Here is a 288,358-nt window from a genome sequence, read left to right on the forward strand (position 1 = left end):
ACCGGAAGGCCTAGTCACCATGGGCCCCGTGGCGTATACGGAACTGAGCGAGGCCCCCGCTCAGGTCCCTGAGATACCCTGCCCGGAGCTACCAGTGCGGCGTTCAGCCGAAGAAGACGCTGCTGCGCTCCCCTTGTCAAGAGCTGCCTTGCTGGAACCGGCCGTTACTTCGGCTCCGTTAGAAGTTTTGGATGCGGCCTATCCTGCGGCCGCGGTATTGCCAGCGTTAGAACCGGCTGCAGCCTGTTTGACAGGCCCTGATACTCCAGCCCTCAAGGACCCGGCTGTCCTCACCCGCCACCCGGCCCCAGCGGCTGCTGGGCCACAGATTTCATCTGCCGCCTCTGCCCCACGCGCTTTTACAGCGAAGTCCCGCCCACCAGACTCTGGGACTGGCAAGGCACCTTCCGTTTGGGTCGCGGAGGTGATCAAACAAAAGAAAGTTCGGGAGCAGGAGGTATGGAGCATGCTCCACTCAAAGGGGGAGGCTGGCATGGCGGTGGAAAGATCCCGGGGACGGCTGGTATACACCAACATTGATAGAGGATACGGTTTTATCCGGGATGAGACTGGACAAAAGGTTTATATTAATGTGGCATCTATTCGTCACGGCCGGGCTCTACATGAAGGGGACTGGGTGTCGTACTACAAGGAGTACTGCCCCCGTGGCTACTACGCGGTAGCTGTGGTTGCTGGGCCAGAGGACCGTGAACCCCCGTAGTAAGAACTCCTAGGACACTCCCTATACCCCGGGCGCTCCACGACTGTGGGGCCCCTCGCTGCCAGCCGTCTGGGAGTGGTTTGAACTCTCAAAATTTCATTGCACCGTTGTGACTAGGGATGAGCGAAACGGGTCGAAAAATTTCAAAAGTCGCCAACTTTTAGCAAAGTCGGGTTTCATAAAACGAAACCCGACCCTAGGATGAGGTCGGCCACGAGGTCGGCGACTTACGCGACAAAGTCGCGTTTCAAAAGTTTGTTTTGCGCTCTTTTTCAGCCAATCAGGATCCACGAACACTGTGGGCAACGTGATGACATAGGCACGGGTCACCACCATCTTTCAGAAGGGCATGCAAGTGATTGGCTTGCTTTGGTGGGCGTCACAGGGGGTATAAAAAAGCGTGCACGCCGACCGCCATCTTACTTCTGCCGATCTCAGTATAGGGAGAGGTTGCTGCTGATTCTGTAGGGAGAGCGTTAGGCAGGGAAGAAGACAAAAAAACTGCTTCTGCTGCTAGCGATTTGGCCTGCACAACACACCAGTCACTGTGTATGCAGTGCAAGGGGAGGCTATATTGTGGTGTATCAGTGGTGTTGGTTGTTGGGCTGCCTTTTAAGGCTTCCTGACAGGCTGGCATTGCTGTTTACCCACTGCTCTGCAAACTGCTTTTTTAAAAGCAATCCAATCTCCCTTATCCTCTAGTCACTTTTGTCACAGCTGTGCCATCGAGCCTGTGACATAGCGCTCAGATATCAGTGGGCCTCACACAATCCAAAAGTGTCCAGTGTCCACAAGTGTCTGCAGAAATTCAAAATCTCCCTTATCCTCTAGTCACTTTTGTCACAGCTGTGCCATCGAGCCTGTGACTTAGCGCTCAGATATCAGTGGGCCTCACACAATCCAAAAGTGTCCAGTGTCCACAAGTGTCTGCAGAAATTCAAAATCTCCCTTATCCTCTCGTCACTTTTGTCACAGCTGTGCCATCGAGCCTGTGACATAGCGCTCAGATATCAGTGGGCCTCACACAATCCAAAAGTGTCCAGTGTCCACAAGTGTCTGCAGAAATTCAAAATCTCCCTTATCCTCTAGTCACTTTTGTCACAGCTGTGCCATCGAGCATGTGACATAGCGCTCAGATATTCAGTGGGCCTCACACAATCCCAAAGTGTCCAGTGTCCACAAGTGTTTGCAGAAATTCAAAATCTCCCTTATCCTCTAGTTACTTTGGTCACAGCTGTGCCATCGAGCCTGTCACATAGCGCTCAGATATTCATTGGGCCTCACACAATCCAAAAGTGTCCAGTGTCCACAAGTGTCTGCTGAAATTCAAAATCTCACTTATCCTCTAGTCACTTTGGTCACAGCTGTGCCATCGAGCCTGTCACATAGCGCTCAGATATTCATTGGGCCTCAAACAATCCAAAAGTGTCCAGTGTCTACAAGTGTCTGCTGAAATTCAAAATCTCACTTATCCTCTAGTCACTTTGGTCACAGCTGTGCCATCGAGCCTGTCACATAGCGCTCAGATATTCATTGGGCCTCACACAATCCAAAAGTGTCCAGTGTCCACAAGTGTCTGCAGAAATTCAAAATCTCACTTATCCTCTAGTCACTTTGGTCACAGCTGTGCCATCGAGCCTGTCACATAGCGCTCAGATATTCATTGGGCCTCACACAATCCAAAAGTGTCCAGTGTCCACAAGTGTCTGCTGAAATTCAAAATCTCACTTATCCTCTAGTCACTTTGGTCACAGCTGTGCCATCGAGCCTGTGACATAGTGCTCAGAAATCAGTGGGCCTCACACAATCCAAAAGTGTCCAGTGTCCACAAGTGTCTGCTGAAATTCAACATCTCACTTATCCTCTAGTCACTTTGGTCACAGCTGTGCCATCGAGCCTGTCACATAGCGCTCAGATATTCATTGGGCCTCGCACAATCCAAAAGTGTCCAATGTCCACAAGTGTCTGCTGAAATTCAAAATCTCACTTATCTTCTAGTTACTTTGGTCACAGCTGTGCCATCGAGCCTGTGACATAGCGCTCAGATATTCATTGGGCCTCACACAATCCAAAAGTGTCCAGTGTCCACAAGTGTCTGCTGAAATTCAAAATCTCACTTATCCTCTAGTCACTTTGGTCACAGCTGTGCCATCGAGCCTGTCACATAGCGCTCAGATATTCATTGGGCCTCACACAATCCAAAAGTGTCCAGTGTCCACAAGTGTCTGCTGAAATTCAAAATCTCACTTATCCTCTTGTCACTTTGGTCACAGCTGTGCCATCGAGCCTGTCACATAGCGCTCAGATATTCATTGGGCCTCACACAATCCAAAAGTGTCCAGTGTCCACAAGTGTCTGCTGAAATTCAAAATCTCACTTATCCTCTAGTCACTTTGGTCACAGCTGTGCCATCGAGCCTGTCACATAGCGCTCAGATATTCATTGGGCCTCACACAATCCAAAAGTGTCCAGTGTCCACAAGTGTCTGCTGAAATTCAAAATCTCACTTATCCTCTAGTCACTTTGGTCACAGCTGTGCCATCGAGCCTGTCACATAGCGCTCAGATATTCATTGGGCCTCACACAATCCAAAAGTGTCCAGTGTCCACAAGTGTCTGCTGAAATTCAAAATCTCACTTATCCTCTCGTCACTTTTGTCACAGCTGTGCCATCGAGCCTGTGACATAGCGCTCAGATATCAGTGGGCCTCACACAATCCAAAAGTGTCCAGTGTCCACAAGTGTCTGCAGAAATTCAAAATCTCCCTTATCCTCTAGTCACTTTTGTCACAGCTGTGCCATCGAGCCTGTGACATAGTGCTCAGATATCAGTGGGCCTCACACAATCCAAAAGTGTCCAGTGTCCACAAGTGTCTGCAGAAATTCAAAATCTCCCTTATCCTCTCGTCACTTTTGTCACAGCTGTGCCATCGAGCCTGTGACATAGCGCTAAGATATCAGTGGGCCTCACACAATCCAAAAGTGTCCAGTGTCCACAAGTGTCTGCAGAAATTCAAAATCTCCCTTATCCTCTAGTCACTTTTGTCACAGCTGTGCCATCGAGCCTGTGACATAGCGCTCAGATATTCAGTGGGCCTCACACAATCCAAAGTGTCCAGTGTCCACAAGTGTCTGCAGAAATTCAAAATCTCCCCTATCCTCTCGTCACTTTTGTCACAGCTGTGCCATCGAGCCTGTGACATAGCGCTCAGATATCAGTGGGCCTCACACAATCCAAAAGTGTTCAGTGTCCACAAGTGTCTGCTGAAATTCAAAATCTCACTTATCCTCTAGTCACTTTGGTCACAGCTGTGCCATCGAGCCTGTCACATAGCGCTCAGATATTCATTGGGCCTCACACAATCCAAAAGTGTCCAGTGTCCACAAGTGTCTGCTGATATTCAAAATCTCACTTATCCTCTAGTCACTTTGGTTACAGCTGTGCCATCGAGCCTGTCACATAGCGCTCAGATATTCATTGGGCCTCACACAATCCAAAAGTGTCCAGTGTCCACAAGTGTCTGCTGAAATTCAAAATCTCACTTATCCTCTAGTCACTTTGGTCACAGCTGTGCCATCGAGCCTGTCACATAGCGCTCAGATATACATTGGGCCTCACACAATCCAAAAGTGTCCAGTGTTCACAAGTGTCTGCTGAAATTCAAAATCTCACTTATCCTCTAGTCACTTTGGTCACAGCTGTGCCATCGAGCCTGTCACATAGCGCTCAGATATTCATTGGGCCTCACACAATCCAAAAGTGTCCAGTGTCCACTAGTGTGAGCAGAAATTCAAAATCTCCCCTGTCCTATAGACACCTTGTACCTTGTTTTACATTACTATATAGTTTGTTGGATTTTGTCTACATTTTTACCAAAAATGAGGAAGGCTGGTGGAAGAGGCCGTGGAATTGGGCGGGGGTTGGCAGCTGGTAATGATGGTGTTGGTGGTGGATCTGATGGTAGTGGCAAGAGCAAAATAGGACCGAATGCAGGAGGTGTTGAGCCTGCGTCATCGTCTGGCTCCATAAGGCTTCGAAGGCTTCGTTTTCTAGGAGTTGGCAAACCGCTTTTAAAGCCAGAGCATCAGGAAAAAGTTTTGTCTTACATTGCTGACTCAGCCTCCAGCTCTATCGCCTCCTCTTCTGAAGTTGTAAAAAGTAAAAGCACTGAGTCGTCATTGGAGGCTCATGTTCATGAACCACACCTTTCCTTGTGTCCTTCACCCCAACCAAGATTGAAGGATGACGCCGGCCATACTACTGATTACTCCATGGAGCTGTTTTCACATACCATGCCTGGATTATCAAGTGAAATGGTGAATTACCCAGGCCAAGATGAATCTGACATGGAGTGCACTGATGCACAGCCGCTGATGGATGAGTCTGCTGGTACATTCACTCAGAGCACTACATTGTCCTCGCAGTGTACAGAGCCAGATTCTGACCCTGATGAGACTCAGGTGCCCCTTCCCGCACACTATACCACCATACACGGTGACACAGAGGAAGGTGCACATGACATTGAAGAGGAGGTGATGGATGACCCAGTTGTTGACCCAGATTGGCATCCATTGGGGGAAGAGGGTGCTGCTTACAATAGCTCAGATGAGGAGCATCCACAGCAGACATCGACATCGCAACAGCTGCTATCTGGCAGGCCTGGAGCACTCCAAAGACAGGTTCCAAAAGTCAAAAGAGTTGCTGGACAGCTTGTCCAGAGGGTCAAAAGATCACAGCGTGCTAGGCCGCAAAATGTCTGCCAAAGTAGGAAGAGTGCAGTGTGGCACTTTTTTGAACAAAATCCTCATGATCAGGCCAAGGTTATCTGTAAGAAGTGCGCAAAGACCTTTAGCCGAGGGAAAAATCTGAAAAATTTGAATACCAGTTGCATGCTTAGACATTTAACCAGCATGCACTTGCAAGCGTGGACACAACACCAAACCTCATGTGCAACTGATCACAACGAAGGTAGTCAGCAACGCTACATTGTTTCCCCCACTGTAAGCCCACCGGTTAGCACAGCAGCAAATGTTGAGGTGTCGTTGCAAGGCCACAGCAGTCAGGGAATCCCACTGTTATATCAACGAAAGACTGATTCTAGGCCATCAGAAAGAACACCAACTCCATCACCATCAGCAACCCTCTCTCAGTCCGCCCTGTCCACCGCTACTTCCACCATATGCAGCTCTCAAGTCCAGCTCACCCTCCCAGACACTATGAGTAGGTCAAGAAAGTACTCAGTCTCTCATCCGCGTACACTGGGTTTGAACGCCCACATTGCCAAACTAATCTCGTTTGAGATGATGCCCTTTCGGTTGGTGGAAAGCGCAGCTTTCCACGAACTCATGGCCTATGCAGTACCACGCTATGACCTACCCAGTCGCCACTTCTTCTCTCGCAAAGCCATCCCAGCCCTCCACCATCATGTGAAAGACTGCATTGTCCATGCACTCAAGCAGTCAGTGAGCGGAAAGGTGCACCTCACAACTGATGCATGGTCCAGTCGGCATGGCCAGGGCCGTTACGTGTCCATCACTGCGCACTGGGTTAATGTGGTGGATGCAGGGTCCACAGGGGACAGCGGTGGTGGGACAGTGCTGCCTAGCCCACGGTACAGGAAACAGTTGGCTGTAGGCGTTCAACCCTCCTCCTCCTCCTCCAGAAGCGAAAGCTCGTCCACAGAGCGCAGTCGTACGAGCACTCCATCTGCAGCTGCCACTGTTGCACACGAGGTGTCCCCCTATCGAGCAGCTAGTGGAAAGCGTCACAGGCTGTGTTGCAGATGATGTGTTTGGGCGACAGACACATCGCTGAGGTGCTGGCCGAGTACTTTCAGCGACAAACTGAGTCATGGCTGGGCAGTGTACATCTTGAGGCAGGCAAGGTAGTTAGTGATAACGGGCGTAATTTTGTGGCAGCCATAGCCCTTTCAAAACTCAGCCACATACCTTGCTTGGCTCACACCTTGAACCTGGTGGTGCAGTGCTTCCTCAAAAATTATCCGGAGTTAACAGCCCTGCTCCAGAAGGTGCGAAGACTGTGCGCGCACATCCGCCGGTCGCCTGTACACTCCGTTCGTATGCAGAAGCTGCAGCGATTGCTCCATCTTCCCAACCACCGCCTCATTATCGACATTGCAACAAGGTGGAACTCCACCCTGCACATGGTGGAGCGGCTGTGCGAGCAGAGGCAGGCCATAATGCATTTGTGGGAGGATACACGGCCAGGCACTTTGAGAGCAGACATGGAGTTGACCGGTGTGCAGTGGTCAAAGCTGAAAGACCTCTGTAAAGTCCTTCAGTGTTTTGAGGAATGCACACGGCTGGTAAGCGCAGACGACGCCATCCTAAGCATGAGCATCCCACTTATGCGTCTACTCATGCAAACTTTGACGCACCTTAAGGAGCAGGCTTCTGCAGCCAATGTTGATGAGGAGGAAGAGGAGGAGGGAATCCTTGATGACATTCAGCCATTGTCTGCTCAGGGACCTCTCCTGGACGAGGTGGAGGAAGAAGAGCAGGAGGAGGATGATGGGGATGATTACTTAGGGGAGGAGGATGCATCTCGTGGGGCAAGTGAAAATGTTGGCGTGGCAAGGTCTGGTACAGGGTTTGTGCGTGACTGGAGGGATGTGGATTTGCCAGAAAGTGCTCCTCCAACCAGCACTCGCAGTGCATCATTGACACCGGGAACATTGGCCCACATGTCAGATTATGCCTTGCAGATCCTAAAAAGGGACCCCCGCATTGCCAAAATGATGAACGATGACGACTACTGGTTGGCCAGCATCCTGGATCCACGCTATAAAGGCAAATTACAAAACATCATGCCACAGGAGAACCTTGACCTAATATTGGCTAATAAACAAGCAACTCTGGTAAATCGGTTGCTTGAGGCATTCCCAGCACACAGCAGCGGTGATGGTTCTCACACGAGCCGTACGGGCCGGGGTCAGCTTGGCAGAGGTGTTCGTGGTGCACACAGCAGAAGTGGCGTTGGAGACAGGGGTTTCATGACAATGTTGTGGACTGATTTTTCAAGTACCGCTCACACAACTGGTAATACTGCATCGATGGAAAGTGACAGGAGACAGCAGTTGTCAACTATGGTTACAAACTACTTTTCCTCCCATATCGATGTTCTCCCACACAGGTCATTCCCCTTTGACTATTGGGCCACTAAACTGGACACCTGGCCTGAATTGGCACAATATGCCTTACAGGAGCTCGCTTGCCCAGCTGCAAATTTGCTATCGGAAAGAGTCTTCAGTGCAGCTGGATCAATCCTGACAGAAAAAAGGACCCGTCTGTCAACCCAAAATGTGGATGATCTAACCTTCATTAAAATGAACCATGCATGGGTTTCCAAGGATTTTGTCCCACCTTCCCCTGATAACATATAGGGTGACAGAAAAATGGCTTGCTTTGGTCCACCTCTTCCTGGGACTTGACCTATTTCACCTTTTGCATCAGCTGAATGTCCAACATCAACATATGCCACTTTCTAAAACTCCCTAACTGTGCTGCCTCCCCCCCCATGGCCGGGGTCACCACCTAGCGCCCGACACCGTGCGAGTGCCGTTGCCCTGGACAGGTGGGTAGGCCGACTCTTGGGCGCGGGCACTGGCGCAGGGTCCCTCATAGTGCAATCAAGTGTCTCTGACGGTGGTGGTGCACACCCACCGTCAGACACACCGCCGTACTATGAGGGGCCCAGTGCCAGTACCGACGCCCACGAGTGGGCCCCCCTTGCTTGGGCAGGGCCCCAGCATTTGCAATCTTTACCTCTCCCTGCTCCTCCGCTGTGTAGTCTGGGCCGTCAAATCCATACTGGGCCTAACACCGTCTGAGCCTGCCTCCTGATGTAGAGAGATATATTTTGAATGTGTACGCTATCCATACATGTTATCGGGGGATACGGAACCCTTTCTCACCTTTGTGCAATCACGTGCAATCCATACTGGGCCTAACACCGTCTGAGCCTGCCTCCTGATGTATAGACATATATTTTGAATGTGTACACTATGCTATCCATACATGTTATCCGGGGATACGGTACCCTTTCTCACCTTTGTGCAATCACGTGTAATCCATACTGGGCCTGAGAACGGCTGGCGAGCTGTTAAGCAAGCTACAGCACCTGTGGTTTGCACACGTAAGTTTTTCATTTTTTCATGAATAACGGTTAGGCCTAATTCCGGAACTGCGGTTGACCTGCACTTACTGGGAAATCATCGTTCGCGGGTAATAATTGTAATCACAGATCCCCATCACTAACGTTGTTCAGCGGGTTATCTGCACCTGTAAGCGACAAACGCTGGCCTTTTCAGTGTAGCGCACATGCAGCCACGGACATGTAAGGGCATGACACACCAGTTATTGGCCAATCTCATGTGCCAGAGCCTCACGTGTCCCTCTAGTAAGCCGGACTCGGACCGCGGGGCATGACGGAGTCTCGTTCGTTAACGGAATTAAGCTTGCAATGTGTGCATCTGTTCTGTAGCTTGCATGGTTGAGGTTTCGCAGGTGGAGTCGAATTAAACCGTAGGCTCCACTCCTGGTGGTGCCCTTCTGGACATTCCTTTAAGGTTCAGCTTTGCAACCATACTGCCCACGTAAAACAAACACTTTGCCTTCATGGACGCTGTTTGGAGGGTCATGACTCATGGGAATAACGCCGCCCAATCAGTTAACCTGCTAGAGAGATCCTTCGTTGCTCCCAAGCATGACATCACACTCCCTAGGAGGAAGGTAATGCCACTGTGGCGACCGTACTCCTGGGGGCGACACAAGTGCACTGATGCCCAGCCACTGCTCGATGAATCTGCTGGTACATTGACCCAGACCACTACATTCCCCTCGCACGCTACACGGCCTGAATCTGACCCTGATGAAACTCAGGTTACCCTTCCCATATACAGTTCCATCTTACACGGTGACAAAGAGGAAGCTGCAGATGAAAGTGCAGGTTCGGCCCACCCGCCATCAGACACACCACTGTACTATCAGGGGCCCTGTGCCAGTGCCGTCGCCATCGAGTGGGCCCCCCCTGCTTGCTCAGGATCATAGCACTTGCAAGGTTGAAATACTGTGCAGTGAGATGGAAGATGGGAACGACGAGGAGTCCAGTCTAGTACAGGGATTCCCTAGCGAGGAGACTTATTTCATTGTTTTCAATGTTGGGACAGCAATTTTTGGGGAGCACTATACTCTGGAGAATGATAGATGGGGCCCACCATACACTGGAACATTCCAAAGGTGAACATCAGACACTGGAGCAGCATTTACAGGGCCCATTATACACTAGAGCATTAGAAATGGGGCCCATTATGTTTGGAGCATTATTTGGGCCCATAAGACAGTGGAGCTTCATCCATGGGGACCAACATATACTGTAGCATTATGTGGAGCTCATCATATACTGTTTCAAACATTATATGGGACCAATGATTCTGTATGGAGAAATAGATGGGCCTCGTCATGAGATGTAAAAAGTGAAGTATTTTTCATTGTACTATACCGCTATTTCTCTGCCGTATCGTAGCATGATGAGTTGTGGTATGTGTTAAAGGGGCGCTCTTTCGCCCAGGGCACATGAAAACCTGGAGCCAGCCCTTCCCCCCCACAACTGTAGCCAAATAACCCCCATTTTTCAGTGCGTTACTTGTATTATGAAGTTAATTAAGGTTGACAAGCTTAAGTAAGAAGAATTGATGCTTTTGGCATTCAAATGGGCACTGTTGGTGTGTTTCCTGTCCTCCTCTCACTGCCGACTTTTATTCCCCATTGACTTACATTGGGTTTCGTGTTTCGGGACGACCCCGACTTTTCCCTATAATCGGACGATCTTGCTCGACCCGACTTTTGGAAAAGTCGGGTTTCACGAAACGGAACGCGACCCTAAAAAACCAAAAGTCGCTCAACTCTAGTTGTGACAGTTGATGTATATGTAAATTATAAGAAGTTAAAGTTGTTGGTTGCATAAAACCTGACAGAGTGGGGTGTCAAGAAGCGAGGGAGTGCATATGTCCAAGGAAGGGGGAGGAGAAAGAAGACTTGCAATGTTTTTTTTCTGTTATATGTTGGTTTTAGAAGCAAAAGAAAATGAAAAAAAAAAAATATAAAAAATGGGTACTTGTGCTATTATAAAGTTGTTTAATGTATAATATGCCAGGGTAAAATGCAACAGGTCCGGGTAAGGGAAGGTCTGCGGGACCAAAGGAAAGTGTGAGATCCGGTAGGGATCTAAGAGTTGAGGAGGTCTGAGAGACCGGGACTCTGACCATGACATGAAATTGAAAGAAGGGAAAATGAGTTGGAAGACGTGAGGAAGACAGCCATCCTAGGTCAGGTCCCCAACACCACGGACACCCCTGAAGGAGGAAGGCGGGCGCTGGTAATGATCTGGAAGGTAAGAGACCTCGATCATGGCGTACCGAATAGTGGAAGGTGACAGTAGGGGAGAGTAGGGGAAGGTACATGCCATAGAGTGAATATGGGTGTACCTAGCCCAATTTGAAAGACGTTGTCATGTGGCGTGCGCGCTGGTGAGTATCAGTAGGCTGCTCAGAGCATAGAGCTCCCAGTATGGTTCGGCCCCCGCAGATAGTGGGTTTGGTTCAACAGCTGGTCCGACAACAGAATGTAGGTGTAGCTTCAGAACGACGAAGGCAGGGATGATGATTGTCGAGGACGACAATGGACAAAGGAAGGGGGAGTGTAGGGAAGGTGACCTGATGGACGGACGGACTAGTCATAGTGAAGAAGGAAAGGTTTGCACAACATGGGTAGGTGTCAGGTTTACAGTGGGAAAACAGCTAGGAAAGTGTAGTGGACGTGCAGTACCTTGGGTTGACCATTAGATGGCAGGGAGGAGTGTGAGCAAACGACTTGACATCAGCTTAGGGCTTTAGAAACCGTTGGTCATGGGGGGCGGAGTGACAGTTTCAAGGAATCGGGTTAGCTATAAATACTGAGGGAGGGTTCCAGAAGGTTCCAGTCCCCAGGGGGAGCTCCAGTGACAGGAGGACTGCTACAGTCTGTGCGCTGTGAGGTGAATCCAGACCAGGGGGACTGAGGAGAGAGAACGTCAGGGGGTGGTCCTGACAGGAAAGTACCGCAAAAAGGACGAGACAGAGGCGAAACATACCGTGTGGAAGAAGACGTCTGACCAGTAAAATTACTGTTGGTGTACGGGCCTAAGGCGGCCACAGTGACGGACCTGTCAGCAGCGTCATCAAGTGAAGTAGGGACGGTACGTGCATGTACGTCCCTGGTGCTAAGGTACGGTGTGTAAAGCGGGCCTAGAAAGGGAGGCTCAGGAAAGTGAAGTGAATTGAAGTGCGGTGTACTTCAGAGGCCGTCAGGCGGACGGCAAGCGAATAAACCTGGACCTGTTGTACCCGAATGTTGCCTCCAATTGTCTCTGCACGTCTCTGCGTGGTATAACGAGGGATCCCCCCCCTAGTCCGGCCCACTGACCCTACAATTACATATCCTCGTATTCTCAGGGTTGAGTGAATATTCCTCCAAGCAGACGGGAGTGCCCGTGACCCAGCATAATTTGACAAGTCTGGCAGAGGGGACAATGTATGGACTTTAATATTATTTTGCTCCCCGCACCCAAGCTGTGCTATCTGAGATCCTTCCATCAGGCTCTTTTTCTGTGGCGCTTTCGATGGCAGGAATCCTGGCAGTCATGCACGTTCTCATCCTGTGTTTAACAACAACCGTCTGACCTTGATGTACAATTTACACCGACTTCCTGAGCGTGAGGTTATGCACCGACTGAGAACAGGAGCCTGTTCCCAGGGACTGATAACAGACCGCAGTGGGCAATACTTAGCTCTGGGAATATCTGTATTTTCATGAAACACAGAAGCGGAGAGTTAATATTTGTGCCAGCACGAAGGATTAAAGGTTTGCTAATCCTTCTACTTAAGTTTATCTTATGGAGGTTTAAAGGGTATGGACACTTTTTCATCCATTTTTAGTGATTTAGCACATCTAAAAATATATAAAAAAATGGTCTTGATTAAAGATCTCCGACCGTTTTGTGTCTGCAGCTCACATGCAGACCTACCGTATGTGTTTCCATTACAGACTATTACTAAACCTGTAAGAAGTTTGATCCAATTGTCTTGCATTACTTTCTTCTATCTCTTCCCGATAAATCAGGGGCTATTGCTTTTTGCTGAGTGCCGATCATTTTCGGCTCCAGTTGGCTTCTCTTAGTTTCCAGCCATAAGGGGAAGAAAATCCGTAGACTTTAATGTGGATTGACGGTTATTTCATTCCAATAGATCTAAGAGAAGTAAGACGGTGCTGGAGGGGCCAAGCGCTCTGCCGTAGACCCCGTCATTCAAGCTACAGGTGATGATCTTGGGTTGGATCTCCACCGATTAGAAGTTTTTAATAACTGCTCTTATACTTTTATTGCATAGTTTACCAAGGTTGGTTTTGGCTATGGTTTTCTGCCCACCTTCCCCCATTGTGTAAACTCCCCCACTTTTCCATCTGTGACACACCCGGATTTGCCAAACCTATTTCTGAGTAATATGGTTGTCACCGGCAAATCACTGACTGTTGGATGGTATGTTGTTAATGTATTTGGCAAGAGGATAGACTGTGGTACAGAACTACGGTCCGTCGTCATCTGTCCCCAACACAACTAAAAGAAGATGACTGCAGGCAAAAGGGTTTTCTGCACAGTCCCGCTGTTGTAACTATCATTAGGGGCCCATCTTCATCTTTTCCAAATGAAACTGGAGGAAGCATAATGAGTAAGTTATGGCATTTTAGCCCCAGATTCTAGGTGCTAAGGATGGAGCATCTAATGCTTGGCAACATAGAACTTTACTGTCTTAATCATCTTTAGCGTAAACTTATTTTTTAGTACTAGGTTTTATAGAGGATTTGAGCTCAGGCCCCCTGACCGGGGGTGAGACCCTCTAGCAGTGAGTCACAGTCTGCACCTATAGGTGTAATAGAAGAAACAAAGAAAAAGATATGTCACTCACCAAGTTGTGTGAAACAATCCTCTTTCATAACAAGTGCAAAATGTGGCACCCAAGGAGTCTGGTTGCCACAGTGGCATTGCTTCCCTCACAGGGGGGTAATGTCATGCCTGGAAGCAATGAGAGGTCCCCTGACCAGGTAGAACCAGCATGCAACACTTGTTCTAACTCCAGACCAAAAGGGGTGGAGCTTAAGGGAGTGACAGTTGGTGGGAGGAGTTAGTGCTGAGGTAAGGAGATGGTTCTGGAAAGAGTAAGTCAGTCAGTCAGAGGGGAGTGAGAGAACGAGTGAGGGCTAACAGAGTCTGAGGAGAGTTGGGAAGGGAAGGAGAAATTTGGAGAATCTGGGGAGTGGAGCTCAGAGAAAGCTCACCCCGGAGCTGAGCGCTGAAAAGATGACGCCGGAGTCTGTGGCTGCGTGGGTAAAGAGAGCCCGACAGCTAAATCTGGAGGGCAGGGGACTACAGGCCTCCTGGCCACATAAAACAATCGGCAGCACAGCAACATAAGAGAGCCCGGAGCTGCCACGAAGGAGCGACACCTGTAGAAAAGGCTTAAGCTGCTTGTCATATGGGCAACTGCCCTAGTGGACCTGAACTGCAGCGTCGGCCATCTTCTCATTGCCAAGTACCACGGGTGGTGTCACGAATTAAACTCCCATAATAACTATTCCCTTCATCATTTGATTGCTTGCCCAGGGCCACGGACCGGGTCACTGCTGCCGTAACATCCTCTGAAGTAACAGAACCAGCCCGGTACCGAGTACCCCACGGCCCTGCGAAGTGCGGCACAGAGCATTACTGTCACAAAGTGACTGGCCCTGTGTGAGACGACCCAACAATTGGTCGGTCACTAAACGGTAAAACAAGAAACACATCAGAGACACAAGGGAAACTTTAACAACAGTGGGCCCTGCGATATGGAATGGGGAAAATGGACACCTCCTGCACTCTCCTAAGGATGTGCCCTGATCTCCCTGACATCCCTATACAGGTTTTTTCAACCTGCCGCTGAGCAGGATACCTTAGCCCTCACTTGCCCTTCACCTATCCCTAAGTAGGGTATTGACAAGTGAGGACACTGGTCCCACCGCTGCACTTATACAACACAAGGTAAGGTAAGACAAACACCACAGGGAAAAGAAAGCAGAAAACAACACTTAGCTTTCTCTGTTGCAATGCACCACACAGCAGAGTAAGGCACCAGATCACAGCATTCAGCTGAAGCACCACTGCACCACCAACCCTCCTGTCTTCAGCACGGTTGGTATCCAAAAGGACCTGTATCACCAACAGTCAGCTGATGCATCAGTTGACCTTTTAATGGATGGTGGGAGTGGTCACCACCTGCATCAGCAAACTCACCAGCAATGTAATTACACCAGCGGCCACCGGGGGGGGGGGGGGGAAACTGACATTAACCCCCGATGGCCTGAAAGGAAAAAAGTTTTAATATGAAAATGCCAAATCTGCTACAGATCCAAAAATGGATTGTGACAGTTACATGGGGTAAGACAGGCCTATTTATCTACAATATTGACGTGTTCTCACATCATAAACTGCCCCGCTGCTGCTGTCTTCTCCTAAGCTCTGACAGACATATTATTTATTTGATGGTGTTTAGTGACGAGCGCCGATGTCTATTTTATGGACAACCATTAAGTGTAAGAGAATTTTTTCTGCCCAATGATGTAAATGTTTTTTTTTCTCCTTTACAAGCATTATGTACTGGAACTTAGCAGTACATCTCTTTGTACTTGTATATTAGCAGTTAAAAAAGCTAGGAAATAAAAGTCAAAGATTTTTCCCTTATAAAGTTATTAAAAATAACTAAAAAAAATTACATTTTTTATATACGTTTTAAAATGTGAATGTCAGAAACCAGAAAATAACACAAACATATTTGTTATTCCTGTAATTGTTACAATCCAAAACCATTCAGTCAGCATAGTACTTATGGCGATGGATGAATGGTGGAAATAAAAATAGCACAATATAAACTTACAGTACATAGGTGCGTAGTGAAATCAAATGACGCCTAAAAAACTACCATTTCACTGGCGAAAATCAAGATCTCAAGTGGAGAACTTTACATAAAGATAAAAACGTTACAGCTGTTATGGCTATAAATGTGGGAAGGGAAATAATCCTCTGCTCGTCTGAACAAAAACAAAACTAACAGCAGTAAAAATATTAAATTACAAACTTTCCGGCATGCAGTGGCTGCTCTCCTTTCGAGGTATGTTCACATGTTAATAAAAGTCTGACTCGCCGGCCAATCACTATGACCATTTAGCAAAGCAATGAAAAGTCAGAACGCCAGGATTACTTTGCCAATTTACCCTGTGGATGCCCTTCTGGATTTAACTAAGGATTTTTAGTTTACTCTTAAGGCTCCAATTTATGCTTTTTTTTCCCCAGACTTGACCCCAAGTATGCTTTGGCAACATCTTTGGCATAAGAGTCTGTCCTTGACCCAGCTTTTCTGGTTCCGGCCCTGACTGGTTCTCTGCCTTCAAGTAGCTCCACCGGCCAGCAGCTACTCCGTGGACACAACCCAGGGACCTCGGCAGACCTGATCTTTACACAGGGGTGAAAGAGTAAATATCAGAGCCCATTCTCACAGAACACTGTGGCCCTCCACTAATACATTTTAAATAGCAAAAGGCACATTTTTAAAGAACAATCTGTAAAATACATAAAAGAAAAATAAAACGAAGTTCAGCTGTAATTTCATCCAGAAAGAACTTGTATGAAAAGCTAATCTTTGATCTTCATTCACCTTTATTTGGAAAATATAAGTTGCCGAGAAAACAGCGATTACAATGTCTCAAAAATGGAAAATTAAAGCATCTTGTTAAAAAGTATTTATTTCAATATTTTCCTCTCCTGCTTATGCTGAGTAGTCGACATTGCCAACTAACTTGCTCATTAAGTCTTTCTTTGATCTCTTACTATGAGTAAATCTGAAAACGTTTCACATCCCTTTTTTTTCTTCATTTTATTTTCTATTTTAGACTGATCATCTTCTGGGATTGCTTTATAGTTTCCGTGATCTTGCGTGTTGCGTATTTTGTCATATTTTATTTAGCAGTGGAATATCTTTCCATTTGCCTTGACATTTATGGAAACAAATTGTAGGTTTGTTTAGTAAAACACTGAGGCTCAAAATAATCCCATCACCAGCAGGAGAAATCCATGAGGCTAACAAAGTGTTACTAACATCAAACCAAACAGTTATAAACCTCATATCACAATAAACACTGATCCTCCCGCTGAAACTGCAGAGGCGGTGAAACGCGCGTCGGGGTGCATCACAGGCTCACATATCCAGATGGCAGCGTGACTACAGGTAAATCTGCAGTACATTTATGGTGACGTAACAAAGTAGAAAAGGCGGACGGCACCGCTATTACCATGTATCAACTGATGATATGTGTCTGGCAGCAAGCTGTCATCCTGGACTCCCGGGACCCAAGGACCCGTGGAAGTGCTAGAACAGCGCGAAACGGCCGTTGTCAGCTTGTAACACTCATGCCACCCCTACTCTGACCTGACATGTATTGTATGTGTCAATAAATGAGTTATACCTTATCCTGCTGAGTGCGACCTTTCCTCTACATGGATTCAAACATTTATGGTGACACTTTCTGTTTACCTGGATTCTAGTGACTAATTGCTCTTTGAGAACTGTTAGCTTACACTATATGGGATATTTATCCCTCTTATGTGGTGCATAATGGGTGTTTAACTAATGGTGCATTGTTGCTGCTTAGTCTGGCTGCTGTGATCCTTTACAATTTTCTAGTGTCCACAGTGGTGTTTTGTGAACTAGGGTTAGGTATTTACCTCCCTTTATGTACTCTGTATGTCATTTTTAAGTGTTATTATGTTGTAATGATATGCTTTTTAACTATATATGAACTATATATGCATTTTTGGATCTTTTTGCTCCTTCTTTGTTTCTCTCGTGTTGTTATTGCAAAATGTTACTGTAGGTGATCAGCTCCTTTCTGTCTATTCCTTACTAGTGTTGAGCATTCCGATAACGCAAGTATCGGGTATCGGCCGATATTCGCTGTATCGGAATTCCGATACTTAGTTCCGATACTTTTTTCATATCGAATACCGGAATCGGAAGTTCCCATAATGCTAGGAGCCCGCTCGATTTGATTCAGCCAATGGGGATCCTCAGAAGTGTGGGCACATCCTGTTAGGCATGTAGGCATGTTAACTACTGGCATGGCTGTGATTGGCTGCTGAAATGATGTCATGATGCACTATAAAAACTGCTGCAGCCGCCATTTCTGGTCACTCTGCTGTGAATTCAGTTAGGGACAGGCTGCTGTTGAAGACTGTGAGGGACAGTTAGAAATAGCGATCATCTAAAATATCTATTGCTCTACCCAGGCTACATAATCCACCACTGTAGCATTTTTGTAGCCCAGCAGCGCTGTTTTAATAGCTGTCTGCAAGGGCTGTGTGAGTGCAGACCCACGCTGTGTAGTGTGTCCTGCAGGCACGTCTGCTTGTAGGCCGCCCAGCGTGTGTCTCTGCCTCATACACATTTTTCTTTTATTGCTGCTTTTTTTTTTCTCCTCTATAGTGTGCTTCCATACGTATCCATATACGTTGGTTGCAAACACTAAAGGAGTGGACAGCGGAGCCTTTCAGCAGCCTCTCAGTGCTATAGCCCTTTTCTCTGCACTGTTTTTGGCTGTCTGATAGGTCTCTCTGTGTGTGAGTGCAGCTCACGTTGCAGTGTGTTCTACAGCCACCGCTAGCTGTAGTCCGCTCAGCGTGCGTCACTGCCTCATACATAGTCCTTTTTTTGCAGCTAATTTATCCAGATTTTTGCTCCTATATTAGTGTGCTTCCATCCGCATCCATTGTCATTGGTTGGTTGCAAACACTATATAGGATTAGATAGAGGAGCCTTTTTGCTGGCTTGTGCCCTTCAGGGCCAGCCAGACTAGTATCACCCTATTTTTTGGAGCCTCATCAATTGCATTGTAGGTTAGCTTCCTGCATTGTAATCGCTCCAAAAAGTTTGCGATACTATAGCTTTCAAACTTTGGTCACATCCTTTTCTTTCCCCCCCCCAAAAAAAAATAAGGAAATAAAGTTCACCAAACACTCCACTTTACAGTTGTCTAGGCCACATTAGATCATATTAAAGTGTAGTCCACACACTGTTAGCCAAACTAGTGTTTCTTATACTGGTTAGCAGGTGTTCAGGAATAAGAACACTAAGCCACCCCTTTTTTACTTTTCTGCCTATCTTTATCAGTCTACCAAGATGAAGAAGGCAGGGAGTAAGGCACGTGGTCGTGGCCGTGGAGTTTCAGCAGGGAGAGGACGGGGGGATTCAGCAGGGAGAGGACGTGGGGATTCGGTGTCTGCTGCGGCCACCAGTGACCCGGCATCCCCCACTTTTACCAGGCAACAGTCCTTCATGCGCAGCTTTGTAGGACCTCGCCGTACCCCACTGCTGCGTGACGATCAAAATTGAAGCCGTTGTCGGATGGATGGCAGCTAACGCGTCCACTTCAATGACTTCCGCATCCTCCCAGGGCCATAGCACTGAAGAGCAACCATCTGTCTCTTCACCACCTGCCAAATTGCCCAGGCAGTCTGAGAGCCCTGGACAGGAGCCATCTCAATCTTTACTTCTGTTCTCAGAATCTGTTGGCTTGGAAAGAGGTGGCCAGCCAAGCAGCATTCTAGAGCGTGAAGAAGAGGGAGTATGCAGTGATGCGCAACTGCTTTGTCCCTCTGAATCTGAAGAGGCGGGTGGGCCAGTGCCTATTGTCAGCACACCTCAGTGCTCATCTGATGATGATGATGAGACTCAGTTGCCAATTTCTGGTGCGTACGGTGCTGGCGAGACAACCCAGGACCAGCCAGTGCTTGAAGAGGGGAGTGGAGATGATGAGGTCCTTGACCCATCGTGGCGTCAGCCACAGGAAGGTGGTGGGAGCAGCTCTGAGGAAGAGATTCCCCGAACGGCCAAAAGAGGAGGGAGAGGGCGGGGGCAGACTTAGTTGCCTGTAGCCTCCACTTTGGCACCCGTGAGGAGCAATCCTCTTCCAAAACAGAAAACGGGCGCTCCCAGGACTTGCAGTGCGTGGTCTTTTTTTGACACAGTTGCAGATGACATTTGCTTTGTCAAATGCAAGCTGTGTCATCAGAAAGTTAAACGAGGGAAAAATGTGAGCAACCTCAATACCACAAATATGTGGAAACATGTGCGTACCAAGCACGAGGTGGAGTTACACAGACACACTGAAGATGTGGGCCAACCTTCAGCAGCACCTACCACCTCTTCAGCTCGTGTTGGGGGCTCTTCCTCCAGCTCACACACAGCTGGTTCGGCTTCCTCACTGGACCGCCATGGAAGAACCTCTGCCACTGTTGTCCAGAGACCCAGTGAAATTCCACCCACTGAACCATGTTCTCAGTCATCAGCACACTCCCAGGCCACTCACCAGCAATCGGTAGCACAGGTATGGGAGAAAAAGCGGCCATACTCGGCAAACCATCCCCGAGCACTGGCTCTGAATGCCGGCATTGCCAAACTACTGGCCCTTGAGATGCTGTCATTCAGGCTGGTGGAGACTGACACCTTCATTGGCAGTTCCACAATACAATGTGCCCAGCCGCTTTTATTTCAGCAGGCAAGCCGTCCCTGCCCTGCAAAAGCATGTGGAGGGAAAAATTAAAAATGCGCTACTAAGCGCCGTCAGTAGCAAGGTCCACCTGACCACCGATGCGTGGACCAGTAGCCATGGACAGGGATGATACCTTTCCCTCACTGCCCATTGGGTCAGTGTTGTGGAACCGGGTACAGATCTGGAGAGTGGCTCTGTACGTATTCTGCCAACTCCAAAGATTGCAGGAATGCAGTCTGTACATATTGAGTCCTCCTCCTACTCTAGTTCCTCGGAATCAGCACTGCATGAGCCTGTTAGGCCAGATATGAGCACAGGTGTGGCCAAACGTCAACAGGCTGTCCTTAAATTAATTTCTTTGGGGAATCAGAGCCACACAGCACAGGAGCTCTGGAATGCCATCAAGCAGGAGAGCGATGTGTGGTTTGTGCCAGCGAATCTCCAGCCAGGTTTGGTAGTGAGTGACAATGGCCGAAATCTAGTGGCAGCTCTGGGCCTAGGCAACCTCACTCACATACCATGTCTGGCACACGTGCTCAATTTGGTCGTGCAGAGCTTTCTGAGGGACTATCCGGATCTTGATGCACTGCTGCACAAGGTTCGCCTAGAGTGTGCTCACTTGTGGCGTTCCAGCATGGCAAGATCGCGCATTGCATCTCTGCAACGCCGATTCCGCCTGCCAGAACATCGCATCATATGTGACCTCCCCACCAGGTGGAATTCAACGTTACATATGTTGGAGCGGTTGTGTGAGCAGCAGGCAGCAGTAATGGAGTACCAGCTGCATCAGGCGCAAACAAGTCGCACTGTGCGCCGGACACACTTCACCACCACTGAGTGGGCCACTATGAGGGACATCTGCCAAGTTTTGCGTGCCTTCGATGACTCCACGCGGATGGCCAGTGCAGATGATGCAGTAGTCAGCGTGACTGTCCCCCTTATCTGTCTGCTTCAAAAAACCTTACAAGCACTAAGTGAGGAAGTTTTTGAAGAGGTCGAGGATGAGGAGTCAGAAATGCCATCTGCTTCTGGCAAGTCTGCGCAACGTGCTTCCACACAAAGGCCCAGGCAGGGGACACTTAGTGAGGAGGATGACGAGGAGTCAATGGAGGAGGAGGAACACATCTCTCCAGAGGAGGGAGGTACACAAGGCTCTAGTAGTCAGTGTGTACAGCGAGGGTGGGGTGATGCTTAGCAGGCTGACATGCTGCCTCAAGCTGGGGACAGCGTTTCCGGTCCAGTTGGCAGTCTGCAGCACATGGTTGATTTCATGCTGCAGTGCTTGTTAAATGACCGCCGCATCACCAACATTCTCCACACGGCTGATTATTGGGTGTACACCCTCCTAGATCCTCGCTACCGGGACAACTTACAAAGCCTCATACCACAGTTGAACCGGGAGCGTAAAATGCGGGAGTACCAAGAAACACTTGTGCAGGCCATCATGTTCTCTATTCCCCCCGCAAGTGTTGCTGGTAGTGCTTTTCAAAGCAGCCATGTGGGTAGAGGCAGTGGAGGAAGCTCTGCACAAAGAGGTAGCAGAGGCAGTGCCGCAGGACAAGGCAAGGCCAGTATGGCCCAAATGTGGAAAAGTTTTGTGGGACCGCCACAAACGGCTAAACCATCACAGACGGCTCCAGTCAGCAGGAGGCAACGTTTCCGTCAGATGGTGACAGACTACTTGTCTTGCCCTGTTAGTGTACTCCCAGACGGCTCTTCCCTGTTCAAGTATTGGGTCTCTAAGCTGGATACATGGCCAGAGCTTAGCCAGTATGCATTGGAGGTGCTGGCTTGCCCTGCTGCCAGTGTATTATCGGAACGTGTCTTTAGTGCTGCAGGTGGTGTGGTAACAGACCGTCGCACGCGACTATCCGCCGATAATATTGACCAGCTTACTTTTCTGAAAATGAACAAGGCCTGGATCTCACCTGAATTTGCCAGTCCTCTTCCAGAATAAATAATTGGCTGGCAACAGGATCCAGGTCTCCAGTTTGTTCATGTTTCTATGACCTGAACTTTATTTCCTGGGCTACAGCAACGCCCGTTGTTGCTCAGAAGTGCTGTCCACACAGACAAAACACTCGCTCATGTGTAAGTGGGGTTCGGTAACGTCAGCTGATCCCCTGCTGTGTGGAGGGCAAACTCTACTGCTGCCTACAACTTCTGACTACCTCTGATTTAATATGTTCTCTGATTTGCCCTCTGTCTCCACTCTGTTTTGAGTATTTCCTCCGGCCTACAACACCGCCTGTTTCTGCTCTCAAGTGCCGTCTGCACAATCAACACTTGTTCCTGTGTTACCTGGGTCCTGTAACATCTGCTCATCTCCAGAGGTGAGTCCGGCAATGTCTCCTGCTTTGTCTACATTCCCACTACTTGTAGTGGAAAAGTGGACAGAGCAGGAGACATTGCCTGACTCACCTCTAGGGAGAAGCTGCTGTTACAGAACCCCAGTAACACAGGAACAAGTGTGGGTAGTGCAGACGGCATTTCAGAGTAGCAACTGGCGTGGTTGGAAGCCAGAGGAAATACTCGAAACAGAGTGAAGACAGAGGCCTAATTGGAGTACGTTGACAGTTAGTAGTAGTCTAGAAACAATCGAAAACTGCCACGAAGTAGGCCTCAGCCTACTACCTGATTTTCCCTGGGCTCCGACACCGCCAGTTGGTGCTCAGACGTGCTGTCCGCACAGACAAAACACTCGCTCATGTGTAAGTGGGGTTCGGTAACGTCAGCTGATCCCCTGCTGTGTGTATAGCAAAGTGTCCTGCTCCCTCCACAGTCAAACAACCTGAGATTTACACCTGGCTCCAAGTAGGCCTCGGCCTACTACCTGATTTTCCCTGGGCTCCGACACCGCCAGTTGGTGCTCAGAAGTGCTGTCCGCACAGACAAAACACTCGCTCATGTGTAAGTGGGGGTCAGTAACGTCAACTGATCCCCTGCCGTGTGGAGGGCAAACTGCTGCTGCCTCCAAATTGTAACTAGTTCAGATTTAAACATTCTCTGATTTGGCCTCTGTCTCCACTCTGTCTCTAGTATTTCCCCTGACCTCCAACACCGCCAGTTGCTGCTCACAGTTGCTGTCCACGCATTCCACACTTGTTCCTGTGTTCCTGGTGTTCTGTTACGTGAGCTGATCCTCCAATGTGTGTCCGGCACTGTCTCCTGCGCTGTCCACCTTCCCACTGCAAGTGGTGGGAAAGTGGACAGAGCAGGAGACATTGTCAGACACACATCAGGGGATCTGCTGACATTACAGAACCCCAGTAACACAGGAACACGTGTGGATTGGGCAGACGGCTGCTGTACGCATAAACTGGCGGTGTTGGTGGTCACGTGAAATCCTGGAAACAGAGTGGAGACAGATGCCTAATTGGAGCACGTTGACAGTCTGTTGTAGCCTACAAACAATCTAAAACTGCCACCAAGTAGGCCTCGGCCTACACCATAATTGTCCCTGGGCTCCAACAACGCCAGTTAGTGCTCAGAAGTGCTGTCCACACAGAAAAACACACTTGTTCATGTGAAAGTGGGGTTCGGTAACGTCTGCTGATCCCCTGCTGTGTGTACGGCAAACTCTCCTGCTGCCTCCAAAGTCAAAATACCTCCGATTTACACCTGGCTCCTAGTAGGCCTCGGCTTGCACCATGATTATCCCTGGGCTCCAACAACGCCAGTTGGTGCTCGGAAGTGCTGTCCACACAGAAAAAAACACTCGTTCATGTGAAAGTGGGGTTCGGTAACGTCTGCTGATCCCCTGCTGTGTGGAGGGCAAAGTGTCCTGCTCCCTCCAAAGTCAAAATACCTCCGATTTACACCTGGCTCCTAGTAGGCCTCGGCCTGCACCATGATTGTCCCTGGGCTCCAACAACGCCAGTTGGTGCTCGGAAGTGCTGTCCACACAGAAAAAAACACTCGTTCATGTGAAAGTGGGGTTCGGTAACGTCTGCTGATCCCCTGCTGTGTGGAGGGCAAAGTGTCCTGCTCCCTCCAAAGTCAAAATACCTCCGATTTACACCTGGCTCCTAGTAGGCCTCGGCCTGCACCATGATTGTCCCTGGGCTCCAACAACGCCAGTTGGTGCTCGGAAGTGCTGTCCACACAGAAAAAAACACTCGTTCATGTGAAAGTGGGGGTCGGTAGCGTCAGCTGATCCCCTGCTGTGTGGAGGGCAAACTGCTGCTGCCTCCAAATTGTAACTACTTCAGATTTAAACATTCTCTGATTTGGCCTCTGTCTCCACTCTGTCTCTAGTATTTCCCCTGACCTCCAACACCGCCAGTTCTTGCTCACAGTTGCCGTCCACGCATTCCACACTTGTTCCTGTGTTCCTGGTGTTCTGTTACGTGAGCTGATCCCCCAATGTGTGTCCGGCACTGTCTCCTGTGCTGTCCACCTTCCCACTGCAAGTGGTGGGAATGTGGACAGAGCAGGAGACTTTGGCAGACACACATCAGGGGATCTGCTGACATTACAGAACCCCAGTAACACAGGAACACGTGTGGATTGGGCAGATGACTGCTGTACGCATAAACTGGCGGTGTTGGTGGTCACGTGAAATCCTGGAAACAGAGTGGAGACAGATGCCTAATTGGAGCACGTTGACAGTCTGTTGTAGCCTACAAACAATCTAAAACTACCACCAAGTAGGCTTCGGCCTTCACCATGATTGTCCCTGGGTTCCAACAACGCCAGTTGGTGCTCGTCAGTGTCTTTGGCACGGGTACTCCCTGTTGCCCAGCCTGGTTCCAGCACGCCAGGTGTTTCCGGGTAGTGTCAAGGTCACTATGCCACCAATCCGTTGTCCTGTCGTCTTGCGGCCGGGATAGCCGACTCTACGGTGCCTGCAGTTTAGGTGACTCCTATGTGGGCTGCGGGAACTGGCACTGAAGGCTGGATCCGTAGTGCCAATGGGACATGGACCCCCTGTAGGACTGTGGGTTTCGGTAACTTCGGCCGGCTTGCGGCCTGGCTACTTTGCTTTGGATGGGTACCTTCTGCTACCCACCCGGGTTCCAGCACTGTCAGCTGGTTCTCGCCAGAGCCTTTGGCCTAGGTGCCTCCATCTCGGTATCTGAAGGTCCAGCACCGTCAGCTGGTCCTTGGTAGTGCTTTCTAGCACAGGTACCTCCTGCCTTGTAACCGTGGTCCTGCAACGTCAGCTGTTCCTCGGTAGTGTCATTGGCTCTTGTAGCTTTTGCTACTCATCTGGGTTCCAGCACCGTCAGCTGGTTCTCGGCAGTGTCTTTGGCATGGGTACTCCCTGTTGCCCAGCCTGGTTCCAGCACGCCAGCTGTTTCCGGGTAGTGTCAAGGTCACTATGCCACCAATCCGTTGTCCTGTCGTCTTGCGACCGGGTTAGCCGACTCTACGGTGCCTGCAGTTTAGGTGACTCCTATGTGGGCTGCGGGAACTGGAACTGAAGGCTGGATCCGTAGTGCCAATGGGACATGGACCCCCTGTAGGACTGTGGGTTTCGGTAACTGCGGCCGGCTTGCGGCCTGGCTACTTTGCTTTGGTTGGGTACCTTCTGCTACCCACCCGGGTTCCAGCACCGTCAGCTGGTTCTCGCCAGAGCCTTTGGCCTAGGTGCCTCCATCTCGGTATCCGAGGTCCAGCACCATCAGCTGGTCCTTGGTAGTGCTTTTTAGCACAGGTACATTCTGCTTAGTAACCGTGGTCCAGCACCGTCAGTTGGTCCTCGGTAGTGCCATTGGCTCTTGTTCCTTCTGCTACCCATCCGGGTGCCAGCACTGTCAGCTGGTTCTCGCCAGAGCCTTTGGCCTAGGTGCCTCCATCTCGGTATCCGAGGTCCAGCACCGTCAGCTGGTCCTTGGAAGTGCTTTTTAGCACAGGTACATTCTGCTTAGTAACCGTGGTCCAGCACCGTCAGTTGGTCCTCGGTAGTGCCATTGGCTCTTGTTCCTTCTGCTACCCATCCGGGTGCCAGCACTGTCATCTGGTTCTCGCTAGAGCCTTTGGCCTAGGTGCCTCCATCTCGGTATCCGAGGTCCAGCACCGTCAGCTGGTCCTTGGTAGTGCTTTTTAGCACAGGTACCTTCTGCTTAGTAACCGTGGTCCATCACCGTCAGTTGGTCCTCGGTAGTGCCATTGGCTCTTGTTCCTTCTGCTACCCATCCGGGTTCCAGCACTGTCTGCTGGTTCTCGCCAGAGCCTTTGGCCTAGGTGCCTCCATCTCGGTATCCGAGGTCCAGCAACATCAGCTGGTCCTTGGTAGTGGTTTCTAGCACAGGTACCTCCTGCATAGTAACCGGGGTCCAGCACCGTCAGCTGTTCCTCAGTAGTGCCATTGGCTATTGTTCCTTCTGCTGCCACTAGGGGTTCCAGTACTGTCAGCTGGTTCTCGCCAGTTTCTCAGCCTTCTTGTACCTTCTGCTACATTTCCAAGATCAAGCTTTTTGAAATTGTCTTTGGTAATCCTTATTGATCTCCATGACGACGACCCTGATGACGACGACCCTGAAGACCACACCAAAGAAGACCAGAAATATGACCCTAAATAATAAGACCAAGAGGACAAAGAACATGAAGACAACCACCAAGATACAGAACAAAAGACAGAAGAACAAGAAGCAGAAGAAGCAAAAGCAGAAGAACAGAAAGCAGAAGAACATTAAGCATAAGACTAAAAATCAGCATAGAAGAAATCAAAATTATAAGCAGAAGAAGACTAAGCAGTAAATGGGGGTGAGTCCGTTCCTCCTCGCGGTGCCCCTGGAAAATGACTGCTGCTGCAGGCCAAACTGAACGCGGACAAATCCTGTTGTAAATCTTTTGTGACCGGCAGAACGTAAGGTGTAATCTTATAACTTTTATAGATAAGTACTACAGGAATGCCTGTCACCATAAGAAAATGAAGAAAAAGAATAGGAAGAAGATGAAGAAATAGTATATGAAAATTAATAATAGCTGAATAAGAAGAATATGAAGAATGGAAAAAAAAATTAATGGGAAGAAGGTGAAGAAGATGAATAAGGTGAAGAAAAAGTTGATGAAAAAAATGCTATTGCTGCGGATCATGAAGGCGAAAGTGTGGGAGAAGTACAAAAGAAGGTGAAGAGCATGGAAGTTGTGAAACATACATATCTGACAAAATATAAAAAAGTTAACATAGTCAATATCTTTTTAACTCCGAACGTCTTGTAAAAAAAATTGGAATTAATGCTATGCCATGTGATATGAATAAACCACTATGCCTTTAATGTCTCCTCCACCTCCCACAATACATTCTACATGACTCTTATTTGTTTTCAATTACGTAGAATTAGCCAACAAGGAAATAAAGGGCTTTTTTAAATTCCGATACCGGAAGTCCCATTGACTTGAATGGGACTTCCGGTATCGGAATCGGCGATACCCGATATTTTTTTCATATCGGGCGATACCATCCGATACGATATTTTTGGGTATCGAACGGTATCGCTCAACACTATTCGTTACACTTTTCTGTTGGCTTACGTGCAGCCTACTGGCATCAGTTGCATCAATGCTGCTACTACAGTGTTTCCCAGTCACCTTACATATCTGTGTCTTCGATCTCCTTAGCATGTTCTGACTTGTTCTAAACATTTTCTAATGACTGTCAATCTCACTGGATATAATGTGCAGGTAATAATGGGCGGATCTGACACTTTAGAAACCAGTTAATCCCCGTCCTTGATCATATTCTTGTGTGGTCCTAAAGCCTTTATTAGTGAAAGCAGACTTACAGGTTGGGGCTTCTCAGCATTTTCCACCACTCTCTGGTTCAGACACCTGGAGCAAGTTTCTTTAACAACTGTATAAAATGTCAATAGTCTAATGTGACTTAGTATCTGCAATCCCTATGGCAATAGCTGAGTGGCCACATATAGAAATATCTCTTAATAGATTATCAAAAAATTATGTTTTTTTTAAAGCTGGTGTTTTGCCACCACTCACATTTCAAGCCAGAAGAAATATAAGGGAGCACACGTCTCACCATCTAGTATGTGGCGATGCCCGGTATTCACCACTGGTCAAAGTCCACATGAAAATGACAAATATATTGCAATTTGGTTTTTTTTTTTAGGACCCAATACAACTTTAAAATGAGCACTAAAAGGGTCCAATATGTTACTAATCTTGACACTTGGCAGTTATGGAGAAGCCTGTATGACATGATGTCTCCTGGCTAAACCAGCTCTCCAATAATGTCTTATCAACCACTGGCTGGTGCTGAGATACCTTATGATACCATGAAAGAAGATACTATAAGAACATACATCATAAGAGAAGATATTATAGCATATACTATAAGAAAATATAATGGAAGACCGGAGACTCCACGTGAGAAGATGTATAGAGAGAAGATACCCTAGGAGAAAATAATATACCAGAAGATACAATATGAAAAGTTATCATGTGAGAAAGTATCACAGGAGAAGACTCCATAAGAGAAGATACAAAAGAGATGATATCTAAGGAGCAGCTAGAATATGAGAAGAAACTATAGAAGACTCCAAATGAGAAGATGAAGTACAAGAAGATGCCATAAAAGAAGACTTCCTATGAGACGATGCCATAAGAAAAGATAGCATATGACAAGATACAGCAGAAGATACAATAGGAGGAGACAAACTAGAAGATACTATGGGAGAAGATACAATAGAAGATACTATAGGAGAAGATACAATAGAGGAAGCTATAGGAGAAGATATAACAGAAGATACAATAGGAGGAGACGCAATAGAAGATGCTATAGGAGAAGATACAATAAAATACAGTGAAGGAGAGGATACAATAGAATATATCATATGAAAAGATACAATAGGAGGAGACACAATAGAAGATACTATAGGAGAAGATACTATAGGAGAAGATATGGAAGCTATGGGAGAAGATACAATAGAAAATACAATAAGAGAAGATACAATAGAGGAAGCTAGAGGAGAAAACCTATATAAATAATACCGGTTATTACAGGTGTAAACCTGCATTACCTTGTTATAATGCACATTGTGTATCGCTGCATTGATTTATATATGTAATAAAAAGTTTTCTTCAGAGCTTGATTTGGTTTAACATTAAATTGAATTAGTTGTATGAGCTCAGAAGCTCTGATCAATAAGAACTACCTTAGCAAACCAGCGGCAGCGCAGCTCATTTCCTAGTATGTTCATCCTATTCTCTTCTATTAAAGTCATTCATATACACCAAAGTGATTATTTTCTGCAGCGAAGTACAATACGATGCGAGGAAGTCACATTCGTGCATAGTTGAATTGATCCAATATAAAAATGCAAAATATTGATATCCTGAAAGCGCTAAAAACAACTTCTGTCACCAGATAACAATTTGATGCACAAATATGAGGCTCTTTGTGAGGAAATTGAGTTTCTCCATCTCAGATGTTTGTGAATTTCCTTCTCGGTGCTAACAGAACAAAGCAAAACATGCGCCAAGCTGGAGCGCTCAATAAAGGGCTACCGCATGCAAACTGGCGGATTTCCTCTTCATTTCCATTGCTGCATCCTATATGAAACAGATATTAAAAATCTGCAATCTAATGAGCAGCAGGTCAGTTTTTACCCCTGCGATTATCGAAGACCCCGTTCACATTGTACAGTAAATTGCTTTGGATGTGATTTGCAAATCTGAGGCAAATTCATAGGGTGTGAATTCAGCTTAATATAAAAAAAAATTGAGCAGCATTAAAAAAGGTTTATATATCCTGAAGAGTCAGTGTAAGGACGTCTGTACATGTCGCATTATCAACAGCAGCAAACTCTTTACAGCAATTGCTGCTGCATCACACTGTTGACTCATGTGCAGTCTGTGATCTATTAGTATACCCGTCTTTTTCACTCGTGCTGTTGCTTAGTTGTAATCCTCCCATTCTGTAGATGTCATTTCTGTTTTTCTTGCCCAGATGTCTTAATATAACATTGTATAACATTCGGCCTCTCGCTCCCAGTGTATAACATGTGACCCCATTACCCCGGAGTATAACATCCGGCCCATCGCCCCCTCGGGGTATAACATTTGGCCCAATTGCCCCACGGTGTATAACTCCTCCTGCTTTGGAGGATACTATACCTCCTTAAAAGATTCAGTTTTTCATTCTTTTTCGTTTTCAAAGTGTATATTTCTGTAAATCATTAAAGTCTGGTTCATATGACAAAGATTTCCCAGCAAACAAGAAAATAAGCATCGAAAACATCCCCCGACTCAAAGCGGAGGCGCATCATGTTTCTATCTGCTGTCTATCTGTTGAGGGCATCTGCCGACCACGGTTACGGGATGGAAAGTCAGCACTGAAAACAGAGGAAAAACTGACTGTCGTTAGAATGGAGCGAAATAAACAGACGTATCAGTATGGATCCTGGGAACAAACACAGAAAGAAAAACTGCAGGCGAGGAAGTAAAATGAACACTTAGAATATTTGGAGAAGATAGTAGGAGGCTTAAAAAAATAGTTTAAAAATAAGAATAACACAAAATATACAAATAGGAAGTTTAGTTATTAATTTTAATGGTAACTATTTCACAGCGCATTTATCATCACTCAGTCCTTGTCCACATTGGGGTTCCTGGGATGTTGGATTGTGGAAGGAAAAAGGAAAACCGAACCCCCCCACACACACAAATTAAATGCAGATGTGGCATTTCAACCCAAAACACCAGAACTACAAGGAAACTATACTAACCATTGAGCCACCATTCTTTTGGCACCGCATCGAGGTTATGCATCGTACAGTGCTGACCACTGAGCCACCATGCCCATCATGTAATTGACAGATTTGATTGTCGGCACCTCCTGGAATGTTGTATATTATCCTGTACTGACCTCAACAGGCCCTTTATTCGTGGCCCGGCCTATATATCCGAGCGGTGTGTCACCAATGTCTACTCTAAGAGAAAATGAGGATGAGTGACCTCATGGAGATCAACATCCAACACTGCGGAGACACTATCACATGTTTCTCAACGCAGTGATTCTACCCCACACTGATGAGGGGTAATACCCCGAAACAGCTGTCTGTGAATGGATACCATGTTTTGGCATAGGTGGTTTCCTTCATTGGAGACTGCCCTTCCCGTGGTTGTTCCTTTCCGGTGAAAGACCTGGCTAGTCATTGCTTGCGTTGAGAAACATGTGATGGTGTCTCCGCGGCTGATTGATTTACATGTTTTTGCATATTTCCCATAAGGGATGGGGGCATTGCTCTAGAATCACTGCGTTGAGAAACATGTGATGGTGTCTCCGCAGTGTTGGATGTTGATCTCCATGAGGTCACTCATCCTCATATTCACAGTCTTTTACTAGGCATTGCTCCTACTAGCCAGTTTCCTACTCCACACTGATGAGGGGCAATACCCCGAAACAGCTGTCTGTGGATGGATACCATGTTTTGGCATAGGTGGTTTCCTTCATTGGAGACTGCCCTTCCCGTGGTTGTTCCTTTCCGGTGAAAGACCTGGCTAGTCATTGCTTGCGTTGAGAAACATGTGATGGTGTCTCCGCGGCTGATTGATTTACTCTAAGAGAAAAGCTCAAGCACAAAGAATGGAGAAGAGGATCCAAAATCAGGACATGCGCCATTTGCATAAAGTGAATTAAGGAACAGTCATTAGAGCGAAATACAATCAATAATTATTCCTCGCCGCACACATAGAACGTCTCTGCTTTCCCCAACAAGAAGCCCAGCAGACATCATTCCGCATTAAAAACTAATGACCTGGAAATAGTAATCTGAGAAACAAAGCTTCATCTGATTATTTCACCCATGTGAGATTCAGGTCCGCTCGTAGCGAAACCGAGGCCGCGTCCTTTCCTTAAACAGGACAAATGGTAAAACATAAAAAAATAATAACGATAATTGGCTGAATATTAAATAAAGGTGTAACAGAAAGAGGTTAGCATCGACTCGCTCCAGATCGTCCCCTGTCATCATCATTATTATTACGGCAGGAGCATGCAATGCAGAATTACGCATACTACTACACATCAGCTTGGCGTCAGCGGAGCTTACAATCTAATTTCCCTGCAACAAGCAGAAAAAAAAACCACAGGCTAATTATCCCTACAAGATAATTAACCTTCCAGGATGCTTTGGGGCCACAGTAGGGAAACTGAACATCCAGACAAGTATCACTGAGAAGAGCGCAAAATCCATGCACCGAGCCACGGTTACATGTGCGGTGAAGGCTGAAGACATAATGCCAACCACTGGGTCTCTGCTGGGCAGCCGGCATCAGACGGCATCTGGTGAGGAGCAGCTCTTCCATCAGGCTACGGATATACAGAGTCTCCGCTTCTGCTATTCTCATTACTTTATATTGCGTCTCATGCATATGGCTGTTTACGGCTCCGTACAACCTCCGAGATCCAAAGTAGGGTGGCCAGAGAAGTCGGGGGCTCACTGTACCCCAATTTCATATGGAGAAAAATACAGGATTTTTCTTTTAGTTTTCATGTAAACCTTCGGCTACCGTACAACTCAAATGTTCACCATATTCCTCCGAACACTCCATTATTTAGCAGAATTGTCCCAAAGTGAGCAATTTTACAAGTGGGTGATCTTAGTTGTTTTTGTGGGTGCTCCCCGGCAGATCAGAGCTGGGGCTTAAAAGTGTCCTGCAACAAGGAAAGCAAATGCTGGAAGGTAAAATAATAAAGTTCAATAACAGAGTGCAATATGGTGGCAAGAGATGAGCGGAGCTTCTGAAATTCACATTCAGCAATTTCCCTGAATTCCCTGGCACTGAGTGCCTATTGCTTTGTAACATGGACTTCTGGAGAACTTTTATTCACGGTGGCCATAAGCCATAGGAAGTTGATGGCTACATTCTTGTAGATAATTCATCTCCCCCCATACACAGGCCCACCTGCACATCGGGCAAGAGCCCTACACTCGCTATAGTCGACTCCCATAGTGTAACTTCCATCCCAGCAGCGTTCTCTTATGAAGCTCTGCCATTTTTTTACAAAATTTTCACATGATTTTAATAACTGTTCAACAAGGAAAGCCATGTAAATTGTATTTTTCCCTCTGCTGTAAATTCCAGTCATTTCCGCAGTGATTATATTGTGCCGCAGCTCCAATAATGATTCCAAATAAGCTTCACCTTTCAGATTCACTGTTTTAATTTTGAGTTCAGTATTCGGCACTTTTGCATCGTCCCGAACAAGTCCTCCTTCTTTTTTTTTCCATATTTATTCTCCATCCGTTATCCTTTCTTTAGTTGACAGCGTTCCAATGAAGATGAGGAGCCAGGAGCGGAGTTTGCCAAATGTTTGCACATGCCAATTGTATTTAGGCCGACTCTTAATAAAGAAAAATGTTTCTGCTGAAAAGACTTAAAAAGCTCATTGTGTTTTACATTGTATTCTGCTCCTCAGTGGAGGATTAGGCCGCTGCTGGCTGCTGGCGGTACACAAGTTACTTGAAGTACACGTCTACTAGGAAAATGGGACTTGTTCCCTTAAAGCATCCAAGTATGTGGGTGCTCAAAGGACTTAACCCACCCATGCCAAAATTCTACTTTATAAATGCAGAACATTAAAAAATAGGTTAGGGCTGATGGCGACTTTGGCTGTGACACATGTTCAGCAGGTGTCACTGCTGTATCGCAATACAAGTCAAGAAAGTAACAAAAAGTGCAACCTCTTTGTTGCGGTCGCAGGTTCTACAGGGTCTCAATTGACATGTGTTGTGGCCAAAGTCACTGTGTAGCAGTAGCCTTGGGGTTCTTTCACATTGCGTTTGTGCCCATTTTCAATGTTCACGACCGAGCCCCCTGCAAAACGCAATTCGGGCGTATGCGCCTAGTGGAAGCGGACACTTAGACACAATCTACTGGGAAGCAGTCAGTGTGAGGGGAGGGCCTGGGGAGCAATCAGTGTGAGGGGGGGTCTGGGGAGCAGTCAGTGTGAGGGGGGGTCTGGGGAGCAGTTAGTGTGAGGGGGGCCTGGAGAGCAGTCTGTGTGAGGAGAGAGCCTGGGGAGCAGTCAGTGTGAGGGGGGCCTGAAGAGCAGTCAGTGTGAGTGGGGCCTAGGGAGCAGTCAGTGTGAGGGGAGGGCCTGAGGAGCAGTCAGTGTGAGGGGAGGGCCTGAGGAGCAGTCAGTGTGAGGGGAGGGCCTGGGGAGCAGGCAGTGTGAGAGGGGCCTGGAGAACAGTCAGTGTGAGGGGGGCCTGGGGAGCAGTCAGTGTGAGGGGAGGGCCTGAGGAGCAGTCAGTGTGAGGGGAGGGCCTGAGGAGCAGTCAGTGTGAGGGGAGGGCCTGGGGAGCAGTCAGTGTGAGGGGGGCCTGGAGAGCAGTCAGTGTGAAGGGAGGGCCTGGGGAGCAGTCAGTGTGAGGGGAGGGCCTGGGGAGCAGTCAGTGTGAGGGGAGGGCCTGGGGAGCAGTCAGTGTGAGGGGAGGGCCTGGGGAGCAGTCAGTGTGAGGGGAGGGCCTGGGGAGCAGTCACTGTGAGGGGAGGGCCTGGGGAGCAGTCAGTGTGAGGGGAGGGCCTGGGGAGCTGTCAGTGTGAGGGGAGGGTCTGGGGAGAAATTTATGTGAGAGTAGGACCTGAGGAACAAACAGTGTGAGGGGAGAGAATGGGGAGCAGTCAGTGTGAGGGGAGGGCCTGGGGAGCTGTCAGTGTGAGGGGAGGGTCTGGGGAGCTGTCAGTGTGAGGGGAGGGTCTGGGGAGAAATTTATGTGAGAGTAGGACCTGAGGAACAAACAGTGTGAGGGGAGAGAATGGGGAGCAGTCAGTGTGAGGGGGGCCTAGGGAGCAGTCAATGTTAGGGGAGGGCCTGGGGAGCAGTCAGTGTGAGGGGAGGGCCTGGGGAGCAGTCAGTGTGAGGGGAGGGCCTGGGGAGCAGTCAGTGTGAGGGGAGGGTCTGGGGAGAAATTTATGTGAGAGTAGGACCTGAGGAACAAACAGTGTGAGGGGAGAGAATGGGGAGCAGTCAGTGGAAGGGTAGGGCCTGGTATTGGAGCATTCAGTTTGAGGAGCGGACTGGGGAGTAGTCTATGTGAAAGGCAGAGAATGGGGAGCAGTCAGTGGAAGGGGATAGAGAATGGGGAGGAATCTCAGAATGGAGTTATCTGCTTTAAGAGATGAGTCATAGGAAGTAGTCTGTGCAGGAGAGGAGAAAAAAGGCTGTGGAGAGGGGGCATAAGAAGCAGTCAGTGTTAGAGAGTGGACTTTACAAGTTTGGGGCATGGGGAGCAGCAGGAAGATATCTGTCCTGCTAGAGACAATGATAATTTTGCTCTGGAACCCATAAGTCTTCAGCTTCTCCTATGTCTATATTCTTAGGTAGACATGTCACTGCCTCTTTCAAGATCAACACCTTCATCTTCTACTAAGACCATCATAGTCATGATTCAATTTACAATAAAGAATAAGACGGCCACATGAAATATGATAGCAAAATATAAGGCATATACAGAATACAACATACAATAACCAAAATATTAATAGGAATTTGAATGTATTTTTAGAGGAGAGAAAAGTTTCATTTCCAGAGCTTACCTTACATTTGAGCTTTACACCATTCTTCCTTCATGCATCTTTAGTATAGTGGAAGATATTCAGCCATAAAAGAGCTGAAACTTTCTTGAAGCCCCCCAGATTGGGTTTTGTCATTTGGGTCACCACGTGACATGAGAAATTTAGTCTACCCCTTGAAGCGTCTCAAAGACAAATCAGTGATGGAGGAAGATTGGAGTAAGTGGAGCTCATAAACCTGAAGAGGATTTCAGAAAATGTCCCTGATAGGAGCATGGAAAAATAACATCGCTCATTAAGCATCTAATTGCACTTCACACCTTAAGGGCGACTCTGGAATTACACTTTTATTAGTTCTTTTATGCACCATTTTGTAAATGTACATTTCTGCGGCAAACATCAGTGTGATCTGCTGTTATGGTTTTACACTTTATTCGCTTTTATCGTTCCACATACAGTATTACAAGGTTTTAATTTGTTTCCAGTGAATAACCGTTATTTCAAGTTTCCGCCGTAAATTCGTTACATTATGAAAACATTACAGGCTTATCGAGAACAACAAATAACACTCATACAAATGTATGACCACAGAAGTATGACTGCACCAGACATTCATATTGACATTCTCTGGATCTGCCATTTTCGAGGAGTTCCTCAGATGGCAACCTCATGTGATGGAGCCTACAGAGGATGCGAGACGTTTAGTGTTTGGGCCCCGGAAGACTCTTTAGGCCATGAAATGGAGACCGGACTGGTGATAGGATTTGCTGTGCTATGAAGGGGGTTAAGGAGAGACCATTAATGGCGAGAGTTTATCTTGTGAGGTGTTGGATAGGTATATTGATGGTCTAAGCAGAGTGGTCGCCCAGCACCTGGGCCACATGTCCATCTGTTGGGTAGACAGAGTGTGAATAAGAAGGTACTGGCTTGAAGTGGTGGAGGTGCCTTGTAGCCTGTGATGAGTGGTGGGCAGAGGATGACTAGTGGTAACCTTGGAGTGGAAGAGTGGACCTGAGCTGCCTTGTAAAGGCCAGTTGGTGAGTTACAGAGTGGACAATGAGCAAGAACTTGATAAATAGTAGTCTGGAATTGGACTACATGGAAATTAGGTCCATGAGGGATCTTAATGGGCTTCCACCTGACCAGTGATGTAAGAAGTGAATCGTCAGCCTGTGGGGTCAATTCTATGAGTAGGTTGGGCCTTGTAGGAATGATCAGCCAGTGGGGAACCAGCGCGGATGAGAGTTGTGTTGTGCTGATAGAGGCTGTCAAGGCATTTCTCTAGGATGTGTCATCAAGAGCTGATTGGTGTGGGTCTGACACCCAGCACCCCACCAATCATCTGATATTAATTCCAGCATTGGCCAGACATACCCAGACTTGTAAAACCTTTAGCTGCTGCTGCCAAGATCTGCATTAGCTGTTGCTGCCATGAGAACCAGCTGTCCTCTTGCTAAATTCAATGTTTTCCTACTGTGACTGTGCAATAAGAAGGGGCTGTGGAGCTTCTACCCCCATTCTTTACATTAGTGAGGGTTTTAGGGGTGACTTCTCCAGGGGTCAGACAATTGTCCCATATTTTGTTGGATTCCTATAAAAATCTGATAATTCTTCATCAGATGCCACAAGGCATACTGTCTAAGGGATTTCTCCTTGTGCCTCCTGAACCTTGTTTCAAGACCATCTAAAGCTAAGTGCAACAGTGATGCTATAAGTAACGGATCTTTTTCTAGCTACCCTATGAAACACAGCTGATGAAACTTTCTAACACATAACGAGGTGAAACGCGTCGAGTGAAGTGGTAATGAGCGGAATTTAAGTGAATTAATACTATTATACTGTTGTAAGTTAATAAGCTGTTTTTGGATGCATGCATTGCAGTAGTTTCCTATTTCTGATTGGTTTTGTGTCAGACAAGTATTGATACACATGGGTCCCTAGAACCAGCTGACAACATGCCCTTATCTCAATGTGACTCTATAGGGTCTATAACATCCTTGAAGAAGCAATCAGCACTTTAGCTTTTCTGTATGATTTTCTGTATCGGTGCATCCTGTAATAAGATTGTGTTATTGACCCCATCTACTTATAATTGGTAAGGCCTATTAGGGCCAGAGGAACAGTCCTCAGTGAGCGGAGGCTCCATATGCAGAGGATTGTTAGCTCTGTGGCCAGGCAGGCTGACATTAGTCTTTTTAGGGTGAGACACATTTTTTTTCCCTTGTGTGTTGTTTTTCCACAATTGTAGGTATGGTCATTGGCTTTATGGTTTTAATGAATAATAAAAGTTGTATTTTAGTATGAGTGAAATTTCCGTATAGTTCCTTTCGATGAAAGTTGCAGCATAGAAAGTGCTAGGTGTACTGCCATAGAGGCTCCATGGATCTGCAGTTTGCATGAAGATTTATCAATGTATTTAGTGAACAGTAAATATCACCATCTATGACATACAGGAAAAATAATCATCATGTCATGATTCCTCCACTCACTGTGGTGAGTGGCTACTCAGCCTTCCAATCTGGGACATGGGCGTGCTGAGCTGTCAGTATTGTGATAGACAGCTCAGCAGTCCTATCTGAGACTTGGGTGTACTGAGCTATCAGTATGGTGAGTGACAGTCCAGTCATCCAATCAGGGCCAGGGTGTGTTGGGTTTCCAACATGTGTCTCCTTTTCAAAGTGATTACCAGGCTATTTAGCTGGCTGTCTGCCTCTATTCTCTGCCAGTTGTAGAGCTGCAGAAGTGGTTTATGTGTCTGCTCTGGCTTTAAGTTCTAGTATTCTGATCTTTGTTGCCCGATCTTGGATTTGCCTTTAACCATCCATTTGCCTAGCCCCTTTGTCTTGATCCGCTACTTTCTTGGAATTCTGACCCTGGACTGTGACCTGACTACATCTTTGCCTCACCCCTCTTTTTATGATATACCCTTCTGGCTTTCCACGTCGGACTTCTTTACTTCCACACCTCACGGATTGTCTGTGACTAGTCACTACTGTAGTATCACATACCAAGAGGGGCTATTGTGCCTGCGAAAAACCTCTGCCCCAACTGATACAGTTTTTTTAATAATGTTGTTGACTTTGAAGAATGAGTGGGAGGCAATAAATGGCCACAATATACAGTTCTTGTACACAGCAGAAACGGAAAATGTTAATTAAAGGTCTGCATTTCAGGGAGGATTTCCCATGCCTCTTAAAGCAAGTGGCTGGAAAAGACTTGGCAGGAAAAAAAACTTATCACAACAGTTCTTGTTCAGCAATAGAGGTTTTCTTCTGCCTGGGATTACCACTCGAGCCCTGACAGAGCCGCCGTTATTAAGGCTGCTAATGAGCCACTTGTCGAGCTCTCCTCGGCTCGCAGAGGACATCACACCTGTGTGGCACACAAAAGATACCACACTCAGAACATGATAGCCATCTAGTTCACAGCCAGAGCATGCCGCCTCCGACTCCAGTCTACAAACTGCTTATCTGACACCGTATTGTGAGGCTACAGGAAGCGTCTCATGGGCAAAAGCAGCGTTATTAGAAACCTCTATGAGACACAAGCCCGTGTCAAGTTTCACCCATCTGCAATTCAATGTATAATTTCCCATTTCGATTCTTTGAGATCGATTGGACGTCTAAAAGAGTAGCCCCTAAATAGCAGACACATAAAATGGAGCGACTTTAGTTGACGCCATAGATATTACAGCTGATATAGACCCTGCCGTCAATATTATGGTTCCATTGGGGCATCCTGTCCCACCATATGTTACATCGGTAGGGGTCGATATTTTGGCCCCATTAGGCTTCTATGGCAAATACATCCACAATACGACACGCTAGAGAACGTTCCATATGGGACAATGTGAACCCGTACGATTCTCAGGGTGTTGTGTTACCGATCCCTACAAAACAGATCCATAGTATGTGATCATGTGAAAGAGACTTAGCACTTTTTTTGCTTGGATCCTTAAGAAAAAAGTAAAAACTGCACATTACATATGTTATTACCTAGTGATCTTCCCATCTCAAATAATGATGAGATATTTGATCACTCTATGTTCAGTCTAATGGGTCTAGTGGGACCACCATCTATTCAAGAATGAAGGGGATATAGCATTGGTGTGGTTATTCCCACATGTAAAGTTATGACCTACCCACATAATGGTTGATAACATGTGAATTTCTGGCAGTCCCTCAGAGATTGAATGAATTGGAGGATCCCATGCATGGTCCCCGCAATTCTGAATAGTCCTGGTGGTTGTATTCCTACTGAGCTGTAGATTATTATGCATCCAGTGGATAGGTGACAAATGTAAAGATTGAGAATAACCCTTTAACTGTTTTTCGACTGGGCAGCAACCCTAGACCAACAAGTTGTCCAGGAAGCCACCGAATGGACCTAAGCGATTGGGGTGGCTGCTGTTCCTCACACTGAAAAGTGATAAGGAGAGTCATTATGCAGGGAAAAGAGAACGCGACACTAATTAATCTCTGAGGACCCTCTATTCTCATGATCGGTGAAGGTTTCAGAAGTCAGATCCCCTCAGATCATATAGTGAAGGCATGGCCTTCCAATGTGGCATCACTATATATGAGTTCTCCATCTCTGCCTTCTGACAATCCCTTCATTGGCTCCAATTCCCCACAGAATTCAGATTAAATATCTAAAAATCATTTACAAAGCTGTAATATGTCTTCTCCATACATCTCCAAACTAATATATTTTCCCACATGTTATCTCAGGTTCTCACAAGTCCTCGTTCTCTCCTCTGCTCTTGTAGGCTCCTCACCTAGACGCTTCCAAAAACATCTCCCTAGTGTCCACTGGAACTCAAAACTCCAACAAGTCCGACTGTCTCCAACAATAGAAACCTTCATATGTAACCTGAAAGCTCATCTCTTCTAGAAAGTCTAGAAAGTCTCTTCAGGAAAGCCTGTAATGACCCAACTGACAGTGCCGCCTCACCACCACCGGAGAAGCTGCAACTCCCCGACCTACTGACCCTTCCTAATATCCTGTAGATTATGAACCCGTGAGGGCAGGGTTCTCTCTGTATTTCATATATGTTTTATATCTATGTTATATGTATGTTACCGTTTCACATGGAATTAGCAATGCCTTCAAAATAAATAATAATAACTTTGTTTCTTTAAGCCATTGATAGAAAACAATCTAAGGAAAGAGCAGGAAAGAGTTTGTGTTGTCAGTTTGTCGCACAAAATCTCTGCATGATAAAAAGTTGTAAACTTTTGAATATATTCTAGGTTTCAAGTACTTGCATCTTTCTCTGCTTGATGTCCGTGAACTAAGCCATTGTTGTCCCAACTTCTCTTTATCATATCCATTAGGAAAACGTGCAACATTGTGCGTTCTCTATGAAAACAAGTTCTGCCGTATTCGGAGATCAGGGAAGCCGCGGGGAATTGAACCACAATGTAAATTAAAAAGTTGCAGATGTTTTTGCTTTACCTAGATTAAGCTTTACATGTGACTTGATGAAAGCTGTGACCCAATGTACTTACCTCTACAATATGTATTAGAGGGTGGCGTTACTCACTGCGGATGATATTCATTTTCTTTGTCATGTAGACGATACATTCTGTTAGGATCCGGCTCTTGTGGGACTATGGCACACTGACAATACGACCCAAGACTCGGCAAGGTTGAGCTCGGCTGCTTTACACTGAGTTTAATTAAACAATAATATCCTATGTAGTCAGTGATTTTGACCTTTTAAAGATTTATTTTTATGACAAATGACTCGGTTTGACAATCCGGCTTCCTCGGCTGGGTCGCGTTTATTTTGCAGCGTTCACTGTTGTGCATAGTTAGCTGATGTCCAATTAACGGATAATTTATTGTGTTATATGGCCGCACTGTATCACAAGCTGATTAGACGATAAGATAATAAGCATGAGATGAGGATACAAAAATCCGAGGTCTCGAAAATTGTAGATGATGAATTTAATTAGTTCCAAAGAGATTAATATTACACATGCAAGAGTAAAAAAAAAAATCCAGTGCACTGCCGGCTAATTATAGGCAATTCACAGGGACTCAGTGGTGCAAATGAAGGCAAATTGGGATCCTTGTAATAGAAAGTTGGCAGGAAATAACTGTCCACGAGGTCGGACTGTTTGGTAAAAAATGGGATTGAATCAACGCTGCTAAAATATCCTCAATGTGAGGGCAAGTGTTTCATTGTTGCCATTAAAGAATGATTACCCTCCTAATGACTGTCGTCACGATCCATTTTCGGATCTGTGGCAGAGTCTGGACTCTCTTATATGAACCTTTTTTCTTTCTGGCCTCGGGGGTTAGTATGGAGTTTTGCCCCCGTGGCCGCTGGTGTTTCTACAACAGTAGTTGGTCGGCTGCTGGGTTTTTGCCCCCGGTGGTCGCTGGTGTTACTACATGTTTAATTAGTCAGCAGGTGGTGACCTCTCCCCTCCTTCCTATAAAAGGTCATCAGCTGCTGCTGCTCCCTGTTGATAATATTGGTCACTCACTAACCAACCTTGCTGAAGAGAGGAGCTATCTGGAGCAGTGCTGTTGCAGCTATCTGGAGCCTTTGTGTTTCTGCTGGAAGCTGTGTCTGGGTGCCTTACTCTGAGGTCCTGTGCATGAGTGCACAGCAAACTAAGTTTTGTTTGTTTTTCCCTGTCTGTTGTTTTCCCTGGTGTCTTATTTGTGCAGCAGTGAGGACCAGTGTCCGCACTTGCCAGTTCCCTAGTAAGGGTTAGGTGCAGGGCAAGTGAGGGACCAAGGTATCCTGGTCGGTGACAGGTTGAAAGAACCTGTATAGTGAACGTGAGACGAGTCAAGGCTCTTCCTTAGGAGAGTGCGGGAGGTGTCCACTTTCCCGTTCCCTATTATATGGCCAACCATTGTAATTGTTTCCCCGATGTCCCCTTGTCTGTCTTGTGATTTTGGGACCGACCGATCGTCGGGTTGCGTCACGCTGAGCCAGACATTCCGTGACAACTGTCTGCTTACTGTACATGTACTGTGGGTATGGCTGGTCATTAAAGGGGTTATCTGGTGAAAACAAGTTATCACCTATTCACATGATATCTAATTATTTATTGATTAGTGAAGGTCTGACTGCTTGCACCGATTGGTGGAATTGGGAACTTTTATCACAAATGGGCACTTTCATGCTCGCTAGAATGGAGCAGAAGGTTGGATGCCTGGCCTGCCTGATTGTCACCCTATTCATTCTCTATGAAGCTTCCAGAGAAAAAGGTAAGTTAAGATCTTGACAGCCCCCTAAGGAATGAATGGAGTAACTGTTAAACATACTCAACGGCAGCTCCATTCCAACAGGGATAAAAGTGTCCCATTCTTCTGATCCCGGTGGTCAGAAACCATACCAATCACCTATCATCATGTATAGGTGATTACATGTTTTCACTGGGCACCCCTCTAACCACATTTCAAGGAAGAAACTTACCCTAAGCAGAAGGCAGAGAGACAGAGAGGAATTTATCACAAGCAGGATCTATAGGAGGTAAAGGGAAACTTATCACAGCCATGAGTCAAGAGGCAAGGAGAACTTGACTCTCAGCAGAGAAGTCAGGGAGAAGCTTATCACCAGCACAAGGCAGAAAACGTAATGAGAAACTTATTACTAGCAGAAGGTAGATAAAACAGGGAGTAACTTGTCACCAGAAGAAAGCATAGAAAACAGGGAGAAGCTTATCATCAGAAGGAGGCAAAGTAGACAGCTATAAATTTAGAGGAGGTAAGGAGAAACTTATCACCACCATGAGTCAAAAAAGACAGGGAGAAACTTCCTATCAACAGAGGAGTCAGGGAGAAAGTTATTTCCAGCACAAGGTAGAGAAAACAGGGAGAAACTTACCACCAAAAGAAGACAGAAAAACTAAGGAGAAATATTACAAGCAGGAGGCAGAGGAGACAAGCTGTAGCTTTGCAGTCAACATCCCGGGACTGCTGTTCTATAACACTGACCTGCCACCATTAGATGGGATCATGTGCAATGTGATAAAACTCTGATCTCTCTGTAATACTAGTATTCTGTATTACAGGAAACATAGAGGAGAAAGAATCAAGATGGACAAGAAATGGTACATTAACTAAAATAGTAATACCTCTGCCTTACTACTTATCAAGATTGTTGTTGATAAAGCAGTGATGTATAGGGCACAACCCCAGTCCTGCCTTGATTGGCGCCTTGAGCCAGACATGCACAATTTTTATTTTATTTTGTCCCTTTTTGGACAATATTTCCCAACGAATAGTGCCCACAAATATTGAAACTTGTTCAGATAACTTATAACAACTGCGCTGTACACTTTAATAATTGTCTGTGTGCTGCATCATATTTCTTCTTTATAAGAAAAAGTCTGCACTTTGGGGGGGAAAGCATCCTCTATGTTTCAGCTCTGAACTTTGCGATGATATTCTGCACCAGGTGCCAAACTGTTTTTGTACCTGGAGCTTTCCCTCCACTATTGATGAACCCTTGCTCCTGTGGAGATGCTTGCAAATGGCTCAAGAGGATTGACTGGAAACCTAAGGACAGGAGGAGCGCCAGGAGACACACAAAGGTCCATAGGAGAGCAAACATCAAGAGAAGATATGAGGAGCACCAGGAGATACACAAAGGTCCACAGGAGAGCACATATCAAGAGAGGACAGGAGAAACATCAGGAGACACACAAAGTTCCACAGGAGAGCACACATCAAGAGGATATGAGGAGCACCAGGAGATACACAAAGGTCCACAGAAGAGCACATATCAAGAGAGGACAGGAGGAACATCAGGCAGCACACAAAGATCCACAGGAGAGCACACATCAAGAAAGGATATGAGGAGCACCAGGATATACACCGAGGTCTACAGGAAAGCACACATCAAGACAGGACAGGAGGAGCATCAGGAGATGCACAAAAGTCCATAGGGAGCACACACCAAGAAAGGACAGGAGGAACATCAGGAGTCACACAAAGGTCCACAGGAGAGCACACATTAAGAAAGCACAGGAGGAACATGAGGAGGCACACAAAGGTCCCCTGGTAGAGCACACATCAAGAGAGGACAGGAGGAGCACCAGGAGATGCCCACTGGGACCACACATCAAGGGAGGACAGAAGGAGCATCAGGAGACACACAAGGGTCCACAGGAGAGCACATGTGGCGCCCCTGAGGCTCAGTCGCCACAGAGGTGCTGCACCTTCTCCTAAGGTGTAGTGCCCCACCAACTAGGTAAGTTGGGAACTCCTTTCCATGCTCCAACACCTGCACCCACACACAGGATAGTTCAGCAATGGACCAGATTGCGGCTCCATGCTTAGAGGGTAGCAGAGCACCTTTTCGAGGGTCCTTGCTTCGTAACACAAGATGTGTTGGGAGGTGGGTGGAGTTAGGTATAAAAGAGTGGGAAGGTTTAGAATTAGAGTTGAGTGCAGTCTGGCGTTGAGTTGATTCAGTCAGAGAGGAGGCTGGAGGAGAGCAGGCTGACAAGAGGTCAGCCTGAGGGGAGCTCAAGGCGGAGGAAGGCAGTCAGTCAGGCGAGGCTGAGGACTGGTCTTAGTGGAACAAGCTCCCTAGGAAAGGAACAGAAGGAGAAAGACGTAGAACTGCAACCTAAGCTTCCATAAGAGAGAGAAGGAACAGCGCGGAACGAAGAAGTAGGAGAACAGAGAGGAGTTGTGGGTTGGAAGAGGAACCCTGCCTATAGGTTCTCAGCGCAAGGCCGGGGCCCGGTCCCCGAGGTTGTATGGACACTTATGGTTCTGCAGCAGACACCGGTGGAGTAGTTGGCTGTAAATGCACTACTCCCACCTTAGACTTGGGACACAACGGCAACATGGATAGAGAGCCAGGATCCAGGAGCATCCCTGAGCAGGCTACAGCTGTCTGTCATACAAGTAAGGTTCTAGGAACATCTGACAGGAGGAACTTCAGAGTAACCACGGTACTGGAGCTCTTCACACTAATAGGCGCAATAGAGGAGTCGTTTAGGAAAGGTACATGTTGGCGGAGTGTTGGAGAGGAGAAGCCTAACTTGCCCGGGAGGTTGATTGAGTCTCTGCCCCAGAGGTCACAGCATGGAAGCGGGCACCAGTGGTTACCAAGAACTTTGAGTAAAGCGTTGAAACTGCAAGCCCTGGTGTCCTCCATTCCTTCTTGCGTCCGCCAGCACTGCTACATTCCCTGTGCCGGACACTACACCATCAAGGTGTCCCCACATCTACACTGCCCTGGGACAACAGCCCTGTCTGTGGAGGGCTATACCACCATTTCTGCATCCCACCATCTGTCCCAGAGGATCTGTCTGCAGCGTCGGCTTAACATCTCCCTTGCCGAACACCACAGGTGGCGTCACAAACTATTCAATTCCATTAACCAGACACCACCATTGACATTGGGCGCCCAGGGCCACGGACCAGGTCACAGCTGCCGTGATACTTCCCCCCCTGACACCGGCCCGATACCGAGTGCCCCACTGCCCTGGGACTGGAGGGCGACCCAATTTTGGCATCACGAACAGGATGACGAGACCCGATGTCATCGGGTTCTGTGCGCCTGAAATTTGTGAGACTTTGTACTTTTGAAAATGTGCAGAAGACCTGATTTAATAGACTGTAAAATGGACATTAGAAATGGCCGCTGGCGTGGAGAAGAAGGGAGTGAAGAGATGGGAGGTCCTAGGAAAAGACCACGAAGAGTATTGGGCCTTCCCTGCCTGAATTACTATGTGACAGCGACATGGCCCACCCCCTGAGGGGTTCGTATACTGGCTTGGTATGGAGGCGCTGGAAGAAGACGACGCCCCCGGAAGGAGGGGCAGAAGAAGCCAGTGGTGGGAAAGGGGCCGAGGCAGGAAGAAGAACGCCAGAACGCCATTTTGGAGAGTGAGGGAAGGAGGCCTGGAGAGCGCGGGGAGGTTGAGTTGGAACTCCCCAGCGCCATGGATGAAGGCTCCTACCCGATCCCAGAGATGAGCCGCCAGCAGCTAGAAGATGACATCGCCCAGCTGACGTGCCGCCTGCAACTGAGGCAAGAGGCCTTATGGAGGCTGAGCAGGCCACACGCCCGGGAGGGGCCTACACCGGCGGTGACCGCCGCTGCTGCACCGGAGCTTCCTCGGGCAGATTCTGCGGAGCCTGTCGCTGCCCTCACACCACCGGCAGCATCCAAAGCCCCTTTGCTGACGCCACAAGAAGAATTATATGAAACCCCGGGAGCTGAAGCAGAGGAGAAGGAGCTCCCGCCTGGACCTGACGCGGCCGCGCATGTCCCACCGGAGGCCCCCGCGGACCCGGAGCCACCACCCGCTGCCACCAGCCCGCTTCCACCAGCACCGGAGCAGAGATCACACCCCCAGGAGGCCCCAGGTATGTCCGATGTCCCGACACCTGGGAAGGCCCTGGGGTGCACCACGATCGCAGCGGCTGGCCAGGTCGTGCTAGATCTGGTCTGGGACCGGGATATCAACCCCGGGAGGGGACCAGCACTAGAAAATTTACAGTAACTCTCGTTACCCAGGAGGGTTTGTTTGCACCAGTTGTGCCTTTTTCTATTTTTCTATTTTTGTTATCATGTTTTTCTGGTAGTACTTTTGCTGTCCTGTTTTGATTGGCAGCGTTCTTCAATTTTGAACTAGCGATCATGAACTTGGAGCGATCCAAAAACTTTTATTGTAAATAGTTGCACCTCTTTAGGTGCCCTCTCTTCATTTTACATAAAAAGACACTTTGCGAAGATAATGTTTTTGCATGGACACTTTTCGAAGATGATGTCTACCTCAAAGGACACTGCAAGAAATCCCGGCTGGGTGTGGTGTCCAGCACCTTACAAGAATAACTGTTGAATCTTTTACTGTGAAGTATTTGATAATGTGTTTTATAAGAGTATTAGTAACTGAGAAATGGCTTTTATAGAAGAATTAGGAATGTCTGATCTAGAGATGAGTGATGTGAATAAAGAATTGAAAGTAGACTGGTGACGGACCAGGTACTTGCGGTCAGCGTCTTGCGTCTAGAAGAGACAGTAAAAGTAGAAAAATAAATGTGTACTAGAGAAGAAAATGTGTTACAGAGAATAGCACTTTGAATTGAGAATTGCACTTAGAATTAAAAATTTTAGATAGAATTTAAGATAGAACTGTTTGTAACTTTCAAGATGAGTACCTCCTATACTAGGAAGGTTAGTATAAGAAAAGTTGTTATGCATTATGTTTCTTTGCTGTCTACTTTGTTGTCTTGCAGCCCGCGGACATGCTGTGTTTAACGGGGGGTATGTGGCGCCCCGAGGCTCAGTCGCCACAGAGGTACTACGCCTTCTCCTAAGGTGTAGTGCCCCACCAACTAGGTAAGTTGGGAACTCCTTTCCACGCTCCAACACCTGCACCCACACACAGGATAGTTCAGCAATGGACCAGATTGCGGCTCCATGCTTAGAGGGTAGCAGAGCACCTTTCGAGGGTCCTTGCTTCGTAACACAAGATGTGCTGGGAGGTGGGTGGAGTTAGGTATAAAAGAGTGGGAAGGTTTAGAATTAGAGTTGAGTGCAGTCTGGAGTTGAGTCAGTCTGAGAGGAGGCTGGAGGAGAGCAGGCTGACAAGAGGTCAGCCTGAGGGGAGCTCAAGGCGGAGGAAGGCAGTCAGTCAGGCGAGGCTGAGGACTGGTCTTAGTGGAACAAGCTCCCTAGGAAAGGAACAGAAGGAGAAAGATGTAGAACTGCAACCTAAGCTTCCATAAGAGAGAGAAGTAACAGTGCGGAACAAAGGAGTAGGAGAACAGAAAGGAGTTGTGGGTTGGAAGAGGAACCCTGCCTATAGGTTCTCAGCGCAAGGCCGGGGCTCGGTCCCCGAGGTTGTATGGACACTTATGGTTCTGCAGCAGACACCGGTGGAGTAGTTGGCTGTAAATGCACTACTCCCATCTAAGACTTGGGACACAACAGCAACACGGATAGAGAGCCGGGATCCAGGAGCATCCCTGAGCAGGCTACAGCTGTCTGTCATACAAGTAAGGTTCTAGGAACATCTGACAGGAGGAACTTCAGAGTAACCACGGTACTGGAGCTCTTCACACTAATAGGCGCAATAGAGGAGTCGTTCAGGAAAGGTACATGTTGGTTGATTGAGTCTCTGTTCCGGAGGACACGGCATGGAAGCGGGCACCAGTGGTTACCAGGAACTGTGAGTAAAGTGTTGAAACTGCAAGCCCTGGTGTCCTCCATTCCTTCTTGTGTCCGCCAGCACTGCTACATTCCCTGCACCGGACACTACACCATCAAGGTGTCCCCACATCTACACTGCCCTGGGACAACAGCCCTGCCTGTGGAGGGCTATACCACCATTGCTGCATCCCACCATCTGTCCCAGAGGATCTGTCTGCAGCGTCGGCTTAACATCTCCCTTGCCGAACATCACAGGTGGCGTCACAAACTATTCAATTCCATTAACCACACACCACCATTGACATTGGGCGCCCAGGGCCACGGACCGGGTCACAGCTGCCGTGATACTCCCCCCCCCCTGACACCGGTCCGGTACCGAGTACCGCACTGCCCTGGGACTGCAGGGCGACCCACACACATCAAGAGAGGAAATGAGGAACAGCAGGAGACACACAAAGGTCCACAGGGAGCACAAATGAAGAAAGAACAGGAGGAACATCAGGAGACACACAAAGGTACACAGGAGAGCACACACCAAGAAAGGACAGGAGAAACATGAGGAGACTCACAAAGGTCCCCTGGTAGAGCACACATCAAGAGATGACAGGAGGAGCACCAGGAGATACACAAAGGTCTACAGGAGAGCACACATGAAGAGAGGAAAGGAGGAGCACCAGGAGACACACAAAGGCCCACAGGCAGCATACATCAAGAGAAGACTGGAGGAACAGCAGGAGACACACAAAAGTCTCCTGGTAGGGCACACATCAAGAGAGGACAGGAGGAACATCAGGAGACACACAAAAGTCCCCTGGTAGAGCACACATGAAGAAAGAACAGGAGGAACATCAGGAGACACACAAAGGTCGACAGGAGAGCACCAACCAAGAAATGACAGGAGGAACATGAGGAGAAACACAAAGATCCCCTGGTAGAGCACACATCAAGAGAGGACAGGAGGAGCACCACGAGATACACAAAGGCCCACAGGGAGCACACATCAAGAGCGGACAGGAGGAACATCAGGAGACACACACAAGGTCCACAGAAGAGCAAACATCAAGAGAGTACAGGAGGAGCACCAGAAGACACTCAAAGGTCCATTGGTAGAGCACACATCTAGAGAGGACAGGAGTTGCATCAGGAGACACACAAAGGTCCACAGGAGAGCACACACCAAGAAAGGACAGGAGAAACATGAGGAGACTCACAAAAGCACCCTGGTAGAGCACACATGAAGAGAGGACAGGAGGAGCACCAGGAGACACACAAAGGCCCACAGGCAGCACACATCAAGAGAGGACAGGAGGAACATCAGGAGACACACAAATGTCCCCTGGTAGAGCACACATAAAGAGAGGACAGGAGGAACATCAGGAGACACACAAAAGTCCCCTGGTAGAGCACACATGAAGAGAGGACAGGAGGAACATCAGGAGACACACAAAGGTCCACAGGAAAGCACGCATCAAGGGGGAAACAACCCTGTAAGCAGCTACATTTAATATACTCCTTGCTAAAAAAAAAAAGTGTTCAGATGAATTCAGCTTATTATCAGTCATAAAAAGTTTTGCAATACATCTGCCAGAATTAAATAAATAGATGATTTAGGAAATCCCTTAAGATCCTCTGGAGATCATATCCTCTAATGACCTGAGGCAGGTAGGGTCAATAACATATGCAATCCATTTATAGACATACAAGCCTGATCAATCCCATATTGCACAAAATATCGATCCAAGACTCAGATTTACATCCTGCCAATCTCATGGATCAATTCACTGCAGCTAGAGTGTAATTAGTATTAGCACTAGTGAGTGCACAGCATCCTCCACATATCTCTCCATCATTTCCCGGAAAGTCTCACACAAATGAACCAGGAGAAAGGTAAATGACCCCACTTTTTATGGAAAAAAAAGTGGGTTTTTTTAAACTCTATTTTTGAGAAAATACCCCAATCAATATAACCTTAGTGGGAATCTGACTTCAGGCACTTCCACCAATCAGCTGATATTTGCTGGATGTAAACAGTTTAATGGAGCAGTAAAGCACAGCTGGAGTCACACAATAGGCGGTGTTCTGTAGCACCCGGTAGTACCTGCTACACATTGAATGGAACTGCGCTTTTCAGCTCTGTTCAAGTGTTTGCATCCAGTAACTATCAGCTGATTATTGGGGATGTCCTGATGTACAGAGCATACAGGCAAGAAGCAGCATAGCGTCACGCACTGTGCAGTGGCTGGTCTCAGTACTGCAGCTCAGCTCCTATAGAAGTGAGCATAATCTGAGCTACAGTACCTCAATACGGCCACTACACGGTGTATGGCGCTGTGCTGCCCCCTTCTGTACACTGTGCGCATCCAGCTGTTGCAGGGGCTGAAAACAGCTGACCGATGGCGAGGAGCCGGAGTGGCCTTCGGGGAAGGGGGAATACTGTCTGATTTAAGAGCTATGTTACATCAGTTCTGTCATTTAGGTACCTCTTTTTTAAAAGTTGATAACCCCTTTAAGGTTAAAAATGTCTTTGTTCTGAAAGGGATAAAGTTGGAGTTAAACTTTAAAATAGTGTAGGACCAAATACTGCAGAGAGGTAACCTCCCAACCGGGGGAATATGTTACTTTTCACGTCTGTCGGGCGCTGATACGACTCAATGTAACACACGACCGCCGCTCCGGCTCTTTATATTCAGCTGAGATCTTCTGCGTCTTCTTATCTTTGCTGATAAGGGACAAAAAAAAAAGAATCTATTCCATCTGCAAAAGTCGGCGCAGCTTTGGTAGCACAGCCTATAGCATGTGCCATAACCCATTTAATCTAAACACTAAATGATATGTTGTGCAGATTATTATGTGCTTTACTTGGACGCTGTTAACAAACTGGCAGAAAACTCAAGGAACAATTAATAAAACAATCTGGTATAATGATCTCTGCTGCCTCCGGGCGGCTCGCACTTCCTGGAAAAAATACAAAGTCAAAGCAAGGAGACATCAGCAAGGAGGACGGAGACATTATAGATCTAGGATGAAGCTTCCCAGCATCAAACTTTACCCCACGTTCTGCCTGATCCGGAGTCAGATCCACCGGATTCCCACAGGACCGGACAGCGAGGTCTGATCGCTGGCGCCCCAAGGTCCAATATCCCGTGCAGTGGATGAGGAGGATCCATGCTGCCGCTCCATTTAGGTTTATGGGGCTGACGGAAATGGGCACGCTCCGGACATTTCTGGCTTCACTAATTGAGATCAGAAAATCAATGTGAGGCAAATCGAATTTGCCTTGAATCTCACAAAAAAGGTTTAATTAGCCAGAATCCTAATCTATTTGTGATCCGCAAATCTAGAAAAATAACATCCATTTTACTGTATTCTGAACCTCCCAGAAGGGTTAAAAAAGATTTACAGATATATAAAACCCACTCCCCTATCCTGTGGCCCTCACCGATTGCTCCCTCCGTTCCGGTCGTCTTTTTCGGCATCTTCTTTTGCCTACTAGGTCTAGCGATATCCTGACGTTGCGATGCCTGAATATAGAATCCGGACTGAAGGGGGCGACCGATGGGGGTCATGGCGAGGGGAGTGTAATTTTTTATTACTTTTGACCCTACAGATACTGTGAGAGACTCCAGGGAATAATACGGCACATTCAGCTCACAATCAATATATTCAGTGCATGTTGAATTTCTTGTCCAATTTACAGCGAATTTGACAAATCCAAATTTTGGCAGATTGCATCCTCTTTATCCACTGGACATGGAGCAGTGTCGGGCGTGTGCAATGCAGCTCCATTTACTCACTGCGGTCATCCAAGTGAAATTTGGGGCCCCAGAGATCAGAAAAAACCCTTTATCATTCCCTAATTCATTTCTTTGAATAGTTCACATACACTTAGGGTTGAGGCTAAGTGGAGACTATGGCTGCGATGCAGATCGCAGCACCAAATATTGCTATGTACAGCTGCTGCCTCGCAATACAAGTACGTGGGACACATTGTGACATCTGAGAGATCATGACTGTTGGATATTTAGGGTACAAAGATGAGTCTCATATACCCCATTACAGCTTTACTGGCTTCTAAATACCAAATTAGTTCAGTTACACATTTATTTGCATCAGATCAAGGCAGATTATTCATGAGCCTGGAAAAGGTTAGTGACAACGTCTGGGGTTGATTTGACAAATGATACATTGGCTGTCACTCTTCCAAAAAAAGAGTAGAGTTAATAAAAGTAGAGTAGACACCACGCATCATTAGAAGATCGCCATCCCCTCAGTGAAGCATGGTGGGGCCAGCATTGTGCTCTGGAGCTGTTTTTTGCCAGCTGGATCTGGGACTTTATTCAAGAGGGAGGGAATTATGAACAGAACAAATATCAGTCAAATTTGTATCAGAACTTTCCAGCCTCTGCTAAAAAAAAAAATGACGAGGAATTTCACCTTTTAGCAGATGACCCTAAGCGACCTCCAAATCACCAAAAGAATGGAGTCAGCAGAAGAAGGTGGAAGTTCTGGATCAGAACCCAAGGGACAATCTGTGGTTACCTGAAGAGGGTGCAGTACACAGGAGATGTCCCGCAATCTGATAGATGTGGAGCTAGTGCAAGAAGGAGCCGGCAAAGATCGCCAATTCTAGATGTGCCGCTCTGAGTCACCCCGACCCCAAAAGACTGAACTCTCCCACAAGTAGACAAAAAATGAGGAAAGATTTCGGCACAGCCATCCAGTTAGAATATGTATGACTAGGGGTGTGTATACACCTGAATCGCATCAGTACGAGGCCTCGCCTTTTAATGTTTTAACTAGGTTTAAATAAACAATCCATTTTATCCCTGGATGGTTGTGCCGGAATCTTTCCCCATTTTTCGTCTACCTTCCTGTGATCACCAGTGGATATGGCACCCTCAGGAGGAACTCCGGGCCAAATTTCTCAGCGTGGTAAGCTCCTTCGTCCCTCTCCCTACATTTACCCACAGGGGACTGCAACAAAGTGTTAGTGTAAGGGTGTGCCGATTTATGCAACCCCATTATTTACTTATTCTTCTAATTATTTCAGATTTTTTCTCAATAGATTTGTACAGATTATTGGGCGACATTAAAGAGGCAAAAATTCAGATAGATAGATAGATAGATAGATAGATAGAAAGCTGTGCTGTAGGTTTTGGACGCTGCCGGTAGTGACTCTTCCTTTGTGTTATTGTTTTCTCCTGTCTGTCCGTCTGTCTGCCTTCTGTTTCTGTGCTGCAGAGCGCGGGCTGATTGCTTGCAGCTGGAGCTGGCTCGGGTCCTCCTAGCTGGAGATTCTGGTCTGGTTCCCTGCAGAAGTTAAATCGTGGCGTGAATCCTTATTGTATACACCAGGCGGCCAGGAGCCGTGTGCACCATCTGAAATAATGGGAAATCTGCATTTTCTAGTCACAGGCCGAGCAGAGAAACTTCTCCTTAAACATACTCGGTGCACGACACCCGCTGTGTTTGTGAAGGGCTTAGATGTAAGACCAGTACAAATGTTACACACTCTCTAGAAGGAAAGAATAAAACTTCACTTGTAACTTGCAGCAGAAAACAGATAATTACTTTACATCAACATGTATCACAATCCAACAACAGCGACATGAAATGTAGTGTAATCCTGCGGAGAGCTGCGGTGAGGAACCGCCGGCACAACATTGTAACCAGTAGATTTACACCAAGTTGCGCACATATTGTATTGGAGCAAAGACACTTCGCTCAGGTCAACTTTTTTTTTATACCTTTTTTAATGTTAAATAGAAAATCTATAAAATGTAAGACAACTGTAATGCTGTGACTGATGCAGCCTGATCGTGGCTCTATGACAGCTAGATAATTGATGTGATGGGCATGTCTGTAAAGACTGGTAGACAGGGATGAGGAGATTAGGGTGGTGCAGCACTGTGGAGAGGATGGGTAAGTGGTAGACAGAGATGAGGAGGAGATTAGGGTGGTGCAGCACTGTGGTGAGGACGGGTAGGGTGGGAGACATATATGAGGAGGAGCTATAGGGCGGTGCAGCACTGTGGAGAGGATGGGTAGGTGGTAGACAGAGATGAGGAGGAGATTAGGGTGGTGCAGCACTGTGATGAGGACGGGTAGGGTGGGAGACATATATGAGGAGGAGCTGTAGGGCGGTGCAGCACTGTGGAGAGGATGGGTAGGTGGTAGACAGAAATGAGGAGGAGATTAGGGTGGTGCAGCACTGTGGAGAGGACGGGTAGGTGGTAGAGATGAGGAGGAGATGTAGGGCAGTGCAGCACTGTGGAGAGGACGGGTAGGTGGTAGAGATGAGGAGGAGATGTAGGGCGGTGCAGCACTGTGGGAAGGACGGGTAGGTGGTAGACAGAGATGAGGAGGAGATGTAGGGTGGTGCAGCACTGTGGAGAGGATGGATAGGTGGTAGACAGATGAGGAGATGTAGGGTGGTGCAGCACTGTGGAGAGGATGGGTAGGTGGTAGACAGAGATGAGGAGGAGATTAGGGTGGTGCAGCACTGTGGAGATGATGGGTAGGTGGTAGACAGAGATAAGGAGGAGATGTAGGGTGGTGCAGCACTGTGGAGAGGACGGGTAGGTGGTAGAGATGAGGAGGAGATGTAGGGCGGTGCAGCACTGTGGGAAGGACGGGTAGGTGGTAGACAGAGATGAGGAGGAGATGTAGGGTGGTGCAGCACTGTGGAGAGGATGGATAGGTGGTAGACAGATGAGGAGATGTAGGGCGGTGCAGCACTGTGGAGAGGATGGGTAGGTGGTAGACAGAGATGAGGAGGAGATTAGGGTGGTGCAGCACTGTGGAAAGGATGGGTAGGTGGTAGACAGAGATGAGGGAGGAGATTAGGGTGGTGCAGCACTGTGGAGAGGATGGGTAGGTGGTAGACAGAGATGAGGAGGATATGTAGGGCGGTGCAGCACTGTGGAGAGGACGGGTAGGGTGGGAGACATATATGAGGAGGAGCTATAGGGCGGTGCAGCACTGTGGAGAGGATGGGTAGGTGGTAGACAGAGATGAGGAGGAGATTAGGGTGGTGCAGCACTGTGGTGAGGACGGGTAGGGTGGGAGACATATATGAGGAGGAGCTATAGGGCGGTGCAGCACTGTGGAGAGGACGGGTAGGTGGTAGACAGAGATGAGGAGGAGATTAGGGTGGTGCAGCACTGTGGAGAGGATGGGTAGGTGGTAGAGATGAGGAGGAGATGTAGGGCGGTGCAGCACTGTGGAGAGGATGGGTAGGTGGTAGATAGAGATGAGGAGGAGATTAGGGTGGTGCAGCACTGTGGAGAGGATGGGTAGGGTGGGAGACATAGATGAGGAGGAGATGTAGGGCGGTGCAGCACTGTGGAGAGGACAGGTAGGTGGTAGACAGAGATGAGGAAGAGATTAGGGTGGTGCAGCACTGTGGAGAGGACGGGTAGGGTGGGAGACATAGATGAGGAGAAGATGTAGGGCGGTGTAGCACTGTGGAGAGGATGGGTAGGTGGTAGACAGATGAGGAGATGTAGGGCGGTGCAGCACTGTGGAGAGGACGGGTAGGTGGTAGACAGAGATGAGGAGGAGATTACGGTGGTGAAGCACTGTGGAGAGGACGGGTAGAGTGGGAGACATAGATGAGGAGGAGATGTAGGGCGGTGCAGCACTGTGGGAAGGACGGGTAGGGTGGTAGACAGATTAGGAGATGTAGGGCAGGGTAGCATTGTGGAGTGCTTTGTAGGTTAGTGTGATACATTGATATTATATTTTAAAGCAGATGGGCAACCAGGGCAGTGCCTGGCACATGGTGGAGGTAGAGCAGAGACTGGCAGGTGGTGGAGACAAAGTAGTCAATGGCACAGGATAAAGGCAGCACAAAGGCTGTAGGGGGTGTATGCACACATTGAGGATTCTGCTGCGGATCCGCAGCGGATTTGGCCTTGCGGATCTGCAGCAGTTTCTGCTGCGTTGTACAGTACAATTTAAGTCAATGTAAAAAAAAAAACGCAGCGCACACGGTGCGGAATTTTCCGCGCAGATTTGCTACGGATTTAAATCCGCAGCATGTCAATTCTTTGTGCAGATTCTGCAGCGGTTTGGCACCTGCTCCATGACAGGTGTCAAACCCGCAGGGGAAAACCGCAGGTTAATCCGCACTAAATCCGCAGGTAGGATTTACCTGCGGATTTAGACAAATCTGCGGGGAAAATTCCGCAGCAGAATCCACAACGTGTGCACACACCCTTACTGGGTGGAAGCAGTGCAGTGACTGGCACAGGCTGGAGACAGAGCAGAGACTGGCAGGTGGTGGAGACAATGTAGTTCGCATGGAAATCACACAATATACAGATATAACTGACTGTACAGAACTTATAGAAGTAAGTTGAATCAAGCCCAGATCTCATGCGCTGTCTGAACTGATCACTGTTTGGAACACAAGTACAAGGCGCTCCGGCGGCACATGTGCAGCGCACCGTACTGGCGTACAGAAAACGAGGTTCCATGCATTCATGCAGAGTTCTTAAAGGGGCAGTCCATAAGATAACAATTGTTTGGTGAATGTTGGCATTTAGTAAACCGAACTTTCTTATTGTATCTTAACTAAAATTCAACTGAAGTTCATCACTTTTCCCTTATTTGGACCAGAAGCGCTTTACAGATATCATCATCGCTGCCCCCATTGGGGCTCATAATCTAAATTCCCTATCAGTCTTTGGAGTTTGGGAGGAACCTGGAGGAAATCCACACAAGCACGGGGAGAACATACAAACTCCTTACAGATTTCGTCCTTGGTGGGATTTGAACCTATTATCCCAGAGCCACAAGGATGCAGTGTTAACCACTGAGCCACGGTACTGCCCAGTTATTCTTTCTTCCTTGACAATGGGAGGCAAGTGTCTCTTTCCCTTCTGTGTTGAGAGGACGGATTGACTTCCAGGGTTCCAAGCCCGTCCAGTCCTGCCCTCCAGCATTAATAGTGTTCAGTGATAGTATCATTAGAGCAATATCTGGTGTCAGTACCGGACCCCCCACCTGACAATACCGGCATCTTACTATGGGGGCCCTCAGCACCAGAGGCCGGGTGTGACCGTGGACTGTGCCCTCCCTGCCATATAAAAGACATTCACACCCACATTTGTCACATTAGTCACATCTCACTCATTTGCAGCGCCGTCCCGGCCGTCCTGAACCTTTCAGCTCCTTCCATCCAGAATAAATGGAAGCTGCAGTCCTTCTATATCCAATCGTGAAAACATACTTTATTTCTGAAATGTATTTACAATTCTTCTTGATTGTCAGTTTCTTTCGTGCAGAGGTCAGATCAGATTATATTCTGTTTCTATAACAACCGGATACAAAAGTTGAGATATTTATATTTATAAATAACATAAAAAAGAATTTTCCATCCAGATGATTTCTGAGCCCCTATTATCCCCACCTGAAAGATGAGCAGATGTGGCTATTGTTAGAACTTTCTGATAGCAGAATGTAGAAGGTTTCCTTGTAACTCCATAGAAACCCTTAGAAATAATGTTATGTCGCTGTACAGGTCCAAACCCGCTAAGTAATATAGATGATAGATAGATAAATAGATAGATAGATAGATAGATAGATAGATAGATAGATAGATAAATGGATACTGTAGGATAGATAATAGATAATAGATAAATAAAAGCTAATATATAGATAGCAGATAGACAGTATATAGATAATAGATAATAAATACAGGTCCTTATCACGAAATTGCAATATCATCAAAAGGAGCATCTGTGGATAATAGATAGATAGATAGATAGATAGATAGATAGATAAAAAAGAAAGTGAAAAAGCAGTACAAAAATAATAAATAGGGTGCAAAAGCTTCCCAGGCACGTACCAGTCCTAGTAAATAAATCCACAATAATGGAAACAGCACAACATAATAGAGTCAATCCATGTGTAATGACTCTATAGAAGAGAGGAGAGTCACTTTTTGTATTGAAGAACTGAAATAAATTCACTTTTTGATGATATTCTAATTTTGTGAGAAGCTCCTGTATATAGATAACAGATAGATATATAATATATAGATAGATAATAGATAATAAATAATAAATAAATAGCTCAGCTGTCCAATCTGTAACTGGGAGGTGCGGGACTTTCTACAGGTGTTCTCTACTCTGGATATTGTCCTAGCTATAAGTAGCTGTCTGTCCCTGATCCACGTAGTTTGTGCTTCCTGGTGAGTGTTAGTCTGATTCTGTTGCTCGGAGTTCTGATCTTCTGCTGCCTGACCCTTTGGACCGTGTTCTGACTCTCCCTTTGTCTTTGATCCGCTATCTCTTGTTATTGACCATGGACTATGACATGACTTACTCCACTATGACATGACTTACTCCTTTGTCTTTTCCCTTGGTTATCTACATGCTCTCTTGGCAATTACCCCGGAATGTTTAACTTTTCTGCCTCATGATTTGTCCGTGAGTAGTGACTAGCGTCACACCACTGATACCACTGTGGTTCTCTGCACTCTGCCGGTGATCACATATGTCAGTGCTGACTCATTTGAACAGATTACTGTCCTTTCTCCCAGAGCAGATTGCATACACAGAAAAGGTACAATTCCACCTCCAGCAGCTTTCAGCACCAAATACAAATATTCAACGCCAGGGACAGTTCACACTGAACAGACTGCAGCTTCATATTGTTCACTGCAGGACTCACAGATTGCCTAGCACACTCTCCATATAAAGAGAAAGCCTGACACATCTCTTTCAACTATAGCTCATATTTTGGCTGGTCACTCACCAGCTGACAAGTAGTGCACTCAACTCAGCTCAACATCCAGCGGACTGACACTCCATGAAGCTACTTCCTGGTTCTTAGCAGAACCCTACAGGTGCATCTAATCAAGACCCTGCAGAGCTTGGATCTAACCCTGTCCTTCTCAGCTATTCTACAATAAATAGGTAATAAATAGAGAAAAGATTAATAGTAAAGAGGCAGATACAATAGATAGATAACAGATAGATAAATAACCAATAGATAGATAAATAATATATGGGTACATAAATAGATGATAGATAGATAGATAGATAACCGATAGGTAGCTAGATAAATAATATAATATATGGGTACATAGATAAATAAATAATAGATACAGTACATGATAACTAGATAGATAAATAGATAATATATAAATAATAGCTAGATAGTTAATAGATAATAGATAGATAATTTATAGATAGATGGATAATAGATAGATAATATATAGATAGATAATAGACAGATAGATAGATAGATAGATAGATAGATAGATAGATAATAGAGTATATGGAATTGGAGCCCATCATACATTCCAGGGAGCGGATTGTCTTTTTTCTCTCTTTCATGGAATGTAGAAACAAAAGTGAGATCTGATTTATTTTGTGAAATAAGAATTGGTTTCATCAGATTTGGCATGTGTTGCTGGTACAGACATGACTCCTATAAATTGTTACGACAGCTCGACCCACTAAAATTTAAAAGCTTTTTGTTTCTCTCCAAACCTAAAACATTAGCAAAGAAAAAAGAAAAAAGAAAGCATTCTCTTTTTATTGAAGGCGGAGGCTTCTGCTGGAATCATCATCCAGCATCTCTGTAATTTATCGTTATTACCCTCTTCTGCTTTCACTTATTTTTCAGTTCAATTTTACTTAGTGCAATTTATCAAAAACTTCCCTAGTGATTGGAGACAATCAGCATGCAGGTCAGCTGCTGCTGCTGAGACATTTGTTTTCCACGCTGTCCTTGTTATATCAGCTGCCTATGAATGAGGCTGAGCTGTAATACTGGATTCAGCCTGTAGACAAGCATGGCGCTGTACCTGGGAAAAAAAGAACTTTATTTCATCCATAAGAAAGTGACAGATGAGGTTATAAAACAGTTGTCAATGGCGGCTGACAGGCCTCCGAAAATCATCATCCCGTCTGAAATACAGCGAAAATCCATCCTACATTAAAGAAAACAAATGGACCGCTTACCAAAGGATCTGATGCCAGCTGCCTACTGGAATGTGTAGAGATGGGAGGGGGGAGGAAGGAATGGTAGAGAGACAGAGAGAGGCAGAGGGATGCACAATATATTTTAGATGCTTCTTTCTAGTAAGTTCTCTTCAGCTACACTGCTCAGTACTGCAGTATATTATCCACCATTTTGCTGCTTTCTGGTAAGTGTTTTATCTCATTCCAGGTATGGATTCACCATTACACTGCTCATTACTGATCTATAATGCTCACCATGCGACTGATTTCTACAATTTTATGTCATCTGCGGTATAGCTTCCCATATACATTGCTCAATACTGCAGTAAAATGTCCACCACACTGCTGCTTGCATCACTACACTGCTCATTGCTGCACTATAATACCCACCATGCTGCATCTTTCTAAAAGTGTTTTATCTCATTCCGGGTATGGATTTACAGATACACTGCCCAGTACTGCAGTATAATGTCCACCATGCTGCTGCTTTCTACTAAGTGTTTTATCTCAGCCCAGGTATGCATTCATATATATACTGCTCAGTTCTGCAATATAATGTCCACAATGCTGCTGCTTTCTATTAAATGTTGTATCTCATCCAAATTTTGGATTCATTGCCACAATGCTTATTACTGCTGTGTAATGTCCTCTATGTGGCTACTATCTAGTAAGTGTTTTATATCACCCTAGTTATGGATTCACAGATACACTGATCGGTATTGCAGTCCTCCAGGATGCTGCTTCTTCTGAACATATGCTTCATTAAGACAGGAGAGCAGGAATTTCTCATGTCTGTGTGCTGTGTATGGAAGACATTGTAAGAAGATGGAAGTTTTGTTCTTGTTCCCCCTTGAATTTATGTGTATTAATGTAATGTAATGTGATGTGCAGTAATGTGTGCTGATAGTGATAGAGTTGCGTTCTGCCCAGCACTAAGTGGTTGCTAGGGACAGTTAGGGTTGAAGGATTGGGACTAGCCCAGAGTGGGAAAGGGGCTAAGGTAAGAGACAGAGGGAGTTTCCTGTCAGGACTGAGATATGGCTTAGCATACAGCAAAGACAGACCTGAGATCTGACCAGTGAGCAGAGCCGCATGAAGTTGGTGTCCATGAAGAGAGAGGGGACTGAGACAACAGATAGCGAGATCCAGAGTAGAGACAAGGAAAAGTGACAGACAGAGTGAATGATTTACCAGAGACAGGATCCAGGGAAGGAGGTCTTGCGGGACAATCCAAGTTCACAAGCCACAGAGGTAATGGGAGGCTTCAGAGCAGAAAATGCCAGATGAAGAAAATGCCCAGGGAGGTGGTCCAAGATGTCGGCAAGCAGAGGAGCTAAGTAAAGGCCCTCGTGGCATAAGAAGCTCCTGTAAGGGAAAAAGGACGTGAAACTGCAGGCTGAAGTATAGGACTGTCACCTACTGGTCTTTCGTGCCGTGGTTGGGGACAAGGGAAGCTCCCGAAGCCCTGTGCTGGGTGGTGGTGAAGACAGAGGAACTAACTGAGGAAGAACTGAGTGAGTTTAGGAAGGAGACAGAGAATGTGTATGAAGATGCTCTGTGTGTTAAGAGAAACGTCCATGAAGATTCCCACTGCTATCCACTATACATACAACTCCCTACGTTGATGTTCAGTAAAAGACAATTTATTTTTGACTTGTGGTCTCCCTCGTTGAACTTGACAACATCTGGTTCTTTTCAGCCAGAGTCACCATCATAACGAAACCTGCAAGGGTGAAGAGTCCCTGCAGACAAAGTCCACACACCCCGTCAGGACCCCCATTTTCATGTAGCATGTCATGGCGAGAAAGACGAGTACCTCGCTCACGGCTAATGCCCCTTGCCATGTTACAGACATCATAGGAGCTGGTCTCCTCCCACTAGCTCAGAGGCAACTAAATATTACAGTTGTTAGAATCTGTTTAGTTTTTGACTATCTGCCATTTTCTTGTAGTGTTCTGGCTGCTGGTCTTTTTCCTCTGGTGCTGGCTTAGTCTTGGGTCAGGTGATCGTATCACTCTTTATTAACCTGCTCCTGCCTCCCAGTCCTTGATGGACAACAACATTAATCCGGTTGAAGTCTGGCTTGGTGCTTTGCTTTGCCTTCTGTGTGTGTAATTAGTGTGGTGCTGGGACCTCTGGTTCTGCTAGTCTTAGTTTCTGTTTTCAAGTTGGTTTCTGCAGCCTTCTCTTTGCTTTCTATTAGGAGGTGACCCATTTTTGTACCCAGTCCTCTCAGGGACCCCTTTTCATGATCCAGGTTGGATCAGACAGAGTAAATGCACACAGTAACCTTTTTTTCCCTTGGCTGTGTGCCAAAGGTGGTTTTGCCCCCGGTGGCCATTAGGGTCATTGCACTGTGGTGATTTCAGTTGTAGTTTTCCCCCCAGTGGCCATTAGGGTCATTGCACTTTGGTTACCTTAGTTTGTGCACGTAATCATGTAACAGGTGTGATAGCTCTGTAAGAGAGTATCAGGTGTGTTAATCACTGTTGGTGATAAACTATTCATTTCAAGCAAGCCTGGGTGAAGGAGGGAGCTAAAGGAGAGTCACGGGCAGCTCAGTGAGATCCCTGGAGTATCAGCTATGGTGTCTGCAAGGAGTGCTGGCATGGTGTGGTGGAGTCGCAGTTATGGTGTCAGCAAGGAGTTTGTGCATGGATTGGTGGAGTGGCAGCTATGATGTAGAGCTGCACTCAAAATGATGGACATTGTTGCTGAGAGCTGGACTCAAGCATGCTGGACTTTTTGGCAGAAAATCTGGATTCATTTGTGGGACTCTGTTTCTGGACAGCTGCACGCAGGTGTGGACTCTGTTTGCTCCAAGGCTGCACTATGATGCTGAGAAGGTCCTTTTCTGGACAGTGCACCCAGGTGTCAGACATGGTGGAGGAAAAGATGCACGCAGGTGGTGGGCTCTGTTGCTGGGAGCGTAAGCAGCAGAGCAAAGCTAAGTGTTGTTCCCCTGTTTTGTCATTTTTCCTTATGTGTGTTTAGTGCAGTGGTGGGATTAGTTTCCGCACTGACCAATTCCCTAGTGAGGGTTTTAGGTGCAGGGCGAGTCAGGGGTTTGAGGTTCCTGATTGGCGCCCGGTGCGGAACCAGCCTAGGGAACGTTAGGAGTGTAGAGACACTGACTCAGGGGAGTGCAGGAGGTCTCCACTTCCCCGTTTCCCTATCGCAGGGCCACCATTGTTATTGTTACCCAGGTTTTCCCTATTTTCCTTGTCTTATTGTAATAGTTACCGGCCTGCGGGCTGCATCACATAGGACAATCACACGTGCTGCGTCCTGTTGTATTGTAGGGGTGGCGGAGAGGGCGACAGGGCCCAGGCAAATTAGGTGGTGGTGCTGCTGCTGATGCTGATAGACGGGGAAGGTGTGCTGTGCTTAGGTGGTGCTGATCCAACAGGCTGGGGGGGTGATCCACTTTTTGACGCAGAGAGACTGGAGACTGAGACAGGAAAGCGTATTCAACAGGTCCGTATTTTATTCACCAACTCCTTTAACAACCTCCACAGACCATGACAGGACTTTTGAGAATTGCTTCTCACACAGACCCGGGTACCTTTACTTGTTCTGTGTGTCACCGTCGTGGTGTCCCCTGTGGTTCTCTTCGCTGTGGCTGCCCTAGGCACCTTCACCACAGCGCTTCACCACCCAGAGTACACCGTTGTCCTCACCCTCAGGGTGTCACTGTCTGCTGCCACCGTCTATTGTGTCACCCCCCGTGACCGTCTTCACTGTCAGGCTCTCTCTGAGGGCTCTCTGCTGCCTCTCTCCTAACAGCAGACCCTCCTTTCTTGTGAGCTCCCCTGGCTGACTGAAGCTTCTAGAAGCTTACGTCAGTCTTTATACTCACAGTCTAGGTAGCCCCGCCCACTGTCACCTGACAGTCACCTCTGACCAATGAGATTGACCTCGACCTCTACCCTTTACAAGCTCCCCACTGCCCTCTAATGGTCACTCTCAATATGACACCCTCTTTCTTGATCTGAGCGCCTCTGTCAGGTCAACCTCCCCACAGTATCAGTTACCGGCCTGCTGGCCGTGTCACTCAGGACGGGGAACGTGACACCCCCCTCCCCCTATCTATAGGTCTTCGTTTGAGATTAACCTAGGATCGTCAGTGGGTCTATTCGCAAGGAATGGGTCGCTCCATCAATCGTAGGGTATAAGCCTAGTCGCAGTGCAGGGTCAGTTTTCCCCCTTCTACCCTAGTCCTGTGCTGCAGATCCATGACAACAGGCAGAGCCTGTCAAGGGGAAACTGGTGAAAGTGCAGGATAACTGCATATAGTGTCAATAACTAATGTTGTTCTTCATGTTCACATGACAACTTATTCTGAAAAGTCATCTGATTCGAGATATACCTGACTTAAAGGGGTTGTCCACTCTGGTCAGACGGACATCTTGACAAGAAAATCATGAATTATCTTGTATCGGCTCATCCTGTAATCTGTAGGAAAACTTGGCAGCGAGTGTTTGGTTTCTCTATAGCGCCCCCACTGGGCTCCACCAAAATGAGTCACACTTTGTTACTGTTCTGTCTAATACATTTGGCTTATTCATGAGGAAAGCAAACTTTGTTTCCTAATGGAAGACCCCCATGAAGGTGTAGCCGATGTAACACACTTCTGTGCCTGAAGCCTCCTGAGAAGTCCATCAGACACTGCTCTTGTGCGACTCTCTATTTTTTGCATGCTCCCCTACAGATTTTTTTTTTTAACCCGACGCAATAAAATGTAAGAGCTAGAAAAACCCACGTCCTTATGTCTGAGCTGGAGCCATCCGTTCACCATTGTGAAATAACAAATGTGGAAAATAAACTCTCCAGCATATGCTGTATAAATGTTATTTCGGTATTAAAATTCTATTTTTTTGTACAACCACAAGTTAAAAAATGGATCATAACACTGGAATATTCAACATCTACGACATGAAATGTTTTCTGTACCATTTGATACGTCTCCTTTCCAGAAATGTTTTTGGCTTGGGAGGAAATTTTGTGAAAAACATACAAGTTTCCTTTTTTTTTTTACTCTTTGGTCTCAGTGATTTTTCGTGAGGCGGTCCAGGTGTTTTCACCCTGCGATAATGTACAGTAACCCATACCATATGGACGCGCAATTCTTCTAAGGTGTCACATTTAGGATTTCTTTGCCAGGTTATTCTGCACAAGTTTCATTAGCCAAGAGTCACAGATTTAGAAATGGAAAACTTGTCATTTTTGGGACACTTGCCATCTTCTGGGGTTCATACACAGAGGGGGGGGGTATATAGTTGCAGTGATCCCTGCACACCTGTAATCAATAGGCAAAGCATTACACTATGGTTTCCTTAGAGTTTCCTAATACTGATATTTGTAATTTGCATTAAGAAGGTCATTTTTGTAATTGGCACAGAAGGAGGATTCCGTGTCAGATTTTGCAGATCCTGCAACCATAGCAATATAAGGAGTTGTTCACAAGCAAAAACACTGAGGAGATGAGTATTTTTATGACATACATATGTCAATGGTAGATTGAGGTCAGGTCACATAGGAGAAACGGTCCAGACTCAACCTCTATTAATCATGCCCATCTTTAATCATGTAGCTTACTAGCCATCGTACTCAAAAGACCAGGGGGAAGGAATGATCACTTATCTAACGGATAGGTGATAACTTTTAGAGTTCAACGGCTGACACCCCCAGCGATCCCTATACCTGTGCGGATGCTCGACACCCGCTCCATCTACACATTGTGGGTTCTTGCACCTCATCCTTGACTCCATCAAACACCCACTCATCACAATTAGCCAGGGATGGATGGTTGCACATAGCGGTATTTGTACCAAACAGATTTCCACAATATTGTAATTTAGCCAAAAAATGTTTGGAAAAGAATAAATGTTTCAAAAAAGATCTTAAGGGTGAAGATACTAGGTGAAGAGAGCTCCCATGGGAGCAGATGAAATCAAACTACCAAAAAGTGCCCGAAGAATACAATAAAATAACAATTATAAGTGTTTCGCCTGTATCCAGGCTTCCTCAGGTGTCAGACACCTGAGGAAGGCTGGGTGTGGTTGAAACATGTTGTGTTTTTAAATAAATTATTTTATTTTCTTCTTCTTCTGCACCCATGGAAGTTCCCTTCACTTGGTATCTTTTCCCTCATTGTGCACTGCCGGAATTCCCTTGGAAGAATTTCCATCATCACAGCAGATCGACTGCTTCTATTGGATTTATTTCATGCATTTTTAAGAATTGTGCCCAAATATGCACAACTCGATAAGGAGAGCAAATTCCCTGTTTTGCTATTTTAGTCTCCCTTTTTTCAATGTTACTATGCTGAGCGCCATCTTCTCTCCTTTCTCCCTTGAGGTAATTCCATTATTGGTATGTTAAAAAAAAAATCTACAGAGATCCCTTCTTGTGTTTGCAAAATAAATAGGGAGAGAACACAGACATGCAGCAAAGTATCTAAAAATCATATGCAGACGTACATACAAAACATGCAGGTCTTTAGGAATTGTAAAAGATACCACAGAGTCCCCGTAACAGGAGAAAAAGCTGAGAAATTCCTCTGTTCTTTATGGATGGGTGCAGCACTTGGTATACAGGTGTAATCATGTCTGATCATTGCCTGCAGAACACAGCTGTGCAATGTAATTTTACCCTACCAGTGGGATCTTGCCTTGGACACATGAAAATTGACTCAACAAATTCCAATTTTTATTGCTTTTATTGAGAAAGCATTAAAAAATATATATTTTTTAAATACTCACCTGCTCATTGCGCAGCCCCGCTCTGGTCCGGTCTGTACTCTATCTCCTTCTTCCAGCATCGTTGGTGCCCATGACGTCACGAGGGCTATTCTAAGCTGGAGGTGCCAAATCTGCCGAAAGACAGAGTAAAGCTGCTGCCTGTTCTACGTGATGGGACAGGTGATGGCCGATGCTAGGGGAATTTAATTTTTTTCATTTTTTAGCCAACATTTCTTATGGTCCGGGGTCTGGAGAGAAGAGAATAAACTCAACAAATTACAATGTACCAGTTGAATCCCCTGAACTTGATTTTCGGCAGATCCGCTCATCAGTTTTCCAGCCTGAGCCATCTATTGGGCATCACTGCTGCACACAGCGAGGAGCGCCTCCACTCCGGGGTTCCCTCTTTGTCTAGGCCTGGAGTGGTCGTCTTGGGGGCAATAGTAAAATTTGAATTTGAGGAAGAGAAGATTTAGGATTTTCCAAACCACGGGTGATTTTAGTGCAGGAATGTGAGGACTCGGAGCTGTAGTGCTGACATCAGATGTTCGGGCGACTTTATAGTTAACTACTTTCTTCTCTGGGGAAAAATAATTTTGTGCTTTTTACATTTTTTTCTTAAACAAAAACAGTAAGAGCCATTGTTGAGAACGGGCGCAGAAAAAGCCGAGTACATGTGTAGGAGATTATATTTTCAGATGTGCAGATTGATCCCAAATGATCCATTGGAACAATTCGCACATAGTTTAGCATTTTCACAAGTGAGTAGATTGCGCTCTGCATTGATTTTCACAATCCCAGCACATTCTTATTACTGTGTTGATTTCATTCTTCTTTTCAGCATCACTCTAAGTCTCATTTTCTGTAGTTATTGCTAAAAAAAAAACTTTTTTAGACTACGTGTAATAAAATCCAGAACAATCGAGAAAGACATCTGGGTCGCCCTCCCAGGGCTGTGGGGTACTCGGTACCGAGCCGGTGTCGGTGGGATGTGTCACAGCAGCGGTGACCCGGACCGTGGCCCTGGGCGCCCAAGCAATGGGGGGTTTGTAGGTAATGGAATGGAATAGTTCGTGACGCAACCTGTGGTGCTCGGCAAGGGAGGTGTTAAGCCGATGCTGCATGCAGATCCGCTGGGACTGATGGTATGGTGCAGCAAGGATGTAAAAGCTCCCCACAGGTGAAGCTATAGTCCCAGGGCAGTGTAGAGGTGGATGGCACGGTGATGTAGCAGTGCCGTAAGGGTAGGAAGCAGACAAGACACAGGGGGGTGCAATTTCTGTACCTTTACTTGATAACTGCAGTCCAAGGTCCTGATTACAGATGGTAACAGAGCAGGCTAGCCTGGAAGCAACTCAGGGATTCTCTCTCAGCAGACGGGCTGTGCAGTCTCCTTCCTAACGCTTGTTTGAATGAAGCACTCCAGTACTAAGTTACTCTGAAGTAACTCCTGTCAGATGTTCCCAAGAACCTTACTTGCAGGGCAGACAGCTGTAGCCTCTCTTGGGGACTCCCTTCTCCGGAGTCCTGGCTCTCTATCCAAGCTGCTGTTGTGCCTCAAGTCTTAGATGGGAGCAGGGCATTTACAGCCTCCTACTCTTCTGGCATCTGTTGTAGGACTGTAAGTGTCCATACAACCGTGGAGACCAGGCTCCAGTTCCGTGCACTCTCAAGCTGAGGGAGCTCTCCTTCCTAGCTCAACCTCCAGCTTCTCTCTCCACGTCTGCACACTTCACCCTCCGCAGACTAACTAACTACTCCCTCCTCCTGGCCCTCAGAGGGCACTCCTCCCCTTAATCCTGGTTCAGAGTTCCCCCTGCTGGCCTGGATTGGAACTGTGTTGCATGTATGGATTGACTGCGAGAGAGACCCATCATTGCCTCCAAGCCTGGAATTACCTTCCCCTGGAGGAAGGCAAAGCCACTGTGGCGGCCATACTCCTGGGGGCGCCACACATCAACCGTGACACTTACCGTAGGACTTGGTCACATCACTTCCCCTATGTCCTGAAATGCTCATGTGCTGCATAAGAGATGTGACACCTGCACTCACGTTTCTAGGTTACGAGTGGTTGTCACTTTTTTTATTCTCATCCAGTTGTCAGGAGTTTGGAATATGGTCAGTGGTTGATCGTCATCTATGATTGTAGCTGCAGGGAATCACGATCATAAGGATTGTACGGCAGTGTGTTCAAAAACATGAGTAAATCACAAAATATCATTTTTAGCTACTTTACAGAAAATAACAAAAAATGAACATTGGTCTGTTCTAAAAAACAGCAGTGTTAGCATTAGCTAAAAATGATATTTTGTGATTTATTCGTGTATATCATATTATGACTCTTAATAAGATAGGGACAGTCAGGCTTCAGGATCCTGTTAAACTTGTGGCAATTGACTCATCTCCTCTTACCCAGGACGATATCTATTGCAGGTCTGAACTTTATTTTCTCTAAGTGGGTTCCACTCATGTGGAAAAACTAAGTTGTCTTGTGCTAGATAACTTGCCTGCAGGACTGGTACTGGGGATGCCTTGGCTTCAATGCCATAATCCTACCATTGATTGGGTTACAGGGGAGATCACTCAATGGGGATGTAAGGATAAATGTGGTAACCTGGGACATCTTCTTAATGCTGTTAAATCCGTATCTGTGTTGTCTGTTGGTCTGGAAGGTATTCAGGAGTACCTGAAGGATTTCGAAGACGTTTTTTCCGAAAGTGAGGCTGAGGCGCTGCCACCACATAGACCCTACAATTGTGCCATTGATTTAGTACCCGGAGCCAAGTTACCTAAGGCTCGATTGTTCAATTTGTCTGGGCCTGAGCACCAAGCCATGAAGGAGTACATAGCTGAGAGTCTCCGCAAACGGCATATCAGGCCTTCTGTGTCACCTGTGGCAGCAGGATTCTTCTTTGTGAAGAAGAAAGATGGTGGTTTGCGGCCGTGCCTCGACTTTCAGGAACTGAACAAGATAATGGTTAGGAACACTTACGCGCTTCCCTTCATCCCAGACTTATGTAACCAGTTAGCTGGGGCCCAATGGTTCTCCAAGTTACATCTGCGGGAGGCCTACAATCTGATAAGGGTTCGGGAAGGGGACGAGTGGAAAACTGCGTTCCTCACATCCGAAGGACTCTTTGAGAACCTGGTAATGCCGTTTGGGTTAACTAATGCACCCGCTATTTTCCAGAATTTCATCAATGTTGTGTTTTCTGACCTGATAGGCCGTTTTGTTATTATTTATTTGGATGACATTTTGGTATATTCCCTGACAGCCAATCTCACTTGCAACATCTACAGTCAGTTTTCCAGAGACTCAGGGAGAACCGATTGTTCGCTAAATTGCAAAAATGTTCGTTTTTGTACAGGAACTGTCTTTTTTGGGGTTGATTGTGTCCTGTGAGGGGTTTCGTATGGATCCTAAGAAGGTGCTGGCGATCACTGACTGGGTTCAGCCTCGAGATCTCAAGGGGCTCCAGCGCTTCTTAGGATTTGCGAACTATTATCGAAGATTCATTAAAGGTTTCTCACAAGTGGTTAAACCACTCACGGATCTTACCCAGAAGGGGGCTAATGTAAATAAATTGGTCTGTACTCGCTAAGGAGTCCTTCTCAGCGATTAAGAAATGTTTCATGTCTGCCCCGGTGTTGGTACAACCAGACCCGTCCAAACCATTCATTGTGGAGGTGGATGCTTCTGAAGTGGGGGTGGGGGCTGTGCTGTCCCAGGGTCCGGCCACCCTTACCAATCTCAAACCCTGTGCCTTCTTCTCCAAGAAGTTCTCTTCAGCTGAGAAAAACTATGATGGTGGCAATAGAGAACTTCTTGCGGTTAAGCTGGCGTTTGAGGAATGGAGGCACTTTTTGGAAGGGGCGACTCACCCTATCACAGTTGTCATGGATCACAAAAATTTGGCATACCTTGAATCTGCTAAGAGGCTTACTCCTAGACAAGCCCGTTGGTCACTTTTTTTTCACGATTTCAGTTCTCCATTACTTTTCGACTGGGGTCCAAAAATGTTAAAGCGGATGCTCTGTCCAGAAGTTTTGACCCAGTGTTTCCCCCTGAGCCGCCGTACTCCATTCTTCCCCCAGGGGTGGTAGTGGCGGGGGTCTCAACTGAGTTGGAACAAGAAATTCTAATGGCTCAGGCCCTAGCTCCGGCAACCAGGCCAGGGGATAAACTGTTTGTTCCAGATTCATTGCGGCCTAGACTTCTGCAGGAGTTTCATGAGTCTAGGCTGAGTGCTCATCCAGGTATCACGGCCACTAGAGAGGCAGTAGCCAGAGGTTTTTGGTGGCCTTCATTAAGGTCCGATGTCAAGGAATTTGTTTCTGCTTGTGACGTGTGTGCCCGTTCCAAAAGTTCGCATAACCGGCCGGCTGGGGAACTCATACCTTTACCGGTTCCTGATAGGCCATGGACTCATCTTTCCATGGATTTTATTACCGGCCTTCCACCTTCCAGGGGCAATACCGTGATCTGGGTGGTGGTGGATAGGTTTTCTAAACAAGCCTATTTCATTCCCTTGGCAGCATTACCCTCAGCAGAAACATTATCAAGGTTGTTTGTGCAGCATGTGGTCCGATTGCATGGGGTACCCCTGAATGTTGTGTCTGACAGAGGTGTGCAGTTTGTGGCCAAATTTGGAGGGCGTTCTGTATGAAATTGGGCATCTCACTCTCCTTCTCGTCGGCATATCACCCAGAGAGTAATGGTCAGACAGAACTCACCAATCAATCCCTGGAACAAATTCTCAGGTGTCTGACCTCCACCAGACAGGAGGATTGGTGTGATGCGTTACCGTTCGCAGAATTCGCTTTTTAACAACTGGGTGAGTCAGTCCAACAAAATGTCCCCATTCCTGAATAACTATAGGTTTAATCCGCATTTTGGGGACTTTTCACGGGTGGATTCTGGTTGTCCAGGGGTAGAGAGGTCCGTTCAACGGTTAAAAATCCTCTGGGCTGAAGTCCAGCGTAATATCTCTCGGGCCCAGGGGAGGTACAAATATTTTGCTGACAAAAAGAGAGCCTCAGGAGACATGTTTCAGGTGGGAGAGAAGGTTTGGCTTTCCACACGTAACAGAAACTTAAAAGTACCATCAGCTAAGTTAGGACCAAAGTTCATTGGTCCGTACGAGATTATGGAGATAGTCAACCCAGTGGCATATAGGTTGCGTCTCCCTGCCTCCTTAAAAATATCCAATGTGTTCCATAAATCTCTGTTGAAATCCGTAGGGTCTGTCAAAGAGGACTCCAAGCCTGTTGTTCCTCCAGTGCTGGTGGAGGGTCAATTGGAGTATGAGGTCGGACATATTGTGGACTCTCGGCGGGTGCGCCGCTCTTTGCAGTACCTGGTCCACTGGAAGGGATATGGACCAGAGGAGCGCTCATGGGTCCCTGCTCGCTCTGTACATGCAGATCGCCTCGTTCGGGCTTTCCATGCCAAATACCCGGGGAAGCCTGGGGGTCCAGAGGCCCCCCGTTGAGAGGGGGTACTGTCATGATCCCAGTGCAGGTTTTTGAGGTGCATGTCAGGGGTTAATGTCTGGAGCTCAGTGCAGGTTTTGACCTGCACACCTGGGGTTAATGATTGTGGCCTCTTTCTGGTTCTGGGAGAGCTTGTTAAACCCCTGGGAAGCTCCAATCCCTGCCAGTTATACTTTTGCCTTTGGTTGAGTGTGCTGACCTCTGTGTGCCTGTTCGTTGTTATAGCTTGTTTATATGGTTCTGACCCAGTTCTGTTTCCCGTTGTGAGTTTGCCTGTTGATTCTGTACTGTGCTATCCTCTCTGTGTATGACTTATTGCCTGTGATCTGAATACTCTCTGCTCGTCCCTCTTGTACCTTGCAGCTATCTCTGTGTATGACTCATTGGCTACGTCCTGACTATCCTCCCTGTCTATGCCCCTTGGTAACTTTGTCTCGCAGTTACCCTGCTAGGAGATCTCTTGCAGCTCCTAGCTCTCTGGAGTTTAGGCCATGCCCATAGCAGTCACGTGCTTCAGGTCCTGCGGCTCTGAAGTACGCATCTACTCGGCTGCTGCCCGCTCCACAGGTATCTTTGAGCACAGTTCGCTTTACTCAGGACACGCACACTGGCTCAGTGAGCAAGTTCAGTGCGGTGTTTCTGACAGATGGGTCCAAGAACTACGATTGATCAACTACAAGGTGTCACTTATCCTCCTCTGACGTCTGGCAGGGTGGTGGTCGGTGTCTATTCGGCATCTCAGCCGCTGGGCCCAGCCCACGAGGAGTTGGCGCAAGCTTCTGGCGTTCCTACGTCAAGGTGGAGCGAGGGCACAACAGGCCCCGAAGAGTTCCTCTGCATTGTGCTTCCCGGAGGAGGCGGGATGGCAGTGGCCGGGGCCCTGGACATGTAGGCCGCAGCTGCAGGCTGGAGTCGGGCAGCAGCGGCCACAGGTGGCAGCAGGCAGGCCGCAGCCGCGGGCTGAAGTTGGGCAGAGGCGGCCGCGGGCGGCAGCGGGCAGGTCGCAACTGCGGGCCGGAGTCGGCCGGGGGCGGCAGCGGGCAGGCCGCAACTGCGGGCTGGAGTCGGTCAGTAGCGGCCGTAGGTGGCAGCGGGTAGGCCTCAACCACGGGCTGGAGTCAGGCTGTGGAGGCAACAGGCGGCAGCGGGCAGGCCACAACCGCGGGCTGGAGTTGGGCAGTGGCGGCCGCGGGTGGCAGTGGGCTGGAGTGACGGGAGTGGGAGCGCGGTCGTTCGGTCTGCATCCCTCGGCTGGGCTACTCGGTGCTGTCTCCTCCCTGACCGTGATGAGTCCCCCTCCAATCTCTCTGGTCGTCGCTCACTCCTTCTGGCTCTGGCTCTCTGGCGCCACCTAGACTTCCTGCTCCTCTCCCACTCTGTTGAGTGCCCCCTGCTGGCATTCTCGGTTCTTTTTATACCTGATCCGCACCCACTCCTTCTAGAACTGTCCCTGTTCCATCCTCTAATTATGTCCCCCGGAAACAGTTTCCCTAGGAACCTTGGTAACACCATGCTTCACTGTCCTCAGAGTGTACTGTGGCTGCAGGGTTTGGGGATCGTCTGATGAACTGTCTGCGGCCCCTGGACCCAAAAAGACCAATTTTACATTCATCAGGCCATAGAATGTTTCTCCATTTCTCTTTAGCCCAGTTGATGTGTTCTTTGGAACATTATATCCTCTTCAGTACATGTCTTTATTAACAGTGGCACTTTGTGGGGACTTCTTGGTAAGAGATTAGCGTCACACAGGCGTCTTCTGTCACAGTCCTCACAGGTAACTTGAGACTGTCTGTGATCATCCTGGAGCCGATCGTTGGCTGATCGTTGGCCATTCTTCCATCCATTAGAATGGTCATCTTCAGCTTTCTTCCACATCTCTCCGGTTTGGCTTTCCATTATAAAGCATTGGAGATCATTGTAGCTAAACAGCCGATCATTGTCTGCTCTTCTTTATAAGTTTTATCCTCTCCAATCAACTTATTAATCACAGTCCGTTGTTCTTCTAAACAATGTCTCAAAAGACCCATATTTCTCAGGTTTTCCAGGAGAAATGCATGTACAACATGTCCTGGCTTCAGCCTTAGATAAGGGCCACCGGATTCACACCCGTCTCTTCACAGAATGATTGACCTCACTGATTGATCTCCACACTTATATTATTGTGAGCACCATTAATTATTCTAATACACAGACTTAGAAACCTGCAGATCATGAATGTGGAGTCTGGTGGTTCTCTTATCTTCTGCACCGACTGGTGAATTGTGTGACACGTGGTGGTGATATAATTTATACCATAAACAGTGATTTGTCTGGTCAGTCATATTGGACGGAGAGTATTTTGAACACTGCTGTATCTTATCTGCAGATGGGCGAATTGCTTAAGAACAAATTGAGTCCGCCTTGAATTTCATAAAAAAATTCAGAATCACACAAAGCCAGCAAAATGATAGCCAGTGGACCCCCATCCCGCTGGATTCAAATATGAAAAAGATGATACTCACTCAGCCCTCTTGTTTGATACAGTCTGACACCCGGGATGTTTGGATCTCCATCGCTGACTAGGTCACAACATAACAACAGCTTTTACACAGGAGTCACTGAAGATCCCAGATGCCAAAAGATGCCAGAGGCGGCTCTACAAAAATCGCAACGGTGGCTGGACTGAAGAAGACAACCGGTCCAGAGCAGGACTGTGCGGTGGGAACCACGGGAACATCATTTTTTAAACTCATATTTTAGAATATGGTTATTGGTCTCTAGGGTCATAGAGACGTCACAGCAAAACATAAACATTCAATTTACAGAGAATTTACAGAGAATAAATTCAATGTGAATGAAATTTCCTGGTCAAGTTTGAGTTAACTACTAAAGTCGAAGTTTGGACAATTAGCTGATCACTGAACTTAACTGTACTCATATGAAGAAAAATTTAAATGCAAGTTTTCGCTCAAGTGGTGCGGCCCGTTCACTAACACAACAGATTACTAATACAATCATTCTAATTGTTCTGTCCTCACTGAATGAGGCAGACTCGTTGCAGCTTATACAGACAGCTAAACAACTATATTAGGGTCCAATAAGGAGACTGTGCTTGAGTCTGTGCTTTTATTGAACTTGATGATATATTGGCGTTGTGAAACTGTAAACAATCATAATACACATAATCAGTACAGGGTACAGCAGAAATACATATTGTACATGTGCATGAAGGTTACAAACTAGAACTTACCAGGAAGCAGGACTAACTAAACCAGGCTAATATTAGGACAGGCGTTAACTATAAAGAGCATAAACACATACCGGCAATGCAATCGCAAGGGGACAGCAATAGATGAACTCCTTCTTAGATATTAGCTGAAGGAAAAATGGAGGAAAGTGAAGGGAGATGGATGCTGGGCTAACCATGATGCATTGCAAAAGAGGGAGGAGATTCAAACATTGAAAATGGAAAAAACAACGGAAGATAAGACCATCGCGTTCACCCTATAACCTGACATTTTGTGTCTGTATAAGAGTGTGCATATAAGCAGGGAAGCAGAACTGATGCTGCAATGAAATGTAATGTTCAGAAAAGTATGAAGTAAAATAAGGTAACTCTAAGCGCAGATCATGGGTTGGCTGTGCAGCCATTGAAATGTTTCCCCCGGTGAAGAAAGCCCAAGAGCTTGGGTCACAGACACCGGAAAAGACGGGTCCTGGAAAATAGACTTTGGATGAACGGTGGCTTTTGCCTTGGCATATACATAATATTTGGGGCAATATGTTTGTATAGGGGCAACGCTTTGGTTAAACATCCTGGTATTTAATGTAAGATGTGGACTCAAACAGAAGAGAAAGGAAACCTAATGAGAAAACGAAGACTTTGTGCGTCACCAAATTAGGAGGAAAAATCATCGCTGTTCAGATAGCGAGACACAAAAGTAATCAGCTTTTTGGATGGGGCTGTGCGACCTTCATGTCTGGTGCTCCCAGCTCAGAGCCAGGCTGCTCCTGTTGATTGCCTGATACAAGGAGCCACCTGCGCACAGAGGAGGATGGTTTCCAATGGTTAACGCAATATTCCCGCTCGGGCTTTGTAGGTCCAGATGAATAAAGTCTCATATAGGAAATAGCAAATGTAAAAAGAGATATCTTTTTAATGCTTATGTAACATGAACATATACCAGAGCGCTGTGCAGACATTATCACTGTCCCCATTGTAGTGTCCGGCTTGCAGCCCATTGTAGTGTCCGGCTTGCAGCCCATTGTAGTGTCCGGCTTACTGCCCGTTGTAGTGTTCAGCTTACTGCCCGTTGTAGTGTCTGGCTTACTGCCCGTTGTAGTGTTCAGCTTACTGCCCGTTGTAGTGTCCGGCTTGCAGCCCATTGTAGTGTCTGGCTTACAGCCCATTGTAGTGTCCGGCTTGCAGCCCATTGTAGTGTCCGGCTTGCAGCCCATTGTAGTGGCCGGCTTACAGCCCATTGTAGTGTCCGGCTTGCAGCCCATTGTAGTGGCCGGCTTACAGCCCATTGTAGTGTCCGGCTTGCAGCCCATTGTAGTGTCCGGCTTGCAGCCCATTGTAGTGGCCGGCTTACAGCCCATTGTAGTGTCCGGCTTGCAGCCCATTGTAGTGTCCGGCTTGCAGCCCATTGTAGTGTCCGGCAGCCAGCACCATGTAATGCTCCTCACAAGGACATGTAAATCCCACCAGCACTATGGTTCTACATTCTGCAAATATGAAAAACATGACGTTTTATTTGATATTGTGGTCAAAATACAGGAAAAAAAGTACATGGATCACAAATACCCCAAAGAAAAAAGCAGCAGGTCACATTACTAATGCACCGCAGGATGCAGCAGCGCCATGCAAAAGGCGGAGGCGGCACCGGTGCAACATACTGAAGACACAGCTCCTCACACTCCGACCATTTACGCCTTTTTTTAAGGAATCGTTTTTGAGTTTAGTGTAAAGACTCACAAGACAATGAAGACCTTTGACACGGGATGTGAGTTTGCAAAATTTGGCCAAAAATGGCCAAAATAGGAACTAAAACCTCATGCATTTCTGTACTGTAGGTGGGATAATTGGGGGCTCTGTTCTTGTAGGGGGTACGTATATAGTGCCGGGCAGTCGCTGGATCTATAGTATGGATGTGACCTATAGGCTGTAAGCCAGTGTGGTGCACAGCATGTATGTGTGTGACTGGTGCACAGCATGTATGTGTGTGACTGGTGCACAGCATGTATGTGTGTGACTGGTGCACAGCATGTATGTGTGTGACTGCGCCCTATCCAAGCCTCATCCATGAGCAGTTATAATGTTCGGCAGCCCCCTCCCGCCATGGACGATGGGTGTGTGAGTGCTCGGTCATCAGTAATTGGCACCTGCACTTTCTTCACCGCCATCATAGCCCTGCTGCATCCTGCGTCCATTACTATTGTGACCGGTGAGGAATCGGGCCGCTCCTTTCTGTGATTTACTCCATATAGCGTCCAGCAGTAATAGTTTGACAAGTCAGGCCACATTACATTTCTCCCTGTCATCAGCCCTATAAATTAGGAGAGATGATATCTTCTGCGGCATTATTCCTGGGCAGGAAGGTGTCGTTAGAGGAGCAGACGCCTTGAAGAAGTCATCGATTGGCCGGGGAATAAGAAGAGAGTGACACTAATTACTTTCATATTTTTGGATAATTTTCCAGACTGACTCACACAAAACATATGGTTGGGTTTACTTCTACGAGAATAGTTCACTGCTGTAATCTTCTCCCGATGACGGGATAAATATTGTGTAAAGAGACTTCTGCTACTCGGTGATTAACCAGAGGGACTGATCCAGATTTATCACCCTGTGTTTGCTGGAGAGAAGTCTCTAGCTGTAATATCGCAAAACATTTCATATATTGCAGGGTGTTATTGGAGCGCCCCGTGGGGCCTGGGGGTATTGGTACCGGGCCCGTCGACTTCCATGGGGGACGGTGTCACGGCGGCGGCGACCCGGTCCGTGGCCCAGAGGCGTCCATTAATAAAATAGGGGAAAATTGTCTGGTATTTATGTGGTAAAAAATTAAAATAAAGTTATTAGATGGTGAAATACGTGACGCCACCTGTGGTATTCTGGTCAGAGGTGACCTGCGCTGCGGTGTTGCTTCTCTGGGATGGATGTTGGGCGCAGCTATGATGTTGTAGCCCTCCACAGGTAGGGCTGTAGTCCCAGGGCAAAGATGTTAAATAAATAGTAAAAATGGCTGTAAACGTTGGGGTGCAGAGAAATGAGAGGAGGACACAGAGAGGTGCAGTTTCTTTACCTTTTACTGGTAATAGGTTGCAGTCCGGAGTACCACATGCAGGTGATGGAATGAGTCCGGCTCGCCTGGAGGCATTCAGGGGATCCACCTTGCCAGGTGGGGATTTAGGACCTTCCTTTCTGTGCTTTGTGTGAGGGTCTCCGCTATATATAACTATGCTGCGACCCTCTCTTCGTGATGGTTTCACTAACCTGTACGGCTGTCAGCGTGAGCCTATTCCACGGGTACCGTCCTCTTCACTGTCGGCTCCGGGCTCCTTATTCACTGACGTGCCCTCAGGTGTTCAATGTGCACAGGAATTTACAATCCCCTGTACTTTCAGATTCGGCTATCAGGGCGTACAGCTCCTGTCAGCCTAGGACTCTGATGTCCCTTTTCTCTTTATTAGCGCTTCACTCAGGGGTCAGCTATATGCAGTATTTTAGCTTCCCAAGAGTCTCTTAGTCTCTGCTCTTGTCCTTTCCCTCTTCACAGATCAGCTCTGCCTATCGAGCTCCTTTCAGATCAGCTCCCTGTCTTCATCTGACTGGATCTTCCAGAAAGATCTCTTTTCCTCACATCCTCACATTTAACTGTCATCATTTCTCCTCACAGCTGCTTCGTTTCCATGACAACCCCCTCAGCTGATTTCTAGCTGACTCACCAACCCCCTCTGCTGGCCAGAATTTATAAGCCATCTCCCTTTTCTTACCTGCAGCAGGAAATTGTGATTTAATCTATGCTGCCTGGCATGGGGGTCCCTTTCTGCCTCCAAGCATGACTTTACCTCTCAGATTGAGGTAATGTCACTGTGACAATCAGACTCTGGGGTGTCACATTATCATCACTAATCAGATCGTTTATTTTATGCAACAATGTAACTTATCACAGCGTTAGACCCCCGAATACTACGGTGGGCAGAGGGGAGAGGACCCGGCTCTGGAGCTCTGGTTGGTCTCATCACCATTGCTGTTGGTCCAGGTCCTTTTGTCAAGGTGGCAAACTCTACACCAAATGGAGCACAGCTATATTTCTGGCTCTCCTCTATGTTATGCGTTGTGTTTTTAGTCCATGGCTGGGTTCTCCTCTAAATTCATCACAATATGACCTAAAGCTGTTGCAAAGAAAGGTTTCTGTGGGTGACCAGCCGTACCCCATATGGTGGTGCCCCATTGATTGGGCCCTGTGATACCGGATAACATGTTACTTTTGCTGCCACTAGGAGCGTCACAAAATTTTTTGCATAAAGAAAATCATTTAAAATCCAAAACAGTCACTTGGAAACTTTCCTTGGTCAGATAAAAATCAGTCTGAAGTAAAATGTAATAAGTTAAAATATTAGGAAATGTGGAAATGAGTTTTTATAAGTCTCAACATAAGTCCCAAACTCGATAACCTCTTATCCTTTACAAGATCACGGGATGAAACCCACAACTTTTTCCCAGTTGTGGCCTATCCTGTAAAAAAGCTCCAGATTCTGTATATTCTCTTTAAAGGGGATTTCATTATTTAAAAAAAAAACCGAGCAGATATAGTGATAAAAACATTATATATATATATATATATATATATATACACTAGCTGAAGAGCCCGGCGCTGCACGGGCATAGTAACTAACTGTGGATAGTTATAACAAATTATAATTATCCTCCATCCCATAGTCCCATGCCCATATACCCATCATACATATCCTCCATCCCATAGTCCCGTGCCCATATACCCGTCATACATATCCTCCATCCCATAGTCCAGTGCCCATATATCCATCATACGTATCCTCCATCCCATAGTCGAGTGCCCATATACCCATCACACATCCTCCATCCCATAGTCCTGTGCCCATATACCCGTCATACATATCCACGATCCCATAGGCCTGTGCCCATATACCCATCATACATATCCGCCATCCCATAGTCCCGTGCCCATATACCCATCATACATATCCTCCATCCCATAGTCCCGTGCCCATATACCCATCATACATATCCTCTATCCCATAGTCCCGTGCCCATATACCCATCATACATATCCTCCATCCCATAGTCCCGTGCCCATATACCCATCACACATCCTCCATCCCATAGTCCAGTGCCCATATACCCATCACACATCCTCCATACCATAGTCCCGTGCCCATATACCCATCATACATATCCTCTATCCCATAGTCCCGTGCCCATATACCCATCATACATATCCTCCATCCCATAGTCCCGTGCCCATATACCCATCATACATATCCTCCTTCCCATAGTCAACCATTATGACTTCATAATGAGCTGCGGGGCTTGCAACCTATGATGACATCAGCGTCGCCAGGGCAACCATTATAACATCATAATGGGGGTAGGGCTTGATACACGCACACACTTTTTCCCCATTATGTAGATAGGGGCAAAATTGCTTGGTGAGTTGGAATGCGCGGGGTTAAAATTTCGCCTCACAACAAAGCCTAGGACGCTCTCGGGGTCCAGACGTGCGACTGTGCCAAATTTTGTGTCTGTAGCTGCAACGGTGCGGATGCCAATCCCGGACATACACACATACATACATACATACATACATACACACACTTGAGCTTTATATATTAGATATATATAATATAGATATATATATATGCAGTTGTGGCCAAAAGTATTGACACCCCTGCAATTCTGTCAGATAATACTTAGTTTCTTCTTGAAAATGATTGCAAACACAAATTCTTTGGTATTATTATCTTCATTTAATTTGTCTTAAATGAAAAAACACAAAAGAGAATGAAGCAAAAAGCAAAACATTGATCATTTCACACAAAACTCCTAAAATGGGCCAGACAAAAGTATTGGCACCCTCAGCATAATACTTGGTTGCACAACCTTTTAGCCAAAATAACTGCAACCAACCGCTTCCTGTAACCATCAATGAGTTTCTTACAATGCTCTGCTGGAATTTTAGACCATTCTTCTTTGGCAAACTGCTCCAGGTCCCTGATATTTGAAGGGTGCCTTCTCCAAACTGCCATTTTTAGATCTCTCCACAGGTGTTCTATGGGATTCAGGTCTGGACTCATTGCTGGCCACCTTAGAAGTCTCCAGTGCTTTCTCTCAAACCATTTTCTAGTGCTTTTTGAAGTGTGTTTTGGGTCATTGTACTGCAGGAAGACCCATGACCTCTGAGGGAGACCCAGCTTTCTCACACTGGGCCCTACATTATGCTGCAAAATTTGTTGGTAGTCTTCAGACTTCATAATGCCACCACACGGTCAAGCAGTCCAGTGCCAGAGGCAGCAAAGCAACCCCAAAACATCAGGGAACCTCCACCATGTTTGACTGTAGGGACTGTGTTTTTTTCTTTGAATGCTTCTTTTTTCTCCTGTAAACTCTATGTTGATGCCTTTGCCCAAAAAGCTCTACTTTTGTCTCATCTGACCAGAGACAAAACGTTTTAGGCTTTTTCAGGTAAGTTTTGGCAAACTCCAGCCTGGCTTTTTTATGTCTCGGGGTAAGAAGTGGGGTCTTCCTGGGTCTCCTACCATACAGTCCATTTTCATTCAGATGCCGACGGATAATTCGGGTTGACACTGTTGTACCCTCGGACTGCAGGGCAGCTTGAACTTGTGTGGATGTTAGTCGAGGTTCTTTATCCAACATCCGCACAATCTTGCGTTGAAATCTCTTGTCAATTTTTCTTTTCTGTCCACATCTAGGGAGGTTAGCCACAGTGCCATGGGCTTTACACTTCTTGATGACACTGCGCACGGTAGACACAGGAACATTCAGGTCTTTGGAGATGGACTTGTAGCCTTGAGATTGCTCATGCTTCCTCACAATTTGGTTTCTCAAGTCCTCAGACAGTTCTTTGGTCTTCTTTCTTTCCTCCATGCTCAATGTGGTACACACAAGGACACAGGACAGAGGTTGAGTCAACTTTAATCCATGTCAACTGGCTGCAAGTGTGATTTAGTTATTGCCAACACCTGTTAGGTGCCACAGGTAAGTTACAGGTGCTGTTAATTACACAAATTAGAGAAGCATCACATGATTTTTCGAACAGTGCCAATACTTTTGTCCACCCTCTTTTTTATGTTTGGTGTGGAATTATATCCAATTTGGCTTTAGGACAATTCTTTTTGTGTTTTTTCATTTAAGACAAATTAAATGAAGATAATAATACCAAAGAATTTGTGTTTGCAATCATTTTCAGGAAGAAACTGAGTATTATCTTACTGAATTGCAGGGGTGTCAATACTTTTGGCCACAACTGTATATATATATAAAAAAACAAATATTTTCATTTTATACTTTGCATACAAAGCCTTGTGTGTATATAATCTTGCTCTCTTGCCCAGTCTAAATTCCTAGCAGTACAAATGAGGTTTGATGATCTTACACTTATTTAATGAATCATGAGATGACTCTGCCTATTCTCTCCCAGTCTATGCAGCAAAGGAGAAAAAATAATAGCCACTGAACTAGGAAGTTTCAGGTTACTGTGACTGCTCTGGAGGTTAGTGGAAATGTCAATAATTTAATGCAGATAGTTACATAAAAATAAAATAAAAAAATAGAATGACAACTTCAAATTTGGGGAAACAGCGACTGAGAAGTGAACAATAGGGTAAAATGTTGTTATCCTGTTTTGGTACATTTCATTTTTCTATCTATTCATGGCTTTTGCTTTTATGCTACATACAAAAATCAAACCTATACTTTCATTATATACTGTATGTAGCTTCAGAAGCGGCGAGCCACATGAAAAAAAAAATGTAGCAAGTGTCGGTTCCAATGAATCGTCACTAAGATCTCACACGTTTCCCTGACAGATTTACATGGACTTGAATGAGATTCAGGCTTTGATACTTTTTTTTTTTTTACTTTATTCATAAAAGAAGCAGTAAAGCTATCGTCATGACAGATAATCTCCTTGTTACACAGACCATAGAACTGTAGGATATCTACTTTTATGAATGATTAGGTTTCTTCCAGATTCCCTTTTTTATGCGTCGTGAAGGGAAGGTATTTTCTCGCGATTGAGAGCTGAGACTTTGAAGGTGCACTGCTGCTCTTTAGCATATTTATACCTCATAAAAATTTTTCCAGAAATCAAAAGATTTTCATTATGTGGGTGGGGTGTGATTGTCTGGAGAAGAGATATTCAATAATTTATAAAAGTGGCACAGTGGGAACGCCAGAAAGTCTAGAATTATGGAAAGTGTGGGAGGATTTAGCTAATAAATGCGAACAAAACACTAACGCTCTTCCACGCGGCTCTATTAGCACATATTCTTCAAGCCACACTCGATTCTTTTTATCACATCTACAGATAAATATTTTTTTCTCAGCTGGGAGTCGGTTTCTCTGAGTAAAACAACAAAAGTAATTATTAATAAATTTGGAACCAGTGAAAGGTCTACAAATTATTAGGAAAAGTGCAGCAACAACAAGTTTTCAGAAAAAGGAAACGTCTGTAGAAGAACTTCTATTTCTGCCCACGGTGTCTAAATGCATCGAAGCCTGAAATTACCTTTCAAAAAATTCCAAAAACCGTGATTGTTTTTCACTGAAATCCTTTTTTCCGGCTTCATCTTATGTCTGTAAATGCCCTCCTGTATTGGTGTCCTTGGATGTGGTAATGATACATTTACATAGAAACGGAAGAAGGAGAGGTCGGCACTTCCATCCGGTAATAGAAAATGTCAATAATCCTTTACTGATGATCCATTAAACACGAAGGAACACAAGGGGGAATTAAAACACTGACGCGTTTCTGGTACATTAAAAGCCCTTCCCCATTTTCCATGCTTTACCCAAAACACATAAAAATGTTCCCCCCCTCCACTGCGTCCCACCGTTTCAGTGATTGGGGGGGCTCAACAAATGGATAGATGAATTTACAAACATTGTTTGCCAGGAACCCGGAATATCTATAAGATAGCTCATCTGTCTTAACATTTTTTTATAAATTCCAGTGGAAACTCAGTTATCTGTTTCTTACATGTGATGTGATCCACTCATACTCTTCCATCCACCACCATTTTTCTATCAACGCCACACAACATCATCTAGACAGTTACAATTCTTACACAAATGGACCCAAACAATTCATGATCACCAGTTTGCAATATTGGACATACAGTAACTATTTCATTTTTATTTCCAAATTTTCCTTACAAACTGTTTAGGCACTGAAGGGTGCAACATTTTACCCTTCACTTGCAATTTTAGTTATGTCCAGGACTGATGTGAGAGAAATGTATTTCCAGTGTAAACCATCCCATTGCCAATCAGCTGGTGTGGTACGGACATTACGTAGACGATCTCCTTTTGGTAAGACTGGGAAACATGTTGAACATCACAAAATTTGTTCCATATCTCAATAATAATCCTTTTAATCTTGGGTTCACATGTAATATTCCAAATATGCAATCTTTGTAATGTTATATTATGGGATTCTTTCTTTATGGGATCACATTGATGGCAGGGTTCACACCTCTGTTTATAGAAAGGATTTATCTGGCAACACAATTCTCCAATCTACTAGCAATCATTCACAACATACGATTAGTGCTAATCCACATGGCGAGTTTATGCGTTTCAGACGCACCTGTTCAGATGATGGCAAGTTCTTCTAACAAGGTGCCGTACTGCAGACCAGGTTACATGAAAGAGGATATAAGAGACATTTAATTCACACTGCCTTAGAAAAGGTTAAATCCAAAGCTAGGAAGACACTTCTGTGCAATATTCAGATAGTTCCAAACTTGACATTTCTTCTACACCTGTTATCTTCACTTTTTCTTTCAGTTAGCAGTTTAATGAAATTAAACATATTATCCAGAAGAATTTTCTTGTGATTAATCAGGAAGATATTTTGAGGCAAATCATTTCAGGGGGTTGCAGATGTGTCGTGAAAAGGGGGCGACCCCTAGGTAGTATCCTATCACCCAGTCTGTTTCTGAGTCTCACTACCTGAACAACCTGGCTGAAATCTAAAGGTTTTTATAAATGTGCAGGAAGCCGATGTCAAATGTGACATGACATATTTATAGTTTTATGACATGGAAAGGGTTGCACGTCCTACCAGAGGGGGCAGTTGGCAGAAATGCTTCACCCTACGTGAAGCCTTTTGGATATTAACGCTTGACACAAAATATCCATGGGGCATGTATTTTAGAAATGATTTATTCAATATATATATAGACTTTGATTACATTGATTTGTTATAAATATATCATTTGTATTTAGCTATGGTGTACGATGTGTGGTGCGTTTCCTCCGTTTGAATATACGTCATGTTCTAAATCGCTTGTGATTGATTCCACTCAATTTATAACAAGAGTCTCTTGATTCGGCTTTCATACTATGATGAAGGGCGTTTAACACGTCGGAAACGCGTCAGTGTTTTAGTTCCCCCCTGTGTTCCTTCTTATTTAGTGGATCATCAGTAAAAGATTATTGACATTTCATATTGCAGGATGGAAATGCCGACCTCTCCTTCTTCCGATCCCAAGTTGCTGCCCTGCACCAGCGAGATCTGTCATCCGTGAGTTTCAATTCTCCCAACTATCTGATGAGCGTCAGGCCTGGTTAGCTCCATAGCTGCCTTTGATACTTTTACATAATACAGATACATCTCTCATGTAGCAGCCTGGACATCTAGTGGAGAAACAAAACTCCACTATAGCTGACCCCTGATTCAAACGGAGGTGGGAACCTAACAAGTTTCCTTCTTATATTGTTAATAGGAACTGTGTTATGAATGGTTCACCTAGGAGAAAAATGCAAAACAAGCTAAGTCACAGAAAACCAGAGAGGTTGGTATCTATGCAGATTGCAGATCCCTGATCTTACCACACAACTAGCAGTAGCCGTGGAGCGTGCCTACGATGTTCCTAGACGCCTCGTCACGGCCAGAGGACTAACTAAGCCTAAAGCAAGAAAAGGGAAAACTAACTGCCCCAGAGCAGACCTCAAAGGAATAGATAGCCCCCACACATGTATTGAAGGTGAAACAAGATGAAGGCACAAACACAGGCAGGAAAATAGGCTGAGCAAATGATGGGGCCCAAACTAACTAGACAGGAAAGGAAAGACACTGTCTGCAACCTGCAAAAAACCCTACAAAAATCATGTCCAACACTTCTGATAGCAAAATTAACCCTGAAGTCACTAGACTTCTCCCACTATATCAGCCCTCTGAAATATTCTGAGACAGAGCAAAAAGAGACCGAACTAGTAACGGACAAAAAGCCAATTGGCAAAATACAGATAAATAAGAGTGGAAATTCAGCACAGCCCCCAGCAGGGACTGGCTGACCACACCAAAAAACTGAATAGACCAACAAAATCAAGTGTGAAAATTAGCAGAAAAACTTAGCTTTAGATGACTGGAACAGAGCTGAAAACCAAGAGCTGACAAGCCAGGAGGAACCACCAGCAACTGAATAGGGCGTCGGCTGTCTTAAATCCAATCTGAGACTCCTGAGATCCAATCGTCATCCTCATTCTCAGGTGGCAGATCTCCATGGATCAAATAAGCCTCTCTACCTCCTGTTACCACCAGAGGGAGTCTGGAAGGAAAACTCACAACTGGTGAACCAGAGAATGAACTCACAACAGTACCCCCCCTTGAGGAGGGGTCACCGATCCCTCATCCACGTCACCAGGCCGATCAGGATGGGCCCGGTGAAAAGCACGAACCAATCTATTGGCATGAATATCAGAGGCAGAGACCCAAGAATTATCCTCCTGACCATAACCCTTCCATTTGACCAAATACTGGAGTCCCCGTCTAACCAAACGAGAATCCAATATTTTCTCTACCTCATATTCCACATTGCCTTCAACCAACACAGGGTCAGGAGGTGCTGCCATAGGAACCACTGGCTCAACAAACCTCTTCAACAGAGATTTGTGAAATACGTTATGAATTTTGAACGTAACTGGAAGAGCCAATCGAAACGAAACAGGATTAAGAATTTCCAAAATCTTATAAGGACCAATAAATCTTGGCTTAAATTTAGGAGATGCAACTTTCGTAGGAATATTCTTAGACGACAACCAAACCATATCACCCACTTTAAACCGGGGACCAATGGTCATATGCCGGTTGGAAAATCGCTGGGCCTTTTCCTGAGAGAGTGACAACTTATCCACCACTTGGTCCCATATCTGCTGCATTCTCTTAACCACAGTGTCCACACCTGGGCAGGACGAAGATTCCACTTGCCCTGAAGAGAATCGAGGATGAAACCCAAAATTACAGAAAAAGGGTGACATCAAACTGGCAGAACTAGCTCTATTGTTCAGTGCGAATTCGGCCAAGGGCAAAAATGAGACCCAATCATCCTGATCAGCAGATATAAAACATCTCAAATAAGACTCCAAGGTCTGGTTTGTTCTCTCAGTCAGGGCCGGCCCAAGAGATTACGGCGCCCTAGGCGAAACTATTTTGTTGCGCCCCTACTATTCTTCGCAGTAGATGAAAACTTGGGATATAAATTTAGGAGCAAAATAAACCACAACAACAATGATTAATTAACTCTCTCCTAACTCTTTAATCTTCTGAGAAGTTGTATAGGACAAATATATACAAAGTAATCAATAACACAAAGCAAAAACGACCATAGGTAATTAAAATTTTTGTTTCCTTGCCTTTTTTTTTTAAAAGGATGACACTAAGTCACCGAGATTAATTTGTTTAGCAACTTCAGATTCTATCGAAAATGTTGCCAACCCAACCAACCTCTCTTGCGTCATATTTGCCCTTAAATATGTACACTTTTCTTTCCATCCCTAAAACTTTTTGCCTTTTGAAAAGATTTTTTATAATTTTTTCTATTTTTTCTCTGGCGCCCCCTTTGGGTCGGCGCCCTAGGCGGCCGCCTAGTTCGCCTATAAGTTCGGGCCGGCCCTGCTCTCAGTCTGTCCATTGGTCTGGGGATGAAACGCAGAGGAGAAGGATAACTGAATTCCCAGATTGGAACAAAAGGCTTTCCAGAATCTGGAAACAAACTGGACTCCTCTGTCAGACACAATGTTCTCAGGAATCCCATGTAACCGAACCACCTGTTGTAAAAACAAGGGCACCAACTCTTGGTACAAGATGGACCATCTTCGAAAATATATCACAAATCACCCAGATAACAGTCATTCTCTGAGAGACAGGAAGATCAGAAATAAAATCCATTGAGATATGGGTCCATGGCCTCTTGGGCACCGGCAAGGGCATCAGCAACCCACTAGAATGAGAACAGGGTTTAGATAGAGAACAAGTCCCACAGGACTGTACAAAATTCCTGACATCACGAGATAAGGCAGGCCACCAAAAGGACCGACTCACCAAATCTCTGGTACCAAAAATATCTGGATGACCAGCCAATGCGGAGCAATGAATTTCAGACATCACTCTCTTTCTCCACTGGTCAGGAACATACAATTTTCCCATAGGGCAACGCTCAGGTTTATCCTCCTGAAATTCCTCCAGGGCGAGCCTCAAATCGGGCAAAATGGCAGAAAGAACTACCCCTTCACCTAGGATGGTAGTAGGCTCGTCACACTAAGAGAATCGGCAAAGAAACTCCTAGAAAGGGCGTCTGCCTTAACATTCTTAGTGCCCGTTAGAAAAGAGACCACAAAATTAAAACGCGTGAAAAACAAGGCCCATTTAGCCTGTCTAGGATTCAAGCGTTTGGCCCACTCCAAATAAATCAAATTCTTGTGATCGGTGAGGACCACAACTTGATGTCTAGCTCCCTCCAACCAATGTCTCCACTCCTAAAATGCCCATTTCATGGCCAACAATTCCCGATTACCCACGTCATAGTTGCGTTCAGATGGGGAGAACTTTCGAGAAAAGAAGGCACAGGGATTCATCTTAGAAGTCACAGGGTCTTTTTGGGACAAAACAGCTCCTGCACCTATCTCAGAAGCTTCTACCTTCACCTGAAATGGAAGTAAGACATCAGGTTGCCGTAAAACTGGAGCTGAAGTAAATCTCTGCTTAAGCTCCTGAAATGCTGAGATAGCCTCAGGAGACCAATTCAGCACATCAGCGCCCTTCTTGGTCAGATCAGTCAGTGGTTTGACAATACCAGAAAAATTACCTTTAAATTTACGATAGAAATTAGCAAAACCCAAAAACTTCTGGAGGGCCTTCAAAGAAGTAGGCTGAACCCAATCATAAATGGCCTGTACCTTGGCCTGGTCCATTTCAATAGTCGATGGAGATAAGATAAATCCCAAAAATGAAATCCTCTGTACACCAAAAAGGCATTTTGATCCCTAAACAAACGGGCAATTCTCCCTCAAAATCCGGAACACAGTCCGGACGTGTTCCACATGAGAATCCCAATCACTAGAAAAGATCAAAATATCATCCAGATAGATGATCAAAAACTTATCCACAAAGTCCCGGAAAATATCATTCATAAAGGACTGGAAGACAGAAGGGGCATTAGTGAGCCCAAAAGGCATCACCAGGTACTCAAAATGTCCCTCCGGAGTATTAAACGCCGTCTTCCATTCATCCCCGTGTTTGATGCGAATAAGATTGTACGCCCCCCTGAGGTCAAGCTTAGTAAACCAGCAGGCACTCTTAACTCTGGAGAATAAATCAGACATCAGAGGTAATGGGTACTGATATTTAACCATCACCTTGTTAAGGGAACGATAATCAATACACGGTCTTAATGAACCATCTTTCTTGGCCACAAAAAAACCCAGCACCTAAAGGTGACGAGGATTGTCTAATATGACCCTTCTCATCATGTTCGGGTACTGATAAGTTGAAAAGCCGACCCTTGGGAAATTTACACCCAGGCATCAACTCAATTGCACAGTCATAACTCCTTTGAGGAGGCAAAGACGCAGACTTGCTCTCACTAAATACATCAGAAAAATCAGCTAATCAGGAATATCATGAGACTGAGGAGAGGTGGAGAAAACAGGAGCATCCCTAAGAACACACTGACAACCCCAACTCACCACAGACCCAGATTTCCAATACAAAACTGGATTATGAGTTTGCAACCAAGGAAAATCCAGAACAATAGTATCATGCAAATTATGCAGCACCAAAAATTTACAATTTTCTTGGTGGTCTGGGGCAACTCGCATTATCACCTGGGTCCAAAACTGAGGTTAATTCTCCACCAAAGGAGTAGCATCAATACCCCTCAAAGGAATAGGCGTCCGCAGAGGCGTCATGGAAAAACCACAATGTTTAGCAAAGTCCAAATCCATCAGATTCAACACTGCTCCTGAATCCACAAAAGCCTTCGTGGAAAACGTGGATAAGGAGCAGATCAGAGAAATTGCCAAAAGAAACTTATGTTGTACACTGCCCACAGCAAATGTGTGTGCAAAACGTTTCTCTCGTTTAGGGCAGACAGAAATAGTATGAGAGGCGTCTCCACAGAAAAAACACAGCTTATTTCACCTTCTAAACTCCTGACGTTGCGCCCTAGACAAAACCCCATCACATTGCATAGGTTCAGACGTTTGTTCAAAAGGTGGCAGCGCCTCCCGTGTAGTTTTACGTTCACGTAAACACCGATCAACTTGAATGGCTAATGACATAGAATCATCCAGACAAGAGGGAACAGGAAATCCCACCATAACATCTTTTATGGTCTCTGTTAATCCCTTCCGAAAGAGAGCTGCCAATGCAATATCATTCCATGCAGTAAGGACCGCCCACTTTCGGAATTTTTGACAGTATAACTCTGCAGAATCCTGACCCTGGTTTAATGCCAACAGGGTTCTCTCAGCTTGATCAATAGCATTAGGTTCATCATACAACAGCCCCAAGGCTTGAAAAAATGCATACACATTAGTCAGGATTTTCAGGTGTCAGAGAAAAAGCCCCATCCTGGGGATCGCCGCACAGCAAGGAGATGACAATTTTAACCTGCTGCACAGAGCTCACCGATGAGTTAGGCTTCAAGGCCAGAAATAATTTACAATTATTCTTAAAATTCAGAAATTTAGACCGATCCCCAGAAAACACATCAGGAGTAGGGATCTTAGGTTCAGCAGCATGTGACTGAAGGAGGTAGGTGGAAATTCCCTGCACTTCAGCAGCCAGCTGCTCCACACGATCAGATAATTGCTTAATCTCTATTAGGAAAAGAAAAAAAAATCCTCCTACGGCCCCAGAGAAAAAAAGGAAAACATATAAAAAAAAAATTCTGACACTTTTTTTTACAACTTTTTCCTGCTTTTGAGTACCCTAGAATCTGCGGTATGTCTGATGATTCTGTTATGAATGGGTCAACGAGGAAAAAAAAGCAAAACAAGCTAAGTCACAGAAAACCAGAGAGGTTGGTATCTATGCAGATTGCAGATCCCTGATCTTACCACACAACTAGCAGTAGCCGTGGAGCGTGCCTATGATGTTCCTAGACACCTCGTCACGGCCGGAGGACTAACTAAGCCTAAAGCAAGAAAAGGGAAAACTAACTGCCCCAGAGCAGACCCCAAAGGAATAGATAGCCCCCACACATGTATTGACGGTGAAACAAGATGAAAGCACAAACACAGGCAGGAAAATAGGCTGAGCAAATGATGGGGCCCAAACTAACTAGACAGGAAAGGAAAGGAAAGACACTGTCTGCAACCTGCAAAAAACCCTACAAAAATCATGTCCAACACTTCTGATAGCAAAATTAACCCTGAAGTCACTAGACTTCTCCCACTATATCAGCACTCTGAAATATTCTGAGACAGAGCAAAAAGAGACCGAACTAGTAAGGGACAAAAAGCCAATTGGCAATATACAGATAAATAAGAGTGGAAATTCAGCACAGCCCCCAGCAGGGACTGGCTGACCACACCAAAAAACTGAATAGACTAACAAAATCAAGTGTGAAAATTAGCAGAAAAACTTAGCTTTAGATGACCGGAACAGAGCTGAAAACCAAGAGCTGACAAGCCAGAAGGAATCACCAGCAACTGAATAGGGCGTCGGCTGTCTTAAATCCAATCTGAGACTCCTGAGATCCAATCATCATCCTCATTCTCAGGTGGCAGATCTCCACGGATCAAATAAGCCTCTCTACCTCCTGTTACCACCAGAGGGAGTCTGGAAGGAAAGCTCACAACTGGTGAACCAGAGAATGAACTCACAACAGAACTGACTTAGGAGATGAAGCCTTTGTTTCTTATTCTATACAGGGATGGAAGGTTACTGATGCAGCAAGCTCCCTCCTACCAAATAGAAATCTTTTACCATACATCAAAGACTCATTGAGGCCCTAAGCACTTTGGATTGACTATGCAAAAAAATACAAAAATGTAACATAACCAGCTGTCACGACACAGCGTTTTATCTTAATTAACCTGACGTCTATTTTCAGTAAGCCAGGAGTCATTGACTGTTATCTATATGTTGAATTTATGTGTTTCTTTCTGGTTGGTTTAGAAATCACAGACTTTTGTCCGCATAAGCCTGGAATATTGACTTGGAAGTTGACATTTGATGTAACATGTTGTGCTGTTATCCTGAATGACTAGAGACGAAGGCTAATTGAACAATCATGCTTGCTGATATGTTGATTACACATTGTCCAGGCCAGCTAACTTGTTGGCTTGCAAAACAGAGGAGTAAAACTATGCAAATAGAGGAAATAATTAAACAATGCAAGTAGATATCCTCACCATGCCTCCCATTTACCTCTGGATGCTGGTTTGGAGGACAGTTGTTAACTATAACAAGAGGCTATATGCCCCTCTGTAACGGATACCTGCATATACAGATATGCATCCAGACATCCAAAAAAACAGTGACTCTTTACAAGACAGCAATCAAGACATCGTGGCTCTATCACAAATGACTAAGATTTGTCATTCTACAGGATGCCAGCTTAGGGTGCTAAGGCCCCAGCTGAAAGTATACAGATCTGCTCTACTGACCATTGCTGAACCATGGATACGTTTGGAGTAGTCAAGATTTGGAACCACTGGTCATCTGTGCCCCATGGATAAGTTTGTGAAAGCCAGGAAAGGGACCCACCAGTCACCTGGCTCCATGGAGATGTTTGGAGAAGCCAGGTTGTGACCCTCCGGTCATTTAGCTTTCTACCTCAATGGATTGTCATCGTCCTAAACTTGCCGTTACATCCTCTGTGTGTGTGTCTCAGGTGGCGTAGTTGGCCCTGGAAGTTCTGAAGTCACAACTGCACTTATCCCTGCGAGTCAGCGGATGAACGAGACTCTGTAGTGTTCACCATCTTGGGTATTTTGTTGGGGCTTTTCTATGTGTTATTTGTATGTTTTGTGGTTCAGTAAAGTATTGTCACACTGTTTTACCTTCATCCTGTGTTGTTTGAGTAGTATTACACCCATGGTAAAAGGAGAGCGGGCATTCAGTGGGATGATCTTTGGTCCATGCGGTTTTAGCTAGCAGACTGGAGCACCCACTGACCCCCGTGTCCAGGCCCGGATTGGCAATATAACTAACCGGGCGTTTTCCCGCTGGGCCGCTGTCACGTGGGCCGCGGGCGGCAGCGCCCGATCATCTGGCCGCTTGCCAGCGGCTGCGGCCACTGTTGCTCCTGCCGCCGGCCCTCTGCGGGCACGGCGGTGATAGTTTCAAGTTCCTCCCTCACTGCAGGGAGATAAGCCGCCACGCCCCCCCACGCACCCCATCCTCGCCTTAGCATGAGGCCCCCGCAGCCACTCACAGCGTCGCACTCGCTTGCCTGCTCGCTCTGTTCGCAGGACCTGTGATGAGGTCACAGGAGGGGAGGAGTCAGGGGGGTCACATGATCAGGAGCCTTTGTCCAGACCCCCGATCATGTCACCCCCTGACTCCACCCCTCCTGTGACCTCATCACAGGTCCTGTGCGCTCAGCCTTGCCTCTACCGTCTGCAAGACTCTGCTTTGCTGTTGTCATGGTGCTGGTTGAGGTAAGTATGTGTGGGGTCAGGATTTACAGTGTGGATGTAGCAGAGCCGCGCGTGTACGAGGTGTACGGAGAGGAGCCGCGCGTGTACGAGGTGTACGGAGAGGAGCCGCGCGTGTACGAGGTGTACGGAGAGGAGCCGCGCGTGTACGAGGTGTACGGAGAGGAGCCGCGCGTGTACGAGGTGTACGGAGAGGAGCCGCGCGTGTACGGAGAGGAGCCGCGCGTGTACGAGGTGTACGGAGAGGAGCCGCGCGTGTACGGAGAGGAGCCGCGCGTGTACGAGGTGTACGGAGAGGAGCCGCGCGTGTACGAGGTGTACGGAGAGGAGCCGCGCGTGTACGAGGTGTACGGAGAGGAGCCGCGCGTGTACGAGGTGTACGGAGAGGAGCCGCGCGTGTACGAGGTGTACGGAGAGGAGCCGCGCGTGTACGAGGTGTACGGAGAGGAGCCGTGTGTGTATGGAGTGGAGCCATATGTGTACGGGATGTACGGAGCGGAGCCGAGTGTGTACAAAGCATACAAAGCGGGCTTTTCCCACGGACACAGGAGTACACGGCGGAGCCCCGAGGAGCATTTTAAAACACACACATGACGTTCCACCTGAAGTGATGTGCTGAAAGCTGACCGGAAATGAGATAATTTCTTGAGGAGATTGTGACGGAACCAGGAATGCTTCAGATCCATCACCATGTCGTCCTCCTCCGACAGTGCAGACAGCAGGATCGCCTTGGAATCGGGGATGCCGGCCATGTGAGCGGATCATGATAGGTCCTGCACCGGGAGGCTCAGGTGGGCACTACAATGGGAGCCGGGCTGCTATAGTATCTTTGTAGAATCTTTCTTTATTTCTTTCTTTCTCTGATCTTTCATTCTCTGTTCTGTCTTTCCCTCATTTTCTTTCTTTCTCTCTCTGTTCTTTCTTTTTTCTCTCTGTGTTCTTTCTTCCCCTCTTTCTTTCTCTTTCCTCTCTCTCTGTTCTCTTTCTTTGTTTTCTTTACTTCTTTATTTCTCTCTCTGTTCTTTCTTTCCCCTTTCTTTCTCGCTCTCTCTGTTTTCTTTTTTCTCTCTCTCTCTCTCTGTTTTCTCTCTTCCTCAGTACCAGTCAGTGTGATCAGCAGTGCTAAATGGGTGCGATTAGGTGTGGACATGGGTGTGACTAGTTGTGAAATGGGTGTGGCCAAAATTTGCAGCGGCGCCGCAGTCTTTGTCCATCTCTCCCTTCTTCAATAGTTGGGAGGTATGATAGGGGCGGCTATGACCAGGGGGTCTGGTTGCCCAATAGAGAGCAGTTCTGCCAGGAATTCTGTAATCATGCATACAAAAGGGGACAGAGATTTGGGAGGAGTACTGTACCTAAAAGCAATAAATAGGCCTGAGCTGAAATACTGGGCACAGCTGTGACTACATGTTATATAGTCGTGTTAATCTCCTCTCACTTCTTGTAAACTACAAGTGTACAAAGATATTATATAGTCACCATGTGACTAGTGGGCCTGTGTAACTTCAGATGCCAGGGCTGAATTTTAGTCCCAGTCCGGCCCTGCCCGTGTCTCCACACCAGACCATCAGAAATAGTTTACTTTTCAAGGTGCACAACCCTCTGTCCTCACCAGACATCAATTACAAATTGCTCCCTGCCCTATGTCATCAGGTAGACTATTTTCTTCCACTTTGTTCTATTTTTCCTCAATAGCCATTGTGTCTTATGAAATATTATAGAACTTGACATAAGCTGCTCGTCCCCTACGATGAGAGTAAAATCCAGGCAAAATGCTAGAAAAAAAAGGAAGCAATAATCTAACGCTCGGACAGTTTTGGTAGCCCAGAGGCCATTTTTCAGGGTGAGCCTCTGACTGTGGGTTACACTATTGCACTAGTATCTTTGGATAGACTGACAAATGCGCACAGGACCGGTAGGAATGGAGAACGCTTAGTTATGTCACCCGCATAACTGTATAGAGAAATGAATGTTTGTTTACTTTCAATAATCTCTGAAAAATTGTTGGTTGGTAACATTTATCACTAAAAGTGAGGTTTTAACTATTGAAAAATCTCTTCCAGCATAAAACGTCCTTCCAGCTGTCACATTTGATTGGTTACCATCGGCAGCGGTTCTGATAAGTGCTATATTGTAATGCAAATTCCTGCCATCAAAACGGTTCATTCTTCCCGGAGTCACTAGATTGTTCTTATTCTTCAGCAATCTGATGGCATTTTGGATATCATCAAAGGGTAAATTGGGATATTATGTTGCTCAATTAATTTACTCAAGTAGACATTTTATTTGAAATGGCAACCAATTATTATATTTCAGAGGAGCAGAAACAAGGCTTCTGATTGCATTGTACAGCGAGCTGCGCATTGTGTGCCATTTCACTTCCTCAGCTCCTTTCTTTTCCCCTCGAACATTTTATGAATACACAGTTTTTATTTTATTGGCTAAACATAGCAGATTTATGCAGTAAGCAAATAATTCCCGGCCAGGAACATCTTCTGGGATTCCCCCCCCTTTGAAATGTTATTATTTTAGGTCAGGATTTTGGAAGTGACTTTTTACCTTCATTTTATTTCCATTGCTACTAAATAAAATTGGCACGAGGGACTCGCATCGTCTTCCAGGGAAACAAAACAAACGTCTGGATCGCTCAATGCAAAACAACATTTTATGTTGCAATTTTTTTTTTAACTTTGTTCCTGTGCGTTCTTCCTTCTTATCCTTGTCCGACCTCCAGATGTCTCCAAAGAGAGATCTTCGGGAAAGGCTACCAGCCAGCAGACTGGACCATCTTCTATGGTGCAGGCGTCATAGATGATAGCGGCAAAGCTCCAGTCAGTAGGGTTCTCATTAGAAATCACCGTGCCTATGAGATTTGGAGAGGCTTTCGTCTTCTTGACGAATATTTTTAAGTTTATGATGAATCAATTTAAAAAATAATGGAAATCTTTGGCGTATTTATTTATTGATTGTTTTGGAGTAAAATTCCTTCTTTAAGCTCTCTTTAGCATAATTTTACATTTCTTTCCCTAGAAGAGCTGAAGCAATATTCTCTAAGTCTAATCGCTTGTGTTTTCTGTCAAATACATGGAATTCTACAGCGTAGATGGACACATTGACGGGCAGCACATTAGGCCATCGGCTCTATCCACCATGGCAATGGCCATCTGCCCCATCGTTTTCTCCTTCTGTCAAACACCTTAGAATCTGCAGGTGCTTCTGAAGACATCATCTAAAGGTTTAACCTGCCAGGATCAGAGACGTCTCAGATCTTGGCAGTTGCAGTAGAAACTGTTCCTTCTGGTTCAGCATAACTCGATATTGGAGATCAGAGAATTTATTTGAGAGGAATTGTATTCTCCTCAAATTTAACAGTGTTTTCCCCAGAACCCACACTTTTTGCAACGTGCAAAATTGATATGTCCAAAAAAAGAAAAATGTGTAACAGCCAGGCAAAGTGTAATAATCCACATTATCAAAAAAACGAATAACATTTTTTGAAATATAAATATTAAAAACAATTAAATACCACTAATTCCATTGATACGAACAAAGGTTAAAATTAAGGAAAAAACTGAGACGCTTGGCACATAATTTGGCCAATTCATGCCTGCCCAGCAACCAACAACAAGGCAATCTCAGAACTGCTGGGTCCTAACATGTCTAGTGTGGACACCTCTCTAAGACTGAATGTATTCACGCTAGGCATGTAGGACCCAGTAGATTTGAGACCACCTTGTCGTTGGTTGCTGGGCATGCATGAATTGGCCAAAGTATGTGCCAAGCATCTGAGTTTTTTCCTAGTATCCAGGAGCGGTATTGCTCTTCATATTTCATATATTTCACATTGACATGCTTTAGCAATACAGAGTGCAACTTTTTTTGTCTATTGTATATGGAGATGGGTGCTCCTAGTATGCACCTGTTCACACTAGTTTGGAAGTGCCAGTCAGTCTTTTGTCACATGACAGAGAACTGTGTTCTACATAATATGGAGCAGTATACACAATCAATGGTACATAGTAAAAAACACAGTCAAAAGCGTTTGTACAAAAATGGCAGTAGATAGTAGACCCACAGTAAGAGTCACTAGTAATGAAAATAAGTGTTCAATAACAGAAGGCTCAGGCACCAAACACCCGACGCGCGTTTCACTGTTGCTTTTTCAGGCGTCAAACTTGCTAATTCAGCACGATAGCGGCAGCTGCAGACAATATTTTGCTTAACTGTAAAAGGCAAATGGTTAAAAAATAATAATCCTCACCTCACTGCTCACCTGTCCTGCCATATCCACAGCCCACCATCTGGTCCTCTTCTGATTCCCTTCTCTCTACATTATTTTCACTGCAGGCAATGGCTTCTGGCGCCAACTTTACCTCTGATGTCACTGCACGCCGTGCCATCACCAGACTCGCCATGATCTCATGATGCTACGACGCACGTCACCCTAATGACAGCACGTTGCGCAGTATTATCTGAGGCGGCCTAGTTGAGCCACAGTGAAGAGGCCTCAGTGGATGCCGATGAAAGGAGAAGGTGAAAATATCATGAAGATTAGACAATGGGGACAGGTGATTTGTGAGGTGTGGATTTCTCTTTTTGCACCCTACGTTTATTATGTTCTGGGGTCTGGCGAGAATAACTTTGCTACAATTTGAATTTTCCTGTAAAATCCTGCAATTTGGCAAATGCAAATGTTTGCAGATTCGATCCTCTCTACAGAAGATACGTTTGTGATACTCTGCTGGGAGATGTTTCAGCTCTATGTGGCACCCAGGGGTTGTGATGTGAATTGCAGCCTTTCCGGGTTTTGCTGCTTTGTCATGATAATGAATCAGATTAATATTGTGAGAATTTTGCATCCTTAATGAGATTCCTGGAAAGATAAGTACAAAAGATAAGGTGAAAAGTCTGCAAATTACCTTCCTATTTTCTTGAGTTTCAGATCGTACACTTTTAAAAAAAATGTCAGATTTTGTTTCCGCAGACTGACTGCAGTGTCTGCCCGCTCTTGCTTTTAAATAACCTTTTCCCTATGAGGTGTATGATAACTTTACCTACAATTAACTCTGAAAACAACACACTTGGAGGATAATTTGTATTGATTCTCAGTCATTCTGGACCATTTCATGATTACAGCTACATCGTTAAGCTTTTGTTTTGCGAGATGGCAAAATGTCCCCAATTAACCTTTTCATCTAAGCAAATCTACTGCTTGGGAACATCCATAAACACAAGTGACATTTCCCAAGTGCCTCCCGTTTACTAGTTTAAGAATACTTGACAAATGAGAGCTAAACACTTCTCAGAAGCTTTTATAGATTCAGCTTCCAAAATAGCAGTCAACCTCCGTCTCACACATGAAGCTCGTGGTGCAAATTTACAAAAGTCTCCAAATAACAATATCGATCGATCTCTCATAATTCTGACAAAAAAAAACCCTTCTCCGACTGTTTCCGATCGTTATGGTTGGACATGTTTATTATCCTGAGATGTTAAAATATAGGAAGAAAGTTGTGGTGATCAAAAGCAAAAACAAAAAAAATGTATTAATCAATAACAACTTGTCAACCTGCACAGGACGCCTTTATCAAGCCGGTGAGGCGTCGCGGGCCTCTTTGTGTCATTGGCTTCACCAGAGACCGGTTCTGCGCATCGTAAAATGTATTATCTTTAGAAAACAAACTTTATAAGTAAATAATATTCACTATTAGAGATGAGCAAATCAGTGTAATGCAAATTGAATGTGTCCATCCATCCATCATCCATCCATCATCCATCATCCATCCATCATGCACCCATCATCCATCCATCATCCATCCATCATCCATCCATCATCCATCATCCATCCATCATGCACCCATCATCCATCCATCATCCATCCATCATCCATCCATCATCCAGCCATCATCCATCCATCATCCATCCATCATCCATCCATCATCCATCCATCATCCAGCCATCATCCATCCATCATCCATCCATCATGCACCCATCATCCATCCATCATCCATCCATCATCCATCCATCATCCAGCCATCATCCATCCATCATCCATCCATCATCCATCCATCATCCAGCCATCATCCATCCATCATCCATCCATCATCCATCCATCATGCACCCATCATCCATCCATCATCCATCCATCATCCATCCATCATCCAGCCATCATCCATCCATCATCCATCCATCATCCATCCATCATCCAGCCATCATCCATCCATCATCCATCCATCATCCATCCATCATCTATCCATCATCTATCCATCCATCATCCATCCATCATCTATCCATCCATCCATCATCCACCCATCATCCATCCATCATCCATCCATCATCCATCCATCATCCATCCATCATCCATCCATCATCCATCCATCATCCAGCCATCATCCATCCATCATGCACCCATCATCCATCCATCATCTATCCATCATCTATCCATCCATCATCCATTCATCATCTATCCATCCATCCATCATCCATCCATCATCCATCCATCATCCATCTATCTATCCATCTATCTATCCATCCATCATCCATCCATCATCATCCATCATGCATCCATCATCCATCCATCATCCATCCATCATCCATCTATCTATCCATCTATCTATCCATCCATCATCCATCCATTATCCATCCATCATCCATCCATCATCCATCTATCTATCCATCCATCATGCATCCATCATCCATCCATCATCCAGCCATCATCCATCCATCATCCATCTATCTATCCATCCATCATGCATCCATCATCCATCCATCATCCACCCATCATCCATCCATCATCCATCATCCAGCCATCATCCATCCATCATCCATCCATCAATACATCCATCTTTTCATCATTCTCATTCGTTCTCCGTTATGACCCCTTACTCGGGAGCTGGAGCAAATACATGACGGTCAAAGCGCTTCCATTGCTACATTGCCCACGGTTGCTAGTTTCTTAGAAATCAATATTGCAGCCTTTTTTTGTGACAGAACGTTACTGTCTCGCAATGTTCTTGTGCATTTTACAAGTAAGTGATCGCTACAATACAAAGTGAATGAGTGGGCGAGTTACGGAGATTTTGAAGGCCCCCAGTAATGCCGCTCTAGCATGCCACATTTCTCCCTTAACCGTTGCTACATCTGTTAATGTGCCGTCCGTGCCCATATAATTCAATGGCACTGAAGGGCGGTTCTTTATCTAGACTGAGAAAAATGGCCTGAAATAACCAGCTCTAAAAATAAAAAAACTTGCCTTTGCGGCACTCTGCCCGGTGATGTTTATGCTATATGTGTCTCTCATATGTCTCAAATATAGCATCAAGTTAGTAAAGGGCTTGCCAAAGTTTTGACAGTTGATGGCCCATCCATAGACATTACAGTAGATCTGTGGGAGTCGGGGAGAGACAAACGGCTTCTACTGATCAACTGCAAACTATTCTGGCAGCAGCTGAAACTCCGCAGAGGAACCCTGCACCAAGTATAACTGAGACTGTTATTTTCTATGTCTGCAAGTCTATGTGGAAATAAAAATGGATTCTCAATGGCGGCCCTTAACATGACGTCAGTCATAAACATAAGATCCAGAAACGAGCGGCTGGAGATGACCAACTTTATAAAAAGAAACATAAAGCATGAGTGGACCCATCTGTTACCGGGTGACGCAGAATTAGCGGAGCGCCTGGCCGCGCTGACCCCGAGCTGTGGAGTGGACGTTTATCTAAACACATCACTCTTATTTTGTAGCCGAAATATAAACTAATCTTGAATTTATTTAAAAAGGGCAATTTGTGTCACGGGAATGTAAAACTCGGCTGCATCTCCGGGAATATGGAAAAAGTGTCAGTGATGTTGCTGTCATGGTAATAATATGGTGTCCGTCTGATCCTACAAGTGCTCAGCTCAGATCCATAGGAGGCAGAAGCCATTGCCAATAAAACATCATCACAGCTCGGCTCGCTCGGCTATAAGGAATAGTGCGACTGCACACGGTCCGCTCGTTAGGCACGCGCTGACTGTAGGTATATAACATTACGTCTGTGTGCTGGGCTAGAAATCACTTTAAGGCCGGGTTCACAACTCGTACGAGTCTCGCATCTCAATACCCGCCGGCATTCGGACCGGAGCGCTCAGCTGCATAGAAATACATGCAGTCGCACACTCCGGTCCTGAGTCCCGGCGGGAGATGTGAGACTTGTGCGAGTTTCTCGAAAGTGTGAACCCGGCCTCATTAGTCTGCTTTTTTTTTTCCAGAAGCAGCGCCACTTCTGGCGTCAGGTTATATCTGGTATTACAGCTAATGTAGATGAACGGTTCTGAGCTGCGGTACCTGACGCAGCCAACAAAGAAGACTCGCGCTGTTTGGGGGGTTAATAATAGACTATCTTGACAGTAAACAAACCCTTTAATGATATTGTTTCCTCTAAAACTTGAGTGGAAGTTAATGCACAGAATGAGCCCCAACTCCACTCAATGTTTAACCCCGTAGTGACAAAAAGTAGGGTTATTTTTATGGATGTCTTTAAGGGGCTTTATTTCCTTATTTATGGAGCTTCTCAAGCATCGGACTACTGGGTTCAGAGATGGCGCTGATGCCAGCTGATTAATCCCTTAGATTCTGTGGTCAATGCAGCGTCTAAGTGATTTCTCGGAAGTGGGGGCCGATGGCTGCGATGGCGGCTGGGGCGTTAACAATGACATGTTACTATGTGTATGTGACCCGGCTGGTCGGCCCAGTAGGATGTGCGTCAGCATATTGGAGATTGTTACCCGAGTGATCACACAGTTTGGAATTTCAGAAAAATGAAATGCAAAAAAAGAAGCATTAAAAATGTCACGGTGCATGAGCGCCATATTGTCAGTCCGGCAATGCACAGCGTGATGTTGCGATGTGACGGCACGGTGATTCAGGGTCTTGTTGAGCTGAGAGTCAGCTCCGACAGAAGAAGGAATAAGATGATGTACAGGAATGGGGCAGAAGAAAAGAGCAGGTGACCTGTGGGACCGGTGGGGCAGGTGAGTGGTGGAGCGTGTATTATTAGTACTACTATTTTTTAACCCTTTGTTTGACCCCTTTATAGTTTAGCAAAATGTCTGCTGCGGTCTGCCGATGTTTTGCTGAATTTGCGGAAATCCATTAACAAGTACCAGCCGCCCCATGAAGAAATAACAAGTGCTCATTCACCATACTGCTGGCGAAAGTAGAAAGCTGAAATGTTGATGTCACGTTGCTGAGGTTTTCCTGGGATAATGCACCATAGGATGAAAAACTATCATGTCCTAAATCAGGAATCCTAAATGTCAGCCTAGAAGGGTGAAGACTGGAGAAGAAACATCCTGTGGAAACTATCTGGATCAGACTGCACCTGCAAGGGGGGGGGGGCTGCGTCCTTGTAGAGCCGTTATCTTGGTTTCAGCATTGGGTTCTGACTTCAAAATGTGGGAAATTTCTATAGCATGTGCTTTAAAGTTTATTCTATGGTATAAAAAAGGAAATGATAAATTAATGTGGAGGGCGGACAAAGCTTTTCTTTCATGCTAATTCTCATAAATCCCTGAAACTGTTCTGAAGGCGTCAGCTCATGAATAACCACCAGTGGGTAAATACGCAGCCGCGATTGTGATTTTCAGAAACGTTTGCCGGTTCGGCACCTTCATCTGGCCCGTCTTCTAACAAGTCCACAGGGAAGGATTATCTCGGCTCTCACAAATGCATTTTGTTTGGTAGGTGGCCTCTCTGACGATCTCCATGACCCCTCTGAGGCTGCAGTGATGGAGATGGTCCAAGTGGTCTTTGTTCATAAATCTGGCACAGCTGACAGTGCCGAGCGCTCTTCGTGGAGCGGGGGCGCTGCAATCACTAAATGGATGTTTTTATTGGAATAATTCTGGGTTTTAACATTTGTAAAATGCATTTGAATCTGTAAATGTTAAATAATTTGTTTCTGGCGCTCTGTGAACCATCAAGCTGTGCCGTGCACTTAACACCGCGATGTGGACTTTCTAATATGTACAGAAAGTGTCAAATAAGAGTCTCCCTAAAGTGTTTCTGAAAATCTGCTCCCAGGGAGGTAAAGAACGCTCTTCATACTGTATGATTTTACTAAGTTATTATTGCTAGGTTTTATTACTCCATCTGATTATCAATCCACCTGTCCACCCATCCGTCCTTCCATCCATCCACCTATATTTCTATCCGTCGGTTCATTAGTCATCCATCCATTTATCCATTCACTGCTATGACCATTCATAAACCTGTCATCCATCCATTCATCAATCTGTACATCTGTCTGTCCATTCAAATATCTGTCCATCCATCCATCATTTATCCATCCATCAATATATCCATCCGTTCATCTATCTTTCTCATTCTATAATCCAGGTATCTTTCGGTCCATCCATCCATTTCTCTATCCTTCTTTCCATCTGTCTCACCTTCCGTCTAACCAGCCACCTCTCTATCCAACTGTTAACCATTAACATACCAGTTCACATCCATTTATCCATACATCCATCAATTTGTCCATCCATCATCTATCCATTCATCAACTCATGCATCCATCCATCTATCCATAAATTAATCTATCCATTCATTCGTCCGCCCATCTGCCTGTGTGTTCATCTGTCCACCCATTCCCCTGCTGAAAGATCCTGACTGCATATATATCTCAGTTATTCCTGTGGTTAACCATATCCCTGCTGTAAGTTTTGCCATCCAGCAGCATCTATTTCTTCTTGCGTACCTTGTTGTCCTGGTCCTCTCTGTTCCACCCGCTATCCTTTTACGCTGCATCAATAGATGATCATGTTGATCTATGGCTTTGAGAATCCACCTCACCAGGCGAGTCTATCATTGTCTCACCCTGAAGAATCCTTGTGGCTGTCAGGCTGCTGATAGGACTTAAAGATGAAACCAAGGAGAAAAGTGGTAGTCTGGTGACCCAATGGAGAGGTAGATCGCAGCGATCAAAGGATTAAAGACCAGGGATTGGAAATGTCTCTGATAACAGCTAGTAGTAGACAGTTGGCTGTCAGTAGACTGTCGATCGCTGACTTCAGGACAGCACCAAGGCAGCAGTTACTCCAGAGACCCATGGATAACCACCATAAAGAGACATATTGGTGGACACTAAGAGGAAAAGCCACAGACTTCAATCAGAACAGGATAAATGGGTAAAGTCACTGGATTCTTTGTCAAATAAAAGCTGAGTGTATTTTACCAAATTGCTTGTCTCATTTTTTGAGCGGGGAACAGTTTTACATCATAATTATTAATTATTATTTTTTTTCCCCGCTTTGCACAATTGACTGTAGAGGTCTAAAGTCGACCTTACTTATTACGAGGCGGCTCCGGGAGAAACTATTTGCTTTGTTCCTTGACACTCTGCGGAGAGCGATGACTTCTTCCAGCCGTAGATTTGAACTTGAAATGTCAGAAGGAAACACTCTATACTAATCTTCCCTGAAAAATGTGTAAATGTTCAGATACGTATAATAGGAGCGGGAGATTAGGTGCGTTTCCCTACTTTGTCAAAGATGGATAGTTCTATTGAATATTTCTAAACTCAGCAATTATATTAGCAGTTTAATAATGAAAAAGAAAATTGGCTTACACTTCTCCTTTTTTATTTGTTCAATATCTGATTCAGACTTATTCCACTTGTCAAATTATATCATGGAGCGAAATTGAAAGAAATCATTTCCAAGGTTCTCTCTTAAGACATAACCCTTAAAGTAATAATGTAGTTTAGAAATGATCCGCAGGCCTTCAGCGAGGTGCATGTTTAATGGCAATTTCTATGGCTTCAGCCACGGCGGAATATTCCATACCGGTTAATGATCTCCTTTTGTCTTATTCTCAAGGTTTTCGGCATGGTAATAGGCATTCGACTATAGAAGTAATGGGATTGAAGCACTGTGAAACATTGCAACCATGTGGGGTCAGAGGGAATCGAGAAGATCTCAGCCGCCTACGAGGAGTAACGTTGAAAGATGAGATGCATCCAGCTGGCAATCTCAGGCGCAATAAGGTGTCATTGTGACCATGTTACTCGCCGCTCATATTTGCTTTTAAGTGTTGGATACTTTGAAAAAAATTGTCTTAAAATAATTGCAGATTATTCATTTAGTGCAAAAGAAAGTTTGAGATTGGGCAAGACTAGAGTAATAACCCGATAGTGGGGAGCTTTAGCTTTTGGCTACTGGTGCCATCATGGTTTCCTTAGTGGCTGTTTGATTTGGAAGGGACAAGAGCAAATCAATACAAATGAAATGTCACTAAAAATCCAGATTCACATGAATATGAATTTACTGTATTCTAAATAGCTTTGAAAGGTTTAAAAAAGAGAAAAATGTAACACTCACCCCTCCCTGGTCCTCACTTTCCACAAACAGCTCCAAACTAAGTGCCCACAGTTCCGGTCCGGTCTTCAGTCACAGCAGGTCATTGGTTTTCTTCACAGGTCCCGTCCAGTCTTCTGTGCATCAAACGCTATCTAGATCTCATAAGACTTAGTGCGTGAGGTCAAGTCATGACATGGAGAGACCCAATAAGTGCTGGAGTGACCGAAGACTGGAAGAAGATCGAAGACCTGCTGTTACTGAAGAATGGACAGAAACTGAAAGACTCACGTTAGGTTCAGCAGGAAAGGTGATAGCCGGGTGAGTAGTATCTTCAATTTAATCCTATATTTATTATTTTTCGGGTCTTGAGCAACTTTGACATTTTAATTTATCCTCACTTTGGGAAACCCATTGCTGAATCCCCTATTATGGGATAATATGGAGTCTAAGTCCTAGGATTGAGGGTGGAGAGTGGAGAGCAGCTATTCCCTCTGGAGGACTTCACTCACCTCTGCCTTCTGGGGACAGCTCATTGATTTAAATGTAAACTGTGTAATACTTCATTTCTCCTGTGGTGGCGCTGCACGGGAATTGCACACACAGAGGGCTGCTTTATAGTCATACATGAAGCTGGGACGCTCGGGTCAGAAGACTTGTGGTCTGTTTATGTATTGCGATCTGTGCTCGGATCACTTTGCCCGGACATCTGAAGCTGACTTTAGTGTTAGTTCTTACAGATTGTAGCTATTTGCTCGGTTTGTGAGATCTGTTTTTGCAATTCAGCCTTATTAACAAAAAGATATTGGCTAAAGTGGACATCTCCTTTAAGCAGTACATTGACAGCGATATATTTGTATACTTAGTACACTGCGCCATAAACTTGCGCAAAGGGGAAAAGTTTGGTGCATGAGGTGTGTACTTGTAAGGTGCCTGAGTGAGGTAGTCGTGGGGGAGCTGCTGCACCTGCTCGCTCTGACACCGTGCAGACCGTACAGACAAAACCTGTCTCAGTGTGCTGCTGTGTGTGCGGTGCATCACACTTACTTGTAGCCCAAAGGCCTCCACTGGCTCCAGACTTTCTTCTTCCAGAACCTTTGCAGCAAACAATCCAGGGGACACTGAATTCGTTTAAACAGTCAAACTTTTATTTGGCAGCTTACGGTCATTACAATGAAGCATATAGGAAAGGGCCCAATGAGTTATAGTCTTTCCAACAGGTACCGGACACAACTTCAGCCCTAGTTCTTGGTATGGGTAGAACATCCCTCTTGCTAATTCTTCTAGCACTAGGGATTCTTCTTCACCACTAGCAGTGCATCCAGATTCCATCACCTCCTGCCTCTGAGAGTTTGAGTCCATCTTTCCCTGCAGCTCCACAGGCTCAGTGTGTTTAAGGGCCTCAACATACATATTGAAGTTCCCTGGCCGACAGACGGATTTGCATGGAAGGGTTCTATGGCAATCCAGTGCCCTGAGTGACAGGCTCACGCTGTCCCTAGCAGCCTACTGTCTATGACCACTGCTGTCACTTCACCACCTTTTATCTAACTAAACGTGACACTTCCTGAACTTGGCACTTGGGACTAACTTGGCCCCCTCCCCAATCCAGGCTGGCCATTACAATTAACCCTGTCTAGGCTAAACTGCAGCCAGGGGGGTTTAGTTTCAGATAACATACATCAATATAAAATTAATTTAACCAAGGGCGTCAGAGACTAGAACATCATCTCCACCACTCCTACACATGTATCATCCACAGTGGGTGTCCACTGCGGATTACTGAGCTTCTGCTGCCGTGGAGATTGGTGTCGGAGAAACTCTGATCTCGGCCTTTTAAAGGCATGTTCACATCTCAGACATTGGATATGCCACAAATGCCCGATAGATGCTTTTCTTATCTCTGGGACATGGACCTATTTTTAGGACAGAGCCCCACGTTGTGTTGCACATTCACAGTCCTTCGATGATTGCTGAGGAAGATTGCACTCTGCAATGAAAGTAATATGACTTTTCTAATGACCGCTTAAAAAAATAAAACCCAAAAAGAATTTTAAAAACTGTTTTAATTTTCTTTTATTTGTTTTAGAAATTTCAATTTAAAGAACATCAAAGTGACTTTGTGTTAGGAAAGCGTCTGGCTGCTGGGATCCACTGGGAAAACTGCAGCAAGAGTTCACATCTCCTGCAGCGCTACCACAGGGTAGATGAAGAAGTACATGGTGCCCAATGAAAGCAATATGCTCTTTGCGGGGTCCTCCAGAATAAGATGCGCACTTTGTAGCAACTGCCACATTGGCTAATCAGTTAATGAAAAGTGGCCTCATTGGGCATCTGACCATGGGCCATTCATCCAATCATTGCACACGATCCTGTTACTATGGATTACCCAGAAATAATAATACCGCTATTTTGGTTCGATAAAAGAAAGTTTAAGCTGGCGTTAGATAGAAATAACATTTTTTTCTGCAATATTTGATCTGAATTCTGTAAGTTGAGGAATTAATTTGCATGTTTACTGTAAACGTCTGTGTAATTGATTATCCCACAATCCCGCACCGCTCCCCGCCGCGCCAGTTCTGCCTCTCACTTCTACTCACACCGAGCCCATATGGCTCATTTCTTAAATGGCAATTCATTACAATCCTAGGGTTTCCGAAGAAATAAGGAAAGATACAAAATTACCAATTCCTTTCCCAGTTTTTCCTTAGACATAAAGATTCAAATGTATGTAAATGTAGGCGTTCAGGATGTGGAGCACATATGTCGTGGATGTCACACGTATGTTCACATGATAACACGCTCCTCTTTTACTAATAACTGTGGGATAATGGTACCTGCTGCTCTACATCCCCCCAAAATAACAATTTCCAGAACCTTGGCTATTTTTGGTCCAGTTCACAGAATTGTCCCTTTTCAAGGCCAGGAAAGGTCATCATCTACCAATCTCAAACATTTCTTGGCCAAGGGTGCACTTAGACTTCGATATCAGAAAACATCATAACAAGCGCAATATTCAGGTCACAAGTCAGCGATCAGGATGGAAGCATTAAACTTTTGGCTTTGAGTATGGAAGTAGCAAGTGCCGTCAGGAAGAAAGACTGCAGCCTCTTGATGTCATCTCTGCACCTGTGCAGCCTGCAGTCACCGAACAGGAGACACGGGAACTTTTCCTCATGTTATCATCCACGTATAATGAAGGAAAAAGAGACAGCTTGTTGTATTTGTGCTGTCTCACTTTATGCTCTATGTGACTGCTCAGCGGCTCGATCGAGCAGCTGAGTGTCACGTGCTCATTGCGCTCTATACTCTGATGTGGCAGTACCGTGCAAATAAGAACAGGAGGCATTATAGACATGAGAAAACAGATGCCATGCAAATAAAATGTGTCCATTTTTAGGAAATTTGCTGCACTTAGGAAATGTAAAATAAAAGCAACTTATTTACACAAATTGCCAAAAATCTACCTGCCACCATTGTAGATTGCGTCAGAAAGAGAAGTCACAAATTACATCTATGTGGGATTCCTCATAATGTCTTGTAGGTATCGCATCACATGATATAACACAGCCAATCAGGAAACAGTATCATAGCCTGTATAAAAGCTGAGGCAGTCATTGCAGCAGCCATGTTGTGGCGAATCTGGACAGTTAGGGTATGTGCACACGTTGAGTATTTGGATGCAGATTTCTGCAACATTTCTGCATCCCTTGGCAGGAAAAACGTAACGGCAAAAAATGCGACGTGCGCTCACAGCCTTAGACGATAACACAACTCACAGTTCAGATATAAAGAGAAAGTTATAAAACAATGAGGAGACATTGCAGACAGCGTGTGACAGCACAGCAGTGAAGAATATCCAAATCCAGATTTACTGAGGTCACGTGGAGATTGGCTGAGTTTCTGTTACTGAGAATGAAGAGACCGGAATGTTACACATTTTTTTAGGACAATTGGAGGCTTTTTGCTGAGAATCCAATTTTTTAGATAAATTCAACAAAGCGAATGTGAACCGTTTGCTAATCTCTAGGAGGCACCAATATCTACGTAGGCCGGGGTGATGCTTTGGTTGCAGTCTCACATACACAAACTGCAGCTGCGCCTCCCCGCTCTTTCCTACTGTTTGGTGAGGGGATTGGGATGTTTTCTGTATATATAATATATTCTTTAGTGCTTTATTAGTGGTGGGATTTTCATTTTAATCCCAGTACTAATTACACATATACAGGAACGTCTTGAAAAGAAAGATGCAGGAACATTGAGCCCTTTCCAAGTCCATTTATAATGCAGAAGATTAGATGAAAATCCACCTGCTATCAGTAATACTTCAGTGAAGGATGATTCTGTGCCGGGCGCGGGGCACTAATGTCCATGTCTGCTAATGTCTCCGCTCCTGTAATGCACGGACCCCCTCGGTCCTCCTACTAAGGCCACAGTAATGAGCCTTCCAGCTAACATATGCGCGTCTCGTTAACCAAGATCTTCCTCGCCGCAGGCTTTTCATCAATGACGAGTCCGAAATATGGAAGTTATTTCCCTCTTCCGTGATTTCAGCGATGGATCGGATTCCTGTCTGTCACATTATTATTCATGCCACAACAGTAAATAAAGCTCTCACCAGGCGATCGTCCTTTTATTCTTCTTCCCATCCCCGGCAGGCAGGGACCATGCTGCTACAGTCATTCACCGGCCTTTCAACTCTAAATGTCCATTTTCTACTTTGCCGCCAGACACATTATTGCAGCTGGAGAAGGGCACCCCGGCTGCTCACCGGGAATTTCTTTTCAGGTTTTGATTTTATTCTTTTTTTTTTTTACCAGCTAAGTGATATCATAAAAGATGCAAAATTCTAAATCTGCATCAATCAATTCAGCAAATACATGTACTGCAGGATCTGCTGTGTTACCTGGCGGGAAGACCACCCCTGGGGGCGTGGAATTGGGGAAGAGAGGGCGGTACCAGGATGCGCTCACGAGTTGCCTCAATTGTCCATTTTCTGGCGCATTCTAAAATATTGTGGTAAAACTGCTCCATTTTTACGATGATTTCAAAACTTTTTTGCTGCGATATCGCTGAAATTATAGCGGAAGTGTTACTGTCTTCAAACATCTGGGGAAGACTAAGAAAAAATGCACAACCTCCACCACGTGTGAACGCAGCCAGGAAATAAGCGTTATCTCATAATGATGCACAATATTGACCTTAGTTTCCTCCGGTGACGTTCTCATGTGCAGAAATGCTGCGTCTTTATCTGTTGACTTTATTTCTGCAGCAAAATACACAACAGCAAATTGTTCTAATTATTGTTTTTTTTCTGTGTTTTCTCCTTTTTTATGTGCCCTTGGTGCAGCTTTGAGGCTGCAGTTTTTAATGTGATTTTAGCACAGAAATCCTGAGATTGTGCACTTAAAAACGCAATTGTGGTTTCTTAGGAAAAATTGGCACAGATCAACAGCGAGCCTGGATTTATACGCACTTTGCTTAAATGCGGCAGAAAAAATGCAGCAAAGTGTTTACTCTTCATGGCAAGGTGGCTTTAGGGTGTGTGCACACGTTGCGGATTCTGCTGCGGATTTTTCCACTTGGATTTGCCTAAATCCACAGCTAAATCCGCAGTGACCTGTGGTTTTACCTGCGGATTAGCCTGTGGTTTTCCCCTGCGGTTTGACACCTGATCATGGAGCAGGTGTCAAACCACTGGGGATCTGCAGCAGTTTTTGGCCCTGCGGATCCGCAGCACTTTTTCTTCCGGTGTACAGTACCTTTATAGTCTATGGAAAACAAAAACCGAAGTGCACACGGTGCAAATTTTTCGGCGCGGATTTGCTGCGGTTTCAAAATCGCAGCATGTCACTTCTTTGTGCTCCATTGTAGAGGTGTCAAACCGCAGGGGAAAACCGCAGACTAATTCGCAGATAAACCGCAGGTCTTTTGACCTGCGGATTTACCTGCGGAGTTGGCAAAATCCGAGCGGAAAAATCCGTAGCAGAATCCGCAGCATGTGCACTCACCTTTCTCCATATCTCTACTCGCTGTCATTAGTCAGAGCAATGATACAGGTGCATGTTATCGGAGGTACAGGTACAGTTATCAGAGCGGTGGAGTATCGTGCTCAGCTCCCGTGAGATTACTAGATCCCCAGGAAAGTTTTACCCCAAAGGTAACAAAGAAGGTTTAAATGACAGCAAGCAGAGACATTGAAATACCGAAGGAATTGATACGGAAAGCAGATTGACATTCTGTAACCTTTTAATATTAACAGAATGTATTGTAATTTGTAACATAACATCTGAATCACCGACGGTTTATTTAAAAATGTTGTGTAAGTATGTACCAACCTAAAGGAAAAACTTTACAACAAATGTAACGGTGATTTGCCAGAAAAGACGACCTCGATGCTACCGAAGTGACCGCCAACTAAAAGCCCAATATAAAAAATGAACAAAAAAAGTAACAAAAATTTCTAAAAGCAATTTTAACATTAAAACACAATATAAGCGATAGATCTTTTTGTCCTTTGCTTCCTAAAATTCCTGTTATGTTGCAAATTAATGAATATTCGCCCCATTAACAATAACACAGCATTTCTCTTAAATTTCCCAACTTTTGGCTCCAGTTTATTCCTCAGCGATTTCACATCTGACGCACAATTAACTTTCCGTCAAACATTTCTTTTGCATATGGGATTTAAACGTTCCTATGCAGGTTCCATAAAAAGAATGAATAAAAGCCATCCTGTCCAAAACCCGGCGTAGCGTGCGGCGCTCCTCATCGGATGCAGCGATAAAGCTCCCAGATGGTAATGACAACACATTCAGACAACAGCACTTGCCAATTGCATGTATTAATATTTGAAATGTCGAACCCCACACAAGATATGGTAATTAACATTTTCAGATTTTACTAATGACTTTCATAATTAGTAATTGAGCAATTTCAAAAGTATTCCAAAACTTTTTGTTGTACCCGGAGTAATGGAGGAATGCACAAACCCCAAATTGTAATAAAGTCCCATCTGTAGTGTGTGGTACGGTGACTTATTGGAGGATAATGAAACCTTCTTTATAGTGGGATTCTATTAGTCGCACATAACGCTGCAGATATCGGAGCTGTAACCTTTCCATATTGGAAGAGCCACACTAATTAATACACCGCTATGAACAGAGGCTGCGCAGTCCCGGGAAGCTGCGCACTGGATCCCACCCTAAGGCTACTTTCACATATCAGGTTTTCGGCATCAGGCGCGATCCGGCGTCGTGCCGGAACACCGGATCCGGCAAATGTTATGTAGAACCTGATGTGACGGATCCGTTTTTCTGACGGATCCGTCTTGTTCTTGACAGAAAAAACCGGATCCGTCTCATCCGGTTCATCAGTTTTTCTATCCGTTTTTCGACGGATTACGCCGGATCCGGTTTTTAAAATTGACCCTTGTGGCCTTCCGAACGGGATTGGCTACTGGAAAACTATATATAGCGTGTTCCTACAGCCCTTCTTTGACAGGTTGTAGAGGAGAAAGTGCAGGTTGGAGAGAAGAGCAAGTTACTGGCGAAGATGGATGTTGTCATTGGAAATATTTTGAAGAATTTGGCGGATTTTACAGCGGAGGCGAATCGTTTGAGGGTGATTGTTCTGGAGAAGGAGAGAGCGAGACAGCAGCGCATCAGGCATCGTAGACAACGTTTGTGGATCCACCCCATCACAGCCAAGAGAATGACGCGTGGGGTCTATTCTACACTCTGCATGGACCTTCGACGAAACCCGGATAAATTTTTTGGATATGTTCGGATGAAAATGGAGAATTTTGATTACTTGGTGGAGCGCATTGCACACCTCATAAGAAAAGCGGACACCTATTGCCGCTTCTCTGTTTCACCCGCAGAGCGTCTGATGGTGACTTTAAGGTAAGCCACATTTATTGGATGTGCTCGCATCAGAGCACACTTTCACTGCAATCTTGTTGGTGGTAGTTTGTATCTCCAAGTGTTATAGCTCAGTTTTGGTATGTAATGCTGTGATTTAAAACTAATTGATTGTTTTTTAATTCCCCACAGATTTCTTGCAACTGGAGAATCCCTTTCGTGACTGCATTTCCAGTACAGACTCGGGATTTCCACCATATCTGGAATAGTGAAGTACACATGCCGTGCACTGTGGGACTCCTTAGCTGAAGAGTTTTTACCAGAGCCCACAACAGAGAGGTGGATTGAAATTGCTGACAAGTTTCAACAGATATGTCAGTTTCCCAACTGCTTGGGCGCTGTGGACGGGAAACATATCCGCATTGTAAAGCCAGCCGGATCGGGATCGGAATATTTCAATTACAAGAAATATTTTTCAATTGTCCTCATGGCCATCGCTGACGCGGAATACAAATTTATTGCTGTTGATATTGGGGCCTATGGCCGCTCCAATGACTCTCAAGTTTTCAAACTGTCTGCCATGGGGCGTAAACTGTATGGAAACACCTTCCAGTTCCCACCACCTAGACCGCTGCCGCAAACATCTGGTCCACCTATGCCATTTGTCTGTGTTGGGGATGAAGCCTTCCAGCTGTCAGAACACCTTTTGAAACCATACTCTAGCAGAGGATTGACAAGACCAAAACGCATTTTTAATTACCGCCTCACAAGAGCAAGAAGAATGGTTGAATGTACCTTTGGTATTCTGACAGCCAAATGGCGGGTCCTATTGACTGCGATCAACCTCAAGACAGAAACTGTTGACGAGGTGATCAAAGCGTGCGTGGTACTCCACAATTTTGTTATCTGCAAGGAACCCATTTCCATTGAGGACACCTCTGAAGAAACCACCTTGCAAGATTACCATGACATTACCACTAGAAGTTCTGTGACGGTTTCAGTAATGAGGGACAATTTTGCACTATACTTTATGTCACCTCAAGGCAGAGTACACTGGCAGGATGACAGAGTGGGAAAGATTTGTGCCCAACCAAACTTGTGTACCTTCTGTACCAACAGTATATACCTTTGCCAACCAAAGTTGGCTATCTTGTCATGGTCTCTATTTTTAGCTTTAGGCCACAGGTGTGTACCTGGTTGTGTTTTATGCAAAGTATTTCACCTTTTAACAAAAGTTGTGTACATTGTTAGGAAATCACCAACAATAAACACAACTTTTTAGGTGAAATACTTTGCTTCAAACACAACCAGGAACACAACTGTGGCAAAAAGCTAAAATTTACCCACAGTTATATACCTGGTTTTGAATACCTTTTTACCTTTTAAATACCCTGTATTTAACCTTTTTTTTAAACATAGTTCGCCGCAGAAAGAAATGACAGACAACCATTGTAAAACGATAATTTAACTTTTATTTAAAATATTTTTTTTTTGTAAAATGTTTTTAAAGTGAAAAAAACTTTTTTAATAAATGTTTTAAACCAAATGACCATTTTTATTAAAAAACACATCATAAATCTGTGTAGTGTGGGGTGGAAATACTGCTGGAGGGGCTGCGGGACACTTCGACACTGGGAGTGTGGAGAGAGGACTGGGATCGTGGTGGGGAAGGAACAGTTAGAGGTGATGGTGTGGAAAAAGCTACAGAATGGGTGGACATGTGGGAGGCAGAAGAGGTGGTGGGCGGTGGAGTGGAGGGTTGGGCAGGGACTGTAGGAGCAGATGATGTTGATGGAAAGTTGTATGGGGAAGGAGTTTGGTACGGGGAAGGAGTTTGGTACGGGGCAGGTTGCTGGAAGTGGGGAGATGTCTGGTACTGGGGAGGTTGCTGGTACTGGGGAGGTTGCTGGTACTGGGGAGGTTGCTGGTATGTAATAGGAGGGGGAGGATGGAAAGTGGCTGGAGGGGGTGCAGATGTAATAGGAGGGGGAGGATGGAAAGTGGCTGGAGGGGGTGCAGGTGGAGGAACTACAGTGGTGGGAGGTGGAGGTTGGGAGGTAACCTGCTGTAGAGCACCGTGGCACGAATGCATTACATGCATCTGCTGGGTAGGAGATAGTGTTGCCATGCGCTCCACAACAGACCTGAAAAAGGTGTGGTTTGGCGAAGATCTTGCTTCTGAATGTATGGTTTGCAGAAGTGTCTTCACCTACAGAATGCTGGAGTTGATCTGCTGATAGCCTGCGGAGATTTGCTCTGACAAGACTTTTAGACAGTTCTGGAAAGATGCATTCAGATGCAAGAACTCTGGCGCATAACTCTTTTCCTGACCCCTCTGCCGCTGCCGCCCAGTACCCGCAGGTGTACTAGAGGTGGCAGGGGCAGAAGGGTGGGGTAAAGGGAAAGCGATCTCCTCACCAGCAGCTTCATGTAATCTAGGCGGCCACGATGCTCCTGTGCTGGTGGATGGGACAGATGGGTCGAATGTGTGGGAAGGCTGGGAAGGTGCAGATGTACCGGGGCGGTCGAAGTGTCCCTCGGTGCCGGTCTCCTCAGGGATCGCCACAGAAGGGTCCAATCGTGCAGGCTCCCGAGTGCTGCTCACCGTGCTGTGGAATAAAGAGAAAAAAAAACAATTAAAATAGTGACATGGTATGGCCCTGGCTGAAAAAAAAAAGTTACATCTAAACATTTTTTTGTCACATGTGGTGTGTAATATTTACCTTCTGGTGACCATTGTCTCCCGGAGGAACGACAGGGCTCGTGCGTACTTGTACTTGCTCCTGCGTCCTCCAGATCCACTCGGGGCCCGCATCTCTTTATTGAACTCCTTCTTGAAACGATCCCTCACAGACCGCCACCGCTTCACAATTCTCTCCACCTGAAACGAGAAAGGACAAAGTGGTTAGTATACAACATCAGTGTTTCCCAAACTCCAGTCCTCATGGTCCCCAGGGGTCATGTTTTCAGGATTTCCAAAGTAAATAGAAATCCTGAACACATGATCCGTGGGGACCACGAGGACTGGAGTTCGGGAAACACTGGTTTACATCAAGCAACCGGTACTGTATATACTTACGCTCTTTAATCTGGGCCCGAGCTTCGAGGTCCTCCCAGCGGTCCACAAGGAGCAAACAGATTTCCTCCCAGAGTCGTCGGGTAACGATAAGGTCAGCGTGGCGGCGGTCAGCCATATTCCAGAGCGGCTCCCTTTCTCTGACGAGATCGATGAGGCGGTCCACATCAATCCCTCCATCCTCACCGTCAGAGTTGGAAGCACGCTGTGAAGGCTGTTAAAGAAAAAGACAAAAATAACATAATTAGCCTCCACAAAAGAAATGAAATAAAAAGTGCAAAAAAACAAAGCAAAAATATTTATACTTACACGCTGGTGACCGCCGCGTTGCTGTCGCCGACGACTCCGGGAGGCACTGAGAGGACCTCTTGGCCGAGCACCAGATTGGGAAGACTAGAGAAGAAAACAAAAAATGTTATGTCTTTGGATGTAGGCATTTGTTTGCTGTGTGTGGTCTGCAGAACATTGTTTTCTATGTGTTGTGTGTAGTGTGATGTTGTGTTTCTGCGTTTGATGCAAAAAACTTACCAATTGTGAGCCCACTCCAGGTGTCTGTCCACCCCTTCCTTCTTCTTCTGGGAGCTCCTCTTCATCTTGTGATTCCTGTTTTGAAATAAAAGGCAATGAATAGACATATATTACAGAGAAGATGGATTTTGGAAATAAAAACTTACCGTCAAACGCTGACGACGCGAGGGAGGGCTCCCAGAAGAAGATGTGCTGTCTTCCTCATGGCCAGACTCCATGGCTGTGGGTGGTGTTCCTGCTGCTGCCATTGCTGCTGCTGCTGCATCTATTGGGCGGCTGTTGAATAAAGAGAAACAAAGGGCCAATGAATATCTTGATATTCCATAGCCCTAGTTTGGAGGAATGGGGGATTTGATAATTACCGTCTCTCATCTGCTGCTGGACTCCCCTCCCGTTGTTCAGCATGCTGCTCCATTTGGGGTGGTGCTGATGGTGCTGCTGCTGCAGATGTCTGCTGCCTTCTCCTGCTCCTGGTTCTTGGCTTGGGTGGCATGTTGGGTGTGGCTGAGGGTCACACTGTCTTGCTTTTATATATGTCTTGTGGGCAGAGCTACTGAGCATGCTCAGACCAAAAAAAACGGATCAGGCGCATTGTGGCGCTCATAGGCTTTCATTGTATGAAAAAGCTGGACACGCCGGATCCGGCGTGTCCGGCTTTTTCGCCGGAGACAAAAAACGTTACAGTAGCCGTTTTTTCCAGACGCCAGATCGCGTCACATTGCCGGATCCGGCGAAAATCGGATGAAACGCATGGCCATCCGGCTCGATCCGGCTCTAATGCAAGTCAATGAGGGGGAAACCGGATCCGGCATTGCATTTCGCCGGATCCGGTTTTTGTCAAAAGCGCCGGATCGCGCCTGACGGCGAAAACCTGATGTGTGAAAGAGGCCTAAGTGTGCAGTGGGATCATTTACTGCCTTCATTCTCTCTTGGACTGACGCGTTTTGGGGTATAACGCTGAAATTGACCCAGAAGCATAAAAACAGACTGGCTTCATAAGACCAGAAGACTGTTCTCTTCGTGGGAAGTTTCTGGAGCTTTTAGACTATTGTTCTTCATTACTTTGATGAATGAAGTGATCACAGGTGAATAAAATTCTGTAAAAAAAAAAATCAGATTCTCTTGAATCCTAATTTTTTTTTTTTTGCAATTCGCTTTATTCTGCTATTTTGCTGCATTGCAGTAGGTTGTAAAGAGAAAAAGCACAAGATTCTCCTCCGCTCAACTCTTCCAAAGGGTCTGTAATGGATGCGCAAAGGACCTTAATTAACCCCTTTGTGACCAGGCCAATTTTTTTTAATTCTGACCAATGTCACTTTATGTGGTGATAACTCTGGAACGCTTCAACAAATCCCAGTGATTTTGGGACTGTGCAAGCCCCCACAATCTATTAACCATTTATATGCTGTAATCACTTTTGACAGCAGCAACTAAGGGGTTAAACAGATATGGACGGTGACAACACCGATCACTTGTGATACAGTAAGTTGTCAGATATAGTGGACAGCCGACAGCTGCTGGATCGTCACGTGTATGAGGATGATATTCCCTTATATCTCAGGTCAGTAAAAATACGTATTGGCTGTCATTAACGGGTTAAGAAGGAGGTGGAGGCAGCAGGACAGGCGAGAGGAAAAGTCAAAATCCTGTACTTCAGCTAAACATGCACCAAGTGAACGACAACTAATAACATTTTTTGCAAATATTGAGGAGAATTGGAATCCCTTCAAACCAGTGGATTCATCCCTGGTCCTAAGTGATGAGGACCTGCGGTCTAGCACCGCACGATAAGAGGAATGAAGATCACCGAGAAGCCAAAGAGGACGTGTGGAGACCGGGTGCGGACTGCACGCGGTATATTTTTTCACCTCATTTTTATGCTCCGGGGTCTGTAGAAATCTCACAACACAATAAGGAACAATCGATTTGCATCAAATAACTGCGATGCAAATTAAATGTTCTGGTCAAATTCTAGAGAACTCTACGGAGCTGGGATCTGGGCAGATGTGCTCATCGCTAATTAGGGAGTATCACACATTTATATTGTAGATTCATGTTTTGTGGAAATCAGTGGCCCATTCTCCTTCTCCCTCTGCCTCCACTTTGCCTAGCCTATAAGTCTCCTTACATCAGGCAGTTTTCTCAAAGATGAACTTATATATATCGACCTCTCACCTCGCAAACCAGTGGCCTATTTTCTATTATTGAGGCTCAAGATCTGCAAAACTGCTACCTGCAAGTGGAGATGAATTTTGTTTTCGCCTCTTTTTGGCTTTTCATGTGGCAAGGCTCTTTACAGAGTCAATATTAATTTCTAGGATTGTTACTTCCAACAGGTGGCACTTGATGCGTCATTCTCTTTCTCCGCTCCCTGGGCTACATCCATCCGAGACCTTGAGGGTCTACAATCCAGATGGCAATAGTTACAGTGTTCCCACTCAGATTACAGAACCGGAGGACGCTGTGCATGAGGCTCCTGAGTTTCTTAAACAAAAAAAAGTAGTTTGGTACCGTGTTAGCCAGTAGAAAAAATATATATAAAGTGCTCTCAGTGAGAGAAGCAAAATAGGAATCTTGTGGGTGTGATACCTTTCAGTGGCTAACAAAATATAGTGAATGATGTTACAAAGCAAGCCATCGGGACTGCTTACGTCCCTTCATCAGGCCGATATAACACAATATTTGAAGAAACCTCATTATATACAGTAAAGAGTACAGGCATGGTGTGATACATGGACACTTCAATAAACAAACACTGAGCTTAAAGAGAGAATCCTTAATTAGGTAAGATTACATAAGTGGTGTCAAAGTTCCCCATATGCATGTGAGATCAAAGGGTTGATGGTGCCTTCATTGTTTTTGGAGGAGATAGCTCAGATTTGGTAATGGCCATAAATCCTTCTGACAAATTGAGTCCTGTGTGAACAGAATCAAAGATGGTAATGAATTTGTGTTCCCACACTCTGCAATGCTTCTGTGATGTGAAATTGCCTTTCAAAATGATAACTTTCATGTTGTCTATGTTGTGTCCTGGACCACAGAAATGTCTGGCCACAGGTAAATTGCATGACGGTGAGACCTCATCCTTGCTCTCAGTCTCTGTCCTGTTTCTCCAACATAGAGGCCACCCACAGGACATAGCTTGCACGGAATTAAATACACCACATTGGAAGAGGAACATGTGAATGTCCCGGGGATCTTACAGTCCTGCTGTGTGTTGGGGATTTGGATCTTGTCGTTGGTCTCTATATGAATGCAGGTTTTGCATCTTCTCCCATTGCAAGGATATGTCCCTCTTGGTGAACCTGAGGGCATTGAACTTCGGATAATGATTGCTCGTTATTTCACATTTTAATATCAAGGAGAGAATTAGCTGGTGCCACATTTATTTCCTAGCGCCAACATGTCTGATCCTTCTGTCCCCTGAAATCTACCAGAAAAGGAGAGTCATGGGGTCTTCATGCCCATAAAATCATTGGTTGATCGACTTCCGATTCTGCGTCTGTAGTATTGAATCCACATGCACACTGCACTTATATTGCCTTCACGGACCTGAATCAGGGAGCGGTAGGAATTAAAATTTCCCTTGACTGCAAATTGATTACTTCTGGTCAATTTTAAAGAACTTGTCTTAATTGTTTGGCAATTAAAGGGAATCTGTCCCCTTCCCCTCGATGTATGGGACCTATTAATATGGGCATACAGGTGATAGAAATGTTACACTCGTCCTACCTGTCTGCCTCATATCTGCAGTCTTGTTGAGAAATCTTATATTCTTTCTTTATGTTAATGATTTCTTCCAGGCTCCGGGGCGTGCGGTGCTGTAAGAAATCCCTGGCCCTGTCTTCATTATAATACCACCCCCTCCCATGCATGTCACAATGCCCTGTGACGCACAGATGTGACGCCCGAATCCTGCACCTGTGCCCTGCACCCCTCCACAATCCATACCTCATTCTCCCTTATATGGGCAGTGCATTCAGGGATCTTCTGTGCTGGCGCCGGCACCTTCTGCTCCAATAACCTCCGGCGTACACCCCGATAAGATGCTCTCCCCTCTTCCTCCCTGCATAGTCATCACTATGTACACATGGTTCTTAGCGATGACTCTGCAAGAAAGTAGTGGTGAGAGCATCTTTTCAGCTTGCGCACTGGAGGTTACTGGAGCAGAAAGTGCTGGCGTCTGCGCAGAAGATCCCTGAATGCAGTGCCCATACAAGGAAGGAAAAGGTACGGATTGTGTAGGGAGAGCAGGGCGCAGGCGCGGGATTCCGGCGTCACATCTGTGCGTCACAGGGCATTGTGACATGCATGGGAGGGGGTGGTATTACAACGAAGACAGGGGGCAGGGATTTCTTACAGCACCGCATGCCCCGGACCTGGAAGAAATCATTAGCACAAAGAAAATATAACATTTCTCAACAACAAGACCTTTAATATGAGGCAGACAGGTAGGACGAGTGTAACATTTCTATCACCTGTATGCCCATATTAATAGGTCACATACATTCTGGGGAGGACAGATTCCCTTTAACACGCAAGATTTGGGTGGAATTATCCCATCATGTTTGGTCAACATTAATGACAGAGTCCTAATCAAAACTCACATTGTTCACAAAGCCAGGGAGAGATTGTGGGAAGAGACGATCACAAATGAAACATTAATGATGAATAACAAAAAAAAAGTATCTAAAAATGAAAACAAATAAAAAAAGAAAAATGTGCGGAAAGGTTAAATGTTTCCATGTTTCTATTTTGCTGCTGACATTTTAATAAAGCTTTGGTGCAATGTAACACAGAGATGAGCAGCCAGTAGAAAAATGTCCTTCTTGCCGTGATAACTTCCAACATTGGAGACATTAGAACATCTCAGCATGATGGCCATGTAAGTCATAACCCCAACATTACACAGAAATCACCCAGGCACCAGAGCGGGACTGCAGCTCATACTCACAACGTAACAACATCACTATAATCGCATTATACTTTTATTATGTTCAGTTCCAATACCGGGAACAAATCCCGAAATCTGTCCTGAACTGCTGACGGGTCCTGGACATAACGCTCTGATGTAGCAGAGCTATGCAGTCGCCATCTGTATAGAAAAGCACAACAGGGTCCTGTGCGGCCGGCCATGTTCTTCAACCAAACTCTTCCTCCATGTCTGTATGGAGCTTGTGCACTGGGCGCAGTCATGGGGGGGACAGATAAATGTCTTGTGCTGAAGATTAAGATTTCCCATCACTGGAGCTGAGGATCTGAGGCCGCCCCCCGATAACAGCCCATAGCATTATCCCCCTCCACCATCTGTTCAGAGTGTGGTGATATTTCTGCCCCTCAGCACTCGGCCCCCCACTCTGTAACGTTACGGGGTCTTCACTTCATGGCTGAGCTGCTGTAGTTCCTTCCACTTCTCAATAATATCACTTATAGGTGATGGGGGAAGATTCAGGAGGAGAAATGTCATGGGCGGACTTATTACCCCGCCTTGGCTCCTATTACAGGATCGTGCTGGTATTAGGGAGCTCCGCACCACCGCATGGTAGTAAAGGTGGAGGGTCAGAGGTTATACACTGGGGGGACAAGGGTTGGAGGTTATACACTGGGGGGTGAGGGGCCGGAGGTTATACACCGGGGCCAGATGTTAGCACTGAGCATGCTCACAACATTCACCCATAGAAATGTAAATTCCATCAATATTCAGTGACTATCATTCGCCTTCATCTCTTCTTCTCGGTCTCTTGTCACATAATCAGGGATTTTGTAGGATTATAGTCAGATGTGTGAGTAACCAGTTACACCAGACAGGAGATAATGATCATTATCATACGTAGAATGAAACACAGTTATCAACTGAAACAGAAACAGCTGTGCAGGAGTCAGAAAAGAGCCAATATCTGCTGCAAAGGTGAGGTAGTAAAAGAAGTTTCTAGTCACTGGTCACACACCATGGCAAAATGGAGCCCAGCAACAAGACACCAGGTAGTTATACTGCATCCACAAGGTCTCTCCCAGGAAAAAATGCACTGCAGACTGGGGTTTCTAGATATGCTTTTCAAGCTTTTTTGAGGAAGCACCAAGAAATGGGCAACCTTAAGAACCTTAGACGCAGCGGCTGTCTAAGGAAACTTAGTGCAGCAGATGAAAGACACATTAAATTTCTTCCCTTCGTAGTGAGAGAATGATCGGCAGTGCCAACAGCTCAGAAGCGGCAGCAATCGGCTACAGTGCACAGTCTACTGTCTGGAGACATCTGACCAGAAGTCATCTTCCTGGAACAATTATGGCCAAAACAACAAACAAGAAACAAGATCAAGCGACTCAACTCTACACAAAAACATTAGAACCAGGTGCTGAAAATGTCAGCAGGTCTCCAGACTGAGGAGGAAAACGGGTAATATTTGGCTTTAACAGAAGCAGATTTTTACCGAAGGCTCAGAGAGCGGCACAATAATGAGGGTCTGCAGGAGTAGTGACAAACGGAGGAGGGTCCGACAAGTCTGGGGCTGCATTTCAGCAAATGAGTTATGATTAATGGTGTCCTCAATACCAAGAAATCCCGGCAGGTACTGACCCGTCATGTAATGCCATCAGGAGGCGACTTGTGATGAGCGAATACATTCGGCACTATTCGTTAATCGGTGAGTAATTAGGTATTCGCCTCTGTATATTTGCGCTGTAAATAAATAATTTAAAAAAGCCTGTTGTGCGCTCCCCTGTATTTTTGATAACCAACCAGGCAAAACTCACTGCCTACCCATGCCTTAGTAATGGAGAGGTGTCTATAAGAACCGTCAGAAAGGTGAAGTGAGTTCATTGGCCGTGAACTCCCAGGACCTGTCTGACGGCACTGCAAGCAGGATCACGGAGCCGTCAGACAGGTTGTAGGAGTTCACAGGGAGACACGGAGCTCACACTGCTCAGTATCTCTGCTGGATGGCAGGCTGTATGGTCGCATCATGCAACCATGCTGCCTGCCGGCTAGATGTAGCAAAGCTAGACCCGTCGTGGGACAAATGGATTATTATCATCTCTGAGGATGGTGAGAAATATTGTTGTTTTTTACTTTAACTCTTTTCCAAAAGACAATGGCGTTGGTGGAATGGGCGAGGTCATAAGTATGGTTTAATTAAGATTTATTAAAGGAATCTGTGTCATTCTTTCAATTAAAGGACTTTATTCTTCATACAATGTGACTATAGGGTTAGTAATGGAGGCGTCTGGCAATACAAAGGTGACAACAACCCCCCCAACTATCACCCCACTCGCCACCACTACAGGGCAAGTGGTAAGAGCGAGGCTAAGTGCCAGAATTGGCACATCTTAGAGATACGCCTTTTCTGGGCCGGCTGAGAGCTGATGTTTTTAGCATGGGGATGGGGCCAGTATCCATGACCCCTTCCTAGGCTGTTGCTATGCTGATATTGAGCTGATATTCTTTGCTGGTTATTAATTATAGGGGGGCCCTACGTAAATGTTATTGGGGGGTACCCCATTTTATTAGCCAGTAAAGTCTATGCATACAGCTGTGAGCTGATATTAATAGCCTGGGAAGCTCCATGGGTATTACCCCCTTCCCAGGCTATAAACAGCTGCCCCCAGCCATTGGTTTACCCTCTGCTGATTATGAAAATTAAGTGGGAGCCCAAGCCATTTTTTCTGAAAAATAATCTTTTAATAATTACATTAATGTACAGTAAGCTGCACACACTGCACTAATTTTATTTGTAACAGACATCTATATATCTACCAATTCTTTGTGTATTTACTGTAAGTAATCCATCTCTTCTATCCTGTCAGCTCCTGCAGTAATTTCACAGAACACGGCAGATGAATTACCGGCTTTTCTTCTATCTATGTAATATATAGATACCCTTATTTTCATTAGGGTATATACACACATTGTTTTTTCCTTTGGTTTTACATACTATAATACTGTATATACTGTACACTGTACATAATATATATACGCCCATGCTATAATACTGTATATAATATATATGCACATACTATTATACTTTATGCTGTATATACAATATACACTGTATGTTTTATTTATATATATATATATATATATATATACTGTATATATGTCCATGCTATAATACTGTATATACTGTATATAATATATATATGCACATACTATAATACTGTATATACTGTATGTAATATATGTATGCACATACTATAATACTGTATACACAGTATATAATATATATATGCCCATACTATAATACTGCATATACACTGTATATAATATATATGCCCATGCTATAATACTGTATATACTGTATATAATATATATATGTCCATGCTATAATACTGTATATACTGTTTATAATACATATATGCCCATACTATAATACTATATACACTGTATATAATATATACATGCACATATAATACTGTATATACACTGCATATAATAAATATATATATATATATATATGCCCATACTATAATACTGCATATTCACTGTATATAATATATATGCCCATGCTATAATACTGTATATAATATATATATATGTCCATGCTATAATACTGTATATACTGTATATAATACATATATGCCCATACTATAACACTATATACACTGTATATAATATATACATGCACATATAATACTGTATATACACTGCATATAATAAATATATATATATATATATGCCCATACTATAATACTGCATATTCACTGTATATAATATATATGCCCATGCTATAATACTGTATATAATATATATATATATGTCCATGCTATAATACTGTATATACTGTATATAATACATATCTGCCCATACTATAACACTATATACACTGTATACAATATATACATGCACATATAATACTGTATATACACTGCATATAATATATATATATATATGCCCATACTATAATACTGCATAGACACTGTATATAATATATATGCCCATGCTATAATACTGTATATAATATATATATATATATATGCCCATGCTATAATACTGTATATACTGTATATAATACATATATGCCCATACTATAATACTATATACACTGTATATAATATATACATGCACATATAATACTGTATATACACTGCATATAATATATATATAAATATATGCCCATACTATAATACTGTGTATATACTGTATCCATCAAATTCACTCCACTGCAGGGAAGTAATCATAGACAGGCAGGGAGGGCCATAGCGGCAGCACTAGGGTGCCAGCAAATTTTTCAGATAAGTCAATTTTTTGTCCTTCACTCCATTGAGCTTAAAGGAGTTGCTGATGAAAACAAGTTATCATCACCTATCCAGATAAGATATCACCTATCCTAATGGTGGGAGTCCAACCACTGGGACCTGCACCAATTGACAGAACAGGTAATTTTTATCCCCAACTGGGAACTTTCATCCCTGTTAAAAAAGTAGCAGCAGGTTGGACTTTCAATTAATGCTCTATTCATTCTTTATGGGGTTTCCAGAAGAAACGAAGTGGAGCGCTCTGGTATACTATATATATATGCACATACTATAATACTGTATATACACTGTACGTAATATATATATGCACATACTATAATACTCTATATACACTGTATATAATATACTGTATATATGCACATACAGGATTCAAGATTCAAGATTCAAAGATTCAAGGAAGCTTTATTGGCAGGGCTAAATACACATTAGTTTTGCCAAAGCAAGTGTACAAAAGGGAATATGGATAGGGACTGTAGGGATGTTGGGTAGGGGCTGTAGGGAAGGTGGGTGGGAGCAGATCCAGGGTGGAGGCTATAGAAGTCCATGGCATATCATAGTTTTCTTTCTCGCAGTCTGACATGCGCTCACATATTGCGCTGCTATCTCCACTGCTCTCTCTTCTTCCCCCAGCAGGATATATGTTTTCTCTTCCTCCTTCATGGTGATGAAATCCGGGAAGAGATGTGAGAGTCTCCTGAAGTGAGTGTCCCTCACTGCTGAGTATTTGGGGCAGTGTAGCAGGGAGTGGGTCTCATCCTCCAGGGCCTCCTGGTCACAGTGTTGGCACAGTCTTTCCTCCCTGGGCTTGTAGCTCTGCCTGTGTCGGCCGACCTCGATGGCCAGACTGTGGGCACTGAGTCTATACTGGCTCAGGATCTTGCGGTCTCTGGGGTCCGGGAGTTTCTCCAGGTATGGAGCCAGTCTGTAGTCTCTCTGTAGACTCTGGTACATGGTCAGTTTCTGTGAGCTGATGATGTCGTTCTTCCAGTCACTTACGTACCTCTCCTGGCCTTCGTCTACCATCTTCCTGATTCCGGCTTTTGTCAGGTTGTTGTGATTGGTGGTCTGGTCTGGTTGGGTTTGGGTGAGCTGTTCCGAGGGTCCTGGTTTTTCTGTTTCCCCTACATGTGTCAGGGCTTTATGGTGATGGGAGCTTGGATTGCTCCTAAGTAGGTGAGCCCGGAATGACAGTGCCCTCTTTAGAACCGTTCGGTGTAGAGGGAATCTGCCCAGCTCGGCCCAGCAAGCACTGTTGGAGGTGCTCCGATGGACTTGGAGAAGGTGCTTGCAGAATTCCAGGTGGAATATTTCTGTTGGGCTGGAATCCCACCTTGACCAATCTGGGTAGGTGTGAGGGCCCCAGACTTCGCTGCCATACAGGAGGATTGGGGCGATGATAGAGTCGAATATTTTTAACCAGACCCTCACTGGTGGCTTCAGATGGTAGAGTTTCCTTTGGATGGCATAGAAGGTTTTGCTGGCCTTGTCTTTCAGGGTCTCTATGGCTTGTTTGAAGCTCCCTGACCGGTGAATCTCTAGGCCCAGGTAGGTATATTTGTCTGTTCCTGTAAGGGCGCAGTTGTTGAGGATAAATGAAGGGTGCTGGTCTGATTTTCTCTTTCTCTTCTGGAACACCATGATATTGGTTTTCTTTAGGTTGACCGATAGAGCCCAGGTGGAGCTGAATTTCTCTAAGATTTTCAGGTCGTCTTGGAGGCCTTTCTCGGTTGGTGACTGAAGCAGCAGGTCATCTGCGTACAGCAGGAATTTCACCTGCGCGTCGAATCACATACTATAATACTATATACACACTGTATGATGCTAACACTAAACTTTTTGTACACTCAACGAACAACTTGCAACTTCTTTCAGCCAGATAAGATTTATACTTCTTGCATAAAACTTCTATTATTGAAAACTTTCTTTATTAAATTCTTGCATTTTTAGAAAGTTGTTTTTCTCATCTGCGGTAAAGAACAATCTTGACCTTTTGTTTTTAAAATGTTTTACATAACCGTCTGCACAATGCAAATCCTGCTGCTAATAACAGCTTTAGGTTGACATACTTTAACCGGTCGCCAATTAAGGCAGCGCACATTCAGACACATGACATAATGCTTCGAAAGCCTGACAGTTCAGCCCTCGATTCCTGAGGCACTGATAGGAAACATTATTCTTGATGTCACTTGTCCTTAAGGTACAAAAGAATTCCTTTCCTCTGAAAAACAGATGATAAATTAGAGGAAGTTTATACGTATGGAACTGTAAATTAGGAACAGGATACATTGTTCACTGCTTGACTCCGAGCCAAAAATACACTAAATTCCGGTTTGAAAAAAACCTTTAAAAAATTCTCAAGTACAATGTCGAAAGAGAAAAAAAAGTCTAGGAAAAAAAAAGAACGGATAATTTCCAGAGATTGTTCATCCCAACTGATCGTCTGTCCCTCGGTGAGTCATTGTCATAGCTGATTAATGTCTTAACGACTGGGAACTCCCAGCAAGCAAACAAGCATGAGCTAACTTCCAGCAATTCACCAGACGGAGCCGCAGATTCTCGAAGGTTCGTCCTTTCATTGTCCAAGGTGGAATGTATTTCTTTGCATCTTCTTCTATGCAAAACGTTAAATAATTCAAAACTTCAATAAATTTTGTACATTTCTCCCAATTCATCTATATGGGGGGATGCATATTCTTGCAGCTTCCAAATGCTCCCCCCCATCTCCCCATCTTTCCAGGAGTTTGTGCCTCATTCATGGTGATTGTCATGAATCCGACGCTCACAGTGTCCTAGGGACGCAGTGAGAGCTCAGCCGCCCAATAGATGGCAGGAGTGTACTGGGCTATCAGTATTGTCAATGGGATAGCCCAGCCGCCAATCAGGGACTGGAGCGTGCTGGCTATGCTCATGCTACTTAGGGATTGTCCAGCCTCCCAGTCAGGGGTTGGGGCATGCTGGACTGTTCCCATGGAAATTTAATCAAGGCTGGGTCTGCTGGGTTCCCCCGTTTGTCACCTTTTCAGGGTGATTCCTGACTATTTAGCTTGGTTGCCAGTCGTAGCTTAGATCATGGTGTGGATCCCTTGTGCTTTAGTGTTCTGCTGTTCTGATCTTCTGAACCTTGCCTTTGACTATTTGTTTGCTGAGCCCCTTTGTCTCAGTCCACACCTTTTTTTACTGCTGACTTTGGACTGTGACTTGTTTTCTCTTTCGCCGTGCCCTTGCCATACATTTATGGTATTTGACCCCGGACTTCTTGACTTTCCTGCCTAACGGCTTGTCCGTGAGACGTGACGATAGTGAGCGTCTCAGTGATTAGAGAGGAGCAAATCAATTTTAAACTAATCTGGTTCTCTAAGAGTTTTGCAAAAAAAATTGAATAAGTGATAATTGAGCAAAATTTCATCATTCTAGGTTCAAACAAGGGTAAAGTCTTGTACATTCACCTCTCCTCAACCCTCCCTCACTTGTCCCATCCCCGCCACTTAACTCCATAACCCCTTTTTGGTCTTCTCCTACCTTCAGGACTTTACACATTCATGTTGGGTGCAATAAATAACAATGACGTATGTTGTGCCCAAAGTGACACCATGTGGGAGGGAGAAGAATACCAAAGAGAAGCCGATCAGGAGACCAGGAGACCAGATGGGGAGTGGTGGTGATGGCAGAGATGAAAGTGGGGTCAAGGAAGGGAAATTATAAGAGTTCATTATTTTTAACCCTTTTCTGGCAGTTTCGATTTGCACCAAATTTATTAGAAGCAAATCTGCCCAAATTGAATTTCCAGAGAATTCTAAAAGTGATATAGAAAGAAAAAAAAAGTAACATCATCAACCCACCTCTATTAATGTGCCATAACTGTCCCGGATGGTGTTAATGGACATCGTACAATGACTCATCTCCCCTGTAGTGGCGCTGCAGGTAAATTGCATACCTCCTGCCTCGTTTCCCTACTGATTGCAGTTGATTGCCGGGGAGACCCAGCAGGAGGAAACTTTCTGATCAGCTCATTGTCTAAGGACCCTTGTAACAAGCAGGGATTATCCCAAGCAACCACCTTCTACAGGGGAAGATCCAGCAGGAATCTATTACAGGCTCCACTGTGATTATTTTACATGAAAGTTTCCATCTAGACTTCTCTAGTCTGTAAAGAAAGAAAAAAAACAGCAACTAAATTACCACCGTCCTCTCTATGGCGGCTCAATGAATATTCATGAAATACAAAGTATCTCCTCATCAGGAACTGGAAACAAAGTATTTCTGGGATGTCGTTTGTCCCCTGAGAATCAATAGGCATTTTCTCTTCCCGATAGACGCTTCCAGAGAATTGATGGGCCGCTCCTCAGTGAAATATGGTTCCTCCAATGTAACAGCAGCCGCCATTGTGTGTTACTATGATGGCGGAAGACAAGTCGTGCTCGGTGTAATTTATTTCGGCTGGGAGGAGTGTGAAATGGTATTAGTGACCCGGAAATTAGAGGCACTGTCACATTTTAAGCATCAAAATGTTCATTATTATCTTTATATTGATAGGAACAGGCAAAGTAAAAAAAAAACTTTATTGGCAGCAGCAATGGGAGAATGGCGGATTGCGACTCATCCGAAGGATATCCGGGGTATGGGCTATAGAAGCCTATGGCACATCAGGTTCCTCACAGTCTATGGCACTCACTCATTCACTCTATCTATCTATCTATCTATCTATCTATCCTTTATCTATCTACAGTGGGGGAAATAAGTATTTGATCCCTTGCTGATTTTGTAAGTTTCCCCACTGACAAAGATATGAACAGTTTATAATTTTAAGGGTAGGTTAATTTTATCATTGAGAGACAGAATATCAAAAATAAAATCCAGAAAATCACATTGTATAAATTATATAAATGTATTTGCATTTTGCAGTGAGAAATAAGTATTTGATCCCCTACCAACCAATAAGAGTTCTGGCTCCTACAGACCAGTGAGGCGCTCCTAATCAACTTGTTGCCTGCATTAAAGACAGCTGTCTTACATAGTCAGCTTTATAAAAGACTCCTAATCAGTCAGACTCCAACCTCTACAACATGGGCAAGACCAAAGAGCTTTACAAGGATGTCAGGGACAAGATCATAGACTTGCACAAAGCTGGAATGGGCTACAAAACCATAAGTAAGACGCTGGGTGAGAAGGAGACAACTGTTGGTGCAATAGTAAGAAAATGGAAGAAATACAAAATGACTGTCAATCGACATCGATCTGGGGCACCATGCAAAATCTCTCCTCGTGGGGTATTCTTGATCATGAGGAAGGTGAGAGATCAGCCTAAAACTACACGGGGGGAACTTGTTAATGATCTCAAGGCAGCTGGGACCACAGTCACCAAGAAAACCATTGGTAACACATTACGCCGTAAAGGTTTACAATCCTGCAGTGCCCGCAAGGTCCCCCTGCTCCAGAAGGCATATGTGCAGGCCTGTCTGAAGTTTGCCAATGAACCCCAGGATGATTCTGTGAGTGATTGGGAGAAAGTGCTGTGGTCAGAGGAGACAAAAATTGCGCTTTTGGCATTAACTCAACTCACCGTGTTTGGAGGAAGAGAAATGCTGCCTATGACCCAAAGAACACCATCCCCACTGTCAAGCATGGAGGTGGAAACATTATGTTTTGGGAGTGTTTCTCTGATAAGGGCACAGTACTACTTCACCGCATCAAAAGGAGAATGGATGTACCGTAAAATCCTGAGTGACAACCTCCTTCCCTCCACCAGGACATTAAAAATGGGTCATGTCTGGGTCTTCCAGCAAGACAATGACCCAAAACATATAGCCAAGGCAACAAAGGAGTGGCTCAAAAAGAAGCACAATAAGGTCATAGAATGGCCTAGCCAGCCTCCAGGCCTTAATCCCATATAAAATTTATGGATGGAAGTGAAGCTCCGAGCTGCCAAGCGACATCCTCAAAATCTTAATGATTTAGAGATGATCTGCGAAGAGGAGTGGAGCAAAATTCCTCCTGACACGTACGCAAACCTCATCATCAACTACAACAAACATCTGACTGCTGGGCTTGCCAACAAGGGTTTTACCACCAAGTATTAAGTGTTGTTTGCCAGAGGGATCCAATACTTATTTCTCACTGTAAAATGCAAATAAATTTATATAATTTATACAATGTGATTTTCTGGATTTTATTTTTGTTATTCTGTCTCTCGATGTTAAAATTAACCTACCCTTAAAATTATAGACTGTTCATGTCATTGTCAGAGGGCAAACTTACAAAATCAGCAAGGGATCAAATACTTATATCCCCCAATGTATCCGTCCATCTTTTATGCAAGTAGCGATGTAGCAGCCGCCTCTAAACTGGACATGAGATGATTAGTTGTAGCAAGCGAAGGTGAAGTTGTCGGCTGCCCGTCTATATTGATAGTAGATACTTACAGGTGTGATTTAGTGATGACGCCCCGACATAACATTGTGTGACATGATAGAATTGTTGCACTTTTTGCCTCTCTGCAGATCGTTGCAGTACTATGCAGCGAATATGCAGACGAGCGTCGCGGAGAGCAGACATGTCAGATCGGTGCTTATCCTTGGTGTAATTGGACATCACTTCCGCGGCATGATACCGATCGGAGCACAAAGACATTGCTTTAATGAACTAAATAGAGCATGATTTCATCATGGTGAATCGTGCATCCCCGGCGCTCGCGCTCTTTATAACACCCAGTGGAGCGGATTGTGTTTGTTGCTCTTCCGCCTTCAGTGTCTAACAAGGTGATAATGTCTTTGCAGATTGTGCCCTCTGAGGCCGACATATTGGATCGTCTACTTTTGCTCAATTCTCAATTACCAGGAGGAATTAGCAGAGGCTGGAAAGGTTGTTTGGTAATAATTAAGGCATGGAGGATTGGGGCTTCTCCGGTGGCGCGGGTAACGTCCGGGGCATTATGGGGAACGTTACTGTATGGAGAACTGTGCCAGAGCCATAAACACCGCGGAGGAGCGCGACGGTGTCAGCTGGGGGTCATCACCCTCCAAAAGTGCAGAACTGTGTGTCATCCATTGTGCGAGAAGATGCCGATCTGTCATTGATGGTTCTCAGTAATCACTTTTCATACAAAAGTATCGATCCTTAAAGTAAATGGACACCGACAGGGGAAATTGTATTGTTCTTACATAAATGCAGGTGATTTTGGGCTAAAAAAATTTTTTGTAATTCGGTTTTATAAAAAGCGTTTACACAGATTGACTGTTACAGATGCTTTGATTCTCTGAACGTTGCAGAATGAGTTGACTGAGAATCCATCAGTGAGTTTGTTCGGATTGAAAGTTTGTAACTCTTTTTTCTGTCTTTTTCCTCTTAGTTGGTTTATAACCATAAAGTTAAACCTCATCTGTGATGTGGTCATAAATCTGATAAGAAGAGGTCAAAAAGACAGATAAAAGAGTGACAAAGTTCCAATCAGAACGAGCTCACTGACAAATTCTCAGTACACTCCCCATTATTGAATACTATTTGGTCTTTCTTTAGAGACTTTGTCTGTCCTGTACTCAGATATCTATTTATTCATATGGTTTCATGCCGGTCACATAGGTTGTATCCAGTATCCATCCCACTGCCTTGGTAAGAAGTTTTGGCACCCTGGGTGCAGTTTTCAATGCTTTATTTGTCTTGTCCGGGTTCTTGTGTTTGCTACATAATAAAGACATATTGTTAAAACGTAGGACTCCACACCTGGCCGGAGACCACGTGAATGGCCGAGAGATCGGTCCCTTGCGGCTTTTCCCTGATACACCTATATCAATATAGACACTCAAGGTGTTTGGGCGGGGTGAAACCATCAGGGATCGTCCCCTTCGACTAGTCACTCAATCCACATAGTCCCCATCCTGCTTTTAAGTGGATGTTTTCTCTAAAAAAGCAAAACCACATATGGGGCTGAAACGACAGAGCCGGATTGTGATTATTCAGGTTGGACTGCATGAATCAGCTGGCACCTTCCCTTTAATAAAAAAGTATTGGGGTGAGATGACATAGGAATAAGCTGTCAGGTTCCCTTTAAAGGGGTCGTCCATTCACAGCATGCATTGGATAGGTCATCAATATGACATTTGTTGCGTCCGACACCCGGCACCCGCACCGATCACCTGTCATTTGCTCCGATTTTCTGGATGTGAACACTTTTAATGGAGTTGCAAAGCGCAACCCCAATGTGTATGTCATGATCACGTGTGTCAGGTCGCAGATGATGCCGCAAGGCGAACCCATAACACACGTGACCCTGGATACACCGCCTCCAGTGGGGCAAATTTAAATAATAGAACGTGCAGGTGGATACGCCGCCTCCACCTGGCGAATTTAGGTATTACACGTTATAAATATATTTCTGGAAACACCGCCTCCAGTAAGGCGCATTTAAATAATAAGGGGGGAACCTGGGAAACTTTAACAATGGTGGGCCCTGCGATAGGGAATGGGGACATGGAGACCTCCTAAGCTCCCCTGAGCCAGTGTCCCTGCACTCCTAACATTCCCTATACAGGCTCCGCACCTGTCGCCGCACGCGAACCTTAACCCCTTGCTCGCCCTGACCCTAAACCCTCACTAGGGAATGGGTCGGTGCGGAGACTAATCCCACCACTGCACTAACAACACACATGAGGAAAGAGACAATACAGGGGAAACACCACTTAGCTTTGCTCTGTTGCGTACGCTCCTAGCAACAGAGCCCACCACCTGTGTGCATCTTCTCCTCCACCCTGATCCATCACCATAACTGGATCCATCACCATCGTGCAGCCTGGGAGCAGAGTCCATCACCACTTGCAGCAGTCCAGTACACAGAGTCCCAAGATGAGTCCAGCCTCTGCCAAGAATCCAAGCATGCTCGAGTCCAGTTCTCAGCAACCAAGTCGAGCATGCTGAGTGCAACTCTCTTCCTAGTCGCCACTCCTCTAAGCCATGCCCGCACTTCCCGCCGACACCATAAACTGCGACTCCACCAGGCCATGCCAGTCCTTCCTGCAGACACCATTAGCTGGCACTCGTTCTCTCTGGCTGACTGCGCAGGACTCCTATCCAGCTCCATCCTTCCACCAGGCTCTCCAACAACTCAGCAAGAAATATCACCAGCAGTGAGTGAACACCCTGAGACCCATTTATAGAGTGTCACACCTGAACCATAATTAAGTGCAACCTAACCTAAGATGCAATACCACTAACCACCACCAGGGACAGTCAAAACACCTTTGAACTTAACCAAAGTAAAAAAAGTTCACTTTGTGCTTTTAATACCGCCAGATCCAACACTGGATCATGACAGTGTAGCAGCGCTGCCAGGATCACGCTGATCTGCAGCACTCAGCAACGCCTGCTGCACATTAAATGAGGCTGCGCTTTGCAGTTCTGTTCTTGCCCGGCGGAGCTAATGACATCTGATCGGTGCGTGCGCTGGGGGTCGGACCCCACCCATTGCATATTGATGAACTATCAATTAGATTAACCTATTGTGACAGGACTGCCCCTTTAAGTATTTATACCCTGCCCTCCATGTATATTGGGGACACGGCATCTATTCTTTTATCCACTAAACCAGACGACGCTTCCAGTTAATAAAAAACACAAATAGGACTTTTATTAATTAGATTCTGGAGCGAACGTTCTCCGCAGTCTAATAAACCTACGTCCCTTTAGCGAGGGGAGCGCACATAATTAAATGCATCGGATGCAACCTCGGAAGGATACAAGGAGAATTGTAACGCCTTGTACGAGCTGCACGCGGATGAAGGGAAATTACTGCCGCGGGAGTGACGCTTTGTTTTCACATAACAGACAGGTGTCAATAAAAAGAAACTTTTACGACCAGAACAAAACTCAGTAAGAGAACGGCTCCGAAACCAGAACAAAAATATCAAAAGTCCTTATGGATTTTCAATTACTGCTAGACTTTTAACATTTACACTTGTACTCTACGAATAAGCTTTCTAAAATTTGTTCTTCCAGCATAATATTTCTCCTGCCATCTGTTGTCCTCGCGCAAGCGAATGGAATTTGCATTGTGAGAAACTTTCCATGCTGTCATCGAGCAGGAGAAAAGTGTGTGGCTCATGCATATTTAGCATGGAGGATTAAGGGAAACACATGGAACGCTGCTCGTAATAAATATAGTAAACTGTTTTAACAATATAAACAGAAACGTGACAATCTGAAAGTCAAATGCAGATTACGTAAACCCAGCCAGCCGCCATGGAAGGAACATCTCATGTGTGATGATCGGTAAATCAAGGTCTACAGAAGTGGCATTATACAAATTGAATAACAGATGGACTGCGAAAAAAAAAATACTACCGTAAAGTAATTTTTTTTTTTATCTTCAAGTTAATTTTACCCGCAGCTTTCTGTGCTGATTCATTTCTCTGTTATTCTGATACAGAGATCCAAATCCTCAGCAAACGCGTAGGGATGCAGGATAACTTCCTGGAGGAGTTCAGTCACCACTAGGGGGAGTCCTACAGCTGACCGCATACTTTACTGAATGGAAACAAAAGGGAGAAAGAAGGAGGCGGCGCTCCTGGTGTGATACCCGGTGGTCAAATGGAGTTTGTCAACAAATTAGACTAACCTGCCGTGGTTATGCTGCCGGCAGAGCCTGCGGTGCTTACCGTGCACTATTCGCCATCCCGGCTTCCATATTCGGGGGTTGACCGGTCATGTGGATAGACGTGATGCTGATGTCACCGCAGGTCCTACATCTTACAGGTCCTACAGGATGGTTGATAGTCTGCTGGGACCGTGCTGCACCCAGACACTCGCCCAGAAGTTTGTAAACTGCAAGGATGGAATGGTACGGACTAAGACAGACACTTGTTAAAGATAGAAAAGAAACTTCTTTACTTGGTCATTCTACTCACAAAGCTTTTCGGTGGTGAATCCACCTTCATTAGGCAGATCACCTGATATGTAGAGGTACAGTATGGCAGTGCAGTATAGAGGTATAGTATGGTAGTGCAGTATAGAGGTAAAGTATGGCGGTGCAGTATAGAGGTAAAGTATGGCGGTGCAGTATAGAGGTATAGTATGGTAGTGCAGTATAGAGGTATAGTATGGTGGTGCAGTATAGAGGTATAGTATGGTAGTGCAGTATAGACTTATAGTATGGTAGTGCAGTATAGAGGTAAAGTATGGCAGTGCAGTATAGAGGTATAGTATGGCGGTGCAGTATAGAGTTATAGTATGGCGGTGCAGTATAGAGGTAAAGTATGGCGGTGCAGTATAGAGGTAAAGTATGGCGGTGCAGTATAGAGGTAAAGTATGGCAGTGCAGTATAGACGTATAGTATGGTAGTGCAGTATAGAGGTATAGTATGGCGGTGCAGTATAGAGGTAAAGTATGGCGGTGCAGTATAGAGGTATAGTATGGTAGTGCAGTATAGAGGTAAAGTATGGCGGTGCAGTATAGAGGTAAAGTATGGCAGTGCAGTATAGACGTATAGTATGGTAGTGCAGTATAGAGGTATAGTATGGCGGTGCAGTATAGAGGTAAAGTATGGCGGTGCAGTATAGAGGTATAGTATGGTAGTGCAGTATAGAGGTAAAGTATGGCGGTGCAGTATAGAGGTAAAGTATGGCGGTGCAGTATAGAGGTATAGTATGGTAGTGCAGTATAGAGGTATAGTATGGTGGTGCAGTATAGAGTTATAGTATGGTAGTGCAGTATAGACTTATAGTATGGTAGTGCAGTATAGAGGTAAAGTATGGCAGTGCAGTATAGAGGTATAGTATGGTAGTGCAGTATAGAGGTATAGTATGGCGGTGCAGTATAGAGGTATAGTATGGCGGTGCAGTATAGAGGTAAAGTATGGCGGTGCAGTATAGAGATAAAGTATGGCGGTGCAGTATAGAGGTAAAGTATGGCAGTGCAGTATAGACGTATAGTATGGTAGTGCAGTATAGAGGTATAGTATGGCGGTGCAGTATAGAGGTAAAGTATGGCGGTGCAGTATAGAGTTATAGTATGGTGGTGCAGTATAGAGGTAAAGTATGGTGGTGCAGTATAGAGGTAAAGTATGGCGGTGCAGTATAGAGGTATAGTATGGTGGTGCAGTATAGAGGTAAAGTATGGTGGTGCATTATAGAGGTAAAGTATGGCGGTGCTGTATAGAGTTATAGTATGGTGGTGCAGTATAGAGGTAAAGTATGGTGGTGCAGTATAGAGGTAAAGTATGGCGGTGCAGTATAGAGGTATAGTATGGTGGTGCAGTATAGAGGTAAAGTATGGTGGTGCATTATAGAGGTAAAGTATGGCAGTGCAGTATAGAGGTATAGTATGGTGGTGCAGTATAGAGTTATAGTATGGTGGTGCAGTATAGAGTTATAGTATGGTAGTGCAGTATAGAGGTAAAGTATGGCGGTGCAGTATAGAGTTATAGTATGGTGGTGCAGTATAGAGTTATAGTATGGTGGTGCAGTATAGAGTTATAGTATGGTAGTGCAGTATAGAGGTATAGTATGGTAGTGCAGTATAGAGGTATAGTATGGCAGTGCAGTATAGAGGTAAAGTATGGCGGTGCAGTATAGAGGTAAAGTATGGCGGTGCAGTATAGAGGTAAAGTATGGCAGTGCAGTATAGAGGTATAGTATGGTAGTGCAGTATAGAGGTATAGTATGGCGGTGCAGTATAGAGGTAAAGTATGGCGGTGCAGTATAGAGTTATAGTATGGTGGTGCAGTATAGAGGTAAAGTATGGTGGTGCATTATAGAGGTAAAGTATGGTGGTGCAGTATAGAGGTTCAGTATGACGGTGCAGTATAGAGGTACAGTATGGCGGTGCAGTATGACGGTACAGTATAGAGGTACAGTATGGTGGTGCAGTATAGAGGTACAGTATGGCGGTGCAGTATGACGGTACAGTATAGAGGTAAAGTATGACAGTGCAGTATAGAGGTATAGTATGGCGGTGCAGTATAGAGGTAAAGTATGGCGGTGTAGTATAGAGGTAAAGTATGGCGGTGCAGTATAGAGGTACAGTATGGTGGTGCAGTATAGAGGTAAAGTATGGTGGTGCAGTATAGAGGTAAAGTATGGCAGTGCAGTATGGCGGTACAGTATAGAGGTACAGTATGACGGTACAATATAGAGGTACAGTATAGAGGTACAGTATGGTGGTGCAGTATAGAGGTACAGTATGGCGGTGCAGTATGATGGTACAGAATAGAGGTACAGTATGTCAGTGCAGTATGACGGTACAGTAAGTATAGAGGTAAAGTATGGCGGTGCAGTATAGAGGTAAAGTATGGCGGTACAGTATGGCGGTGCAGTATAACGGTGCAGTATAGAGGTACAGTATGGCGGTGCAGTATGACGGTACAGTATAGAGGTAAAGTATGGCGGTGCAGTATAGAGGTATAGCATGGCGGTGCAGTATAGAGGTAAAGTATGGCGGTGAAGTATAGAGGTACAGTATGGCAGTGCAGTATAACGGTACAGTATAGAGGTACAGTAAGATGGTACAATATAGAGGTAGAGTATGGTGGTGCAGTATGGCCCTATAGACTTCGAAGGAACCACAGTGCAGCTCAATGCAGCGAAGAGATTATATGGAGCCATGATACATCAGTTGGTAAAGATCTGTCTCCACTGGAGTCGTTTTGTGTCAAATTTTTAAACTTTTTTAAAAATTTGCAATTAATTAATCTAGTGAAAATATCTGGACTTGCTAAACGTCTCCAACAAAGTGGAAAAAAAGAAAGGCGAGCATGTATGTGAGGAACATCCCACCGCTGCCACCAATTTGTGAGGAACGGCGGACCGCTGCCGCCAAATTGTGACGGACAGCGGACCCTGTGCCACCAATAGGTCACGATCCCACCACTGGCACCAGTAGGTCAGTGGACGGAGGGACGCGACGCACTGCCGGCACACGGCTATCACAGGCACAGTGGGGGCTTATGTTAGTTATCCCACCACCGGCACCACGTGACAAAAATACAGCAAGCTAATCTTGCTCTAACAATTTATTGCAGGGGGGTATTTTGGTTGCCCCACCACTGCTAACAACCTTCCAAGAACTGCGGGGATTTATGTATATCCCGCTTTCTCAGTTCCACTTTGGAACTCGCAGCTCTCCGGCACCCCCTTACCCTCAGGTCAGTCAGGGAGCTGCACCTAGGATAATTAGTCGCTGGACAGGCTGCTTGTTGTGCACGGGCAATTAGACTGCTGCAGTAACTGAATTATCAATGCTCTGGCCGCAGCCCCCCTTATTCAGCATGTAAGACCCGTCTGTACTGCCAGCTAGCCTAGCCAGCCATGCAACCAAGCTGCCACCAGCCACGCTTTACTTAATCAAAGAGTTAATTAAGAGGGTCCATGGCAAACCCCTGAAATTAGTAGCGATTATCTAAAAAAGGCGCATAGTTCATTTCTTAGAGCATGGAGACAGAGCTAATAATTTTACGATTTATTCCCCAAAGTTGTGCAGTGATTACAAATACAAAAGTTGTAATAAATTGAGACATTAAATATGTACAGTTGCAAATATGAAAACAACATGGATTAAAAGGCAGAAAGTAACACTTACATGTGCCTAGGTGGTATCAGGCAGACCATGCGGCTCGGGGGATGGGCAGCAGCCAAACATCCCAAGACATGAGGTAGGTCTGTTCAGCATCAGAACTCCAGCTTAACAGACTGGAATTTGGTAGGGAATACCTATAGCCTAGGGTCTGTGACCTCACGAAATGTGCGGTCTGGTGAGGTCCAACCCCCCTTTCTCTCTTATGATTTGGCTACAAAACTTAGAATAACTATATCTAAATGAGAGAAGCCTGTACCAACACACATAGGGCATCATTGTTTGCAATTTACCGAATAGAGTGAAACAACTCCAAACATGCCATATTTAGGACACTCCATTTGGGAGCAATCCATATCTCAGTTTCTGGAAGTCCAAGAATCGTGAAACTTAGGGATTTAGAAAGCTGGCTTCATTGCCTACATAGTGATATGTTTCTTATATCTCTACGGTGTATGGTTTTTGCGGTACAGTCTCTTTAATATCACCCATAGTTTCATTCAGCCACAGATCTGAGAACAAAGGAAATGCTTTCCCTTAACTAATTAGCATTCCCTTCTGTGGAGAGGGGCCAAATGTTATAGAGGAAGTGTCCTATTACCAGTGCGGGCACACAGCTGATAAGGAGAGGGGGATGCTGCTGTGTGACAAGGCGATTTTCTGGAAAGAATTGAGGATTCTAGAAAGTTCTACCTTACAGACATTTTACATTACAGTGTATAGAACAAAAGTAAAGAAAGGGTAATGAATTGGGTACAAACAAAAAAAGGTGCAAAACGGACAAAAAAATAGGCGCAAAGCCAATTATGAATCGAGGCGAACGTTTTTAGCTAGAGCTGCTCGGTGCTTGCTTCTTGTCTCTCGTCCTTTCGTTTTTAGGCAGTTACATTCCGCAGTTTATTCCTAATCGGCTGGCCCTCATGATCACCACACAGGGAGTTACTCTTCTCCTGCCCTCACCCTCAGCGTGGACCCACTTGTCTTCAGTACAGCTTAATATCTGCTGCGGCTGAAGTTGGGATTGCTGCTCTGAAGTTGTGCAATCTCATGCTCTGAAAAGCAGCAGTGACATGCCACTCTGCGGCTCATTCTCAATTCCTGCGGTGCTATAATGGGTGGGACGACGTGTGATTTCCACACCTCGCAGACAGGTGTAATTTGGAATTTTTTTAAAGCAGGCAGCCATGTTTTATGTTTTTGTACATTCCCTTTTTTATTATTAATATTATCACAGGGAAAAGTTTGGGAACATAAGAGCGAGCGAGTGACTGTCATTCCCCATTCCGTTAATTCTCCTCGTTACCGCACTCTCCACATCCACTGCCGGACGGCTGATGCTCCACATAAACAATCATGGCGCCCACCATGGGGTAATTTCCCGATATTATGCATAAAATCAATAAGCACAGAAAGAACGGGCCCGACATCCGACATTAAAAACTAAGCCTGCTGTTTGGAAAATAATATTTAGTAGCATGTTTTGTTTTTTTTTTCCTAATTATGAGCTCGGTGGCAGTTTAGACGGCAGTAAATCTGCTGGTGCGAGATTAAAGCCGTTATTGAGCAGAGTTCTGACTCCACCGCCACGCGCTCATCACGGCTGGAGAGTGAACAGTGCTGTTATCTCATTTAAAAGTTGGCCAGAAACGAAGCCCATTTGTTTAAAATGCAATTAAGCCGGTGTCTTAAAGAGAAATTAGCGAGGAGTTCTTCATAGTGGAGGCATCAGAGGTCTGATCCCGGACACATTAATCCTGTGATTTGGGACCTCGCGGTGATCTGGGACTGTGCAGTACGAGGAGACTGTAAGGCAAGGCATGGTAACAGCCATTCCTCCATGCACCCATCAGTAGCCGGCGCAGGGAGCGTAGCGCAAATTGTGTCTAATAATGGGAATTGTAGGGAAATAATCTCATATAATGATTATCATTAGTTATCTTCTTACAGGAGAAGGGAAAGAGTCAGTTCTAAGACTCCGGAGCACGAACGGTGCGGGGGAGTCATCAGGTGTGAACACCAGCATCTGCCCAACTGTGGATGAAAGGGCTGTGCTGCCTTCTGTCTGACTGCTGGGGATGGAGGAGGCGGTTGTGCTTGACTGACAGCCCAGACCAGCGGCACTGTGCGGCACTGACTGAGACTGTGAGCTCTCCGATACTGCTACCTCAAGTACCTGCACTGAAGATGGCCGAGCTCAGGAGCTGAGACCCGGCCAGCAGCCATGCAGACCGCACAATCTCTATAATGTAGAGCACAAGGAAAACTTGTCCTTTATGTGTTTATATTTTTTATGACACTACTAGAGATGAGTGGATTAGGCAAAATTCTAATTTACCGCTCGGCGTAGATATCATCGGGAAATTCGATTGGCAGAGAAGTTTTCTCCACAAATTTAATGTCCTTTATTATGCTCTGATCTTTCACCCGACCCTGGAAGATAATAAACGTAAGGTGGAAAAATTATTGGTACTTACCTCATTGTTCACCTTTTTGCTCACTCCCACTGCTTCCTACCCGCTCTCCGGATCTCCGCTCCTCTGTTGTGTTGTGACCAGGTTAATCATAGAATCATAGAATGTCAGAGATGGAAGGGACTTCCAGAGTTATTGTGTCCAACCTCCTGCTCAATGGAGGTTTCAATGAACCATCCCAGTCAGATATCTGTCCAGCCTCTGTTTGAAGGTTTCCATTGATGGAGAACTCACCACCTCTTGTGGCAGCCTGTTCCACTCATTGATCACGCTCACCGTCAAAAGAGGTTTTTCTAATATCTTCTCTGTGTCTCCTCCCATTCAGTTTCATCCCATTGCTTCTAGTCTTTCCTTGTGCAAATGAGAATAAAGTTGATCCTTCTACAATGTGACAGCCCTTTAGATATTTGTAGACAGCTATTAAGTCTCCTCTCAGTCTTCTTTTTTGCAAGCTAAACATTCCCAAATCCTGCAACCTTTCCTCATAAGACAGGGTTTGCAGACCGGTCACCATTCTGGTCGCTCTTCTCTGAACTTGCTCCAGTTTGTTGATGTCTTTTTTAAAATGTGGCGCCCAAAACTGGACACAATATTCCAGATGAGGTCTGACCAAAGAGGAGTAGAGGGAAATAATGACTTCACGTGATCTAGACTGTATGCTTCTGTTAATACATCCTAGAACTGTGTTTGCCTTTTTTGCTACTTACTAGGATGGTACACACAGGTAGAGATGAGGAGGAAGTAACTAAGATATTTATTTTTCTAACATGGAAGTGAAGGTGTCAGTCATGGAAACAGTCAGCTGTTCACGTCACACAATGTCAGCAGTAATGGCAATAACAACGATTTATCAGTTAAGTGTCTTATTCTCTATTCTATCTAACGATCTCTCAGTATGAACGGTGCTTTAATGTTCTTCTGCTTTAACTTTCATGGGTGGCACTCATAACGATCGGCCCATTACTGTAATAAGTCCATCAAGCGTTTTTGATTATTATACCGGCACTAACTGGGGGTCACCAGTACTTCTCGCTGTGCCGCAAGCCTTTAGCAGCCAGGCACTTAATACTCTACGTGTGTTCCTCACACTGACCATCCCTGGTCCCTTCCACTGCATGACCCCGGGCCACAACCTCTACTCTGCGTCTTCGTTGTAATTAATGGCCCAGATCAATCACGCCTCCTGGTCACCATGGCAGACGTCCGGCCCTGTATGATGGTTAGAGTTCAACCTTCAATACATGACCTGCGACGTCCAGTTATCTGGTCTTAACTGGTGAAGACTGGGCTTCGGGTCTTGAACGGCGAAGTCTGGGGTCTTGACTGTCATCTTGACTGTCATCGTCTGGTGCTTAACTCATGATGCACTGCTGGTCTCAGTTCCCGGCCACTTCTTGATCGTTCTGCCTCTACGTTCCACCTATGTTCCACCTGTCACACGTTCTTCATTTATCACTGGTTGGCGTCAACTACCTTCCCGCCTTGTCGCTCCACCCTTTTATATTTGATAACAGCACCACAGCTACCACCTGACCTGGCGCTCTCTTCAAATTCATCCCCCCAGAAATGCTTCCTCCATCTTCAGGTTCCACCAAACTCAGCTTGCTCAGCAGATGGTGACATTTGGTCACAAGAGCCGTGGAACTTTGGTGAACCGTATCTTCGACTCCCCACACCCTTACTCTGTCACATCTCCTCCGGTCTGGTGTTCACTCAATACTGTAAGTGTTGTGTCCTCCGGGCCAGAAGCACTGCCATAGCATGAACACCGGGCTGGAGATGTGATGCAACGGAGCCGCATCAAGGACTGCGAGGAAGCAGCGGGTTCGACTGGAGAGGTAGGCGGTATGTTTTTTCTTCTCTTTAACTGTATGCTGGCCATACACTGTTGAGCAATTGTGGTGCCAACTTCACTCATCTCTAGTCACTACATTAAAAAATGATATTTTGTTTTTACACTTTCATCCGAGTTTTTGTGCTCCCACAGCAGCTGACACTTTCCAGCTTGTGCTATATACATGGCAGTCCAGCAGTCGTCTCATTATCCCCAGAAGATTAATCTGTAAGGTCCCTATTGTAAATCTGATAACACAGGATCCATTGTTGATAGGTGACAGCTCAGCTCCTCCACCCTCCTCCCTCTCTATGCAGAGTAGCCTCACAGAGCATTCTCACATCCTCACAGAGCATGCTTACATCCTCCCAGAGCATGCACATAGCCTCACAGAGCATGCTTACATCCTCCCAGAGCATGCACACAGCCTCACAGAGCCTGCACACATCCTCACAGAGCATGGTCACAGCCTCACAGAGCATGGTCACAGCCTCACAGAGCCTGCACACATCCTCACAGAGCCTGGTCACAGCCTCAGAGAGCATGCACACATCCTCACAGAGCATGGTCACAGCCTCACAGAGCATGGTCACAGCCTCACAGAGCATGCTCACATCCTCACAGAGTATGGTCACAGCCTCACAGAGCATGGTCACATCCTCACAGAGCATGGTCACAGCCTCAGAGAGCATGCACACATCCTCACAGAGCATGGTCACATCCTCACAGAGTATGGTCACAGCCTCACAGAGCATGGTCACAGCCTCACAGAGCATGCTCACTACACTCTCTCATAGAAGTCAACAGACTGATTTCTCACTTCTTTTTCTTTTTTTCCAGGTTTGTGCAATACAGAAAAACTTTCAATGTGATATTGCATCTAGAGATGACCGACTTTGCCTTTTTTCGAGTCAAGTCAGGTTTCACGAAACCCGACATTCGCAAAAGTCGGGTCGAACGAAATCGGCCGATTATCGTGAAAAGTCGAAGGCCGACTGAAACACGATACCCAATACAAGTCAATGGGGAAGAAAAGTCGGCAGTGAGTGGAGGACAGGAAACACACCTACAGTGCCCATTTTAATGCCAAAAACATCAATTCTTATTACTTAAGCTTGTCAACCTTAATTTACATTATAATAAGAGTTAGGCATTGAAAACTGGGGATTATTTGGCTAAAGTTGTGGGGGGGGTAGGGCTGGCTCCAGATTTTTGTGGGCCCAGGGCCAAAGAGTGTCACTGGGCTCCTTTAACACATGACACAATTCATGATCCTCTGATACGGCAGAGAAATAGAGGTATAGTACAATGAAAAATACTTCACTTCTTACATCACATGACTGATATCCATTTTAAATTCTCCAATAGCTCCAAAAACGGACAGAATATTCCTCCATAGAGTATTATGGCCACCGCATAGTGCGCTATACAGAGTAATGAGGCCCATATATTTCTCCATACAGAATCATTGGCCCAATATAACGTTCGATACAGTATACGATGAGCTCCACATAATGCTACAGTATATGTTGTTCACCATGGATGAAGCTCCACTGTCTTATGGGCCCAAATAATGCTCCATATATAATGGGCCCCATTTCTAATGCTCCTGTGTATAATGGGCCCTGTAAAGGCTGCTCCAGTGTCTCATGTCCGCCTTTGGAATGCTCCAGTGTATGGTGGGCCCCAGATATTATTCTCCAGAGTATAGTGCTCCCCAAAAATTGCTCCCAACCTTTAAAACAATTAAACAAGTCTCCTCGCTAGGGAATCCCTGTACTAGTCTGGACTCCTTGTTGTCCCCATCTTCCATCTCTCTGCACTTGGACTGTTTAGGCAGAGGGCGCACAGACAAGATGTCATTGCGCTCTTTCACTAGAATGTCACTGTCAGGAAAAGTGTTTGGTTTCCGGGGGCAGTATGGTTGCAAAGCTGAACCTTAAAGGAAAGTCCAGAAGGGCACCAGCAGGAGTGGAGCCTGCGGCTTAATTGGACTCAACACGGGCAACCTCAACCATGCAAACCACAAAAAAACTGCACAGATTGCAAGCTTAATTCCGTTAACGAACGAGACTCCGGCATGCCCCGCGGTCAGCGTCCAGCTTACTAGAGGGACACGTGAGGCTCTGGCAAGCGAGATCGGCCAATAACAGGTCTGTCATGCCCTTATATGTCCAGGGCTGCACACGTGCTACAATGAAAGGACCAGCGTGTATCACTTACAGGTGCGGATAACACGCTGAACCCCGTTAGTGATGGGGATCTGGAATTACAATTCTTCCCCGCGAACAAGCATTTCCCAGTAAGTGCAGGTCAACCGTAATTCCGGAATTAGGCCTAAACGGCATTCCAGAAAGAATGTGAAAAAATTAAGTGTCCAAACCACAGGTGCTGTAGCTTGCTTAACAGCTGGGCTCCTCTGCTGAGTAGCACACAGTTCTTACATAAACAGGCGGCATAGCTTGGTTCATGGGTGGCCAACTCTTCTGAGTAGCATACCCAGTTACTAGGCCCAAAGTATTAAGTGGTGTAAATGCAGTCAAAAACTGGTTCTTTCATAAACAGGCGGCATAGCTCGGTTCACGGGTGGGCTCCTCTTCTGTGTAGCAGACACAGTTACTAGGCCCAAAAGGATTTTCAGGACAATATGCGGTAAAAATTATTAGAAACACACACGGTGTAGCTCCTTCACAGGTGTACTACACCGCTGGCTACCAGACACGCTACTATGCCCTAAAACTGTCTATTATCATTGAAAACCATTATTAATGTGATAAAAAGATACGCTTTTGTTTAACGAAACGTTCTCAAACGGAAACTCGAACAGACGAATTTTAATCAAAGTGTTGTAGTTCGACGAACGGATCTAACACCGCCCACAGCAGCTAGAATTTGAACTTGGCCAACAGTTCCACTCAAACACCAATCATCTGTAATCATGAGGCAGACTCAGACAGTCTCAGGCACAGTATGAATTCAACAAGATTGCAGAAAGTTGAGAAAGGGTACAGTATCACCGGATAACAGGTATATATAGCATAGTTTACACATTAAAAATATCTGTGTTTATTTCCGGAGTCCGACAAAGACACTCACAGCCTCAGTATGGATTAGACAACAATCTAAAAAGTAGAAAAAAGGAAATGTTTTTGAAGCGTACACCAGTATACACTGTTGGGGTATTTTTAAATCTTCATATATATTTCTGTCTCAGTAAGACAGTCCAGACTCTCCGCAAGTGGAAACAAGATGGATAAAAGTACAGACATAAAGTCGAGTGATTGCAGAAATTTGGGAATTACTAATCAGGGGAAAAACTCCCGGGAGAATTCTCAGAGGTGATGCTGACCCTCAATTACTTTGTGTGTGGAGACAGCGAAAACAGTTCTTTGTGAAGAAAGGTTTGCTGTATCGCAGTACCGTGGATCCCATCACCGTTACTCAGCTCCATCAAATTTTGATCACAGGGAGAGATGTAGACATGGTGCTCACTGGCTATCATGATCTGTCAGGTAACTTTGGAGTGCAAAAGACAGAAGCCACAGGCTGTAAGCGATTCTATTGGATTGGCATGATAGGGCACATTTAAAAATGAGGGCAGGAATGTCACACGTCTGTGAGTAGGAAAACTGTGAAAGCTGTTGATAAACCACCACTGCATCTCATTGTGATACGACGTCCATAAGAAATGGAAGCCATTGATCGTCTGAAGCTAGAGCCCGGCCAGCAGGACAGGGCATAGCTACATCTTAACCATCATCTATCAGTTCACCAAATTTGTAGTGGCAGTCCCAGGGAAGGATATGACAGCCCAGACTACACAGCGGAGGAGCAGGGAGAGGTAAATATTGCAAATGCTGGGGCCCTGCCCAAGCAAGGGGGGCCCACTCGTGGGCGTCGGTACTGGCACTGGGCCCCTCATAGTACACCGGTGTGTCTGATGGCGGATGTGCACCCCCACCGTCAGAGACACTTGATTGCACTATGAGGGACCCTGTGCCAGTGCCGGCGCCCAAGAGTGGGCCCACCCACCTGTCCAGGGCAATGGCACTCGCATGGTTGCGTGCGCTAGGTGGTGACCCCAGCCATGGGGGGGAGGCAGCCCAGTTAGGGAGGTTTAAAAAATGGCATATGTTGATGTTGGACATTCAGCAGCTGCAAATGAAGGAATTGGAGAAGTCCGAGGAAGAGAAGGACAAAAGCGAGCCATTTTTCTGGCAACCTATGTGTCATCAGGGGAAGGTGGGACAAAATCCTTTCAAACCCATGCATGGTTCATTTTATTGAAGGTTAGATCATCAACATTTTGGGTCGACAGACGGGTCCTTTTTTTGTGTCAGGATTGAGCCAGCAGCACTGAAGACTCTTTCCGATAGCACACTTGCAGCTGGGCAAGCGAGCTCCTGTAAGGCATATTGTTCCAGTTCAGGCCAGGTGTCCAGTTTAGAGGCCCAATAGTCAAAGGGGAATGACCTGTGCGGGAGAACATCGATATGGGAGGAAAAGTAGTTTGTAACCATAGTTGACAACTGCTGTCTCCTGTCACTTTCCATCGATGCAGTATTACCAGTCGTCCAGTCGTCCAACACACTTCCTCATTTTTGGGAAAATGTACTCAAAATACCACCAGCAATATGGTACTGTAAAACAAGGTACAAGGTGTATATAGTATTGGGGAGAATTGGAATCTCCCTACAGACTTGAGGACACTGAACTAATATCTCAGGCCCAGTGTAGATTACACCTCAATATAAGAGGCTGAAATTGGATGGTGTATAAAATGTCTATATAGGACTGGGGAGAATTTGAATCTCACTAGAGATTTTAAGAGGCTGACAATGATGCTCTCAGTCCAAGTATGGCAGCAGGCAGCCTAATAAGCAGGACTGCTGCACACAAAAGTGTGGAAAAATGAACGCTTGGTAACTGGGCAAAAAAGAGGATGAAAAGTATTTTTGCTTTTAAAAAAGCAGTTTGCACAGCAGTGTGAAAACAGCAATGCAGCTATCAGGGAGCCTTATAAGGCAGCCTAATAACCAACAGAGCTGATGCACCAAAATATAGCCTCCCCTGTCACTGCACACTAACTGGTGTGTTGTACAGGTAAAATCGCTAGCAGCAGAAGCAGTTTTTTGGTTCTTCTTCCCTGCCTAACGCTCTCTCTACAGAATCAGCAGCAGCAGCTCTCTCTATTCTGAGATCAGCATGAGTAACATGGCGGTCGGCGTTCACGTCCTTTTATAGCCCCTGTGACGCCACACAAAGCAAGCCAATCACTTTCATGCCCTTCTCAAAGATGGTGGTGACTGCTGCCTATGTCATCGCGTTGCCCACAGTGTGCGTCCTCCATCTTTGGCTGAAAAAGGGCGCTGAAGCATCATTTGAAATGCGACTTTGGCGCCATGGTCGCCGACCTCGTGGCCGACCTCACGCTATGGTCGGATTTTGTTTCATGAAACCCGACTTTTGCGAAAGTCGGCGACTTTTGAAATTGACCGACCCGTTTCGCTCAACTCTAATTGCATCTACTCAAAAGAGATCGCAGTTCCAGTAATTATAAAAAAAAATAAAAATGTGCAAAATAACAAAAGCAGATTCATTTAATTCTATAGTTGATTGGAGAAAGCAATAGGATGATGCTTTACCTTCATATGGTTAATAAATAGCATTAATATGTATCAAATGTATTACGACTTTATTCCGTTTGCCAGAAAAAAAATTCTTTGCTCCTGTGATCATCGCGTTTCTCCAGATCCATTTCTGTACATTTGTGTGAATTATATCAGCCGCTCTTTCCATAATCTTCACTCGGGGACTCAGCAGTTTCCTCAAATTTCATTTCTATATCGATAAGTATTTCTTTTTTTTTACATAAGAACAGCAGCAAAGAAGTTAAGTTTTTCTTTTCCCCCATTGGGATCCGTTCATCTTTTTGGACAAGAAAGTAATATGTATAGAAAAAACTACAAAGGAAGAAGAAATCATCATAAAGCTAAAGAATGAGGCTGCACAATTCTGGGAAATAACAAAACATCTGATTCTGTAATACAAAAATTAGAGTTCCTGCTCCTTCTTGGCAGAAGTATGTAGATCTTACATTGGGACCTCCGCCGGGTGGAGTTCGCTTTCCCTTTCAGAGGCAATTATCATCTCTTCTCTGGACATTTGTTGCCTTCACAATAATAACTTTAATGTTGCCCCGTCCTCGTTGTGGAAGCTCGATGCTTCTCCTGTTTAACCCCTTCACCCCCAAGGGTGGTTTGCACGTTCATGACCGGGCCAATTTTTACAATTCTGACCACTGTCCCTTTATGAGGTTATAACTCTGGAACGCTTCAACGGATCTAGGCGATTCTGAGATTGTTTTCTCGTGACATATTGTACTTCACTTTAGTGGTAAAAAATTTTCGCTATAACTTGCATTTATTTATGAAAAAAACAGAAATATGGCAAAAATTTTGAAAATTTTGCAATTTTCAAACTTTGAATTTGTATGCCCTTAAAACAGAGAAATATGTGACACAAAATAGTTACTAAATAACATTTCCCACATGTCTACTTTACATCAGCACAATTTGGGAAACAACATTTTTTTTTGTTAGGAAGTTATAAGGGTTAAAATTTGACAAGCGATTTCTAATTTTTACAGCAAAACTTACAAAACCATTTTTTTTAGGGACCACCTCACATTTGAAGTCACTTTGAGGGGTCTATATGGCAGAAAATACCCAAAAGTGACACCATTCTAAAAACTGCACCCCTGAAGCTACTCAAAACTACATTCAAGAAGATTATTAACCCTTCAGGTGCTTCACAGGAGCAGAAGCAACGTGGAAGGAAAAAATGAACATTTAACTTTTTAGTCACAAAAATAAGATTTTAGCAACAATTTTTTTATTTTCCCAAGGGTAACAGGAGAAATTGGACCCCAAAAGTTGTTGTCAAATTTGTCCTGAGTACGCTGATACCCAATATATGGGGGGAACCACTGTTTGGGCACAAGGCAGGGCTCAGAAGGGAAGGAGCCCCGTTTGACTTTTTCAACCTAAAATTGGCTGGAATTGAGATCGGACGCCATGTCGCGTTTGACGAGTGTCTGATGTGCCTAAACAGTGGAAACCCCCCACAAGTGACCCCATTTTGGAAACGAGACCCCCTAAGGAACTTATCTAGATGTGTGGTGAGCACTTTGAACCCCCAAGGGCTTCACAGAAGTTTATAACACCCAGGCGTGAAAATAAAAAATCATATTTTTTCCACAAACATGATCATTTAGTCCCCAATATTTTGTTTTCCCAAGGGTAACAGGAGAAATTGGACCCCAAAGGTTGTTGTCAAATTTGTCCTGAGTACGCTGATACCCAATATGTGGGGGGGAACCACTGTTTAGGCACATGGCAGGGCTCAGAAGGGAAGGAGCCCCGTTTGACTTTTTCAACCTAAAATTGGCTTGAATTGAGATCGGACGCCATGTCACGTTTGACGAGCGTCTGATGTGCCTAAACAGTGGCAACCCCCCACAAGTGACCCCATTTTGGAAACTAGACCCCCTAAGGAACTTATCTAGATGTTTGGTGACCACTTTGAACCCCCAAGGGCTTCACAGAAGTTTATAACACCCGGGAGTGAAAATAAAAAATCATATTTTTTCCACAAACATGATCATTTAGTCCCCAATATTTTGTTTTCCCAAGGGTAACAGGAGAAATTGGACCCCAAAGGTTGTTGTCAAATTTGTCCTGAGTACGCTGATACCCAATATGTGGGGAGGAACCACTGTTTGGGCACATGGCACGGCTCAGAAGGGAAGGAGCCCCGTTTGACTTTTTCAACCTAAAATTGGCTGGAATTGAGATCGGACGCCATGTCGCGTTTGACGAGCGTCTGATGTGCCTAAACAGTGGAAACCCCCCACAAGTGGCCCCCTTTTGGAAACTAGACCCCCTAAGGAACTTATCTAGATGTGTGGTGACCACTTTGAACCCCCAAGGGCTTCACAGAAGTTTATAACACCCGGGCGTGAAAATAAAAAATCATATTTTTTCCACAAACATGATCATTTAGTCCCCAATATTTTGTTTTCCCAAGGGTAACAGGAGAAATTGGACCCCAAAGGTTCTTGTCAAATTTGTCCTGAGTATGCTGATACCCAATATGTGGGGGGGGAACCACTGTTTAGGCACATGGCAGGGCTCACAAGGGAAGGAGCCCCGTTTGACTTTTTCAACCTAAAATTGGCTGGAATTGAGATCGGACGCCATGTCACGTTTGACGAGCGTCTGATGTGCCTAAACAGTGGAAACCCCCCACAAGTGACCCCATTTTGGAAACTAGACCACCTAAGGAACTTATCTAGATGTGTGGTGAGCACTTTGAACCCCCAAGGGCTTCACAGAAGTTTATAACACCCGGGCGTGAAAATAAAAAATCATATTTTTTCCACAAACATGATCATTTAGTCCCCAATATTTTGTTTTCCCAAGGGTAACAGGAGAAATTGGACCCCAAAGGTTGTTGTCAAATTTGTCCTGAGTACGCTGATACCCAATATGTGGGGGGAACCACTGTTTAGGCACATGGCAGGGCTCAGAAGGGAAGGAGCCCCGTTTGACTTTTTCAACCTAAAATTGGCTGGAATTGAGATTGGACGCCATGTCACGTTTGACGAGCGTCTGATGTGCCTAAACAGTGGAAACCCCCCACAAGTGACCCCATTTTGGAAACTAGACCCCCTAAGGAACTTATCTAGATGTGTGGTGACCACTTTGAACCCCCAAGGGCTTCACAGAAGTTTATAACACCCTGCCGTGAAAATAAAAAATCATATTTTTTCCACAAACATGATCATTTAGTCCCCAATATTTTGTTTTCCCAAGGGTAACAGGAGAAATTGGACCCCAAAGGTTGTTGTCAAATTTGTCCTGAGTACGCTGATACCCAATATGTGGGGGGGAACCACTGTTTAGGCACATGGCAGGGCTCAGAAGGGAAGGAGCCCCGTTTGACTTTTTCAACCTAAAATTGGCTGGAATTGAGATCGGACGCCATGTCACGTTTGACGAGCGTCTGATGTGCCTAAACAGTGGAAACCCCCCACAAGTGACCCCATTTTGGAAACTAGACCCCCTAAGGAACTTATCTAGATGTGTGGTGAGCACTTTGAACCCCCAAGGGCTTCACAGAAGTTTATAACACCCGGGCGTGAAAATATAAAATCCTGTTTTGTTCCCACATAAATGATCATTTAGTCCCCAATTTTTAATTTTCCCAAGAGTAACAGGAGAAATTGGACCCCAAAAGTTGTTGTTCAATTTGTCCTGAGTACCCTGATACCCCACATGTGGGAGAAAACTACTGTTTGGGCACACGTCAGGGCTCGAAAGGGAAGTAATGACGTTTTGGAAAGCAGACTTTGATGGAATGGTCTGCGGGCGTCATGTTCCATTTGCAGAGCCCTTGATGTTCCTAAACAGTAGAAACCCCCAATAAGTGACCCCATTTTGGAAACTAGACCCCCTAAGGAACTTATCTAGATGTGTGGTGAGCACTTTGAACCCCCAAGTGTTTCACTAAAGATTATAATGCCCAGGCGTGAAAATATAAAATCCTGTTTTGTTCCCACATAAATGATCATTTAGTCCCCAATTTTTAATTTTCCCAAGAGTAACAGGAGAAATTGGACCCCAAAAGTTGTTGTCCAATTTGTCCTGAGTACCCTGATACCCCACATGTGGGAGAAAACTACTGTTTGGGCACACGTCAGGGCTCGAAAGGGAAGTAATGACGTTTTGGAAAGCAGACTTTGATGGAATGATCTGCGGGCGTCATGTTCCATTTGCAGAGCCCTTGATGTTCCTAAACAGTAGAAACCCCCAATAAGTGACCCCATTTTGGAAACTAGACCCCCTAAGGAACTTATCTAGATGTGTGGTGAGCACTTTGAACCCCCAAGTGTTTCACTAAAGATTATAATGCCCAGGCGTGAAAATATAAAATCCTGTTTTGTTCCCACATAAATGATCATTTAGTCCCCAATTTTTAATTTTCCCAAGAGTAACAGGAGAAATTGGACCCCAAAAGTTGTTGTCCAATTTGTCCTGAGTACCCTGATACCCCACATGTGGGAGAAAACTACTGTTTGGGCACACGTCAGGGCTCGAAAGGGAAGTAATGACGTTTTGGAAAGCAGACTTTGATGGAATGGTCTGCGGGCGTCATGTTCCATTTGCAGAGCCCTTGATGTTCCTAAACAGTAGAAACCCCCCATAAGTGACCCCATTTTGGAAACTAGACCCCCTAAGGAACTTATCTAGATGTGTGGTGAGCACTTTGAACCCCCAAGTGTTTCACTAAAGATTATAATGCCCAGGCGTGAAAATATAAAATCCTGTTTTGTTCCCACATAAATGATCATTTAGTCCCCAATTTTTAATTTTCCCAAGAGTAACAGGAGAAATTGGACCCCAAAAGTCGTTGTCCAATTTGTCCTGGGTACTCTGGTACCCCACATGTGGGAAAAAACTGTTTAGGCACACGTTGGGGCTCGAAAGGGAAGTAGTGTTGTTTTGGAATGCAGACTTTGATGGTCTGCTGGCGTCATGTTCCATTTGCAGAGTCCCTGATGTACCTAAACAGGAAAAAAACCCACATATGACATCATTTTGGATACTAGACCCCCAATGAACAAATCTAGATGTGCCCCCAACTAATCTAATGTAAATTAGTAGTGCATGGAGGTGTGGTACAATTTGAAGCAATCCTTCATGCACAGGCCAGGTTTTTCGGGGCAGGTGTCGCACTGGTAAGTGGTGTCCCTGCGTATTCCTTTTTTGTAACACACTCGACACCTTTTTTGCGGCTTACCTTTTCTTGGGGTTGGCGGGACCACCCCCGGAAAATGCTGACCTGGGACAATACGAGCACCTTCAGTTCCTGAAGTACTGGGGCCCGCTCCTTCCTGAGCGCCAAACATCATGGCCTTAACCACTACCTCCTGGAAATGAAGGTACGCCGTATCGCTGGGGCATGCACATTGTGACAGCAGGAATGCGTTGAGCATTGCCATTTGGACGATGTGCACGGCCAGCTTTTTGTACCACACCTTGGCCTTCCTCAATGCATTGTACGGTTGGAGGAGTTGATCGGAGAGATCAACTCCCCCCATTTTTTTGTTGTACCCCACTACACATGTCGGTTTGAGGACCTGTGTAGAGGTACCCCGTACAGTGCAGAGGGTACTGCCATCACCGTGTATGGTGGTCAAGAGATGGACATCTCTCTTGTCCTTGTACTTGACCACCAGCAGGTGGTCGCTACATTGGGCTCTGCTCTCACCTTTTCGGAGCATCTGCCCAAGTAGCGTCTTCGGGAGGCCTCTCTGATTTTTGCGGACAGTACCGCAGGCTGCGGTACGTCGCTCAGAGAGGGATTTGTGGAGTGGGATGCTGGTATAAAAGTTATCAGTGTAGAGGTGATAACCTTTATCCAGCAGTGGGTGCACCAAATCCCACACAATTTTCCCACTCACTCCCAGGAAAGGAGGACACTCAGGGGGTTCAATCCGGGTGTCCTTCCCTTCGTAAACTCTAAACTTGTGGGTGTACCCTGAGGTACTCTCACACAACTTATAGAGTTTGATTCCGTACCTGGCCCTCTTACTGGGCAGGTATTGATGGAATCGCAGCCTTCCCTTGAAGTGAACCAAGGACTCATCCACGCAGATGTCCCTTTGGGGCACGTACACTTCAGCAAACTTTTTGTTGAAGTGTTCGATGACCGGCCGAACTTTGAACAGACGGTCAAAGTTGGGGTCATCTTGTGCGGGACACGCTGCATTATCAGTATAATGCAGAAACTTGTGGATGGCCTCAAAACGCGTCCGGGCCATGACCATTCGGAACACTGGAGTGTTGTATAAAATATCAACACTCCAATATTGCCGAATTTCCGGCTTCTTCAGTATCCCCATATGGAGGACCAGGCCCCAAAACTGCGTCATTTCAACTGCGTCTACAGGAGACCAGTTTGAAAATGTTGAACGCGGGTTTTGCTCCAAAAATTGACGAGCGTACAAATTAGTTTGCTCCACCATGAGGTTAACAAAATCCTCAGAGAAAAAGACTTTGAAAAAGTCAATTTCTGTGAGGCCGGTGGTGTCAAACTTGATTCCTGATTCTGCCACAAAATCAGGAATCAGTGGCTCGTAATTTTCGGGGGGCGAGGTCCATACGGGGAGCACTGGGTCAGCTGCGGGCATGGTGGGCGCTGCCTCATCTTCTGTCGTGGAGCGTCTGCGTGGCGGTTCCGCAGGACCCGAGGAGGAAGATGAGGAGGGAGAAGAGGAAGAAGAAGAGGATGAAGAATCCGAAAAATAAAGAAAAGTCGGATCGTCATCCAAATCGCTATCAGTTTCGGAGGCAAGTAAAGCATATGCCTCCTCCACTGAATAGCGCTGTTGGGATGAATTTGATGACATTTTTGTGTAAATATGGTGCTTGGGTGTACACTTTATTGAAAACTGTATGTGTACGTGAGGGGGGGGGAGTGATTGGTGTAAACTTTCTGTAAAGAAAAAGCTGTGGAAAAAAGTATAAAACAGCAGGCCCTAGCTGATAAGTGTCACTTATCAAAACTAGGCTGCTTGATGTGCGCACGGGGTGGCGCAAGGGGGGTGGTGGAAAAAAAAAAAAGGAAAACGGCAAACTCTGATAAGTGAACTGTGTCACTTATCCAAGTTTCGCAGCTGCGGGATGTGTGTACGGAGGGGCTAAGGAAAAAAAAGCGAGCTCAAGTGTTGATCGGTGAACCTCGTCACCAATCAACGCTCGGCAGCTGCGCACGGAGGTGGCGCAAAAGTGGGGTGGAGGGGGGTAAAAATAGGGGGAAGGGGGATGGGGGGATTGGGGTGGATGAAGATAGATTGGGCAGGGATCAACAGTTAGGGTTGTAGTTAGGTGGCACAAAGAGGGGTGAAAAAAATGAAAAACGGCAGGCACAAGCTTGGATAAGTGACGTGTGTCACTTATCCAACTTTTGCGGCTGCGGAATGGGTGAACGGAAGTGGCGCAAAGGGGGCTAAGGAAAAAAAAGCGAGCGCGAGTGTTGATCGGTGAACTGCGTCACCGATCAACGCTCGCCGGCTGCGCACGGAGGTGACGCAAAAGTGGGGTGGAGGGGGGTAAAAGGGGGGTAAGAGGGGGGGTGGAGGGGGGATGGGGGGATGAAAATAGATTGGGGGGGGTGAAGATAGATTGGGCAGGGGATCAGGGATCAATTAACACTTACAATTGTAGTTTTCTTTCTTCTTCTTCTTCTTTCTTCTGCAGGGATTGTGATGCTACAAGCTGTGGCACCACAATACCCAGCACAGGAGCTCTTGCTGCGTCCGACCTCTCTGCAGGAATCCTCAGCTAGAGTGAGGACCCCTGCAGACAGGTCAGACAGGTCAGAGGCAGGTCAGGGGGCAGGTCACAGAGCGGTCACATCGCTGCTGTGACCTGTCATTGGTGGGATCGAATGATTACATCGATCCCACCAATCCCTGATCTGCCTGGTGACCATGGCAACTGCCTAGAATCAGAGCTCACAGCTCCGATTACTAGGCAGGTCATGCCCAGGTCACCAGCAGGGCACAGAGCGGTCACATGGTGACCGCAGCTGTGCCCTGTGGTTGGCGCGATCGCCGATCTAATCGATCGCGCCAGCCAACTCCTGCAGGCCCTACTGGGCCTGCATCAGGCTCCAGCACGATCGGTGCTAATATAGCACCGATCCTGGCCGGTACTGGCAGGGCACAGCGGCGATATAGCGCCGCTGTGCACTGCGATTGGCGCGATCGATCAGATCGGAGATCGCGCCAATCCGGGTGCTTTTTGCCGGTGCCTGGCGTTGCCAGGCACCGGCTCTAGGATCGAGTACATCGGTACTCGATCCCCGCCTAGGACATCATTGTTTCAGCCAAGCTGATTGGCTGAAACAATGAGAAACGCTGCGATTGGCTGTTCAGAATTGAACAGCCAATCACAGCGCTCTGGATGCCGGGGGGGCGGGATCGCAGCCCGGGATGCCGACGCCATCTTTTCTAAGGTGAGATGGCGTCGGAATTTTAATGCGATCACCGCGACTTTAGTCGCGGTATCGCATTAAAGGGCCCGACGTACTATCCCGTCCCCGGTCATACGGGCCCGGGTACCGTGGACGGGATAGTACGTCGGATGGCAGGAAGGGGTTAAACATTCATTTGTCTCATCTTGGAAGTCTCATAATAACACAGCTGTATGAAAAAGTCATCATCGAGCCCGGAACAGAGCGCAGCCACCGCCGTAACCCACACCAAATTCTCACCGGCGGGAAGAAACTACTCTGAGGCTCATTACATCGGAATATGAGGCTGAAAATCATTAATCAGGGGATTGTTCATCTATGACATGTCATAGATAATAGATAGACTGATAAATAATACATAGATAATAGATATATAGATAATGGATAGACAACAGATAGATATGGGATAGATAGATAGATAAATAAATAAATAATAGATAGATAATAGATGAATAGATAGATAATAGATAATAGATAGATAGATAATCAATATATAGATGATAGATAAGGCTACTTTCACACTTGCGTTTTTTTGCTGCGCATTTTTTGCACACACAAACGCATGAAAAAACGCATCATGCGTTTGTGTGCGTTTTGGTGCATTTTTTTTAAAAAACGCATGTTTTTTTTGCGCATACATGCGCATTACAATGCGCACGTATGCGCACCCATAGACTTTAATGGGTGTTCTGCTGTAAAAAAAAAACACATTGCGTGCGCATGCGTTTATTGGGGGCAAGTCGGATGCACAAAAAATGCAACAGGATGCATTTTGTGCGCCCGAGCGCACACTGCAAAAAAAACGCATGCGCATACAAACACGTACGTGCACATATGTACGCGCACATATGCGCACCCATGTTAAAGTATAGGGGGAAAGACGCATGCGTTTTTTTTCGCTAAAAAGCAGCGCAAAAAGACGCAAGTGTGAAACCAGCCTAATAGATAGAGAGGGAAAAATAAGTATTTGATACACTGCTGATTTTGCCAGTTTTCCCTCCTACAAACAATGGAGAGGTCTGTAATTTTGATTGTAGGTACACTTCAACTGTGAGAGACAGAATCTAAAAATGAAAAACAGAAAATCGCATTGTAGGATTTTTACATAATTAATTTTCATTATATTGCATGAAATAAGTATTTGATACAATAGAAAAACAGAGCTTAATTTTTGGTCCAGAAACCTTCCCTTCAATACGGTGCAGTCGTCCTGTCCCCTTTGCAGAAAATCATCCCCAAAGTATGATATTTCCCCCACCATGCTTCATGGTTGGGACGGTGTTCTTGAGGTTGTATTCATCCTTCTTCTTTCTCCAAACACAGCAAGTTGAGTTGATGTCAAAATAGATCTATTTTGGTTTCATCTGACCACATGACCTTCTCCCATGCCTCCTCTGGATCATCCAGATGGTCATTGGCGAACTTCAAATGGGACTGGACATGTTCTGGCATGAGCAGGGGACCTTGCGTGCTTTGCAGGATTTTAATCCTAGATAGTATAGTGTCCTCCTGTGTGGTTCTGGGATGATTCCTGACCTTTCTCAGAATCATTCTTACTCCACAAGGTGAGATCTTGCATGGAGCCCCAGACCAAGAAAGATTGACAGTCATCTTGTGCTTCTTCCATTCTCTAAAAATTGTACCATCAGTTGTTGCCTTCTCACCAAGCTGCTTGCCTATTGTCCTGTATTCCATCCCAGCCTTGTGCAGGTCTACAATTTGGCCCTTAGACAGCTCTTTGGTCTTGGCCATGGTGGTGAGGTTGGAGTGTGATTGAGTGTGTGGACAGGTGTTCACAGTTCACACAGGTGCAAGTTATATAGGTAATGATGACTGCAGAGTAGGAGGACTTCTTAAAGAAAAACTAACAGGTCTGTGAGACCAAGACTTCTTGCTGGTTGGTCGGTGATCAAATATTTATTTAATGCAATAAAATGCAATTTACTGATGTAAAATCCTACAATGTGATTTTCTAGATTTTCCTTAACGATTCTGGCTCTCACAGGTGAAGTGTACCTACGATAAATTACAGACCTCTCCATTCTTTGTAGGTGGTAAAACTTGCAAAATCATCAGTGTATCAAATACTTATTTTCCCGACTGTATGATATAGATAGATAAATAGATAGATAATAGATGGATGATAGATAATAGATAGATAAATAATAGACAGATAATACACATTTTCCCCAGAGCGATTTGCTCCAAAAACAGTCACCGTATTTCCATTTTACTATTATTTCTTAATAAAATTAGAGGCTTTGAGTAATTCTGACCATAAACCATAAATTAATTAAAGTTGAATAATGTAAAAAATGATTATTAAAATGAGGAAGAATCAAAATAAAATGTAAATATTTACAGTAACATTTATTAAACATTGCAAAATTGTCATAACACAAAGCTGTAATTAGTAATGAATCCACAGTCATATGATTGATACAAAAAAAATGCAAGTAAAAGCGCAGCAAAAACACGTAAAAATGTGGCAACATTTTTCTTTTTTAGGCTAGTTTCAGACTAGCGTTTCCGGGCGCAGCGCAGAGCCGCCGCTAAGCTCCGCCCCCTCCGGTCAGCTCCTCCTTTGATCGTATGACGCTGCATGCGATCAGCGTACCCTATATTTAGCGTTGGGTATGCTGGTCGTGCGCTGGCACACTTTTGCCGGCGCATCCGCCCTTTTGGCGCTGTGCTGACGTGCGCCTAATGCACTGTGTTGCTTTTTTGTGCGCTCAGCGCCAAAAGGGCGGATGCGCCGGCAAAAGTGTGCCAGCGTATGACCAGCGTACCCAACGCTAAATATAGGGTACGCTGATCGCAAGCAGCGTTATGATCAAAGGAGGAGCTGACCGGAGGGGGCACGGCCGGGGGCGGAGCTTAACGGGGCCCTGCGCTGCGCCCAGAAACACTAGTCTGAAACTAGCCTTACACAGAAATTTTCTTGCCAGTCTGCTGCAAATGCTAAACGTGTGCACATGGCCTAACGTGACCTCTGACACAGATGTGGACTATACTGACCTATTATTGATTTTAACATACTGTCAGAAACGAGTTGGCAGTGAATAATTCTTAGCAATATTTATTTCGGAGTGTGATACAATGTGTTAGGCGCCGGGATTCTCCCGCTGCACAGGGTAGATCCGCAGCCTTGTCGCCTCTGTAGTCTCCCGTTCTGCTCCGGCCGCAGTGGAGGCTCCTCAGCAGAGTCGTCGGTCTCAGCATCTAGCTCAAACCCGTGCGGTTCGCTTGGTAACTGCCGGCCTTCCAGCCAAAGCTAAGGTAACCAGCAGTAAGCAGCGGCTAACAGACGCTCCAGAGGCTAAGTCCAGAAATCACTCTACTGAGCATGCTCCTGAGGTGGCGACCTCTCATTGGTGGTCGGTTGTCAGCTGCTTGGGTGATTTGGCAGTTCCGGATTGGTCCACGAGCAAGGTCCTGTCTGAATGGCCTTAAGCGAAGCATATAAAAGGGTCTTTGGGGCACTCTAAGATCCTTTATACTATGTGTGTGTCAGTGGATATGTTACCACTTTGTGCACGTGGGCCGCTTCTAGCACAACGATTGTGTGTCTAGGCAGGCAGTGTAGAGTGGGAACTCCCACTTGGCATCTGACTCTGGACGTCCTGTCACATGTGCCATTTGCACAGCTGAGTGTCAGAGTGAGCACAACCACCAGCCTAGATTTCCATGGGGGGGTAGCTGTAGGGACCCCAAATAGTGTCTTTATCTGCTGTGACATATAACAGGGTATAGCTCCGAGTGCTCCGTTATTGTACCGCTCTGTGGAGCAACCGAGCAGGTACTTTGCACTCTGTCCACGCGGAGTGACCTTTAACTCTGTGTCTACGGTGCTTGCACGCAGCATCGCTCCACCATTGTTCAATAGCTGCGGTTTCTCCATCACCGCACGGTGGACCCCGAGTTACGATCGCATCTCCTCAAAATTTATATTTAGTGCGATCCGCAAACCCTAACACAATGTTGCAGGGTTGATAAAATAACAGCAGAAGGCTTGAGCCCCGATTACAAGAGCACTGGGAGCGCCTGCGGGAAATGACCAAAACAGATGCATGGATTGTCTGATATTTCTCTGCTTCATTATTTATTTCCTCTCATGGAAAATGTAAAGATGATTATTTTTTTAAAAAAAAAGTCACTTCTTGTCCAGGATCTTATTTGTGATTTCTGATCCTCACTCATTGATCTGCATCTATACATATAATTGACAGATCTCGGCGCGGAGGACGGCGGTCAGGAAGTCTTAGATGTCACATCAACAGTTGAACAAAAATCATGCTAAGAAATCATAGTAACAACTAGAAGCTTATCTCCATCTACACATTTCAGAAAACAAACTCTGACCTTTATAATGGTGTTTGCTTCACATCGTTTTTTCAGAACTTGTAAAAGTGAAACAATAATCACAATCTAGAGAAGCAACACAACTTTATAGACAAAGAGGACGGGCAGCTCATACCCCACTCCCTATTCCCAATAGCTCTAATTCCTCCTATATTAATCCATAATCCTGTTCACCCAACCTACAGACCAATCTTCCACTACACACCGGTCGCCTGTCTCTCCTTCCAGGCTTAGTTGTGGCCCTCCTCAGGGGCTCCCGGCCTGACACTTCTCTCAACTCTAGCAAATTCCCCAGAACTGCCCCCTTACCAGGAACACAATGCGCCCAGCCACCTGATCGACAACCACACATAATTTATCAAGGAGCCTTCTTCCCCCTAGACACCTCCAGACCACTACCTCCAAGCAGCAAGAAGTCTCTGAGTTCATCCTCTGCTCACCGTGACGCTCTCCAGTCTTTGACCAGCAAAATACAGATGATAACCCTTACATAATTGATTGCCCATGACCCGCTATGCTGCATCTCCTCAAGCCTTTGTCCACCACGTTTCTTGCAATGGCCAATCATCCTCCCAATCCTTCACCCATAGATGCACCTGAAATGGACAAGGCCTATACTGGCCTTCAGTTCCTAGACACTTCCCAGCCGTCAGGTCTAACAGTTTACAGAGTACATTCACTGATCTTCCTAACACTACATATGGACCAACTGCACTCTGCACCTTTGGTGCCAAAACTTACCCACTTATCAGTTTATCTCAGAGATTTATTGGAGCATTGGAGCATCACAAATCATACAGTGATCTTCCTGGGCCAACAACCAATCCGATTCCTCCTTTTGCAAACTGGTGACAGCCATGAAAGCCAAAGATTCATCTTTCCAGGATATGGTATTGATGCTGAGTAATGGGGATTCCCAGTTTGGAGACCTGGGACCCAAAAGCGCACAACATCACAAGGCACAATGATACTGTACATGTGCATGGTGTAGACAACAGAGGGGAACATGGATGTAACTAGAGGGGCTTGAAATCGCTCCTTGGCCATATCAGGACACATGATGGCTGGGGTTGTGTTGGAGATTTTGGATCTGTGCCCATGAGTTTCACACTACGCCACTGGGGAGAATATTTGTTCACACCTCTTACAAGCTCCCCACCAAATGTACATAATGGGCTACCAGGTGTAGAATGGGAGGTGCATTGGGGTAACTATTAATGGTCTATTTTCTACATTGATGCCTATGTGAATTGCAGACTATAATTACATTTAATCCTTTGCAGACAAAGTCGGAGGAGTTCAAATCTTTCCAGATTTTCTTTTACGTCTTCTTCACATATTCCTTGTCAGCTGATGTCGTTCTTTTCCCTCGTCGTGATCTGTCTCGAGTGCTTGAGATTAAATAATAAATAATACTTCCAGTATGTCTGTTTCCGAACAATGCGCAGATGATGGAATCAAAGCTTCCCATCCTCTCAGCAGATGACATCAAAAACCCGCTCACTCTTATCAAGAATAAACCTTACAAATTTCTTCTCAATTCTCCAGGAAATCTCTCAGTGTCATAGTCTCATCGCTGATTAAGATAACAAAAAAAGACAAATTTTACCAGGAAGGAAGGAAATGATATAATATGAATGGAAGAACAAGACGCATTTTATCAGAACAATTTTCTAATTAAATATTTCATAACCCCCAAATTATCCAAATTATCCTGGCACTTCTGAGACAAAAGCGAGGTTTCATGCTACTGAAACAATCTTTACAATAATTGAGGTTTTTATATTTAAGGAGCAGATTTTTCTTGTTTTATCCCAATTTTTTTTATAAATATTGAAATTAAACTGATGCTTTGATACAATGTAAGGCACTTTGTGCTCAAGAAATTCATCACAGAACTACTGTACATCATTGTGAGTCCTACCTTGTTCTAAAGAGCAAAAAATAATTTAAGGCTGTGTGCCCACGATGCGATTTTTAAGTGTTTTTGCCGCGATTTTCGGCGCGAAAACGTTTAAAAATCGTGTACAGAACGCCCCCCATGCATTCCTATGGCATTCCGCACATGCTGTGCTAATGCTGCGCTTTTTTCCGGAATCACATCGCGGAAAAAATCGCAGCATGCTCATTCTTTTGTGCGGAATCGCAAAGAATTGCCGCGATTCCGTACCCATAGGAATGCATGAGAATCGCTTACTTCCCGCATGTGGCTATGCCCACCATGCGGGAAGTTAAGCGTCTCATGTGCGGTTGGTACCCACGGTGTGGAGGAGAGGAGACTGTCCTCCAGGCCCTGGGTACCATACCCCTGTAAAAAAAGAATAAAAAATAAAAAATCGGGGTATATTTACCTTCCGACGTCCCGCGCTGCATTCCCGGGCCTCAGCGTTCCCAGTAATGCCTTGCGGCAAGGTCCTGTGATGACGTAGTCTCGCGTGACTCTAGCGGTCTCGTGAGATCGCTATAGCAACGCGAGACCAACGTCATCACAGGTCTCGCAAGGCATTACTGGGAACGCTGAGACCCGGGAATGCAGCGCGGGACGTCGGAAGGTAAATATACCCCGATTTTTTTTTTTTTTTAGCATTTTTAACATTTTATCTTTTATTATTGATGCCGCATAGGCGGCCTCAATAGTAAAAAGCTGCTCACACTCGTCAAACACTATGTTTGACGAGTGTGACCAACCTGTCAATCACTTTCCAAGCGATGCTTCAAATCGCTTGGAAAGTGATTGAATATCGCACGCAAAAAAATCGCGGCAAAATCGCGATCATAATCGCGGTGAAATCGCGTGGAAAAAAACGCGCAATTTCTGGGAAGGAATCCGGTTTTCAGTGTCGGGATTTAAACACTACGTGGGCACATAGCCTGAAAGAAAAAACTTCTTTGAGTCATAGCAAGTAGTAGATTCATAAAGGAGAACAGGTAAAGTTTTGGGCTTTTTGTTTTTTTTTTGGATTTCCTATTGTCAGGATATGTCAGGCTCTGCGTGACGCGACCCGACGATCGGTTGGTCACAAAACCATAAGACAGACAAGGGGATACCGAGGACACAATTACAACGGTGGGCCCTATAATAGGGAACAGGGAAGTGGACACCTCCTGCACTCTCCTACGGAAGAGCCCTGAACTCGCCTCATGTTCCCTATACAGGTTCTTTCAACCTGTCTCCGACCAGGATACCTCAGTCTCTCACTTGCCCTGTACCTAACCCTTACTAGGGAACTGGCAAGTGCGGACACTGGTCCTTGCCGCTGTAGTAGTAAACACCAGGGAAAACAACAGACAGGGAAAAACAAACAACACTTAGCTTGCTCTGAATTCATGCACAGGACCGCAGAGTAAGGCACCAGGACACAGCTTCCAGCAGAAACACCAAGGCTCCAGATCAGCTGCAAACATCACTGCTCCAGATAGCTCCTCTCTTCAGAATGGTTGGTTAGTGAATGACCAGTATTACCAACAAGAAGCAGCAGCAGCTGATGACCTTTTATAGGAAGGAGGGGGGTGGTCACTACTTGCTGACTAATTAAAACTGTAGTAACACCAGCGGCCACTGGAGGGGGAAAAACCCAGCAGACGACCAACTACAGTTGTAGTAACACCAGCGGCCACCGGGGGCAAAAACTCATATTAACCCTCGAGGGCCTGAAAGGAAAAAGTTTTATAAAAGAGAATCCAGACTGACACAGATCCAAGAATGGATCGTGACACCCATTATGTACAATTTGCTTTTGCTTTTAGCTCAAGAAATTGCAGTGGTGTTCTTTAAACAATGAAAAACTTACTTTGCATAACATCCTCATCTGACAAACGTTAACTCATGGGTCAGTCCACAATTGCATCCGCTCGCCCACATCATGGATGGGAGGGGCACTAAGAGCCATTGAAGCTATCACAGTGAATGCTGACGTTTCTTTCCATGAGGACCACACGAACCATCGCTCATGTGCACTAGTGACATTTATTGGTCAGTGTACATGTAGTCTGTTGTGCATATGGAAACATATTGACACAAAATATGTACATCTGAGCGTGGCTTGAGATACATGTGTGGTGTCTCCTGCACTCGGTGAGCATCCTGCATGGCAGTTCTCTGTATTTTTTGCCATATACTATGAAGCTACTCCTTGCTCGCGCTTGTACACACAAGTTTTCTGATTTGGAAGCGCCAATCAGTCTTTTGTTATTTGTATATTCGCTCTCTGATTGAGCACTTCACCCTCCAACCTAAGGCAGATTTAATTGCAGCAGGATCCTACCTGCCCATATATTCAGAGATATTCACATTAGACACGTAGGTTCCCAGCAAAGCAGAGATCGCCTTGTCGTTGGCTGCTGGGCATGCATGAATTGTCCAAGTGATGTACTAAGTATCTCTATTTTTTTCTTATTATCTAGAGCCATGCTATTCAAGTTTCATATATTACATGGTTTAGCACTACAGAGTGCTACTTTGTTTGTTTACTCCATGGAGACTACATCAGGCAGTACAGACTCCAATAATTCTGTAAACTCCAGGTGTATTCACATGACATTGGATCATCATGGAGAAACCAGATGGACCAATAGATTTCTATGTTTCGGTAAATGGATCTAAAATATGGCATGAGGCATAACACTTAGGGGGTTGACTCACCATAACAACTTATTACCCATTTGACCTTTGGAACCCCCAAAGAACTGAGATCTGAGCTCTGATTCCCCCTCTTCGAATGTAGAAGAAACACGTATGTGGGGCACCGCTCCATCCAGATTCTGAAAGAATGACAAAGGCATTTGAGCGCTATGCTCGGGTGGCTACTTTAGCCCCGTAGACAATGAATGGAGCCTTTGAGAGCAGGGTTGACCATCACTTCACTCCCATTCTAGACTCCAGAGCGCCACTCTTGGGATTGGTGTGGTCAGAGGTCAGACCCCAGTGATCAGCAAGCTATCACCTATATTGTGGGCAGCCTACAACTTTAGGATACAAGTCCGCTGCAGAAATAGAAGGTCAGAAGTATTGGTGGCTCCACAACAATTCAAGCTGATTGGTCTTAAAGGGGTTTTGCAACTAGTTAAAGAACTTATATTTACTGGTTGGATATACGGGTTTAATGTATGTATATCTATTGTAGTGTCAGTGTCCCTACTCTCTTCCTATCCTCTTTTCCCCTGAAAGGAGCACCGACTCAGTCACCGGCCAGGCCCATAGTCCACACTTCCTCTTCCTGTGACTTCCTTTCTGGTTCTGTACACACCTGAAAGATCCCCAGGCACTGCATTTTGGGCGCTCACACGCGCTATCGGTCTCTTAAAGAGACAATGCGGGCCATCCTAAAGTGTCCCCAGCCAATGACAGCGAGACATTTATTATATAATGCACCTCCACCTGTAGGGAGATGCCTGAGCAAAGTGTTCACACTGCTTGTTTGCATGCTTGCTAGTTGTCAGGTCCCCTATTTTAGTATATCTTCTAGTACCTGCCGGTGCCTGCCTGTATACCTTTGGTACCTTCCGTACCTGCCTGCACCTGTTGTTCCTGCCTGTATATCAGCCGTACCTGCCTGCACCTGCCATATATGGCTGTATACCACCCATAATTGCCTGCATCTGCCGTGCCAGTCTGTATACTTGCCATACCTGCCAGAGCCTGCCTGTATACCAACCGTAACCTGCCAGCACCAGTCGTGCCAGTCTGTATACCAGCTGTACCTGCCTGCACCTGTCTTGTCTTCCAGTATACCTTCTGTGCCTGCCTGTACCAGACAATCAATCACATTCCTGACTGTTCCAGGTTAAAGTCCCTGTGGGAATCAGCTGTCGTGTGTCCGAGGTTCGTCCAGGAGCAGTACCTGGCTTCCATCTGGAGCCAAGTCTAAACCCATGATCAGGGACTCTAGCAGAGTCAGGAATTTGTTGAATTACACCCCTCTAGGATCTCCTCGGTCCATGGCACAATGGTTCCGCCACCATTCCCGTTACATCTATTTTTGGTTAAAAAACATGTAGTTGTAGGCTGTGCATGATCCTGGTTTTTTTCTTCTCCCACTATCCAGGCAGTAAAATGATATCTACAGTGCAAGTACAGGGAGGAAACCAGAACAGACGGGGCTCTGCAGGGATGACGCAGGGGAGACATCACACTGCGCCTGTATGGCTGCCTAATTCAAGTTCATCCATGGGCTTTACCACTGGGAACAACAACATGGATATTCAAAAATAAGGCAGTAACTTCACAATTATGGCCTATAGAGATGAGAAAATGGATTTATTACAGATCTAATTTATTATGAATTCACCAAGTTTTCAGTATTTGATTCTCACAAATTCCAGGAAAATTGTGCAAACTTGTCACCATTTTGGTGGATTATACAGGTCAGAAAGAGGTGAAAGGCATCTTTTATACTCACCTCTCCTCGATCGCCCAATAACCCTCCTGCTACCTCGGGTCCTCTGATTATTTCCTCTGTCTTGATGTCTGTTGTGTCCCCTGTGACGGTAAGCGTACAGCAAAGAACATCAGTGCAAGAGTAACAGGAAAAAGAAGATGGAGCAGCCGATCGGTGGACCAGCGATGGTGGGAGAAATAGCGAGGGATGAGGAAACGTGAGTATATGGGTTTTTTTAACCACTTCCTGGCAAATTCAATTTTTTCCAAGTTTATTCAATGCAAATTGAATTTCCCAGGACGATTTCAAGAAAATACGTCAAATTCGAATTTTTGGCAGATTCTCTCATGTCTGATGGATCTCCACAGGTGAAATTCAGTTTATAGATTTCCATTTTTATGTCATTTATCGATTATAGTTTTTCAGTCTTGAGGTAAAACTCATTGAATTTTTCTCTTCTATGAATTACAAAGTAAATTATGAAAAATATTAAAATTTGAGAGGCCTCGGTGGTTGATACCTTTTAATGGCTAACTGAAAAGATGGTAAATTGCAGCTGTGGAGACTCCTCAGGTCTCTTCATCAGGCATAGAAAAGATAGAAAGAAATTATTTTTCTATCTACTGGATAACACAGTGCAAAGATATATATATATATTTCATGTAAAGTAAATTATGAAAATTCCAACAATGTTTCTACAAAGTAACAACACGTAACAAATGCAATCATCGTACGCTTCCTGTGGTGCGGGGATTCTGTGCTTCTTTCCCGCACTCTTTCGGGTGCTGCTGCATTTTTCTGAACGTTACATTGTATCACAGAGAATAATATGTTGTTTGTAAGACCGGTAAATGCATTGTACTCTCCAGAGGGTCCGTGAAATATAATTTTCTGTAATCACTCAAAAAAGGGGTCAGATAATTTGCTGGAAGTAATATTAGGTCACTCGGTGGGATAATAAAGTTTTTATGTTCTTGGAAGTCTGACAATGGCAGCTTTGTCTTTAGCGGATGATTTATGACTGTAGCATTAAAACATAAATGTAGTTTGCTGGTATGTCTCCGTGCTTTCCCCTAATACGTGCATGCTTCACTCGCCCAGAGCTATCTCCGCTCTCCTAACAAAGAAATAATAAGGGATGCCCAAAAGAAAAAAATCAAATAATGTTATTACGACTGTAACAGGTTCTGCCGTGTGTTCTGGGTACAACTCCACATGTACTAACAGAAATGGGGGCGTAAGGGATGATGGATGGTTACAATAATAGGATGTTCCTTGTCACATTCCGGATAATGTAGCAATCTCACCAGCCGGACAATTTTCTTTCATGATGATGAACTGAAAGGAACATGTTATAATGTAAGCCTCTGTAATAGAGGAAGAAGGAAACGGAATTGTAGACCTTGCATAAAAAGGCACCGAAAGAAAAAAATGCCCCGGTAGCTGGGGACCCAAGAAGGTAACGAGGAGCACATTTTATATTGCGGAAGCCTTCTCCTACCTAAGGAATAATCAAGTGGAGAGTCTGCAAGACAGACAGAGATGACATTGGGTCACGTCTAGAGAATGCCAGATATGTTCCTGGACAAGTGTCATCCTAAATCCTCGATTTCTGCAAGGACCGGCCTTGTGCACCATTGCTCCATTCTGTCTCTATGGTACTGCTTTTATAGCCAAGTAAAGAGCACAACCTTAAGCAGAAGTTGTGACCAGTTGGACCATTACGGTCCTGGAAGAGGGGTTCTGAAATGGCCAGTTGGAATGGCATGGTGGTTGAGGTTGTGGCCGCTGCTGCATTTATTGTCTATGGAACTGCCGCGTAGAGCAATAGATCGTCTCAAGAATTCTCATGGACAATTAATGCAGCAGTGGTGCACGGGTGCTGCTGCTCTTCCTACTTTTATCAGGCATTTTAGTGCCTCTTTCTCAATAACTTGGAAAACCCCGTTAGGGAGAAATGACATCTTCCTATATTTCAGGGTCTTGGATTTTACATTCTCCTGCTTCTTTGCTCTTTTTAAGAATCTACAATCATCATCAGTTCCCAAAAATGTACATCAAGTGGAGATGCTTAAACTACAAAATCAAATATTCCTAAAATTTTATTTTACAGAGAATCCATTCCCCACAAATTTCCATGCTGCAAAGCCTCCAATTGGCCTGAGCAGAAGTGTGGACAGCTCTGACATCCCCTGGGACTGTATCCTATCCCATTCAAGGTCTTTAACAAAAACATATCCTTAGTAATGTACAAGTAACCTTACCATAGAAACACATGGTAACCGGTAGTAACCAACGGCCTAATTAATAAGAGAGTGCACTGAAAGACTTTTTTTTAAAGTAAAAAAATGGTCTAAAAATATCTATTTTTGTGATTTGTGATCAGGCACACTGTTCTGCGCAGAACACTGATTTAAACTGAAGGTGTCACTGTCAGAGGTAACATCATCCTGCCGTAACTGAGATGTCCCATATATACCTTAATGCCGTCAATAATATGCTTACTGGAGGCAAAGGAGGCCAGTTTGCTCATCTCTAATGTGGACGAGGATGTTAAAGAGCTGGTATGGGGTTTAAAAAAAAACTAGCACATGAAATAAGGTAAACAATAAAATCAATGCTGAAACAAAGTTTGTTGCTTCTGTGCTAGTGCTCCCAGCCACTGCTTGCTTACATTTCTGCAGTGATAAATTCATATATATCCACATGACCTCTGCAACCAATCATCTTCAGAGTCTTGTGGTGTACATGCTTGGATTCCTGCAGGGGTCAGACATTGGCTGCGCCACTGACTGAGGGCACACAATCTGCAGTGCAATAATTTGTCCCTAACCTGGAACTATGAGTTTGGGATGTGGGAATTGTACAAGGAGTCTTCCTTTTTTCTTAATTTTTTTTGTAAAAGCAAGAAAACAATGGCAACTTTGATCTTGTGAGCACTGGGAAAGTAAATAATGTTGCAATATTCATCGTGGATGAACACATTACCCCATGAGATGGATCCCAGTGTTCTGGGGAGAGAAGCTGAAGTGAAATGTACCTAGCTGGGTTTTCATTAAACTGTTAGGTTCCTTGCCCCCTTGTTGGGATTCCTTAGAAGAACATGTAGAGGATTCCCATTAGAGGAAGATGTTTTATGGTTTTATGGTTTTTCTTAAAGTAGTTACAATTATAGAAGAGCACATTGAATTGGCCTCAAATTTTACAAAAATTCTAGTTCTCCAAAATTTACAGTTTTACTAAATTCTGAAAAATAGCGGCTGTCCTGTAATGAGTAAAACCTGGGAAAAAATAATCTCACCACCTCTATTACCTGTCCTTCTTGCCATCCGGTTCTCCACACCTTTTCTGGGGTCTTCTTCTACAGTCTTCACTTGGTGCCAAGTAGACCTGAGAGTTGATGACGTTCATTGCTGGAGGACCCGGACAACGAGCGTTATTGCGTCATGCTGTGTGAGGTCTTTTTGGCACCAGAAGCTCAGCATCAAATGTAGTTTTGAAAAGATGCGAGAGAAAGCATGGAGTCCCTGGGACGATTGGCCCAGACACAAAAGCATTGAGGAGAGTTTTTTCATCCTATTTTTATTATGCTTTGAAGTTTGGAGAAATAGCATTGAGGCAAATCGAATTTACCTGCCAAATTTGAGTAAATCTGCAAAATTTGAATCTTTACAGACCCGCTCAGATCATCTCTAGCTACAGTGTTTTCTTGGCGGCGATGAGTTGTCACTTGGAGACCCCCCTCCATTACTCTCCCTATGCCATAGTCTGACATTGGCATTTTAGTTTTTGAGTCAATTTTTCATTTTTGCTAAAAGTCTTCCATGATTTTTACTAAGGTTATCACAAGGGTAAGCCAGTACAATATGAAGGATGGCAATACTTTGCATAAAGCAACTCCACACATGCATATATAGCGCCAGTAATATTGATAATAATGAGGAAGTCTTTCTTGATGAGCTTTATAAATTCTAAACTTTCCGATTTTTCCGCAGACAGCATTTACATCAATGGTCACCCATCCAAGATTCTCTTCATTACCATCTCTTTATACCATGAAATGTGAAAATCAGACTGGATTTTCAAACTTGCTTGATTAACACATCAGTCGCGCAATCCATTATCAGAAACTATGTCACCAATGACTTTGGGTCTCTTGGGGGAAAATCACATAAGTCAAAGCTGAATAATAATTTAGGTTTTACTTTCCGCAAGTGAGAATTCTGTATTTTGTGATATGTTGGAAAACACACGCGGGCGGCAAGGACATTGATGCGATAAGGAAATAGATGGAGGAGTCTGACAATAAAAATGATCATTCGTGGCGCAAAATAATATTCTACTCTCGTTCTTCGCTTTGTCTAAAAGATTTTAGGATTTTATTTTTTGTTGCAGTTATCAAGTCAAGTGTAGAGATGCAGTAACATAAACAAAATGAAGGTTGATAATGTGTCACTTTTTCATGGGTAAACTCTTGCCACATTGTATTTTTCTTAAAAAAATGGACTCAACAAAGTGTAAAAATAAAGAAAAATGCGTATGCTTACTAAGGATGAGAAAAAGATTTGCAGAACACTGGTCTGGTGGCCACATAAATAGTCCAAGGCCACCGGATCAGAGCCCTGTGAATCTCCTTTTAATAGTCGTTACATTGTAGCATGGTGCTTGTACGATGTCGCTGAAGGACTTCTAATCAGAAGATGCACCAGAAACGCTGCTGAAAGTTCACAAGGCTTTAGTCCAATGGCTACGGACTACTGAGGTGACCGCTAGTCCTGAGTTCTGAAAATCTTTCTGCTCCTGATTACTATTTGCCTAACACTCCCCCATACTGCTGTGGAATCTCCTTGCCTCCTCTTCTTCACTGCAGCCCATGACATTAATTAATAGTGTTTGAGGGACCCTGACTGATGTGCAGAATTGTGGAGCAGTTGTGCGTCTCTTGAACGTGACCGTTCAGTATTTTTACAAGCCCGACACCCCAATTTTGTGTAGCTGAGCTTAGTATATATGCCCCAATAACTGCAGCTCAGCCACATTAACTTAACTTAGTTTTTTGTAAATGTCCTTTAGGCTATGTGCCCACGTTAGCGTTTTAAAACTGACATAAAACCAGATTCCTTCCCAGAAAACGCGCGTTTTATTTCCGTGCGGTTTTTGCGCGGTTTTTCCTTAAAAACCGCGCGTTTTTGATGCATTTTTTTTCCACGCGTCTTCTGGACTCATAGGAAACAGTTAAAAATGCGGACTGAAGCGGAAAATAATGAACATGCTGCGTTTTTAGCCGATAAGCGTTTCCTATGCGGAAAAAAACGCATGAATTGGAAAAAAAAAATGCAAAAATGCATTAAAATGAATGGGATGCTTATTTTAAGCGTTTCTGGAGCGTCTGATCTGGCAAAAATGCTTCAAAAACGCTTAAAAAAATGCAACGTGGGCACACAGCCTTAATCTCTTATCTGTTGTGAACCCTGGGGTTGGAACTCCAGTCATCATGAGATTGGGGCTCTGCAGCCTCTTACTTAATGGAGGTAAGATGCATCCTCGGCTCTATTCATTGTCTTAGGGACTGCTTAGCGCTCGGCTATTTCCATCAGTCTTATAAACAATGAATGTTCTCGTGGCCGCACACGTCCATCTTGCTCCATTCAGGACGAGGCCACACAGCTCTTCAGGAGTCCACAGTCCTTATATCAGGATTGTGGGGTTCCCAGTTGTCAGACCCCAGCAATTAGAAACTTTCCCCTATCCTACTGAAAGGGGATAATTTAATTTTTTGGGGAAAGCCTTTAAAGCAGCAGCTTTCACAATTCTACAGAAAACCAATCAACACCTCAATGGCAGTTTGTAGTGTGAGAGGGGAGCAGAGAACCCGTAGAGAACCAAGTGGGGTACACAAGAATACTAGTCCGATGATGGTCTTGGATCCTAACATACTGTTGAGTTATATTCAGGCTCTGATATTTAGACTTATAGATATGGATAATGTGATGTTCAAAAATCCACATTTTCTGTTGTATTTGCTCAGTTTCTCCATTATCCACACAGGGTAAGGCAAGTCCATCTCCATTATCCTAGACTTACACGCTGACATAATAATAGGCAACAATGGTGAAGAAGAAGCTTGGAAGCAGCTGCCCATCACCAGCGTCAATAGTATTATGGTTTTCCATAAATATGTATCAGCCCCGTGTAGATGAAGGTCAGGCCCAAAGAATCATTTTGCTCAGGAAGTTCCCAGAAACCTAGTACAAGCCTACACATCGGGAAAGTACCCCTGTAGTTTCAGAAATATATGACAAGTAGAGACAAGTAAGAAGTCTTGATCTTTGTGATAAACTTGTCTCTCATCAGAGCTACAAGCAGAGAAGAGTATGAAACCATACCATGACTTGATGATCATTGAAGATTTGACTCCTAGGACCACTAGTGATCCCAAGATCTGAGCTCTGGAACTCAGATGTGCGCATGTGCGACCTCCATTCCATTCTTTATCTACTGTATAAAACTGCCATGTGTAGCACTCGACTGTTTACGTCAGTCCCATAGAAAATTAACGGAGAGGAGATCAAGCATGAGCACCTCCAGTCTATTCAATGCAGGTCTCCGGAGCCCCAATTTCAGGTTCACTAGGGTCCCAGTGGTCCTATGACTAGTCATCAGCAAGTTATCCTCTATCCTTTAGATAAATGCATAACTTGGTTTTTCAGGAATAACCCTTTAAATGTTTTTGCTTATGTCTTCGAGGAGAGCTGATCGTGGGAGTCTCAGCAGTTGGACATCTACTGGTCAAAATTTTGGACATGATTGTCACTATGTTATCCATTTCTCACTCTCCCAGAAATTCCTGGAATAAGAAGATTTTATCAGGAAATCTCCTGTGCTTTGCCGACCTGCCCAAAACCTTTCACAAACCAGTTTTTCAGGGAGGTTTCTTCTTCCATGGATGACCTGTCCCTGGAGAGGAGTCGAATGGGAAGAGGCTCCAGTAATGTTGCTTGGCTTTGGCCGTAATTTGATGATGGCATCAGAAGTTTGCCACAATTATAAACTCCTCCCGGATGTTTGCCATCAAAAGTCGGTAAGTAAGAACTTCGGGAAGACTTTAATATTTGGCTTCGGGATGCAACATTGGATATATAATTTCGAATACTCAATAACCAGCTGTGTCTATGGTCGAGAGACTTCAGAATTGTCACATTTTCCCATTTTCCTAACAGTCTCTGAGAAAAGTCATTTTCTGCGGAGAAAAACTTCAGTAGAAGTGCTCTCCGCGTTTGTAAATATTAATATCACAACAACCCGAATGTATTTCTGCCGTCTCGGAAAGTACATCTGTTTAGACACCTGCAGAATTCTTGCAAGCTGGCATTTGTGCTCCTGTAGTCATGTAAGTGTTAGGTGCGGCATCTGCCATGATGAAGGGACGACTGAGTCAGGAAGATTGCCAACCAATCAGGAAATAATTGAAAAGACATTTCACATTCTTCCCTTTGTGAGAGTCGGACTATTAGCAGGTTTATCATATCTGTGCACATTGGAGGACGGTTCCGTCTATGCAAAGTGTGCGGCTGATGATAACTCGGACACCGGCTAATATGCATCCTTCTAAGTCCTGTCAATGCCGCGGCTCTCGTCTAAGGCTCGTTCTCAGGTCCTGTCTGACAGAGGAGCAGACAGAAGACTGTCATGGTAAGAGCAGACCAAAAGATGATTGTTAGAAGGATTTCGTACTCCGTGTATTTTGCCTAATAGGAAGACTGGCTCAGCATTTCCTCAAGCAAGAAAAGACAGATGAAATCTCAGGACACATCAATGTTGCTGCCTCTCAAAGATTTCCTGTCAAAATGGGCCTATAAGGGCTGGGAGGTTTTTCAATAACAATTTTTCCCTTCCGACGGCTGGATTTCTAGTCCTCAGTAGAGAAAAACCCTGCAAAATCCCCGATCTGGCCTCTGCTAAAGGAGAAAACGAAATGACCTTGATTATTGCAGTTAAACAAATGGAGGCAGAAATTCCCGTTTGAGATGTTAATTTGCAAATTGATTGATAAATTAAATTTTTAATTTATGTATTTGAATTCATTGCATTATAGTCAGACATTTTAAGACCAATATCAGAACCAAGGGGTCATAACATTGTCCTACACAAGTGCAGAATTTTCCATATTTTATCATCTCTTTCTGGGCAGAATGGTTTCCTCATATAACTTTGTGGCAGTCAGATCTCTATTTTTCTGATACAGAGTTCCAAATTCCCTGCACTGGCGATTTGATAGAATTCTGTCTGCCTCCAGCTTCCAGTAGGGGGAGCTCAGGAGCTCACTGTATACTGACCTGTCTACTCGAGTCACTCATGTACTACATTCTACGGATGAGCAAATGTGTTCGAAGCAAGTTGAGTTTGCCTTGAATTTTGCAAAAAAAAATTGGTAAACCCTGACTCTGACTTTGAAAAAAAAATTCCCTTTGTGCAAATTCAGCAAAATGGCGAATGGCAAAATGAGTATTATTTATTATAATTTAGTTATTTATTATTTATTTTATTTATTATTTTATTTAAGGAACATTTGATTTCCATAAAATAAGTTTTTGCAAATGTAATTTCTTCGCCAAATTAGAACGAATTTTCTGAAATCAAATTTGAGCATTTTTGTACTTTGCTATGGAAAACAAAAGTTGTATACTCGCTGCCCTGCACTCCCGTGTTAACATCAGCATGGTCCCCACCGGTCTCTGCATGGAGACCCCCAGCAATGACATCTTATCATTTTGTGACTGATGTGGCCTACGATTAGCTGCTGAGGTCACAGGTAACAAGACGTCATTTATTTTTCATTTTCTGAATGGTCATTTTTGGAATTGACAGCCCGCTAATCTAAGGCTACTTTCACACATCAGGTTTTCGGCGTCAGGCGCGATCCGGCGTCGTGCCGGAATGCCGGATCCGGCAAATGTTTTGTAAAACCTGAAGTGCCGGATCCGGTTTTCTGCCGGATCCGTCTTGTTCTTGACAGACAAAACTGGATCCGTCTCATCCGGTTCATCCGTTTTTCTATCCGTTTTTCGACGGATTACGCCGGATCCGGTTTTTAAAATTGACCCTTGTGGCCTTCCGAACGGGATTGGCTACTGGAAAACTATATATAGCGTGTTCCTACAGCCCTTCTTTGACAGTTTGTAGAGAAGAAAGTGCAGGTTGGAGAGAAGAGCAAGTTACTGGCGAAGATGGATGTTATCATTGGAAATATTACCACTAGAAGTTCTGTGACGGTTTCAGGGACAATTTTCCACTATACTTTATGTCACCTCAAGGCAGAGTACACTGGGATGACAGAGTGTGAGAGATTTGTGCCCTAAACTTGTGTACCTTCTGTACCAACAGTATATACCTTTGCCAACCAAAGTTGGCTATCTTGTCATGGTCTTACTATTTTTACCTTTAGGCCACAGGTGTGTACCTGGTTGTGTTTTATGCAAAGTATTTCACCTTTTAACAAAAGTTGTGTACATTGGTAGGAAATCACCAACAATAAACACAACTTTTTAGGTGAAATACTTTGCTTCAAACACAACAGGAACACAACTGTGGCAAAAAGCTAAAATTTACCCACAGTTATATACCTGGTTTTGAATACCTTTTTACCTTTGAAATACCCTGTATTTAACCTTTTTTTAAAACATAGTTCGCCGCAGAAAGAAATGACAGACAACCATTGTGAAACGATAATTTAACTTTTATTTAAATTTTTTTTTTTTTTGTAAAATGTTTTTAAAGTGCAAAAAACTTTTTTAATAAAGGTTTTAAACCCAATGGGCATTTTTATTACAAAAAACACACATTACAAATCTGTGTACTGTGGGGTGGAAATACTGCTGGAGGGGCTGCGGGACACTTCGACACTGGGTGTGTGGAGAGAGGACTGGGATCGTGGTGGGGAAGGAACAGTTAGAGGTGAAGGTGTGGAAAAAGCTACAGAATGGGTGGACATGTGGGAGGCAGAAGAGGTGGTGGGCGGTGGAGTGGAGGGTTGGGCAGGGACTGTAGGAGCAGATGATGTTGATGGAAAGTTGTATGGGGAAGGAGTTTGGTACGGGGAAGGAGTTTGGTACGGGGCAGGTTGCTGGAAGTGGGGAGATGTCTGGTACTGGGGAGGTTGCTGGTACTGGTGAGGTTGCTGGTATGTAATAGGAGGGGGAGGATGGAAAGTGGCTGGAGGGGGGTGCAGATGTAATAGGAGGGGGAGGAGGGAAAGTGGCTGGAGGGGGTGCAGATGTAATAGGAGGGGGAGGATGGAAAGTGGCTGGAGGGGGTGCAGGTGGAGGAACTACAGTGGTGGGAGGTGGAGGTTGGGAGGTAACCTGCTGTAGAGCACCGTGGCACGAATGCATTACATGCATCTGCTGGGTAGGAGATAGTGTTGCCATGCGCTCCACAACAGACCTGAAAAAGGTGTGGTTTGGCGAAGATCTTGCTTCTGAATGCATGGTTTGCAGAAGTGTCTTCACCTCCAGAATGCTGGAGTTGATCTGCTGAAAGCCTGCGGAGATTTGCTCTGACAAGACTTTGAGACAGTTCTGGAAAGATGCATTCAGATGCAAGAACTCTTGCGCATAACTCTTTTCCTGACCCCTCTGCCGCTGCCGCCCAGTACCCACAGGTGTACTAGAGGTGGCAGGGGCAGAAGGGTGGGGTAAAGGGAAAGCAATCTCCTCACCAGCAGCTTCATCTAATGTAGGCGGCCACGATGCTCCTGTGCTGGTGGATGGGACAGATGGGTCGAATGTGTGGGAAGGCTGGGAAGGTGCAGATATACCGGGGCGGTCGAAGTGTCCCTCGGTGCCGGTCTCCTCAGGGATCGCCTCAGAAGGGTCCAATCGTGCAGGCTCCCGAGTGCTGCTCACCGTGCTGTGGAATAAAGAGAAAAAAAAACAATTAAAATACTGACATGGTATGGCCCTGGCTGAAAAAAAAAGTTACATCTAACATTTTTTTCACATGTGGTGTGTAATATTTACCTTCTGGTGAGCATTGTATCCCGGAGGAACGACAGGGCTTGTGCGTACTTGTACTTGCTCCTGCGTCCTCCAGATCCACTCGGGGCCCGCATCTCTTTATTGAACTCCTTCTTGAAACGATCCCTCACAGACCGCCACCGATTCACAATTCTGTTCCCTGAAACGAGAAAGGAGTGGTTAGTATACAACATCAGTGTTTCACAAACTCCAGTCCTCATGGTCCCCAGGGGTCATGTTTTCAGGATTTCCATAGTAAATAGAAATCCTGAACACATGATCCGTGGGGACCACGAGGACTGGAGTTCGGGAAACACTGGTTTACATCAAGCAACCGGTACAGTATATACTTACGCTCTTTAATCTGGGCCCGAGCTTCGAGGTCCTCCCAGCGGCCCACAAGGAGAGAACAGATTTCCTCCCAGAGTCGTCGGGTAACGATCAGGTCAGCGTGGCGGCGGTCAGCCATATTCCAGAGCGGCTCCCTTTCTCTGACGAGATCGATGAGGCGGTCCACATCAATCCCTCCATCCTCACCGTCAGAGTCGGGAGCACGCTGTGAAGGCTGTTAAAGAAAAAGACAAAAATAACATAATTAGCCTCCACAAAAGAAATGAAATAAAAAGTGCAAAAAAACAAAGCAAAAATATTTATACTTACACGCTGGTGACCGCCGCGTTGCTGTCGCCGACGACCCTGGGAGGCACTGCGAGGACCTCTTGGCCGAGCACCAGATTGGGAAGACTAGAGAAGAAAACAAAAAATGTTATGTCTTTGGATGTAGGCATTTGTTTGCTGTGTGTGGTCTGCAGAACATTGTTTTCTATGTGTTGTGTGTAGTGTGATGTTGTGTTTCTGCGTTTGATGCAAAAAACTTACCAGTTGTGAGCCCACTCCAAGTGTCTGTCCACCCCTTCCTTCTTCTTCTGGGAGCTCCTCTTCATCTTGTGATTCCTGTTTTGAAATAAAAGTCAATGAATAGACATATATTACAGAGATGATGGATTTTGGAAATAAAAACTTACCGTCAAACGCTGACGATGCGAGGGAGGGCTCCCAGAAGATGATGTGCTGTCCTGTTGATGGCCAGACTCCATGGCTGTGGGTATTGCTGCTGCTGTTGCTGCTGCCAGTGATGCCATTTCTGCTGCTGCTGCTGCTGCATCTCTTGGGCGGCTGTTGAATAAAGAGAAACAAAGGGCCAATGAATATCTTGATATTCCATGGCCCTAGTTTGGAGGAATGGGGGATTTGATAATTACCGTCTCTCATCTGCTGCTGGACTCCCCTCCTCAGCATGTTCCATTTGCTGTCCCATTTGCTGCTCCATTTGGGGTGGTGGTGGTGGTGCTGATGGTGCTGCAGTGGTCTCCTGCCTTCTCCTGCTGCGCTTGGTTGCTTTCTTGGGTGGCATGTTGGGTGTGGCTGAGGGTCCCATTGTCTTGCTTTTATATATCTCCTGTGGGCAGAGCTACTGAGCATGCTCAGACCAGAAAACCGGATCCGGCGCATTGCGGCGCTCATAGGCTTTCATTGTGTGAAAAAGCCGGACGCGCCGGATCCGGCGTGTCCGGCTTTTTCGCCGGAGACAAAAAACGTTACAGTAGACTTTTTTCCAGACGCCGGATCGCGACACATTGCCGGATCCGGCGAAAACCGGATGAAATGCATGGCCATCCGGCGCGATCCGGCGCAAATGCAAGTCAATGGGGGGGAAACCGGATCCGGCATTGCATTTCGCCGGATCCGGTTTCTGTCAAAAGCGCCGGATCGCGCCTGACGGCGAAAACCTGATGTGTGAAAGAGGCCTAAGCTCAATTTTTGCTCAAATCATATCCATGTTGCTGAAAATCCAGATGGAAAATCTTTAGCTCTTCAGATACATGTAAATGCATTTTTAAAGTTTTTAAATTTTACTTAAAAATATTTAAAATAAAAAAAGTAAAAATGGATGGATTATTACAAGATGCATACTCAGTAATGGAAACCGGTCTTCTGATGCACGCTGCCCCAACCAAGACAGTATGCATCATTCTGAATCACTGCGCAATTTCTGAGAAAACATACATTGAAAAGCCAGAAGAGGACTGTGCGCGTCGGATGACTATTCTAAGGTAGGTCCCCGGTGACTTCTTCCACCCTGCTCCCCATGACTGACAGGTCTCTCCTTGTGCTCACAAATAGGGAGACACCTGTCAGTAATGGGGTTGGGAGAAGCCGCCAGGGACCTGCCTCTTGGAAGAGGCATCCGAGACACTATGGGCCCAATTCATTAAGGTGTCTACTCCAAAATCAAACAATTTCTAAAGTGGTGGAACAGGGTATGATGAAGCCCACCTGTCTAATTTGTGAGAAATGATGCCACTTTAGTGGTGCGACTCATGTCACACATGTACTCCAGTCTGTTACTGGGGTACATCTCTGGCAGAGGCTCATGGCACTTGTAATTTATTGATTAATTTGGCGCATCTTATGCCAGTCTTAATAAATCAGCCCCATAGTCTGCAGACAAGTTTTCAGACATTGCGGTGTCTCAGAAACAGACATATGTAGCTGAAATAACAAGTCCAGTGTCCGAATTATGCTGCTCATGGTTCTGTCAGCGCGAGTCAGCTGACAGGTTCCCTTTAAAAAAAAGTGAAGAAAAAAACACCAGCTGACCTTTTCTATCCTGAATAATGAGGAGGCACGGGGCCACGCCACTGCCTGGTGTTTGCAGATGTACGTTCATGAAAAAAACGGTCCAGCTTCCAGATCCAGATACACGATTAAGAACATTTCTCGTTCAATGCGCGCAGGTTTCGCAGAGGTCTCCCGTTTTATATATTTTATGTTTGCAATGTGTATATCTGTTCACACTCGTGGGTGTGGATTCACTGCTCCATGGGCCGGCCTTATCATGAAGGGTTGTAACTGTCTACCAGGTATTCACTAACGCCTCTGATGGTGAAGATAGGCTGGGCGGAACATAGTCAACGCGTACCAATCCAGGACTGTCCCTGGGTCTGCAGCAGCTGACTGGAGGGTCAGAGACATTGGTAAGAGGTATAGATGGACAAAGGCAAAGACAGGGTCAGACAATCCGAAGTCAGGGCACACAACACAGGTTCCATACACGTAGCCAAGGTCAGGAGGTGAGAAATCAGAATAAAAGAGTAGGATAGCTGAGTCAGAAAACAGGAGAGACAATACAAGAAACCACCTTACAGGAAACTAGACATAAACTGAACCAGAACCTTAGATCAGGCGAGGACTGATGAGAGGAGCCATCTGTTAAACCCCCTTCCGCATGCGTATAGGACAGGGAACCTAATCTTCAGTACACAGTGTGTTAAGTTCCTATATAATCTGGCGGTGCCTCCTTATAGCCAGGTGTAGATGCACAAGCAGCAGGAGGATGCAGCAGTGTGGGAAATGCTGCAAGAGGTAGCTCAGTGAGACAGCCCAAGATTGTGGAGAGCAGAGCAGTAACCGCAATGAGTAGGACGACGTTTACCACCTATGTGAGTCACAGGATTGACAACATCTTATTAATAGATTAACAATAAAATCATGACTTTACCTGTAATTGGATCTGGAAGCTGGCCCCCTTTTTTTTTTTTATCAACTTGCACCCTTTAAATGAACACAACTTTTTTTCTCCTATCCTAATGAAAACTGAGAAATCTTCTCTGTCCCAGGAGATCTGTCATGTTCTCTCTTCCTTTTAATTGTTCTGGCTGTGCTATAAGGAAACTGGCTGCAGCAGGAGCCTCTCCCCACTGATCTGTCAAATGGTTACTACGCCCCACCTCAGTGCTAAGGGGGCAAGGCTTTGGACAGCCACCATCCAAGTGTCAGCAGGAGATTACCCCCTGGGTCAACTACAGGATTTCTGCAAGACTGATTGTTTAAGAATCGAGCAAAACCTCTGCAGACAAACAGTGATGGCAACGAGATTAATATGGAACTTACACGTATATTTTTATTATGTTTATCCTTTAGAAGAGAAATCAAACATTTACTGTAATCCACTCATAAAGGGAATGCGCTATCTGAAATATACATAATTGTATAGAAAATATATTAATTTCAGATGCTTATAATGAACTCATTTTTTACACATTTTTTCATTTTATGTGACAATCCTTAGAAATTAATTAAATGTTTATTTTCTCCATACATTAATTTAATTATTATAATGAAAATCAATCCGGGATCTATAGAATAAATTATTTATTTCTTTTCTTTGTTTTCTAAGCCACATTGGTGCTCGTATATTCTCACTGTTTTTCCTTGTTTTGTTTCACTTTTTTTTTTATTTAATTGCTTTTAGGTTATTTTTGACCAACTTTTCCTGCGGCTCATGGCTCGGGTCTTATTTAAATTTCTACATAGCTTTTCTGTCATCATTATAAGACTTCTTTCTAAAAATGCGCTGGAGCCGACAATTACACGTTGTGCAGCCACTTGACAAGGAATAGTTAATTGTCCATTTGATGAATATTGTAACAATTCATTTGCAGTTACTTATTAAAGTGTTAAATTCGCTTATTCCACGTATCCCACTAGCTACAAAAATGTTAATTACCCCACTACAAATAGTAGCTGTAAAATTATTAATTAGCTCAGTGGTAGCAGAAAATAGTAATTAGCCTTAAACTGCGAGATTCTGGAGACGTGAATTGTGGAAATTGGGACAACGCTCTTCTACTTATTAGCCCGGCTTTCTTTAATGAATATTTCAGGCGTCAGCTTGTGATAGTATTTTTAAAAAAAAATCCACTCTTTGGTCTCCGGATCCATTGGACGTCAGTCAACCCACGGTCACAAATAGACCTTGTTACGATGATTTATTTCGAGAGTTGACGACTGACAGTAAAGCTACAAAACATGTCACAATTCGAACAGTCAGTAAAAAAGTTGTCGTCAAAGGAAATATCCTCGACCACAAAACTTTGGCGGCTACCAGACCATTCTGAGTTATTTTTATGAAGTTCTGCTTCTTCTTGTTATTAAAATAACATTCGGATAAACTTGAACTTTGGCACAACACCAGCGTTTTACGGCTGCAATGTTCGGTGCTGCTGTATTTTAGTTTGTACTGGATTATCACAAGTTTTTGGATTTGGGCTGAAAATGAAATTATGAAAATAATGGAAGCAGCAGAAAAAGAGGATTTGGGTTTTGTAGGAGGCAGCGGCCAATTCGCTCCAAACTTCTGACGGATTTCCTGGTGATTATATATCACCAACATAAGGCCCCGTCACACTAAATGATGTCCCAGCGATCCCACCAGCGATGCGACATGATGGGATTAATCTTGAGCATAAGGACGAGGGAAGTTCAGAAGAGTTGCTCAAATCGGGTTGGAAAATTCAATTTTCATTGAATTTATTCCACGCAAACCAAATGTGCCTAATTATTGATCACCTTTCCTTGGCCCTCAGTTTTTCTGTAGAGCTTCCCACCCAGTCCTCACAGTTTTGGGACTTTGGTCTTCAGTTTTACAGTTCTGGTCTTCGAATGTCATGGAGTAGTGAGTCCTAGTCAGCACCAGAGATATTGCAGACAAGACCGGATTTGTGAAGATAAAGGCAATGTGAATTGAAGACCGGACCTTTTCCCGCTCCTTTTGAACACAACATTTTTATCTTTTGTTTTTACCCCAAAACACAATTTTGTTTTAATGTCTTATTTTTTTTTTACCTTTTTAGAAAACATTGATTTTTTTTAACAATTTTTCGTTGTATAATTGTTGGGATACATTTATGGTTGTCTGCTGCCTTCTTTAGGAATTAAAGCTATTTTCATTCTTTTTTCATTGACATCCATTCATGAATCAACACAAAGACATTGTGTCACATTACACATAATAATAAAGGCCAAAAAAGAAGTTTATATAAATATTGCAAAACATTGAAATTGTGGGCATTTTTGTTAGAAGATAAAACCAATGACATCCATAAGAGTAATTTCCCTACAAGCTGTAATGGAATTGTGACGCGATCGACCCACCGCTTTCAGGTCGATAGCGGCTACTTCGTCTTGGAATGCAGAGGAGGTCGTATAATGAGGTTTTTGGGTTGGTCACTTCCAAATATACAACATGTTGATAATTGGATGTTCTACACATGGAGGATGCATTGGAATTAATTTCTCCAAGTCTTAATTGACACTGTCTCGTCATTGTTTGCAGCCTTCCCTCTATTGTTTTGCAGTCTACCCGGATGCGTGACAGCTATTTTTATTACACTGTAACAATTGTATAAACAAAAACACATGCATTATAGATGAAAGAAATCCAAAAGAACATATAGCGCATGGTAAACAAAAATCTATTCTTATATCATTACAACCAAATGAATTTCATTAAATTAACTTTCAGCCGAAAATAGTTTTCAATATCCATTTCATTATTTTATTAAGAGTTTCAAATTAATGGGCAGTGGGCGGTCAGGCTCCTGGGAATAAAGAAATTGCATTTTAATCGTGCTGGGCGCGGATATGAATAAAATGTGGGAAGAAGAACGAGAAGGAACAGAAGAAGAAACGAAGAAGAGGAGGGCAAGGAAGAAGAATATTTTAGTGTAAATGACGAGAGGAAAGGAAGGAGGAAGAAGTGAAGAAGATGATCATGATTGAAGAAGACAAAGAGGTGGAGGTTGAAGTCGATGAGAAAAAAATAAAAAGAGTAAAGTACAGGATTACATTGAGGACTGTTATAAAAAATGAATAAAAGGAAGAGGAGGACAAAGAAAAAGAAAAAAGGAGAAGAAAGGAGAAAACGATAAAAAGGAGGAGGTAGACATTATAAGAAGCAGGAAGAAAGGAAAAAGAAGGAAGGGATTATGGTTGGACAAAAAGATGAAGAAGAGGAAGACAAATCAGAAGAAAAGGAAAGGAAGAATGAGATACAAAACAGGATCAGTATAAAAGAAGAAGAAAAGAAGGAGATAGATGTTGATAAGAAGTAGAGGAACAGAAAAGAAGGAGAAAGAGAATTGTTGGTATAAATGATGAAGGTGGCTCAGTGATTAGCACTGCAGCCTTGCAGCACTGGAGTCCTGGGTTTGAATCGCACCAAGGACAACATCTGCAAGGAGTTTGTATGTTCTCCCCGTGCTTGCGTGGGTTTCCTCCGGGTTCTCCGGTTTCCTCCCACATTCCAAAGACAAAGTGATAGGGAATTTAGATTGTGAGCCCCATCGGGGACAGTGATGATAACGTGTGCAAACTGTAAAGCGCTGCGGAATATGTTAGCGCTATATAAAAATAAAGATTATTATTATTAAGATGAAGAGGAGGAATATAAAGTAGAATGATAAGAGGAAAAAAGAGAAAAAGAAGGGGAAATAAGAAGAAAAGAAGAAATGAAGAGGTAGAAACTGAGCATTAAAATAAAGAGAAAAGGATGAGCAGGCACAGAGATAAACTGGTTAGAAAAAGGTGAAGAAGATAAAGAGTAAGAAGAGGAAGAAGAGATCAGGAAGACAATGTAAGGAGAAGAAAAGAAGAGCTGTAGTTAAAAAGGACAATGGAAGAGCCGTAGGATTGAAAAGAAGATGGTAAGATAACGTTAAAAAACGGGAAGAAGGAAAAGCTCAGAATGATGTAAGAGAAACAGGAGTAAGATAATTATAAGGGGAAGTAGAGAAGGAGAGAAAATAAGAGATGAAGAAGGAGAATCGAAGAATAGCAGTTTTTTTGCTACAATATCTATCTCACGTAGTGATTAGGAATGGTGGGCGCCTTCCTGATCCCTCTAACTAAGGGGCTCCCTAGTCTATTCCTGTCCCCTGGATTACCCCAGAAGGTGGAGATCCTGGGGTCATGTATCTTGATAATTCTATGTTAAACTTTATTTGCTCCCTCCTGCACCCAGGGAGCTGTGGGACTGAAGTGTACAGGATTACACTAACCAGACAGAAAAGGGAAGAGACACAGGGATGAAAGAAAACTACAATCACACAAATATATATTCACAAAACAACAGAGCAGAACACAGTGAAGGGATAGGTAGGAGAAACCAAATAGGTGAGGATGAGGATAAGCATGCAAACCAACTACAAGCAGAAATCTCCTGAACATTTCTCCAACCGCCTACCCTAAAGACTGATTATTTTCTCCAACACCTAACCAAGAAGTAAGAACTATCCCTGGTACGACCCAACTGCCAGTGGTGAGCAAATATACCAGAAGGAAGTGGCCAACACTGAACAGCTAAGACAATTCAGGATGGGGAGCTCCAGGAGACCAACTGACCTGGCTAACCCTTGCTATAAAAGCAAGGGCACCTGCACTTTTTAATTGGATGCTGAAGCTGTTCTAAAAAGTGCAGGAGTTTGTGTAACTAAATGCCGCAATCTTCTGGCCCCTTCTTGTCACGGTATCACCGTGAGAATCTAACTATCTAACCCATATCTGCATCGCCTCATTACCTATGTTTATACCAGATTCTGGACCATTGCTTGTAGCATGGCTTCCCCTGTAAAGTAAACATGGACTTTTTGGGCCCCTTAAGCTCTATGGCCCATGTTGAATCCTGACATGATGATTTTTAGATATTGATTTTTTTTTAATGTTTTTACACTTGAGTTTTCACCTGTAGATATAGCATGCAGAGCCCCATTTATATGGGAAGGCAGGGCAAATAATGTCGCTGTTTTTGCAGTTTTGCAGTGAGAACTGTGTTATTGTCACTATGGCCATGCTCCGCAGCACTCCGGCCTGGATGAACTTGTATATGTGCAGAAACTAAAGGGAAACACTAAACTGAAGACCAATAATCTAATTATTATAATTATGGAAATGGATGAGATGAATCTTAGGCAAAGGGGTGTGGCCTAATATCTTTATGCTGCTGCCTACAGGACGACGCTCCTGCTGCAGACCGTTGTCTTACAGCCACTCAGGGCGGCGAGGAGAAGGAGAGCCCACGGCTGAGCTCCGGGGTCACGGACAGAGGATTCCTTTATATACTTCTCAACTTTATTGTGAAATGAGTCAGAACAGAATAAAAGGAAACACGAATATTATGAGAGAAAGTGCTGGGAAATGTCTCTGCATTTCCTATGTTTAGAGTTAATTTAAGCCGCACTTCATAAAAAGTTTACAAGCCCTTCAGATAACTCCCATTGTGTAAATCACTTTGTCATGAGAGCATTTTCCCAAGGGAGGCAGTCAGCAGGGAGGCAGTCAGCAGGGAGGGCTGCCTACAGATCTCCCATCCAGAATAAATATATTAAAAAAGCATATCATGCAAAGAAGAGAGAGAGAATCTGCGGCTTCTGTGCTCTAACACTGCTCCAACCAGAGAGAACAACATTCCCACACTTATGGCTAATTAAGGGGTCCTGAACTTACGGAGACTCATTTTACAGTCATGCAGTTATTACCCGAGGTGCATCCTGTCCTCCGCCAAACACTAAGTAAGTATTAAATCATCTGCATAATGGAAGTGACCTATGTGTTCACGTCGTCACACAGATTCCATAGTGATTAAAGAGTTCATGTGTTTTCTAGATAAACAGCGGTCATCTCTCCATCTCCCCATCTACAGTCGCTCTTTCTTGGCACCGGATTGGCCCCATCGTATAACATGACATCATAACATTAGGATGACCATCACCACGAGTGACCACATGGGGCGCTGTGCGCTATGTCACCGTGAAGTCAGCGCTAATGTCAAGTAATTGCCAGTGACGGAATGGCGGGGAAGAGCGACAGAATAATGGCGCCAGAGAAGAGCTGCCCTAGGAGCCACCAAAGGATCACCGGCGACACAGACAGGTGAGGGGTGAGGGGAGTATGACGGGTTATTGCTTTTTACCATCTTTTTATTATGCTTTCTCTGAAGCTTTATCATGAATTGGTATATTAATGAGAAAAGTCATTATCTTGAGAAGAATGTGCCCAGGACGAGACGTGAACTCCAACAGTCCCAGCTCTTACCTATGTCTCCATCACTCTACTAGGGACCACTTCTTCCAGACAAAAGGCCCTCGACAGGCAAGAAACCAGAGATTTTATAAGACCATTGATGTAATGGCAGAGAAATGTTGTACATGAGACTCTACAACCTGTAGGACCGGTGTCACAAACCTCTGACAACATGGCGGCCAGAGTGGTTATTCCCCAACGCCTGGCAAAATAGACAAGGAAATGCCCGCAGGTCACCGTATAGGCAAAAAACACAAACTTTACGGCGTATTATACACGGGTGGCCCTCATAGGCCCGATGCTTGACAACTCACTTTTTGACTCCCCCGATGGACATGACATTGATACACAATAGGTGATTCTGGGCTGAATCCGCTGATTTTGGTAGAACCGGCTGATAATTTATGTGCATGCGGTTGCTCAAACTCTGCCCCGACAGGAAACATCAATGTAAACAGGAGTTGAGCAAATCTTTTTAAATAAGAATTTGCAAATTTTGCCACATTTTTCCTCAAAAATTTGCCACATATCAAACGACTCAATATCAATTGCCCTGAAAACGGGAGTAACTGAAGTCTCCCAGGACAGTATTCACACCCGTTTCAAGCTCTTTTCCACAATCACAGTCTTAGTAATGTCCAAGTGACGTCACATACTTGGCTGATGGCGTACGTTCTTCACTGCCGTGCTGTCACACACTATCTGTAATGTTTATTCACTGTTCTATGGCTTTCTCTCCATATCTCTGTGCAGTTACATCCACTTACTATCAAGATTCCCACCATGACTGCTGCATTCCCTGCCTCGGCTTGTATACAGACTATTACAAATTATTTGAATTTGAACAGCTCGAAACACCGTGTCTGCAAATTGAGATTCTGATTTGGCTTGTATCCTAAGTCATACTACAAGACTCGTTAAAGGGTTGGTTGTGACTTGTAGGATCGCTACTACCAATAGGTGGCGCTGTAGAGTAAAAGTCCTCTTTCTTTCTGAAGAGGCAATTTGCATTGAATTTGTTAAGTTTCTTAAAATTTGATCCCAACTGATTCACAAATCTCTATAAGCCACATTCATTTTAGGGGTTCTGGGGTCACAAGAATGTTAGGGCCAGCGCTGAGTGATGCCTTCCTCGAACAGACGGGCAGGCTGTAGATGTTCATCCGAACGCCACCGGCCATATCAGAGAAGGTGGACGGGTTACAATGCGCTTTTTTTTGAAGGATCATGCCGGGTCCGCACATTTCCATCAGCAATTTGCATTTTTTCCATATTTCCAAGGACTTAATGAAGATAATTAATCTAAATGCTGGTACTGTAGGAAATGCGCCAGTTGTGTACATAGGGATGCGTTTAATCCCTTCACTGTAATGCATTTTGTATAGTGTTCACATCTGTGACCTTCTCACCCCCTTTCAACTCCCCCGACGGCCACCGAAGAATTACATTTCAGCACATCCATCAAGCAGAATAATTGTGGAGTAGGGAAATGCGATTAGACGCATCGGTCACACAAGGGGCCACCTCTACCTGCACCTGCAGAGGAATTATATTGTATACATTCCACCCGGAAGGAGCCATGTGCTGGGAAAGTGCGCTACAAATGGCTGCGGGGCGTCATGATAACTGATTCCTACCAAGTAATATACTGCAAAACAAAGCAGATCCCTCTAAAACCAGAGACTTCAGCACTTTATACTTGTGTAACGAGCAATTATATCCAGAGCGATGGAGAGAAGGTGGACAGGAGGTTTATTTCTTTAGTGTCAATGCTGATATCGCGCGGTCCAGCTGCCACTCACAGGATATACGGCACTGTGTCCAATTATGTGCACTCCGCTCAGTCTTCTGCTGGACATATATGTCAGACAGCTCTTGGCCAGCTCCATACCACATGTCTGGACCAGGTTATTGCACATGCATGAGGATCCCAATAGACAAGGCCAAACCCAGTCATCCCACCGGCATCTGTGTCCTGTGAGGCACATATTCCAAGTGACGTCACATACTTGGCTGATGGCCTACGTTCTTCACTGCCGTGCTGTCACACACTATCTGTAATGTTTATTCACTGTTCTATGGCTTTCTCTCTGTATCTCTGTGCGGTAACATCCACTTAATATCAAGATTCCCACCATGACTGCTGCGTTCCCTGCCTCGGCTTCTATACAGACTATTACAAATTATTTGAATTTGTTAAGTTTCTTAAAATTTGATCCCAACTGATTCACAAATCTCAATAATTGTCCCTTCTTAGGTAGATGCTCACACTATGGTCAAATTCAGACTGTATGCATGCCGGTAGCTTTAGATGACTGTTCAGCATAAGGCTATCTGTGTGCATGTGAGGAACAATACTATTTCTAGCCAGTATGACTTGTGTCATACATTGCTAATCAGTATTTCTTCTCCAATCGACTCTGAGCTAGTGGGTAGAGACTAGCTGCTATGATGACTCCCATACACAGCACACACAGATATGAGGGATTTTTGCTTTCCTGCCACTTTGTAGCATGTGATCAAAAGCAGCAGCAGCAGCATAGGAAACGTTATACAGTGTAGCTGTAAATCCAGATCTGGGTAGAGATTGAAAAAAAACACATCAGCAGTATGAAGCCCATCATAGAACAGGACTTAACAGTTAACAGTGAAGTTATGCATCTAGAGCTAGGTAAGATAAACAGTAACATGCAGTAGCAGTAACATGGAAGACATTATAGAGCAGTATTGAAGCGTACAGCTGTGAATCCAGCTTTGTGGGTAAGAACAGCAGTATGGACGGCATTATATAGCAATAGTGATCAATATGGCTGTGAATCCAGCACTGAGCTGAGATACATTCTTACTAGAATAAGAAAAAATAAACAACACCATAGTGACAAAGTCACTAATATGTGCACATTATATAGGTATGTGAGTATTCACCATTAAATATCATTCCTACCAAAAAAAAAAGTGAAAAGACACAAAACTATTCAATAAAAATTACATATTTATATTAATACATAAGAATAAAATCCATATATTTATGAAAACAATAAAGAAAGATTTAGAAGGGGATAAAAAGTCCTATACAGGGAAATCACAGGAAAACGTATAGGGAGTGGGTATAATCAATAGATAGCATTAAACTTCCACAATGCGACCATATGACCAATGTGAACATGTATTTACAATGTGCTATATATAACCATGTAAAGCATTACTTAGTAACTCCCAGTGGATACATACATGAATAATCCTATATAGACATCATAACAAAAAATAATTTAAGGAAGTTCAGCTACCAGTTACAAGTACCCAGAGACTCCAACGTATGTTTCGCCAGGTGGCTTTCTCTAAGAGTATATAGCATTATATAGCAAGAAAAAGTAGTTTAACCTTGAATACAGCTTTAGGCTCAGACAAATATTTAGTCAAATAAAAAACACAAGTATGTAGGGCATTTTATAGCAACACTGAGCAATGTAGCTGTGAATGCAGCACTGGGGTGAGTTACACACTTACTAGATGAAACCGCAACATGACGGGCAATATATAGCAGTAAGGAGCAGTATAACCTTGAATCCAGATTTAGACTGAAATACATATTTACCCAAATAAAACAGCAGCAAGGAAGCCATCATACAGAGTCACTGAGCAGTGAAGCTGCTGATCCAGCTTGTAAGTTAGATGTCATAATTGCTAGAAAACATAATGAGCATGGAGGAAATAATACAACAGTACTGAATGGGATAGATGTAAATACAGTTCTAGGGACATGTAAAACACTTCAAGGAACAAAACGGAGGACATTATACAGCAGTACTCAGCAATTTAGCTGTAAATCCAGTTCTGGGTTGAGATAAAACACTTACCAAGAAGTAGAAGCCTCAGCTTTCTTTTACTCTTTACCCTCATCCTCTACCTTCCCTTTCCAGAGACTGAAATATGCCTTTGTGTTTGATTTCTCAGTGAGCTTGCAGTTTATCTTGTTACAAAAAAGGTTTTTTAAGCTAATGATCAGTTTAGTAGGTAGATATAGTGGGTAGGGGAAGTGGCTCATAAGAGGAAAAATCGCCATTTTTGACTGATAAGATATATTGCAAAGTTTCATACATTCCCCATATACTAATGATCTATGTAAACTTTGTTACAAAAATATCTTACAAAAAGATAATTTTCAATTTCAGTATTTCTGAATTTCAATCTATGTATCTATGCATACAGCTACCTTGATGTAAGATAGATACATAGATAGATAGATAATAGATAGATAGATAGATAGATAGATAAATAGATAGATAATAGATAGATAGATAGATAGATAGATAATAGATAGATAGATGATAGATAATAGATAGATGATAGATAGATAATAGATAGATAATAGATAGATGATAGATAATAGATATATAGATAGACAGATAATAGATAGATAATAGATTGATAGATAGATAGATAGATAGATGATAGATAATAGATAGATAGATGATAGATAATAGATAGATGATAGATAGATAATAGATAGATAATAGATAGATGATAGATAATAGATATATAGATAGACAGATAATAGATAGATAATAGATTGATAGATAGATAGATAGATAATAGATATTTCTAGTGAAGTATTTATATGAAAAAATAGTATAGAATAGTAACATTTTTTGTAAAATTTGCAGCAGAGAATCGTTCTATCCTCCAGACTCAGATTTCGCATTAATTCCTTGGCTCTCGGATGTCGCGGTGTAAACGGTCAGAACTCCGTATTTTGCATTCTGTGAAGAGCCAGCGTTTTACCATCATGCGCTGATCTAATTAGGAGAAGAAAAAAAACCAGCAAAGCCGCGCCAGCGTAGTGCCGAGATATGTTTTGTGCCATCGCGTCTTCCAGAAATACAATAGACAAGATAATCCAGAGTTTCATGGAAAATCAATTACTCCTTAGCTGTACATTCCCAGTCAGTGCAGCTCAGATACTTTATATCTCAAATAATATGCACTTTTAGTTACCTAGGAAACCAGAACTCGAAGTTCCCGCTACAGCCGGCCGCGGAGCCGGAATCAGCCGCATTGTCCCCATCTGCGATGCCTGTTTGTATTTACTGACTTTCATCTGCAGCTAAACTTCCAGATTTCTCCTTGGCCATAAGACAAGATCATTCACAGATGGAGGAACATCTCTCCACCATGGATTTGGCTTTCCAGTTGTTTCGCTCGGTCAGAATCTCCGATTTATGCTCCCGGTTTATTAAAACCCTTATGTAGCTCGGAAACTGAATGTTACATAACAGAAATAACAATGTGATAAAATGTGTCGAAAAAAACGCCCAACAATCACATGAAGCACCGCGGATCCAGCTCATCATCTGCAGGTTGTGTTATGTGACGTTTTGTGCTATTTGTCATTAATTTCTGCTCCAAAATGGCGCATGCAAGTTGAGGAATTTTGAGCAAGTTCACAGACGCTCTTTTTTTAATCTACCGTAATCTTTTTTGTGTCTTTTTAAGGCAAAAAGTCGTATGATCATTTACAATGTTGCACTTTAGTCCTCAAATGTGCAAAAATACAATTAGGCAGATTTTGTACTCCACTAGGGCACTGGAATAAGTTAAGTAAAAAATGTTGTTCCGAAAAGTGGCAAATAATGAATTAAGCTACAAGATCCAGATAAGGAAAACCAATAATGGCGAGCAAAATAAGGAAATAGATGAAACCAAGGAAAGTTAACATTAAAAACAGGCACATATTAAATAAGAAGGTGCAAATAAAGTCACTAATGGAAACATATCTACTCCAGACTAAATGAGCAAAGGTGAGGATCAATCAGGGTCGAAAATTTTTTACAAAAATGAAAATGTTCTTACGGTTTGAATTGATATGGAAATTACAGTTCCGAACACAAGCTGAAAATTTCAATAAACACTTTTTCTTCTATTGTTTCGTATTATATTTTTTTCTTTTTTTGCTGCTTGTTTTGTTTTTAAAACCATGACCCTAAACAATTAATTGAACAGAAAATGTTTGACATTAAAACTTTATAGAATCCTAGAATGTTAGAGTTGGAAGGGACCCCCGGAGTCATCGGGACCTCCAGGGTTATCATGTCCAACCCCCTGCTCAATGCAGGAGTCACTAAACTATATCAGACAGATGTCTGTCCAGCCTCTGTGTGAAGACTTCCATTGAAGGAGAACTCACCACCTCTCGTGGCCGCCTGCTCCACTCATTGATCACCCTCATTGTCTAAATTTTTTCTCTAATATCTAATATGATCTATATTATGAATTAGGAATATTATCCTCACCTGTCCTAACTAGAGACGAGCAATCCTATCAACGTTCATTTTGACTATGTTCGCCGAATTTCCAGATGTCCGCTCAACATATTTGCCAAATAGTTCGTCGAACATAGCTGAACACCATTCAATCCAATGGGAGGCAAAACCAAATGCATAGACAACAGCTTCAAGGGGGCCCAAAAGCTGCCAAAGTAGCTCAAATTAGGGACAGACACTAGGAAAAGTGCAACAATTGAGCCATCAACTGCACCAAAAAATAAATAATTAAAAAAATTAATAACCAGTCAGGCAAAACTGACAGCTGCAGGCTGCAAACCTCAGCTGTCAGCTTCAGCAAGGCTGGTTATCAAGAAAAGATGGTTCCCCATGCCGTATTTTTTAAATTATTTAATATAAGTAAGTAAGGTAGAGGATTATTCCACTGGGTGGTATGCATTGAACTAGGAGCAAATCCGTGGTGGTTTAATTGGAAGTGTCTTATGATACGCCTGAGCAAATTATAAGAACACCTGACTGAATACTGCAGTGCGCAGGCACTGGACCTCTCCCAGCGCCTGCGCACTGCAGGACTCTGCTCTGCCCTCAACAGGGCAGAGCAGTGCGCCTGCGCAGGAGCCGTGACAGGCAGCAAAGAAGAAGACGTCACCGTTAGAAGATGGGAGGCGCCGGAACGGACCGCGACACCCATTGGACCAAAACCAGACCCAAACCGCCCCCCCCCCCGGTGAGTATAATATAACTCGTTTTTCTTCTCTTTCAGGTTACATCGGGGGCTTATCTACAGCATTACAGAATAAGATAAGCCCCTGATGGCGGTGACAGCAGCTGATAGGCCAAAAATGGGGTGAAAGATTCCCTTTAACAGATAATTGTCTCACTAAATTCTCCTAGTTAGAAAAAGAAAAAAGTATGAATAAAAAAAAAACTATACTTTCCATTTCAATGACTTAAACATATGCACCCATCTGAAAATCAATGAATTTCATATGTTTGGCTCTAATTATTTCTGGGCTTTAGGTGGTGAACTAGTGTGTAAGTCCTTGGGGACAGTAACATTTATAGAGGGTTTATATGGACGATGGGTAACTTTCTTCCTTTAAGTCATATGTCTCAGCTGCAATACCTGGCATGACCATTGGACAACCATGGCGCTGTTCACTATAAAAAAAAAACAAAAAAAACGGAGTAGCAGGATCTTTTGGAGTGTGATCTGATATGTGAATGTAAATGGAAGCACCGGGATGATGAGTTTTAAAACAGATTATACGTGCAATAGAATGAGAGTAATTGCTAATAGAAAGGCAGCGCGTCCGTACCTTGCTGTATTCAAAACTTACAGGCTGGGAAGGCAGACAGGCTTCTATTATTTTTATGGTAATGATCAGCCTCAGGACACTGCTACATTGCAGAATCAGGATCATATATCATTTTATGTTGGTAGACCAAGCAATAAGTCCGATTGATCTTAATACAAGTAATATACACAGCGGCGAGGCTGCCGCTGTATAATGACCCGGAGCCGCACAGACACAGAGATGTATGTATATACCTGTACGATCAGGATTGGGAGCAGCGCAGAAAAACTGGTCTCCGCAAGAAAACGAAGAAGAAAACACCTGAAATTTCCAAAATGTAATAAGTTTATTCAGTAGTAAAGATAGGGGCAAATTAAAAACAATGATAAATGTGCACAAAGCGCATGTGCCAGTGTAGTAATCGCAGGCACGCGGGATGCAGTGACGAGACGGGAGCCGGAGTAAGCTTTAACTGTAACTTTTTATATAGATAGCTTTATATTCCCTTTAGGGCTATCTCGAGTAACCAACAAGCTAACAAATGTTATCCTATAAGAACAACAATACACAGGTAACACAATAAATACCCGGTTAGAACCGGTAACTATAAGGACGCGTTGTGGCTGACTACAGATCAAGAAACTACGATTATACAACTACGGCATGTCACTTATCCTCCTCTAACTTCCGGCAGAGTGGTGCTCGATGTCTATTCGACGTCTCAGCTGCTGGGCCAAGCCAACGAGGAGTTGACGCAGGCTTCTGGTGTTTCTACGCCCAGGTGGAGCGGGGGCACAACAGGCCCCTGTAGAGTTCCTCTGTGTGGCGCCTCCCGGCGATGGTGATGTGACGAATGTCGGGGCCCGGGACTTGTAGGCTCCAGCCACGAGCTGGAGTTGAACGGTGCCGGCTGCAGGAGGCAGTGGACAGGCCGCAGCCGCGGGCTGAGGTTGGCCGGCAGTGGCCGCGGGCGGCAGTGTACGGGCCGCAGCCACGGACTGGAGTTGGCTGGCAGCGTCTGCGGACAGCAGCGGGTAGACGGCTGGAGTCGGGCAGTGGTGGCCACAGGCGGCAGCAGGCAGGCCGCAACCGTGGACTGGAGCTGGGCAGTGGCGGCCACGGGCGGCAGTGGGTGGGCAGCAACCACGGGCTGGAGTGACGGGAGCGGGGGCGTGGTCGTTGGGTCGTCGTCCCCCTCCTGGACCACCCTGGGCTGTCTCCTTCCTGGCAGCCGTGGGGTTCTCTCTGTCCTCTCTGGCTGTCGCTCACTCCTGTGGGCTCTGGCTCTCTGGCACCGCCTAGACCTCCTGCTCCTTCTCCTCTGCTCTGTCGAGGGCCCTTGGCGTCCTCAGCTCCTTTTATATTGTCTCCGCCCCCAATCCTTCTGGAAGTGTCTCTAGTCCGTCCTTTCAATATGTCCCCCTGAAACAGTCTCCCTGGGAACCTTGGTGACAGTCCCCTTGGTTCTGGTCCGGTTACACAGTCAGGGCTCTCCGTCCTACACCACAAAGAGAATAAGTCTAAGCTCAAATAATGAGACAAAACACTCACGGGAGACGTCAGTAAGTAACCAAGGAAAACCACCTGGAACTGATAAATAAATACATATATAACAATGGGAAAAAAACAGCATCAGATATCACATAAAGCAGTGCCCTAAATAAAGAAAATGTGAAATAACACATTGGATAAATACCAGTCCAGGAGAGAGGATAAGGAAGTTAAATGAAAGGAAAAATTACCTGTTAGGGAGAAAGGAATCCCCGAATGTTTCGCTGAAGCTCAGCTTCCTCAGGGGTCTCAATTTAATCAGTACAGATATAGAAAATTGACACCACCATGTACATCTTATCTCAGAACTGAGACAAATTCTAAGGTTTTCAACACTTTATGACTATTCCTTTCAAAGTGTTACATTTTATGAAAAGTTAACCCCTTTCTGTTACACCCTGTTTTCAGTAACACCTGTACTCAATGGTGAGGTGAGGGTGCTACACTCCAGTAAGACTTTATTGGGTCAGTAATAGTTAACAGCACATATTACATTCCCAGCATGGACACAAGATGGTGCAAGTGACAGGGTATCACATTTTCGCCGATTCACTGGGGATTAGAATCTCTGCGGCTTCAAGGCATCCAGGGCCAACTACCCCAATCAGCAGCACCCTGCTTTTGCCAGGTACCTACAATGAGAAGGTGCAAGCAAGCTTAGGAAGCTGTCGGAGCACAGCAAGGTATATAGCCAGGTGACCCAATTGGTCAAATCTGGGTTTTCCCAACATATTTGTGGGCTCGGTGTTGGCAGTGGAGCAGTTCTGTAATCCACCAGATAGACCCAAGGTCCCTAGGCTGAAACCCTGTGGAATCACACCGGTCACAGGAGCAGGCCTATTTTTATAACCCTCAGCTCCTATTGTCCCACAGGATTGGGGTGAGATAGTTCTAGCTGTTCCCTCAATATTGGATTGTTCAGGCGCACGCAAGAAAAGAAAAACAAAATGGCGATAATTACTCCAAAAAAGTGGAGTAAAAGGAATAAATTTGGTCCCAAAAGTGCACAAAAACCCATTATAAATGCATATGGATTTTGCAGTGATGCGGACAGTCTCCTTTTGTATGTTGCACTCCGCAGATGGCCATCTGTTGATTCTGCACGGTGCCACCTAATAATACCAAAAAAAAATTGCAGATCAAGATAAAATGAAAGTGTCTGCTGTATAATAAAAAAAAATCCTATAAAAATATGAAAAACAATCCCTACAATGGCTTATTATAATTGTACTAAAATGCAGATAAGAGCCGTGCGCAGGTTTTTTCCTCCAACGAAACAGATAGGGAGAGAAGTAGAAAAAAGTTCATTAAAAGTAAATTGATTTTTTACAGGAGACAATATTACATTTATTAAGAAAAAAACTAGAAATATAAAGCAATACAGTCAATGCGATTCCAACAGATGTTAGCAGGAATACAACCTTCAGGTAACGTCATTTCATGGACTTCCTATCATTAGTTTTATGGTAAATCCGTTTTTTTATGTATAGCTTGTCAGAACCAGATGTCTTTTGATTAATGGAACTGAATGCAGTGGCGGGGAGTGAATGAATTTTCTTTAGGGGCTCAGATAGCTTATGTGACGGGATGGCTCCTTCAGCGCCATGCACAGAATACCCTTTGGGGCAAATGCATCCTAAGTTGCAAAATGTATGCAAAATAATTTAGAAATAAATTAAAAGTTTGGAAAGTTGTTTTTAACTCCCCTCCCCCCCCCCGGCAATGAGCAGTTGTGAACGCCTCTTATGTCTCTGTTATATCATTTTCAGTTCAGCCAAGTTCCAACATATAATAGCAGTGTAAATTTTGCAGCTTGAGTGACCATAAAAATGTAATTCATTTTAAGAGGCTTTCAATTTTTTATGAAAAATTATATTTGCTGGCCAGTAATGTAGAATGAAAGACTATTGGGATCGGTGCCGGCTCCTTTTAGTCTCACAAGGATAAATGTGGCACATGGACGTATGTTCTTCTACCATCGGACCTCCCCGTTCCTTTCCCGCCACCGCCGGTCTTATGATCGACTCTTCTATCCTCTGTCATCTGGCTTTCATCTTCTATCACCATTCACTAAGGGCCACCATGACCAGAAGAATGACGATAGAAAGAGGATAGAAGGCAGAACTGCCAATTGGGGACTGACAGTGGTGCAATTGGAATACGGAGGTCAAAGGACAAGAGGATACAGTATATAAAAAAAATTAACCCCTTCCCAGTTGCAAATAAAAAATTTTCTTTTTACGCTTTCAATTTTGGTAGATTTCTTTAACTTTATTATTAATGACCATGTTTTAAGTGACATGTGACAGATTCAATATTTTTACTTTTACCCGATATACTGAGCTGAACTTTTAAAAGTCGGTGCATTACTTTGTGATATAAACTTTCTCTTTCTTATAATCATTAAATCATTAACAAGTGAAAAAAGTCATAAACAATAAACAGTAGGTACACACTATCTGTTTGTTAGTTCATGATAACATTACCTCCCCGGAAATGTTTTTTGAGACATGTTGGCCTTCATACAATTTGTGTTAAATGCTTCATTTGCATTTTTTAGTTTTTTTTACTATTTTATTTTTGGTAAATCTGAAGTTTGACTCAGTACGGGCTCTTTAATTTAATTATTCTTGGAATTTCATTAAGGATTTTTCATTTCATGAAATATAATCGAAATATCTTCTCGTGTGATGAATATTATTTCCCAGACAACCACTGTCAACAATATACTGTCTCAAGGCACAAGAAGAAGGTGAGAAATGAGAAGCAAGCACTCCGGACGACTTGTGACTGATGTGTCATCAATATCCACATCCATCTAACTAACCTGTCACCTGCCATCACTGCCTGACAATGCTCGGGACTATGGAACGTCGTCAATGTATCTGCCCCTTATGTCAGCAGGAGAATGAATTGCAAATACAAGGAAATGTTGTATCAGCTCGACAATAACTTTTCAAATATGAACATGGAGTGATCAGATGATCGCCCCGGTAGTGGCCTCGTGACCAACTGGCATCCTTAGAAGAACTGGCTCCAGTCATAGAAGGAAATGTGGGTTGTTCTAAGGAAACATGATTGCAAAAAATCTTTGTACTAAGTAGAAATAATAAAAAATAATATTAAGGCTACATTCTAATGATGAGTTTTTGCTGAGATTTGACGCTGTGTATTTTTGAAAAAATGCAAGTAACCAATCTCACCTAATGGGTGCAGAAATGATGCAGAATATCTGCATCATCAAAAACTCATCAAAAGGTCGCTATGCGAGACCCGTAAACTCTGAAGAGAGGTGACGTCACTGAGATACTGAGGTCATCGCTCTTCAGAGTCACCTGTTCACAGAACTGTCTGTTTGCAAAGCCCATGGAGCGTCAGAATAAGGCTCAATAGGTTTTGCATGGATTATTTGATGGACTTCGCTGGATTCTCTTGGTCTAAGTCGAATTTGCTTGGACTACGTCGGACCTGCATGGGAACTTTTTTTTAACATAGTGGTGAATGAGGGAGAGTGCCCTTGTGTTATTTCTCTGTGCTTGATGCTTCCCTGAGGAGTATAAAAAAATCCATTTTAAAATGGCACCTGCGGCGCCTGCGCAGTAGCAGCTATTGGTGTATATAGAAGTGATCGGAGCTGTTATTGCACAGGCGCCGGCTGCACGATCTTGAAGGAGAAAATTGTTCTTTTCTCTAGCAAGATGGCGTCTCCCGCACCTGCACAGTAGCAGCTATCATGGATCACCAATAGCGGCTACTGCGCAGGCACAGCAGATGCCATGTTAAAATGGATTTTTTTATACTCCTCAGAAAAACATCAAGCACAGTTATTAACTACACATTAAACATGCGATTATGCTGTAGCTCAGAGGCCACGGCCGGCACCTGCCTGCAGAAGGGTTTTTTTAGTATGTACATATATTCATTATGTAAACTAGGGGCGGTCAGTGAGGGATCAGTGACCTATCAGCAGTCTGCATTATGAATACCTAATCAGCGCACCACATGCAGACCCCCACAGGCCGCCCCGGATCACGAGCAGATCATTAACTCAAAACTAAAAATAAAGATTAAACAACTACCACAAGACAGAATTCATCACCAGGTGTCAGGGTAATCAGTATAACAGCACCGACCTGACACTGCCTGTAGTTACTGTGCACAATCCTGCTGACAGGTTTCCTTTAAAGGGGCATTCCCATCTCCAAGATCCAATCCCAATATGTAGTAGGTGTAATAATAATATTACTAAATTCCTTCAATTAGAAATGTAGTATAGTTCTTTTTATTTGCTATATTTGTGCATTTCGCCATCAAAGAGTTATATGTTCCCCAGTTTGGGACTTTTTTAAAGAGAATTCTGAGATTAACAAAATGGCCATTTGCAACCTGTGCCATGCCAAGATCTGCAGAGGCCTGACCAATAAGGACCTAACCACCGCCATCATGATCAGGCATATGTCATCTAAGCACCTGACTTAGTGGGCTGAATGCCTTGGTCCACGATTGGTGCCATTGGGTGACTGCCTCATCCCCTGTGCTAGGCGCTTCCCAATACCAGTGGTTTTTGCAACTGAACCTCTAGCCAGGCATAGTCATGTGTGATAATGGCCCAACCTGTAGTGGCTGTGAAGCTTGGCAAGATCACATTCATACCATGCTTGGCACACGTACTCAACTTGGAAGTTCAGTGGTTTTGGAAAACATGCCCATATTTACTAGAGCATCTGGTCAAGGTGGTACGCATTGTCAGCGCCCATTTCCGCAATTCAGCTACAACTGACGCCGCTCTGGCAGTGTTGCAGCAGTGCATGCAAGTGCAAGCTCACCGACTGGTGTACAACGTCACTACACGCTGGATCTCCCCACTGCACATGATGGTAAGGCTTTGTGAGCAGAAGAGGCAAGTGCTTGAGTACCATCTCCAACACATCCGTCGGTATTCTGATCAGCCTCCCTATTTAAAAATTGAAGAGTGGGCATGGAAGTCTGACATTTGTGCAGTTCTAGAAGACTTTGAGGACCCTACAATGCAATAATACCATAGTCAGTGCAACTATCCCCCTTCTGTGCCTAGTTAAACAGTGTCTGCTCACATTTAAACATGAGGCTTTGCATGCAGACCAGGTGGGGAAGAAGGAAATCATAGCACAGAGTGTTTATAGCCAGCCCAGCTCCATCTCATCTGCTCAGCGTGGATTGGGTATCAATGAGGAGGTAGATGCTAAGGAGGAGGAAGGGGAGGAACAGGAGCTTGTGGCTAGCGCAACAGAGGCTAGTAGCCACACAACCTTCATCCCGTCTCTCCGATGGGCTGAGGATGAGAATGAGGATGAAGAGAGGGAGAACAAGATGAAGAGTGGTCATCATGGTGGAGACAGGGAAGTGTTAGCTGTATGGAGCTTGGCACATATGGCCAGCTTTATGTACTGCTGCCTTTCCCGTGACCCTTGCGTTACATTCATCTTGGCCAAAAAAGAGTACTGGTAATTCACACTGCTAGAGCCAAGCCACAAGGAGAACTTTGCATCTCTTCTTCATAAGGTGGAAAGGTCTTATAAAATGGTGCTATACTAGAAGGCCATTGTGAAATATGTTGAATAAATTCCCATCAGACAACGCTAGCAGCGGAGGGGGAGCTTCCTGCCCAACCAAGGAGGATAGGCCAGGGAGATGCACAGCAGAGGCAGAGGTACACTGTCAAAGCGTGGGCCAATTTCATGACACCAGGGCCTAATGACCTGCTATTTTTGACAAAGAGGGAAAAGTTTTTAAAGATGGTCAAGCAATACCTGGCCGACTAAACCAGCGTGCTCCCTCCCTCTGTGACTTTCAACTATTGGGTCTCAAAGCTGGACACTATGCCCTGCATCTAAGCCTTGGAGGTGTTGTGCTGCCCTGCCACTATTGTCTTGTCTGAGCTGGTTTTTAGTGCTGCCAGGAGCGGGGTAATAACAGATAGACGCTTTCGCCTGTCAACAGACAATGCAGAGAGGCCCACTCTCATAATAATGAACAAAGCCTGGATTAGCCCAAACTTTTCCACACCACCAGATGAAAGCAGCACATAAAGTGTTTGTAATATTCAATATTTTTGACAGGCAGATTTGGTTCAGAAAATAATCTGCGGCGTCAATTCTCTGTGCGTTTTTGCCCTGCATTTTTCACCATTGACTTTACTCAATCCAACCAAAAATGCTGGCAAAAAAAGCACCAAAAATGCCTGTTTTTGCAGCTGTTTTTTTTTCTGCCAAGAGATGCAGAAATTTTACTATTTTGTTGCTCACCCACAGATTATTCCGTGATCTGGAGGACATTTCCTTGGTATAGAACCCTCAGAAGTACATTGCCTTTATGAGTCTAGGAGACCAATACATGACAATGTGAACAGAATGTGTATGAGGCCTCCGCTCTGTCTAATCTTGCCTATTTTTTAAATAAAAAAAAATCAATGTAGGTTTATTTAAATTATATTTTTTTACATCCTTTATAAATTTTGCCTTATATGCAAGTCATTATACAGGAAAATTTGTTTCTTAAAGGGAAGGTAGATCATTAATAAATCAATGTAATGTGGCATAACATGCTGTTATAACCAAGTTTTGATTGCATTTGAAACATATTTCATGTGTTATAGGAGTTTGAAGAAGGCGCTGGGGGCTGACATCTTGCTTTCACAGTAGCAGCACCACACTTTCAGTGGTCATAGGAGACAACAGACAGACGCCGACCCTATCTATTATAATGGAGATGTCACCGCTGTGACCTGGGCACGCCTCTGTAGTGGGAGTGTTCTGCTGCCATTTTCATGGAGCCTTCGGCATACTACATATGTGTCTCTCTCTCCCATCAGTCTCCATATGTCTGTCTCAGCCAGATTACATGTATCTCACCCCCTTCCACAATGTGCGGCCATTCACTGCAGACCTGCAGCTCCTTATCATATCTTACTGAGGGATGAATCACAGCTCCTGCTGCATAATGCTGCTTCATACACACCAGATGTCTTCACTCTTCCTCCAGTCCACGATGCTGATGAGTCCACTGTCTTCTGCTCCTCTGTGAGCAAGCTGTGCTTCCAATGCAGTATCTTTGGGTGATAGCAGATCAGAGGGCAGTCACCCACAAAGTGGCGCTGTCCTGTGATGCTACTCTTCATTCTGCCCCAGGAATACTAGAACACCCAAAAGGGGAGAGAAATGGTGATGTCAGCAGTTACTGCCCCAATTTCCCAGCTAACAGTAAAGCTGGTAAGTCTTACTATAGCTGCTTGAGGTCTAAAACAGAAATTGCTCCCCCTAGTGGTATGGTAATTATATATATTTGTAAAAAAATATGTAATATTTTTCATATAGAAATGTTGCAAACAGTGCAAACATTGCATTAATACAATTTCATTAGTATTTCAAGCTTAATTTCACAAAAAAAACTGCAAGAAAACTGGTGGCCCCTTCCCTTTAGCATATTTTTCCTGTAAGCTCCAATTTCTCACCATTTTGAATGTTTTATTTTCACTCCTTAAATTGGAGTAAAAGTGTTCTCTACAGCGATGTGGGGGTCAGAGATGCTTCCAGGGGTCTTCCCCATGCTGTTCTTCCATTCCGCACTTTCCCCATCCATTTGAACGTTTTCACTGCCCCAGACCTCTTTGTAGGGTCTGCCGGAAAAATGCTTGGCTTTCCCATTGACTCCTATTATATTCTTTACTTGAAATAAGCATTCCAGTATTAGAAATTGCTTGGTTCAAGCAATGAGTACCCGAGCATTTCAGTATTTAGTGCTCGCTCATCTCTAATATGAGATCAACAGAGCACAGGTAACAATTAGTTAAAAATAAATTTAAAATGTTTTTAAAAAAATGTTAGAAAAAACAAAATTTTCTTTTTTTAACTCACTCCTTTACCCTAATATAGAGAAAGGTAAAAAATAAAAAAATAAATTAGTTTTTTTCCACATGAGCAATTGTGTAATGATATCAGTAAAATCTCATCCAACAAAAAATAAACTCACAAAGCTCCATGGAAGGAAAAATAAAAGAAGAAAATATGTCTCAGAAAAGAGCGACACAGAACACTCTTTTTACAAAGTTCAGAATTTTATTTAACCACTAAAACAGAGGAAAGAAGCCTTGTGTTTGGCAACGCCGTAATCGCGCTGACTTTAAGAATCAAGTTTTCAAGTTATTTATTGCACAACGGAAAGTTTAAAAAAAAAAGACGAGAAAAACAAAATAATAATGCCGGAACTTAGTTCCTTTTCCACAATTTCACCGCACTTGGATTTTTTTCCCCTTTTTTCAGTACATTTTATTGTTAAATAAATTGCGTCATTCAAACCCAGAACTCACAAAAACATGACATAGTAGGGTGAATATAAAAAAATAAGCCACATTCTGTACAACAAAGATATACTGGAATTCTCAGATGGAGTTCAGGCTATACCCACCCGATCGTCACTTATGAATATATATATACAGTATATAAAAAAAATTCTATATAACTAGAAATTAATTCAATTTTCCATAATGGTGAAAAAAAAGTTTATTTTTGTGCTTTTATTGGAAATACTGGCAACTAGAGTTGAGCGACTTTTGGTTTTTTAGGGTCGCGTTTCGTTTCGTGAAACCCGACTTTTCCAAAAGTCAGGTCGAGCAAGATCGTCCGATTATAGGGAAAAGTCAGGGTCGTCCCGAAACACGAAACCCAATGTAAGTCAATGGGGAATAAAAGTCGGCAGTGAGAGGAGGACAGGAAACACACCTACAGTGCCCATTTGAATGCCAAAAGCATCAATTCTTCTTACTTAAGCTTGTCAACCTTAATTAACTTCATAATACAAGTTACGCACTGAAAAATGGGGATTATTTGGCTACAGACTGTGGGGGGGGAGGGCTGGCTCCAGGTTTTCATGTGCCCTGGGCGAAAGAGCGCCCCTTTAACACATACCACAACTCATCATGCTCCGATACGGCAGAGAAATAGCGGTATAGTACAATGAAAAATACTTCACTTTTTACATCTCATGACGAGGCCCATCTATTTCTCCATACAGAATCATTGGTCCCATATAATGTTTGAAACAGTATATGATGAGCTCCACATAATGCTACAGTATATGTTGGTCCCCATGGATGAAGCTCTACTGTCTTATGGGCCCAAATAATGCTCCAAACATAATGGGCCCCATTTCTAATGCTCTAGTGTATAATGGGCCCTGCAAATGATGCTCCAGTGTCTGATGTCCACCTTTGGAATGTTCCAGTGTATGGTGGGCCCCATCTATCATTCTCAGACGGTGTTAGGCCCAGTATGGATTGCACGTGATTGCACAAAGGTTAGAAAGGGTACCGTATCCCTGGATAACATGTATGGATAGCGTACACATTCAAAATATATGTCTCAGGAGGCAGGCTCAGACGGTGTCAGGCCCAGTATGGATTGCACGTGATTGCACAAAGGTTAGAAAGGGTACCGTATCCCCAGATAACATGTATGGATAGCGTACACATTCAAAATATATGTCTCAGGAGGCAGGCTCAGACGGTGTTAGGCCAGTATGGATTGCACGTGATTGCACAAAGGTTAGAAAGGGTACCGTATCCCCGGATAACATGTATGGATAGCGTACACATTCAAAATATATGTCTCAGGAGGCAGGCTCAGATGGTGTTAGGCTCAGTATGGATTGCACGTGATTGCACAAAGGTTAGAAAGGGTACCGTTTCCCCGGATAACATGTATGGATAGCGTACACATTCAAAATATATGTCTCAGGAGGCAGGCTCAGACGGTGTTAGGCCCAGTATGGATTGCACGTGATTGCACAAAGGTTAGAAAGGGTACCGTATCCCCAGATAACATGTATGGATAGCGTACACATTCAAAATATATGTCTCAGGAGGCAGGCTCAGACGGTGTTAGGCCCAGTATGGATTGCACGTGATTGCACAAAGGTTAGAAAGGGTACCGTATCCCCAGATAACATGTATGGATAGCGTACACATTCAAAATATATGTCTCAGGAGGCAGGCTCAGACGGTGTTAGGCCCAGTATGGATTGCACGTGGTTGCACAAAGGTTAGAAAGGGTACCGTATCCCCGGATAACATGTATGGATAGCGTACACATTCAAAATATATGTCTCAGGAGGCAGGCTCAGACGGTGTTAGGCCCAGTATGGATTGCACGTGATTGCACAAAGGTTAGAAAGGGTACCGTATCCCCGGATAACATGTATGGATAGCGTACACATTCAAAATATATGTCTCAGGAGGCAGGCTCAGACGGTGTTAGGCCCAGTATGGATTGCACGTGATTGCACAAAGGTTAGAAAGGGTACCGTATCCCCAGATAACATGTATGGATAGCGTACACATTCAAAATATATGTCTCAGGAGGCAGGCTCAGACGGTGTTAGGCCCAGTATGGATTGCACGTGATTGCACAAAGGTTAGAAAGGGTACCGTTTCCCCGGATAACATGTATGGATAGCGTACACATTCAAAATATATGTCTCAGGAGGCAGGCTCAGACGGTGTCAGGCCCAGTATGGATTGCACGTGATTGCACAAAGGTTAGAAAGGGTACCGTATCCCCGGATAACATGAATGGATAGCATACACATTCAAAATATATGTCTCAGGAGGCAGGCTCAGACGGTGTTAGGCCCAGTATGGATTGCACGTGAATGCACAAAGGTTAGAAAGGGTACCGTATCCCCAGATAACATGTATGGATAGCGTACACATTCAAAATATATGTCTCAGGAGGCAGGCTCAGACGGTGTTAGGCCCAGTATGGATTGCACGTGATTGCACAAAGGTTAGAAAGGGAACCGTATCCCCAGATAACATGTATGGATAGCGTACACATTCAAAATATATGTCTCAGGAGGCAGGGTCAGACGGTGTTAGGCACAGTATGGATTGCACGTGATTGCACAAAGGTTAGAAAGGGTACCGTATCCCCGGATAACATGTATGGATAGCGTACACATTCAAAACATATGTCTCAGGAGGCAGGCTCAGACGGTGTTAGGCCCAGTATGGATTGCACGTAATTGCACAAAGGTTAGAAAGGGTACCGTATCCCCGGATAACATGTATGGATAGCGTACACATTCAAAATATATGTCTCAGGAGGCAGGCTCAGACGGTGTTAGGCCCAGTATGGATTGCACGTGATTGCACAAAGGTTAGAAAGGGTACCGTATCCCCGGATAACATGTATGGATAGCGTACACATTCAAAATATATGTCTCAGGAGGCAGGCTCAGACGGTGTTAGGCCCAGTATGGATTGCACGTGATTGCACAAAGGTTAGAAAGGGTACCGTATCCCCGGATTACATGTATGGATAGCGTACACATTCAAAATATATGTCTCAGGAGGCAGGCTCAGATTGTGTTAGGCCCAGTATGGATTGCACGTGATTGCACAAAGGTTAGAAAGGGTACCGTTTCCCCGGATAACATGTATGGATAGCGTACACATTCAAAATATATGTCTCAGGAGGCAGGCTCAGATGGTGTTAGGCCCAGTATGGATTGCTTGTGATTGCACAAAGGTTAGAAAGGGTACCGTATCCCCGGATAACATGTATGGATAGCGTACACATTCAAAATATATGTCTCAGGAGGCAGGCTCAGACGGTGTTAGGCCCAGTATGGATTGCACGTGATTGCACAAAGGTTAGAAAGGGTACCGTATCCCCAGATAACATGTATGGATAGCGTACACATTCAAAATATATGTCTCAGGAGGCAGGCTCAGACGGTGTTAGGCCCAGTATGGACTGCACGTGATTGCACAAAGGTTAGAAAGGGTACCGTATCCCCAGATAACATGTATGGATAGCGTACACATTCAAAATATATGTCTCAGGAGGCAGGCTCAGACGGTGTTAGGCCCAGTATGGATTGCACGTGATTGCACAAAGGTTAGAAAGGGTACCGTATCCCCGGATAACATGTATGGATAGCGTACAGATTCAAAATATATGTCTCAGGAGGCAGGCTCAGATGGTGTTAGGCCCAGTATGGATTGCACGTGATTGCACAAAGGTTAGAAAGGGTACCGTATCCCCGGATAACATGTATGGATAGCGTACACATTCAAAATATATGTCTCAGGAGGCAGGCTCAGACGGTGTTAGGCCCAGTATGGATTGCACGTGATTGCACAAAGGTTAGAAAGGGTACCGTATCCCCAGATAACATGTATGGATAGCGTACACATTCAAAATATATGTCTCAGGAGGCAGGCTCAGACGGTGTTAGGCCCAGTATGGATTGCACGTGATTGCACAAAGGTTAGAAAGGGTACCGTATCCCCGGATAACATGTATGGATAGCGTACACATTCAAAATATATGTCTCAGGAGGCAGGCTCAGACGGTGTTAGGCCCAGTATGGATTGCACGTGATTGCACAAAGGTTAGAAAGGGTACCGTATCCCCGAATAACATGTATGGATAGCGTACACATTCAAAATATATGTCTCAGGAGGCAGGCTCAGACAGTGTTAGGCCCAGAATGGATTGCACGTGATTGCACAAAGGTTAGAAAGGGTACCGTTTCCCCAGATAACATGTATGGATAGCGTACACATTCAAAATATATGTCTCAGGAGGCAGGCTCAGACGGTGTTAGGCCCAGTATGGATTGCACGTGATTGCACAAAGGTTAGAAAGGGTACCGTATCCCCAGATAATATGTATGGATAGCGTACACATTCAAAATATATGTCTCAGGAGGCAGGCTCAGACGGTGTTAGGCCCAGTATGGATTGCACGTGATTGCACAAAGGTTAGAAAGGGTACCGTATCCCCAGATAACATGTATGGATAGCGTACACATTCAAAATATATGTCTCAGGAGGCAGGCTCAGACGGTGTTAGGCCCAGTATGGATTGCACGTGATTGCACAAAGGTTAGAAAGGGTACCGTATCCCCGGATAACATGTATGGATAGCGTACACATTCAAAATATATGTCTCAGGAGGCAGGCTCAGACGGTGTTAGGCCCAGTATGGATTGCACGTGATTGCACAAAGGTTAGAAAGGGTACCGTATCCCCGGATAACATGTATGGATAGCGTACACATTCAAAATATATGTCTCAGGAGGCAGGCTCAGATGGTGTTAGGCCCAGTATGGATTGCACGTGATTGCACAAAGGTTAGAAAGGGTACCGTATCGCCGGATAACATGTATGGATAGCGTACACATTCAAAATATATGTCTCAGGAGGCAGGCTCAGACGGTGTTAGGCCCAGTATGGATTGCACGTGATTGCACAAAGGTTAGAAAGGGTACCGTATCCCCAGATAACATGTATGGATAGCGTACACATTCAAAATATATGTCTCAGGAGGCAGGCTCAGACGGTGTTAGGCCCAGTATGGATTGCACGTGATTGCACAAAGGTTAGAAAGGGTACCGTATCCCCAGATAACATGTATGGATAGCGTACACATTCAAAATATATGTCTCAGGAGGCAGGCTCAGACGGTGTTAGGCCCAGTATGGATTGCACGTGGTTGCACAAAGGTTAGAAAGGGTACCGTATCCCCGGATAACATGTATGGATAGCGTACACACTCAAAATATATGTCTCAGGAGGCAGGCTCAGACGGTGTTAGGCCCAGTATGGATTGCACGTGATTGCACAAAGGTTAGAAAGGGTACCGTATCCCCGGATAACATGTATGGATAGCGTACACATTCAAAATATATGTCTCAGGAGGCAGGCTCAGACGGTGTTAGGCCCAGTATGGATTGCACGTGATTGCACAAAGGTTAGAAAGGGTACCGTATCCCCAGATAACATGTATGGATAGCGTACACATTCAAAATATATGTCTCAGGAGGCAGGCTCAGACGGTGTTAGGCCCAGTATGGATTGCACGTGATTGCACAAAGGTTAGAAAGGGTACCGTATCCCCGGATAACATGTATGGATAGCGTACACATTCAAAATATATGTCTCAGGAGGCAGGCTCAGACGGTGTCAGGCCCAGTATGGATTGCACGTGATTGCACAAAGGTTAGAAAGGGTACCGTATCCCCGGATAACATGTATGGATAGCGTACACATTCAAAATATATGTCTCAGGAGGCAGGCTCAGACGGTGTTAGGCCCAGTATGGATTGCACGTGATTGCACAAAGGTTAGAAAGGGTACCGTATCCCCAGATAACATGTATGGATAGCGTACACATTCAAAATATATGTCTCAGGAGGCAGGCTCAGACGGTGTTAGGCCCAGTATGGATTGCACGTGATTGCACAAAGGTTAGAAAGGGTACCGTATCCCCAGATAACATGTATGGATAGCGTACACATTCAAAATATATGTCTCAGGAGGCAGGCTCAGACGGTGTTAGGCCCAGTATGGATTGCACGTGGTTGCACAAAGGTTAGAAAGGGTACCGTATCCCCGGATAACATGTATGGATAGCGTACACACTCAAAATATATGTCTCAGGAGGCAGGCTCAGACGGTGTTAGGCCCAGTATGGATTGCACGTGATTGCACAAAGGTTAGAAAGGGTACCGTATCCCCGGATAACATGTATGGATAGCGTACACATTCAAAATATATGTCTCAGGAGGCAGGCTCAGACGGTGTTAGGCCCAGTATGGATTGCACGTGATTGCACAAAGGTTAGAAAGGGTACCGTATCCCCAGATAACATGTATGGATAGCGTACACATTCAAAATATATGTCTCAGGAGGCAGGCTCAGACGGTGTTAGGCCCAGTATGGATTGCACGTGATTGCACAAAGGTTAGAAAGGGTACCGTATCCCCGGATAACATGTATGGATAGCGTACACATTCAAAATATATGTCTCAGGAGGCAGGCTCAGACGGTGTCAGGCCCAGTATGGATTGCACGTGATTGCACAAAGGTTAGAAAGGGTACCGTATCCCCGGATAACATGTATGGATAGCGTACACATTCAAAATATATGTCTCAGGAGGCAGGCTCAGATGGTGTTAGGCCCAGTATGGATTGCACGTGATTGCACAAAGGTTAGAAAGGGTACCGTTTCCCCGGATAACATGTATGGATAGCGTACACATTCAAAATATATGTCTCAGGAGGAAGGCTCAGACGGTGTCAGGCCCAGTATGGATTGCACGTGATTGCACAAAGGTTAGAAAGGGTACCGTATCCCCGGATAACATGTATGGATAGCGTACACATTCAAAATATATGTCTCAGGAGGCAGGCTCAGACGGTGTTAGGCCCAGTATGGATTGCACGTGATTGCACAAAGGTTAGAAAGGGTACCGTATCCCCAGATAACATGTATGGATAGCGTACACATTCAAAATATATGTCTCAGGAGGCAGGCTCAGACGGTGTTAGGCCCAGTATGGATTGCACGTGATTGCACAAAGGTTAGAAAGGGTACCGTATCCCCAGATAACATGTATGGATAGCGTACACATTCAAAATATATGTCTCAGGAGGCAGGCTCAGACGGTGTTAGGCCCAGTATGGATTGCACGTGATTGCACAAAGGTTAGAAAGGGTACCGTATCCCCGGATAACATGTATGGATAGCGTACACATTCAAAATATATGTCTCAGGAGGCAGGCTCAGACGGTGTTAGGCCCAGTATGGATTGCACGTAATTGCACAAAGGTTAGAAAGGGTACCGTATCCCCGGATAACATGTATGGATAGCGTACACATTCAAAATATATGTCTCAGGAGGCAGGCTCAGACGGTGTTAGGCCCAGTATGGATTGCACGTGATTGCACAAAGGTTAGAAAGGGTACCGTATCCCCAGATAACATGTATGGATAGCGTACACATTCAAAATATATGTCTCAGGAGGCAGGCTCAGACGGTGTTAGGCCCAGTATGGATTGCACGTGATTGCACAAAGGTTAGAAAGGGTACCGTATCCACGGATAACATGTATGGATAGCGTACACATTCAAAATATATGTCTCAGGAGGCAGGCTCAGACGGTGTTAGGCCCAGTATGGATTGCACGTGATTGCACAAAGGTTAGAAAGGGTACCGTATCCCCAGATAACATGTATGGATAGCGTACACATTCAAAATATATGTCTCAGGAGGCAGGCTCAGACGGTGTTAGGCCCAGTATGGATTGCACGTGATTGCACAAAGGTTAGAAAGGGTACCGTATCCCCGGATAACATGTATGGATAGCGTACACATTCAAAATATATGTCTCAGGAGGCAGGCTCAGATGGTGTTAGGCCCAGTATGGATTGCACGTGATTGCACAAAGGTTAGAAAGGGTACCGTATCCCCGGATAACATGTATGGATAGCGTACACATTCAAAATATATGTCTCAGGAGGCAGGCTCAGACGGTGTTAGGCCCAGTATGGATTGCACGTGATTGCACAAAGGTTAGAAAGGGTACCGTATCCCCAGATAACATGTATGGATAGCGTACACATTCAAAATATATGTCTCAGGAGGCAGGCTCAGACGGTGTTAGGCCCAGTATGGATTGCACGTGATTGCACAAAGGTTAGAAAGGGTACCGTATCCCCGGATAACATGTATGGATAGCGTACACATTCAAAATATATGTCTCAGGAGGCAGGCTCAGACGGTGTTAGGCCCAGTATGGATTGCACGTGATTGCACAAAGGTTAGAAAGGGTACCGTATCCCCGGATAACATGTATGGATAGCGTACACATTCAAAATATATGTCTCAGGAGGCAGGCTCAGACAGTGTTAGGCCCAGAATGGATTGCACGTGATTGCACAAAGGTTAGAAAGGGTACCGTTTCCCCAGATAACATGTATGGATAGCGTACACATTCAAAATATATGTCTCAGGAGGCAGGCTCAGACGGTGTTAGGCCCAGTATGGATTGCACGTGATTGCACAAAGGTTAGAAAGGGTACCGTATCCCCAGATAACATGTATGGATAGCGTACACATTCAAAATATATGTTTCAGGAGGCAGGCTCAGACGGTGTTAGGCCCAGTATGGATTGTACGTGATTGCACAAAGGTTAGAAAGGGTACCGTTTCCCCGGATAACATGTATGGATAGCGTACACATTCAAAATATATGTCTCAGGAGGCAGGCTCAGACGGTGTTAGGCCCAGTATGGATTGCACGTGATTGCACAAAGGTTAGAAAGGGTACCGTATCCCCGGATAACATGTATGGATAGCGTACACATTCAAAATATATGTCTCAGGAGGCAGGCTCAGATGGTGTTAGGCCCAGTATGGATTGCACGTGATTGCACAAAGGTTAGAAAGGGTACCGTATCCCCGGATAACATGTATGGATAGCGTACACATTCAAAATATATGTCTCAGGAGGCAGGCTCAGACGGTGTTAGGCCCAGTATGGATTGCACGTGATTGCACAAAGGTTAGAAAGGGTACCGTATCCCCAGATAACATGTATGGATAGTGTACACATTCAAAATATATGTCTCAGGAGGCAGGCTCAGACGGTGTTAGGCCCAGTATGGATTGCACGTGATTGCACAAAGGTTAGAAAGGGTACCGTATCCCCGGTTAACATGTATGGATAGCGTACACATTCAAAATATATGTCTCAGGAGGCAGGCTCAGACGGTGTTAGGCCCAGTATGGATTGCACGTGATTGCACAAAGGTTAGAAAGGGTACCGTATCCCCGGATAACATGTATGGATAGCGTACACATTCAAAATATATGTCTCAGGAGGCAGGCTCAGACAGTGTTAGGCCCAGAATGGATTGCACGTGATTGCACAAAGGTTAGAAAGGGTACCGTTTCCCCAGATAACATGTATGGATAGCGTACACATTCAAAATATATGTCTCAGGAGGCAGGCTCAGACGGTGTTAGGCCCAGTATGGATTGCACGTGATTGCACAAAGGTTAGAAAGGGTACCGTATCCCCGGATAACATGTATGGATAGCGTACACATTCAAAATATATGTCTCAGGAGGCAGACTCAGACGGTGTTAGGCCCAGTATGGATTGCACGTGATTGCACAAAGGTTAGAAAGGGTACCGTATCCCCAGATAACATGTATGGATAGCGTACACATTCAAAATATATGTCTCAGGAGGCAGGCTCAGACGGTGTTAGGCCCAGTATGGATTGCACGTGATTGCACAAAGGTTAGAAAGGGTACCGTATCCACGGATAACATGTATGGATAGCGAACACATTCAAAATATATGTCTCAGGAGGCAGGCTCAGACGGTGTTAGGCCCAGTATGGATTGCACGTGATTGCACAAAGGTTAGAAAGGGTACCGTATCCCCAGATAACATGTATGGATAGCGTACACATTCAAAATATATGTCTCAGGAGGCAGGCTCAGACGGTGTTAGGCCCAGTATGGATTGCACGTGATTGCACAAAGGTTAGAAAGGGTACCGTATCCGCGGATAACATGTATGGATAGCGTACACATTCAAAATATATGTCTCAGGAGGCAGGCTCAGACGGTGTTAGGCCCAGTATGGATTGCACGTGATTGCACAAAGGTTAGAAAGGGTACCGTATCCCCAGATAACATGTATGGATAGCGTACACATTCAAAATATATGTCTCAGGAGGCAGGCTCAGACGGTGTTCGGCCCAGTATGGATTGCACGTGATTGCACAAAGGTTAGAAAGGGTACCGTATCCCCAGATAACATGTATGGATAGCGTACACATTCAAAATATATGTCTCAGGAGGCAGGCTCAGACGGTGTTAGGCCCAGTATGGATTGCACGTGATTGCACAAAGGTTAGAAAGGGTACCGTATCCCCGGATAACATGTATGGATAGCGTACACATTCAAAATATATGTCTCAGGAGGCAGGCTCAGATGGTGTTAGGCCCAGTATGGATTGCACGTGATTGCACAAAGGTTAGAAAGGGTACCGTATCCCCGGATAACATGTATGGATAGCGTACACATTCAAAATATATGTCTCAGGAGGCAGGCTCAGACGGTGTTAGGCCCAGTATGGATTGCACGTGATTGCACAAAGGTTAGAAAGGGTACCGTATCCCTAGATAACATGTATGGATAGCGTACACATTCAAAATATATGTCTCAGGAGGCAGGCTCAGACGGTGTTAGGCCCAGTATGGATTGCACGTGATTGCACAAAGGTTAGAAAGGGTACCGTATCCCCGGATAACATGTATGGATAGCGTACACATTCAAAATATATGTCTCAGGAGGCAGGCTCAGACGGTGTTAGGCCCAGTATGGATTGCACGTGATTGCACATAGGTTAGAAAGGGTACCGTATCCTCCGGATAACATGTATGGATAGCGTACAAATTCAAAATATATGTCTCAGGAGGCAGGCTCAGACAGTGTTAGGCCCAGTATGGATTGCACGTGATTGCACAAAGGTTAGAAAGGGTACCGTTTCCCCAGATAACATGTATGGATAGCGTACACATTCAAAATATATGTCTCAGGAGGCAGGCTCAGACGGTGTTAGGCCCAGTATGGATTGCACGTGATTGCACAAAGGTTAGAAAGGGTACCGTATCCCCAGATAACATGTATGGATAGCGTACACATTCAAAATATATGTTTCAGGAGGCAGGCTCAGACGGTGTTAGGCCCAGTATGGATTGCACGTGATTGCACAAAGGTTAGAAAGGGTACCGTTTCCCCAGATAACATGTATGGATAGCGTACACATTCAAAATATATGTCTCAGGAGGCAGGCTCAGACGGTGTTAGGCCCAGTATGGATTGCACGTGATTGCACAAAGGTTAGAAAGGGTACCGTATCCCCAGATAACATGTATGGATAGCGTACACATTCAAAATATATGTCTCAGGAGGCAGGCTCAGACGGTGTTAGGCCCAGTATGGATTGCACGTGATTGCACAAAGGTTAGAAAGGGTACCGTATCCACGGATAACATGTATGGATAGCGTACACATTCAAAATATATGTCTCAGGAGGCAGGCTCAGATGGTGTTAGGCCCAGTATGGATTGCACGTGATTGCACAAAGGTTAGAAAGGGTACCGTTTCCCCGGATAACATGTATGGATAGCGTACACATTCAAAATATATGTCTCAGGAGGCAGGCTCAGACGGTGTTAGGCCCAGTATGGATTGCACGTGATTGCACAAAGGTTAGAAAGGGTACCGTATCCCCAGATAACATGTATGGATAGCGCACACATTCAAAATATATGTCTCAGGAGGCAGGCTCAGACGGTGTTAGGCCCAGTATGGATTGCACGTGATTGCACAAAGGTTAGAAAGGGTACCGTATCCCCGGATAACATGTATGGATAGCGTACACATTCAAAATATATGTCTCAGGAGGCAGGCTCAGACGGTGTTAGGCCCAGTATGGATTGCACGTGATTGCACAAAGGTTAGAAAGGGTACCGTATCCCCAGATAACATGTATGGATAGCGTACACATTCAAAATATATGTCTCAGGAGGCAGGCTCAGACGGTGTTCGGCCCAGTATGGATTGCACGTGATTGCACAAAGGTTAGAAAGGGTACCGTATCCCCAGATAACATGTATGGATAGCGTACACATTCAAAATATATGTCTCAGGAGGCAGGCTCAGACGGTGTTAGGCCCAGTATGGATTGCACGTGATTGCACAAAGGTTAGAAAGGGTACCGTATCCCCGGATAACATGTATGGATAGCGTACACATTCAAAATATATGTCTCAGGAGGCAGGCTCAGATGGTGTTAGGCCCAGTATGGATTGCACGTGATTGCACAAAGGTTAGAAAGGGTACCGTATCCCCGGATAATATGTATGGATAGCGTACACATTCAAAATATATGTCTCAGGAGGCAGGCTCAGACGGTGTTAGGCCCAGTATGGATTGCACGTGATTGCACAAAGGTTAGAAAGGGTACCGTATCCCTAGAAAACATGTATGGATAGCGTACACATTCAAAATATATGTCTCAGGAGGCAGGCTCAGACGGTGTTAGGCCCAGTATGGATTGCACGTGATTGCACAAAGGTTAGAAAGGGTACCGTATCCCCGGATAACATGTATGGATAGCGTACACATTCAAAATATATGTCTCAGGAGGCAGGCTCAGACGGTGTTAGGCCCAGTATGGATTGCACGTGATTGCACATAGGTTAGAAAGGGTACCGTATCCTCCGGATAACATGTATGGATAGCGTACACATTCAAAATATATGTCTCAGGAGGCAGGCTCAGACAGTGTTAGGCCCAGTATGGATTGCACGTGATTGCACAAAGGTTAGAAAGGGTACCGTTTCCCCAGATAACATGTATGGATAGCGTACACATTCAAAATATATGTCTCAGGAGGCAGGCTCAGACGGTGTTAGGCCCAGTATGGATTGCACATGATTGCACAAAGGTTAGAAAGGGTACCGTATCCCCAGATAACATGTATGGATAGCGTACACATTCAAAATATATGTTTCAGGAGGCAGGCTCAGACGGTGTTAGGCCCAGTATGGATTGCACGTGATTGCACAAAGGTTAGAAAGGGTACCGTTTCCCCAGATAACATGTATGGATAGCGTACACATTCAAAATATATGTCTCAGGAGGCAGGCTCAGACGGTGTTAGGCCCAGTATGGATTGCACGTGATTGCACAAAGGTTAGAAAGGGTACCGTTTCCCCAGATAACATGTATGGATAGCGTACACATTCAAAATATATGTCTCAGGAGGCAGGCTCAGACGGTGTCAGGCACAGTATGGATTTGACGGCCCAGATTACACAGCGGAGGAGCAGGGAGAGGTAAAGATTGCAAATGCTGGGGCCCTGCCCAAGCAAGGGGGGCCCACTCGTGGGCGTCGGTACTGGCACTGGGCCCCTCATAGTACAGCGGTGTGTCTGACGGCGGGTGTGCACCACCACCGTCAGAGACACTTGATTGCACTATGAGGGACCCTGTGCCAGTGCCCGCGCCCAAGAGTCGGCCTACCCACCTGTCCAGGGCAACGGCACTCGCACGGTGTCGTGCGCTAGGTGGTGACCCCGGCCATGGGGGGGGAGGCAGCACAGTTAGGGAGTTTTAGATAGTGGCATATGTTGATGTTGGACATTCAGCTGATGCAAAAGGCGAAATAGGTGAAGTCCCAGGAAGAGGTGGACCAAAGCAAGCCATTTTTCTGTCACCCTATGTGTCATCAGGGGAAGGTGGGACAAAATCCTTGGAAACCCATGCGTGGTTCATTTTAATGAAGGTTAGATCATCCACATTTTGGGTTGACAGAGGGGTCCTTTTTTCTGTCAGGATTGATCCAGCTGCACTGAAGACTCTTTCCGATAGCACACTTGCAGCTGGGCAAGCGAGCTCCTGTAAGGCATATTGGGCCAATTCAGGCCAAGTGTCCAGTTTAGCGGCCCAATAGTCAAAGGGGAATGACCTGTGTGGGAGAACATCGATATGGGAGGAAAAGTAGTTTGTAACCATAGTTGACAACTGCTGTCTCCTGTCACTTTCCATCGATGCAGTATTACCAGTTGTGTGAGCGGTATTTGAAAAATCAGTCCACAACATTGTCATGAAACCCCTGTCTCCAACGCCACTTCTGCTGTGTGCACCACGAACACCTCTGCCAAGCTGCCCCCGGCCCGTACGGCTCGTGTGAGAACCATCACCGCTGCTGTGTGCTGGGAATGCCTCAAGCAACCGATTTACCAGAGTTGCTTGTTTATTAGCCAATATTAGGTCAAGGTTCTCCTGTGGCATGATGTTTTGTAATTTGCCTTTATAGCGTGGATCCAGGATGCTGGCCAACCAGTAGTCGTCATCGTTCATCATTTTGGCAATGCGGGGGTCCCTTTTTAGGATCCGCAAGGCATAATCTGACATGTGGGCCAATGTTCCCGGTGTCAATGATGCACTGCGAGTGCTGGGTGGAGGAGCACTTTCTGGCAAATCCACATCCCTCCAGTCATGCACAAACCCTGTACCAGACCTTGCCACGCCAACATTTTCACTTGCCCCACGAGATGCATCCTCCTCCCCTAAGTAATCGTCCCCATCATCATCCCCCTCCTCCTCTTCTTCCTCCACCTCGTCCAGGAGAGGTCCCTGAGCAGACAATGGCTGAATGTCATCAAGGATTCCCACCTCCTCTTCCTCCTCATCAACATTGGCTGCAGACGCCTGCTCCTTAAGGTGCGTCAAAGTTTGCATGAGCAGACGCATAAGTGGGATGCTCATGCTTAGGATGGCATCGTCTGCGCTTACCAGCCGTGTGCATTCCTCAAAACACTGAAGGACTTTACAGAGGTCTTTCAGCTTCGACCACTGCACACCTGTCAACTCCATGTCTGCTCTCAAAGTGCCTGGCCGTGTATCCTCCCACAAATGCATTATGGCCTGCCTCTGCTCGCACAGCCGCTCCACCATGTGCAGGGTGGAGTTCCACCTTGTTGCAATGTCGATAATGAGGCGGTGGTTGGGAAGGTGGAGCAATCGCTGCAGCTTCTGCATACGAACGGAGTGTACAGGCGACCGGCGGATGTGCGCGCACAGTCTTCGCACCTTCTGGAGCAGGGCTGTTAACTCCGGGTAATTTTTGAGGAAGCACTGCACCACCAGGTTCAAGGTGTGAGCCAAGCAAGGTATGTGGCTGAGTTTTGAAAGGGCTATGGCTGCCACAAAATTACGGCCGTTATCACTAACTACCTTGCCTGCCTCAAGATGTACACTGCCCAGCCATGACTCAGTTTGTCGCTTCAAGTACTCGGCCAGCACCTCGGCAGTGTGTCTGTCGCTCAAACACATCATCTGCAACACAGCCTGCTGACGCTTTCCACTAGCTGCTCGATAGGGGGACACATCATGTGCAACAGTGGCAGCTGCAGATGGAGTGCTCGTACGACTGCGCTCTGTGGACGAGCTTTCGCTTCTGGAGGAGGAGGAGGAGGAGGGTCGAACGCCTACAGCCAACTGTTTCCTATACCGTGGGCTAGGCAGCACTGTCCCACCACCGCTGTCCCCTGTGGACCCTGCATCCACCACATTAACCCAGTGCGCAGTGATGGACACGTAACGGCCCTGGCCATGCCGACAGGACCATGCATCAGTTGTGAGGTGCACCTTTCCGCTCACTGACTGCTTGAGTGCATGGACAATGCGGTCTTTCACATGATGGTGGAGGGCTGGGATGGCTTTGCGAGAGAAGAAGTGGCGACTGGGTAGGTCATAGCGTGGTACTGCATAGGCCATGAGTTCGCGGAAAGCTGTGCTTTCCACTAACCGAAAGGGCATCATCTCAAACGAGATTAGTTTGGCAATGTGGGCGTTCAAACCCAGTGTACGCGGATGAGAGACTGAGTACTTTCTTGACCTACTCATAGTGTCTGGGAGGGTGAGCTGGACTTGAGAGCTGCATATGGTGGAAGTAGCGGTGGACAGGGCGGACTGAGAGAGGGTTGATGATGGTGATGGAGTTGGTGTTCTTTCTGATGGCCTAGAATCAGTCTTTCCTTGATATAACAGTGGGATTCCCTGTCTGCTGTGGCCTTGCAACGACACCTCAACATTTGCTGCTGTGCTAACCGGTGGGCTTACAGTGGGGGAAACAATGTAGCGTTGCTGACTACCTTCGTTGTGATCAGTTGCACATGTGGCACTTGAGGTTTGGTGTTGTGTCCACGCTTGCAAGTGCATGCTGGTTAAATGTCTAAGCATGCAACTGGTATTCAAATTTTTCAGATTTTTCCCTCGGCTAAAGGTCTTTGCGCACTTCTTACAGATAACCTTGGCCTGATCATGAGGATTTTGGTCAAAAAAGAGCCACACTGCACTCTTCCTACTTTGGCAGACATTTTGCGGCCTAGCACGCTGTGATCTTTTGACCCTCTGGACAAGCTGTCCAGCAACTCTTTTGATGTTTGGAACCTGTCTTTGGAGTGCTCCGGGCCTGCCAGATAACAGCTGTTGCGATGTCGATGTCTGCTGTGGATCCTCCTCATCTGAGCTATTGGAAGCAGTACCCTCTTCCCCCAATGGATGCCAATCTGGGTCAACAACTGGGTCATCCATCACCTCCTCTTCTATGTCATGTGCACCTTCCTCTGTGTCACCGTGTATGGTAGTATAGTGTGCGGGAAGGGGCACCTGAGTCTCATCAGGGTCAGAATCTGGCTCTGTACACTGCGAGGACAATGTAGTGCTCTGAGTGAATGTACCAGCAGAATCATTTATCAGCGGCTGTACATCAGTGCACTCCATGTCAGATTCATCTTGGCCTGGGTAATTCACCATTTCACTTGATAATCCAGGCATGGTATGTGAAAACAGCTCCATGGAGTAATCAGTAGTATGGCCTGCGTCATCCTTCAATCTTGGTTGGGGTGAAGGACACAAGGAAAGGTGTGGTTCATGAACATGAGCCTCCAATGACGACTCAGTGCTTTTACTTTTTACAACTGAAGAAGAGGAGGCGATAGAGCTGGAGGCTGAGTCAGCAATGTAAGACAAAACTTTTTCCTGATGCTCTGGCTTTAAAAGCGGTTTGCCAACTCCTAGAAAACTAAGCGTTCGAGGCCTTATGTAGCCAGACGATGACGCAGGCTCAACACCTCCTGCATTCGGTCCTATTTTGCTCTTGCCACTACCATCAGATCCACCACCAACACCATCATTACCAGCTGCCAACCCCCGCCCAATTCCACGGCCTCTTCCACCAGCCTTCCTCATTTTTGGTAGAAATGTAGACAAAATCCAACAAACTATATAGTAATGTAAAACAAGGTACAAGGTGTCTATAGGACAGGTGAGATTTTGAATTTCTGCAGACACTTGTGGACAGTTTTGGATTGTGTGAGGCCCACAGATATCTGAGCGCTATGTCACAGGCTCGATGGCACAGCTGTGACAAAAGTGACGAGAGGATAAGGGAGATTTTGAATTTCTGCAGACACTTGTGGACAGTTTTGGATTGTGTGAGGCCCACTGATATCTGAGCGCTATGTCACAGGCTCGATGGCACAGCTGTGACAAAAGTGACGAGAGGATAAGGGAGATTTTGAATTTCTGCAGACACTTGTGGACAGTTTTGTATTGTGTGAGGCCCACTGATATCTGAGCGCTATGTCACAGGCTCGATGGCACAGCTGTGACAAAAGTGACGAGAGGATAAGGGAGATTTTGAATTTCTGCAGACACTTGTGGACAGTTTTGGATTGTGTGAGGCCCACTGATATCTGAGCGCTATGTGACAGGCTCGATGGCACAGCTGTGACAAAAGTGACGAGAGGATAAGGGAGATTTTGAATTTCTGCAGACACTTGTGGACAGTTTTGGATTGTGTGAGGCCCACTGATATCTGAGCGCTATGTGACAGGCTCGATGGCACAGCTGTGACAAAAGTGACGAGAGGATAAGGGAGATTTTGAATTTCTGCAGACACTTGTGGACAGTTTTGGATTGTGTGAGGCCCACTGATATCTGAGCGCTATGTCACAGGCTCGATGGCACAGCTGTGACAAAAGTGACGAGAGGATAAGGGAGATTTTGAATTTCTGCAGACACTTGTGGACAGTTTTGGATTGTGTGAGGCCCACTGATATCTGAGCGCTATGTCACAGGCTCGATGGCACAGCTGTGACAAAAGTGACGAGAGGATAAGGGAGATTTTGAATTTCTGCAGACACTTGTGGACAGTTTTGGATTGTGTGAGGCCCACTGATATCTGACCGCTATGTCACAGGCTCGATGGCACAGCTGTGACAAAAGTGACGAGAGGATAAGGGAGATTTTGAATTTCTGCAGACACTTGTGGACAGTTTTGTATTGTGTGAGGCCCACTGATATCTGAGCGCTATGTCACAGGCTCGATGGCACAGCGGTGACAAAAGTGACGAGAGGATAAGGGAGATTTTGAATTTCTGCAGACACTTGTGGACAGTTTTGGATTGTGTGAGGCCCACTGATATCTGAGCGCTATGTCACAGGCTCGATGGCACATCTGTGACAAAAGTGACGAGAGGATAAGGGAGATATTGAATTTCTGCAGACACTTGTGGACAGTTTTGTATTGTGTGAGGCCCACTGATATCTGAGCGCTATGTCACAGGCTCGATGGCACAGCTGTGACAAAAGTGACGAGAGGATAAGGGAGATTTTGAATTTCTGCAGACACTTGTGGACAGTTTTGGATTGTGTGAGGCCCACTGATATCTGAGCGCTATGTGACAGGCTCGATGGCACAGCTGTGACAAAAGTGACGAGAGGATAAGGGAGATTTTGAATTTCTGCAGACACTTGTGGACAGTTTTGGATTGTGTGAGGCCCACTGATATGTGAGCGCTATGTCACAGGCTCGATGGCACAGCTGTGACAAAAGTGACGAGAGGATAAGGGAGATTTTGAATTTCTGCAGACACTTGTGGACAGTTTTGGATTGTGTGAGGCCCACTGATATCTGAGCGCTATGTGACAGGCTCGATGGCACAGCTGTGACAAAAGTGATGAGAGGATAAGGGAGATTTTGAATTTCTGCAGACACTTGTGGACAGTTTTGGATTGTGTGAGGCCCACTGATATCTGAGCGCTATGTCACAGGCTCGATGGCACAGCTGTGACAAAAGTGACGAGAGGATAAGGGAGATTTTGAATTTCTGCAGACACTTGTGGACAGTTTTGGATTGTGTGAGGCCCACTGATATCTGAGCGCTATGTGACAGGCTCGATGGCACAGCTGTGACAAAAGTGACGAGAGGATAAGGGAGATTTTGAATTTCTGCAGACACTTGTGGACAGTTTTGGATTGTGTGAGGCCCACTGATATGTGAGCGCTATGTCACAGGCTCGATGGCACAGCTGTGACAAAAGTGACGAGAGGATAAGGGAGATTTTGAATTTCTGCAGACACTTGTGGACAGTTTTGGATTGTGTGAGGCCCACTAATATCTGAGCGCTATGTGACAGGCTCGATGGCACAGCTGTGACAAAAGTGACGAGAGGATAAGGGAGATTTTGAATTTCTGCAGACACTTGTGGACAGTTTTGGATTGTGTGAGTCCCACTGATATCTGAGCGCTATGTCACAAGCTCGATGGCACAGCTGTGACAAAAGGGACTAGAGGATAAGGGAGATTGGATTGCTTTTAAAAAAGCAGTTTGCGGAGCAGTGGGTAAACAGCAATGCCAGCCTGTCAGGAAGCCTTAAAAGGCAGCCCAACAACCAACACCACTGATACACCACAATATAGCCTCCCCTTGCACTGCACACACAGTGACTGGTGTGTTGTGCAGGCCAAATTGCTAGCAGCAGAAGCAGTTTTTTTTTCTTCTCAGGACAAAAAAAAAAAATTGGGATTGCTTTTAAAAAAGCAGTTTGCGGAGCAGTGGGTAAACAGCAATGCAGGAATGTCAGGAAGCCTTAGAAGGCAGCCCAACAACCAACACCACTGATACACCACTATATAGCCTCCCCTTGCACTGCACACACAGTGACTGGTGTGTTGTGCAGGCCAAATCGCTAGCAGCAGAAGCAGTTTTTTTTGGCTTCTTCCCTGCCTAACGCTCTCCCTACAGAATCAGCAGCAACCTCTCCCTATACTGAGATCGGCAGAAGTAAGATGGCGGTCGGCGTGCACGCCCTTTTATACCCCCTGTGACGCCCACCAAAGCAAGCCAATCACTTGCATGCCCTTCTGAAAGATGGTGGTGACCTCTGCCTATGTCATCACGTTGCCCACAGTGTCCGTGGATCCTGATTGGCTGAAAAAGAGCGCAAAACAAACTTTTGAAACGCGACTTTGGCGCGTAAGTCGCCGACCTCGTGGCCGACCTCATCCTAGGGTCGGGTTTCGTTTCATGAAACCCGACTTTGCCAAAAGTCGGCGAATTTTGAAATTTTTCGACCCGTTTCGCTCAACTCTAACTGGCAACATTGAAATTCCTCCTTGTTTTAACAGTAGGGATTCTCCAGGAATATTAGTCTAGGAAGTTCTGACTGTAAACAACATGAAACCTTGGACACTGGATCCAGAAATCTCCCTGTAAAGAAAAAACATCTGCAAAATATCATAACAAAGTTGCAATAATAATAATAATAATGACATGGATATCCATTTTATATACATAAATATTTCCATAACATCCTAGAAAGACAAAGTCTAAATAATATGTTCTAATTATCGGTTTGCAACATTCCCATACACTGCGATGATGGGCTGAAGCACCACAGTTTGGTCTTAGCCTGTAACAAAGCCTAATCTCAGATGTTACACCGCAGCCTTGGGAATATCCGATTTGTCAGGAAAAATTCCCTATTTGTTCCTCTTTATTTGCCAGAGATATCCAAGAGAGCCGCCAGGCGTTTTTCTTAGCTCGAAGCATAAAGCGCTCACGTTTCACTGCTGTGTCATTATCCCGAGTCTATTATGTTTTACATTTTTCAAAAATCTTTAAGTCAGATCTTTGACATTCTCTTGCCTTGAAAGATATGCACCACCCGATGGGAAGCTTTGATGTGCATTTTGAGGATTAAATAATCTGTGTGGAAAGCAATGGGTTTCCAGCCAATAATAAAACTGTAGAGGAAACTTTGCCTCCTGCCGTGTAAGACGCCGGCAGTCACTACCTTTTAGCTCACCCACTAAATTTAATTTCATACATATTTACAGACTATTTTTCTTCCCACTGCTAATTCTTTCGAGACCAAATTAAGAACAAAGATCGCGCAAACTGACTTCATCAAATAAAAATGTAAATATTCTGCATCTCATTAGTGGTTCAAAAATGTTATTTAAATATTTTGCAAAATGTAATGGTTTTGCTGTATTATGGTTTTGCACGTAAAAAAAAATATAACCTAACAGTCCATAGAGGTTTTCTGGTTGTTTTCTCCATGCTAAGGGACATCTAGGAACATTCTAACTGGCTACAAAAAATGTGGATGCCAAGTAATCAATTCTTATTAGGATATCATGACCTTATGAATGATCTTTGAAAAAATAATGCTATGGGATTTTATGGGATTTTATTTTTCTATTTTTTCCTTTAAAGCTTCAAGGCCGTTTGTGCAAAAACTGGAAGCTCATGGGCCCAGGCGCACAATCTGTAACAGGTAAGAAACAAGGAATCAGCTGGAGATCTATATAAACTATTAAAAAACTACTCAAATGAAGGATTCACCCCACTGTATGGAAGAAAGATAATTAATTCACTTACCCCCTTCTTAGAATAGCTCTGACATATCAGTGTACTTCAACAATGTTGTCTGGCCTCCTTTCTAGCTAGTAAATCGTGTTGATAAGTTAATGGCTTTTCCATGGTGGTTGGTAAGTCATTGGGTTCTACTCGCGGGTTGGTAAGTTGCTGAGTTCTCGTCATTGGTTGATAAGTTGACGGGTTTTCCATAATGGTTGGTAAGTAGTAGCTGGTAAACAGTCTTTTTTTCTCCTTGTGGAGAATGACATGCTAAGCATGTCAAGATGAGGAGACTTAAAGCCGCAATGCTCCTCTGGGAAATATGCTAATTATGCAAATTGTCTCTTCAGAGAAGAAGAGTGTCAGGAACACCACACTACACTCGCTCACTGAGCCAGTGCGCATGTCCTGAGTACAAAAATCCATGCTCAAAGATACCTGTGGAGCAGGGCAGCAGTGGTGACAATGCGTGCCTGAAACTATCAGGACCTGAAGCATGTGACTGCTGGGGGCGTTGCCTAAGCTCCACAGAGCTAGGAGCTGCCGGGAAACTCCTAGAAAGGTAACTACGGGACAAGTTACCAAGGGGCATAGACAGGGGCGGAAACCAGATCAAGCCAGGGTCAATGCACGAGATAGCAGGACAGTACCAAAGGGTTAGACAGAGTAGATAGTCAGGACGTAGCAATAGATCAGAAAACCTGAACGGGCAATAGACGGTACACTAGGGGCAAATGGTAGCGGAGTAACGATAGCCAAGCCAGGAGGTCAGAACCAGAGAAGACAATAGTACCTAAAACATGAGATGCAGTTCAGAGTGAGGGAACAGGCCGGGTCATACACAGGAATCAAATAAGCAATGCAGTACACGCACACCAGGGGGGTCGGTCAGACACACAGCCAGAATAACAGTATAGCTGACACAGAATGCTAGTCTCAAGTGAGTATAAATACCCCTCCCAGATCAAAAGAGAGGCCGGCAAAAGTTAACCCTGTGAGGACAGGACATTAACCATGTCCTAACCATGACAAAGAGGACTAGAACTCTAGTGCCACCTATTGAAAGGAGAAATCCTAAAAGTCAATGTTGACCCTTTAACGAGCCTTGTTACATGACTTAGGATAAAAACCAAGCCAGAATCTCAATTTGCAGACACTGTGTTTCGGGGTACTGCCCCTCGTCAGTGCAAAGTGTGAGATCTGGTTTAGCTGTGAGAGAGGCATCTGACCGATATCCAAGAAATATTATTTCTCCTTGCGAAGAATGACATGCTAAGCATGTCGAGATGAGGAAACTTAAAGCCGCAATGCTCCTCTGGGAAATATGCTAAATATGCAAATTGTCTCTTCAGAGAGGAAGAGGACTAGAAGGGTCAACATTGACTTTTAGGATCGCTACTTCCAATAGGTGGCACTAGAGTTCTAGTCCTCTTCCTCTCTGAAGAGACAATTTGCATAACTGGTAAACAGTCGGAAGAGGAAATTTGATGGTTCTCTGCAATGGTTTGTAAGCTGATGGGTTCTCTTGCTGGTTGATAAATTGAAGGATTCTCCTCTCTGATTAGTAAGTTGATGGGTTCTTGCTGGTTAATAACTTAATAAGTTTTTCTTGCTGGTCACTAATTTGATGGGTTCTCTTCGCTGGTTGGTTAGTGGATGGGTTCTTCATAGTGGTTGGTAAATAGTGGGGTTCTTCTTGCTGGTTGGTAAGCTGATGGGTAAAAAGTTGACTGGTGAAAAGCCGACAGAGGTAGGTTGATGGCTCTCCAGAATTGTTGGTAAGTTGATGGGTTCTCAATGATGGTTAGTAACTTGATGGTTTCTCCTTGCTGGTTAGTAAAATGATGGGTTTGCCTCGCTGATTGGTAAGTTGCTAGGTTCTCCTCATGGGTTAAGAAGTTGACAGGTTCTCCTTGCTGGTTGGTAAGTTGATGGGTTTTTCATGCTAGTTGGTAAATTGATTGGTTCTCCTCACTTGTTAGTAAGTAGTTAAGTTATCATTATTAATTGATAAGATAATAAGTTAGTGGATTTTCTTTGCTGGATGACAACTTGATGGGTTCTTCTTGCTAGATGATAAATTGATGGGCTCTCCTCACTGGTTGATAAGTTGTTGGATTCTCCTCCCACATTGTATTTTTTTCTTTTGATGGCAGCTTGATGGGTTCTCCTAGCTGGTTGTTAAGTAGCAGTAAGTAGTTTGCTTCTCCTCGCTGTTTGCTAAGTAGTTGGATTTCCCTTTCTGGTAAGCTGATGGATTTTCCTCAATCGATTACAACTGGACAGGTTCTCCTCGCTGGTTGATATGTTAATAGGTCCTCCATAATGGTTGGTAAGTTGATGGGCTTTCATTACTGGTTTCTAAGTTGATGGGTTCTCTATGCTACTTAAGTAGTTGATGGATTTTCCATGCTGGTTGGCAACATGATGGGTTCTCCTTGCTAGATGATAAGTTGATGGCCTCTCCCAACTTGTTGGTAAGCTGTTGGGTTAGCGTCGCTGGTTGACGAGTTAATGGGTTCTCTTTTCAGCTCATCAGAGGGACAATACGGGCTGCCTCAGGCTCCAGAACTTACATTTTGTTACACCCTCACTGACCTTTCTAATTACTAATCCAATTCTTGATATTGTTTTACAGATATATAGATGATAGAAATAGACAGAGAGATAAATAATTAGATTGATCATAGCTAGATATGATTGGGATTAATATTCATTCTGCAGTAACATGCACAACTTTGCCTCAAAAATCCCTTTAATGCTTTCGTGTCCCACATTTCAAATGCTAGTCTTCTATAGTATGTTTCAAATTCTCTAGAAATCCTTCGTTGTACCAAGCAAGGTTTTAATTTAGCTACCAAACTGTAGCCTGTAGCAAGAAACACTAATGGACAAAACATCAAATCCATCTATTTTAATTTATTAAAATTAAATGCTTTGCAACCGAATGAAGTAGCGATCTGCCCTCTGGTACACGCCGGTGCTTAATATTTGAAACCACATGCACTGTCAGTCTCTTCCAACTATGAGATCTGAAAAAAAAAATATTTTTACCATGAATTTCCGTGTGTACCGTCCCCGTCTCTAGACACTAGACTGTCCCATGGCTGGTGCCGGATGGGGACAGACGTGTTTCGTTAAGCCTTTCTGAAGCCAAATCGTCAAACCGTCACCAGATTCTGAACAAGATTGTTGAAATAAAGAAAAATATACAGAACTTTTTGGAATGGCTAAGACCTGTGGAAAATTGGCAGATTAGATGCAGATGCAGAACCAGTGGACTGTAAGCATCGTAGAGAAATCTATAATGCAATAATGAAATTAGTGGGCTGTGCACACAACCAAGGTTCTCGTCTGCCAGCTACTAAGAACGCTGGGAATTTCGACCACAGAAGGGCCATTTGAAGTCCGTTTGGCAGAAATGGCATAAAGTTTGTCGCTCCTGGGAACATCCTTTTCCAATAACATTCATAGCTCTAGATTGAAATGAAAAGAGCCATATGTTACGGGTTTCCTGCAAAGCCTCCTCGTAAGATGGAAAATAAATGGAACCTGTCATATTTGTTAGTGAGTTACTCAGGAAAAATGGTAACGCGGCTTCACAAGGTTCCCTTAAACTTTTTTTAATGATTCTAACAAAAAATGGCCCTAATTATGCGGAGAGACACGGAGAGGGGTCGGCTGTATACAAGGCAATCAAATATTACATTTCTCCTCATTTTCAAGGTAATGGATTAGCATTTTCCTCTCCGGAGTTGAAGTTGTATTGAAGAAGGGCCCTGGGCTGTTTTTGGTTAATGGATGACCTTAAAGCCTTTCTTGACAGCGTCTGTTGAAATCGTCATTCTGGGAATCTTCGTCATCTTATTCTCATTTATTGAGGTTAAAGGGAGATTTCAACAAATATTAAACAACAGAAGAAATGGAGGGGAGGTGTGAAAAAGTTGTGTTTAGACAAGGCTTAAATGGATTTGGTCAGCCAATTAGTGTCAGAGATTGCGACCTGGGGTGACACTCAAGGACACAACTTTCATAGGCACAGGGGTTGCAGTTGTACCCAAGTCCTGGAGCCCATTTGGCCCATAAGAGAAGACCAATTCTATTAAAGATCACTGATTGTTGGGAGATTTTACATTGGGTCCATTACCTTTCAGTTATGCCACCGGTGACACCGCCTAAGTCTATGTACTCGTGAGAAAGACACTTTAAAGGGATTGTCCCATCAGAACAACCTCTTCTTACGATGATATTGCCCAATGGTCAATATGATTTTATTGCAAGAAGAGACTCTTCCTTTTAAGACTTTTATATGGAAAGTGTTTATCCAGATACAGACCATCCACCATTACCTTTCACAATACAAATTCAAGTTCTTACTTCCTTGGTTGTAAGAATGAGAAAAAAAATCAATACACTTTGTCCATCGGTCATCAAACTTTCATATTCCTTTATTAAAAAATATTTTAGGCTGAGCTGCCAGTGATGTGAATCTTCATCCTCGTAGGGTTGATGTAGCGTTGGCGTCTCTGCATGCTTCGCTCCTCCCCCGGCAGGAACGCTGACTCATTCACCACCGCTGCCCCATTCCATACTTCTCTCCTCCCCCAGCAGGGATACTGACTCATTCTCCACCGCTGCCCCCATCCCATACTTCTCTCCTCCCCCGGCAGGGACGCTGACTCATTCACAACCACTGCCCCATCCCATACTTCTCCCCCGGCAGGGACACTGACTCATTCACCACCACTGCCCCCATCCCATACTTCTTTCTCCCCCTGGCAGGGACACTGACTCATTCACCACCACTGCCCCCATCCCATACTTCTTTCTTCCCCCGGCAGGGACACTGACTCATTCACCACCACTGCCCCATCCCATACTTCTCTCCTTTCCCTGCAGGGACGCAGACTCATTCACCACCATTGCCCCCATCCCATACTTCTCTCCTCCCCCGGCAGGGACGCTGACTCATTCACAACCACTGCCCCATCCCATACTTCTCTCCTTTCCCGGCAGGGACGCAGACTCATTCACCACCATTGCCCCCATCCCATACTTCTCTCCTCCCCCGGCAGGGACGCTGACTCATTCACAACCACTGCCCCCATCCCATACTTCTTTCTTCCCCCGGCAGGGACACTGACTCATTCACCACCATTGCCCCATCCCATACTTCTCTCCTTTCCCGGCAGGGACGCAGACTCATTCACCACCATTGCCCCCATCCCATACTTCTCTCCTCCCCCGGCAGGGACGCTGACTCATTCACAACCACTGCCCCCATCCCATACTTCTCCGCCGGCAGGGACACTGACTCATTCACCACCACTGCCCCCATCCCATACTTCTTTCTTCCCCCGGCAGGGACACTGACTCATTCACCACCACTGCCCCATCCCATACTTCTCTCCTTTCCCGGCAGGGACGCAGACTCATTCACCACCATTGCCCCCATCCCATACTTCTCTCCTCCCCCGGCAGGGACGCTGACTCATTCACAACCACTGCCCCCATCCCATACTTCTCCGCTGGCAGGGACACTGACTCATTCACCACCACTGCCCCCATCCCATACTTCTTTCTTTCCCCAGCAGGGACACTGACTAATTCACCACCACTGCCCCCATCCCATACTTCTCTCTTCTCCCAGCAGGGATGCAGACTCATTCACCACCATTGCCCCCATCCCATACTTCTTTCTTCCCCCGGCAGGGACGCTGACTCATTCACCACCGCTGCCTCCATCCCATACTTTTCCCCTCTCCCGGCAGGGACGCTGACTCATTCACCACCGCTGCCTCCATCCCATACTTTTCCCCTCTCCCGGCAGGGACGCTGACTCACTCATCACCACTGCCCCCATCCCGTTCTTCCTCCTCCTCTTGCTGCTGCCCGGCGTCTGTGCACAACTTGCAGATTAGCAGGCAATGCGCTTAGAGTACACACGCTTGCTCCCTCCTTCTTCTTTAGGACAGCGTGTACTCTCCTAAACTGTTGGAAACAACCCATCTAATCCACACAGGCAAAGAAATTAAAGCATAGATGTCCATAAATTATGGGAAATAATGAGAAATGACGTAGGAAAAAAGTGTTGGACCCGCTTACTGAAATTTAATTAATACTTCATACAAAAGCCTTTGTTGGTGATGAAACTTCAAAACTACTTCAATTCTATCTGATGATTCCAGATATTTCTGTAGCTCTCCACAGGTGGTCATTGGCTGTTGAACAACTCTTCTCATAATTCTTTTCTCTCCTCTGTCTGAAATCTTGTGGGGAACACCTGGTCATGGTAAGTTTATGATGAAATGATGTTCTTTTCACTTCCGTATTATGGCCTCAACAGTGCTTACTGGACCCTCTAGTAGTTTAGTAATTCTTTTGTAACCAATGCCATCAGGATGTTTTGCAACAATAAGGCTGCAGAGGTCTTGAGACAGCTCAATGGTTTTACTCATCATAGAATGTCTCTTGTGTGGCTCTTTGGTAATGAGGTCTCTTTTTATGGTCCATCAATTGAACCAGCTGATATTATTTGTCAATTAGTGACAGGATTGCTTCTAATAGCAGATCTCAGCCAATGTCAGGACTTTACAGGGCTTTTTGCTCTTCTCTTTCTTCATGTGTTCAATACATTTCCCTGCATCATAGGTCATTACTACACATAGTTCATGGACATCTACAGTGATTTTTTTGTCGGTGTGGACTGGATGGCCTGTTGCCGACATCTGATTAGAATTTCATGTCAATAGCATGTTTACAAATAGATGTACTAAGAAAATTGGTGACATGTTCAATACTTATTTCACCCGCTGTATATATTTATATACATAGACCTATCTATACTGTATACATATATATACTTTTTTTCCTCCTTATTACAACCAGTGAAGTAGGAAATTGGATGCATGAGGGTGCGCACCTCTTACAGACCAGGATAATTAAGGCTTATGGCGCTACCTGATTTAGAATCTGTGTTTTCTGACAAGTCCTGACTTTCTGCCATTAAATTACACATTCTGAAACTTAACACAAAAGCCCCCAACTTCATATATTAGGAGCGTGGAATGTTATTTTCTAGCCCCTTGAAGTGTATTAATATAATAATTACGTGAGCGCTGCGGGTCCGGGGCAGCGCAGTTCTGGAGTCCGCGCTACAATACACCTTAGTTCATTTCCAATATGATATATTATTATAAATACGCCCGATCTGCTCCACTCCGCTCGGGTCTGCACCGCGCTGCCGCCGGCTATGGGCAGAGATGGGAAGAAAAACATCTATTACTTGTGGAACTCTTTTTAATGTAAGGTAAGATTTATTTTAGAATTAATGATGGAGAATGAATAGTGAGAAGTGTGTAGTGGGGAGGAGGACGCTGGGGAGGAGGACGCTGTGCAGGGGCCGCAGGTGCAGGGGTCTTCGAAGAGGCGAGATTTATGCTGGCGTGTAGACACCAGAGGACATTACTTATAAAGACTGACGGATGGGAACCTAGCACAGTACTACAGTCCTGTAAGTGAGGGTCCTGTCCTCAACCCGTGGTTTCACATCCCTTTCCCCTTAGGGGAGCTGCTTTTGCCAATATGGCCGTTACTTAGTTTCTTGGCTAGCTGACGCCTTGGAATTCCCGCCCCGGAGCAATCTCAACGTCTGATGTTCCCTGTTCCATCCTGGCCCGTTACCTCTCTATGCTGTGGACTTGAGGCCATAATGCTGGGCATGCTGTCCCATGACCCGTCTCCAGTGCATCATTCTGTCCTATCACTTTTGCTCGGGATCACGCTATCCACTGTCTCAGTCTCCTCTCACGCCAAGGACACCCACGTCATGAGCCTCTACTAACTGACCGTAGGTCTGCTCCTACTGCAGGCTGGGCCCTATTTGACCTCATAAAAGGAAACTGTCATTTTCCCTGCACTTTAGCCCCTCAACTCTGGGCTGTTCCCAATCATTAACCCTATCGCTCCCTACTGTCGGGCAAAGTACAACGCCGTCACTAATAACGCATGTCACAAAACACAATACACATTACCACCACATGTGTCTTCAAGTGGAAACGTGGGTAAAACTTCCATCTTCCTACATAAATGCCATCCCTAGAGCCGCCCGGGGAAGGCCCCAAACTAGGTGGAAGCATCTACTATTGGGTGCTATTGGAAATGACTTTTCATGTACAGGGTGAAGGTCATTTAGACTCGGGATATGTCCAAATTTGTCTGGATTGTTTCCAAAAATTCAGGCCAGTCCCAGCAAATTCAGGACTTTTGACATTTCCTAATTCTCTTTACAGGGGAGGCCTAATTTAGAAAATCCGCCTTCTAATTAAGTTATCGTCAACATGGCGGTTTTATACGTCCGATATTCAAGGTCCAAAAGATTTTCCTTCCATATTTTCTTTAGCAAACAGCAGAGAACAGAAAGAAATAAAGGACAAACGGAAGAAAGAATAACCGCAGGATCAGACGATACAGACTTTTATGTAGTCTGTCACCATAGAGACGCATTGATCTGCTTAGGAGCTGCATACACAAACCGCTATCAGATATTTCATCCGGATTTTTATTTCCATTTCAAATACTTTACAGCATTAAAACTAAAAGTTTGCCATGGCATAGATATTCACACCCTGTAAACTTTATCCATGGCCTCGGATTCCCGCGGTTTTCTCGACTTCCGTCCCTGCGGCATTGGTGATAAATGAGTCGCTTTTTTGTTTTGTTCTGAGTTCCATCAGAATAAATTAATTAAATCAGAATTTATATGTAAAGTAGCGGACGGGGAAGATGTAGAAATAACGGGTCACTATTAATTGGCGGCAGTGTGTCCCGAGTCATAAATCTCTGCCAACTTCTGCGCCAGATCCTACGAGCGGTTGCGTCCTGTAAGAGCGTGCACGTAGCGCCCGGTCCTGACCGCAGTCCGCGCCGTTAATGACTGTATAGCTCCAGTATTTAGGGGAAAAAAATCTGAATCTTTCTCTTGACTCCAGCACAACCTTCATCCGCACCTGCGAACCATTTATCACTCACTGCTGATAAACACGAGCGAATCAGGGATCAACAATCAGCGGGAATCGCCATTTACTGATTATGAAAATTAGAACTCACGGAAAGATTCCTCATCGCACTGTGGAGGCTCTGCTGCAGCAAAACACGTGCGGATGAAGCAGAGCCGAGAGTGTTACTAAACTGCACAACACGTGCGGATGAAGCAGAGCCGAGAGTGTTACTAAACTGCACAACACGTGCGGATGAAGCAGAGCCGAGAGTGTTACTAAACTGCACAACACGTGCGGATGAAGCAGAGCCGAGAGTGTTACTAAACTGCACAACACGTGTGGATGAAGCAGAGCCGAGAGTGTTACTAAACTGCAAAACACGTGCGGATGAAGCAGAGCCGAGAGTGTTACTGCTGCAGAAAAACAAGTGCAGATGAAGCAGAGCCGAGAGTGTTACTAAACTGCACAACACATGCGGATGAAGCAGAGCCGAGAGTGTTACTGCTGCAGCAAAACACGTGCGGATGAAGCAGAGCCGAGAGTGTTACTAAATTGCACAACATGTGCGGATGAAGCAGAGCCGAGAGCGTTACTAAACTGCACAACACGTGTGGATGAAGCAGAGCCGAGAGTGTTACTAAACTGCAAAACACGTGCGGATGAAGCAGAGCCGAGAGTGTTACTGCTGCAGAAAAACAAGTGCAGATGAAACAGAGCCGAGAGTGTTACTAAACTGCACAACACGTGCAGATGAAGCAGTGCCGAGAGTGTTACTAAACTGCACAACACGTGCGGATGAAGCAGAGCCGAGAGTGTTACTACGGCAGGGATCACACTTGTGAGAAACTCACACGAGTCTCGCGTTACAATACCTGGTACTGGCGCCGCACTCAGGACTGGAGTGTGCGGCTGCATGTATTTCTATGCAGCTGAGCACTCCGGTCCGAGTGCTGGCGGCAGTGCCGGATATTGAGACGCAAGACTCGTGCGAGTTTCTTGCAAGTGTGATCCCGGCCTACGACTGCAAAACACGTGCGGATGAAGCAGAGCTGAACGTGTAAAAGCAGCAGCATAAATGCACGCATGAAGCAGAGTCTGGTGCAAAACTGCTGGAGAGAAAAGTGCAGATGAAGCAGAGCTGAGTGTGTGACAGTTGCAGGAAAACATGTTCACATGAAGCAGAGCTGAGTAACTGCTGCACAAATTTGTACAAAGGTGAATGTCGCAATAAGGCTAAGTTCACACTGGGCGTTCTTCCTGCAGCAGAACCTGAGCGCTTGTCAGGAAAGAAGCTGTGGCAAAAACGCAGTTTTTGCTGCATTTTTAGTGGCGTTTTTCGGGTGCGTTTTTTTCATGCGTCATTCCATTCAATTCCGTGGGTGAAAAGTGCTGAAAGTAATGACAAGCTCTAGCTCCAAAAAACGCAACAAAGCAGATACTAATGACAAAATACCAAGCTGTGTGCATGAGATTTCTGAACTCTGATAGACATCGCTGGTACTGTCAAATGCAGCTGAATATCAGCATAAAAAATGCAGCAAAAACGCCCAGTGTGAACGTCGCCTTATTGTCTGTCACTCGCTGCCCCGACTCATTAGTTGCGATTTGTTGAAGTCACTTTTCTCTATTTTTTCTTGCGATATTCACTGACTTTTTTGTGTCACACTTATGAAAATTGCGCTCAAGGTTCAGGAATTGGATGTAAAGTAGAAACGCTCGTTACTTTCTACTTGAACCGCGCTTCCGACCTTTCAGCATAAAAATCATATAATCCGATAAAAAGTCACACGTTCGTCTGCAGAAGAATCCGTCAGAAATCCTACTCCAGGCGAGGAGGGACGGGCGAGAGCTGTGCAAAAACAATGCGACGTTTGACAAAATCTCATTTCGTGAATCTGGAGAAGCAAAGATATCGAGGACAAATAAAAAAAATATAAAAAAGAAAAACTGAGAAAATAAGGCGCAAATACTAAAGCCAGAGATAAACAGCAAATTACTGCAGAGGAGAGACAGCGATGAAGAATCAGGGCACCTGGTTTTCCTATAAGATCACTGTGGGAAACGCTCATTTACTCTTTTTAATTTATTTATTTTTTCCTTTGGATGTTTATATATATTTTTGGAGTACTGGCCCTTTAAAGGATTAAAGTCACCGACCCAAATGTGTAAATTGGAAAGCAGCAGTAATATATGGAAATGTCACCTCGGGTCCTTGTAAATAGTAGAAATGCAGGAGCACAAGACTTACTTCATGTTATTAAGAACATAGGCAGCCGAAGATGCCTGAGAGGTACGAAGCTTCCAGGGAGGCGTCCACGGCATCACATTAATTAGGAAACAAAACCGGCACCAGTGATAGCGCCTGTAAGGAAGAATATCAGGTCAAATGGTGCAGCCGAAAACATGAAACCGTATGAAGCCTGTGCAGCAGAACCAGAGGAGGAAGCAGATGGCAGAATAATCCGGGATGTCGCCAATTCTAATCAACATCAACAAAATTCATTACCATACAGTCAGCAACACAACAGGCACACGGACTGTGCACATACATCACATTACTGATCCCAAGTATTATACTCCAGAGCTGCACTCACTATTCTGCTGGTGCAGTCACTGTGTACATACATTACATTACTGATCCTGAGTTACATCCTGTATTATTCCCCAGAGCTGCACTCACTATTCTGCTGGTGCAGTCACTGTGTACATACATTACATTACTGATCCTGAGTTACATCCTGTATTATACTCCAGAGCTGCACTCACTATTCTGCTGGTGCAGTCACTGTGTGCATACATTACATTACTGATCCTGAGTTACATCCTGTATTATACCCCAGAGCTGCACTCACTATTCTGCTGGTGCAGTCACTGTGTGAAAACATGAAACCGTATGAAGCCTGTGCAGCAGAACCAGAGGAGGAAGCAGATGGCAGAATAATCCGGGATGTCGCCAATTCTAATCAACATCAACAAAATTCATTACCATACAGTCAGCAACACAACAGGCACACGGACTGTGCACATACATCACATTACTGATCCCGAGTATTATACTCCAGAGCTGCACTCACTATTCTGCTGGTGCAGTCACTGTGTACATACATTACATTACTGATCCTGAGTTACATCCTGTATTATTCCCCAGAGCTGCACTCACTATTCTGCTGGTGCAGTCACTGTGTACATACATTACATTACTGATCCTGAGTTACATCCTGTATTATACTCCAGAGCTGCACTCACTATTCTGCTGGTGCAGTCACTGTGTACATACATTACATTACTGATCCTGAGTTACATCCTGTATTATACTCCAGAGCTGCACTCACTATTCTGCTGGTGCAGTCACTGTGTGCATACATTACATTACTGATCCTGAGTTACATCCTGTATTATACCCCAGAGCTGCACTCACTATTCTGCTGGTGCAGTGTGTACCAACATTACATTACTGATCCTGAGTTACATCCTGTATTATACCCCAAAGCTGCGCTCACTATTCTGCTGGTGCAGTCACTGTGTACATACATTACTGATCCTGAGTTACATCCTGTATCATACCCCAGAGCTGCACTCACTATTCTGCTGGTGCAGTCACTGTGTACATACATTACATTACTGATCCTGAGTTACATCTTGTATTATACCCCAGAGCTGCACTCACTATTCTGCTGGTGCAGTCACTGTATACATACATTACATTACTGATCCTGAGTTACATCCTGTATTATACTCCAGAGCTGCACTCACTATTCTGCTGGTGCAGTCACTGTGTACATACATTACATTACTGATCCTGAGTTACATCCTGTATTATACCCCAGAGCTGCACTCACTATTCTGCTGGTGCAGTCACTGTGTACATACATTACTGATCCTGAGTTACCTCCTGTATTATCCTCCAGAGCTGCACTCACTATTCTGCTGGTGCAGTTACTGTGTACATACATTACATTACTGATCCTGAGTTACATCCTGTATAATACCCCAGAGCTGCACTCACTATTCTGCTGGTGCATTCACTGTGTACATACATTACTGATCCTGGGTTACATCCTGTATTATACCCCAGAGCTGCACTCACTATTCTGCTGGTGCAGTCACTGTGTGCATACATTACAATACTGATCCTGAGTTACATCCTGTATTATACTCCAGAGCTGCACTCACTCTTCTGCTGGTGCAGTCACTGTGTACATACATTATATTACTGATCCTGAGTTACACCCTGTATTATACTCCAGAGCTGCACTCACTATTCTGCTGGTGCAGTCACTGTGTGCATACATTACAATACTGATCCTGAGTTACATCCTGTATTATACTCCAGAGCTGCACTCACTATTCTGCTGGTGCAGTCACTGTGTACATACATTACATTACTGATCCTGAGTTACATCCTGTATTATACTCCAGAGCTGCACTCACTATTCTGCTGGTGCAGTCACTGTGTACATATTATTACTGATCCTGAGTTACATCCTGTATTATACCCCAGAGCTGCACTCACTATTCTGCTGGTGCAGTCACTGTGTACATACATTACTGATGCTGAGTTACATCCTGTATTATACCCCAGAGCTGCACTCGCTATTCTGCTGGTGCAGTCACTGTGTGCATACATTACATTACTGACCCTGAGTTACATTATACCCCAGAGCTGCACTCACTATTCTGCTGGTGCAGTCACTGTGTACATACATTACATTACTGATCCTGAGTTACATCCTGTATGATACTCCAGAGCTGCACTCACTCATCTGATACCATACAAGTGCATTCTGAAAACCTGACCATTATTTTGTAGAAGGATTGATATGTTATTAGACATTTTTCTTTATGACACCTCTTTGTTTGCTTACTTTGGACCAATATTTTGACCCAATATGTTGGTGCAATTTATGTGACCATTTGACATTTTATGACATGAACTTTCTTCCTTTTGAAACACTTCAAATTCTTCTATTAAAGTGAGAGTGTTGGACTGTTGTGCTGCGTTGCTTCCCCTGCAGACAACAATCTACCTTGGTGTACGGTGCCATGTAGTGTTACCTGTAATGTGAATAGTGCGTCTGTTACATTGTGTGACGGTAATGTAAAGTGTTCTGTACAGTGTGAGCAGTGCACAGTGCAGGGTAAGCCCAGGGTCAGACCTGGGAGAGCATAGTACTGCTCATAGAGTTAGGTGGCTTAGCATTGCTATATAGGACATAAAATAAGGACATCAGGTTTAGTCTATAGAATAGGAAAGTATAGGATCTAGTTAATGGATAGAGCTAGCCCAGTGGGTGGGATCTAGTGTTGGTAAAAAGGTGGGCACTTCCTGCTGGTGTCAGGGAAGTGCAGTGACAAGTTCAAGTTCAGGTGGAGAGGGCTGCCAGGGCCAGCATGTAGCAATCTTTCGAGGCAGTGGGAGGCCATACTGATATCCGTAGTGGACATGCCTGGAACTTATGGAGCCCAGGGCTCGGTCCAGGTACTAGGGAGAGTTCCTGATCTTCTGCTATACAGAGGTCGGCGGACCTGCAATTGTGTGAAGGGCAGGTGGCTGGTTCCAGGTGCACTGCTGACGTGGACAGAAATTCCTGAGGTTGACGGAGTCAATGGGCTTAAGGATAGTCCAGGGGGAACGAATGGTAGGGATGAAGATATGTTATGGTAAGGAAGTAGGGAATGCTAATTGTTGTGTATGTTACCTCTTGATGAACCTTAAACTGACCTGGAAACATTTGCTTGTTGCAATGAACTTGGTGTCCACTGAATTGTGTGTGGCGACTCATGAGGGTGGAGGCCTGGAGAGAGCTGAGGCCTGCCGCCAACTCGTGGGTGTGATGCTCCCTACAACTGGGACTGGGACATGCCAGAGCGTAACCGGACAGCAGCTCGGTCATGACTGACTACAGCTCGGGGCAACTTTACCGAAGCGTGAAACATGTAAGAAACTATTTTGTGCATCGGGAGTTTTTTTCTCACCTCATTATGATATCTGGTGCGCATTCAGTGACTAAATATGCGCCAAGAATTGAAATCTTTCTTCTTTTTTTTCACACATCACAAAACAATGTACACGCTCCGGCCACTTCTTCCTGTAAATGAGGAGATTGTTATGAAGCGCTCTATTACATGGATTCCATGGCACAACTCAACAAAACACTGCACGTTCCCGAACAATCTGACTCTAGTCAAGTACAACAGGTTTTTGTTGCAAATTGAGCCACAATTCTACATTTCGCATAGTAAACGTCCCCGATGCTTTAGTTTGCTGTTTCCCCATATTCTAAAGTCATAAATATAAAGTGAGAAGACAAACTATCGTATGTGTATCCGAAAGTGTAAACGCATCCTGTCGAAAGTAGATAAAAATACAAAATTGTCAGGGTCAACATGTGGGACCCAAACTCTACCGGAATCCGAAAAAAGTAATTTCATCTGGAATGTTGAGGCTGGTGATCTTTGCTTCAATAACTGAAGAATAAGAGAAGTTTCCATGTGACGATCTATGAAATTACAAAAGAAAAGATCTCTCAGATCTAGAAAAAAAATAGAAAACTGTAACTGATATCTAAGAAGAACAGATATGGATTTATGAATTCGCTGCTCACCTCCTACATTTGACCTTGGATTTTTGGCCTCGGTTTGGTATTTCCACCCATCCGCTTTCAATCCTGAGGAATGATTCTACATAATTACCAGGGAGGAAATGGCCTGAACCAACACTTTGATCTTTAAGTAAGTAGATTTGGTATTGTTTCTCTTTATACCGCTGCACTGTTGATTAGGAGTCTCCGTTTCATTGATGGTCGCCCGGCTTCCCTGGGATGAATAGTGACCACATTATTAATCATGATTATCAATTGCTCCACCATCTGTAAATCCTGCTCTGCCGACTCATGCACATATTATAGGAAGGTCTCCATACACATTAGATGAAAGTGAACTGAGCCCACCTATCTGATGTGTCCGGGGGACTCCTGATGATGATGCTGAAGGATAGGAAACCTTTGGAAATTCCATGACCAATGCTTTTGTTTTCAGGAGAGATGAGCTGCTACCAGAGACTTCTCTCCCGGTTGAAAACACATGAACGCTCAGGAGGGTGCCATGTTTATGGTGGATCTAGGAAAGATAGTGGCCTGTTAAACAAACATTTGGCCGATTGTTATCTCTTTTAAGCTTTTGTCTTCATCCTGGTGGACTAGCTAAAGGATTCCAAAGAAGTAGTACACCCAAGCCCTGGTGTCTGAGCATTCCTGAAGGCCCTTAGTTCACATGTACATGGTACAAAGGAGAGAACTGTTATACATTTTGCATTGGGCCCAGAAATTTCAAGGTACACCTCTTGTGAGTCCTATCTTCTGTCTGGCTGACGATTGGGGTCTACAGGTCACTGATAGACCGAATGTTAACCATTGAGGTCCACATTCTATTGAATAAGGTAACTTTGAAGAATATTCAAGTTCATGGTTTTCAAGACATCTGCATGCCACCAAAGGATTTAATTGGGAAAATCAATTTTCATATACTTTTTACAAATTAATATATGAGAATCTCGGTTTATATCTTCATCTCTCAGTTGATTTCGACAGAAGCTACAATCAGTGCTTCTTCTTCATCAGAGGTCCCAGCATGAAATGATCTGCCAGGTATTTCAATAGACAGCAGGTAGAGGTGAGCAAATCGGACAGAATTCAGCAGATTAATTGGAAGTCATCCGATCTGTATGGAATAAATTTGGTGCAAGTGAAATCTCCCAGGAAGGGATTAAAAAATTCTTATACTCACCTGTTCTCAGCCCTCCCCATACCTGTCCCATGGTCTCCAGTCCTCTGGTCTGCTCCTGTTGTCTACTGGCTTCATACACTACCATTGGACCTCCGACGCTGCTATTCTTTACTTGACCATGGCATCACATGGGGTATGAGGCACGTAATCATTGATAATGATTTGGATTGTGCCGTTTGTGGTCGAGAGGAGTACGATACATGGATTTACATTGTTGAAGCATTTCGTGCTCCACAGAACGCCGTGGAACTTCTGAAGAACGACAAAGCCAGAACTGCGGAAGGAGGAAGGTAGAAAAATGAGAAATGGATCAGCGGTGGTGGAAGACGTATGCAGGGGACTGCGGTAAGGTGAGTATAAGATTTTAGCTTTAACCCCTTCTTGTCCCTTTGAACCCAGCAAAATATCAGCTGTCCGGCCACCATTTCACTAGAATTTGCACAAATTACACTACAAATTCTAGTGAATCTGAATTTGTCAGGAAATTCAGCAACAACAAATTTGATTAGTAACAAATCAATTTGCTCATCTGTAGCATGGGACAATATTTCAGAACCCCAGTGGCGGCGCTGCAGGAGAATTGAACTGTAGTTACTAAATGTATCTAATTTTGCCTTTAAAAAAAATGAATAGTTTTGTTACAATGTATCAGTTCATTTGGATCCTTTAGAACAATTAGCTAGGTGGTGGATGGAGAGTCACATTTCTGGCTAAATTCTCATTGTTTTTTTAACATCGAGCACAGGATCCGAAGCAGGTGGTGTAAATCTGTCGCGCATTAATATTCATAAACTTCCTCATATTTATTTATACACCAGAAAAATCTGTCATTGTTTAGCAAACACTGTAAATTTATTGGTCAGTTTTTATGATTTCTAACGATGCAAAAATAAAAATAAATTACATCCACAAGGAACATTCATCAGTCATTTGTGAAATGTGGAAGTTTGGAGAACCATTAGAGACATTCTCTAGGTACAAAGGAGGGAAATGTGTCTGTTTATGTGGCTGCAGGGGTCTTTGTACCATTGGGGCAACTATGTCAGATGAAATAAACCTGATGAGAATGGCGCCACCATGAGTTTAGCACATTTTTCCTGGAGCCAGAATTCGGGTCTTGCTGCTCTTCGGATGTTGACCCATTGCCAGAGCGTCTTATCTAGAGATGTTGAGATTTGGTGGAGTAAAATCACATCTGGAATTGACATGCTTTTGACTCTTGCATCCGAATCTTTCATGCACACTCCCAATAAAGGGGGTCTACTGGAGATGAGCAAATCTTTTAAAAATTCATAGTTTCCTAAAAATTTTTATTTACCAGCGCATTTATACACCGAGAATCAAAAGTGCTCCAAAGCCTCTAATTTCCCTAAAAAGACACGTTACACAATTCTCTTTTCCTTACAATCTAATTTTCTTCATTGCTGCGCTGTCATGCTTTTATCTGCACAGTTTATTCATTGTTATGGCTTTCCATATCTCTATAGCAAAGCTGTGACGTCTTTTCACTATCCGGATTCACTGTAAAATATTAGCTGCATTCCCTGCCTCGGCTTTTATGCTGGATATGATACTCCCTCCTGATTGGCTGTACTATATCATGTGATAGCTGCAAGGCATTATGGGGAAGCTCGTACACTTTTGCCAGCGCATACGCCCTTTTTGGCACTGTGTCGACATGCGCCAAACGCACTGTGTTGCATTTTTGTGCGCTCGGCGCAGCGCGAAAAGGGCGGATGCGCCGGCAAAAGTGTACCAGTGCACGACCAACGTACCCAATGCTAAATATAGGGTACACTGATCGCATGCAGCATCATGCGATCACAGGAGGAGCTGACCGGAGGGGTTGCGGCCGGGGGCGGTGCTTACCGGCGGCCCTGCACTGCGCCCGGTAACGGTAGTGTGAAACTAGCCTTAATCAAATGTTCAAATTTCCTAATTCAAATTTTTTTTTTTTTAATTCAACCCAAATTTAATTTATATTAAATTGAATTGCTCATCACTAGGTTAAAGTAATAAAAGAACATCTCTGCCTTTGTCTAAAAACAGCGCCACTCCTGCCCTGGGGTTAAATCTGGAATTGCAGCTCATCTTCATTGAAGTGAATGAGATTGCAGCTGTAATACCAAATACAAGAGGATTACAGGTGCGGTGTTATTAATTTGCAAAAAAATGTGTTTTTATAATACATGCACGCTAACAAATGTGTTTCTACTGAAAATACCCGCATCACGCGGACAGTCTGAGAACGCAGCCTAACACAAAGATCAAAGATCCACGTCCCCTGCTGAAATGTATCTGCTGTAGTAGCAGCGCGAGTCGTCAGAGCGTGCCACCCGAAAACATATGGAAAAGTCTTATTTTCTCTAAGTTGTCTATTGTTATGTCAAACACAACTTATTAACGACAAGAGATTGATCTTTAGATCCTAAGCCTCTAAAAAAATTCTTCTAAAAATGTTAACCAAATAGTAATAAAAATAATTGTGGGTTTTCCCTGCAATTAAATCCGATCATAAAGGATATGAAAAATATGCACTTTTTATGTGTAATTTCCCTCCGCATCCCGCGGTTTTACTTTTTTTTTCTTTTAAGCTACAGTATCTTTCACTTTTTGCAACAAAAACTTAGAAAAATTTATTAAGTTTCTTTCAGTTACTAGGCATTGTACAGTAAAGGGGATACAGTTACTCCTTATACCCGGCCTAACCTTTATGTGCCCTCGGGGATGTTGTAAAGTTGTACTGCGCTTTTATGAATTAAGAAATAATTGTGGAAGAATGAGGGTCTTCGATCCACTTTAACAAGTTTCTGTTAGTTTTGGCAGGTCCGTTCTGCAGCTGCAATGCATTTTATGATATAGACATGAAAATTCAACATTAATATTGCATGCCAACTTTTTGTAAGACTTCCTTCTTCAGGACAAACACAGCTGCTAAAACTCCAGGCGAAGTGATAGGGTTGTTCTTTAAGCACACAGTTTGCTTTAGAATATGAAAATAAAAAGAAAATGTGAAGTGTATTATTTCTCCATTTTTCATGGGTGTTACGATATTATGAAACTCATTGCTTTAGTTATATCATTAAGTTCATCCTCCCATCAATATATATATATATTGGGGCTACTGAATATTTAAGTTTTCTTCCCCAGTCACATGGGGTGATGGAACGGAATGTGGCCATGGATCCAGCGGAACGGAATCACTAAAAGCAAAAGTAACCCCATATACACTGACCGTACATGGGTAGATACTTCACTAATGCCTATAATAAATTTTGAAAATGTAAAGGTGCACATATTGGGCTGCATTATTTTGCCTGAACCAACTTTTATCTTTTCCATGGGTTCATATGTATATACATATCATATTGCACCTCTGGCTATTCACTTAAATAGAGCTTATGTGTTGGAACAGACACAATAAATATTCATTTGCTATATACCTTTCCTGGATCCTGGTAGTGTGTCCACAATGCATCTTCAGTGCATCCTCAGTGTGACCTTAGTGCATTCTTGTGTCCTCAGTGCGTCCTCAGTGTGTGCTCAATGTGTTTTCAGTGTGTCCTCAATGTAACTTCAGTGCATCCTCAGTGTGTCCTCAGTGTGTGCTCAATGTGTTTTCAGTGTGTCCTCAATGTAACTTCAGTGAATCCTCAGTGTGTCCTCAGTGTATCCTCAGTGCATTCTCAGTGTGTCCTCAGTGTGTCCTCAGTGTCCTCAATGCATCCTCAGTATGTCCTCAGTGTATCCTCAGTGCATCCTCAGTGTATCCTCAGTGTGTTCTCAGTGTGTCCTTAGTGTGTCCTCAACATGTCTTCAGTGCATCCTCAATGTTTCGTCAATGTGTCCTCAGTGTATCCTCAGTGCGTTCTGTGTGTCCTCCTCCTGTGTCTTCTTGCTTATTCTGTTCTTCTGCACGTCAGATTGCTATAACAATCCTGACACTCCTGTTATGAATGGGTCACCGAGGAGGATGGCAGGGACAGGCTAAGTCACCAGGAAGCCAGAGAGGTTGGTAACTGAGCGGATTGCAGACCCCTGATCCTATCAACACAACTAGCAGTAGCCGTGGAGCGTTCCTACGATGCCCTAGATACCTCAGCACAGCCGGAAAACTAACTAAGCCTAAAGCCAGAAAGGTGAAATCTAAACTGCCCCGGAGCAGATCCCCAAAGGAATAGACAGCCCCCAAACATATATTGCCGGTGAGACAAGATGAAGCACAAACATAGGCAGAAAAATAGACTGAGCAAATGTTGGGCCCCAAGCTGTCTGGATAGGACAGGACAGAAAAGATACTGTCTGCAATCACGCAAAAACCCTAAAAAATCCAACACATTTGATATACAAAAAACCTGAGGCCACACGACCTCACCCCCGCTAGATCAGCACTCTGGTGTGAACTGGAAGCAAAGCAAAAGATACCAATGTAACAGGGGCTGAACAAACTGACACGAGCTGCAACATATGGAGCGGGGACCAGGGCTTCCCCCAGCAGGGAGTACGCTGAATCCTTGCAACAAAGCACAAAGCAGAAAAAAAGAAACAAACAGATTAGATGCAAAGGATTAGCAAAATAATCACTTAACTGAACCATGCAGATCAGGCAGGAGACCAAAGAACTCCAAATGCACAAGGAGGAAATCACCAGCAACCACTAAGGGAAGCCAGCTCACTTATATGCTCCAGCCAGTAATCCCAGATTCCCAATCATCGTCGTCAGGTGGCAAACTTCCATCAACCTGGCCAGCTCCACTACTCCCAGTAACCACCAGAGGGATCTCCGGCTCAGAAGTCCGAGCAAGGGAATTCACAACACGCTCCTATGATGACACATGTCCTTATAGGAAAGAGTAGGTAGCAGGAATTCTCCTGAGTGTTCAAGTAGATGGCGCCCGTGCTTCTGCTATGGATTGCTTCATCTCTAGAACTTCCTGATAAACACAGATCTGCTATACCATTTGGTAATTGCTGTGTCATTGGGACAGTTTTGTCACATTGGCTTTGCTACATATTCAGCTCGCTGGATAACTCTGTTTTACCTCTAGGCCAGATCTGTATATTAGACTGTGCTTTAATGATGAATCAATTTTTCTCTACCATTGTGCCAGTTTTGTATTGGACTCTCTGACAAGCACAGCTCTGCCACATTGCCGAGCTAAATTTGGGACTTTACTTTTCCTTTTCTGCCTCTGAGTCTAATCTGCTCCCTTGTGCATTACAACCCTGCTGCCCAAGCTGCCATCCAACCACAACCGCCTCTGTGGTTTCAAGTGATCATCCTGTAGCATCAATATAGGGGGTATGCTATATTACGCTTATGCCTTTGCCTTCCTCTTTCGTCCCTCTGCCATATGTTATCAGTGTATGTATATTTGTTAACAAATGATGGTATTGCTGCATGATTTAGTGTATTACCACTCCTATACAATAGTACTGCTATACTGTTATGTGTATTACCGTGTCTGGCTAAATGTATATATGTATAATGTTATACCGTTGTAATGCTGCTATGTATAGTGTATAGGATAAGTGTAGTTATAAGGTTGGCCACTAGATGGGGTATTATAGTGTACAGAGCTTCAGCTATTGAATAGGATAGGATAGGAAAGAGTTAACAGTAGGAGGGGCTTTTGTTTGGTAAGCTAGAAATGTTCCTTTAGGTAGTCAGAAGGGCCTGGGTGCCCGAATAGTCCACATGGGCTCTAGGTCCAGCTGTCACGCAATGTTTAAGAAGAAGAGAAGCTTAGCCATTTGGAGTCTATAGGACAGAGTATGGTGTCAAGCAGCAGGATTGCAGCAGTTCATAGATAGAGAAACAGGGCGCAGATTTTTCAACATGTGGCAGATAGAGTTGAGCGATACCGTCCGATACTTCAAAGTATCGGATCGGAATGGATCGGCCGATCTTAAAAAAAAGTATCGGTATCGCCGATTCCGATACCGGAAGTCCCATTCAAGTCTATGGGACTTCCGGTATCGGAATAAGAAAAACCCTGTTTTTGCCTTGTACAGCCTCTCTGGGGTCTGTACGGGCCTTTCGGGGGGCTGTGCCGGCCTGCCAGGGGGTCTGTGCAGGCTCCGGTGGTCTGTGCCGGCCTGCCGGGGGGCTGTGCCGGCCTGCCGGTGGTCTGTGCAGGCTCCGGTGGGCTGTGCCGGCCTGCCGGGGGGCTGTGCTGACTCCCCGGGGGTCTGTGCAGGCTCCGGTGGTCTGTGCCGGCCTGCCGGGGGGCTGTGCCGGCCTGCCGGGGGGCTGTGCAGGCTCCGGGGGGCTGTGCAGGCATCGTCCGATGGGACTACAAGTCCCATCGGGCGATGCCTGCTACCATGACAGTGATTGACACATTAGCCAATGATGGGACAGTAGTAGTCCCATCATCCGGCTAATGTGTTGAATGTAAAAAATAATAAAAAAAAAAAAAAAAATTACATGCTACATACATGCTACATACATACAACATGCATACTACATGTAACATACATACTACATATATGCTACATGCATGCAACATACATACAACATATATAGTACATGCATGCAACATGCATACTACATATATACTATATATACTACATGTAACATACATACTACATATATACTACATGCATACTACATACATGCTACATACTACATGCATGCAACATGCATACTACATATATACTACATGTAACATACATACTACATATATACTACATGCATACTACATACATGCTACATACTACATGCATGCTACATACATACTACATGAATGCTACATACATACTACATGCATGCTACATACATACTACATGCATGCTAAATACATACTACATGCTACATACATACTACATATATACTACATGCATGCTACATACATACTACATGCTACATACATACTACATACATACTACATGCTACATATATACTACATACATACTACATGCATGCTACATACATACTACATGCATGCTACATACTACATGCATGCTACATACATACTACATGCTACATACATACTACATACATACTACATACATACTACATACATGCTACATACAATACATTCATACAATACATACATAGACATACAGTACATATAACATAGAGTAACATACTTACCAATACTTGTCACATTGTTCCCCGAAGCCATTGTCTTTTACGGAATAAATATTAACATAACAAACCACAAAAATACTCACCCATGATCCGAAGCAGTCCACGAGTGTGTCCCACGACGATCTTGGGTAGAGAACAGCAGCATCAGCTGATGCTGCCGTTCTCTACGGGCTGCAGGAATCCAATGACATAAGGTAGGTATCCTTCCGCACTGTATTCCTCCGCCACTTAAAAAAAAAAAGTCCCTAGTCTCACTTTATGCCATTGCTGTGTGGGAATTTCGAAATATATTAGATAGGACTGCTCCGAGAAGGGTATGCCTTGACGCGGCGGAGTGGCTTAGCGTACATTTTTTTGCAAATAAACGTATCAACAAAATACCCTGGTTTTGTTAACATCTTTTACTAGCACTTGCTACTTACAGTTACATATGTTTTACAGCAGAGTATTTATGCACGTTTGTCATACTGTGTTCTGTTTTTGTGTCTTAGTTCTTGGGTGGTGTGAACAGGGTCTTATGACCCGTTCAGTTTTTGTGCATGTGTCATGTGTTCTGAATCTATGTATGTAGTATGTATGTAGCATGTAGCATGCATGTAGTATGTATGTAGTATATATGTGGTATGTATGTAGCATGTAGTATATATGTAGTATGTATGTAGCATGTAGTATGTATGTAGCATGCATGTAGTATGTATGTAGCATGTATGTAGTATATATATATATAATTTTTTTTTTAACATTTAACACATTAGCCGGATGATGGGACTACTACTGTCCCATCATTGGCTAATGTGTCAATCACTGTCATGGTAGCAGGCATCGCCTGATGGGACTTGTAGTCCCATCGGACGATGCTTGCACAGACCCCCGGACATCAGCACAGCCCCCGGCAGGCCGGCACAGCCCCCCGGCAGGCCGGTACAGACCCCCACAGGGTGCACAGACCACCGGCAGGCCGGCACAGCCCCCCGGCAGGCCAGTACAGACCCCGGGCAGTCCACACAGCCCCCCGGCAGGCCGGCACAGCCCCCCGGCAGGCCGGCAGAGACCCCCGGAAGGCCCGAAATGACGGCGCATCATGATGCGCACACACCGCGCATCATGATGACGTCATTTCGGCTGTCAATCAACTTTCAACTTCCGATTCCGATGCCGACTTCCGATATTGAAAAAATATCGGAAGTCGGTATCGGAATTCCGATACAGCAAGTATCGGCCGATACCCGATACTTGCGGTATCGGAATGCTCAACACTAGTGGCAGATAATTGCATGGGCTGATGCTCTCAGGACTGGAGCGAAATGGGCCAAAGAATCCCCAAGCACAAGAAGTCTGAACAGGGAGAATGCTGTGGTACCGTCTAAGGCGATATTACCCCGTAATATACTGGAGGACATGGAACTAAGTACAGGGAAAGAACAGGATGAAAACTGCATGGAACTTGCTGTTGATGTTGTTACCGACAAGAATGTGCTGCCAAGTTATTCAAGTAAAGTTTCACTTGTTGCATTTGGACTGTGTCTCAATTCTTGTGGAACCCATTGCAGAAAGGCTTCAGCATCACAGTGGTATCCCTGATGGCGCAGTGAGAGAAGACACAGGTTCGCTGGTGGGAGAATGCTGTTTTCATGTGAGAGGAGGCCAGGGCTCAGATACACCGGAGTGCTTGGCCATGACTACACCCCTGGACCTCCCTTACACTAACACTAACTGCCCATGCTTCTATGTGCCAACAACTTGGATGATCCACATCCACTTCACCTGGGGTTCCGCCCTCTTAGTATTCTGGATTCAGCACCTGATTGGTTAATGACATCTCCCGGTAGATCCTGCAGAATCAGATTGGTCAGAAACTTCTTCTTGACTCCACTTATCAGACTCATTCTTTGACTTTAGAGTATAAGACTATGTGCACACATATTTTTATGAGGTGGGCAAAAATGACAAGCTTTCCATTGGAAACTGCTTTAAAAGAAAAAGCTCCTTCTTTGGGGAGTTTTTGGAGGAAGTTAAACTATCCTGATGCGGATTTGAAGAGTTTTTTTAAACGATTTGGAAGAGTTATTTTCTTGAGTCGGTGTTTTGATTGGACATTGCCCAGATTGGAATCTTTCAACCTTTCTATAAGCAATTTTTAGGCATTTTTTTTGGCAGATACTCTCCAAAAAAGAATCTTTAAAAAGCTGTATGTTCACATAGTTTAAGTTAGTGAGAAAAGGAAAAAATAAAGTGAATATATCATAAAGTTAGGATCAAAAATTGGGAGAACATTGCGTTACTAAGTTTAACAGTAATAATAATAATAATAATACAGATTCTATTACTGATGATAAAAAGAATAATACTTAAATAATAAGTAGAATGATGATAATAAAAGCGATAGGAAAACGTATATTATAATTAATAATAATAATTATTATAATAAAAAATATTTGATATTAATGATAATAAAAGTAACATTTGTATCGCAGAGAGATATTTGTGTTACTAAGGGTTGAGTGTCATCGGGTCCTCCTAATTGATTACTTTGCATGTTAATATATTTTTGCATTCTCCGTCTCCCAGCAGGTAACTCATAAATGCTTAAGCGCTTTTTGCAGATTAAAGGGGAAAAATTGTTCGTTTCTAGTTGAGGTCAAATGAATGTCCATTTATCTCTCAAACAGGACTAAGCGCAGGTGTCAGACGGGGCAAGGTTCTTAATGGAAGTGGACACAAATAGTTTCCGACCTGCTGCTAGTGTCAGGGAGAGGTCGGCGCTGGTTGTCATTACCGAGAAGTGTCAGCTTCTTTATCATTTCCGATACATTTGCATATCCACAGGTAGCCGGATAAGTGACCATTACAATTTGTAGGAAAGGACAAACAGATGGCGAGCCGCTCTTTCATTCCTGCGTCCTGCATGCAAATTGCGTGCGCAAATTCCGATTCTTGGATAAGGCAGAGCAGCTGGAAAAACTGGAAACGCGACAAAATATGCGGCGAATTCCATGTACGTGTCGCGTATTAATAATCCTGACAGAGCGAGGCAGCACGACACAGGGGCCGCAGAGCCGTGCAAATTGCTCCAGGGCCCAACTGGTCCGAATATCACAGGACAGACCCCGGGTGTAGAAAATATGGAAAAATATAAGGTCCGAGGTCACTGAGGGGTTAATGTCGCATATTCTGATGATTTTGCTCAGTGTTTTCACTGAAGAATAAACCACCGGACCGCCACTTACGACCCATGTATTTCACCCTAGATGACCAGGGAACATTATATTAACCCCTCACATACCCCAGGTCAACATGAATTATATATATAATACCTTAGACCACCAGGGATTAACATATTCTCCTCCAAATTTAGTGTAAAGCATTGATTCCCAACTCTGGTCCTCAAGTTTCTTCAATAGGTCATGAGTTAAAGATGTTGTGTAGAAATAACACTAAGGAGGTCCTGAATATATCGGGGGGACCTGAGGACGGGGTTGAGAGATTCTGGTTTAGTGTAGAATTGGAAGGTACATATTACTCCTCATTGGTCAAGATTAATACCTGTTGTTCCTGGACATGTCAGGAGTGTATATATAATATCCTGGTGGTCTGGGGTAACACTGGGGGGTTAATACCTGGTGGGCTAAGATAAGTGAGCAATGTACAACTATAAATTTGGGGGGTTTACACCTAGTGGTCTATGATAAATGAGCAGTTTACATATAATATCCTCGTGGTATAGGTTAACACTGGGGGGATAATACTTGAGGTTCTATGATAAATGAACAGTTTACAATATTTTAGTGGTCTAGGGTAAGACTGGGATGGTTAATACCTGAGGTCCATGATAAATGAGCACTGTACATATATTGTCTAGGGTAAAATGGGGGGTTTAGTACCTTGTAGTCTATGATAAATGTGCAGTGTACATATAATACCCTGGTGATCTAGGGTAAAACTGGGGGCTTAATACCTGATGGTCTAAAATATGTGAGCAATGTACATATAAATTCTTTGTGTTCTAGGGTTAGACTGGGGGTTAATACCTGGTGGTGTCTGACAAATGAGCAGTTTATATACCCTGGTGGTCTAGGGTAAAGTTGTTGAGACAATACCTGGTGGTCTGGGATGTAGGGACAATGTACTGTGGTAGGTTGACTCACTTGGCTGCTTTCAGGGAAAGACACAGGAACGCTTCTGGGGTCCAACACCTGCTGGTTTATTAAGCATGACATAAATCTTGGCAGGATTTAGCAAAATAAGCATGGCCTTTCCAGCACAGAGACAAAAGATAACATATAGCAGACTCCTTATATCTGCGGGATTCGCCCGCTCAGAACCCCATAAGTCTTCAACTCGACCTGGAGCTATCATCTGGAGACATCCCTGTCTCCAAACACACAACAGAGGAATAAAATAGTAGCTGGACATTTCACTCCCCAACCACACCCTTGAGGTGGAGATATGGTGAGTAGGCGTCCCACCCGTCTTTTACCTGCTCACCAAAACCCAGTCCCTGGAAACAACCGATTTACTCGCAGCACATATCAAGCTGGGGGGAAACATGGCAAGATTTCACAAAGTAAATGTGGCCTTTACGGCTTAACGACAAAACAACAGATAACGTATCACATAGTCCATATATCTGTGGGATTTGCCTGCTCAGAACCCCATAAGTGTTCTGCTCCACCTGGACCTACCGTCTGGAGACTTCCCTGTTTTCAAACATACAATAGAGGAAAAAAACAGAAGCTGGACATTTAACTCCCCAACCACGCCCTAGAGGTGGAGATATGACGAGTAGGCATCCCGCCCATCTCTTACACCTACTCACAAAAGCCAACCCTTGCAAAGGCTGATTAACCCCTCAGAGTCAGTACATACCATGTTTCACATCACAGAAAATAGCAATCTTTGTGACACATATCTCCTTTCCCATACAGTAACAGTGACCCTGTCACATATCTTCCCCCTCTGCCCAAAGCTAGGGATTTTGACACCAAACAGGGAATTCAGGAGAGAACATCCACATTACCACTTAACTTCCAGGGTATATGCTCTACATGAAAACTGAAGTGCAGGAGGTCTAAGGCTACGTTCACATTAGCGTTTGAGGGCTCTGCGGAGGGCTGCGTACTTCCTCCGTTAAGCCCCGCCTACTTCCACATACTTCTACATGCGTCCTGTGTAGCTATCTTTAACATTGGGTATGCAGAACATGCAGATGTATGCGCATGCGTTGTTTTGATGCGCCCGCAGACCGCACAGGGTTGTAACAAGCTGTGTTTTGCACAGACGGTGGGCGCGTCAAATTGACGCATCCGCATACATCCGCATGTCCTGCGTACCCAGTGTTAAAGATAGGTACGCAGGACGCATGCAGAAGTAGGCTAAAATAAGCGGGGCTCAACAGAGGAAGTACGCAGCCCCCCGAAGAGCCCCCGAACGCTAATGTGAACCCGGCCTAAGAACATCCTAGTCACCCGGGCACTCTTACCCTTCTTTTCCCTTGACCATCTCAGAGGGGCATGGTCTGATTCTAGTTTCAACCTTCGGCCTAGTTGGTAATATTTCAGTGTATCCACAGCCCATTTTAGTGCTAAGCACTCCTTCCCGACGATGACATAGTTTTTTCCACAGGAAGAGAGTTTCTGTCTCGGATACAGGATGGTATGTTCTTCCTCATTTATTTCTTGAGACAGCATGGCTCCCAACCTGACTTCTGAAGCATCTGTCTGGACCACAAATTGTTTGCTAAAGTCTTGTGTGATGAGGAACGGATGTTTAGACAGAGCCCGCTTCAGCTCCTAGAATGCCATCACTGTCTCAGCTGACCATTTGGCCATTGTGAATTTGGTGCCTTTATTTATGGTGAAATTTGGGATAGATCGCCGGTGATATCCCACAATTATAAGGAATGCCCTCACCTGCTTCTTGGAAAGCGGTTGCAGTTACTTCTGAATTTAATCGACTTTGTTTATTTGCGGCTTTATTTTGCCTCTCCTGATGACATAACCTAAGTACTCTTCCTTCCCTATGACACATTTTTTTTGGATTTATGGTGAACCCTGCATTTCTCAGAGCATCCACAATCGCCTGTACTGTTGGTTGATGACTACCCCAATCAGGGCTAAAGACCAGAATGTCATCAAGGTAGGCTGAAGCATACTTGTTACATGGAGCTAGGATCCGATCCATAGCCTTCTGGAAGGTAGCTGGGGCCCCTTGCAGTCCGACGGCCATTCTGGTGTATTGAAAATACCCATCAGGTGTTGAGAAGGCAGTCTTGTCCTTGGCACTCTGGGACATGGGGATCTGCCAGTAGACCTTCATCAGGTTGACGGTTGTAATGTAACTCACGGATCCGTCTCTCAATTAGTTCATCAATGCGGGGCATCAGACATATGTCAAAACTGGACACCTCATTCAGTGAGAGGTAATCATTACAAAACCGCCATTGGCTGTCGGGCTTCGGCACGAGGAAGATGGAACTCGACCATCCACTTTTTGACTCTATCACACCGATGTTTATCATTTTCTTCACCTCATTTGATATTACCTCCTGGCTTGCTTTAGGTACTTTATAGGGCTTGAGGTTCACCCTCACGTGTGACTCTGTCAAAATGAAATGCTCCACCACCTGCGTATGCTCCGGCAACTATGAGAAAAGGTCACTGTTCCACTGCAGCAGCTCCCGACACTGTTGCCTCTGGGTTGACGTTAGAGTGTCTGCAAGTGTGGCATCCTCCACTTTGTCTTTGGGACGGACCCCCAGACAAGGAGCTTCCAGCGATTCCCGATCTCACCATGGCTTGAGCAAATTCTCATGATATACTTGGTGCGGCTTCCTTCAACCTGGTTGGTGTACCTTGTATTTCACCTCGCCCAGTTTTTCCAATACCTCGTATGGGCCTTGCCATTTGGCTAGGAACTTGCACTCTGCTGTGGGGATAAGCACCAGCATGTGGTCTCCGGGCTCGCTGATCGGTTATGCACCCTTGCCTGTGCCTCCTGTATGTGGAGAAGATGCGCCTTCATGATAGGCATTACTTTCGCCATCCTCTCCTGCAAATGGGTGACATGCTCTGTGATGCTCCGGTGTGGCATGACCTCGGCTTCCCAAGTTTCCTTGGCGATGTCCAAAAGCCTTCGAGGATGTCAAATAAACAGGAGCTCGCGAGAAGCCAGTGGAGGTTTGAGGAGCATCTTTGACAGAGAAGAGCAGAAATAGAAGCAGATAACCACAGTCTCAACCATCCTTCTCAATGACCTTTTGAGCATGGCCTTTAAGGTCTTTACTCCCAAATGGGACCTCTATTACAGGTAACGGGACTAGGGGACTGATGAAGTGATGGAGCAGTTATCTGGCAGGTGGGGCAGGGCCTACAATAATTTAAGATCTCCCGGTAACATCCCAGCCAATAGAACCTCCGCATTATTGTCTCCTGAGTTTTCTCTACCCCCATATGTCCCCCAAAACATAGGAATGAGCCATGTCTAAAACCCTCCACCGGTAGGGTCCTGGAACCAACAGCTGCTTCACTGTCTCACCTCCCCTCAGTTTGGTCACCCAATACAATAACTCTCCATTGAATGCAAAGTGTTGGAACCTGGTGTCAGCCCCCTGCTCTTGAGAACCCCCATTACAGACGGTAACATTGTCAAATGCCCCCTTTAAGGTAAGGTCCTTAACTTTAGCAGTCCCAAAGTTCTCTTCGGACACTCATAACTAATGGAAGTTTTGCTCCTCTCTCACCACCTCGTTCTCTCCAGCGAGGACACACAGGGGAAACTCCTCCATCTTTGATTTCGATGGAGTTTCTTCCATAGGGATCTGTCCTTTGCTCGATACACTCTGTGCAGCCCCTCTTTTGCCACAAGTTCCAAAATAAGGAAACATCCCACGCCAGCATGATGGGATATATTAAGTCTTTTACTACCCCAAACTCATGGGGCTTGGTACCACAGTCCGTTCCCATGGTCACTCTGGCCACAGGGTAGTCCTTGGTGTCTCTGTGTATGCAGCGTACGCTCATAAACTTGCAGGGATCAAACAGCGGGGAACTGTAGCACTGATCAGGGTCCCAAGACTCCCAGAGTCCAAAAGTCCATGTACCAATACTCCACTGACTGACACTGTACACACCTGCGCCCCCTTGTCGAGTTGACAGTCCACACTACAGGTTGAATAGGCATAATAGGATCACCGCCTGCCTAGGCTGCAGTCCGTTGGTTCCGGGAACATGTGACACTGGGCGGCTACATATCAAGGATTATGACACGGCCAACAGATCATGTCCTTAACAATAGCCTTTTGAGACCCCTCATTGGTATTGGGACACCCTCCATTTGTGGCGCTAGACGCCCTCCTTGGTGAGCCTGCCTCACTTCAGGTATTCCAGTATGGGGAAGTGGTGATGTCTGGTTTCCCAAGGGATTTCTTGACAAACTGGTACCTCTCTACTAGGCTAACCAGGTCGTCCACATTTCGAGGGTCATCCTGGGCAGCACATGTCTGTATTAGCCTGGGAAGAGAATGGATTACTCTATCCATCACTACATGCTTGACCATCTGAGCAGGAGTGGAAGACTCGGGCTGCAACCACTTTTGGATTAAATGTAATAAGTCAAACATCTGGGAGCGAGGGGGTTTGTCTCCAGCATGCGTCCAGTGGTGAATGCGTTGGGCTCTAACCAACATAGTTATTCCCAGGTGTGCCAAGATCTCGGTCTTTAACTTGCTGCATTCCTTGGCATCCTGTAGTGCTAAGTCATAATATGCCTTTTGGGGTTCGCATATCAAATATGGCACCAGCACCTAAGCCTACTGCTCTGGTGAAAGTTTCTCCCATTCAGCCACACTCTTCAAAACAGTCAAAAAAAGCTTCCACATCATCCCCAGGGGTCATCTTCTGCATGGCCTCCCGATTTTGGGAGTCATCAGCCGGATTTGGGGGTGGGGAGGTTGACCTGGCACTCACCAGAAGCTGCATCTGCTGTAGGAGAAGCTTGCTTGTTTCCCGCTGCTGTTGCTGCATCTGGTAAAGGTGTTTGATTATCTCCTCCATGTTGCCGGATGTCTCCTGCTGGATGGCGTTTTTTCCCAGGACATACAGCGCTCTCTGTACCAGCTACACCTGCCGGCATTCGAAACACCAACTGTGGTGGCGTCACTCACTCGGCTGCTTTCAGAGGTAGACACAGGAACGCTTCTGGGGTCAAACACCTTCTGGTTTATTAAGCATGGCATAAACCTTGGCAGGATTTTAACAAAATTAGCATAACGACAAAACAAAAGATAACGGATATTAGAGTCCTTATATCTGTGAGATTCGCTCGTTCTAGGGTCAAGGATACACATAATGAGCGGTGCATGTATTGTTTCCTGCTGGTTTGGGGTAAAATTGTTGAGTTAATACCTGGGGGTGTGAGAGTGTCACGGTCATGTGTGTCTGGACGCAGCGAGAACCGCAAGGCGAACCCATGAGACACCAATGACCCTGGACTCAGCGCCTCCAGTGGGGCTAATTTAAATAATAAAACGTGCAGCTGAATAAGCCACCTCCAACTGGCGAATTTAGGTATTACACGTTATACATACAGTAGTCTGGAAACCCCGCCTCAGGTAAGGCGAATTTAAATAATAAAGGGGGAACCTGGGTAACATTAACAATGGTGGGCCCTGCAATAGGGAATAGGGAAGTGGAGACCTCCTGAACTCCCCTGAGCCAGAGTCCCTGCACTCCTAACGCTCCCTATGTCGGTTCCGCACCGGGCGACGCACAGGAACATAAAAACCCTAGCTCGCCCTGAACTTAAGCCCTCACTAGGGAATTGGCCGGTGCGGAAACTAATCCCACCACTGCACTAAACACACATGAGGGAAAATGACAATACAGGGGAAACACCACTTAGCTTTGCTCTGTTGCGTACGCTCCTAGCAACAGAGCCCACCACCTGTGTGCATCTTCTCCTCCACCCGGATCCATCACCATAACTGGATCCTTCACCATAGTGCAGCCTTGGAGCAGAGTCCACCACCAATTGCAGAAGTCCAGTAACAGAGTCCCAAAGATGAGTTCAGCTCCTGCCCAAAAAGTCAAGCATGCTTGAGTCCAGCTCTCAGCAACCATGTCCCGCATGCTGAGTGCAACTCTCTCCATAGTCATCACTCCAAGCCATGCAAGCACTTCCTGCCAACACCATAAACTGTGACTCCATCACGCCATGCCAGCCCTTCTTGCAGACCACATAGCTGCCACTCGTCCCCTCTGGCTGGGCTGCGCAGGACTCATGTTCAGCTCCTTCCTTCACCCAGGCTTCCTTGAGAATGACTAACTCACAATATCACCAACAGTGATTGAACATACCTGGCTCTCTTTTATAGAGCCTCACACCTGATTTATAATTACGTGCACTAAACCAAAGAAACTAAAGTGCACTACCGCTCACCACCACCGGGGCAACTTAGAATGAACGACACCACGTGTAATAATTCTAATGGACACCGGGGGCAATCACATCACTTTGGCACCTAGCCAAAGGAAAAAAAGTTCACTTATCCATTTAATCTGTCAGATCCACGCTGGATCATGACAGAGAGCTAATATTTTGTTCCCTGGTGGTTTAGGGTGGTGGTCTGGTATTTTTTGGAGGGGGGCTGGTGAATCCTCTGATTATGAAGAACCCAATGAGTGATTACTATTGATAACGCTGAGATTTCACCTGCTCTAACATCAGGTACGAGCCTCGTGTTCACACCTCAGGTTTCTATACGCTGGCAGCAAGTAGAGATCTTGTAAATGGTGAAACAAGCACTGAAGCAGGAATCCTATGATCTGAAATTCTTCTCTTGTGTCGTTGCGCGGGGATTACGCTTTATTTATACACCGCACTAAATCCCTATAAGAGGCTCATTGACGATTTGTATTTGGGAAATCACCCAGAATGAGGGTTTAGGAATCTGAAGAGGAGAGAAGGACTGGAGACGGCTTTATCCGCACGATAAGGAGTGCACACAAGTCTTCGTGGCTGGGTTTCTACTTGCTGCGATTCGCTTGAGGTTCACTTTCTCCGGCCCTCGGCGTCTCCAGCAGAACAAAGGTATTGATGGAAACACCGTCTGGTGCGCTCCCATCTACGCGGCCGCTGAACTTTTGGGATTCGGCTTCTTGCTTTTAAACAAGAGCATTTTATTTGAAATGTAGATTGCAGATCTGGGATTTTCCTGCCGCTTTACAGATTGCATGCTTTTGTTTTTTCTTTTTTTCTGAAAGTCAATGAGAAAGAACATGTAGTATTAGAGGAATGTAACTGTATGTCAATAGCAATCATCGGTGCAGCGCTGCGAGTTTAAATGTGATGCACGGCCATTGATTTACAGGATCCATAGCAGGAAAATGCGCCAAAGATTTATTTTCATATGTCCATAAATAAATATGAAGTGCTACAGTAAGGAACAGAATTACAGGCTTTGATTTGCTGCCAAGCAGATGTATAGAAGAAATATTCAGCTGCAGACACTGCGCATCAACTTTTCTTCTAAAACTGTCTGATATCAATTATACTCGGAGGACAATGAAACATTTAGTAACAAATTGTAACTTTCTGCAACTCTGTTATTCTACCTCTAGATGTCAGCGTAGAGCAGCTGTTACTGGATGTCAGAGTAGATTGCTTGATCCTGTTGCTCCGTGAACAGCGCACCGTGTGGTTATGCTTGGTACTGCATGTGAAATTTACATCAGAGGTTTTAAAGGGCAATATTACAGATAGTTCAAGTGTTTTTGCCACTACTCATAAAGAAATATATCTGCATTAACAACGTTACATTTTTGCAAACTGAAAAAAGTACTCTAGACTTGCAAACTAACTATATATTACTATGCCTTCATTGATAGACCCAAGGGAGCATCACCGAAATCAAAAGACAAGTCACAAGTGCAATAGCCGAGCCCCAAGGGAATGATGGAGCCCTGAAATCCTGAAGGCCCCTTCATTCCACCAACTGATCGGGGCTCCAGCAATCAGTTTACTAGCAGCATTTTCCACTGATCTGACAATGATAAAGTATAGAGATGAGTGAATCAATACAAAGTCAAATTCTCTATGAATTTAATCAAAAATTACTATTTGGCAAAATCTGAATTTTTCAGTTACCATATTTAATTTGCTCAAACCGGGCAAAATAGCAGCCGGACAGACGCCATTGTTCTGGATTTTTCTTAGGGTCAAAAAGGCTAAAAGAAATAATAAAACATTATTCTCGCTGCACCCCTCACCTGTCCTGCCACCACAGATCCACACCTGCTTCTCTGCTTGCTCTCTTCTGGCACTGACTCCACAGCCTCCGACACGACCCACGCCGATCGGTCCACAGGCGCGTCACTGGTGCCTGCTGCGCCCTGGAAACGTGCGTCGTGGTTCACATCATGTACATCAATGACGAGCGTGAGTCATTGCTGGAAGTAGCAGATGGAAGAGCCGGTGGGGAGCTGCGGTGGCCGGCCAGGTGAGGAGCAATCGGGTCATTTTTGAATCACATTGGATGTCGGGAGATTCATTGTTCTCTGCTAGAAATTTCATATAAGAAGTATGGGATCCGCAGAACACCATGAACTCATGGCAACGTCTCAATCTCGGATTTATGCAATCCTCTTCATTATCTGGGAGCGATCACACAATGATGATGATGACGAGATGTAGGATATACTCCTATAACCTGTCCTTTCGCGGGTTCAAATGGAGGCAGGAGAGGGTTAATGTCTCTGCACTTTTGCACATTATTTTTATTCAGGCAGTGTAGAGGTAAAATGTGACCGAGGACGTCCACACCGCGAGGTGAGAGCTGTGACACCCTCGTCTCTGCACCCCTGGGACTTCACTTCCTGAGATTCGGCCTTCATCTTATCCACAGGACAACACAGAGCAATGTTAACCCCCGGTGCCCTGGCTTATGCCTACAATACCAATAATACGAAGTAGCACTTACTGGTTATGACCCGGGTCCCCTAGGGCATCATTCATGGCGTCTGCGTAAAAGCAGCTCGGTGGGATGTGTCCCTATGGCGGTGACCAGGACTCGCTATATGTAACCTGGATGCTGACAACTCAAAAACAAAATAATCGTCCTTCTTCCTGCAGCAAAGAATCGATCACTTGGGCTGACAGAAAAGCAGACTGGGGCACGCGCAGAGGACACGGCCACCCGGACAATGAGAGGGATAAAAGCGGAGTCAGGATAAAGGACTCAGGAAATCTTTCAAAAATCGAATTGGCCAGATTTGCCGAATTTTGGCATTTATTTGTTGCCAAATCATCCACTTGCCATGAAAAGACGTGTATAACACTCTGAGGTCTCCTAGAGCTGCATCCAACACCTTACAAGCTCCTTATCACCAACAGAGCCTTATTAATCTCCATGTGGCCTCCACATACCTGACCGAGGGTAGACGGATGGTAAGCAGTGTGATTGCACACTGTGAGAGTTAGACGGCCACAGGGGGATTTTCTTTTGCATTTTTAAGAAACAATTATCACTAACTGTATAAAAAGAAAGTCTGAAACCCTGCAAGGTTTTTTGCCTCTTTAAAAGTGGGTGTGGCTTAGCAGGATATTCTAAATGGGTGTGGCTTTGTGGTGGGATCTATAAGTAGGTGGAGCCTAGTATTATGGGAGGGGCCTCTGCTGCCCAATAGACTTAATACATTTATGTCAGACACATACATGATAAGGTCAGTAGCAGGCAATGATGGCAAAGATGAATGATATTTACTAAGAGGTCATTTTTCTGCAGTGCACAAAATGTGTTCTAATGGTTCTGATTCATTGCTGTATTTCCACCTGTCTATATTTGTATATATATACAGTTAGGTGCATATATATTTGGACAGAGACAACATTTTTCTAATTTTGGTTCTAGACATTACCACAATGAATGTTAATCAAAAGAATTCAGACGCAGTTGAAGTTCAGTCTTTCAGCTTTCATTTGAGAGTATCCACATTAACATTGGATGAAGGGTTTAGGAGTTTCAGCTCCGTAACATGTGCCACCCTGTTTTTAAAGGGACCAAAAGTAATTGGACAATTGACTCCAAGGCTATTTCATGGACAGGTGTGGGCAATCCCTTCGTTAGGTCATTCTCAGTTAAGCAGATAAAAGGCCTGGAGTTGATTTGAGGTGTGGTGCTTGCATTTGGAAGGTTTTGCTGTGAAGGAAACAGGCGGTCAAAGGAGCTCTCCATGCAGGTGAAACAAGCCATCCTTAAGCTGCAAAAACAGAAAAAACCCATCCAAGAAATTGCTACAACATTAGGAGTGGCAAAATCTACAGTTTGGTACATCCTGAGAAAGAAAGCAAGCACTATGCAGGGTGTAAAATCCACGTTTATGCCTCCGATTTCTCCAGGCAATGTGATTGATTTGTTTGAGACGCAGGTATTGAAGGATGTGGAGGCTTTGGTTTACAAGAGGGCTCCCTCCATCTCCTGAGGAAAAGCGAAAATGTCAGAGATCACCAAGCGCTCTGATGTAGTGGTAAGAACCGCAGATAAAGGTGGCAACACGGCGCTGTTACCAAGGTCACTTTATTTGAATGAAGCCACCAGACAACTTTCTGACGTTAATACTTACATGAGGCTTAAAAATGATCCCACAGGAAAATTTAAAAATGACCTTCGTTCTTTTCTCAGGAGATATGTCGAATTAGAGGTCATCCCCAAGAAATAAGCAGAACGCTTGCTACCGGAGTTCCCCAAAAAACCTTATTGGTACTGTATTCCTAAAATACATAAGTCTATGTCCTGCCCTCCCGGCAGACCCATTGTGTCCCGGACAGGGTCTCTCACGGAGCCTCTCTCCCAGTATATGGATTGGCTGCTTCGTCCTCTTCTTGGCGACATCCCCTCATATATAAAAGACATTAAAGATTTTTGAGAAAGTTGTCAATGACTTTGAATGGCAGCCTGGCTTTTCTCTTGTGTCCATTGATGTGGAAAGTCTCTAGGATCTAGGGGTAGATGTGATTAGGGAAATTTTAGCCGCAACGGACACAGACGCTGCATTCATTGACTTTGTATGTGAGGGGATCCGTGTTGTTTTGAGACACAATGCATTTAAATTTCAGAATACTTGGTATTTACAACAGGTCGGGACCGCGATGGGGACTCCGGTGGCGTGCACTTTCACCAATCTTTTTTTGGCTGCTTTGGAGAACAGGCATATCTATTCACTTTCTAACATCTTTTTGAAACACATCAAGATGTCTATTAGATATGTGGACGATGTGTGATGATCGCTGTGGGCAGTGTCCGCTCGGTTCTCAGCACATTCTTGACTGTTGTTTGCGTATCGGTGCGGTAACTCATTATGTCACTGACTTTATTTCGTGTAAAACCTCCCGTGTTGTTTATGTTTTATTTTGTCCTTGAAAGTTTTTTATATAGGGAAAAACGATACGTCCTCTTTATGTCAGGTTCAGGGAGCACCTCAATTCTATTCTGACAGGCAAAGGGGTCCCCAGACTTATTAACCATATGAGAGAAGCACACGGTGGCAATCCCCATGCATTATCATTTGCTGGCAGAGAAAGGGTTACTCTACCCTCACGGGGAGGGGATCTGAATAGGAATTTACTGAAACGAGAGGCCAGGTGGATTATGCACACCCGTGCTTTAGAGCGTACGGGACTCAATGAGAGGATTGATAGGTCTGTTTTTTTGTGAAATGAAAAAAAATTTTTGTAAAAAAATTTTTTGTAAAAATTTGTTTTGTGAAAAATCAATATTTTTTTCACCCTTTTTTTGGCTTGTGTTTTTTTTTCTCTTTTTCCTTTTGTATTTATGGTACTGTTATATGTATTATATATTTATATTCTTGTTTTCACTTGTGTGAACTATGTATATATATTTTTTGCTGTTTTGTTGATCGCTCAGCAGGTGAGCGGCACCGGTGGGAGAGGTCCTGACTTCTGGTTGTGGGTATTTCCTCCTTGGCCGGCTGCAGCTCACCATGTAACCTGTGGAAGCGCCGTTGCAGCGCGAAACGATCGTCGTTGCTATCTCCTTTTTGCACCCGTTCTCCCGCTGATATGCTTTTACAATAAAGCCTTGACTACACCACCCGGTGAGTGCCGATCTTTTCTACTATTTTTTTTATATATATATATATACATACATACATATATATATAGTGTTTTATTGCTGTTTTGTCTCCTATAAGTTGTGCTCATGTTGATGTCTATTTCCTACATTGTGAAAAGTGTCGACCTCTTTGTGCTCGCTTGGGATGAGTAGGGATGAGCTTTCCGATATTGAAATATCCGAAATCGGCCCGATATTTGCGATATCGGAATTCTGATTTCCGATTCCGATATTTTTTCAAATCGGAAATCCCATAATCCTTCAGCCTCTGAGCGCTCCGTGGAGCCAATCAGGAGCTGAAGAATTGCTGACAACATTGTGTAACTCCCCTAAGCTTGGTAGGAGGCGTCCAAACGTGCTAGCTAGGGGCTGCGCTGCAATTGGCTGGCTGGATGGTGTGATCAGGCAGTATAAAAGGCTGCGCCTGAGATTTTAGCCTCACTCTACTGTGAAAGCGGATAGGGATAGGTTGCTGTTGGAGATAGGGAGAGATCTCGGATCTAATAGTGATAGAAATTGTTTTTCAGCGACTGTAGCAGCCCCGGTGTGTTACAGAAGCAGTCGTTTTCCTCACTGACCCCGCTCAGTTTCATTTTTTGTGCTGTGCAGGCTCTCAGTGAGGTGCTTAGTGAGACCGTGCAGAGCACATTCACTGCAGCTGCTGCAGCTCCTCTTGCTGCAGCACTGTGTGGTGTGTGTCTCACTGCCTTTTCTTTTCATCCCTTAAATCCCCTTCCCCTATTTTTTCCTGAAAGTTAAGCACTATATAGGGATTGTGCTGTGAGGGACCAAACAACCTCTGTGGCTGGTGCCACGCAGCATCTGGCCCAGACCCGGAGAATCCTTTTTTTTTTGTATCACAGCAGTGTCATTTACTGCGCTGTGACATCAGACCGTAACGTGTACACCAACACCACAAACACACGTTACTCTTTGTGTAGGCCACAAGTGTAGCAGACACACCACCATACAGTGCCATTAGTGCTTCTTATACCTGTTTGTAGCCCTACAGGAATAAGCACACTAATCCCTAATAATTACTTTCTTGCCGTTCTGAATCCATCGATAGAGATGAAGAAGGCAGGGAGTAAGGGACGTCCCCGCGGCGGCCGCGTAAGAGGTGCATCAGCAGCTAGACATGGTGCACATCCAGAGCAAGCAGCAGGCCCAAGTCACTCAGCACCTACTTTCACCCGGCAGCAGTAATTTATGTGCAGCTTGTTAGGAGCGCAGGGCCATAGGCTGATAAGACAGGATCAAGTAGAAACCGTTGTTGGTTGGATGGCAGCTGAGGAATCCACCTCAATGAGCACAGCATCCTCCCAGGACCTCTCCACCACATCGGGTCAGGCCACTGAAGAGCAGCACCCATCTGCTTCTTCACCGCCCACTAAATTGCAAAGACATTCAGAGGGCCAGGAGCCAACCTTAATCCTCTTCTCAGAATCTGTTGGCTTGGAATCTGTGTGCCATGCAGACAGCCTTCCTGCAGCTGAAGAAGAGGTAGTGTGCACAGATGCGCAACCACTGTGTGCGTCTGAGGAAGAAGTGGAGGGTGGGCCAGTGCCCACAGTGACCAGACCCCAGGCAGCAGATGATGATGAAACTCAGCTGCCAGTTTCTGCTGACGAAAGTGTATTGGTTGACGAGGTCCTTGACCCATCATGGCATGCTGAGGGGCAGCAAGCAAGTGGGGATAGCTCAGAGGAAGAGCTTGCAGGTGTGGCGCAGCGTGGCCGTCCACGTGGGAGAGGAAGAGGGAAAAATTGGTTGTCGGCTCCCTCAACTTCAGCACCCGTTAGGAGCAGGGCTCTTTTAAAGAACACAAGGGGTGCGCCCAAGAGTTGTGGTGCATGGGCCTTTTTCGACCAAGTTGCAGATGACGTTACAGTAGTCAGATGCAAGCTTTGTCAACAATCTGTGCGGAGAGGGAAGACCGTCAGCAACCTTAATACCACCAATATGTTGACGCATGTCAGGAAGAGGCACCCTGTGGAGTGGCAGCATCACACCCAAGATGATTCGCCACCTGCAGCTGGTTCCCTATCTTCCACCTCTTCAGCCACAGCGGCCACCTCTTACTCCAGCTCGCAAACAGCTGCTCCCGCTTCGCCAGAATGCCAGGGTGCATCTGCAGGCAGTGTTGTGCGGCAGCAAACTGTCTGTACTTCGTCAGCATCAGCATCCCAATCACTGGCATCCTCACACTCCCAATCCAGTGTGCAGCCATCTGTCACACAGGTGTGGGAGAAAAGGCACCCGTACTCGGCAAACCACCCACGAGCACAGGGCATGAATTCTCGCATTGCCAAACTGCTTGCAGTGGAAATGCTTCCATTCTGGCTGGTGAGCAAGCCAGCCTTTATCGATATGTTGGGGTTTGCAATCCCACAATACAGCGTTCCCAGCCGCTTCTACTTCAGCAGGCAAGCCGTCCCCGCCCTGCAACAGCATGTGGAGCGTAAAATTAAGCATGCGCTACAAAATGCAGTTAGTAGCAAGGTCCACCTGACCACCGACGCGTGGACCAGTCAGCATGGCCAAGGACGCTACATTTCCATCACCGCCCATTGGGTAAATGTAGTTGAGCCTGGAACTGAAGTAGACAGTGCAAGTGCGCGGGTCCTGCCAACTCCACGGATTTCAGGCCTCTCCTCTGTACAAATTGACTCCTCCTCATACTCCTCGTCAGACTCGCCTACACCCAGACGTACCACAACAACCAATTTCAGCACTGCATCAGCCAAACTTCAACAGGCCGTGTTGAAATTGGTTTATCTGGGTGATGTTAGCCACACCGCAACCGAGCTGTGGAACACGCTCAAGGAGCAGAGCGACATGTGGCTTGCGCCACTCAACCTCCAGCCAGGTATGGTGGTGTGTGACAACGGCCGAAACCTGGTCGCGGCTCTGGGCCTAGGTGGTCTGACTCACATTCCATGCCTTGCCCATGTCCTAAACTTGGTGGTGCAGAGTTTCCTTAGGAACTATCCTGACCTTGAAGAGCTGCTGCACAAAGTCAGATACGAGTGCTCTCATTTGCGGCATTCAAGCAAGGCTGCATCGCGCTTTTCAGCCATGCAGCGCAGATTGGGCCTGCCCGAGCACCGCATCATTGTTGACCTCCCCACCAGGTGGAATTCGACTTTGCATATGCTGCGGAGGTTGAGTGAGCAGCAACCTACAATTATGGAGTTGCAGCTGCAGCAGGCGCAAAGTAGGCGACACACATCTCAGCCCTCCCACTTTACAACCACAGAGTGGGCATCCATGAAGGACATATGCACCATTTTGAAGTGCTTCGAGGACTCCACTCTGATGGTGAGCGCGGATGCTGCCCTACTCAGCCTGACTATTCCCCTTATATGCCTTATAGAATCATCACTTAACACTTAAAGGACTAAGGGATGAGGTTTCTCTAGAGGAGGAGGAGTATGATGAGACACTTGGACCAACCAGGCAATCTTGATCGGCCCGGTTGGTACAAAGCTCTGTGGGTGCCTCACAAAGGTCCAGGCAGGACACAGCAAGCGAGGAGGATGAGGAGGACAATGAGGATGAGCCAGAGGAGGAAAGTACACAGCGCTCTACTAGTAGTCACCAGATAGAGCATGGATGGGGTGATGCAGAGCAGCCAGAGCACATTCCTCCAGCTGGTGACAGCGATACATGGCCAGTTGGCAGCCTTCAGCACATGAGTGACTTCATGCTGCAGTGTCTGAGAAACGACCCACGCGTGGCTCGTATTCTCCACACAAATGACTACTGGGTGGCCACCCTCTTAGATCCACGTTACCGGGACAGCCTTCAAAGCCTAATTACACCGTTGAACCTGGCGTGTAAAATGCAGGAGTACCAAGATGCACTGGTTAATTCATTCATGTACTCTTTTCCACCGAATAGCAGTGATGCGCGTGCACTAGCAGGCACCTCAGTGCGTCCTGGGCCCAGCGGAATCCGCTCAGAAGCCGGTAGCAGAAGCAGTACATCTGCTACTGACAGGTTCAGTATACCCAACCTGTTCCAACGGTTTCTGAACCCGCAAACAGTTCGGGCACCATCAGCACAGACAGTGCAACGCACTAGGAGGCAACGTTACCGTGACATGGTGGCACAATACCACTCCACCCCTGTCAGTGTGCTTCAGGATGGATCTGCCCCCTTCAAGTTTTGGGTCTCCAAGTTGGATACATGGCCCGAGCTTAGCCAGTATGCATTGGAGGTCCTGGCTTGTCCTGGTGCCAGTGTGATTTCTGAACGTGTCTTTAGTGCAGCTGGCAATGTACTAACAGACCAACGTACCAGACTATCCGCTGCAAATGTGGACCGGCTTATATTCCTAAAAATGAACCAGGCCTGGATTTCAGGTGACTTTTGCTGCCCTGGGCCAGAGTAGACAGGTTACATGCATGGTTGGTAGCAGTATGCATGCTCTGTCATGTGCCTATGTTGCACACAGCGTCATCTGTTATGCCAGTGCTCTGGCCTCTACTACCAACATCTAGCTCCTGTTTCTGTGACTGACTCTTTCACCTCATACTGTTTTCCATGGGCTCTAGTAACACCAGCTAGTGCCCATTTCCGTTACTGCTGATTTCACAGCATGCCGTGTTTCTGGGCTCTAGTACCGCCAGCAAGTGCCCATTTCGGTGACTGCTGATTTCACAGCATGCCGTGTTTCTGGGCTCTAGTACCGCCAGCTAGTGCCCATTTCCGTGACTGCCACTTTCACAGCATGGTGTGTTTCTGGGCAACAGTAACGCCAGCTGTACCTCGTTAGACCAAAGTGGAAAAAAATGACGACAGATGCCAAACACCTATAGGCAGAAGCACAAGAGGCGGGATCCAGCCACGCCGGCTGCTTCCTGGCAGTGAAGTGCGGACACAGGTGCCTCCCCCGAGGGGTAAACCGAGTTCCAGCATCGCCAGCTGGTTCTCGGGAGTGCCCAAGGGCAGGGGTACCTCCTGCTCCAAACCGTGTTTCGACAACGCTCGCCGTTACACGGTTGTGTCCGCCGCACTGTTCCACGCCCCCGTCGTACATCATTCCTGCTCAGTTTGCTGTTATCCGTGGTGTCGGCAGTGTAGGAGCCCCCTACGTGGACTCCGGGACCTGGCGCTCAAGGCTGGTCTCGACAGTGCCAGTAGGCCCTCCTCCTCCCCTGCTGCGACTGCGAAGTAAAGAATACTGTGTCCAGGTTGTGGGGGCAAATGTGGCTCTTGCACCTTCTGCCGAGAAGACATTACTCCGGTAGAAGACCCAAGACAGGAAGACAGATGCAGACGACCCAAGACAGGAAGACAGATGCAGACGACCCAAGACAGGAAGACAGATGCAGACGACCCAAGACAGGAAGACAGATGCAGAAGACCCAAGACAGGAAGACAGATGCAGAAGACCCAAGACAGGAAGACAGATGGAGATGTCCCCGGACTCCTGTCTTTTTGCTCTTGAACTTGCATCTTTGTGGGGGTTTTTTGGGCTTCTCGGCAGTGCTTTTGGCTTATGTCACTACTACATTGTGTTATCCGGGCTACAGTAATGTCAGCTGTTGCCCAGTACAGCCACTGGCACTTTTACCTTCTGCTGCTTATCTGGGTTCCAGTAACGTCAGTTGGTTGTCAGTAGAGTCAATGGCTTAGGTCCCTCCTTTGTGGTATCCGAGTTCCAGTAACGTCTGCTGGTCCTTGGTAGTGCATTCTGGCACAGGTTACCTCCTGCTTAGTTATCGGCCTCCGGTAACGTCAGCTGGTGCCCGTTAGTTCCATTGGCTCTTATGCTGATTTCTGCTCACCAGCTGGTTCCTCAAGTTCCTGTGCCTACTGTTACTTCTGCGTATTTTCTCTGGGTTTGGGACATTCTGCTACCAGCCAATAGCAGGATAACCATAGACAGAGGTTTAGGAAGCAGTAGGAGCAGATGTACATGAACCAAAAGCAGAATATCAATATGCAGAATTATTGAATAACAGTAATATAATCAGCAGAAGAAGACTAAGCATGGTTTAAAGGGAGTGTATCCGTTCCTCCACATGGTGCTCCTGGAAACGCCCTGCAAAGCAAGGAGAGCTGAACGCGGACACATGTCAGTCAAAGGGCATATTGACACCACCACCGGCAGTTTTAATTTAATAATGTAAAATCACTAACCCTAACCCTAACTATCCCTAACCCCTAACCCTTACCCTACTAACCATAAACCCTAACTCTACCCCAACTAATCCTAACCCAAAGAAAAAACACCGCTGTTAAGAAGATGTTTTCCTGCTACAGCTTTCGCTCTGTGCATTTTTCTAGCGATTTTTTTGCTCCTCTGCCTCTGCAAACTCCTTCCCAATTATCCTGAGGTGTTTCCCCTCCATTTTATCCATTATATAGCACTGTAGTGGTCATTTTGTAATTCAGATTTTTTTCTCCCATTGACTTGCATTGATATCGGAAATCGGAAATTCCGATATCCGATATTTTTTCAATATCGGAAATCGGAATTCCGATACGATATCGGGCAATATCGCACATCCCTAGGGATGAGCAAGTATACTCGTTAGGATTTGGTACTCGACGAGTAATGCGGTACTCGAATCCTGGCGAGTATTTGACTACTCACCTCGCAATATTCGGCACAGCCCGCACAGTCCCCGCACAGCCCAGCACAGGCCCCGCACAGTCCCCGCACAGCCCCACACAGCCCAGCACAGTCCCCGCACAGCCCAGCACAGGCCCTGCACAGTCCCCGCACAGCCCCACACAGTCCCCGCACAGTACCTGCATAGCCCAGCAGAGTCCCGCACAGCTCAGCATAGTCCCCGCTCAGCCCAGCACAGTCCTGCACAGCACAGTCCCCGCACAGTACCTGCCCAGCCCAGCACAGTCCCGCACAGGCCAGCACTTACATTGGACTCGTTACGAGTACCCGAGTATTAGGAGGTGCTCGTAACGAGTACAGTGAGTCCGAACACTACACTACTCGCTCATCCCTAGTGCACGCCATCCTCCCACAACAGAAGTGTTTGCACCAATGTCTCACTTGCCTGCAACATTTTAGTGGATCGTAAAAGGGCACAAAATAAGGTAATAAACAAGAATAAAGAACATTTTTTTATGTTGCTTAAAATGTTGAATCATTTTGTCTAATAAAATTAGTAACAAAAACCTAAAGACAAATCAGAAACGTAGCTTACACATTGCATTTGGGGGTTACCTGCCAAATGCCGACTCCGAGCCGTTATCGCACGTCGTGCACGCTCACAGGTGAGGACGGCTGATGCATATTTATCACCTGGACCCCCCCCCCGTCTGGTCTCAGCCCCTCCTTGTAAGTGAAGTCTCGGCAGACGCTCGGAGGACACGTTGCAGAAGACTTGACAATCGGAGCAGTTCGAGCAATAAATAAAGTTCATCTATTGTAAATGTCTCGGCGTAACACAAGTGGCTGTAATCAAATTGTGACCAGATGAGCTCGGCACAGATACTCTGTGTCATTAATTTACTCCTGTTTAGTGATTCTAGTAGATGGGTAAGTGATATTATTGGTGACAACACTAAATAAAATAAACTAGGGAAAAATAAGATGTGTGATGTATTACCAAGATTAATCACACTCCGCGGCACAGGGAAAGGAGAGCCCGGAGCGACGAGGCTCGGCGTACTTCATTGCATTCCCATCCGTCAGCCCTGTTGCCACTGGCTCAAAAAGAACGCTAAGGTAAATGAACACAAAATATGATTTACAAGCAGCACTTGAAAACAGTCGAAGGAAAATAAATCACAAGCGGGGTATTTGAATCCATTGATTTATACATTACACTGCTCTTTTATATTACATCTTTCCATTGCAGGCACATCACAAATTAAGAGTTAGGAATGGAAGCGCTCGACTTTGCTGGAATTTAAACTGTTTTTCATGGTCGTTGATACCGGATTAATCACACGGGAGGGAGCTCGCTGTATAATCAACCTTTATTTGCCTTGTTCATGTTCTACTTTACAAGTTTATTTACTGACTTAGCCAGCTGTATCCTTCTCCGTAGGATATATTGTTATTACTGCTTATCTAATTATTATACACAAGTGATATTAATAAATGCAAACATTGCTGCACATGCCCCGATAACTCACAACAACTAAGGAATGCACGCCACCATTGTACCGGGAATAATCAGAGCTTAAGGTGGACCTCTCATTTCAGGTGACGGTACAGAAGCTGCTGTGTGCGACCATGAGGAATAGCACTATAGTGGCCACTGTGCGACTTGTATCCTGCGTTCAGGCTCTAAACCTAATTTACAATTGTTCTTGGGATGGTGTGTGGAGACAAGCTGCAATGATGACTCCCACTTGCAGCAAACAAAGATGAGGGATTTCTGCTCACTTGCCTATATTTAGCACATGTTTAAAAGCAGTAACAGCATGGAGGACATTATACAGCAGTACTGAGCAGTGTAGCTGTGAATACATCTCTGGGGTATAAACAAAAACCACTAAAAACAGAACAGAGACATTATAGAACAGTACTGAGTAGAGAAGCAGTAACCACATATCTGGGCTGAAATAAAACACATATGGATCGCCCACCAGGGCAGTGGGGATAATCGGTAGCGGGCCGCTTCTTAAAGAGGATGTGTCACAGCAGCGGTGACCCAGTCCGTGGCCCTGGGCGTCCAATTAAAGGGAATTATTTACAAGGGATGATAAAGTTTATAAAGTGTTTGTGACGCCACCTGTGGTTTCTGGTCAGAGGTGACCAGCGCTGCAGTGCAGATCCTCTGGGATTGATGGTGTGATGCAGCAGAGTTGGTAGAGCTCTCCACAGGCAGAGCTTTTGTCCCAGGGCAGTTGTAATAGAGACGATCTTGTATTTGATGATGATAGATGTAGCAGGGTTGGATAGGTGACGCAGGAATAATTAGAGGACACAGCTGGGTGCAGTTCCAAAGGTTTACTCACAGTTCTGGTGCACACAGATGCCCACTTGGTGCTGCTTCCTCCAGGTGAGGGGCTCAGTAAACTCCCAGGTAGATCAGGATCCACCTTCCAAGGACTCCCTTCAGTGTATGCCTTTCCTGGCCATCTCACTGTGCTGGTCTCTACTCCTCTTCCTGCCCAACACCTCACAGTCAGTGTCCCCTGCCAGCAGCCGTGGACCTTGTCGGGCGGCGTCCTCTCTGCGTCCCCTTGCTCCATTATGGCTGCGTTTTCAGAGAAGATAACTGTGGCTGTGACTGAAACACCTACAGGTGCTTCTGCCTCCGGCTTGCCAGCTGAGTCTGATGATTATTCCACTGGACTAGGGGCCGGTACCCCACAGCGACCTGATCCCTCCACCTAACGTTAGTCGGCGTGGAACGAGCCCCACCGGCAGTATGGTAGCTGCGCCATGCCTCTAGGATCCCTTCTCTTCTCCAGGAACTTCCTTCTGTCTCTTTCCTTCAGCTTTTCCAGGGAGCTGCATGTCAGCATGTCTGCTCTTTCACTTCCCCTTCAGTCGCCCTAAAACTGTCTTCTCCGGCTCTCATCCTACTAACTCCACCCACCTCCCAACACCCTTTACTACCCAGCCAGGGATGAGATCATTCTCCCGTAGTGTACATCCAGGGTGCCCTGCTGCTATAGTGTGTGTGATGGGTGCAGGTGTTAGAGTCCTGTGAGGTGCCCCCTCCTTACCTGAGAATGGGGTATCACACCTCTGGGTGTGGTGCAGTACCTCTGTGGCGACTGAACTCTCACACATACTAAAAAGCAGCATAGAGACACTAAACAGCAGTACTGAGTAGTGTAGTTGGGAATCCAGCTCTTGGGTGAGATGAAGGCTTACAAGGGGCAGCAGCTAGGTGAATATTTTTCAGCCTTAATGAGCATTGTAGGTGTGAATATCGCTCTGCGGTAAGATAAAACACTTACCAAAAAACATCAGTATGGAAAACATAATGTAAAAATGCAGAGCAGTGTAGCTGTGAATCAAATACTGGAGTGAGACAAAACACTCTTTTACTTACATGTGGTAGCATTAAAAACATTACCCATTAGTACTCAGCAGTGTAGATGTGAATTCAAAATAGGGGTAAGATAAAACACTTACTGGAAAGCAGCATGGAGAACATTTAACTGCAGTAGTGAGCAATGTCTCTCACTCTGCTCCTTCCTGATCCTACCCCTCCATTCTCCAGTGATTACTATAGGCAGTTGTAATCTGTTTCCTCAGTGAGCGGGGGGGGGGGGCAGTCTGTATGGACTTGAATAGGACTGATTTTAGCTGACTTTCAGAGTTAATGATCAGTTCAGGAGGTGGAGAAGGGACAGATGTGGCTCGTAAGTGGAGGAAAAAAGCAGATTTCTCTGAAAAGATATATTACATGTTTATGATTAAGTTTTTCATATTGTTATATCCACTTTTGATATTGTATACCACACAGAGCAGGAGCAAATGAGTATATATATATACTACTGTATACTGTATATATACTGTTTCTTTTCTTTTCAGGAAGTTACTTGGTATAATCTATAATAATAATCATTTTGCTGTCTGTTAGTTTCGGCCCTCCGAGTCCAGTGGGCGGTCCCCCAGTGACTGACCGCTGCCGCTGTCTGCCTGCTTACCGAGTAATACTGGACTCAATCTACAAGACACGAGTTGTACTGAATCATTTTACTGCCGGCAGGTCTGACGGTATTTTCCTGGTGACTCCAGTGAACGGGACCTCGGCTGCACTTGTGGGAATGAAGAAACTTCAATGGTAGGAAATTAAGGTGTTTTTTTTTCAAGCAATGCATTTCATTGTCGGACTGGCTCCTTTTTAACGCTAAAAACAAATCGTGGTGACGGATCCCCATAATTAATGTAATATGTGATTCATCTAAAACGAAAGCATTGATTACAAGCGTCTTACCGTTTTGTGTCTACAGCTCCCATGAAGACCTATGTGTCTCAATGGATACAGATTACAAACAATCCTAAACCCATTCCGAAGGTTAGTAATAAGATGTAGAACTGCCGGATCAGGCGGCATCCGTCTGCGCTCTGTAACCACGGATACACATACTTTCGCACAGGAGCTGCATACACAAACATTGTCGCATTATTAATGTAGATTATTTGCTACATTGTTTCATTTTTTTGCCCAGATTTTGAGCATGTACAGGAATTTTAACATGACCAGAAAAAAAAGCATTGGTCGTCGTCACCCCAAGCTGTATTTCTCAGCCCATTAGCGTCCATGAGGCTCATTTCACCCTAAAACAGGAAAAAAAATGGCAGCTGCATTGAGAGATTTTCATGAACTTTCTTCCAGCAGCCTCGTTTCCTCGTTTCCTCGTTTTTTTTGTTCTGTCTTAGATGAAGTAATTAAAGAAAGGAGAGAATAAAGAAAAGCAGATATTACGGGTGGAAACATTGTAATTAAAGATTTCCATCTCGTTACCTGCTGAACCGGCAGGAGGTCGTATTTTTTTTTTCCTTGCGAGTATTTGTACAATAATAGCAAAGCAATTTTTATTCAAATTTCCAATATAGCGTTACGACGGATTGTAAAAAGTATTTTATTATACAATCTGAGCAAATCTCTGATTTAATGGCGCCATAATGTAAATGTACAGCCACAATTGCAGCATCAGACTCTGCAAAAACAAGGGATAAAATTTTTTAGTTCTGTTATAAAAGCACCCTCTGCCTGTAATTCTGGGGACGCCGCTCTACACTTAATCTGATTGAGGGCTTTCTTCCACACAAGATTTGGGATTTTTTATTTTTGCATTGTATAACAAAGTTTTATCACTATACGACAATAAAGCTGAAATGAGTCCGATAATGGGGGCACCTGGGGTCCAGAAGGGGCTCATTCCATAACGGGATGCAAACCGGGTCAGGTACAGAGGTCATAGGCCGCTATCTGATACAAATAACTCCTTCACCTCTGACAGCGACATTTAACGCGGGTGACATGGGATGCATCATTCCATGCACTCATAATGTGATCCAGGGTCACCGGTGGGTTGTGTTGAAGACCCCCCATCATTGTCAGTACAGAGATCCTTTGAAACCATGCCAGGCTTCCAAGGGGACCATGATTTTTGCTAAATGTAGAAATGCGGTGGCATCGCTGTATATAGCACAAGCGATCAGATGATCGTAGGTTCAAGTCCCCTAAGGGGACTACTAAACACAGTGAAGAGTAAAAATAAAGTTTAAAAAAAACATGAAAGATCAAATCAACCCCATTTCCCCCATTAAAGATAAAGATATTAATTCAAAAAATACACATATTTGGCATCAGAAAAGTCAGATCAAATATAAAAATAATTAACCCGATCAGTAAACACTGTAAACATCAAAAGTATCAAGAACAACAAAATTATAATTTTTTGGTATCTGCAATTCCACAAAAAATGCTGTAACAGGTGATGAAAGAGTCTCATCCGGCCCACAATGGTTCCAATAAAGGATCGTCCCACATTAAATAAGCCGTCACCAGCTCCATCGGCCGAAAAATGAAAACGTCGCCGGCCTCGATGGGCAAACGCTAAAATAATGTAAAAACCTGGACGTTCGTTATCGCCGTTATTGTACCGAGGAGCAAAATCATATTGTGACGACATGTTTACCACAAATGTGCACCGTAAAAACAATTACCGAAAAACTAGGTCAGAATTGCATTTTTTTCACAATTTCTTCCCACAGCAGCGATGTGGACAGAGAATTTAAAAAAAAAAATCACGACTCTGGGAGGAAGAGGAGGAAAAAACGAAGGTGCAAAAATGGAAATTGGCCACGTCGTGAAGGGGTTAAAGAGCATCCGTCTTCTCTCGTGTCAGTTCAGTAAAATCTGCATAAAAAATCTGCTCTGGAGCATCTATTGTTAAAAAACCGCATCAAATTCCTCTTCAGCTCCGCTTGCAAAAATAAATCAACACTGGACGCACGATCCTTTCCTTTATCAATAACGTGTGTCCCGGCATACGCTGAAATGTCAGAACCGACAGGACTGTGCTGGGATCTGTAGTGGCCGCACCGCTCTGTCAGGAGCAATGGAGACTCCCAATGGCTGATCTAATCATACATTAGTAACATAGTTACACAGTAAGGCCGAAAAAAGCCCTGTGTCCATCCAGCTCAGCCTATATTCCGTCAGAATAAATCCCCAGATCTACGTCCTTCTAAAGAACCTAACAATAACTGTAAGATACAATATTGTTACGCTCCAGGAAGACATCCAGGCCTCTCCTGAACCCTTCGACTGAGTTCGCCATCACCACCTCCTCAGGCAGGGAATTCCAGATTCTCACTGCCCTAACAGTAAAGAATCCTCTTCTATGTTGGTGGAGAAACCTTCTCTCCTCCAGACGCAGAGAATGCCCCCTTGTGACCGTCACCTTCCTTGGTATAAACAGATCCTCGGAGAGATATTTGTATTGTCCCCTTATATACTTATACATGGTTATTAGATCGCCCCTCAGTCGTCTTTTTTCTAGACTAAATAATCCTAATTTTGCTAATCTCTCTGGGTATTGTAGTTCCCCCATCCTCTTTATTAATTTTGTTGCCCTCCTTTGTACCCGCTCTAGTTCCATTATATCCTTCCTGAGCACCGGTGCCCAAAACTGTACACAGTCCTCCATATGCGGTCTAACCAGGGATTTGTACAGAGGCAGTATAATGCTCTCATCATATGTATCCAGACCTCTTTTAATGCCCCCCATGATCCTGTTTGCCGTGGCAGCCGCTGCCTGGCACTGGCTGCTCCAGGTAAGTTTATCATTAACTAGGATCCCCAAGTCCTTCTCCATGCTAGGAGGAGTAACAGAGGGATGGCAAAATGCAGTGTTATATAGAAAACGCCCTCCAGAATCGTTATTTCATGGCAAATCTTTTATTTTTTATTTTTTCTATCGGTTTTTTTGTCATCTCTTTATCATTTAGATTCTATAGGAAGGAAGGAGCGCACTGTCCACATTATGGAGAGTCATAAAGTGCGACCATTAATTACAGATCTCTTCTTTTTCTTCCTTATCGCTGGTCTGAACAAATCCCGAGATGAGCAACGCTGAAAAAATGAAAAACATGATTTTGTGAGACTCTGTCGTGAAATGTTTATATCATAAGTTTCTGTATGTGGCCGCCCAATGATAAAGTGTGAAGTTGTGTCCTCAATAGAAGACAATGAATCAATTCATAATGAATCACATCTGAGCTGCCCCCAAATCCTTCCATTATGGAAAGACGGGATAACATTAATTCAAAAAGTACCAAAAATACAATTATCCCCTACCCCTCAATTAGCTGAAGAAATCCCAGACAAGCCAGATATATAATTCTCCATATTCTACAATATCCGCAGTGGAGACAGCATGAAGATCCTTCAATAGCACAAATCCTAGAAAACATTGTCACTAAGAATTTATCCCAATATATTCGCAGATGGGAACATGGACTTTACCTCTGATTCGATCAGACGGCCCATGTGGTACAGAGCGTTCCCTCCGCACAGCCGATATCCCCACACATTATCATTCAAAGACTAAACATGTCGGATGGACTCGAAAGATCCGCGAGAAAAGGGTCATTCATTATAAATAGGGATGAGCGAGTATACCGTTAGGATTCGGTACTCGGCGAGTATTGCAGTACTCAAATACTGGCGAGTAAATTTCACTACTCGCCTCACAATATTCGACACAGCCCGCACAGCATTGTCCCGCACAGCCCGGCACAGTCCCCGCACAGCCCAGCACAGTCCCGCACAGTCCTGCACAGCCCCGCACAGCCCTGCATAGTCCCGCACAGCCTGGCACAGCCCTGCGCATCCCAGCACAGTCCCGCACAGCCCGGCACAGTCCCCGCACAGCCCAGCACAGCCCCGCACAGCCCAGCACAGTCCCGCACAGCCAGGCACAGCCCTGCGCATCCCAGCACAGCCCCGCACAGCCCAGCACAGCCCCGCACAGCCCGGCACAGCCCCGCACAGCCCAGCACAGTCCCGCACAGCCAGGCACAGCCCTGCGCATCCCAGCACAGCCCCGCACAGCCCCGCACAGCCCAGCACAGCCCTGCACAGTCCCGCATAGCCCTGCACAGCCCAGCACAGTCCTGCACAGCCCTGCACAGTCCCGCACAGTCCTGCACAGCCCCGCACAGCCTGGCAGAGGCCCTGCACAGCCCTGCGCAGTCCTGCAGAGCCCTGCACAGCCCAGCATAGTCCCGCACAGCCCGGCACAGCCCTGCACAGCCCAGCACAGTCCCGCACAGCCCGGCACAGCCCTGCACAGCCCAGCACAGTCCCGCACAGCCCGGCACAGCCCTGCACAGCCCAGCACAGTCCCGCACAGCCCGGCACAGTCCCCGCACAGCCCAGCACAGCCCCGCACAGCCCCGCACAGCCCAGGACAGCCCTGCACAGTCCCGCACAGCCCTGCACAGCCCAGCACAGTCCCGCACAGCCCTGCACAGCCCAGCACAGTCCCGCACAGCCCTGCACAGCCCAGCACAGTCCCGCACAGCCCGGCACAGTCCCAGCACAGCCCGGCAGAGCCCGCAAAGCCCGGCACAGGATAGCACAGCCCCGCACACACACAGCCCATTACTCGCACTTCCAATAGACTTACATTGGACTCGTTACAAATACCCGAGTATTAGGAACTACTTGTAATGAGTACACCGAGTATTCCACTACTCACTCATCCCTAATTATAAAGCATCAGATTCAATAGATATCAATAAGCCGCGAGTTACAGATTGCTGAAGTCTGACTGTTTTCATTACTCTTTGCCTATATAACCCTTCCCTCTCCTCACTCTTTTCCTTGCTTCCCTGTAAGAACTTTCCTTAATTTCCCTTAATGTTGTAATTAAAATGTTAAAACCAAATATAAACATGTTGGAAACAGAATGAATCAAAACTATGAATTTCCCAAAAATTTCAAATTTGCCTGAATTCAAAACTTTTAAGATTTAATTTGCTGGATTCTATTTTTAGGCCAGGAAGGAGTAAAAAAAATTATTAAAAATTAT

Source organism: Dendrobates tinctorius, unplaced genomic scaffold (assembly GCF_039654945.1).
Source record: "Dendrobates tinctorius isolate UK_male_01 unplaced genomic scaffold, ASM3965494v1 ptg000138l, whole genome shotgun sequence".
Lineage (NCBI taxonomy): Eukaryota > Metazoa > Chordata > Amphibia > Anura > Dendrobatidae > Dendrobates > Dendrobates tinctorius.